This window comes from Scardinius erythrophthalmus, assembly GCF_964197995.2.
Source record: "Scardinius erythrophthalmus genome assembly, chromosome: 25".
Lineage (NCBI taxonomy): Eukaryota > Metazoa > Chordata > Actinopteri > Cypriniformes > Leuciscidae > Scardinius > Scardinius erythrophthalmus.
Window position 1 is genome coordinate 19,711,956 of NC_138245.1, and position 288,358 is coordinate 20,000,313.

The 288,358-nt window shown below is 38.2% G+C and overlaps 3 protein-coding genes across 11 annotated transcripts; 1 reads left to right on the forward strand and 2 right to left on the reverse strand.

The window, feature by feature from the left end:
- Positions 1–70,127: 70,127 nt before the first annotated feature.
- lrrn2 (leucine rich repeat neuronal 2) lies at positions 70,128–72,296 on the forward strand (the record flags this gene model as incomplete). Its single annotated transcript, XM_081358456.1, has 1 exon — positions 70,128–72,296. One exon carries the CDS (start codon positions 70,128–70,130, stop codon positions 72,294–72,296), a length of 2,169 nt encoding a protein of 722 aa, XP_081214582.1.
- Positions 72,297–79,730: 7,434 nt separating this feature from the next.
- On the reverse strand, positions 79,731–89,352 carry mdm4 (MDM4 regulator of p53). Of its 4 annotated transcripts, none has more exons than XM_081358459.1 (11): positions 89,159–89,352; positions 88,525–88,622; positions 86,943–87,017; positions 86,707–86,840; positions 86,200–86,249; positions 85,642–85,706; positions 83,708–83,813; positions 83,442–83,602; positions 83,106–83,294; positions 82,948–83,016; positions 79,731–81,864 (listed from the first exon to the last, which is right to left on the reverse strand). In XM_081358459.1, the coding sequence occupies exons 2-11, from the start codon at positions 88,606–88,608 to the stop codon at positions 81,301–81,303; spliced, it is 1,497 nt and encodes a 498-aa protein (XP_081214585.1). In that variant the 5' UTR covers positions 88,609–88,622; positions 89,159–89,352; the 3' UTR covers positions 79,731–81,300. The 4 variants fall into 4 exon arrangements, with proteins under 4 accessions (XP_081214585.1, XP_081214586.1, XP_081214584.1 ...); XM_081358460.1 differs by having other exon boundaries at positions 83,106–83,279; positions 88,968–89,349; XM_081358458.1 differs by having other exon boundaries at positions 88,968–89,349.
- Positions 89,353–96,319: 6,967 nt separating this feature from the next.
- atp2b4 (ATPase plasma membrane Ca2+ transporting 4) lies at positions 96,320–241,740 on the reverse strand. Of its 6 annotated transcripts, none has more exons than XM_081358454.1 (23): positions 241,048–241,740; positions 239,691–239,777; positions 176,317–176,660; positions 153,194–153,391; positions 145,229–145,486; positions 144,613–144,738; positions 143,487–143,606; positions 141,469–141,504; positions 137,850–138,029; positions 136,743–136,957; positions 136,319–136,561; positions 135,033–135,277; positions 131,849–132,077; positions 126,769–126,948; positions 126,601–126,688; positions 126,284–126,390; positions 115,740–115,931; positions 114,770–114,983; positions 113,814–114,025; positions 112,895–113,002; positions 111,371–111,553; positions 104,183–104,272; positions 96,326–97,635 (listed from the first exon to the last, which is right to left on the reverse strand). In XM_081358454.1, exons 3-23 carry the CDS (start codon positions 176,510–176,512, stop codon positions 97,393–97,395), a joined length of 3,663 nt encoding a protein of 1,220 aa, XP_081214580.1. In that variant the 5' UTR covers positions 176,513–176,660; positions 239,691–239,777; positions 241,048–241,740; the 3' UTR covers positions 96,326–97,392. The 6 variants fall into 6 exon arrangements, with proteins under 6 accessions (XP_081214575.1, XP_081214577.1, XP_081214576.1 ...); XM_081358453.1 differs by having other exon boundaries at positions 96,617–97,635; positions 104,071–104,272; XM_081358449.1 differs by lacking the exon at positions 104,183–104,272 and having other exon boundaries at positions 96,320–97,635.
- Between the last annotated feature and the right edge of the window lie 46,618 nt (positions 241,741–288,358).

Below are 288,358 nucleotides of genomic sequence, written 5' to 3' on the forward strand. Positions count from 1 at the left end.
ATTTTTTTTTAAAGCAGCTTCACAGAAATGTGTGATGTTACTGTTGGTAATACCTTAATGTGTAATTGTCCACATTTTAGAGCCAATTGTTTTAAAATAAATTAATACCTTTGTTCAGCAAGGATGCATTGAACTGATTATAAGTGACAGATTAAACTTTGTTACAGAATATTTCTATTTCAAATGCTGTTTTTTTTTACTTCATTATATATATATATATATATAGAGAGAGAGAGAGAGAGAGAGAGAGAGAGAGAGAGAGAGAGAGAGAGAGAGAGAGAGAGAGAGAGAGAGAGAATATTAGAATGATTTCTGAAGGATCATGAACACTGGAATAATGGCAAACGAAGTTTCAGTAGCCATCGCAGCACTGAATTACATTTTTAAATATATCAGAAATCAATTGTACTTTAAATTGTTATAATATTTTACGATTACTGTTTTACTGTATTTTTGCTCAAATAAATGCGACCATGGTGAGTATAGAGACTTTTCTTTTTGGCTAATATAAATATTGCAAAAATACAATTCTGTGCTCTGTCAATTATTTTCAATTAATGTTTAGTAATACTATAATACTGAGAAGCAACGTTTAGGATCAACCCTGCAGACATGAAAAAAGGAAAGAAATAGATGTGAGTATACATTATGACACTGATAAGTGACATTTTGTGCTTCATCACTCTTCAAAAGCACCAGTCACCACTAGTTTGTTGATATTAGTGCAAATGTTGGAGTTTAGAGAAAGCCATTCACTGCAATTAAGGGAACATAATCTACGATCAAAGAATGAGAAAAGTACACAATTCACAAAGAGGTCTTAACAGACTGCTACATGATTAGGGCGAGATGGAAGGAACACGACCACTGCAACGCTTAAGATCAAGAGAAATAAAAAATAATGCACCTCCTTCTAAAGAGCCATAGACATAACTATTTCAGATCTCTTTCATGTCAGGGATGAAAATAGTTGAAAATAGCAGACAATAGAAAAAAATTACTTTGTCTGACTAAATGTCAACATGCTTTTAAACCGAGGTAAACAGAGGCTGGATTTTAGTTTTATTCCTTTTTAAGCTAATTGTTCTCTCTCTCTCTCTCTCTCTCTCTCTCTCTCTCTCTCTCTCTCTCTCTCTCTCTCTCTCTCTCTTTTAGTCTTGTATTTTCTATAGGGCAAACTGAATGACTGGCCCCGTAGACCTTTCAATAGGGGTCAGACACCTCCAAAATGGGAATCAGTACCTCCCTATGGTTCATCAAAGGGAGCATAAAAAAATAGAAGGTGAAAACAGCGAGAGAAAGAGCTGTGCGAGATATGTATCGCTGGCTGAAGTGGATTCAGCGGCGAGATAGTGAAAGCGAATAAACCTTTCAGATGGAAATGAGGGCACACCATACAAACCAAGGCCAAGCACAGCCTGTGCATCGTCACCATGGCAATCCGCTGCGAAACAGAGAGGGACCTGTGAAATAGGACCACAAAGAATCTCAGAGGGCCGGGCTCGTCGTTTAAAAACTCAAAGTCACTTTTCTTATTCAAAAGCTTGAGGCTGTGTAGGAGTCATGGAGCTGCCGTACAGAATAATCAAGGAAACTGAATAACTCTGCATATATAGCTTAGAAATGGCTGCAAATCCATTTCCTCTTTGTTGTTTATTAGGTCACAGGCCACATAAAAGCAACCTGTCATTTCAAGACACATCAAATAACGCCCAGCACTTTTTTTCCCTCTGTTAACTCATGCATTGAGAGAGACTGGGGGTAAAATCACTCTGAGTAGACAGCGTCTCCGCTGCCTTTGCTAATGTATTGCATTCCCCATTCCTTCTGTCTTACCCTCTTTCTCCTGCTCTGCAATGTCCCACTGAGTTCAGTGACCCTAAAGAGAAATCAATATGCTTTCTTGTCATGCCACTGAAGCTATCTCCTCTGGTGCTGTTTCTCTCCCCTTCTGTTTTCCTTCTTGACACACTTGATGTGCTTTCCCTGTAGTTACAAAAAAAAAAAAAAAAAAAAAGAAGACGTAAAACCATGAGGGGAATGGAAGGCTTGCAGCTTCATAGCATTAAATAAATAGCCTCGTATCTCCCCTGTACCTGTGCTATATGCTCCATCCCGGGAATAAAATGCACCCCTTTACTTTTACCTAAACTCACATTAGGAATTTACACATCATTACAAGTGATACACGGCTCAAACTGAGGTTAAAAGATTTCTGTATACCTTTCTGGTGTTTTACTTCCTTATGAAAATCATTAACTGAATTATATATTAACTGAAACTTGCTTTTGTCAATATTACTGATTTATTTAGCAATTATGCATTTAAACAACACAAAACATGAACATGATCTGACCAAAGACCATGATACAAGAGAGATTAAATCTTACAGTATCATTAAATGGTCCATTAAAGACATGAGAGTGAAAAATGGACTGATTTACGGTTTGAGTCAGAACATTTTTTTTGCAGTCAAAATAAAGAAATGTGTAATCACAAAAGAAAAACTCAAGAGAGTCCAGGGAAGAGACAGCATAATTATTTATTTGATTATAAAGATGATGTAAATATTTACTCAGCATCATGTGACATTTTCCAATCTGTCAAGAAGTAGAGGTACATTCTTCCCTGTGATTTTTGGCTGTATTCAAATTGCGCTCCAGTTAATTTCCAGCTCACTGCTTGACTTCTGAATGTGAGACAAACAGGAGAAAGAAAGTTTGTGCAATTCATAGTTCAAAAGACTGTCAACAATGGCATGCGAATGGCTGAGAGCATAAACATACAGCACATAGTGGAGATCCCAGGGGTTGTCATAGCTTGACTTCAAAAAGGCGAACCACGGAAAGTGAGAATATCTGGGAACAAAGTGAATGCTGCAGCCTCCATGTGGAGAAGGTTCGGGTATACTACTGTCATTCAAGGTAAAGTGACAGAGAAATGTTTGCAGTGGTTGCAGACATGAACTGCTCAAATGGTTGAGATTTGGTACTGCACTCTTGGAGACTATGTGTGAATAATTCAGAGCCTCTGGGGATGCCAATAGAAGAGGAGCTAGGGGGGGAAGTCACTGTACTTCTTCACCTGCCATGTCTGTACAGGTAACACATCAGGGCAAAACAGCTTGGAAACACTCAAATTTTCAGGGTTCTGCCCTGACAGTCTTGTCTCTGTTCAATGTTTCTTTGTTTGTCTTGTGCCTGAGCACATGGCTTTGTCTTTGTTTGTGTTGGCCATTTGCTCCTCTTGTACCGCCTCCTTGTTTAGTCCTTGGCCGTTTCTCAATATGCATTCTTGTCTGTACTTGTGTTCTTGTGGACTCGTGAAACGTCATCAGTCGCTGCCCAAGTACTGTTCCAATTCAAAGTTCACATCTAGCCAAGTCCAGTTCAAATTCCTGGATGTGTTCTTGATCCGCCCCTTTTATCGAGGATGCATCGAGAGGCGACTTGTGTGGACTTGAGACCAGGTATCCCAGAATGCATCTCACACCAACCAGCAAGCGTCAATAGCACAGGAGGAACTTGAGTCCTTCCGTCCTCGGGAGTTTGTTCTCTTGAGTCGAACTTGGCAAGTCCGACCAAGGATGCAAGTCCGAAGTCTGCGTACTTGGTATTGAGAAACGGCCCTTGTCTGGTCCTTGTTTCACTAATTGTGCTCACCTGATCCTCATGTGCTCTGATCCCTTTATTTTGTGCTCCTTTCCCTCATGTCTTTGCTGATTCTAGCTTATTTCTTTTCTCTAGGTAGTGTGTTGAGTCACTTTATTTCTGTTTTTTGTTTTGTTTTGTTTTTCTCTGTTGTTGTGTTCGTACCTGTCCTCCATCCTGGTCCACCCTGGCTGCTACTCCCTAGAGCCTAGACCATGGCAGTTAGACAGATACAGCTTCAGTTACAGCTCAAAGTTTCCAGCCTCTGGTTCCTCAAACTACTGCCTGATTTCCAGTGTTGTCATTATCTGGTGCTACTCCATCTCCTCGGTTCTCCTGCGTAGCTTTGCCTGGGTCGGATCTCATCCATCTTCTCTTTCTCCTGTTGACTGCCCTGTCCTGCTGTTTGGATCTTCCTCACTCCTAACAATCCCTATTGTGCCTTGTCTTGTCAATAAAATTCAATCCCTTAGTCATTCTGCATCTGGGTCCTCTTTCTCCATAAGACTGCCGTGACAAAGCCTGACACAAATCTTCTGCACTGAGGCTTTACAGATTTTAATAGACTCTTTAAAAGCATGGACGCTCTAAATAATTGTAATGAAAAAAAAAAACTGAACCGTTGTTACATACGGTGGCATCCAAAAGTCTGAGGCCGTGTCTGGGATTCAAAATGTTGATTTGAAACCTTGAAATACAAAGTTTTAGTATTAAGGAAAAAAAATATTATGACACAAAAGGAATTTTTACTATTGTCCACTATTTCTAGGCACACTAGATGCTCTCAAATCATGTTGAAATACTAAGACAATCTGAATTTCATGTGAATTTTATCACACACATATGTGTGTGATAAAATACACATGAAATTCAAAATGGCAGTATTTCAGCATGATATATTCTAAAGAAACTTTACACACTTTAAATACACTTTAAAAGAATAGTTCACATACATTTAATTATGTCATAATTTACTCACCCTCAAGTTGTTTCAAACCTGTATGAAATCCTTTCTTCTGCTGAACACAAAAGAAGATATCGTGAAGAATGTCGGTAACCGGATAGGGGTGTGTTTCCCAAACAACGACATAACTCGCTGCTTAACTACCGTAGTGCGATGCAGCGTTGAAGAAATCAACTAGCTAGACACAACTGTTTCCCGAAACATTGTCGCAAATTGGTCGTTCAACCACGTTGGTTAATGTCACGCACGTGGTGGAGTAGCCTAATATCTTCTTTTATTGAAGCTGTTTGAGTTCGAATTAACGCTAGATGTTTTGATATAAATTACAGACATGGCATTTGAGGACTAGTTCTAATTTTTCTCAGTTATTTTGCTTTATTTCCAGATTCAATCATAGGCTCGTTCTTACATAGTCGAGCACGTTCACACATGCGCAGTCTTCAAAAACAGTGCTTTAAATCTCTTGACAAACTAAAAGACGTAAATGACATTTTTACGTATTCTAAATTAAAGACACAGGTTGTACTGAATGTCAGCTTGCTTATTTGGCTCAAGATAAGGATTTATTAAGTCCACATGTCATGCAAACTAGGTGGAGAGCTGTCATTCCAACCATACAATTTTGCGATGCTGTTTGCGAATGTTCGTTGGAACGATGGTTTCGGGAAACACGGACTCGTTGAACTATGCTGATAACGATGGAACTTGCGAACATAGTTGGCCAACGATGCTTTTGCAACGATGCAACGAACCCCAAGTTGATGTTCTTGATACTATACTTCCATAGTATTTTTTTTTTCTACTATGGAAGTCAATGGGGCCCAACAATTGTCTGGTTACCAACATTCTTCAAAATATCTTCTTTTGTGTTCAACAGAAGAAAGAAATTCATACAGGTTTGAAACAACTTAAGGGTGAGTAAATGATGACTGAATTTTCATTTTTTAAGTGGACTATTCCTTTAAATTCATTCATGTTAAACGATTAATAAACGTTTGGCTGCCCTGGCTGCCTGCTCCAAATGTCTGTGAAAAAACATTCTGCTTGTATAATACATTTATTTTTAGAAATTCTCAATTTCATATTTTAGAAAACAGAAGAGGGGCATCAATTCGGAAACACAAATAATTTCCTATACTCCATTTTCTGTTTTCCATTCTGATCCAGACCCTGATATTACATTAGTATTCCATTCTTGTCCATAATGGGAGCCCTAATACATGTAAATTTTCTTTCCCCTGTTCTTAAAGAGCTAAACTGGTGGCAAAGATAGTCGTGCTATGTAGGTCGATTTCTCTGCTGTGCTCCACTGTGCTCATCTGGAAATCAAAAGCTATGAAAGCCGAGGGAATGACCTGTGTCAAAGAGGCGAAGAATGAAATCATCAAAATGGAAGCGGCAGCAAGCCACACTGTACTGACAACAGCTTTGTTAGAGCAAGTGCATGGCAGCCTCTTTTCCCTTGAGCCACAGGTTGGAGTCCTGCAGGACATGTTCCATCTGATGAAAGGCCCATCTTTGTCCCAGAGAATATTGATTGAGTGTGCTATCTCTAGTTCCTGAATCTGCTCTTCCCTAAACACTACACAAAATGATAGATATGCACAGGAGAGAGAAAGAGTAGCTGTCCACTAATTGATTTGATTCATGCAAAATAAGATGATCTGAAATATCTGATGTCTCAAAATCAGGCAGAGCTTAATTCATGTCTTTTGTGAAGATGGCAAGTGGGTAAATGACAGCAGTTTTCTTGAGGAGCTTTGCTGAGAAACATTCCTCCATAAACTGTCAACGACATAAAAATAGGATTTCTAAAACTGAGCTGTTTTTTTTTTTTTTTTTGTCAAGCCAATGCTGTAGTTAAGCAAGTTTGTCATGCCGACTATAGCAGGTGCTAGAAGCAAAAAGCAAGCTTTCGCCTAGAGTTAGGCACAATTAATTAGAGACAGAATTATACATACACATGTGTAATTTATGCTTCCAAGACCTGTCTGGTGATTCAGATCGCCTGAGGGAAAAGAAAAATCCCAGAAATCTTCAACAGCCTTGCTCTTGGATGAGCCGTTTGTGAAAACAGCTACATGCTGAATTTCAATGGGTAAAAACTAGGAAAATCAGTCACATATAACAATAATGCAATCATTAAATCTTAGAACGATGCATTGTGATGAAATTTTCAAGACTGTTCCTCAGTATGTCCTTCTAAATCACAAGGGTATTTTAACTTCACCTTGAGTGTCTGTATAACCCCAATTAAAACCAAAAGAGCTGTTAAAGTTCTGGCTTGATTTGAAATTAATTAATGTTAAGCAGCAAAATAAGAAACTTTTCCAAGAGGCTAATTAGTTCTCTTAATGGTCAAATTAAATAATTAGTCTGAACAATAGGGAATATTACAGAGAACAAAATTTAAAAGCAGTCCATGAGTTTAGAAATGTGCGTTTAAAGGCACACAGGGGTCAGTTGGAGTTTTGCTGCCAGCTTTTGGATTATTTGAAATGGAAAAGTGTAAGACAGTCTGACTCCAGGCAAGTAACAGTGGAAAAAAAAGGGAAGGATTAGATTAAACCTCTAGAGATGATTCGTGGGCTTAATTCTCCTCTAATTCCTTGAAGTTTACAATTTGTGTGGTGCAGGAGAGGTAGATCTCTCTAATGAGGTTGGCACTAGTAGTCAAGGGTTGGCGTTCGGAATGCCGTTTGGTTCCAGACGTGGGCATGTCATTTGTACGTATCGGAGATCAAAGTACATGTATGTGCTGACAGTGTCCTCAAAGCATCTTAATTAGGCAGTGATGTACGCTGGGACTCCTCATAATTCACACCAACGCAAAAAAAGAAAGGAGTTCTCTCAGATTTGCCAGATCCTGTAACAATAGAAGGAGTAGAAACATTTTGCATCTAAGAGATGACTTCTAAAAAGATGAAAACAAACAAAGACGAGCTTTTTAAACATGGAAAGCGTTAGCAAAGATTGTCTGGGGAGGTAAGCCTGTATGATTCATCCCATATTTGAAATATTTGAAACATGAGATGTTCTTGGCTCGATATTGCTACAGTTAATGATTGCTGGTTCATAACAAATAACTTGAGGAGGAAAAGGAAGTGAGATTGACGAAGAAAACTCTTATACTGATGCACAACTGATGTCGGCAAAGTTTTTCAAAAAAATAGGTCTTCCGCTGAAATTTGTGGGTGAGAAAATTTGTTCTTATCTTTTCCAAACTGCTCACCGTTGCTTGCTAGTCAGGCAGTTTCCTTGTGGTTTCTAACTGGTGAAAAGGTTTATCCATGCAAAAATATTCTCTGTCCAGATATAGCATCATGCAAAGATGACGATTTGTGAAGCCACCCTCACCAATTCTAGTTGAGCTTCAAGTGTCAACACATATTTACATCATTTCCTTTAGCAAACAGAGTGTGAATAGTGAGGGAACCCAGCAAGCAATAGCCGTAATTTCACGTCTAGGTTAACTATAGACCCATCACCCGATTTAGTCCAGCTATGAGTAACCCACTTCAAGCCAAAATAACCTTGAATTTGGTTTCATGTCGTTTTGTTCTATGCGTAGCCTGTGCGTCTGTTCTTGGGCTATTGTTAGACGTCTATTAAATTTTCACTGACAGCCCAAATTTTTCCTTGAATTAGCCTAGATATCAGGGCTGTGTTTGGACAGCTATTAGACGTCTTTTTAAATGCAAAATAGCTTGCTAGGAAGTCTTCACACAGCCAGTGTCACGGTTCATAAATCCATTGTCTCTTTCTTGTCTCGTGTTTCTGTTGTTGTATGTTCCGTGCTGATTGTGTGGGCGGGCCGGCTGATCAGCACTCATCAACAATCAAGTTCATCACTCCGTCAACAGCTGCAGCTCATCTCAGCACCTATATATACTCACTCAATTCTCATCTCCTTTGTCAGATCGTTGTATGTGGTTCCCGGTGTGTGATCTCGTCTTGTTCCAGTCTCGGTGTTCTTCGTTCCTGTTCGTGTCTCCGTGGATGTTCACCCTGGTCTTCTCACGTCTCACCATCACCGTCATCACGTCACATCTGACCATCGAAGTCCCTGCGCCACTATCCTGCTTATCACTCTGGACTGTCTATCATCAATTTGTGTACAAATAAAGAGAAGAGTTTACTTGCATTTGCTTCCGTGTTTCTATCATGACAGAACGATCTGACCCATCGATGGAAGCAGCGAGTAGCTCTGCCAGATCGCTGGAGGAGTTCGTGAACAGCAGCATACTTCGAATGGACGCCCAGGAGAAGAACCTCAGCGATACAGCGCGTGCTGTTCAGGCTCTAGTGGCGCAGGTGTCCGGGCTCACCCAACAGCTTCAACATCTGCGAGTTCCCGCTGCGCCCCCACACCGCCGGTTCCCCCACCACCACCAGAGAATCCCTCCCAGTCGGAGCCCCGCCTACCAGTTCCTGAGTCCTATGCAGGTGAACCCAACTTCTGTCGAGCTTTCTTAACACGATGCTCCATGCACTTCTCTCTTCAGCCCAGAACATTCAACAACGAGCAGACCAAGGTCGCCTTTGTGCTGACGCTGCTGACTGGGAAGGCGGCACTCTGGGGAACAGCGGTGTGGGAGAATCAAGACCCATGCTGTGCCTCGTTCCAGGAGCTCTCCGCCGAGATGAAACGGGTTTTCGACCGGGCCGTCGCTGGACGTGAGGCAGCTAGGATGCTGGCCGATCTACGGCAGGGAGAGAGATCCGTTTCAGACTTCTCCATTGAGTTTCGGACCCTAGCGGCGGAGAGCCAATGGAACGAGGAGGCGCAGTGGGATATGTTCCTGCATGGGCTGGCTGACCGCGTCCAGAAGGAGATTTACGCCATGGACCTGCCAACTTCTCTCAACGACCTGATCGCTTTGGCATTAAGAGTGGATGCACAGTTATCACGAATGAACCGTCGCACGTTGCCCAGTTGCCCCACAGGGGGGTTCGAGGGCCAACGATCCGGAGGCGGGGACGCGGTCAGCCCTGTCTGCGATCACGAGCCCATGCAGGTGGGTCGAGCCCGGCTTTCCCGGGAGGAGAAGGAGAGGCGGAGATCCCAGGGCCTCTGCATGTACTGTGGAGGAGCGGGACACTTCGCCTATAACTGCCCGTTAAAAGGCCCAGCCCGATAGTAAGTATGAGGCTACTATCGGGTGGGATCTCCGCCGAGAAGTCCTCATCCACATCTACTCTCCTTCCGGTAAGACTGAGATGGTCAACTCACCTTCACGACTGTCGTGCACTGCTGGATTCGGGGGCAGAAGGGAATTTCATGGACTATTCATTTGCACGCAAACTTCAAGTTCCCCTCAGACCCCTCACTCACAAGATCTCAGTACACGCTCTCAACGGCCAAGAACTTCCCACCATCTCACTCATCACCGAAGACATCACTCTCATCACATCAGGAAATCACACTGAAATCATCTCGTTTTACATTCTGGACACTCCCCTCGCACCCATCGTCCTTGGTCACCCCTGGCTCACCCGTCACAATCCTAGAGTGGACTGGTCTACTAATTCTGTGTCTGCGTGGAGCAGTTTTTGCCATAAGTCTTGTCTTGTGTCTGCTTGTCCGTCTGTTTCTGTCCCTGTGTTTCAGGAGGAGGCAGTGGATTTGTCTAACGTGCCCGCGGAGTACCTGGATCTGAAGGAGGTGTTCAGTAAGTCTCGGGCTGCTTCTCTTCCTCCGCATCGTCCCTATGACTGTGCCATAGATTTACTGCCAGGTACGTCTCCGCCCAAGGGCAAGTTATATTCTCTCTCTGTTCCAGAGAGGGAGGCCATGGAGAAATATATTTCTGATTCTCTAGCAACTGGGTTCATTCGTCCTTCCTCTTCTCCAGCGGGGGGCGGGGTTCTTTTTTGTGGGGAAGAAGGACGGGTCTCTGCGACCTTGTATTGACTACCGGGGACTGAACAGCATCACGGTAAAGAATACTTATCCTTTGCCGTTGATGTCTTCAGCCTTCGAGAGGTTGCAGGGAGCGTCCATCTTCACGAAATTGGATTTACGTAATGCTTATCATTTGGTCCGCATCAGGGAGGGGGATGAATGGAAGACCGCTTTTAACACCCCCAGGGGGCACTTTGAATACTTGGTCATGCCCTTCGGGCTGTCCAACTCCCCAGCGGTCTTCCAAGCACTTGTCAACGACGTGTTGCGAGACATGGTCGATCAGTTCATATATGTCTACCTGGATGACATATTGATTTTTTCTTCGTCTCTCCAGGAACATGTGCAACACGTTCGGCAAGTGCTCCAGAGATTGCTAGAGAATGGGCTTTTTGTCAAGGCGGAGAAATGCGATTTTCATGCACAGTCTGTTCCTTTCTTAGGTTACATCGTGTCGGTTGAGGGAATGCGCATGGATCCTGAGAAGATTAAGGCTGTGGTAGAGTGGCCAAGTCCAGATTCCCGTAAGGCCCTACAGAGGTTTCTGGGGTTCGCCAATTTCTACCGGCGTTTCATTCGCAATTTCAGCCGACTAGCCGCACCTCTGACCGCCTTGACCTCCCCCAGAACGACGTTCAGGTGGTCAGACGCAGCCGAGGCTGCGTTTGCCAAACTGAAGGGTTGCTTCGTTTCAGCCCCCATTCTGATAACCCCTGATCCATCACGTCAGTTCGTGGTGGAGGTCGATGCGTCAGAGGTGGGGGTAGGTGCAGTGTTATCCCAGCGTTCTTCCTCAGACGATAAGATGCATCCTTGCGCGTTTTTGTCTCATCGTTTATCCCCTGCGGAGCGCAATTATGACATTGGCAACAGAGAGTTATTGGCAGTCAAGTTAGCATTGGAAGAATGGCGCCACTGGTTAGAAGGGTCGGGGGTACCTTTTATCGTCTGGACCGATCACAAGAACTTGGAATATATTCGGACAGCTAAAAGACTAAACTCCAGGCAGGCTCGGTGGGCTCTTTTTTTCGGTCGTTTTGATTTTACTCTCTCGTACCGCCCGGGTTCCAAAAACATCAAACCCGATTCTTTATCGCGTATTTTTGACCGTTCCGAACGCCCGTCTACTCCCGAATGCATTTTACCAGAGTCTCTATTCGTCTCTACACTCACATGGGAGGTCGAATCGAAGGTCAAGAAAGCCTTAGAAGGGGTAACGCCTCTGAATCGTTGTCCACCGAATCGTTTATTTGTGCCGGAGGGTTTACGGTCCAGCGTGATTCAGTGGGGACATTGTTCCAATGTGGCTTGCCATCCAGGAGTTAATCGCACTAAATTTTTGGTCAAGCAACGATTCTGGTGGCCTCTCATGGCTCGTGACGTTCACAATTTTGTCTTGGCTTGCTCAGTTTGTGCCACAGGTAAGACTTCCAATCGTTCTCCAGATGGGTTACTTCAACCGCTGCCGGTGCCTTCGAGACCCTGGTCCCATATCGCTCTAGATTTTGTCACCGCCCTCCCACCCTCCCAGGGTCACACGGCAGTTTTGACCGTGGTGGACCGGTTCTCGAAGGCGGCCCATTTCATTCCCTTGCCCAAATTACCCTCAGCCAAGGAGACAGCGTTGATTGTCGTTAATCACGTCTTTCGGCTACATGGCCTCCCGATAGACGTGGTTTCTGACAGAGGACCCCAATTTGTGTCCAAATTTTGGCGAGAGTTTTGTAAATGCCTGGGTGCGACTGTCAGTCTGTCCTCTGGGTTTCATCCCCAGAGCAATGGTCAAACTGAGCGAGCCAACCAGGATTTGGAGAGAACGTTGCGATGTTTAGTGTCCAAGAATCCTTCCTCTTGGAGTCAGCAACTGTCTATGGTGGAGTACGCCCACAACACGTTGCCAGTGTCATCCACGGGCCTATCACCGTTTGAATGTAGCTTAGGGTACCAGCCACCTATTTTTCCCAGTCTGGAATCCGAAGTCGCGGTCCCCTCTGCCCACGCCTTCGTCCAGAGGTGTCGTCGCACTTGGACTAGAGCCCGTGAGACTCTACTCCAAGTGGGGGCGCGCACTAAGGCCCAAGCCGATCGCCACCGGCGTAAGCCTCCCGTGTATGTCGTCGGTTCTAAAGTGTGGCTTTCTACAAAGGACATTCCTCTCCGCTCCGTTTCTAATAAACTTGCTCCTAAATTTATTGGCCCATTCTCTGTCACTAAAATCATTAGTCCAGTGACAGTCCGCCTCAATCTTCCTCCAGTGTACAGGAGGATTCATCCCGTCTTTCATGTGTCCAAAATTAAGCCCGTGTTTTTTGCTCGTATTAATCCGCCAGTCCCGGTTCCCCCCCCGCCGCGACTCGTAGATGGGGAACCTTCTTATTCGGTCAGTCGTATTCTGGACTCAAGGCGGAGGGGACGCGGATTTCAGTACTTGGTGGACTGGGAAGGTTACGGTCCGGAGGAGAGGAGTTGGGTACCGGCTAGAGACATCCTGGATCACTCCCTTATCGATGATTACAATCGGCAGGTAAGGGAGCCTGGGAACGCCAGGAGGCGTTCCTAGGGGAGGGGGTACTGTCACGGTTCATAAATCCATTGTCTCTTTCTTGTCTCGTGTTTCTGTTGTTGTATGTTCCGTGCTGATTGTGTGGGCGGGCCGGCTGATCAGCACTCATCAACAATCAAGTTCATCACTCCGTCAACAGCTGCAGCTCATCTCAGCACCTATATATACTCACTCAATTCTCATCTCCTTTGTCAGATCGTTGTATGTGGTTCCCGGTGTGTGATCTCGTCTTGTTCCAGTCTCGGTGTTCTTCGTTCCTGTTCGTGTCTCCGTGGATGTTCACCCTGGTCTTCTCACGTCTCACCATCACCTTCATCACGTCACATCTGACCATCGAAGTCCCTGCGCCACTATCCTGCTTATCACTCTGGACTGTCTATCATCAATTTGTGTACAAATAAAGAGAAGAGTTTACGTGCATTTGCTTCCGTGTTTCTATCATGACAGCCAGGGGTGCATTTACCATACAACGACGTAACTCGCTGGTTCACTAGTACGATGCATCGTTGAAGAAATCAACTAGCCAGTCACGACTGTTTCCGAAACCGTATTGTCTCAAATTGGTCGTTCAACCACGCTGGTTAATGTCACGCAGGTGGTGGAGTAATATCTTTCTTTAACGAATCTGTTTGAGATCGAATTAATGCTAGATGTTTTGCTATAAATTAAGAACATGGCATCTGAGGACTATTTCTCAGTTATTTTGCTTTATTTCCAGATTCAATCATAGTCTCGTTCTTACGCGGTAGAGCACGTTCGCACATGTGCACTCTTCAAAAACGGTGCTTTAAATCTCTTGACAAACTAAAGACGTAATGACATTTGTATGTATTCTAAATAAAAGATTCAGATTGTAATGAATGCCAGCTTGCTTATTTTGCTCAAGACAAGGATTTATTAAGTCCAAAGCTTCTAACTTCCTATGCTTCTAACCACAGGTCAAAGCTGTCGTTTCAATCACACAGCTTTGCAATGCTGTTTGCGAATTTTCGGTAGAACGATGGTTTCGGGAAACAACGACTCGTTGAACTGCTGATAACGATGAAACTTGCGACCATAGTTGGCTAACAATGCGTTTAGGAAACGCACCCCAGACTGACTGAAGGGAATTGTAGTCAAAAACAGCCTTGCACTTTCCAAACCTTGAAGTGAATCCGAAGCCCTTTCTGTTTTGGTTTATGCTGTCATTGTGTCAGTCATTCTTTGCTAGGGAAGCTTTGTAATAACTTCCTGTTGGATCAAAAAGGGCAGCATCAGAGAGATGTATGACTGCAATCTGCACTGAGCTCAGCTCTACTGCTCACGATAACAATAGAAAGCAAGAATGAGGATTTGCAAATGTGTCAGATGCTCAGTTAAAAGTATCAACTCCTAATCTTTTCCGCTGTTAATTTTGCAACATTCTCCAGTTTTCAGCTAAGCCACCCAATATTACATGTTTCTGGATTTTGATAAATACCACAAATGTTTTTTTTTTTTTTTTTTTTTATGTTTCATTTATCAAAATGCAATATTTAAATGTCATCATTCGCTAATATCTGGAAGCATAGTGCAACAGTGCAATGGATATTTCTGCACACACTGTTGATGTTTTTAAGGGAACTTTGACTTAAACTAAACTTTTCCTCTTTTTTGTATTATTGTGCATTTTAGTCTTTATCTGCATTTGTCTTGTATTTGTACTATTAAAGGGATAGTTCACCCAAAAATGAAAATGGTCATCATTTACTCACCCTCAAGTTGTTTCAAACCTGTATGAATTGCTTTCTTCTGTTGAACACAAAAGAAGATATTTTGAAGAATGCACGGTAACCAAAGAGTTGATAGGTCCCACCGACTTCCATAGTACCTTTTTCCTTACTGTGGAAGTCAATGGGGCCCATTAAATGTTTGGTTACCCATATTCTTCAAAATATCTTCCTTTGTGTTCAGCAAAAGAAAGAAATTCATACAGGATTGGAACAATTTGTGGGTGAGTAAATGATGACAGAATTTTTATTTTTGGGTGAACTATTCCAATAACACATTCATTTTAGCTACTGGCAACAAGCATTGCACAAATGAGCATGTGAAAAATAAACTTTGTACTTTGAAGGCCTGGGGTGCCTGTCAAATGATGCCCAAACCTGCCAGAAGTACATCAAACCATGTCCCATGAAATTAAATTAGTGTGATGTGTAATTTTCTAGTTTTCTTTCCTGTATTTACATTTTCCTATTGAAACAGGAAGTTTGGGTGGGACGTAAAAAAATAGCCAATAAGCATTACATTACAGTTCCTATATTGAGGCCTTTGTCCGGGGATTGTGCTGACTAAAATTCAGCTAAAATAATGATCACAAAATGATCACATATTTATATTAGTTTATTTATAAATGTTAATCTATTATTCCTTGCATATAAATACATATACAAATGTACTGCTTTAGGAATGGGTAATATTTGAGGGGACTTGACTTTAAAAATTTGAATCACAGCAATGATTATTTGTTACTCACTAGTCAGTTGCAGGTAATATTTGGAAGACGGACATTTTCATTCAATATTCTGACACAAATCTGCATAGTGCAGGATGAATCAATTGTCCAGGAAGAGAAAGACTTTAAATGTTAAATGTGTGTCTGCTAAAAGTGTTTTTTTTTTTTTTTTTGTGATGGGTTCAAAGGCCACAAAATACTCATTTTGATTTTGTGGGGTCTTAACTTGTGCTTTGATGACAAAAACAGAACAAAGCAAGAAAGTTTGGCAACTGTGAAACTGTCCAACCACACTCATTACCGAGGTACATCCAGAAACTCCTAATCTAGTTTCAGGGATTTGTTTTTAACCCCACAAATTCAATGATGATTACAGGGCAAAGGTAGTAGCTGAAAAGAGATAGCGGGGAAAAAAAGAGAGCAAGACAGGCTTTCTGAAGTAAAAGAAGGGATTATCATAGTAAGACCTTTAAAAAGTGAGACTGAGGATTATTTCACCTTCTCATGGAGGGATGCATAATTCATGTGGTCTGGAATCCTCAGCGAGTGTAGTGCCTTCCTCCTCATTTCTTCTATATCTTCTCTCATTCTGTTCTTCCATTCCTTCTGGACTGATGATTTTCCTGCATTCCCAAAAGTGTTAAAGAAGGCTGCTTTATCTGCTTGTCTGCAAGGAACATTTTAATGTCAGTTGCGTTCTGAATTCCCCCTACTGCCCATCTGCTCATATCCTCAAACTTTTACAAACTTTATAGTTCTTGCTGAACTCCTTCACCATCTTGATTCTATGTTTTGAAATGTAATTTATTAAAGCTGAATTTTCAGCAGTCATTACTCCTTTCTTCAGAGTCATCAGAAATCAGAAATTCAGAAATCATTCTAATATGTTGATTTGGTGCTAAAGACACCTTTCTTATTATTATCATCAGAAACAGTAACTTGCATATTCTAAAAAACAGTATGTACATTTACCTGACAGTAAAGCAGAGCCATGTGCTCTTTTAAATGGAACCTTTATGTTTACCATAAACACAAGGATAATGTGAAGCAACCTGTCCATCATCATCCCAATATCCTGCACATCACATTCATTTTGCTTCTAAATATTTAAACGGTTGGTGTCAGCACTTTTGTGCATTATCCTTTCTTGGGCCCCTGTGACATTTCCTGACAGTCCGGCATTCTAAAGCTGGAGATCTCCCAGTAACCGCTAACCATTAGCTTCAATGCCACTTCCTATCCAACATGTCACTTGTAATGTGCCAAACAGTATTCACAAGAATAAATACCAAAGATGTGCATTCATAATGTTTAATAAAATATGGAATAATTATTAATAAACCATATATTTAAACATAATTTATTTTTGTATGTATAACTTTCAAGAGGAAATTTTGCTTCAGACAACTTTTGCATGACCCACTTGTAGTATTTCTCTTCCCCAAGAGAAGTTTGTCTTCAGTGTTTATCGTGCAGGTTATTTGGAGCTGCATATTTTTCTAAATTGAAAGAGGCACTACATATCAGGGACAAAAAATACTGCAATCATTTGTCACTTGCCTGATTTAAATGAGAAAGTGGATGAGAGAGTGAGAGAATTAACAGGAGAATGTATCCTGTGGACATAACTGATCTTCAAACACTGAGATTCATTTGAAATTCAGATTTGGGTTCTATTTTTAGGAAGGACTGTGACGAGCGCCAAATCATGGCAGATTCAGCTGTTCAGTTTTTTTTTTGTCCCTTTATACATCTGGGTCCCTGAAGGCTGAGCTTTCATGGCATTGCCATAAAGTCTGCCATTAATCCATGATGCAATGTATGCTCATCTCAGGTCTGGAGATTGTCCAAAACGTCATCTCTTCTCAACTGTTCTTACCTTCTCATGCTGCATTGAGGGCTGGAGTTGAATCGAACAAAAACGTAATCAATAGTAGAGTTGTACATGTGTTTGGTTAACTAATTATTTGTCAGTAAATTACAAGCTAGGCATGATGCAACTGCAAAGACGTCCGTCTGCAGATACACAGACCAACGTTTAAAAATAGTGAACTAAAAGGTGAGTTTTTTGTTTATTTTAACATCCTGATCGTATGTGCATTGTAAGTATTTGCAGCGTTTTTATGTATTTGGTTGTGCTGTGAGTATTTGCAACGTAACACAATCCAGTAACATTAACATAAAGAGCTATGGCCCATTTTTAAGAATGGAAGAACTATAGAATTACGAATCATAAAGTCGCAGCATTGTATAATGTTTTAAACATCAGACTTGGTAGAGAAACAATAGATACAAGCTAAGTGCAGATAACATGAAAGCTGTTGCAGGCAGATCTTAGCCAAGTAAACAGTAGGAGGTGGGCATGTGTAGGAGTAGAGGATGATGGAAGGGGTGGGTTTGGGGACGTCAAGCCTACAAAATTACCCTCATTAGTCTAGTGAATGGGTCAACAGGGAAAGGTCCTCTTCAAAGGGATTTTAAACAGCAGAGGAAGAACTGAAGGACAGGAAACAACTCACACATCCAACACGCTGCTAATTGCAGCCAAACTCCTGATGCGTTTTGATGATAATATTTCTCTTAGTTACCTTAATTTGGGTCCCAAGGCTGCATTTTGTTTCTGCATTAGCTTGATGTTGAGCTGCTCGGACTGATGGTGTGTTAAAAGAGTGAATCCTTCGCGTACACATGGGAATGGCTTAACTGAGAGTTTTCTTTCGTCTACAGTTTATCTCTCTCATTCACACACACTACTGCAGAAAAGAAAAACTGTCACACATTCTGTTTGGAAGAAGGAGGTTGAAGCGTGGGCAAGCGGCAGACAGACCTACAGTTCGGAGAGGACTAATGTAATTAATGGAGCTTGCTGGGCTAGGCTGGCGTGGGACTGATCCAGCTGCAATGTGTGTCACCGGGCAATTAATTCACTTGACAGGGCCTCCCAAAAATTGCAAAAGGTCAGGGGACCAGGATCTAGGCCTTAACTGGCAATAAAGCCTTGAAAAAGCCTTGGAAAGTTGCTCACCGAAGGCCTCAGAAAGTTCATACGCTGTTAACCTGCTGTGTAGGACATTTCAAAGTCTTTAATGTCAGGGATAGTTTTTAATCTAGAGGTCAAACCAGGGAAATATAATTTAAATGAAGGATAAATAGAAAATAAGTTGTTGTTTTTGTACAGTTTTAAAGCAGCAGCATGTGACAGACTTCTCTTCTGAGTTTTTAATCCAATGTAAATACATATTTTATTTGATGCTTTTCTAGGTAAAAGACATGCACTTTAAAATCATTTACCTTACACTTGATATTGTCAACAAGCATGCAGTATCATTTATTAAAGCCAAGTCACATCAAAGCCTCATACATTTTTAAATATGTTTTGCATTGCCTCAAAAATAATACTAGTATATAACAATAAGAGGCATATTCTTTTTTATTTATTTAACTGTTGTTTGGCTATCATTGTTTATATTCACCTTCTATTCGCACCATTAGTCAAATCTTCAGTAAACACAATATGTGTTTACTGGAATAGTGGAGACAGGCACAAAGTTGCATCTAAAAAACAACTCATTCACAGATCATTTCATGTTTTAAGGGAAATTGCACTTCTGAAGTCGTAATTACGAGTTTGTCGTGTTCAAGCGCTTTTTTGTCAAAAAGAATAGGAATCAAGGAAGACCCCAGGTTAATTTTTGCTCATATCTTGAGGAAATCTTATCAAAGCCAAAATTTATGTAAGATGTTTAGACGATTCTGGAGTTTCAAGTAAATGTTATTTTCACTGTGTAATATACAAACAATGATCACAGCCATTTTGATATCCAGACCAACAACACGAATGCAAGCGATTCTGATTTTATACAACAATACATTTTAGACACAAAATATACCAATTAGTTAATATGTGTTCTTCTGCTCTGCCAATGAAAATAGTTCCAAACAAAGAAATGGCGAAAGCAGGACCGTCTCGCCTCACGTCTCCGAGTAACACAGAGTAGTGGTGTTCATTCAGGAATGAAATGGTTCTTGAGCAAATCTATTGAGTGGATGATTCAATGACTCACTCATTAAGACAGCCACTTGTTTCATTGAATAATGGGTATTTTTGAAGGAATTGGAAGATAATGAATCAATGGCTCACTCAAAAGAGGATGGCTGCATCCGAAATCGCATACTTCTATAAAAAAGGTGAAAAAAAGAGTATGTAACAAAATAAGTATTCACAGTACTCATAAAAGAGTAGGCAAAAACGACCCACTACTTTGGGTGAGATTTTGGCAGTTAAGCAACGCAACTGACGCTGGTTGGTCACATGATAATTACAACATGGCAAATGTAGTGTGTCCGGATTACATTTATACTACACACATTCATACTATAAAGAACATACTTTTTAGTGGAACATAGCCTACTTTTTAATTGTTTCGTTCCTGAATGAATCAGAATTTGTGAATCCTTCACTCGAGTGAATGATTCAAATGACTCACTGATAAAGACAGTAGTGACTAGTCGCCATCTACTGGCATAACTTTAATGTAATGATGTGACGATGGTTAGCGTATCAGACTGGTTAGAGTATCAGACTGGTAACCCGAAGGTTGCGGGTTCGATTCTTAATACCAGCAGGAAATGATTGAGGTTCCCTTGAGCAAGGCACCTAACGGGCACCACAGCAAAACAGCTTGCCCAAGGTTAGCTGTGTGTGTGTGTGCTACCTACTCCTAATGTGTGTAACTTAGATGGGTTAAATGCAGAGGTCAAAGTATGGGTTTCCACATGTCACTATATAACCCTTTAACAACCATTACATAACATATTAAGTTCATAATAGGCCTACAGCTAAGTTTGCTGTTGCCCTTAAATAAAGATTATCTCCTCATGTGCCAAAAACTCATGTACTCAAGGGTCCTCTTGACATCTTTCGACCTTAACTAACCCATAAGCATTTAAAGGAGGCATTAGTTTGACATCAAGAAAGCATCACGTCTCAAGGGAGGCAAAATGTACGCTTGTCCTCACTCCGAGAACATTATATAGATCAACCACTACATAGTTGCTGCACTCAAGCGATTGTAAACGTCAATAATTTAAGCATAATGGCTCACATTTACTGATATGCATGTAGAGATAATCGTACTTTGTGCCTATGAGATTCATGATAGGCTTTGTTCTTCTGTGTGAACACTAAAGAGTCTTTCACTGTCTTGAAAAAACATTTTGCACAATACAAACAAAATAGCATATTCACAGTAACATTATCCATCTTATTCATATCACCTCATTTCAAAAAGATCAGCAATACAATGGAAAATGACGAAACACTGACTCAAGCTCTTCTAATTGAGAGAAAAACACAATAATTGTAAAAGTTCAGGCTAGAAAGTATAAAGTGTGCCCACACAGGCAATGGCAGCAAGGAAGAACCTAGTCTGAAAAATCATAAGTGGAACAATCAGCACTCTAAACATAAATGTACATGCAGTACCATCAAATAAACAGTGTTGTCTTACACAATCGAGCCCAAAAGGGCTATACAATCTAGTAGATTAATTGGCCATTGGAATTAAAGTAGTATGTTTTAGCAATAATACAACTTTTGATTTCTAACAGAAATTATACAACAGGCAGGTTCTGTCATGTTACGTAAACATCACATACGTATAGACCATTTTGAGATGCTTGTGAATATTTTTGGATGAATCTCTGTTAATTATAACACAATCATGTCATATCTGCAGCTTTAATATAAACAATGTCAATGTTTACTGATCACTCTCAGCCTTTTTTGTGTACTGCTCTTTGTAGGGCTAGATAACACCTAGATTCACAGTTTTTACAAACGGCTGACAAAATCTAACCCTTGATCTGCACAGCATGATTATGTGTGAAGTCCTGAGCTGACTAAGAATGCTGTAATACATATGCTAAGTGCACGGCATGCATATTCTTACCAGATATGTGAGAAGAAAAAAAAGTGTTGTCAAAAGTGAAAAAGACAGGCATTGAGAAGAATTTTAACAGTATCAATATCCTCATTTTCACATTAACAAAAAAAATTGGATCAAAGTCACCATTAGCTGGCCATAAATGTGGTTTTATTTTCACAGTTTCACTTGTCAGAGCTTATAGAATGCATGTCATTTTGCATGCAATACATGGAGGGAGCTACTTTTGGAAGGATGCTAAAGTGCTGGCTGTGAACGAGTGCATGGCCTGCTGACATGCCTTTGGGCAGCGGATGAGCCCTCAAAAGGATATTGCATGAGACGGTGGCAGGATCAGTAGAGCTATGGGCCGAATCAGACAAATAGAGCAGTCTGGGGTAGAGGAGCTTGTTGTCACACTTGTTACTCCAGTGAGTTTTTTTGGGGGTAGTTTTATTTTTTGAAAATCACTTTGTATATAGGCATATACATTAAAGTCTGGACTACAAAAACGTTATTGAACATTTCAACTGTCAATACCAAGAAAAAGATATAGGGGGAGACAGGGTATGGTTGTAACATGGGGAGTTGTAACACCACCAATACCACCAATGAGGGATTAGTCCCATGATCATTTAATTTTTTATGATAAAATTATATATATTTGTTTAAACTTTTGCAGATAAAATTATCTAAATTATATTAGATTAAAATGTAGTTTCTCAGACCAATTTTTTTTATTATTCAGCTAATTTCAAACTATTATGCTAAAATGGTTAGGGTTAGGGTTAGGGTTGGCTGACCCTATCAACAATGGCTGACATCTTTAATACAACATACAACTTACATACAACTAAGAACAGTTTCTTTTTAATAATGTTACACACTCAGATTGCCTATACAGTGGGAAAAAAATACAAATAGATGTGTGCCAGCTATATAGGTGTGAATCTTTACTTGCCTCACGATTTAATTTGATCATGATGCATTCATGGGCCCACCAAGCCTGCACTCACAGGGTTAACGGCATTCATTTGTGACTCTGATTGAGAATGTTCACACATTGACACAAACTCACAACTTCACAGTGAGTTTACACTAAGCATAAATACCGTCTAGCATACTAATTTACACACAAATGCACACACTCGAGTCAAACAGTAGTTAATTTGAGCTGTGGTCAGTCACAGAATGAGAGACATTATTTTTGATTGTTTCAATAAACCTGTTTTTGAATAATTTTGCATGGTGCGGACGCTGTTTTTGCTTCTTTTGTCTAATTGTTATAGTGGGGTAGATTGTACCATATATCTGAGGGGCTGTGATATTCTTGCAGAGGTTTGAATTGGTGCATTTTGTAGGAATCAAATGTGGATAATTTGTATGAAGGTTTGAGAACTCAAGTATTAAGTGAGTTACAGATGCTGAAGCAAAAAGTGTTACAACCTTACCCAGTCTTCCCCAATACACACACTATTGTTCAAAAGTTAGAATCTAGATTATTATTTTTAGAAATTAATATTTTTTTTCAGCAAGAATATCTATTACTATTAAAAATAACTAAAAGGGACAGTTATTTGCTTTATAATGTTACAAAATATTTCCATTTCAAATAAATGTTCTTTTCAATTTTCTATACATCAAAGAATCCTGAGACAAAATATCCACAAAAAGTATCATTTTTGAGCACCAAGTCAGAGCATATTAGAAAGATTTCTAGAGTAAGCTAAACATGACTCTACTTGACGTTCTGTTTACTCAGATAAATGAGAAACTTTAAAGATCTTTGTACAGAGAGTGAGTTTTTTTTTTTTTTTTTGCAGACATCATTGAATGTTTACATACAAAAAAGGGCAGTAACGAGCGTTGCCATGATCAAAATATCATCTTTGCAATATAACAAAAATGTTGCAGCATTCAGTTGAATGAGAGAAGTCTCTGTTAAGAACAAAGAGCATCTTCTTCACTGTACGATCAGCTTCAGCAGCCGTAACCCAGGATTCTTCTTCAGCGGAAAAAAAGGAAATGCAATCTGAACTAGGCCATGAGTAAGATGAGATGGCTCTTTTATCTTAGTCACAGAACCAAACCGATACCCTAACCCAACATCACTCAACCCAGCACTCAGTCAAGGAGAATGATGGGAGAAAAAGCAGATTTATCCATCATGCAGAAGGTTTGGGCTCTCCAGCCGCCAAAGTCTCTGATGCATGATTTCTGTCTCTACCACACTTGCCCTTCCAACCTAGAAGGATTTCAAATCAAGTGTCGACAGAGGGAGCAGATTTGAAACCAGAAACAATCAGTATAGTATCATCCCTATGAAGGCAAAGAAAAATGAGGCAAAAGTTTTAGCCAAATTGAAACATGTACACAACAAATTTGATGTTATAACAAATGGTTCCCATCACTAAACTTATTTATTCACCCTCATCTTCCATGGAGAACAAAAAGAGAAAATCTGAATATTGTTTTGAAGCTTTCAAGCATTAAAATAGATGCAAAAGCACCATAAAAGTGTCATGAAAAACATTCCATATAACCTACATAAAAATGACTTAAATTTCAGACATGCCTTCAGATGACTTTCAATAGTCATCTAAAGGCATTTAATAGTTTGTCTTTTTTATGCCCTACATTTTTATGACCCGTCCGTACAGTATGTAAATTAAAATAGCTTTACTGAGAGAATTAGCATTGTGGTGCAAATGACCTATGTTCTCTTCTCTGTCATGTCAGCTATTTTCTAATGCACCCATGCAAACCAAAGGTCAACTTGACTATTAAGAAAAATAGCATTTCAAAGACATGCCCCATCGCTCTTTTTAATTGTCTGTCTAAAAAAAACAGCCTGCTTTGCTTCCTTAGGACACCATTTCTCTCATGTTTAATATCTGCCATGGCTTTCTGCCCTATCATTGACGTCTCAGCCAGTGATATAAGACGCTCTGTTGATTGTTTTTATGTGATATATATCCAAGCGCTGAAATTGGCACAGATTGAAACCTCATCTGCCGTTCGTGCTACGTCTGTAACAGCTTTGATTACTAAGCCCACTGTGTTGTTACAAGTTTTGAAATTACATGCTTGAGATGATGGCAATGGAAAATGGGAGACTGAGGATCGCAGACAGCAGCTTAGCCTCACTGGTCCCCAGAAATCATTTTCTCCAGTATAGAGTCATGATCAGCCGCTTGACCACTTTTAAAATGTAATGGTGAAAAGGCCAGGCTGGTCAATTTTGGCCAGTAGCACTTGTCAAATAACGGGTTTGCCCATCATCTATATATGAGCAACAAGCAGACATACTATATGGGTTTTAGGAGAGCTTGGGGTTAAAGCTCAGCCACTTCAAGAACCTTGCTTTGTCTCCACTGCCATTCAATTTCCACACTCATCAGTCTTCACACTCACATTTCATATTACACCCTCCACCACCCTGTTCTCTTTTCTTTGCCTGCCTCCTCTCATCCATTCAAATAGACATCAGAATAATGATGGCAAGGCACGGGTTATCGATCAAACACTCACGCTCAAACTGGCGCAGGACAAATCATCGTGCCATTTTGGTCGTAGAAAAGGGACTTAGTGAACTGTGATCCCTCCCGCTCTCTGATCCAACCCCCCCCGGGTGATGTGTCCTCGTGGAGAAGAGCGTTTGGCTGCTCCACATGCCCCTGAGCTGTAAGACTGTTTAATTGATGTCAAAGCTGGTCGTGTGAGCATTTTCTACAGCGCGGATCTGAGCGTCTTGTCACGGCAGTGCATAATGGATATTCCTGTAGACATGCCATAGACACATCCATTCATCATGCCAGAGATAGCAATAAAAAATTCATTATCACAAGAAAACTTGTGAAATGCTGCTAAATTGAGAAAAGCTCCGCTCTGTCGCTATCTCATTGAAATTTAATACAGCATGCCTGGTGAAAATATTGTGAAGCTCTGACTATGTACTGTATGGCTCATATAGACTATAACGCAGTGCATGGATCTGAAACAGTCAGTCCGACAGTACATCTTTGATAAATGTATCTAGAAAAGGCAAAGTCTTGCCTAAAAGTAAAACAAAAGAAAAAGTCTGAAGCTGTTAATGGAAGTCTACAGGAATTTTGTGATTTATCAAAATCTGTACTGGGAATCTTGATCAGTAGCACAATAAAGTCAGAACAAACTGAATGTCTCGGTCCAGTTTGTGAATCATAGAGATTTGAATTGAGAATGCCTTTTAAGTTCCAATTCTATTGCTGAATTTGAACTAAGGAATTTGAACTTGCATTTCAGTGTAAGAAAGTAATTTAAAAAAGTAATACTCCATTTTTAACTAGAAAATACGTTTTTTTGGATGGATGGATGGATGGATGGATGGATTAATATACAAATTTGTAGATTTAATCATATTTCACAAGTTAACTTTTGTCAACCAGGTAACAGAACCAACCTGATCTCACAAGAAAAAACATAACTATTTACAAATTGGCTATTCCATACAAACTAAGCTTTAGAGGGACATGGGCAGATCTTGCAAAAACACACAAATGGGATAATATAAAAGCTCAAATTTTGCTCCCGGGTTAGTGACTTATAAAAAGTTCTAACAGAGTGGTGCTCAATCCATTAGATAATGTCATCCCTCGTCCACAGGAGAAGTGAACCTGAATGGACATGTCTATGAAAGCATACCATTAACCAAACAAAATCAAAGTCAGTCTTTCATATGCAAGAGCTGCTGGAAGGCAGGGGACCATCTAACAGTAGCTGCACTTTAGAAGATGCACGTGACTATAACAGCCCAGTTACATGGCAAAGGGGCAAGTGAGGCAACAACAGGTTTCATATACTGTTCTGACTGTGAGAAAGAAATGAAGGAGAGGTGGAAAAATAGAGCAGACAGCAAAGGGGTTGGGGGCAAGAAAGGGAGACTTTTAAAAGGAGGAGGTGGGGCTACACGGTAAGGGCAGAGAGAGAGAGAGAGAGAGAGAGAGAGAGAGAGAGAGAGAGAGAGAGAGAGAGAGAGAGAGAGAGAGAGAGAGAGAGAGAGAGAGAGAGCACACACAGATCCGTTCTCTATAGATCGCCTACACAGTGTCAGAAATAGAGCTGAGTTTAAGGCAGGTGCGTCTGTATGAAACCCTAGGCGATGCGCTAATACAAAGTCGCGAGAGAGGATACAGGTTGATTGACTAACGTCAAGAAGGAAAACGAGAAGAAAAAAGCAAAGAAGAAAAAAGCAAAGAAGAAGAACAGACCGAGATGTACGCTGAAATGACCCATCACTTCACGGTAGGGAAGTTTATCATTTTCTCTTTAGGTTGAAACATTTACGCGTTGCATTAGAACGCGCACTGCAGTTGCTTTTCTAGTGGTGTTGACACAAGAAGGGCAAAAAAAAAAAAAAAAATGTCTCGACCAACCTGTCAGAAATCATCATAAGCACGTAATTCTTCAACATTTAAGGATTATTTGAGTGTGTTTGTGTGTCTCAAAATCTCGTGCGGTAAAGTGTCGGTAGTTTGAAAAGGATCTCAAGTTGTGCGATGCACTGACAAGTCGAGACTTTTCCACGCTCACGCTGCATGGCAGTTATGGTCAGCATGCAGAGCACATCGGGATAGAGTAGCACTGACTCACACATTAGCTTGGCCGAGGAGAGAGAGAGAGAGAGAGAGCGAGAGAGAGAGAGGAAAACGCTTCATGCCGCATTGAAATTCCACAGCTTTGCGAAAATAAGGAAAACGCAGTGTGCGCGCGCGTTTGTGTGGTTCATGTATGGGGACGCATCTGTCATTTCATTGAAGTGATTAGCGTCCAGAAACTCTCCCTCCCTCTCTTCCTCTATCCTCCTCTTCCTCCTCCCTGCTGTTGCTATCCGTGTCCGCGTCGCTGCCGCTGTCGCAGTTGAATTTGCAAAAGCTAGCTTGCGCGCTCTGCTTCTCCACAGCGAGCCTATTGTTGTTGTCCTCCTCCACACTCTCCTCTGAGGGGTGTCAGCTCACGGTGCTAATCATCCTTCTCAGCCTCTTCGTGTGAGGGGAGGAAGTGTGCGCGTGTGGGTGTCATCCTGGAAGACTGGACCAACACACGTGAGAGTGTTGGCAGGTGTCCGGTGCATTATGCGGCTCGGAGAGAGAGAGAACGAGTGTGCAATGATGAGGACAGATTGGTTGTGATAAATAGATTAGATGATGCTCAAATGTATTTCGTATTGGACGTCTGTGTGGTTGTTTCTTGTTTGTGCATACATAGGCTATATAGAGTTCAACTAAACCAAATAGCCACTCGAGGAACCGCATTTTAAAAGCTTAGGTGGTCAATGTGAAAATCAGTTCTCAACCTCCACAAAAGTAGCCTATATTAGAGAAAACAAAAACTTTATTTAATCCATCCAAAAAAATATTGAATTGTTGAAACACCGAGGGTCTTAGTGACGTCAGTCAAAATCGATAGTTGTTTTAAAGGCGGAACAAGTTATAACATTTTGTTCTATGCTTTATAACATTTTAAAAATGGAAATAAAATCAGTTAGGCTATGCCAAAGAAGACCAGTAATGTGCATTAAGAAAGTAAAGAGAGTAAATGTTTACTTATAAAAAAATATTATGGGCCTAATGGTTTCTTCCCCAAAACATAAAAAAAGAAAATCAGCCATGAAATGAGTTTTGGACATGGTGATGATGATGTGTTGATGACAGTGAATCACACAGTCCAATTTGTTATGAAGAATATTCTGACAGCTCATAAAAATGCACCCAGACATCAATGAATAAATTCTTAATAAGTCATACCAAGAAATTAAACACATGACTTGTCCTGACAACTAGACTGGAAAGATAATTGCATAGTTTGTTTATCACAATGTTGATTAGCCCACAGTGTTGTGTATGGGCATGATTACTAAATGCAAATCTTGCATGAGGGAGCTCTACAGTCCTGACAGTGCATCACTGTAAACATTATTATCTTTACAGTTCCTCGTCATTTAGTGGCTTAAATTAGTTCCTCCTACTCAAGATAGGAGTTTTTTACAAGGCAAACTTTAGCCAACCCAATGGAATATTGTTATCTACAACAATACATTTAGTGGCATGGATTATTTCATTCAATTCAATGAAAACTACCATGACCCTTAAATTACTCCCAATTAATGATTTAGCAAGACTTTAACCGGATTTACAGTCCCAGTGGGCTGTATGTAGATATATAATGTGCTGGAGTAGATAGTAAACCATAAATGTTCTCTTTTAGGATTCAATTATTTTGCCTGTGCCGAAAACTCATTTGTTCAACCCAAATCCACTTTGAATCCTCAGATGTCTTGATTCCATAATGCTCACATCTATTGTTCTCTAAATCAACCTTTATCGTGCTTCACATCTAATCTAGATCCAAAGGCAATCTAAATGAGAGGCAATTTATTTGAGTTCAGCCTAGAGTTATTTTGAATGTCTCCATCACAATGAGAAAAGTATCCAAAGAAGGGTGCAAAAGATGATGTCTAAGAACAGCAGAAAAAAGTGAGTTGCCCATTAAACTACCAATGACTAACATGAGGTATGATTTATTTATTTATTCAAAAAGACGGAATCATTTCATTTTATTCAAAATATATATATATATATCCCATAATCTCAGATGTCAAAAAAATATGTTAGCAGTCTTGCACTCTTAAAAATAAAGGTTCCAAAATGGGCGTTTTAGCATCAATGCCATAGAAGAACCATTTTCTGTTCCCCAAAGAACCTTTCAGTCAACAGTTCTTAAAATAACCATTTCTTCCCCCTTAGTGTGAAGAAGAACATTCTAAAAAGCGTAAGAGAACCCTTTTCCACTTAATAACCTTTTGTGGAATGGAAAGGTTCCATGAATGCTAAAAGTTCTTCATGTAACCATCGATGTCAATAAATAACCTTTATTTTTAAGATTGTGGTAATCGCAAACACTCCTACTTTACACGTTCCCTACCGGTTCCCCTATAGAATAACACGCTTGACCACTGGTGTCTGCTCTGCCTTTGAAAAACATTGGGATGGGCTCGTTAAAAGGTGACAGCGGCGCGTGTCCAGGCCTACGGTGCACTGTCAACAACCACTTCACATTGAGCATAAGACAAGAACCCCCACCGAAGGGCGAAACGCTGCCACGGCTCTGCTTTCTAAAAATAAAAACACTAGGGGCTGACTGTACAGCTGCAAACACTTACTAAGGGTTACCTTGCTTGCAAATACAAATAAAACACACCAGCTACTCGGCCCTCTATGCCACCGTTTCGTGCTGGCTTTGAGGCTTGTGTGGTCTGTTAGGAGGAGTTTTTAGCTTTTAATGTCTTCATCCTGCAGGTAAGTGTGAGCTGGTTTGTTAGAAACATCTGTTAAATCCTCCTCATGTTAGCATGGCTAATGAGGCGGAGGGTGTGACAGAACAGATGCCTCCGAGTGCGAAAAAGAGATACAGAGGCGAGAATGGAAGAAAGGGAGAGAATGAAAGAGTGAGTGATGGAAGAAAATGTATGCAGCACATCCCTTCATCCGGTACAGATGAGTCTTCGGCGAGGGCAGATGTTTCCATGATTAAGAAGTTGAGACAGCCTAGGTGCTGCTTAGCAGATATATTTGCTGTTGCAAAGACATGCCTATTTGACTATAACGGCAGGGTCGATTATGTTTATTGATCTGCCACAAAGGAAACAGTCTTGTGCTATTTACCACATGCAAACGGCGCTCTCGTTCCATATGGTTGACAATGACATGCAAGAGCCTCAAACCAAATTAAGATTTGTGTGTGTGATGCCTTGTTTAACTTATCATCATTCCATGAATGTCCCTGCCATCTAGCAGCTGTAATCCCCTTTTATTATCATGGATCGGCCTGTGAACAATTTGAGATAATCCCTAATAAACTGGTCTTAAATGTATAGCAATAAAAGCCAATGGATTTGATTTGGAGAGACTTAGGGGAAAACTCCTAAAAAGAAATATAAAGTTTATGTGTGGTTCAGTGGAATATAATATGATGACACATAGGGTTGGGAATAGAGAACCGTTTGTTTTTCAGAACTGGTTTCATACTGTAACTGAATGATTTATGACATCAGTTCTGTTAATGGATCTTAAACATCTAAAGATGTGAATGATATATATATTTTTTATTTTAGTTTGAGTTTGCAGTCTTTCACTGGTGCTGTTAAATTATACAAAAATATCTAATATAATAAAATCTAAATAATGAAATTTTAAATTATATATGTCAGTAAGACCTTTTTAAAGAACTTTTTTCTTTTGTTCAGCACACATTAAATGAATCAAAAGTGACAGTAAAGACATAATGTTACAAAATATTTCTATTTCAGATAAATGCTGTTCTTTTGAACTTTCTATTCATCAAAGAATCCGAAAAAAATATATATCATGGTTTCTGTATAGATGGTCTTTAACGCTGATAATAATAAGAAATGTTTCTTGTGACTTGTGGCACTGAAGACTGGAGTAATGGCTTCTGAATATTAGCTTTGCCATCACATGAATAAATTACATTATCAAATACAAATACAAATCAATGCAGACTATTGAGCATAAGAGAGCTCTTTAAAAAAAAAAATTATAAATCTTACAGACCCCAAACTTTTAAACTGTACTGTAATATATATTTATAGTACTTCTTAGTTTGGACCAAATGAATCATTAATGGAATAATTAAGAAACCAGAATAGTTTTTCTGTATGATTCCCAATCCAAAGACATGCACACAAAGTCTGTCCACATCCAAGTGGATTTCCATTGGCTTTACTTTGATGTGTATAATCTCACATGGCTTAATTATGTACAGCAACTTTAAGCACACACCTCTCTCTCTATTGCTCAGCTCGGTCATCCCCGGGCAAGGGCTCCTGGCCATGACAAACAGCAGTACTGCAAATGAGCCTCGTGTGTGTGTGTGTGTGCAGATGTGCACAAATGTGAGCGAGCATATGCGTAATAGGGTCAAAAGGGCTGTTGGACTTCACCTCTTGTACTCGCCGAAGAGGGCAGATGAACTCAGGGCAGGAAAGATCACAGACATCTGTCTGACAGAGAAAGAAAAAAAATTGCACTGTCACAACACAGCCCATCACCACAACGCACCCAGACGCACTGTTCTGTCTGTGCGCTGAATTTTTGGAAGCACATATACAAAAAAATCAGCTAAAGGAGCTGAGAAATCCAATTGAATCAAAGTGAAAGACAGGAGCAGGATGTGATGTCTCCTCTGTGTAGCTCATATGGCTCCAAGGCTTCAGTCGCCTTACAGGCACCCTACAAAAAGACAAATAAGGCTGAGTATTTTGTGCATCATATCTGCATAGGCATATAGTATGCATTTCTGTCAGAAATGAATATGTTTTGTGCTGAGAGTGGTACGGATCCGTCTGAAAGAGGAGGTGAAGACAGAGCACTGCTCACAAACCTCAAGGGCATATCTGTGAATAAGCAAACACATCAGTCTGCCATCTTGCAGCACGATGATGAACGCAAACAGTGACAGTGAAACAACTCGAAACAGATTTATCAAGCAGTCGGCCATTAACATTTCATTTTGTAGCTCGACAGAACAACGTTTTCGTACATTGTAGACATACTGGTAAAGAGCAAAAACCAGTTTTTTGGATTGCTTGCACTGAAATCTGCAAAGAAAATCATTAAATATTGGTATTTTTTATATATGAAGTATATATTTGATTGCTTTTAATTATATGCATTTTATTTTTGATAAAACGAAAACGTTTTTCGCAAAACAATCCCCATTCACACGGATCCACAAAAATGATTAAAAACGCTGTATTCTGCTGTCAGGCCAGAAATGGGCAATATCACTTAAGAAACATTACGCTCTTATAGACCGAACATGAAATGCACATGACGTCACGATTCGTCGACGTCACAACGTTACAAATTCTCATTTTTGTAGTTTACACAGAGACGATAATGGTGTCGTTTTCAAAAACTTGCACATTGAAACCCAATTTCAAAAGTTTGCCCCCATTACACTGTTTTCGTGTAAATGAACGGCCAAATGCATACAAAGTTTTCATATTTGAATAATAATAAACCATTTTAATATACATTTTATGTGTTGTGAACAAATAACTGTCAATATATTAAAGGCATGCAAGTAATTAGCAGCTATTATAGGACTGTAAATTGTTGTTTTTAGGCAAATTGAAAAGCTATTTTTCAGTGTGTAATTTTAACACCCATCACACTGACTTAAAAGGCATGTATGCCATTTTAGAAAAAGCACAAAAAGGGAAAAGACATAAAACAGTAATGACACATCACTCTGATTTGACAATCAGTTTTTAATCTTATCCTGTACTGGAGCAAGCTACAAAGATTTTGAGTTGCTTTGTGGAAAATTGTTTACTCTCGCCGTTGGTTGAATCAAATCCTTTATGACTTCAGTTTTCAACTCACAAAGCTTATTGTCTGATTCACAGTGCCATTTGTGAGCATTACATCTGAACTCATTTGGACATACAAAAAAATGCATTTGCCTTTACAAACAAGAGAATTTTTTAAAATGAAATCCCTTTGACTTTGTTTGTGTGGACATACTTTAACAATGTGCTTCAGAAAAACAGAGAAAAGTAAGGAGGAAAAAAAACATGCAGTCGTGAGATAAAACTTTTTTTATATATATATATATAAAAAAATAGTGTCTTAATGAGGATGTCAGAAGAACTTGCTTCAGTAACTACATTATGCATTTTTTCCCCTAAATTCTTAAATATATCCTTGCAGGCCTATAGCAATAGAACCGTTCATTAAAAAGGGCTGCCGCTAGAAAAACAAAAATAGTCTGCTTTGTCCTGTAAACTCTCTTCCTGTCTTCTCAAGCGAGCTCAGTTGTGAATACTAAGGCATCTCTTCTCATTAATTGCTCTCACAGGCAGCTTAGCCAGGGTCATCTCTGCATTTTTGACTCAGTCCAATTAATACTAATCACAGCATCAAACTGGCTGAGCGAGAAGATTGCACTGTCGGAGCAACTGATCATTTTGGAAAATTCATTAACAAAAGAAAGAAAAAAAGTGGGACTCTGAGTGGATATGGCAATCTGTTTTGAGATTTGATTTTTCAGCCTTCAGCTTTCAAAATGTTTGGACAATTTGTCATTATCATTCATTAAGGTGCCAGTTCCAGAAAACAAACCGGGTCTTAAATGAACAGATGGACTTTGCCTTGTAGAATGGCCTAACATGGAAGAGGGAGACAGACTGGCTGCTGTCTGCTCCAACGGCTCAAGGCATTCGTGAAATATCAGAAGGTATGCAGCTGAATTATTTATAAGATACCCCCGTATATTAAATTAAAAGGAAGCAAGTCATAAACAGAGGACAACCGGTAGCAGATCAAGGCTTCTGCAAAGCAGGGCACAAGAAGACAGTGATTTTGTTTGTCTTCTACATTTATGCATTTTGCTGGCCAAGTCAGACTTGAAGGTGTCTGCTTGCCATGGCAATATATTCTCTAACCCTAGTGAAAATGTTGGTATTTATTAGACAAATAAAATAAAATGTACTTTATATATAAGGAATAATACTCACCCCCAGGCCCTCCAAAATGTACGATTTTCTTTCTTCAGATGAAGACAGAAAGCATTCCAGGATTTTTCTCCATCTAATGAAAGTGAACAAAGATAACCTTAGTCCATTTTTAATGTTACAAAAACCATTTTTAGGCAGCTTCAAAGTAATCCACACGACCCCAGCTGACCCCAAGAGTCTTCACTTGCGAAATGATCAAAAATGTATATACTTTATATTAACTTCAAATGTTCACCTTGGTTCTGCTCTGTGGTGCGCGTCCATAAAATGATTTAGTTCACGACCTCTCGCGTGACCGACACACATTGCATATGTTTGCATCCCTTCTTGGCAAATAATTCTACCCCACAATTCAGCAATGAAAAGTCTAAGCATATAACACCGTTTGCCAGGAAAGACACTTCCTAACGAAAACATACGACTTTCTGCCTATATATGCAGGTTGCATAATATATTCTTTACATGGCATCCTGCCACGTGCATGAATTTTCAGAGCTGCTATTTTAGTCCACATCTTACTCAAGTGTAACATTAACATCTCCTCCTATTTTAGAGCCAAAGTGGAAAACATGCATGTTGATAACCATGTTCAGACGTGCCCCTGCCCAACCATAGAAATGCAATTATTCCCACAAGCCCAGGCCATTTAAGTCATAATGGTCACACCGATAACCATAAATTGGATGGCCGGTCTCATGTCGGCAGGCTAAGTTTTCCATTACCGTGTTAGTCACGTTTCAAGGTTGGCATGTGCATTATGATATCAGAACTCATTTTTTTTCCGCTCGTGAACCATTGCGTCTCTTAATTTCCTGATAAGAAACATAACTGTCGGATTTAATATGAATTCCTAAATAATAAGTGCTTTCGTGGGCAACATATAACCGGAAAATGATTACTGCAAATTAATTTTCCATAACATTTTTAACTAAAATGTGACATTTACCAGTTGATCTTACAGTGTATGTTAATGCACAAAAAGCCCAACACAGCCTCTCATGCCATAAATGTTATTACATGAAACGATAACCCCCTGTAACCAATCAGACCATAACGGCATAGTAATTATAAAACAGGTTTTGCCAGACGACATGCTTAAGACACGCGAATACAGCATGAGACAGGATTTTTGCTGCATCGACGGCCCCAAGGTATCCAGTCAGCTAAATTTATCCGCTGCAAAATTGTTCACACCAGTATAAAAACCAAGTGGACAGTGCTAAACGCCTCCCTAGACAGCAGGCAGTTATACTTAGGTCTCTCAGAATGAATAAATGTTAACAACTTGGGGCCACACGCTCTAACCTTCATGCGCATGCCGTCCTCTCGCTTTGAGTTTGGCATTTCTTTCTGGGAACGATACTAATCTTTCTTATAAAGAGTAATTCCCATTATTGCGAGCAAGGGCACAGTGTGACCCTCTGCGGAGTGTCAGTGGGAATAAAACGCTTAATGAGTGACACAAATTGAATGTTGTTCCTCTTGGTGCAGGGAGGTGGAGGAAATTGAGGCAAACCTAATGAGCAGTCCGTTCCCTGCAGCGACACCTGACATCGATGGCTGGTGACAGGTCGCACGGCGAGAGAAGAAGAACAGGGAGGGGACACCTTGCCCCCCTTTTCGCCCGGCGCCATGTGACATGATCCAGGCTGCCACGGGCCATCTGCGCCCAGTGAGAGACTAAGTGGCACTCCTCCCTGCATCTCCCAAAGGAATGGAAGCCTTTAATCACCACCATCAGCGTCATTGCACGCACGCGCTCATGCATTCGCACAACCCCTCGGCCTCTTGTGGCCAAAGAGCATGGATGAAATGGAAGAGATGGGTCGTTGCGCATTCAGTGAGACTTCTGCGTGCAAGAGCAGTTGCACTTGTTTGTTATCCGCATGCATGTTTATGTCCCCGCAGACCATCAAACGCATGTCCATTAAGCTTCTGGGCCAAAGTGTAAACAAACTTACGTAACTCTGTCTGTGCATGATTGAACAAATGCAGATATGTACTTTACAAGGGAATGGAGAAGCAAACATCTGCAATTCATTGTTCATCAAATATTTAGTTGAATGAACCAGCTTTAATATCCTCATTTGCCCTATAAGACAGTACAGTGGCCACTAATCTTAAAGCCATCTTTCCTTCACCTACGACTCTTATCTGATCAGCAGCAAAGGGTAATGCCAATTTATTGTACATAAGAAAATAATTATATGCAATTATTTAGCTATATTCAATTCGGTAATTACTCAGCAAGGATGCACAGAATTGATAAAAGGACAGTTAAGTATTTTACAATACAAAAAATTTAATTTCAAATAAATGCTGTTCTTTTAAACTGTTTTCTCTATCAAATAATCCTGAAAAAATGTATCACAGTTTCCAAAAAATATCAAGCAGCACAACCATTTTCAACAGTGATAGTAATAAATAATAATTTCTTGAGCACCAAATCAGCACATTAGAATGATTTCTGAAGAAGTAATGGACAAAGAAAATTATTTTACTGTAGTTTTGGGATGGATAGATGGATGGATGGATGGATGGATGGATGCCCTGTTGGTAGGTGAAAGAATTAACAAATCAAATAAAAAAGGGACTTTTAGAATTGTATGGTTACTTTTCCAATTCTGTGGAGCTTTAATCTAAAAGTGTGTGCTGATTTACATTTATTTACATTTACATTTATTCATTTAGCTGACGCTTTTATCCAAAGCGACTTACAATTGCTATATATGTCAGAGGTCGCACGCCTCTGGAGCAACTAGGGGTTAAGTGTCTTGCTCAGGGACACATTGGTGTCTCACAGTGGATTCGAACCCGGGTCTCTCACACCAAAGGCATGTGTCTTATCCATTGCGCCACAACACCCCCTACACCCCCCACCTGATTTTACAGTTCTCCACAGAGGAAAGTGGAGCAGTCGTATAAAGAGAGATACTGTCACACATCTGCGGTTGCAAAGCATGTTGGCGTTGATAGGTAGTGCATTGATTTAAATGACATGCCTGATGTTGACGTCCCCCCATTTTACACTCCTACCTTCCTCTGCTTCCATTTAATTTCAAGTGCCATCCTTTGCCTCCGAGCGCACTACTCTTATCTGATTCATTGAGCCATTTAAACGAGAAATTAAATTATATTCTTCAATACGTACTTCAATACGCTTGTTTCCCAAAGAAAAGTTATGGCCATGCCATTTATTAAAAGCAGACAGTTCCCTTCTTAAACTTCCTCTGATTTACGGAGACTCAATGCCGATAAAAAGCCCAAAATTGGATCAGCATATTCCCACAGTTCGCAAAACCTGTATTTTCTCCTTGAATGTTGCGATGATAGAGAAACCCCTCAAACACAGCAGGGCACTGTAATAAGTCTGATTACATACAGGAAGTAATTGGAAGGATCTGGATGGATCCACACACTAATGTAAACTAATTTGTCATTTGGGGATTGTGCCAAGATAATTTCCCAAACACCTTTCTGCAATTAGACTGAAAATGCAAAACAGTGAGACTGAAGGAAGAAAGAAAGAAGACTCTACACTGACGGTGATGCTGTGCAGGTTAACGTTTTGTTTGCAGGGGGCACGACCCACAAATCTCACTGAATGCTCGGCCGTTTCATGTGGCTGTCGGCAGAGATCTAACCAGCTTTTATTGATGTATAGACAAATACAACTAGGGTCATGGCCGGAGTATTTTACTGCCCTATTTATGGTCAGACATGTATAAGGATTGAGAAGCCAGGCACTTTAATGGCCTATCGTGTAAAAGTCAAGTGTTGGGTAAAATAAAGACAGACATACTCACAGGTTTCTCAGTTGAAATGTGACGGACAAATGGAAAACGGAGAAAAACAAACTTTATATCAATCAAGGACTTTCTAGAGAGTTATCATTAGCATTTCCATTCATGCTAGACTAGCACATACAGCCCATGAAATAAAAAACAAACTGTATGCGACTGTGACAACCCTCAACAACAATGTAGTCTGCAACTGCCCAGATAACCAAAAATGTTCTAAGAATGTTTTGCTAACACTATGAACACGTTATATTTATTTTCATGCTAACATTTTGAGAACATTAATAACTAACCAGATGACTTTGAACAAACGTTCTATTAACGTTACTGGAGAAACGTTTGTTTAAAACTCACATACACTCACCTAAAGGATTGTTAGGAGCACCTGTTCAATTTCTCATTAATGCAATTATCTAATCAACCAATCACATGGCAGTTGCTTCAATGTATTTAGGGGTGTGGTCCTGGTCAAGACAATCTCCTGAACTCCAAACTGAATGTCAGAATTGGAAAGAAAGGTGATTTAAGCAATTTTGAGCGTGGCATGGTTGTTGGTGCCAGACGGGCCGGTCTGAGTATTTCACAATCTGCTCAGTTACTGGGATTTTCACGCACAACCATTTCTAGGGTTTACAAAGAATGGTGTGAAAAGGAAAAAACATCCAGTATGCGGCTGTCCTGTGGGCGAAAATGCCTTGTTGATGCTAGAGGTCAGAGGAGAATGGGCCGACTGATTCAAGCTGATAGAAGAGCAACTTTGACTGAAATAACCACTCGTTACAACCGAGGTATGCAGCAAAGCATTTGTGAAGCCACAACACGCACAACCTTGAGGCGGATGGGCTACAACAGCAGAAGACCCCACCGGGTACCAATCATCTCCACTACAAATAGGAAAAAGAGGCTACAATTTGCACAAGCTCACCAAAATTGGACAGTTGAAGACTGGAAAAATGTTGCCTGGTCTGATGAGTCTCAATTTCTGTTGAGACATTCAGATGGTAGAGTCAGAATTTGGCATAAACAGAATGAGAACATGGATCCATCATGCCTTGTTACCACTGTGCAGGCTGGTGGTGGTGTAATGGTGTGGGGGGATGTTTTCTTGGCACACTTTAGGCCCCTTAGTGCCAATTGGGCATCGTTTAAATGCCACGGCCTACCTGAGCATTGTTTCTGACCATGTCCATCCCTTTATGACCACCATGTACCCATCCTCTGATGGCTACTTCCAGCAGGATAATGCACCATGTCACAAAGCTTGAATCATTTCAAATTGGTTTCTTGAACATGACAATGAGTTCACTGTACTAAAATGGCCTCCACAGTCACCAGATCTCAACCCAATAGAGCATCTTTGGGATGTGGTGGAATGGGAGCTTCGTGCCCTGGATGTGCATCCCACAAATCTCCATCAACTGCAAGATGCTATCCTATCAATATGGGCCAACATTTCTAAAGAATGCTTTCAGCACCTTGTTGAATCAATGCCACGTAGAATTAAGGCAGTTCTGAAGGTGAAAGGGGGTCAAACACAGTATTAGTATGGTGTTCCTAATAATCCTTTAGGTGAGTGTATTTATTAGTAACTATGAAAAACGAGCCCAAAATAAAGTACAAAAAGAGGATATGGCAACACTGAAATACATTAAAATTAGAAAATGGCATAAATGTATCCCAATTTGTCTGTTTAAAATAAAGCTTTTAGGCATACTGACAAAATGTGCACTCCTGTCATTCATGTAGGACCGGGAAAGATTTGGTCTCAAAATCAGGCTGCTTATGGTGATGGTGTCAGTCTCCCTCCTTCATGTTTTAGCACTGTGTGAGACTTTTCCTCACTGCATATTTAAAAGCAGCTCCTTCAAGCTTAGCACACTAATAGCTATTTAGGCCTGCGATTGCTTTCTTTACCAGCAGTCTGAGAGGAGGACACACACACTGACACGTACGCAGCTCTGTAAGTCACCAAGACAAGAAAGCAACTCTTGTATTCAATCACATGCTTTTCATTCTCCCTCTTTATCATGTGCTAATCCAGCATCTCCCTTGCTGTACTAGGCTTTTATTTACAGAAGTGGTTTAAAGAATAAGCACACTCCTACTCCTATTCATTTTATAGCACCCCAGTCCTGTGAGAAAGAGGCACGGGACACTGTAAAATCAACCCTGCATAAAATGCATATGCAATGGCTGATACACTGACGTGTGATGTCTGCGCGAGCAGGGTGCGCAGAAGTATATAAATACTTGGGTGTGAATCGTCACTGGTCTCACGTTTCAGTTCGATGACGATTATCATGCCGATGATTCGATTCGATTTCACGATGCGGCTACATTTGTCAATGAATACAAGCAGTCACATAAATGAACTCCCTTTTTATTTCATCTGCTCCAAGAAAGTTCACTTCCTGAATGTAGTCAAACAAAACTTAAGTATGAACACAGCAGATGACAGGAGCATTTAGAACTAATAATAGTAAATACTAAAGGCACATGAAGCTGTCAAGTAGTACTTAAGTTACAATAACGCTCACACACACACACAAACACAAACACACATTGGCACGCACGCACACTCACTTGCACGCATGTATTGGTTTCGCCTTCCTCCGCCATTTTACGCTAGCAAGACAAGCACATATGCAACAAATGACGTCAGAGCAACCTCTATAATCGATTAAGGTCTATTACTGAAAAGATGCAGAATCGTAGTAACGCAATGCATCGTAGAAACGATTAATTTCAACACCCCTAACATGGGTTGACAGGCAAGTACGACATCCTATCATTGTATTCAGACCGAATGCAATGATTGGATGAAAATGTTTTGGTCCTGAGACTTCCACAGAAGATATGTAAATTTTTTGGTTTTAGTTTTATACCACTTCTATTATTGATTGCTATTAGCATGTTTCAACCAGTATAACAAAAGTGTTTCTGAAAAACATTGCCTATACCCTATCTCTAAGCAACAAATTTCACTGACTATTAAAAAAAAGATTACCCTATTCATGTAAAATGCCAGGAACATACATTCTTTGGGATTTTTTCAGGTTTCTCATTTGCATCTCTGACTTAAGACCTACGTCATATCTGACAAAACCTGAAAGCTGCGGTTAAAAGCTGAAAAATTCCCATAAGTCTTCTGTTAAGTATTGTTAACAGTTAGGGTGAGGGAAAGTTTGCACCAGGTCAGTGTCTGAGCTTTTCTTTGCCTGTGAACTAAAGCTGGTGTCCTCTTTAAATGCAGGAACTGCATCCATAATATATGAGGAAGCAGTAGGCACGGAAAATGAGCTATGGGCTTTTACGTTAAAGTTTTAACCAATTTTTAAAGTTAAAGTTCTAGGAGCTGATGGAATTGGTTCAAATATAGAGAAATAGGTCAGCAGATAGTTCGACTGTCATTTCTGCCAAGCAGTTATTCAGCAGGGTAATTGAATGGGAAATATATCACAGTGCTACTTATATTACAATATGCACACAGAAAAAAAGGCAGATGCTGTGAGATGCTCAGACAGGAAATATTACCATTAGATTACTCTACTAAGTCAGTGATCTTCTAAATGCTCAGCTTCCTCCCATCATGCATGAAGCCCCTCTGTGAGCTAACATTTCTAAACTTTCCCTTTGGTATGTTTTGTCTACGGCCAGTGGAAAGTAGCCAAATGTCCCTCCGCATGATAGCTGATCAGAGGACGGAGAAGCATCTGAGTGACAGCTGTGACATTTCTAGTGAGCGCTGCGAGAGAAAGAGAGATGCAGATAGAGTGAATGAGAGAGCCCTCAGGTGACCCCTCTCACTGAGCACTAGAGAGGACCATTTGCATTTAATTGAATGCTACGGACATACAGCGACTTCACTCACATCCACCACCCTTTTTTCTTTGCCATGTCCATTTCCATGTGGAGTCCCACTCAAATCGCACTGCATAAATCTCCATTGGTTAGCGTTAGCAGGTGGCATAGAGAGCTATAAGCACAAGAGTCTGCAGAATTGTGGCTTGGCTTTTCTCCTTTAGCATGAATGCTGCTTAGCATAACAGATGAACACTGACTAGGGTTTGGCCATCATTGCCAAATGAAAGCAAACTAAAGTTGAAGAAGCTGATTTTGTTTGGCAGATATTTAACAAATCTCATTTCACTGGTTAGTTTGGGATCACTTTTAGCTTGGTGTATGATCCCTAAGAAACAAACACAAAACCTTCACTCTTCAGTCACGTGATCCTTCAGAAATCAGTCTGATACTGCTGATGCTGATACTGCTCAAGAAACATTTATTATATTATCAGTGTTGAAAACAGTTGTGCTGCTTCATATTGCTATAGGAACTGATCATTTTTTTTCAGAATTCTTTGATGAACAGAAGTCTTTTTTAACATAAATGTCATCACTGTCTCTTTTAATCAATTGAATGTATCCTTGCTGAAAAAATTATGGTAAAACTTTTTTACAACGTCCCTGTTAGACATCTTGCATGTACATACTACTGTAATAACAGTAAATTATGCATAATTACAAGCAACTAAACCTAAACCAAACCCTAACCCTTTAGCACATTAACATCATTTAGTATTTATTTGTATCATCAATAGTGTTTTTCTCTGAGAGCACTACCCTCCAAAAATCCCCTTCTGTGCAGAATGTCACCTCTTGCTGGTTTGGTGAATCTTCTGACATTGTGATCAATTTGGCCACGATATGAGAGAGAGAGAGAGAGAGAGAGAGAGAGAGAGAGAGAGAGAGAGAGAGAGAGAGAGAGAGAGAGAGAGAGAGAGAGAGAGAGAGAGAGAGAGAGAGCAAAAATTACATTGTGAGGAGAACCTTGTCCAGCCAATTACACAAATGCCATCGATCCCTGTGGCTCTTTTGAGGCATAAACCATAAGGATGGACCTTCTGGATGGGTATGGATTTTTCTCCTCTGGGTTTTCCTTCTTTCCTCCAAAAGACGGGATTAAAGGTGATGAGAGAGGACAGGCAAGCTGACTGGAGGCAGACTTGTTACAAGGTCTGATCAACTCTGCAAATACACACTCTCAGCCAAGGCCTACTGCAGAACTAAAAGTGTAGAAATAGACACCCATATTCCTACAGCATTTAAAATTAAGATAGATATCCCAGCATGACTGTGGACAGCAGGTCAGTCCTAGGTGAGACATCTGCGGGTGGTAGATCTGCCCTTGTTATCATTATCTTCAGCACCACTGAATGTGCATAGCATGATCCATGAGTCCAGCTTTCCCGCTTAATACTGGTTTCTGTTCCAAGAAAAACCACAGAAATGATATCAGTTTGCATCAGGGTTAAGGATATGCAGTGCCTTTTGCTGCTATAGGGGAGTGTGTCACTTCTTACGTTGAATAAAGGCAAGCATAATGCTTAATGTAATAAATGTTTATGTTTTAAAGTAAATGCACTCGCTAAATAAAGACAGAGTGTATTTTCTTTCTTTACTATAGAGCATGTCAGGGGTGAGTGCTGTTCCGGATCGTTCCAGGCTAATATCATTCCTGGGAGAGCCCTTTACAGAAAAATCAGTGACACATCAATGTCTTAAGTCAATTTACGCTCACAAATCCTAATTATTTACGAATCATTAAGACCACAGATGTACACCAGATCTATAAATTTACATTAGAGTTATTTTCAGCAACAAAACAAAAAAAACAACAACAACATTGTTTTATTAACTTAATGAAAAAGAAAAGTCTATGTTTTCTAAATATAAAATTATATTTACAAATATTTGATTAATTATTGAATTTAATTTAATAATAGTTATTGAGATTGGTGGATGTCATAATTTTTGTTTGACTTTGAGAAAATGGCAAATGAGAAATTTAAACATGCATTAAACAATGAAAACAAAAATAGCAGGTTAAGAAAAAAATATAATAAATTTATAATATAGTGCATAGATTTAATATTATTATATGGTTTGTTTATATATATATATATGTGTGTGTGTGTGTGTGTGTACTGCTCGGAGACGCTATACAATAAGCAATACTGTATCTTTCAACATATCTTGCGATTTTCATGACTAGTATATGACTAGTAGTAAAGAGGACAAGATGATTGGTTTACTGCCGATAAATATCACACCACATTAAATATATTTGAAAAATTACATTTATTTTGCAAGATGTGGCTTTTTTAAAATAAAAATTTTCAAATGTTAGAGATCATTGAGATTTGTATTTTTTTTTTTTATATTAAAATAGAAAACAGTTATTTTAAATTCTAATAACGTTTTACTGTATTTTTTAACAAATAAATGCAGGGCACATTTTGCATTTCACATTTTAAAATGCGTTGCCACTCAAATTCAAAAAGTTATATTAGGCTTAAAGAGTTTTATCTTTAAACCATAGTGTGTGGTGGCAGTTAAGACTAATCTCTTTTCTTCCAGAGAATGTCAGCTCATTACTGGGCAGTCATGGTAAAATGTAGTGCTGTCAAATATTGGAGGCTGCAGACAGGGGCCGTGTGCGGCAATCCAACAGCCTTCTGTATAATTCCGGAGTGATGTGCAAAGGATTTGATTCATTCTGTTGAGAGCAGCCTCGTTTTAAAATTCCTGCTGCACACTAATGATTAATAATTGTGTTTAATTAGCCGTCGACGGTTAGCCCTCATATCTTGGTGAGTTGATAAACACACTTGCTCTGGCCCTGACAGATTTCTTCATTAACCTTCCATTGAACATGTGTGAGCCAGGTGACGGCTGGTGAGCCTGCAAAATGCTGGAAATGTGTGTATGATACATTCTGCAGTGGCAGCCTACCTCATCAACAGTGTCACAGCGAGGTGAAGCTCTTCTCTCTCTCACGCTGGAGTTACTCTATCTCAGGGCTGTTCCTTTGCCATTTGATCCTTACAGCAAAAAGCTCCTGCAGGCCTGCCTCTCTCGCCTCAGAACTGTCGCCTGAAATGATCCACGTTTCTCTAGGATGACATTTTCAAAACTCACAGTAGCGTTGCGACATCCTATGTGGCCTCCAACCATGCCAGAAGGCCATTCCAAACACCTTAAACAGAAATAATCCAAATGAAAAGTAAATGAACATCTGCAACATTTCATGTGATTTGCAACCATGCTGTAAATGAGTTTAGCCTAATTTGTTAACTTCTGTTAGAGTTTACATTGAGTTGAGTCCATCTATGACACCAAAGCGATTCCATAAAGTGCAACCGTGATTATATAGTTCTAGTTAAAAACCTTTAAAGACAGACTTGATAACTAATGGTATATGCTTTTGCTAAAACCATCAACTTGTTTTTTAAATAATTGTGTTCGTTCAAGGATTTCCTGGTGAAAAACTACATTACCTATGATTCTGTAGAGAAATCCCGTTTTCATCCTAGGGCGTCATATATTGACGCTTTTGAGATTTCGTCTACATCGAACGCACATGGCACCCTTTAGCGTCAATATGAGACGCAGATAGAAATGGGCCAGAAGGCGCCTCCTAGCGGTCTAACCCTAACCCTACACCAGACCTAAACCTACCCATAACCGAACAAAGCTCTGTGCGTCTCATATTGACGCTAAAGGGTGCCATGTGCGTTCGATGTAGACGAAATGTCAAAAGCGTCAATATATGACGCCCTAGGATGAGAATGCGTTGAGAAATCTACAACACTCAGAGAATTACAAGCAAATCATGACAAAATAACTCTTTAGCACCTGCCCACTCCCATGAAGCGCTGCGAATTACTACTTATACTACTCAAACTACTTAAATATTTCTATGCCTAATATGCATATTTTGCAGTAAACATACATTTAAATCAATAGCTGCTCCATTGTTTTTAATATGAATATGTCACTTGCAATGCTTCATGGGATTGTAGTTTTTTACAGTGTCATACCTTTATCTTTTTGTCTAATTTTCAAATACTGTTTTGCTTGAAATCCAAGTTTGTAAAGTTATGATTCAGATCATAGCTTAGCTGGTTGGTTTGTTTCATGGATTGTAGCTCTGAAAGACTTTATTAACCTCCTATTTCAGTGATGTCTTAGCAGAAACATTTTATGTGTTTTGGTGTAAAAAGCAAAGCAAAGACTACATCACAGGTGGAAAATTTTTATATTTTAGAAACCTCCAGCTACCTCTCATGCATCTTTCAGCCAATTACCCACTATAATGCAACCTTAAATTACATACAGCAGGCCTATCACAGTCATGTTACGGTTTAAATAGGTCGATCTTTATAGTCAATAGAACATTTTTGTTCTGCATTACAAAACGTACGTCAGCATTGGCCTTTCATATTCATGCCCAGGCCTGCTGAGTCTGGATTAAAGCTTTTAATCACCACTTACGCTCTTTTATCTCCACAGTTAGCTAACAGCGTAGCTGACAACAGCGTACAATCAAGTGATGCAGTGCAGTGCATCTGCTCCTCTTCCCAGAACCAATCAACATGCTCTCTAACCCTCAAACATCTCATGAAAGTGAATTACTGCACTTTACTCAAAGATTAATTCAATCATTGTCATTAATTCAAATATGTTTAATAAATTGTTGGCTGTAGGCTTCTTATCCAGCGTTCCTCTGAGACTTGTCAATATTACAAGCTTCAAGAAATGAGAACTCTCCGAAGGTTTGCTGTTTTTTTGCGCAAGGAAATCCAATTCCATCTTCTAAAAAGCTGTTGGTCGCTAATAGGATCATCTCATTCAAAGATGCCACAGACCAATTTAGACCTCATTAAACGCAATTACGACACACGCTGCTTTATATATGCGATGCGTTCTACAGAAATGCATCCGAGCGAGTTTACAATTACAGCTGGTCTTTACATTAGTAATATATGCATGTCAGCTCTGACTTCTGCAATATTCTGTAAAATTAGAGTCACCATTTTGGGGGAAGGGGGGGGGGGGTGGCAAGGCCAGAGGGTCCTCGTGCTCTGGTAATTCTCAAAGCTTAATTGGCCCGTGTGGTCATAGCTGGCCCGCACGTCAGATTATTGCACGCTTGTCAGAGGAGATCCAAATGACGATGCGCCACGCTCTTGTGGCCGTGCGTGCCGAGGTCATGCTTACAAAAGGGGTGCAAGTCATCTCATTTGCCGTTTCAGCTCTGATTAATGGATGTTACATGATAAGCAAAGACATCTCGTTTCTGATGAAGCAGACGCGTTTTGATGGGAAGCCAGTAATGAATAGGCTTGCTGGCTTTCCGTGGTCGCCATCTGTTCTCATTGAATGATATCCTAATTCAATGTATAAGGCCTATACAGTGTAAACTGGTAAGAATAAGCATTTCAGAAGAGACTTCTGGGGACTCAGAGAGAGGGAGAGAGTGGTTACACCCAAGTCTGCGACTCTGTCATCTCTCTAATAGCCTCGTCCTTGTGTAGATAGATGACTGCAGCTGAGCAGTGGGTTTTACTGCTGCACTCTTCGTTTTTTCTCATTTTCTGAGTGGGGGGGGGTGGTGTCTGATTTATAGGCCTCTCTCCCATCTTCGCAATCTCTTCTCAACTTCAGGCCATCCCTTTTCCTTTGCTCATTTGTCTGTTTCTGAGTCTTATAAACAGCGTGTCTTGATGCACTGCACTGAGGGTCACATTGTGCCACTCAGTCATATCTAATGTGACATGTTGACCTTAAAGGGATAGTTCACCAAAAAAAAAAAAAAAATGGGGATCCGGGTTGTTGAGCTCAAAACAGGAGCATAAAATGACAAAACAGCACCATATAAGTAGTCCATATGACTTGCACTATATTACAAGACTTCTGGAGCCATGCGATAGCTTTGTGTGGTGAAAGGGCTGATATTTACAGTGATTATTAGTCACTGAAAATCTGTTGTTTGGATCTGAATGATATGCATGGACACCTTTTTCCATTAGGCACTTTTTACTTTATATCTCACAATTGCAATTTTATTTTCCATAATTGCAACTTTATATCTCACAGTTATGATTTTAATTGTTGTAATTGCGACTTAATATCTGACTTGTGATGTGGCTATATCTCACAAAAGCAACACTTCATAACATTTCATTGTCACCTTATATCTTGTGGTGCAATCTTGTGGTATATCTCACAAACACAACTTTATAACTCACAATGTGACTTTATATTTCACATATGTGATGTCTTTGTTGGCAATAGCCAACAAAACACTGTATGGGTCAAAATGATAGATTTTTCTTTTATGGCAAAGTAAAGATCATGTTCCATGAAGATATTTTGTAAATTTCCCACCTTAAATATATAAAACATTTATTTTTGTGAATGGATGCAGCACTGTCGCCAATAGAAATGGACAACTTTAAAGGCGATTTTCTCAATATTTCGATTTTTCTGTACCCTCAGATTCCAGATTTTCAAATAGTTGTATCTCGGCCAAATATTGTCCTATCCTAACAAACCATACATCAATGGAAAGATTATGTATTCAGCTTTCAGATGATGTATACATCTCAATTAAAAAAAAAATTACCCATAAGACTGGTTTTGTGGTCCAGGGTCACATAAATACATCTTGTGATGTGCCCATTTACTGCAATTGTGACTTTATATCTCACAGTGATTTTTCTTCTTATTTTAAACTTTACCTTTCAATAATATTTATTATTCTTTACACTGAGGTGATATTACAGGTAAAACATTTGAGATTGTTTCCTCACGCAAAATTATCTTATGAATAAAGAGCCTGAGTTGTACACCCACAGATATGCTGTATTTCTAAATCAGCATCAAAGCTGAACATGTTAGGTATCTGTCTAAATATAAGGTCATAGTACTGACAGTAAAGCTGACTGAGAATGCAGAGCCCATTTCATTCAGATCACAAAGCGAGCTGACATGCACACACACTGAGGACCTGTGTCTACACCAGAGCTGTAAACACACCTCAGAAAGTCCCACTGGGTGATAGCAATGGCTTCCTGCCATCTCTTTGTGCTTGCCCCACCCTCCCTCTCTCTCTTCCCACTTCACCTCTCCTTCACCTTGAGGGATGAAATCTCTCTAAGCCCAGCATTGGATTTTTCTGGTTGATGCAAATTGAATTTTGGCCCAGTTAGGCCGACGGGGCAGCACTTACAGCCAGCAGTACTTCTCTTAACAGCGAGAGTGATCTTGGGCCTTGGCAGCGGCACAGACAGGAAATGACACCTTTGTTAATTCATCTCTTCTACTTCAGTCAAAGTGTTGTGCCATTGAGAATCTGCCAAATGAAAGGAGAATTATTATAACACATTTAATTGTTAAATGTTTAAGCATTGGTGCAGTTTTAGGGAGTAACTAAATAGTGACGTTACTAACTTAAAGGGGTAGTTAGCACAAAAATGAAAATTTACTGGGTACAGTAACTCATTTGGGGGGGGGGGGGGCATTACTGACTAAGCTAAAATGAACTAAAATTACTAAATAATAAATAAAAACTATATTTTAATTTAATCTAAAACTAGAAATTAAGAAATTAACCTAAGTAGTAACCTAAAACAAAATTACGAAGGCACACAAGAAATTACAAAAAATGTAAAAAAAAACCTGAAAATATAAAATAATAGTTATATATATATATATACTATATTGATATATGCTAAAAAAAAAAGCTACAGATTCAAAGGATACCACTATATTGCATTTGTGTAAAAAAAAAAAAAAAACTCGTACAATCTAAATACAATATCTAGCAATGTAGTGTGTGTCTGAGAGGGAGAATTCATGTCTGTCTTGTATTACACATTCACATGTTGGAAATAAATGTTCCTCTCAGTTCTGCTTAGTTTACTGTTCTATCGCTTTAGTTTCACATATAAAGAGGGTGTGTTTATTCAACAGCTAATGGGGGCTATAAATCATTTCATTGATGAAATGCAATTACCAAGAGCTGCCAAAGCTATTTAAAAGCCCCGAATGGAAGTAAATGCATGATTTCTTGTGGCTCTGACAAGTCTCAAGAGTCAGTGTTTAGAGCATAGCTGAAGATGAATGGTATTGATGCTATGATTTATAGCAAAGCAATTTCGGCCCACAATGTACCTGCCAGTGTGTCTTTAGGCCGAGTCATCACTATTTCAGAGGGGATACTGTGCATCACTTCAGCACCAAGCAAGAAAGAATATACTGTGAAGGGAAGAACATGAATTCATAATTGCCCCTGAAATCTAGCGAATCACCTAACAGCCGGCAGCAACAAAAATGCAACAGAACTGTCAGAGGGAGCTTGTAATTATGCTGGCTTCAGCAGATTTTTGGAGACGCAGAAAAAATGATCAAAATGAAGACCGCATGACAGGCAAGCGCAGGGAATAATATCTGTGCACCTCTTTTTCAACCTCAGAGTGTCTGTTTTAGTTTTTCATGACAATTTTCCCAAACTCTTTCTGACTGTTAGAATTAATCAGGCTGTGCCTTTAAGAAAAAACACTGATATAGTTTTTAACCGCTCCATCATCCTCTTTGTAAATCTTCCAAAACATCGTGACAGATTTGCACAATATGCTTCACAAACTGTTAAGAAAAAACGAATGTGACCCTTCAGATCTGCAGATGCCACACACAACCAAAGCACATAGTTTGACCTCATTTTACTTTTATTGTTAAAAATAAACTTCTGTTTTTTATGATTAACAGTATCTATCCTACTTCCTCATTATCTCATTGTGATTTGACAGGCCAAGTTTATGAACACTGATCTTTAAACATCAACGCCTATTCAAAAGTATTCTGCCCGACAACAGAAAGTTGTAGAAGTACAAAATTTGATTCGTTTTTTCTTTCACGTTTTAAGTTCTGAAATTTTACAGTATATTATTTCGATAGTCCACTTTAGACATTCTATGAGTAACTTATTGCAACTACAGTGTATATGTCAACTACCAGTCATTAGAGTGTTATTTTGATGCTCCCCCGATGGACATTTTACTGACTATAAGTAAGTTACTGTACATGTCAACTTACTAACCGTAACCTCACATTATACTAATACTGTAATGAAAGTTAGTCGTCATGTAGTTGTAAAGTTACTTATTATTAGGTAGGATGTCTAAAGTGGACTATTGAAATAAAGTGTAACCACATGTTTTAATACTATAATTCTCTCACCTCAAAAGCCATTCCCCTTTCAGCAACTTAATTTATTTATGGCCTTGGATCACAGCTAGTTAAATACAGTAAAAGCATTATGAATTGAAAATGTCGCTTTAAGGCTTAGGTGCAATTGGATTTATTGTGTGTTTGTATGCTTAACTAAACAACACTCAACTGAAAAGGGACATAACAAATGCATTTCCAAAGAACTGAATACTGTTTCAGTCCTTTATGATCCATTATCATCTAAACTAGAGCAGATGAAAGCTCATTAGCAACATACGTAATTAATGCCCTCTGTTATAGACATCAACCACTCCAAGGATACCACAGGCTTTTGTCACCAGTCACTGAAGTTACTGCAGATGCCTTGAAATACCACACACCATCACAGCATCTAATGCATAATGAAAATCAACCAAGGGGGTAAATCAAATAAATACAAGCGGAAGAAAACTAAGCGGTAACACTCGCGAGTGACACTTCTGGTTACCATGAGCCTGTTATTGTTAGCATACTGTGAGATCTACTGCAGAATGCATTAAAAAGACAAAGTGCAGCTCCTATTTCCTTGTACCTGCTTTCGCTATAATTCGCCATACTCCGTATAACTTCAAACTATTGAGCGAGGTGCAATGTTGCCGTTCTACACACAAACACGCTGTTAAAGGGCTGAGAGAAAAGTAAATGGAATCCAGTCTCACTCTGGTATTATTATTGATTTCTCAAACAATCTGTGAACAGATCGACCCCCCTGGGTTGACATTGCTTTTATGTGCTAACTCTAATTAACATTATAGCACGCAGACTGCAATCCGGAGAGCCCTGGATTAAAAGAGCAGCTTCAGCAAGCTAACTTAATTCATCCTTGGCTGGGGCAAAGGGTTGTCAGATCTTCTGGTCCCGCTCTGACCCTCAGTTTTTTACCTGGGGGTTCGGCCTGCTATCTGTCAGGCTTCTCAATCGATGACCCATTTGCAGATCACTCTGCAGTGTGAGCTAAGCAAAGGTTATTTACTGGAGAGCTTCAAGAGCCAATCTAATTAACAAAGGCACATCTTCACTAAATGCAACACCCAAAAGCATTAGGAAAAATTTGCATGTTAAGGTTTTTTTCCCTTTGTCTGTGCGGAATCTTTTCCTCTGTAACTTTAAATATCAACATTTCACCTTTAAATAGAGAGAAAACAACAACAACTACAGTACATGGATGAATCACAGCTTGCATATAAGGCGGCACATGCCCAACTTCCAAAAATCATAGTGTTTTTATTTCTTTTTTATTTAATATTTAGCATTCTATCATTTATTACTCCCCCTGATGTCATTCCAAACCCGTATATATAAAGAGTATTGAATGATATATACTTAAATTATATATATTAGTATATTTGAGTTATAATTTTTTATACTGTATTTTGAATACATTTTTATTTTTGTATTTTCAGTTTCATTTTATTTAGTTAAAAGTTTTAGTAATTTGTGTGTTTTGTCATTTTTAATAATTATTGTTTTTTAATGTCTTCATAGTTTAATAGTTTCATTATAATCCTCGTCGATACAAGAATACATTTTGTGTCAGAAAATTATGTATTTATAGCATCATGCATGTGAAGTGGCATTTGATGTACTTTTACCATTCAGCATTTAGGACGCACTAATCTGAATATCACACACAATGCAGGATGGATAGTATGCCATCTTAGATGGCTGAAATAACTACTTTTCTTCTGTCATGGACAATGATCACATAACATCTGCTTGACGACGGACAATATGGCATCTTGTCTCAAATGTGAGTCTTCAGTCTAGTATCTTGTCGATCTTCCCCTTAGGGTAGCCCAGAGAGAATAGAGCCTTTAAGCATTACCAAAGTAGGCTGATAGATGGCTTTGTTTCAATTACCTTAGGTGATGGGATAACACACACCCTTGGTCTCAGTGGAGGCACAGAAACAGAGACTGGGCAGAAAGCAAACACAGACAGGGAATGATGAAGAGATTTTCTCAAGGCACAAGGAAGATTTCGTTTCAGTTCACAGTGATTTCAGATTTATGTGAGAGACAATGCAAACTATTTAATAATTGACAACAACATAAGGTGGGCTATTATTGTAATCATTGTATTGCAATGAAAGCATGTTCAGCTGTGCTAAAGATGTATAGAAAATAAAGCGATAAATGAATGTAAATTTCCAATCTCACAATAGCCTTTTTATGTGATGCTGTCGCAGTTCTCTGAGATTCTATCCCCTGTTGTAAATGAAAGCCGTCTCCTCTAAAGCTAATTAAAAGTTTATTAGTGGCAGCGCTTGTCTGCTGCGCGTCAATGCCTGGAGGTTTGAGAGGACCATATTGCATGCTGGGATTATTGCCACATCACTCCGTAGCCTACTCCAAAATGGGCACTGGAAAAGGAAAGGGCGTCATTTACTGGAGGGAAAGTACAGAGGGTAAGGAAGAGGTCAGCAGCCTCCAAGCACCAGTAACACGTCATCTAAACATGGGGTATTCTATATGGTGACATAAGAAATGATAAGAAATTAATCTACTTTTACTACTGATCCACAATAAATAAATAAATGAAGGATAATATCACAAACTAACACAACAGTTAATTTGAAAATCTATTGCGCATATTTAAGTGACTGAAAGTTATAATAATAATACAAATTAAGTCTGTCATGTACTGTATAGGGGAATAATGACCATCTTTAAACCAAACCAGATCCTAAAATGAACTACTATACTGTATTTTAATAGCATAACATACTACATTTAATTAACAAATAATCATCACGGGACATGGCACATTACAACACAAGTATATTGAAGAATACATAATACACTGCAAGAAAACAATAGCAATTAACTTTGCACAAGGGGATGCATGAAAACATGAATAAATCAAAGCGTGCTTTTCTTTCTTCTATTGCGAGACACCCCTTGTAACACACTGGGCATAATGATGAAATTCAGTGTATTTAGTTTTAGATCAATGCGCCACACTTAAATTCATTGCCTGTGGTGTATAGATGCATTCAAATGCCTGGATTTATACATTATTATGTAGGTGGAAGAAATACATCTTGGAAAAAACAAAACAGAAGCCATTATGAAGCATTCAGGGCTCTTACAGCTCTTGAGAACATGGTTCAGTCATGGATTGTGATATCCAAAATGAGCCAAGCGTCTCATATGTCCTCATTCAAAGTGGTCTTCTGCAAGCCAGTTTTGCCTTGTACCCACATTGTGTTTCCACACACTCTGCCAGGGATATCACACACACTGGCATGTCAGCACAGGCAGTCTATAGCTGGCCAGAATAGACGCACAAACAAAGCAAACGTGATATAAGCTCAGCGTTTGACATGTGTTCTGCAGTATTTCAAAGCGAAGGTGAAGTGTAAAGGTCTATTGAGTGGTTTTCACTCATGGCTACAAATACACAAGTGCAGACACACAAACTCTCTCACACACATCCTGAAGGTTTTGAGAGATTGTGTAGGTCAGTAAATGGCTGACTGGGGTTCATGGCGCAGCAGTGGAGGAGTCTGGCTCTCTGTGGCCTGCAGGAGGTTTTAGTTAATCAAACTTAAACCCCTGCGCTGAGACTGAACTCCATTAGTGTATCCATCAGCACAATGGAAAAACGGCTCATCAATCAGTGTCAGCCTCAATCGATGGCCGCGGCTTCTGGAACCACCATTTGATTTTATTACGAAAATGAAAATAAATACGGAAACAAAGAGCGCAAAGTGGGCTTGTGAGGTTGTGGATGCAAGCATGCAGAGGGGATATAAGCTTCATTGCATTAATATAAGTTAAACTCGTAGGTGGTGATGAAGTAGAGACCTCACAGCAATGAATCCGTCAAGCTAAACGACTGCCAAAAAAACCCATGGAGGCGAAACAAAGAAGGGCAAAGCACTCTTAAAATGAGGCAATCTACACTGCTGCTATACCTGTAAGGAAAAAATAAATACTTACCCGGCAACTTGCAAAAAACAATCGATCAGTCTCGTTCACTGCTGACCCTCATGGAAAAAAAAAGCTCCAGCAGGTTAATATTATTCTGCATATTTGATGCATGTTTTGCCTCCAGTGCAGTGACATTCTGTAGCCTAGATTCACAGATTGAATAACATCAGATGGGAAGGCAGAAGCAGGGTGCGCTATATTGGAAAGCTGAGTTCTGGCTAGAACATCTAACATAATGCAGTAGCAGGAGATTTAAAAAAAAAAAAAAAACACAAAAAAAAGTGCTGAACTTAAATTTTACAACTGTCAGGTGTTTTGTGTGTATGTGCTTGTTTGAAAGAGAAATGTGGGCACTGAAGCTTTGTGGTGAAATGGCCCAGCAAGCACAAAACACTTTTCAAGTATTTCATATGTTGGACTTTGGTTGCAGTGAGGTTGCATTGGAATAGTGTTTTGAAAATGCTCTGGAATACAAATCTAAGAAACAAACAAATAAAACCTGATGATAATACCAAAAACGATAAGTAACAAACTGCAAATTTGAGAAAAGTTACATTTGAGAAGTAAATATCACATTTTAAACAATTTGCCACAATTGTTAAGTGAACTATTTCAGATTTCTGAATTTAAAAGTGACGTTTAATTGTCACAAAACAATTTTAAAGTTAAAATGTATTTTTCTTCATGACAAAATATTATGTATTGCTAAAACAACGCTAACGTATAACTGTATAAAACCAAAATAAGTAATGTCATAACATTATGTTTTATTTTTAAGGTGGAGAAAAAAACATTACTGTTTCAGTATTTTTTAATTTATTTTTTTTAGCTGTTCAAATGTATTTATTTTATTGTTTTTTAAGCAATGATACATCCAATTAATCAAAAGTGACAGTAAAGATATTTATATTGTTACAAAAATATATATATTTCAAATAAATGCTGTTCTTTCCATCTTTCTATTCATCAAAGAATCCTGAAAAAATATTAAGCAGTATAACTGTTTTCAACATTGATAATAATAAGAAATGTTTCTTGAGCACCAATCAGTATACTATAATGATTTTATATATATATACAGTATATGACATTTATACTATGTTAATTCTTCATTGAATCATGTTGAACTTTCACAGCCAAAAACATTTGGTTATGCAAACGTATACCTCGGGTCTTTAGTGACCCGGGACGTCATTCACTACCCTCATCCTCGTTCATTTTTTAAAGTTAAACATCAACCGTCTTAGCATTCCTCCATCAATTAATTATAAACAATATAACAAGAAAAACAATTATAAAATTATAAAAGAATGCTTGTTTAAGACAGAAAAGCATAGACTTGAAACTTGAAATGGCTCAGCGATTTAGTGCAGAGCAAGTACTGTACGCAATTAAATACTAGTGTCACTGTCACTTAATGCTGGATCTGATGAAGAGGCTGACAACGATCAAAATATTGATTGTGAAGATTAAAAAAAAGAAGTTAAAAATTGTAGTTTTGAGACTATTCTGAATGTACTGGGATGAGCTCTGACAAGGACAGTGATGATGGTATAACATCTGCTCAAACTGATCCCTTCCAAGCTCCAAAAGTTAATTAAATATGCTTCATTTTATTCTTCTGTAATTGTTACTCTAATATCAGGAGTTTTGTATTATTGCGACAGGTAGAGACCCATCCGTGATAGATCCGGTTCGCTAAAGTAATAATAATTGGCGGAACATTCATGCTGTGTTTAAACTCTCAGCAGGGTCATGTTAAGACAGGCGGCATTGTGTGCATTTCTTGGATGTAGGCCTACACACAGCTCATTTAAAGCACCAAAGGATAGCATTTCCGTTTCGTCTTTCTGGGTGTGACAGCAGCAGTGGGGAAGGGATTGTGTAAAGAGCTAGAGAGACTACCAGCGTGAAGTAAAGATAATCCTTACCTGGTCTGACCGCGCTGAAGCTGATAGGGATACACTGATGTGCGGCAGAGCCCTGCTAGCTGTGGTTTTCAACAGTAGGTCCCACGCTGACCACAGGAGATGGATGACTCTTTCTGTGCAGCGAACGTTAACATACGCATGTACTGTACAGACTAGGACATAAATACTGATAAAGTAACTGCAGCAAACAATGTAAACACAGGAAATACATGAACCACGCAGACTATATTCTTGTTAAACTGGACGCACAAAGTTACAGAAAATGAAAGGTATAGTTCACCTAAAAATTTCTGCCATCGTTTTTTCACCCTCACGTCACTCCAAACCTCTATAACTTTCTTCTTCTGTGTAACTAAAAGAGTGAAATTAAGAATAATATCTAGCTCCTGAAGAACATCCAAACATTATTGGTTCTTCACTTGTTAAATTCCTCTAATGGCACCATATTTGAGAGCTGCAGTAGAGGGGAGGATTTCAGTAAATAACAATTTCAATTTGAGTTTGGTCCTCACAATGAGTTATACAGCTTTAGAAGACTTGGAATATACAGTGCTATGCATAAGTTTAGACACCCATGCTAAAGTTGACTAAAAAGAGGAATAAAAAAATCATCTTTTGGAAATTGAACTTAATGCCTTAATTATTTTTTTTTGGAAAAATCCAACCTTTAAGGACACCAATTTTCTTTGTGAATGAAAAATGTATCGTAAATAAATAAATGATCTTCCTTAAAATACAGGGTGCATAAGTTTGGACACCCCTATGTTAAATTCCCATAGAGGCTGGCAGATTTTTATTTTTAAAGGCCAGTTACTTCATGGATCCAGGATACTATGCATCCTGATAAAGTTCCCTTGGCCTTTGGAATTAAAATAGCCCCACATCATCACATAGCCTTCACCATACCTAGAGATTGGCATGGTTTTATTTCAGTTAGCCTAATAGCTGGTTTGATTTGCATTGAGAGATGATCTTATGGAAAGTACCCCATGCCAATCTCTAGGTATGGTGAAGGCTATGTGATGATGTGGGGCTATTTTAATTCCAAAGGCCAAGGAAACTTTATCAGGATGCATAGTATCCTGGATCCATGAAGTAACTGGCCTTTAAAAATAAAAATAAAAATCTGCCTGCCTCAATGGGAATTTAACATAGGGGTGTCCAGACTTATGCACCCTGTATTTTAAGGAAGAACATTTATTTATTTACGACACATTATTCATTCACAAAGAAAATTGGTGTCCTTAAAGGTTGGATTTTTCCTAATTTTTCAGTTAAATTTCCAAAAGATGATTTTTTATTCCTCTTTTTAGTCAACTTTAGCATGGGTGTCTAAACTAATGCATAGCACTGTATACTGTTCAAAAGTGTGGGTAACTTTTTATTTTAAGGTGACGTAGTTACAAGTTAGCCCATTACATGCACTTACTACAGTAAATTATGCAGAATTCCAAATAACTAACCCTAAACCAAACCCTAACTCTATAGTAAGTACATGAAGTTAATTAATATTACTCAGTACTTATTTGAGTAAGTATAATGTAACTATGTCACCTTAAAATAAAGTGTAACCAAAGTTTTTTTTTTGTCTTTGAAAGAAGTCTCTTATGCTCACCAAGGCTGCATTTATTTGATAAAGAATGTAAGTCAGTCCAGTTTTGGACGACAGGGTTAGTAAATGATGACAAAGTCTAATTTTAAAGTGAACTATACCTTTAAGCAATTATCTTCCTAGATCGATGTTTTCCTCTGCTTTGCCCTAGTTTTCCAAAGTAAAAAGGGCAGATTGCAGGCAAACATGTCTCGGATGATAGTCTGATTGAGCTCCCTCTAAGCTAAGCAATGGCAGGAAGAGGATGAAAGATGTGGCGACTGGGGCAGACAGAAGCAGAGATAGCAATGAAAGCCTCCCAGGAGTGGACACTGACATTGATGCTTAAAGCCAAGTGCTAATGAAGATGAATGTAAGGACCACAGGCAAGCCTCTGTCAATATTATTGAGGGTGGTATGACAGAAGGTCACTCTGAGCATGAGTCATCCTCCCACCAGCAGGGGACCCGCATGGAAGACTCAACCACCAAAGCTAGTTTCAGAGGACGCTTGAGGATACACTCTCTTTCATGATCTGCAAACAGCACAGGCTGATCCCTTGCTCTTGTTCTCTTGTCACTTTTGGTGAGGTTCGGTAATGGCTGTCTAATTGAGCTGCGCATTTGAACGTATCAGTTTGCGCGTTTAAGTTGCCCCTTCTTTCAGCTGGAGATGGATGTATCCCTTCAACGTCACCATTTTGCCGTTATCCTGGTGAAAACAAAAAGAGAGAAGTGAATAATAGAGGGACTTTGAGTTTAAACAGCAATACAAACAAATGATAAGTGATATCACTAAAGTGTTGGTCCAGTGATACTATTCTGCCATTTTACAAGAACATTTACTGTAAAAGTTTGGGGTCAGGAAGATTTTTTTTTAAAGAAATTCATACTTTTATTTAGCAAGGATGCATTAAAATGATCAAAAGGGATAATACATTTACAATATTACAAAGATTTCTATTCTGTTTCTGTTCTTTTGAACGTTATTATACTTCACAATATTACTGTTTTTACTGCATTGTTGATCAAATAAATAATACTTAGTGAACAATGTTTCTTTCAAAAACATTATTCACATGTTTAACATAAAAATAAAAAAAAACATTTGAACAATAGTGTACATATACTGCATATATTTTTATATAACTCAAAATTGCTAGTTCTGTACATATCAGTGGATGCCTACCAGAATTTTTTTTCTTTCAATTTCACTGGAATGGAAAACTGACGGGCACTGACTAGAAGCATAATGTTTAATGTAATGTAATGAAGGTTTTTCGAGTGAGTACACCCACTCAATAGAGATGGAACACAGCTCTGGTTTGCTCCAGTTCAATTTAACCCCTGATTTATCTTTGATATTTAAGTTTCACTTTCTTTGGCATATCCATCTGTCTCTCAACAACACCACAGCTCTTAACAAACATCCCAGACAGACCGAATGAAAAGAGAAAATGAGATTTCAGAGACATGAACACATTTATAGAATTACACAATGCATCAAGCGGCCACTGTTCACATTTAGTAAGAGAGAAAATACTGTAATCAGCACCCCCCCCCCCCCCCATCCAAAAATAATAAAAATTCAAAAAGGTGCAAAAATGCTGATCAAGAAAATGCATTCAGGAATCACTGCAGGGCTTTCCTGAAATATAAAAGATGAAATACAAGAGATGTTTAAAGAGCTGATGTTTACTCCACGTGTGAAAGACTTTCCCATTAATGAAAAACCTCAGGCCTCTTTTGTAACGGAAACAAATACTTAGCATTGTATCTTTGAACTAGAAAGAAGAAGAGAGTTAAAAAGAGTTTAACCAGAAAATGAAAGAAAAATGTCCAGTAACACTTTATTTTAAGGTGACGTAGTTACACATACTTACTACAGTAATAACAGCAAATTATGCATAATTTCAAGTAACTAACCCTAAACCAAACACGTAACTCTAAAGAAAGTGCATGTAGTTAATTAATATCACTTTGACTAAGTACAATGTAACTATGTCACCTTAAAATAAAGTGTAACCAAATGTTCAGTTTTCCAAAAAAAAAACCAAAAAAAAACTGACTTTACTTTACAACCGACATCACTTTAGTTAGGATAAAATGTACACTGTAATCATTTTGTTTTAAAACAGTTTAAAGACCCCCAGTGGTGAAAATTGTGGTTTTATATGTCTATGTGGTATTTTTAGCTTTAAGACAAACCTTATGAAAATTCATAAGTCAACACCATTGCTGAGTATTTTCTCTCAAAAACGCGGTTTGAAATCGCTGGTGTTTCTGACGTCACAAACTACCTTGTAACCAATGTGTGATCGTCAACAAGTGGATCTCTGAGCTGGTGTGAGTGGGTGGAGGCGGGGCTAATTTGCATATTCATAGAACCGCGGATAGTAAATGAGGCAAGGGTGTTCAAGCTATTTTAAATGAAGCATGAAGACATTCTTTTTTCAAGGAAAATTTTTTTAAATATGTCATTTTGGTGATCAAAGATGAGTTTTAAGGGATCAAATTATTGACTACAGAGGGACTTTTTGGGGCATAAAGAGATGTCAAAAGACATCTCTTTTTACTTTCTACAAAAGTCAAAGTGGCTGTTGTTTGAGAGAAAAAGCGTTTGATAAGCCCTGCTGTCATTCTGCATCTCCGTCCAGGAAACCTGCCTCGTTCATACTTGGACACTAGTGGTCCCTCTGATGAAAAATGCCAGTTTAGGTTGTCAGTTCTCTTGTCATCACACACTGTAAGCTATAAATGAGGCCTTTACAAAACACCTACATTTTTCAGTGAGATAAATTGATCAAAAGTGACAGTAAAGACATTTTTAATTTGACAAATTATTTCTATTTCAATTAATTTCAATTCTTTTCTTCTTTCTATTCGTCAAAGAATCCAGACAAAATAATTCTAACAAAAGCATTATTATTTTCGACATTCATAATGTGAAGTAGTGTTTTTGTTTTGTTTTTTAGAACCAAATCAGCATATTAGAATGATTTCTGAAGGATCATGTGACACTGAAGACTGGAGTAATGATGCTGATAATTCAACTTTCGCATCACAGGAATAAATGACTATTGACTAATGATATTTAATATATAGTTAGTTCTGGTTCTCAAATCTGATAGACCGAGCACCAGCTCCAACTCCAGCACCAGCCCGGTGAAAAATCGAGCAATGCGCTATTCGACTAATATCACACATTAACTGCTTCACAATTTGTATCACTCCACTTGTTTCTGCTGGATATAGCGGCAGCATTTCTCACAGCGAACGTCAATGGCAGAAGAGCAAACCCACAATAAATAATAATATATTGTGTCACAGAATGTAGTTTTAACAGTTTTTTAGGCAAGAATGTAGTTGTGTAGACCTCAAATATGTGATTTATGTATACATAAACTTATTTAGCCATTTTCGGAGATGCGAGTGCAGCTTCATCTCGGCCAGTCCTTTAGGAATTTGCTGGTGGCTCTTATGTAGATAGAGGTATAACTCATTTTGGGTATAGGCCTATCAAAAAGGCAATCTTTGGCCTTATTAATCTATTATTTGTCCCAGGGCAAATCGATTTGATGAAGTTAAGTTTCATAATTAGAAAATTTTTATTTAACGTAAATCCCGTACTAACTAGAGCACTGTTTTTTTGTTTGTTTTGTTTTTTTACTTTTGACGAATTGTTTGCTTGTGTTTATTTCCTATTGTAGAAACTTCTTATACTTTTATAATGGCTATTAGTGTTCATTTAAATATCATTGTTCAATAAATAATATTTTATTTTATATAAATAATATGCCATATTTGGTATTAAGAAAGGGGTTAATGATTGTGATTTCAACTTCAGTGAACGTCACATTATTTATTAAAATTACTTATTAGTTCCACACAAAAGATAGTTTTTAAAGATACTGTTGCTGTTTCTTATTTAGTTACAGTACACACTTCTGCCGTCAAACTTGTTTAAAATCAATATCACACTCATTATCGTGATATATACTCATATATCACGGCTCTATATCAGCACAGCTATGATTACCTACATCCTATGGTGTGATATTGCTCATATATATATATATATTGCAATTTTATAATAGGGACTTAATCATTTACCAAGTCACAAATGTGGCCTGATGGACACTTTTCCTTATTGCATAGCCTGTTTACTCATAAATATGTCAGATTATGAAAGTAAAATGGCCCTTTTGACAAAATGACTGTAATAATACGCAAGTATATGTGAAAAAAGATAAACGATAATGTGGAAAAAAACAAGACATCTATAAATATGCTATTACCACTACATTTAAAAAACAAAACACAAGTATTTATCTATATTTTTAGTGGGCTGTGTGAAGGAGCAGACCTGTTATGCAGAGCTCCTTCAACTTTCACACTGACCTTGTGGAACACGGAGGCAGATCTCCATGGCAACTCTGCAGCGAGAACTGCAATAGCTCCTTCCAAGAAATAAATGACGGTGGCTCTGCAGAGGGTTACAACAGAAAGAGAAAGAGAGGGAGAGAGAGAGATCTCACAACTTTTTTTTTTATTAGTAAAGCACATAAGACATTTAAACACACACAAAAAAACAAACAGCTGGTCTAGATTACACATTCTTGTAGTGAACTGCTTCTTGTCCCGCTCTGAAAAGAAGCTGTTATCAACTCGCTGCCGCAGCACTCATCTAATTATTACAAAGGTCAATATTCCTCAGGAAGGTGAATGAGAATATACGACACTCTCCTGAGATGCAGGTGGGGGGGATGCTGCGGTAAGGTTGGAATAATTCTTGGTCATATATCCTATTTTGCATCTATCCAGCATATAAAACTGCTTTATAAAGAGCAACGTGATGGACATATGGGCAATGGCTATTATATATAGATATAGTCAATATGCAGCGCTGTCAGTTAGTTTTAATTGATGACCAGCGTGCCTCTCTATTCGTAATATACAGGGTGGGCCATTTATATGGATACACCGTAATAAAATGGGAATGGTTGGTGATATTAAAGTCCTGTTTGTGGCACATTAGTATATGTGAGGGGGCAAACTCCTCAAGATGGGTGGTGACCATGGTGGCCATTTAGAAGTCAGCCATCTTGGATACAACTTTTGTTTTTTTCAATAGGAAGAGGGCCATGTGACACATCAAACTTATTGGTAATGTCACAAGAAAAACAATGGTGGGCTTGGTTTCAACGTAACTTTATTCGTTCATGAGTTATTTACAAGTTTCTGACCACTTATAAAATGTGTTCAATGTGCTGCCCATTGTGTTGGATTGTCAATGCAACCCTGTTCTCCCACTCTTCACACACTGAATGGCCCCCAAGGTCTCCCAAACTGACCCCCTTAGACTTTTATCTTTGGGGTCATCTGAAGGCAATTGTCTATGTTGTGAAGATACGAGATGTGCAGCACCTGAAACTACGGATACTGGATGCCTGTGCTGGCATTTCTCCTGCGGTGTTGCTATCAGTGTGTGAAGAGTGGGAGAACAGGGTTGCATTGACAATCCAACACAATGGGCAGCACATTGAACACATTTTATAAGTGGTCAGAAACTTGTAAATAACTCATGAACGAATAAAGTTACATTGAAACCAAGCCCACCATTGTTTTTCTTGTGACATTACCAATAAGTTTGATGTGTCACATGGCCCTCTTCCTATTGAAAAAACAAAAGTTGTATCCAAGATGGCCGACTTCTAAATGGCCACCATGGTCACCACCCATCTTGAGGAGTTTGCCCCCTCACATATACTAATGTGCCACAAAAAGGGCTTTAATATCACCAACCATTCCCATGTTATTACGGTGTATCCATATAAATGGCCCACCCTGTATATTAAACCTGTCGCTTTAGTATGAAATCTTTTATATGGAGGATCATTTTTTGAAACTTTCAATGAAACATGAAGAAGAAAGGCCAATGGCATTACATGTTACTGATCAATGTCTTTTACATTTACATCACCGTGATTTGAAGATGGACAGACAAGCAAATCGGTGTGATACATGAGCAGCTCTGCACAGCTTTTAAGGACAATTTTTAATTCACTCCCTAAATGACTCCATCATGTTCCATCAGGTGCATTATAATTACACAAAGACGCTTGTGAAAGGGGCTTAGGGGTCGTTTACACTGGACAAGCTCTTGCATTCAAAAACAGCTGCAACTAAACAAAATGTGCCATGGTCAAAGACGTCCATGTACATAAAAGCCATTATAAACAGCCTTCTCGTTTCTCTTCAAATGCTGGTGGTGGGCTCATCCCAAATCATGTGTCTAATCAATTTTTTTTTTAAATGGAGGCAGCGAAGTTCCTTTGAAGTCATGATAATACAAGAGTGCTCACCCTTCCGTCCCCTGGAGGAATTGCCCAAAGCCTTGGTAAGACAGACTCACGCTGATGAAGGCAAAGATAACAAGATGAAAATCCCCAATCAGATTCCATCTGTGGCGATGGTGGATTAGCCTGGCTTTGAGTCACCACGACACCAAGTCGATGTTTACGAAGCCGCGGTTGACGCTGGACAGCCTTGGGTAAATCCAATGCTGACATGCTCAAGGGCCCTTCTCCCTGCTTCTCTCAGCCTCTTCTGAAAATAAAGAGGAATATTCAATTAACTCGTGCAGTTGCAGCTTCAGGTGTTGTTCCCCTTGTTATTATTCAAATGCTTTCTTCTTTGTCTCAAGGGTTAGTGAAACCAGGTGTGGATCTCACTTTTTGGTTTAAACCAAGCTTGCGTATGCATAAGTTATGTGTGTGTGCGTGCACATGCCTCGGAAACAAACAACTCTTGCAAAGACTGGAACAAATAAGGATTACTTGCAACCAAATAAACACAAACAGATACTGGGAAAGCAGTAGCTTTGGATAATATTGGAAATCTGGTCACTATTGCACAGGACATTAGCATAGATGAGTCCCCACCACAGTTTGACATAGTAAATTTTGTCACTACTACATTATGAATTCATGATTGTGTCATCTAATACAGAACAAGCATCTCCAATTGTTGGGCAGGAGGTTTTATTTTGTCAATGCGTTATAATGAGTGGCAATATGGTGCTGGAATTTATTTTTTAATGCTGTGTGGTTGTTATTGTTGTTATTAACAAGAAAAGTAACGGGCAATATGTTCTCTCAAGCACACAGATGTCAGGCTCCAATCTATCGCTTTTCCATTGTTCCATTACAAAAAGCACACAAATGTGTACAGATGCAATTACATTTTTTTTATTAGATTAAGATTAAAACCATTTATTCACTGCTAGATGTAAGAATTTATCCTCTGATTTACACACACACACACTTATTCATTTATTTAATAAAACAATAAAAGATCATGTTAGATTACATATGTATATCCTAATTCTATATACAATCAAGAGCTAAAACTTTCCGTGATATAAGACTCTGTGCAAGTTACTCCAGGAAAAGTCAGGGCCACCGGAAGCAAAAGGGGTCAAAATAAAGTTTTGAGAGGCAGAGAGACACCGTATGTGTGGCAGTAGAGTCAGGTTGTGCTTTCAGAGCTTGAAATTAAGTTGGCGGAAAATAGGCTGGCAAGGTCAGTGCAGGTGAAAGCAGGAGACAGACAGTAAAGTTCTTTCAATTCCAATGTTACACACAGAAAAACACACACTTACAGAAAAACACAAAAGACAAACTACTATCTTAAAGATATCTACGTTTTTGGACATTTAAGCCACATTTATGCATGTATGTATAAATGTCATTGTATAGACCTTAGTCAGGGTAGTGCCATGTTTAATTTTTGACAGGAAAAAAAATGAGGCTGTGAGGGATAGAAGTACAGTGCATTCAATGGATTTTACTGTTGTTTAAAAACAATCCAATTGTTCAGCTGATGAAACGTCTTTCTGAAAAAAAAAAAAACTTTCAGTGGAAAAAAACTCCATGAAACCATTTTAAAAGTTAAAATCTACGATCTACGACTTTTATACAGTGGATGCCATTGTAAAGACTAAAACTATTCCTCATAACCTAATTTTTCATCAGTGTCAAATTCAATATGGTGCTAAACTGACTAAAGTCTAAGTAGAAGTAATTGGAATAAAATAAAATAAAGCTTTTTTGTGTGTGCACATGTCACTTGGTTTCATATTTTGTATCTAATGTAATTGCATTTAAGATTATAATAAATAATGTGTAAGAGTGACATGTCCATAGGTGTTCGAATATATCTTGGGGTCAGGATTGGAGTTCGTGGTAAGATAAATTCTAAAGTATTCTTTTTGAGTCTTCTCTAATGAATTAAGACTGTCAGGTCCATTCAGTATCTGTGAACATCATACACTCTGCAGCGTGTTCTGTATTCATGTGAAAGAGAGGACCATTTCACATCCCATAACAATTTATGGATTCTACATTGATTCAGATATTCCCTTTTATTTCTTAACCTGAAGCATGCTTCATAAATGATGAATACTGCCAGTCAATTCAGTCCCTTGATGAAACATTAATCAGCATACACATTTTTTTTTTTCAAAGAAAAATGGCTCAAAGAAGAAAACAATGATAATACACGAGGATAAGATAGTTTGGTTTTGTTTTTGTGATGGTATGGATTATGGACTGGAATTCTAATGAGATAAAAGCATGCAAAAGCAAAGGAATTAAATAAATAAAGCAGGTGTGAAGTTATTACTTTGGCACAAACATAAATAGTGTTCGACCCAAAACAGCCGTTAATGCAATGTACAAACTCACCTTTGAGGACCGGGCAATCGTTTCCAGGTGTGTGCAACCACAAAGAATTATTCATAGAGTCTGGCAAATCTGCATTACTACTAGAGTGCAAACAGACCTTTTTTCTTTTCCACTCACCGTTAAGCTCTGAAATGAGTTGTTGAAGGAGAGGACAGGAGGAGCTTTGGCACAGAGATCCAGGCATCAGCATGCAGCCAGAGGTGGCTCGTAAACTCGCCCATCAGCAATCATGCCATGAATGAACATCAGGGCCGTAAGGAAACCGGCGGCAGCAAATTCGGTTAATCCCTGCAATCTGCAAAGCAAATCAAGAACATAAATTGAGATTAAACTGAAACAAAGCACGGTTTTATTTGGGTTTTAAAAGAATCGGACAGAAAAGAAAGCTTTTGTCAGGGTAGTGACAGGATTGTATGTTTCATTGGTCAAATCACAAGATGGTGTCAAAATGTCTTTAATGTCTTGCCATTATATTCCCAGGAGAGATAATAGTAGCTTGCACAATCCATTGTTAAGGTCAACAAAAGACGATTATTATGAGCAGGAAGCTTTCAGGGCCACATTGAAACATGTCAGATCCATTCTCATTTGTGCAGACTGCATCAGACATCACAGAATCTGACTCGAAAACCTTGAGGAGCGGAGAATGTGTCCGTAGAAACACATTCACCACTCTTGTAGTAGTACAATTCATGAACAAATCAAAAACAGAGCGCAACCACTATAGCCACATTGCCACAAACAAAAGATACTTTTGAGCCAGTCCTTTTAAGGACTCGTTGAGAAAGACTCAGTAGAATCTGAATGAACTTATATATTTATATACTTTATGTAAGCAAAATGGACACGAGACTGAACTGAATCTGTATTGCTATCCAGCCCTAATGACATTATGACAGCAAGAGGTGAAAACACATTTATTTAGAGACGACAAAATGGTACCTACAAGATGGGACCACCTGTTGCATGGCACCACAACAGCTGTTTCCTTCTGGAGGCCTCCTGGATGCACTTTGTCTAGCCCAGTGTGCTTTTTTTCTGGCCAAAATTAGAGCTAAAAGCAGTGAAAAGAAAGATTAGTGGGCGAACTCTGCAAATGCATTATTCAGTATGCACAAGCGAGCAGCCCACATGCAAACGTCTCCATTCTCCTCACATTAGGGGCACTCAAGACACCCTCACAATTTATTACGACGCAGGCAGGGAATTGACAGTACGCAACATGTCCCAGGACCAGCTGGGCTAAGGTAACGGGGTGCATCAAGGGCCAGGCTTCTGCTTTAGAAGTTGACACTTTGTAAATGAGCTTGAAGTTGACGTGCACAAGCCGATGGCTGGCGGGGGAGAGATCAGGGCTTGCTCACATGGGCCCGTTGATAGCTATGGATCGCTCTTCTATCCCTCCACGCCAGTGTGCATATATGAGAGAGAGCAAAGAGGAAGCACAAATAGTCTCTGAACCGGCAGGTAGATCCCTGGGGGACAAAGGAGAGACAGAGAGAACATTACGACTAATTGGGCATTCAGGAGAAGGATGGATTACTGTGGCAGAGCTTTGAGGAAGGGAGGAAAAGGGTGGATACTATAATCAGAGCTAGTATTTCTGCCATTCTACCATGTAGATGTGGTGTCTAAATGACGCATGAATATTGCATTGCTGGGGTGCATGACGTGCTGTGAAGGGGCCAAAGTCATCTCCAGAAAAGAATATAATATGCATTGTTGTCTAGACTTATGCAATTTCATGCATGTTATCTGAACCCCAATGAAGATTTTTGTTTCAAAGATACAGTATGGTTAGTTTGAAGGGTGTGAGGTGAGAGCATACACTAATGACAGGAACTAAACCAAACCAGGCAATTTATAGTGCAAAAATAAAACTGCATTAACTCCAAAGCTGATGTTCTGAAAGTTAACTATGAAAAGGGTTTCTACTCCTCTCCCAAAGTAGAGAAGCTCTAAATCCAAAGAAGACAGTTTTGAAAGATTTCCTCTACGCAGCGTGTCACAAAGTTTAAACAAAGTAGGTTAGACCACAGTCAGAGTTTCCTTTCTTAATGCATTTTTATGTCCCCTCTGAGTCCGAGTCTTGTGAATTTAGCCAAAAACATGTCATATTTTCCCCATTCCTTACCAGCCTCCAGCATATGAGTAATACCAGGGCCCTGATTATTTGCAGAGCTAAATCCTAAGCCATGAATTAGGCTCACTAAATTTCAGCCTGCATTTCTCTCGTATTTCCACAGTAGTCATTTTCCGCCATCTACAAGACGTGCAGAGAAATTCAACTGCAATGTCCCAGAACTAATTTAGAGGAGCTCTTTACAATATACAGTCTGAGAAGCATGCAAAGTGTGCTGAAAGCAACCAATATATTTTCCATTCTTTACAGTAACAATTTATAACAATGACTTAACTACTGTATTGTATTCTATTTTTATTTACAAAAAAAAATGCCTGTAGTGTAAGGGGATTATTGAAAAAGGACAACTGTGGAACAAGTTTGTTGCAAACAAAGTGAAAAGTGAAACAACATATGAAGCTACTGCAATCATACAGCATGCTCTGGCAAATGGAATTATAAAATCTCATGATATAATTGTTTTTTTGTTTTGTTTTTTTGTCTTTTCCAGGTGTGCCCCTAAACCAATCCTAAAACTTACTCTACTGTGCTAGGATGTAAGATCATTGGAGTGAGACTGGAGAGAATTAAAGCCATCTGAAGGAGACGGAAAGGGGATTTTGAGATACTCGTGTAACTACTTCACAAGACTGGAGATGAAGAAACGCTTAGTCTTTGAGACAACTTTCTTAGCAAAATTCAACTAAACCCTTGGCTCTCCTGTTACTTGAACCTGAGAGATAACTGAGAGACTGGTATTAAAAGCAGACTGAAGGGTCTAGCTCACAGTGAATCTACATCAAATTATATCAGTTTATATTAATTATGAAAATGGGACAGATTGCAATACTTCTTCTGCACACACATCTGCTGCTTGGAGTCGCAAGCTCCCTGGTCATTCAATCCATGCCCTGGAGAGTGCCCTGCCCTCACCAGTGTGTCTGCCAGATCAAGCCCTGGTACTCTCCCCAGTCTGTGTACAGAGAGGCTCCTACTGTAGACTGCAATGACCTGCTACTTATCCAGCTGCCCACTTCCCTCCCTCAAGAGACACAAACCCTCCGGCTGCAAAGTAACCTCATCAGTTCTGTGGACCAGAGTGAACTCCAGGGCCTTGTCAATCTGACAGAGTTGGATCTCTCACATAACAGCTTTACCAGTACCCGCAACCTGAGAATAACTGACCTGCCAGCTCTTCTTAGCCTACACATGGAGGAAAACCAGCTGAGACACCTCCCAGAAGCAGCTTTCTTTGGTCTCCCTAGCTTGCAGGAGTTGTACCTAAATCACAACAGGCTTCGAAGCATCTCCCCTGGGGCCTTTAAGGGTCTGGATAAACTTATAAGGCTTCATCTTAACTCTAACCGACTGGTTGTAATTGACCGGCGCTGGTTCCATGCTATGCCACAACTGGAGGTGCTCATGATTGGTGGAAACCTTGTGGACACTATTCAGGACCTAAATTTTAAACCACTGGGCTCTTTGCGTAGTCTTGTCCTGGCAGGCATGGGCTTACGTGAGATCTCGGAGCGAGCGCTAGAGGGACTTCAAAATCTGGAGAGCATTAGCTTTTATGATAATCACCTAATAAAGGTTCCAAAAGAAGCATTGCAAAAATTGCCAGGTCTAAAGTTCCTTGACTTGAACAAGAACCCCATTCAGCTAGTGCAGAGGGGAGACTTTAGAGACATGCTTCACCTGAAGGAGCTTGGCTTAAACAACATGGAAGAGCTGATCTCTATCGAGCGCTCAGCAATGGAAAACTTGCCTGAGCTGACCAAACTGGAAATCACAAACAATCCTCGGCTCTCCTATATCCACCCTCAGGCCTTCCAAAAGTTATTGAGTATGGAAAGTCTAATGCTGAACAGTAATGCCTTGAGTGCCCTGCACAGCCAGACAGTAAGGTCGCTGCCCAGCCTTCAAGAAATCAGCTTGCACACCAATCCTATTCGCTGTGACTGCCTGATCCGCTGGGTGGGAGCCGACAATGACAAGCCAGTCCGTTTCATTGAGCCTCAATCCACATTCTGTTCTGAGCCTCCTGAGCTGAAAGCCCGGCGAGTTAAAGAAGTCTCATTCAGAGAGATGGCAGACAGCTGCCTGCCCTTGATTGCCCCAAGCACATTCCCCTCTTACATTGAAGTCAAACATGGAGACAACGTAGCCTTGCACTGTCGAGCACTAGCAGAGCCAGAACCAAGCATCTACTGGGTCATTCCTCAAGGCGTGAGGTTGACTCCATCCAGCAGCTATGGGCGTTATCAGGTTCTCACAGAAGGCACATTAGAGATTTTTGGAGTCACTGCTGAAGAGGCCGGCTTCTACACTTGTGTTGCGCAGAACCTAGTGGGAGCTGATACTAGAAGCTTGACTCTACAGGTGGAGGGGGGAGACATGATTCGGGTAAATACTCAAAAGACAGAAGATAGCTTTGAAGTTCAAGATGTCAAAGAAAGGTATGCCTTACTGACCTGGCAAGCAAGCCGTAACATTCCAACTGCCCATCTATCTTGGGTGGCCAATGGTAGTCTAGAAGAACATCATAGGTACAGCACTCGAATTCTAGCTGGTACCAGGAGATTCAACCTAACCCGTCTGCAACCAGGCACTCACTACAAAGTTTGTCTACACTTGGGGCCAAATGACACCTCATGTGTCCATCTAAGGACCAAAGAGGTGCCCATGCAAGATCCTTTACCAGACCTGACCCCAGCAGTCTTGTTGGCGGTATCAGCTCTGCTCCTTTTATTAATGGCCCGAGCATGTAATGGGGGAGCCTCATTCAGTTGGAAAGACCACATGCTGGAATTTGAGAAACCCCACACCACCATTATGACCCAGGAGGCGAAGGCTTTCATGACTTCTCCAATACCAGTTAAGCATCTGAATCAGCAAGACACAGACAAAGTCCTATCAGATGGCAGAGGGAAAGAATTCACAAATACTTTGCTGGGGCAAGATTCTCGGGGGCTAACAAAAGAGGCATGCTGAGCAGAGTTCAAGAAGGATGGACATAAATCTGATCTGATCTGACAGTTAAAACTACTGAAAGTCTGAAATAAACAATACTATAAATTTACATAGCAGACCTGCTTCACATAACAGCGACCCTGTTTCAAGTATAGTATAATAACAAAAAGAAAGAAAAGAAAAAAGATATTTGTATTTATTTTGTAACAAAAAAGATACAACACATGTATATCAAAAGCATTTGTTCATATATTCACATTCAATATATCATCGAAGGACACTAAAGCTGTGCTGCCAATCATAAATAACTGTTCATAGAGTCTGTTTATATACAACCACCCACCTTTTATGAGCCTGTGTCAAAACAGGCCAAATGGTTGTAGAAAGATACGCACTTATATATTTTTAATACTGAAGACGACAATGACTTGACACAGAAAAGCAAAGAAAGGTGAAAGGTGAGAGGTGGTTTTCTGAAAGGTGGTTTACAGGCTGAGGGCAACAATTCACTATTCTTTTTTGTGGTGAAAAATTAAACTGACTATCTCAAAGCAGGCATTATGAAAAGTGCTGATATAAAGGGAGATGTCTTAAATGTTGTATAACTAATGTTGTATGTACTCTCTCTTTAACAGTGTGTTAAATTGTGCTCTGTACAAGAACCCCAAAATAACACTCCAAAGTTAAAGACCCTCCCAGAGAAAGGGAACGTTTTTAGCGCATAAAAGAAAAATCTTGTTCTCCCCTAAATATAGACTGATCTATACATCGACAAGGGCCACAAACTTATGACCTAATCTGCTCTGTGGGATGTTTGCCTATGTTGGTTCCATCATTCCTGAAATATTGCAGACCCTTGGTTAAAAAACCAACCCAAGTGAACAGATGTTCAAGTGATGGACACACAGCCTCGACATATGTGTCAGCCTCTTTGTTCAAACATGTCAAACAAGAACAAAGGGTCATGGAGAAACCGTGAGGAAAATGACGCCATTCCTTCCAGCAATGAAGGCAAACATTTGGTGACAGGGAAGAGATCCACGTCTACATGCACACTGTTTTGTACAAAGCAAGCACGTCAGAGATCCCATCTTTTTCAGTACTGATGAAAGGAACGAATCCTGTCAGGCTGCTAATGGGACACACTTCATGGAAATGTAGTGACAACTCTTTCTGTAAAAAGAGAAAATTGAATTCAAAATGGGCTTTTTCTTTACCCATTTGTCAGGTGACTATTCAATGCACAGTACATGAGCGCTGCTCTGACTGCTGGACAGCTACAGTAATGAGAGACATATCCAGTGAAAGAGGGGTCAGAGGGCACCGGTGAGTCCCTCTTTTATCCGGGAAAGAAAATAAAGCAGCATTGGGGATTGTGAACGGTTCTCATTATTCTCAAATATGGAGAAATCCATTTTTACAGGCTGTCATTTTACAGTAACTTTGTTTGCTTTTGTTTTTTTGTCAATTTGTGGTTGATGTGCCCTCCTGTTTCAGTGACACTCTCTCTAACTTGACTGTCTCGTCCTAAAATTGGTTTCCTTTCATTTTTTGTTGATCATTGGTCTTTTCCCAACCCCAAAGCTGTACATAAGTCTATCTGAATTTCCTATTCAACATACCACTTTCTGAAATAATTTAGATGACTGTGTGTTAAATTCTATTTTGAGCTATTATTAAAACATTTTGGACTGATAATCAAGGTTTCGTCAATTGCAGGACACCTAGTGTGTTTACACGCACTTTAAAAGTTTGATTTCAGTCAGTCTAAAGTAATAATATATATTTTTGAATGTCATATAAACAGTCAATATACACTCACCTAAAGGATTATTAGGAACACCATACTAATACTGTGTTTGACCCCCTTTCGCCTTCAGAACTGCCTTAATTCTACGTGGCATTGATTCAACAAGGTGCTGAAAGCATTCTTTAGAAATGTTGGCCCATATTGATAGGATAGCATCTTGCAGTTGGAGATTTGTGGGATGCACATCCAGGGCACGAAGCTCCTGTTCCACCACATACCAAAGATGCTCTATTGGGTTGAGATCTGGTGACTGTGGGGGCCATTTTAGTACAGTGAACTCATTGTCATGTTCAAGAAACCAATTTGAAATGATTCGAGCTTTGTGACATGGTGCATTATCCTGCTGGAAGTAGCCATCAGAGGATGGGTACATGGTGGTCATAAAGGGATGGACATGGTCAGAAACAATGCTCAGGTAGGCCGTGGCATTTAAGTGATGCAAAATTGGCACTAAGGGGCCTAAAGTGTGCCAAGAAAACATCCCCCACACCATTACACCACCACCACCAGCCTGCACAGTGGTAACAAGGCATGATGGATCCATGTTCTCATTCTGTTTACGCCAAATTCTAGAAAATAATAGAAATGGTTGTGCGTGAAAATCCCAATAACTGAGCAGATTGTGAAATACTCAGACCGGCCCCGTCTGGCACCAACAACCATGCCACGCTCAAAATTGCTTAAATCACCTTTCTTCCCATTCTGACATTCAGTTTGGAGTTCAGGAGATTGTCTTGACCAGAACCACACCCCTAAATGCATTGAAGCAACTGCCATGTGATTGGTTGATTTGGACGGGTGTTCCTAATAATCCTTTAGGTGAGTGTAAGTACCAGTCTGGTTTTTGTTCAGTCTCAAAAACAGAACTAGACAATGTGATTTCTTTTTAGCTTGGCTTAATCTAGCACGCATTATGCCTTAATCGGACTACAATTGGCCTTTTGCACTTAATCCAAAATACAGTGTGCAATGAGTGCGCATTTAATCTCCTTGTCAATTATACTTGGAAAGACAGTTTTTAACCGAGCATGTAAACATACTTAATAGTATGGACATCATATATCACCTCAATGCATATAACCTTTAAATAACGCTGTTAATCAGGATTTCGGGCTACGTTTCCACCTGTTATTATGTTTTATGGAGCCCTTATGCTGTTGGTCTAAAAGGGGCATCATTTCACAGAAAAATATCTTCCACTTGTAATAGGAACAAATACTCAGTCTTTTGAAATGGAATCACCACAATGAGCTACTCCAGTTTCTAGAGATTTGCAAAACTGCCCTCGGCTTCTTAAATTCACTGAGAAAAGAGCCTCAGGCTGGTGATGCTCTTCTTCTCAGCAGCAAATGGTACATCCATCTTAAGTACTCCCCGCTCCAGTGCTCTTACATACCTCAGAATTACCGCAAAGAGCCTGTTGTCTAAACACAGGAACTTTGAGAGATTGATTAATGCCTGAAGAGGAAAAAAATAGTGACACATGTTTGGCAGGGGGCAGTGGTTTATAGGCAACATAATAGCGTTATGCTTTGCAGAAATCATACATAATTGTGGATGACTATAATTGCACATTACCATTATTTAAGAGAAAATTGAAAGTGGGATGGCAGGGTTCTGTTTTGTAACACTTACTGCATCCTTCACACTCAAGTGGACCCTCTCCAATCTATCAAGGCTAGAAATGCCAAACTATAAAGCTCAATGCACCACTGAACAGTAACTTTGCCATTTAATGGAGGTAATATATATATATATATATATATATATATATATATATATATATATATATATATATATATATATATATATTATAAAGGAATATTCCAATCAAGTGAGCTCAACTACAACACTATCTGTAGCCAAAGTACATAAACGGTAGGTTTGCTGAATTGTGGTTTAATAAATGACCTTCTCGATTCAATTTTCTGATCAATAAGAGATAGAAGTACATTGGATTTCATTGCCTCAAGCTTGAGAATCGTTTATTTATTTTTAGCCCAAGTCAAAAAATATAATTCACAATTAAATGCTACACTAGTCAACTTATATAATGTGACATTTGGTCTATTACTGGCTCAGGTATCAAGATGAATATATATATAACTTAAAAAAAAAAAAAAAAAAAAACTTGATTTTTGGAAATTGAAAATTCCACAATGACAAAAAGACAAGAAATGTTGTGAAGCATGCAGCCTCCGTGATGCAAGAGGTCACAAGTTTACATTGATGAAAAAATCGTCTTTAACAAGCACACTGCTTGGCCATTCTGTATAAAAACTCCATTCCACTGTTGAGGAATCATTACTCACGTATTGACAAATGAATGTTTGGATGTCACAGCGGGGACTGCTGGATAAATTATCATGAAGCACAAGCACCATCAAAGCACTGCCTGAAAATGATTGTCCATCAATACTCTCTGCACAAACAATAAGAAAAATCACATGTTCTTTCAACAAGGCAATTACACCAAACAATAGAGGGACTCTAGAACAAGTTTTTTTTCTTCTTTTTTTTTAAAGAAAACATTCAAATATTGTCCTCAAATTTACACATTTTAAAATTTGAACATTCATGTCACACCACAGATATTCTAAAATGTTCCATGACAAAGCTGTACATTCTAAAGCAGATAATAGCACAAACAGCCTACTACTGTGCTCACTGCTCAACTACTGTCAAGAACAACAGTTTGAAGAGAATCTTGCAGAGTATGTTAGATCTTACAAACATTTTATTACTAACCCAACTAAATAACACATCCAGTTAAAAGACATAGACTTTGCTTTCGGGACACTACCGCTTTGAGTCGGTTTTGAATGTTTTTGAAAGAAGAGATTCATGTTCTCTTATGCTCACCAAGGCTGTATTCATTTGATCAAAAATTAAAATAACCATTTTGTATTGTAATATATTTAAAAATGTAATTTATTCCTGTGATGGCAAAGCTGAATTTTCAGCATCATTACTCCAGTCTTCAGTGTCACATGATCCTTCAGAAATCATTCTTTCTTATTACTATCAATGTTGATTCTAGATAGTAAAAAGAAAAGCATTTATCTGAAATCATTTTTTTTTTAAACAACAAAGTTTTTACTGTGACTTTTGATTCATTTAATCCATTATTACTGTATAAAAGTATTCATTTCATAACCCCAAACTTTTGAACGATGGTGTATATAATCCTCGCCATAACTGCTAAATGGCTTATAGCAACACTTCTTGCAATGTTACACACAACATTCACCTAAAAACTTTCCAGGCTACATACTACATACACCCTTAACCTCAGCCGTTCAAGACCAGGCCTGCAGGAATCTGAGCACTTTAAACATCCTGTTGCTGTCTTTTTCCTTTCCTTTAAAGCGTTCCCATTTTCAAAGCCAGGAAGCAGTTTTGTGGAACGATGATAGAAAAATTGATTGTGAAATCTATTTAGTGTGGCTATCGATTTCCCCATAAGGGGAAGGAAGGCAGACCGTGTGAGTAGGATAATGGAATATGGAACGGGGGAGCAAGAGCCCAGAAATGGGAAGTGACACTGGTTAATGGAGTAGAACTGGGCTGTTTTAGGTAGGGCATGTGAGCGTGCACATATATCCATGTGAGAGGTCTCCACATCTACTATAACACTCCACATTCAGCTCTGCATTTCAACTCATCTATATTGAAGGAATAAATAAAAATTTGGTGATAATGTATGCACTCATATTTCAGTTTCAAATAAATGCTGTTCTGTTGAACTTTCTGTTAATTAAAGAATCCTAAAAATAAAATAAAAACCTAGTAGCACAACTGTTTTTCAACATTTGTAATAATAAGAAATGTTTCTAGAGTACCAAATCAACATGTTAGAATGATTTCTGAAGGATCATGTGACACTGAAGACTGGAGTAATGATGCTGAAAATTCAGCTTTGCCATCATAGTAATAAGTTTCATTTTAAAATGTTCAAATAGAAAACTTATTTTAAATAGTAAACATATTTCACAGTATTACTGTCTTAATGTATATTTAATCAAATAAATGTAGCCTTGGTGCACATAAGAGATTTTTCTTAAAAAAAAACATTAAAAAAAAACTAGGCCTTAAGCTTTTAAATGGTTTATGTGAAAGGTGCAGCAGCCTTGTTGTATCTTAAAGAGTTAGTTCACCCAAAAATGAAAATTCTGTCATTAATTACTCACCCTTGTTTCATTCCAAACCTGTAAGACTTTCATTAATCTTCGGAACACAAATGAAGATCTTTTTGATGAAATTGAGAGATTTCTGTCACTCCGTGACAGCTACGCAACAATCTCTTATGAACTTTTTGAAGCATCAAAGTGGTAGTGAAACTAATCCATGATTTGAACGGTTTAGTCAAAATGATCTGAAGAGACACGATCTATTTGAAATCATTTGCAGTTATTTAAAAAGTCTGACCATGACTGTATAAAGAAAAACAATGAGACGTCACTCGTTCTGTGTGACTGTGGTGTATGACTCATTGTACAGGCAGATCTAAGCTGTGCCATTAGCAGCCAATGCATCAAGCTATTTCAGGATTTCTTATAAGTATTTATCATTAGGGGAATCTTATTTAATGAAATTCACGTTATTGTCTCTGCATTCATGACAGCAATGGATGAATCTTTGAGCCTGACAGCACCAAAAATATGCAACTTGGGCATATGTGGTCGAATAGTTTTTTCTAAAACAACACACCTTCCTTAAAGGCACATAATGTAAGAAATGTTGGGGAAAGATACCTAAAAACAATGCTCATTAACATGTCAGCCTGGTGCCTGCATAAACACGACACAGCTAAAACAATGGCCTGTGCGTGTAAAGGAGAGAGAATTAATAAACCATAGAAAGAAAGAAAGAAAAATAATTACAAACAATGAGTTTCTTCTTCATTATGAGATCACAAAGCATGACAAATGCAAAGAAAATGTCATATTGAAGCTTGAAACGCTGAGGACCCCTAATTGTCTCGTCCTTCTACTAGTGATATGGCAAAGGGCATTGAGCTGATTATGTGTGAACCCCTCAGCGACCAGCTACTGCCAGTTTAACAGATCTAACCTGATGGTAGGCCCATTAAGACAAAGACCTGAGATGGTGAGAGAATAGAGGTGTGATTAGAGGAAGAACCCAATTATCCTTCAGCATGGAGACTCACCCCTCGAGACACTTTCGTTATTGATTTCCAGTTACATCACTGCTTCTATTGGACAGGCCTGATAGACAAAAAACAAGCAGAATGTCAAAATTCATGTTCACACAGTCTTCAGACACCAACAAATTCACTTCAGAATTTGACCAACATTTCAATGTCCAGAATATGCATCATGAACGAACTGGATTTTATGTTTATAAAAATAAACAATTTAAATGGTTGGGTTATGCAAAAGCTCCAAAGGCAGCAGAGCATTATGTTAGCCTCCCAAAGATGTTCTAAATGATTCTTAAGAAACTGAAAGACTGTTACTGCCCCCTTGTGGTAGAAGTAAAAAAAGTTTTTTTTTTTTTTTTTGGTAACAGATGTGTAGTACTATAGGTTGCATAACAAATACAGTCACATCTTTTGCAAAATAGGTTGAAGATTTATGCTCTGAAATGCATGGTTGTAGTCAAAATAAAAATACAGCAATGAGGATGAGTAAAATGAACCAGAGCATCCTTGCCATTGGTTTGTTTATTTTACATTTTAAAAACAACAACAAAAAAAAAATTACTGCTCAGACTAAATCTAAACAGAAACAATGTTTGGAAAACAAACAAACAAAAACTTCATTTATAACATCATTGGCTTACGATGAACTTGTTTTAGGTTCCATATTATGAGGCATAATGGCAGTGAAATAGCAGTGTTTGTACCACACAAGAAAGTTCAGGTAAATTTGGATGGGATTGTAATACAGCCTCCACATCCTCAAAAGGTAAATAACACAGCATTAATTAGAAATAAGCAAAGCTAGTCCCATGCGTTTACTGCATGTGAAAAGCTATTTCGCCCTCTGGTGGCTGAGGACAACAGAAGTCCTTTTCAAAGAGTCCTTTATGGCTGCACTTACATAATACACAACAGAGACCGAATCCACTTTGTTACGGAAACAACGCATTACTAAGAAAAGCAGAGGACAAGAACCCTAAATTCCCACATAACAGAAGTGCTCTGGTAAATTTCACAGCCAACAATGACCTTTCTGCAAAATAAAGCACTATTTAAAAAAGTATGGCAGACATAGCTTTCAAAATACTTTTTTTGTCCCATAAACATCATCTCACCTGGCAGCTCTGTGGAAAATAAGAAATCATTCCACTAATAAATGTTCCTTAACCTTCATAAAAGAAGAACACTTGTGTGTGTGTGTGTGGATGACAGGAAAACTGAGGACAGGCAGAGGGTTGAACAGATAGAGCACAAATAGTCCTCAATCATACACCATATCTGTTCAGGTATAGAATAAAAAAACAAAACGAACAAACAAAGGAACAAGGAGCCAAGCATCATAAGCAACCAAAGGGTTTGGAAGGAAAAACCGTGGTCATTGGTCTAATTACACTTTTCTATTGTACCGCCAAGGTGTTTTAATACCTCACAATCTGTAATATAATTGGTTCTTCTCATAGCACAGGAATGACTTTGAACTGTTGACTGGTCATTCTAGATGCCATCTTCAAAAACTAAAGTTTATAAATAAATAAATATTTCCATTTAATCTGTTTCAAGCACCCGTCCAAAGAAAAACCTTTCACCAGGTCAACTTAAGTGATGCTTTAGTTAAGTGCCAGAAATCAGCAAGAAAATCTTCTAAAATAAAGTAAAACCAAAGTACATTGAAAGGCGTTTTAAATGTGCTATTACAAACTGAGTGGACTGTACAGAGGTTAGGATTTTAATTATGCATATCTTCACAATAAGGCAGTAACATATTGTGGTGGCAAACTGTCTTTAGCCAAGTTACGCTAACATGACAATGGCGAACTATCAATGCGAGACCAGTTTCTTTAAGTTACATTCTGTACATTATTTATACTCAATTTGTACTTTACAATAAAATTATTATAGATACATTGTACTATTTTCATTTCAGCCCAGCAACTGTTTGTCAATTTTCCAGCCTCCTTGCGTATATACTGTGTATATAAAACATTTTTTTAAGTCCAACAAGTAGCAAGCGAGTGCGTGTTTAATACATGCGTGCCTTTAAGATGTTTCGGTCATGCTATGAAGGTTTTGATGACCTTCTGTATAACCTGGCCACAGCCCGGGCAAGGAGCATGAAATTTGTGCAGCTTGCGGGCACAAGGAAAACAGGTGATCAGGTGAGCTGTGCGGCCATGGATGATATTGCCGTTTCGCGGCCGCACTCGGCACAGCTTGCATGGTTCTAGCAAGGCCTCGGGTTGGCATTCTGTTTCCATGTCCAGCGTGTCCTGGCTGTCACCCTCTGAGCTCTCCTGTAAGTGGGGGTGAAGCTGGGAAGGACCCTTTCCTTTTGACGACGAAGCGGATGATGGGGGGATGTTTCTATTGACGTGGTGTGAGGGGAGGACGACAGGGTCAGACACAGTCCTAAGGCAGTCAGGCATGTCGATTCCATCATCCTCCTCGTCTTCCTCCCTCTCAGGACGTGAACTGCAGGCGGGGATGTCTGGAACAGAGATGGAGTGTACGAGACGAGGACAATCCTTGTACCAGTCTTTCCGCAGAGCCCAGCAGCGCATGCAGTACCGTTGAAGAGGGGTGTTAAATTTGCGGCACTCTGAGCACTGCCATGCATCCTGTCAGAAGATAAGGTCATTTGAATAAGTTGTGCCTTTCATCCATGGATAACTACTTTACAAAATAATAAAAAAAAAAAAAATAGAAACATGATCAACTTAAATACAATCAAACAATATTTTTAATACACCCTAAGATTCTTAATTTTTTTCATTATTCGCTACCATTCCTAATTTTGGGGTCTACAAGATTTTATTCAACAAGGATGCTTTAAATTGACCAAGAACTTAAATTTCAAATAAATGCTGCTTTAAATAAATCCTGAAAAAAAAAAAAAAATTATTACTGTATTCACAAAAATATTAAGCAGCACAACTGTTTTTCAACATTGATAATGTTGAAGAAATGTTTTTTTGAGCCCCAAATCAGCAATTAAAGGAACAAGGTATACATACTGGGAACTATATTCTCAAAAGGCGAAGCACTGCTACTTCTGCGGAGTGATTTACTCCAACTCTGAGCGAACTCTCTGCTCCTCACCACGGGGCTTCTCAAGTGCTGCAAGCAAATCACTCCGCAGAAGTAGCAGTGCTTCGCCTTCTGAGAATATAGTTAACAGTATGTATACGGTTAGAAGATGGCTGTGTCTCATGTGACCTTGTAATTGCTGTGACTATACAAATCACAACATGTAAATAGGAAAATGTTGGCATTATTTTGTCACTTATTGGGAGCAGTATGCTAGCTGGAGCCATTTACCTCCAGTCTTTGTGCTAAGCTAAGCTAGCGGTGGGTGCGTCAGACAGAGTTACAGCACGCACGAGATGAAAAGGGTATGTATGGACTTATCTAACTCTGGGGGATACGGTGAATAAGCTAAAGTCCCAAAAAGTCGCCGTGTTCCTTTAAGAATAATTTTTGAAGGATCAGGTTATACTGAAGACTGGAGTAATGATGCTGAAAATTTAGCTTTGCAATCACAAATAAAATCATTAAATAACATTTCACAATATTACTGTTTTACTGTATTTTATCACATAAATGCAGCCTTGGTGAGAGTAAAATATTAATAAAAACAAAACAAAAAACAATGATCATTAATATAGAGCACAATTTTCCTGATGATTTCCTGATATGTCTACCTGTGTGGAGATTTCAGTATCAGTGTCATCACTTAAACACTGAGAGTCATCATCCTGTTCTTCTTGCATCTGAAAGTGCATTTTAAGCAGCTGGTTATGATGAGTCCATCATCTTAAAACAATAGTCAGTCAAGAAGAAAAAAAGCAAGTAACATTACCTTCCTGTCATCTTTATTGTCTTTCCTGGTCTCCTCTTCTTCATGTGGGGACTCTGCATCACTTCCCTGCTCAAGCACCGCCTCCTTCATCTCCACACTCACTTGCTCGCTTTCTGCCTCATTTAGGAACCAAAGATCATCTGTGGTGTCAGAAACGATGGCCGTGTCCTCATCCTGTACAGGAGAGAGCTGTTCCCTCAGTCTAGTTGTGTGACAGTCTCACTACATTGACTTGACTACAAAAACTTGACTACACTGACTTTTTTTTTCAAAGTTCTTCTTCATGAATAAGAAAATAGCCAAATGATTTATTTTCTGGGGAGCTTGACCTCTTACTTGATTGGTGTGAATATCAGTCGAGCCATTGCTTCGGCGAGTGTAATTACTTCGCAGGTTACCCAGAAACCACCAGGGCAACCCAGAAAGGTCCCACTCTTCCAGAGTCACATCCAGCTTTGGCCGTTTGCAAGCAGATCTGGGTAAGTCGTCTGATGAGTCTGTCAGGATAGAGAGGTGTCTGATCTTTAAATACATATTACAATTGCAAGTCATGTTAGTCTTTACACTGTCTAATGTGAGTGCAGTGTTTGTTTCATGCTGACCTTCATCAGGATCGCGTGGCCTGCGTTGTGAGCAGCTCTGTGTTGCGCCAGTGCTGGTACTGCCAACAATGAGAGCCTGTCCAGAGCTAATCGACCCACTGGACACCTATACAGTAAAGAAAAAGCCGAATTAGCACATAGTAATGGCATGACACTCGGTAGGACGGCAGTTCCTTCACAGCAGGTGCCCGTGGTGTGGCGACAAAAGGCCACATCCTCACAAGTAGAGGGAAGGGGAAAATAATAGGAACTTTCTCAAAAAAGATATTAAACACCATTGCTGCTGTATTGTTTTGTAATGTAAATTGCAAATAGAGTGGCAGCAAACAAACAGACATCTGGTGCCTAAATAATATCACACCACTAATACGTAATATCGGATGGAAAAAAGCCAAACCAAAATCACGACACCTTTCAAAGTTCATATGTGATGCGATCTGGGAAAACCTACCAGATGATGAAATTTTACCTATTACAGGGTTTTGGTATCATATGGAAGCTGGTATCAAGCCCTTTCCAAATCTGTTTTTATTTTTATCGTAGCTTGTTGGTAGCAAAAGTTATGTTTATCTGAAGTCGGACGATCGTTATGATTTTCTGGAACGGAATTTTGAGAAAAACAGGTTTAATTAACTGTCACCGTCGGGACGCTAGTCCTCCATCTCGCGATTGTTATAAAACTGCGTGACGTTATAGTTTAAACAGGATTGGCGCGAAATGCGCACTAATACACATTCACTGTACATGTTATGTGGTTTATTTTATAGGTATACTATCTTTGTAGTGTTAAGAGACGGACAGGTGTATGGGATAGTATACGCCGATTGTTTTTTTTTTCACCTCTGCCGGGCGTTAGAGAAAATGGTCGCATAGAATGCATTAGAGAAAGAGAGAATTTTCAGCTTGACACTATAAATCGCTGTTTTTCTGCACTAAACGAAGGAATTTTGCCAAGATATTTTCAGAGATAAGAGAAAAGATGTTATAGAATAATAATTTAATGAAAAAAAAAAATGACAAAATAACTGACATTCAAACTATTTTGGAATTTACTGAAAACGGCCCAGCGCGACATCCGATGGGTTTTCCCAGATCGCATCACATATTATTAGCATAAATCACATATCACTTTTCTATTTAAAGTCCTGTGAATAGCACAAATGCATGACGATACCAGTGACCTCATCCCAGACTGCTATTCCCAACCCCACCTAACTTCATTCTGCCAACACACAACCGTAAGGTGTTAAATGTGGATGGGTGTATGAGGGGTGAAGAGGGCCAGTGAACTGAGAAGGAAGCTGCAGTCCTTCCGAAAGAAGCAGCGACGCAGAGAAGGAAACTCTGAGCGACAAACAGAGACAGGTACTCTGTCCCCCAGCAGCCAGGCCCATCTGGTGGCTTCTCCAGAAGGACCACCAGGCCAGGCCGGCAGTGGGGAAGTACAGAGACGGTGCCACTCTGTACAGATACGGCTGGTGGAGACAGCTGCCGCCTTCCCCTTCATGGCAAATAGGCTATTGATCATGATGCAATTCTCCACACAAAAATGCATTGTAGCAAAACTTTGAGCAACTACAATGGAAAGAAAGGATGTGAAAGTTTGGGCAAGACAATCACTACATTTAAGTAACTGGTTGATAAGAGCGTAAATAAAAAAGGGGAAAAGCTAACAACAAATGTATAAAATGGTCGCTGTGAGTACTGTATGTTGAAATAAAGCAATCACTTGATAACCTGAATGATATTTAAAAGCAAAAGAAAAATACATTTGGTACCCAAAATGCCCCGTACAATGCACTTTTATCAGCCTTAACAAAATGAATCAAATTACATATATCACGAAAGGATTACATTTGATTTTCTGATCAATTGTTTGCCATGAAGAGGAGTGACGGACACTGTTTCTCCTGTGCACCATGCTGTAGTTTTACCTGACCAGGATCTTCACTTGGAGACTCATTAGAATCCTTGCCGACAGAAAGATTCTTTGCAGCATCTGTATTTCAAATAAGACATAGTAACAAAACAAAACAAAAGAAAAAAAACGCCCTTTATTCACCAAGCACACGTCAATCACACTTGGCCCAGACGTAATGCCTCAATCAGTGGTGAAAAATGCAATACTGTTGCAGAAAGTTTTGCATTGTTTTTGATTATTATTTTATTTAACTTTTTTTTTTTTTTTTTTTATAAATGAAGTTTCTTAAGTTCCTGTATGAAGATTGCACAGTACACTAACCTGATAATACAATGACAAAGTTGAAACCATAAATAAACAAGTTTTTACATACCTACTGTAGCATAACCATCACATTCAGACATACAAACACACATACACACACACACCTCAAAATGAAAGGTGGGGCTAATCAAAATGAGAGAAAGCAAGAGAGTGAAAGTGCTAAAAGACAAGTGACAAGTCTGTGAAACATTTTTTTTTTACTACAGATCATTCAAAATAAATTCAACAACAAGAAGGATGGACTTACCCGAATTATTCAAAATAAACAAATTCCTCTTCAACATCTCATACACAGGGCTACAAAAGGCAGAAAAGAAAGATGTAAACACCTAAAATATGTTGATTTCTCAAAATAACACAAAAGTTAAGAGATGGGGTGATGCATTGGCCAGAGCAATTAATCAGCTGGTATGTGTGGTATATCTAAGTTTTCAGAGTTGGTTGTTAAACCCACACAGGAAAAAAAAAACCAGACATTTCTCAAAACATAAACATTTATGATCCATCCACATTAGAAAAAAATCATACAGGTTTGGATCAACATCAGGGCGAGTAAACAGTGACTTAATTAAAGGTCCAGTAAGCAATTTCTAAGAAACACTGTTGAAAGTGGATAGGCCCGAGCACCAAACAATATAACAAATTTATACCTAGATATCGTCAGCCATCAATGTCACCAGCTGACTTGAATGAGCGAGAGCCGACTCTATTTTCTCATCCATTTAAATCTCCTTATTGGTAGCTATGAGCTCACCTGGGGTTCTTAACGGAAAAGCTCCCCACTTCCAGTAGCTCTCCGAGTGGGTCATCTTGACAGTGGACGATGTGTTGTCTCTGTTTGTCATACAGCTGCTTCATCATGATGTACTGACCCAGGTAGTGCATGACCTAATAAACAACACTGCCATTATTAAATATACCAGGCAGTTCAAACTCTTAATGCTACAGCATTTGTCAATCCACATAGGTCACTTCGTACACACTCCTCACCTCCTTCAGAGTAAACACCTCCTCCCGAGCACCTGCTACTCTCAGGATCTGCAGTAGAGGAGCTCTGGGGTGGACCTGCAGGGAGGGGAGAAGACATATGTTTAACCCTATGAAGCCTACTGTATGATACTTGATGCATGAATTTCTAAGGCCTCTAAATTATCAACATGATCAAATCTTTGCTGAAAAATGCCCTCTGATTGAAAGTTCTGTCTTTTTAGTAAGTAAAAGGTCTTTTATAGTATAATTGTAAGAATGTGGCTGTGGTAAATTTGTTAGAGTAAACACCTTTTATGTTGTTAGTAATATTTCAAGCACTGGACTGCAGCAATTTAGGTTTACTGATAACACTTGACAATAAAGTTTAATTTGTTCAAGGCTGTATCAGTGATTTCAGGCTCAAACATAAATGATCACATTCATATAATCTTTCCTAACGATCCGCTAGCTGCCCGCCCCATAAGCATGCCGTCAAAAAAACGCGTCTCTGTAGGCAAACCAAAATAAATAGTGTTCCAACCAATCACAGACAGGGGTGGGTGTTGTGAGGTTTTGCACTCGTGCACAGCTGCCTATGACGGCTGCACGCGAAAACCTCAGAACACCCACCCCTGTCGGTGATTGGTTGGAACACTATTTATTTTGGTTTTGAGTGGTTGGTAAAACCAACTGTTTTTGTGTGCAGATCTCAGAGCCTAGGCTGCCTACAGAGACGCGTTTTTTTGACGGCATGCTTATGGGGCGGGCAGCTAGCGGATCGTTAGGAAAGATCAGATGAATGTGATCATTTATGTTAGGGCCTGAAATCGCTGATACAACCTTTAATATTAGTTAACCACATTAGTTAGCATGAGCTAAGAATGAGCAATAATTCTACAGCATTTATTAATCTCAGCATTTACTAATACATTTTTAAGATCAAAAGTTGAATCTGTTTAAATTAATGCACTGCGAACTAACATGAACATCTGTATTAACAAAGGTTAATAAATGCTGTAAAAATATTGCTCATTGTTAGTTCATGTTAGTTAATGCATTAATTAACATTAACAAATGAAACCTTATTGTAAGGTGTTACTGGTTTAATATCTATACATCCCTTTTTTAGAAAAATCATGTTAAAATGTAATTGTATTTATACAAATTATAATACAATAGGCTTGTAAGAAAAATGTATTTGTACGTCTCTCAATCATTATTGTATTGCATTCCAGAAATTGAAACAATTTAAATATAATCTTTATAAGATATAGTGTTTGACAACTGCTTATTTATATGCATTTTGTGCAAGTAGCCTGTTATTAAAGTGTCATTGATTTACATACAAGCTCTCAGAATTTCAAATTTTTTATATATAAGCAATTGCAGCAAATTGTATATTTTTGCACAATTTGGGCCTTATTCGCGCTTTATCATACTATATGAGCCATAAAAGCATGATGTAGCAAATATGACAAAACGTAAAACACATTTGCAATCTCTTTTTTTTTTTATTATCACGTCAAATGGATCAATAAACTGTTCTATTTGAAAAAGAGGAATGAGAGTTAATATAGAGTGAATGTGCATATTTGTTGCTCACCTGTGTCCCTTCCCCGGGAAGAGTCCTGCATGAAGAGCTAGACCCCGTCAACTGAGATAATGACGACGATGACAGCGAGGTCATGATTGAATCAATAACTGTGAGGAAAACCATTTATATATTTAAAACAAACAACGCCAACGTCTAATGTATTAATTATACCAACATAGGGCTGTCAATCTAGACAACATTTTGGGTATCATAGGTGCATCTTCGTTCAAAACGAGGTTGGCATCTCAATAGAAATACATGTACAATACATCCAGTGCACTCAAGCACCTGTTAACAATGTTTAAAAATGAAAATCCCACTGTATTTCTATAAAAACTACTGTATTTCCATGAGGGCGTCACAATGTAGCTGTCAGCTAACGACATAAAACTAACATTTCTGTCATTTCACGCGCATGGAAACACGCTTGAGGTTAAAATGGCGTTACTTACCATTATCCTAGCCCGGGCATGTGGATAATAAGATAAGTTGTGATAGTTGGTTGGATAAGTTTCAATTATCCATTCCGTGGCTGAAATGATAATGCTATGCTAACGTGCGCAAGCTATTAGCCCGCGACATTCAGAAGCATAAGAGCCGTTAAGACCTCGCGTGATAGTGCTGGTATTGTACTCACACTCACCGTGTTATCTGTGAACGATTACATGGTTTCCAGATTTTAAAGAATAAGAGTGTGTGCAAAGAAGGGAGAGGTGTGAGGTTTTTTTTTTTAAGAACAGTTGCAGTTGCAGTTGACGTGGTGCGTGTCGTCAGCACGGTTGCCAGTAAAAGCAGTTCCCCGTTTCTAAATTAAAAAAGTTATACGTTTTGCCCAGTGGCGGCGCTATAAGGACCCTTGTGTATATTTTACAGCATAGCCCTCACCGGGGCTCATCTTCAGGTTTTTCCTTTAAATGTAATTTTATGTTTTCAGTAGGCCTATATAATATTCTATTGATGCTTAACCCTTTCATGCATGAATTATGATAACCTCAGTCAGGATTTTTCCCCTATGTGTTTTATTGCTCTAAGGGCATGAAAAACAAGATTTGAAGTGTTTTTTTTTTTTTTTTTTTACACATATTTTTCAAATATATTTTCAGATGTCCACTTGAGTGGATAGCATGCATTTATGGTTTAAACTGAAGAGATACTGTATTAAACATAATACAGTAATACCACTGTAATTGTGTATTTAACAAACCAATCAATAAAATCATGTGAAAACTATAAAATATATACAAAAAATATAAATGTGAAATATTTGAACTCTACAAGTTGAACTTCCCGTATCTTTGATATCAGAACATGAGGCGTGATTCCATCAGAAATCTCTACAGCCTGTCAAGGTACAACTGTGGAAACCCAACTCAGATGCTCTCTCCAATTTACCCTTATTAGTTGATAATTCTGATTATGTTCAAGATGGACACATTTCTAACATAGCTCTCCTCTGAGAAATCCTAGCTCATCTGAAATGAGCAGTGTTGGGGTAACGCATTACAAGTATCATGCATAGCACAACCGGATTACTTTTTTGATGTTACAAGTAATGTATTACTAATCACATACTTTTTGATGATTATGTAATCGCATTACTTTTTGATGTTAATGCAAATCACATTCTAATAACACAAATACATTTATTTACAGTCAAAAAAAGTTACTGCAGGTTAAGTATTTTCAAAAACAACAGCCACAGTAATAGTATGAATTGCAGCTGAAATGATAGTGGACAGATGATTAATCAAAATTTTCTCCCAGTTTAAAATCAATACTTGTAAAATTTAACTGTGATGACAGGGACCCCCCGTTGTAATCCTACAAGGTAAAAAAGAAAAAAGGATGACATTTAGTCAAGAAGACTAGTAATAATATCCACGTTAATCAGACCCGTTGTGTCCGAAATCGGCCCTATACCCTCTTATCAATATCAAATTTATTTGTGAGATTGAATAAGTGCAATAACGTCCACAATGGTTTCATCGACACACAACGGCTTGCCACTTGGTAACAATGTATAGGATGATGCACCAGGGTCCACTCATTGTAGAGGTTGATGTGCAACTATGCCATCAAAACCCATGCAAATGCAAGAAAATGCTTTTTAAATAGCTGTCCACTATAGTGACCTCTATGCATTAAAGGGTTCATGTGTCACTGTGTTTAGTGGCTCTACAGACACCATAGTGAGTGTGTGTAACCCATCAAATAGGCTTCTAAGGGGCAAGTGTTGTTAAATATATAGCAAACATTGATGTGGTTTGATTCAGACTTAATTTGACAAGTGTGGTTTTATAGTATAATAAAAAAATACAAGCTCCTTGAATGTCATGAAGAAAATAGTAGGTCCCAATATCTGCTAAATTAAAAAAAAAATACATAAAAAAAGTTAATGTATTATATAGGCTAATACGTGTTATAGGTATATTAGGTAATAAAATATATATATATAACCTAATATCTGACACGTTATATTGGAATTCAAACTCTACTGTTAAAGAGAGACATCATGTACACATATGATGATTGATAGATCACAGCTGTGAACTGGCATCTTCGCCTAGCTTTCATCCTTTTTTTGTAAGGAGTTTAAAAATGACAAGAAACAAGGACTTGAGCCTCATTGTATTTAAAATTCTAATGGCTTTATTTATATATATAGATTTGTATATATATATATATATATATAGTTTATATAATAACTTTGACTTCAATTGCTTGATTATCCTTTTTTTCCCATTTTTGTTCAGTTAAATTTAAACGACAGGACATAAAGAACAAGGCATTCCACATGATCATATCTTACAAAAAAGTAACGAAATTTTGAATGTGTGCACATCACACACATACATTACATAGATAATACACTTGAGTTAGTATAAAGTGATGAAATATGGGCATGACTGAATTCACTTTGACAAAAGAAAGCAAGAGTACAGAGAAAAACAGAGAAAGGAAGAGAGAGAGAGAGAGAGAGAGCATTGTTATGACAACTGATAAAATTATAATTCATCATAATTTAATCAAATGAATCTGTTGCATAGTTTGAAGCAAGCAAGACTTGATATTTCAGCATGATAATGATTCTCACAAAAGGAGGGCTAAACAAAATCTGAATTTTTACCCCGCCAATTAAAACACACACTGACTGCAGACACTGTTCATGACGGTCTGATAGGATGGGGCGAAGATCTTCTTTTCAAAACACACACATTGCTTTCTGAATCCAAAACATCTACTCGATGATTCACTCTAAGTGCATATTGACAATTAATGAAATGGTAATTCAACTGCTTATGGGGATTTTTTTCCATCATGCAGCATGAAGGTTGACACAGTTGGGTCAACTTTACATGAATATAGCATGGATCAAAATGAGCTCACCTCACACTTTGATGATGAAAAACAAACCAAATAAATGTACTCTACTTTCCATCAAGAACATTTTGGGTCAACTTCTCATCGTTAGACACGGATTCAGTAACAGTATATTCCCCGTAATGTCACAGTATAGCCCTTAAAACTACATTACATAAAGCGAGCACATATTCTGTCATCTAAAGAGACTGTAAACAGACAGGACACAGAGCATGAGGCTTTTTAGATTAACCCGTCAACATTTTAATTAAATTATTTAAAATAAATGCAAATCAGATTCACTTTCAGTCGGAATCAATTAAGGCCGCCACACTTTCCAATACCCAATTATCAGACACAGTTTTCTCATTTTGAATCAGTTACTCTGAACTAAATCAGACACAGTGGTGCAGGTTGTCCATGTGGTCCATTGGCACTTCTGTGATCCTAGAGATTACACGCTTAGTGTAAAAAACACAAAACACTACATTTCTGTAAACAGACCCCCCCCCCCCACCACCACCACCATTTTGTCCCCTACTACTACCTACGCAAAGCCCTTATCCTTCAGAGATCTTATTCAGCAAAACTATTAAATGTACCACAGAAGCCTAATTTTAAGAGCCAAATATATTTATGGCATAATTCTGATGAATGCCTCACATTTACAATAAATACAAAGAAAAATTAACATTAACAAATGAGCTGCGGTTTTGATTTTAAGACTACACGTTCACTGGCTGATGTTAACAACTAAACCTAACTTAGATAAGTTTATTAAACAATGCTTTCTCTCTTTCTCAAAGCCCTCAATTAGAGGAAAAGGGTCGGAATAAAGACAGTAAAGGGAATCAGTGCATTTCAGGAAAGTGAAATGGGGACTCGAGTACGACTGTAGCCTACCTTGAAAATGCAAGTCCTTCAGCTTTACTGCGCTAGCGTCTTTCATCTTTGATGGATCATGCATGGATGAGAGTGAGCTGTCTGGATGGAGTTGGTAACCCACACAATAAGGTGATGGAACATCAAAGCTCGTACCACTGCAATTGGGCAGTTCAATCTACAGCCACAGCTTATGACTATAAAAGTAACAAAACGAAGCCAAAGCGAAGCATAACTGGTAAAAATAAGACTAGAGATCTTTCAAGAACGTACTCTGGCAGTCATTCCCCAATTCCCACACCCCAGTAATTAGGAAATTTAAATGGAGCAATGCTCTCTCATGATGTCTAGACAAGAAACGAGACTCTTTCATTTCCTCGTTGAAGAACATTCTTCTCTGAAATGGCATCGAGTCAGTGTGTGTTTCCTTTGCAGAGTCTATTTGATAATGTGCGAGGGAGTGTGTGTGTGCGCGTGCGCGTGCATGTTTGTTTGTGTCTCACATTCATTCTGGAAACAAACATTTGGGGACAGCTCATTCCATATGTAATCATGCAGAACATTGAACACATATATTGAACAATTACGATTTTTTTTCCCAATGCAGTTTTTCCCCTAAGTACAGCATGGTTTAAGCTACACAGGACATTAAAAATACCAATCGCACCAGGTTGTACATATTGCTTTGAACCACCAATTTGTTTATAAGTAATGCATGCCACATAGATGATATTATGTTTATACAAAAATAACACCAGTGTATATTACTGTTTTATATGAATTACAGAAATCGGATGTTCTATTGACTGCTTTCCCCCACAATCAAATACAATTTTAATTTCACTCAACATCAGATGTAACTGAACTATATGCAAAATAAGTGGTTATAACTTAATGTTACATTCCAGTTTTGAAACACAATCTTTTATTTACAGCTGTGGTGAATCATTACCTCCCGAACAAACAAACAAGAACTGTCAGACAACTTCAGTAGAGTAGTAATGCGATAAAATTCAGTTATTGCACAGCACCTTGAAGCGATTCTCGGTTTACACAATGCATGAGAAACATGTGCAATAACAGAAATTGTTCTAAAAAGCTATTAAAGTGAACCAAAAAAGAAAAGAAAATTACAATTTGATCATTTCCCTCTTTTATCTGCATCAATCATGTCCAAGCAATGAAAAAATAAAACGGAAGGGGGCATATTTCAGATCCTGGAGGAAAAAAAACAAAAACATTAGGGATTCAAATAAGGATGAAATCCAGTTATAAATTATTCTAAATGAACAAGAACAATGTCAGAACTGACTGTACAAAGCAACACTTTGGCAGAATTTATATAAAGCTCTAAATGGAAAACATTTGACTGCTTCCACATGAAGTCAAATACATTTTGTGTAACATACAGTGTGTATGCTTAATTTGTATCCAGAGTATGACAAAAAAAAAAAAGAGTTAAAAATGACAACAGAGAATAAGTAATAATCTCAATTATTTCCCATAACCGACTCTTTGCCACTTTAATGGGTCATTCAGAAATCGCACAGAAAATAAATTACGATGTTTTCAGTCTAAAAGAACAGAAGTTGAATTTGAAGACCTCAAAACTTTTAATTAGCATTTCTATGAAGGTAATATGACGTCATCAAGAATCGCATGCGCAGGGTAAGATTTGTGAAAGTGTACATAAGATTGCCAGTGTAAATTAAATTTGCATGCGCAAGAGAAGATTTGTAAAGGTGTAAATCGCCCTTTAAGTGTAAGAAAAAACTATTTGCAGCATTTTACTGTTATTAGTAAATGTAATTAATGTATTGTGAATAGGATCTGTATTCTTCCGACTTCCATTTTTCCATGCTTACACTTTTGGCATGGTTTTTGCGCACAAATACGGCCAAAAGTATTGCAGGCCTGTGAACAGCAATTTGCAAGCGAAAACAACTGAGTCAGGAACTGCAAAGCGTAATTAATTGCATTTGTGTAAAAAAATAAGCATTTTTTTACACAAACGTAATTAATTTGTTTTGCAGTGCCTGACTTGCTGTTCAGAGGCTTGCTGTGCCTTTTGGCCGTATTTGTGAGAAAGAAATGTGCCAAAAGTGTAAGCATGGAAAAATGGAAGTCGGAAGAATACAGATCCTATTTATTTTGCGCTAGCACGAAGCTGCAGTTTCACAATACATGAATTACATTTACGAATAACAGTAAAATGCAGCAAATCTTTTTTTCTTACACTTGAAAGGCGATTTACACCTTTACAAATCTTCTCTTGCGCAATGAAATTTAATTTACGCTTGCAATCTTATGTACACTTTCACAAATCTTACCCTGCGCATGCGATTCTTTATGACATCATATTACCTTCATACATTTCCCACTGTAGTCTAATAGATTCTAATTAGGTGGCAAATAATATATTTTAAAGACTTTGTACGGCCAGCACATCTATCTGTGGCTGCAGGTTTGGAGTACGCAATTCGGGATAAGGCCAATAAATGCTCACTCTTCTGTTGAGAACTCGACCAGACCGCTTGACTTTACAGTAAACACGTAACTTTCTCAGCTCGGACATCGAATCTGACACCGCATGTGGTTACAAACGTGGCATAAATATTTATATTTATATATATATATAACTGCAATATGTACTCAACTGCTTATTTAGCTAATTTGTCATGTCACCAAACTCTCTGGCCTATACACCTATATTTATATTTTTTCCAAAATATTAAAAAGTACTTAATATAAAAATACAGAACAATTGTAAAAAAGGAACAAAACATTGAGTTTTATATGAAATTCATGCATGCCTCCCCACAATAACATACCATGTTCCACTTAAGCGAGATAACAAAAACTGCCAGTAGGGGGAAGTGCAGCATTAGCTGACTGCTGTGGAACCGTTCCGTAAACATTAAAGTGGTCCATCTAGTTTTTTTTGTGTGTGTGTGTGTCCCCTCCCTCCCTTCCTCCTTCCCTTCCTTTTTTTATCTTTAGGCAGTGACTGTGTTTTTCAAATTTGGTTGGAAATACAAAATAAACTGCAAAAACAATGGGATATAAAAGAACAATTTATAAAATATGGCTCTGAGCAAGTAGAAAAAGGTGTAATTGGAGGAATCCATTTAACCTAGACTGGTATGAGCGGAAGGTTGGTCTGTGGCAGTAGTATGTTTCATCTAATAAAAAGCACATGTCGTTGAGGCCGCGCTTTTATGAAAACAGTCCGATCTAGTTTGTCATCCAGGTTTCAACAGAGCTCACAGGGTCCAACTGAGGCCCTAGCTGCATGCTATGGTGTGTGAGTGTTTTCTTTATTTTTTTAAATGGCAAAAGCATGCTTACTACGTGCAGGATCCTTACTCTCGCAGGCTAAGCTCAAGGATGGGATTTTGGAGCTCTATCAGTGCTGTCTGCTTAACGTGGAGCTTATGAGGAGCACAGCCTGATGTTAGATAACAAGGAGAACACCTAACTGCAGAACTGAGGTGAGAAAAAGATTAGATTTGAAAGTACACCCATACAGAATCACTTCTATCGCAATTTTTTTTTTTTTTTTGAAAGAGGAACAAGTAAAAGGAAAATTCTAGTTATTAGTCGTAATCCCATAAAGATTAGCATTACAATTCCCATTCCTATACAATCAGACACAGATGAACCTAAAGACAGATATATGCACACTATGGTGAGGTGCTGTACCTTTGATAAAATACTTGGTCAATTAGCCGGGGCAATCGTTTTGAGGCAGATGAGCATTGACAAGAGACTAGAGATGCCCAGTGGGTGTGATTGCGATGAGATGATGTGTTGGATGACCCTCCCTGCCCCCTTAAGAGCCAATCAGGTATTCTAAACTCATAGCTATCAAATAAGTTTATTATAGTCTTTTATTCTGCTAACGTTCACTAAAGCAGCCTTAAATCTGTACATATAAAGTGACAGAACACCCAAAATGAGCATTGCATGGGACAATGTCTGAAAACATAAGAATGTAGTGTGTCTGAACTACTTAAAATGTCCATTAGAGCATAAAATCATTTTAAAAACTAAAAGAACATGGGTAACTTCACTGCCATGTTTTTCAATCCACCTTAGAACTAATTGAGAGAAAAAAGAAGAAATCTATTCAAACAGCAATTGAGTGCATGAACACAATCAGCTGTATCAGCAAAAAACTAAACAACAACTATGTAAATGAGAGTCCTGGGACAAATAACATAAATGATTACAGCATTACACAAGACCAGAGACATAACAATATAAAAATGAGAAAAATCACAACTGTAGAAGAGATAAAAATGTCAGTGACAGGCTGAGAGAGGGCGTTTGCCACAGCATCGCCCTCTAGTGTGTAGGTTAGGCCATGTATCACATGGGCTGCAGGACAGCCGCATGTACTTACAGAGCGCTGCTGCCGCCGACACAGTGCAAGTCGAGAGGGGCAGAGGGGTGGGGGAGATGAAGAGGAGAAAGGGATCATGGTCACCCCATCAGCTGCTGTAGGTGCTGCTGTCTCTCAGATGTGTATCAGCAGGGCTCCACCGGTAGAGTGGTGCACAGGTTTTAAAACAGAACAAAAAAAGATGATGATTTTGGGGCAGTTGCACTGGAGCATGGAGGATGGTGGGAGGGTCACACGGAGAATTCCTGGCTGTGAAGAGAGCGGCCTGGGGGTTCGCCGCCACCTCCGTTTCTGGAAGAGGAGGGGAGCAGCTCGATCTCTACACAGCCCTCGTCTATCGTGGGGATGCGGTGTTCCTCCTCGGAGAGGGGTACAAACCCAGGTTGGGACATGAAGTTATGAATGGAGCTTCTGGATTCTGGCTTCTCTAGGCCCTCGTACAAGGAGCTACGGAATGCGTTCACCACCTTAATCTGCAGCGAGGAGTTGGGAGACAGAAAGAGAAGGAGGAATTAGTGGGATCATATTGGCATGATGTCTGCTTCAGGGTGGGATGTACTGGATCTGGATGGGAACGAAAATATGGTCAGTGGTGGGAGATGATTTCCTTTCCACAATAGCACTCAAGCTCCTTATGAAATATACAAACAAATAAAAACCAACACAAAAACAACAGCACAGACAGTTGAATAGAGAAACAGGAATAACATGAAAACAAACCATGACTGTAATGCAATTTCCTATTTGGGGCAAGTGAATGAGGAAATCAGGCATAGGATAAAACTGTAAGTGGGACGCATCAATCACAAGCTTCAAAACGTTACAAACAAAATGATGACAATCACAGAACCACTGCAAAATGAGACGGACAAGCAACCAATGTTTGTTTAATAAGCCATTTAGTTGCCAAAAACAGCAGATGTTCAGCATCTCTCAGTAGGGGTGGGCGATACAGCAAGTTGAAACCGTAAACTGGTATAAATTGCCAACCGCAGACATCGAATATCATGTTTTTTGTAAAACATCACTACATGGTAATAAAAAAAAAAATAAAAAAAAAATTGGCAAACATTTCAATCAGGATTAAAATTAGGCAAGTTACTTGGGTTGGGATACACCGAAATGAAAATTCTTGTCCGAAACCGAAACTTCTGAATGCCCTTGGCCGAAAACCAAAACTGAAAATGACATTTTTTAATAATGACTAATTTCTTTCTTTTTTTATTTTTATAATTTTATTAATATAATACTATAATATTAATATAAGACTTTTTAATTAATTAATTCAATAATTTAATTGAATCTGAATGTAGGAAATACAAGCCATTAAAATAAAATATATTAAAATGAAACCTGAGAGTGAGATGTTTCTTCCTCCATACAAATAGACACAGCATTAAAATGCATAGCATGTGCATCCAGTCCTTCAAACCATACTGTATGCTCTGGGCCTCTCAGAGACTCTGTGTTGTGCGGTAAAACACCAGAAACTTATCTTGCTCTCTTGCAGTTTTTATGGTTTCAACCTTGGGAATGACCATACAGACAAATGTGAATTAGTATAACTTGTTTTGCAAGGGTCTGGATGCTTTTCCCTACAATAAGCTTATGGTAACAACCATGTCTGAAGAACCATCTGCCCTGCCAGCTCAGCCAATCAGCAGTGGCTTAGTCTATTCAATTCCTGTTTATTTCTCAGGTTTACATTATTGTACAATGCAGCTATGTAATTTTGGCAATTTATTATTATATTCAGATTCTGTTATATGAGAAAAGATATTATTATTATTATCACCACCATATGTATGAACAACTACTAAAACAATTCTAAAAACTGTGGGTAGGCTCTTTTGACTTGAGACAACCACCTAAAGATGATCTAGCAAACGCAGAGCAACATGCTAAAAACACCACATTTCTGCAGAAAATAAAATTTGAGTTAACATTTTAATACACTGCTTGTAAGGATATAGCATGACTACATCTGTCCATATTTACACTGCTACACTGCTTTTAAAAATGAACTAACTGAACCTTTAATTTGTCTGTATATTTGGATATTCGCTCCCATCTATGGTTAAATGAACCCTCTGACCCTATATATGCTTTGTGATTTGCCTAACACACATACACACACTTTTAATGTGTAATGCAAAAGGAAACCTAAATAAGGAAGGCAGAAAAAAAAAAAAATTGGCACTCACTCATAGCTTCTTCTAGAATATCAATAAAGAGAGATGGAGACAGAGTATAAAGTGTCAGAGCAGAAGACACAAGGTGTGATGAGAGGAGCTGAAAGCATGAGAGTGAGACAGAAACGGGGCTGCAAAGAAAGGGGGGGAGGGGGAGAGAGAGAGAGAGAGAGAGAGAGAGAGAGAGAGAGAGAGAGACAGACAAAGAGAAAAGTGTGAGAAAGCAATGTGAAAGCAGTTGTGAAAAGAGGGAGAGGGTTGGTGTTGAAAAAAGAGAGAGTGAGCCAGAAAAGAGAAAGAGGGAAAATTCAATAGGAAGGTGAGCATCACTATGGCCCCTACTCCCTCCGCGGTGCAGAGTAATGGATAATTTTGAGAAAATATTGTTTATGCGTGGTTGTTGAAAAAACTAACATTTTAAGTCACTGAAATAAGGCCATAAAACAAACATTTGTTTACAAGACTTAAGTACTGTATCTTGTAGACTAGAATTTTTGTCACAAAATGTGGAAATCATCTTGCACACTCATTCACATAAAACAATATATTGATTTAATTTTTTTAATACACTTTGTTTAGAAAGGCCATATGCTAAAAGTAGATGATCATGAATAATGGTGATTCACACCTGTGGAGACAATGGCCTATCAATGAAGAATGTGACGGGAACTACAAGAAAAAATCTGAGGACAAAACATTTTTTTTTTTTTTTTTTTGTAGTTTATTTATAATCTAGTTAACAATATAATCCAAATATAAATTAGGGTCAAAGTGCATTTTGATAGTCATACCTGGAAACAAATCCAAATATATAAGTAAACATGTTTGGTGTTTCTATGCATTGGAGATAAAAGCTTACCTGCTTCCAGTCAGTGAGCTCACCTTCACCATATTCACGTAGAATATCAGTCCAATGTAGCTATACAGCTCACTGATGCTCACATTTGTCCATTTGACTCAGTGACCTTTAGCATTTGCCCTGGCAGCCTAAGCATTTTTGTGCACAAAACTGAGACAACACTCTCAGGGGGAAAAACAAACATTTGAAGAGAGTCATATGAGAGTTTGTGGTCCAAGTTCACATGCAGGCTGCTATCTGGTCAGTCATTCTCATCTGTATTAAAAAAAAAAAAAAAAAAAAAAAAAAAAATGGAGTACATACTACACGATTTGTATATTATATCATGGAAACTTTTTGTTTAGTACATTCAAAACATCTACATTGAATCAGAAATTCACGAACAAAAGCTTCAGTGATGAGGCAGTATTTTACAGTAAACACTTCATAAAGTATCCAAAATAGTCCAATAAAATCTTCAATTTACCTTATATTACTATACATTTTCATCCTAGTTTAATACATTGCTTATATCAAATACATTTTATTTCAACATATTTCATTCAATTTCACTAATTTCAGCATAGCAATAAGGTTTGGGAAAAGCTAAACTAGTAAATAAAGTCTTTTATGTAAAAAATAGCACATTTTATAATGAGAGGAGTAACAATAAGTAACTTACTTGTCAGAAATTATATCCTCAGCTGGATCAAGTAGCTCCACAAAATGAAAGTCACCAGTCACGCTTTTCTTCTGAGGTAAATTCTTCGAGGATTAGTCCTCACCGCATCTCAAAACGATGTGAAGTCAAATGAATCTGATGAAACGTGATGCGTTTTATCGAGTTGATGTGGGCTTTGACTTTACATGGATCGCCTCTGATTAGGGCTGCATCTAACGATTATATTTGTTGTCGATTAATCTATCGATTATTTCTTCGATTAGTCGACTAATCTAACGATTATTTTTCCGATTAATCTAATGATTATTTTTGGGATTAGTTGATTTATCCATTGGCAAACTTTACAATAAATAAGTACAACAATAAATAAGTACAACAATATATCAGCTGAAGAGGGTAGTGCATCTGTATATTATTTTAACATGAAATCTATGAATGATGACAAAAAAAAAATATTTCAGAAAGGGTAATTGTCATTTTATTATGAAATATGCGAACAGGGAGCATTTTAAGCTTTATTTTTAACTAATGGTACAGTTTCATAAAATGTAAGATACAGTCACAGGCCTATTTAGGAAACGTGTTTAATATAGTCTGTTATTAATTACTTTAGTGGGAGTATGATTTAGGCTACTCAATTAACTTGTCCGAAAATGCACTTGTGTTTATCTGCAAAAAGGTTCACATACACTGGATTGCAGCCTAGGCTACTGTTAATGTAAATATAACGTTAGTCGTTTGTTTCTAAAGTCTACATTAGAGACCTGCACAGGACGGATTTCTCCCTTAATAATTTCTAAAAAGCTGACATCTCAGTTCATCGCAATCTCACAAATCTCTGTTATTATAAATGAAACTGGCTGCACAATTAATCTTTCATAATATCTACACTTTGTTTGCTATAATCAGATGATTTGCCAGTGTGCAGAATTCAGCACTAAACAAAAAGTCAATTTTGAGTGGTGAGGGGATTCTATAAATGCATCTGATTTGCGTTCAAGAAATCAACACATCTGTCTGTGATTGGCTACATTGTTCAACGCTGCAAACAGGTTATAAATAGATAGAGACTCTGGCCTGTAAATCGTTTCTATTTTGTTTTTTATTGTTGCTTTTGTGCAACAGATGAATGACAATTTATTTGTTTATAGATGTTCAATTTATAGATAATTCTATTTTGCGGGAGTCTCGCGAATCGTTTTATTCTCCCGCAACCAGCACACACACACACGGGTGCATTACCGCCCGCACTCGGCCATCAGATCCATATTTCCGCGCCGCACTCTGTTGCGTTGAGTCCCGCAGGAGTGCAGGTCTCCAGTCTACATGTGAATACACAACTTTTAAAAACCGTAGTTTAAAGTATTCCCATACTTTGGATGACCGTGGTCTGTCATTTTCACCATGAAGCAGAAGCCGCCATTACTCGATATTTAAACGTAAATAATTAATGTGACGCGTCGATGCATTTCATGCGTGTCGACGTATTTTCATAGTCGTTGTAATCGATGACGTCGACGCGTCGTTGCGGCCCTACCTCTGATCATTACCGTATTAATAGCGCGTGCTATCTGTAGACGTTTTCACATTAGCAGTAATGAGCTAAAACGAGAACGAATGGACATCTCTCTTTTCATACAGATTACATAACATATTTGTTTATATATTTGTTTTTGTCTTGAATTAGATCATTTAAAAGTAGACACTTAAATGTTTCTATAGATATATAGTTTTGTGACGCGCTCCAGAAAAAAGTTCACGGAAGCCGAGACGGCAGAAAACACAGGCTATTTGTTTTGATTGTACATGGACACAAATAATATTAGACACTTTATGGTTTTGAATGATGTATAACCCATAAATGAGAAACCACGCCACGTGTTTGACCAATGTTTAAATGTGATTAAAAGCCTAAATTTAATCTGTTCATCATATAAAGTGATTGTGTATCTTTGGAAAAATTTGACTAAACCGCTCAAGTCATATGGATTAGTTTTACGATCTCTTTATGAACTTTTGAGGCGTCAAAGTGGTAGTTGCGTAGCTGTCAACAGAGGGACAGAAAGCTCTCAGATTTTCATCAAAAAGATCTACATTTGTGCTCTGAAGATAAATTCAAGTTGTACGGGTTTGGAACAACACGAGGGTAATTAAAGATAGAATTTTCATTTTTGGGTGAACTATCCTTTTAACAATACAAAATTTAAGTGTAGAGAGGGTCCTTCATGAAGGGATTCAGTTGCTCACTTTCATTTAAAACAATCCTATGTGTGGCATCCTCTTACCATAGAACACTTCAAGGGCAAAAAAAATTCCAATGAATAAAATCATAGGGCATAATAATATAATGTAATTTGTAATGTAATAATATATATAATTAATAAAATGAATTTGTGCAAATTGTTTGTAAAACCGTTCTTGCAAAAGTTGTTGCAATGAAGTTCAAAGTTTATTTAAGAACAGGTTTTTATGAAAAATGGACACAGACATTAATCCTGTTTGTATTTCATGAATGTGGCCCATTGTGTGGATATTTACTCATCATATTTACTTGATTTTGGCCAATTAGATATCACTGTCGATGGGATTACACAGTGAAATGCACCAAAAATAGCATCCGTCAAAATGTTCTGATGCACAACATTGCTGATGATCATAACTCTTATATATAATATATAGAATAAATAAAAAAATATATAAAAATCTTGAGACAAAAAAAATATATATATAAAAATGGACTCTCGGCTGGACATTTATTAAGCATGTTTGTTTGACCCGAAAATAGCAAAAGGAAAAAAAATTAAGAGGATAAAAAAAAAACAGTATAGCCATTACCTCTTATATATATGTACAAATAAAACTATTTCTCCTAATAAAGGGAACTAAATAATTACATTAGATGTTAGGCCACCCTAAAAAAATCCTGGCACTGGTAACTCGCATGCAGACAACAGCAAGGCCTTCCATATTCAAATCACACATGATGCACTGGTTCAGGAGTTGTAAAAATATGCAAAGTGAATGAGAAAGAGAGGAGGAGCTTTAGTTGGGAGATTGTGAAGGACAGATTGGGAAAAAAATTTAAGAGAGGAAGAGTGGTCTAAAAAGGATGGTTATTGGTTTACTGGAGGTTAACAGGCAGATCAGAATGGCCATCATGCAATGGCAGTGCTAGTTTGTGTTATGTGGCACTCACTGCCTGTAGTAGAAGAGGAAGCAGGGGTGGGCGGCCCAGCAGCTGCAGCAGAGTTGGCAGACAGGGAGGAAGAGGAAATCCCTACATGGGTGGGGCTAGAAACAGTTTTTGCGTCGTTTTGCTGGCTGACCACGGAGGGCTGGCGACGCAGGGCCCCAGGCACCGCCGTTTGGCCTGTCTGGAATGTATAAACCACATCCATCTGCAAAGAACAGGGAGAGGACGAGGGGGGGAAAGAGGAAGAAAGGGAAAGGGAGTAAAACAAAGACCAAGGGCCAAAAGGAGTGGTTAGAGCAGATACATTTGTTATTTGAAAGGGAAAAAAGAGAACTTCCCCTCAACCCCACAAATAAAAAGTTCAGTTAGTACCAAGTCAGTCTGCCAGGAGAAGAGCTGGCACAGGAAGATAAAACGGAAAGTTTTATGTAAGGAGCTACTTTTTTCAGGAGAAAGGAAAGGGAGCACAAAGGAAGCTAGTTCTATAAAGTACTGATGAGTCTGAATCGTACTTGTGCCAATTATTTCTTTCTTTGAGTACCACTAACCATGCATGACAGATATAAAATAGAAATCCATGAGGATTTTGAAAGTGGGATGGTGGGAATGGAGGGGGAGAGATAAGGAGCTAATTAGTAGAGTAGTGTTTTTGCGGTCAGTTCACTGGCTCCTAATCAGGAATAAGAGTGAAGGGTGGGAGGAGGAAAGAAGAAGGACGAGAAGACTGTTTGGCCTCTTTTTCATCTAAGCTTGGAGGGAAGCTTGGTAGATTTAGCAGAGATGGTGATCTGGAACCACAGGGGGTCTGGACGTATCCAGGGCACACACACATTAAAACTATTCCTCCCCTTCACACATTACTGTCCAACTGACTTGCCCAGAAGACAAAATAAGATTAGACACAACATACAATGACATCAAAAGTACACAATTTAAGACTAGGGTTGGGTATCGAGAATTGGTTCCATATTAGAACCGGTAACAAATTTCCAAAAACCGATAAGACACACACATTTTGATTCCGCTTATCGATTCCTGACTTTGGGGCCATTCACATAACGCGTTTTTTTGCATGTGCAAATTCGTTATTTCAAATGTGGCGTGAGGCAAGCCGCAGGTCATATGACAAAAAAACAACCGACCTTTCCGCAACAACATCGAAAGCTCGGCCAAACAACTGATCATATCATTCATATCTCATCTCCATAAATATATCTAGTAGTAAAGCTAATGCAAGGTCTAGAAATCAATTTATCCTTTGCTGATGGTTGCATAGCAACAACAGATGCCACGGGAGCGCAAGCGCTTGTGGAAAGAATGAGAACGCGGTTTTCCACGCATTTTTAGACGTGATATGTGAATGGCCCCTTTCTCAGTCATTATCGCGCGATGCCAGTGAATACAGCTGTATTGATCTGCCAGGACCTGGCTCCCACAATGATCGGATTTCATTACTGTACGTCACATTCAACAAATACAAAACATACAGATGAGCAAAACATACAGATGAGCCAACATTCAACTCCAATTAAGAGATGCATAATTCAGGATAAACTGAGAATCTATTTTTTTTAAACTGAGAATCGTTTTTGTTTTGTTTAAAATGTAGATCACGATTACATAAGACAACTACAAACAGAATAATATGTTTCAGTCTATTAAAATAAAAAATAAAAAAATCATTTGAATCATTAATTCATACACTTTTAAAACTAATTAATTCAGTGTCTCATTCATAAATACCCGTTTAATTAATGGATGATTGACCGTTTTTTAACAAATCTTTCGAGTCTTCTTGAATAAATGATTCAATGAAAAAAATAAAATAAATTAACAGTCGATTGTTGCCACTTACTGGAGTAATGTAATCAACACAATCTTTATTTGAAGAGACTCCTTTCACTTGAGCCATTTTATTGGTTATTGCTTAAAATTGGCAAGAATAAAAGGTAGAAGCATTTATTCTTCAAGTATTTGCCCTTTTATTTTTCTCTCCAAAAAATATTGGAATCGGAAACAAGAACCGATAAGAACCGGATTTGATAAGCATAATCGGAATCACTAAAATTTAAAAGATACCCAACCCTATTTAAAACTGTTGAAACATTCATGTTAATATGGGAACAATATAAAAGGTGGTTATATTAGAAAAATGTAAAAATGAAAAATAAAATAAAAAAATTAGATTTAAAAAAAATCTTAAGTTTGTCTTATCTAGTAAAAAATATCTAAAAACAGATAATTGATTTTACTTGACCAAAACAGTATAGGATTTTATACATAGAATGCATATATATCATCTTTAAACCAAGAATCAAATGTTTGATAGATCTTAGTAATTGCTTAAAAAAAAAAAAAAACATTTGCCAATGGCATACATTATTTTAAATAAAGAACATATAAATAGTTTATGCCAATGGCAAATAGGTTTTTTTTTCTCTTGTTTTTAGTATAAAACTTTCTAAATTGATCAATTAACCGATCTGTGAAAATGTATTCTTGTTTTAAGGATGTTTAAATAATTTTACAGATAATATCGATTTTTTTTTATTTTAGCAGTGTAAAACAAAAATCACATGTATACACACATATAAACTATATATATAGATAGACACGCACACACACACACACACACACACACACACACACACACACACACACACACACACACACACACACACACACACACACACACACACACACACACACACACACACACACACACACACATAATATATTAAACTGATACCTTTAAAATTATTTTTGCAAGAATTGAATTAGAGGCGTGATTACATATAGGAATAACAAAACGGTTTTAACACTACTCTGTAGGCTGTTAATTTTCACATTCACTTCAAATCTTATTTCTCTAACACATTTATATATTGATCTACTACTTAAATATATTTATTCCTAAACCCAAACAACATAATGAGAGCTGTTACAAAAAATGGAGAAGGAATAAAAAAGAATAAAAAAGGGTTTGAGATGGTCCCGCATCGCAACATGATTTCCCCATGACCTGGCACATTGCTGAAAGGCAGATTACACATCTCTTAACGATACAAAACAAAAACAAAGCTAGGAGTGAAGGGAAGCAAATCTAGAGGGATAAATCATTGCCCGTGGAATACATTGACAATCTTAAGTGGGTGGTTTACCATATTGTTTTATATAGAATATTCTTAATAGAACACCCTCTCAGAATGATCGCCCACCAACACACAGACACTCCTGGAGGATCCAGATAAATACATCTGTGAACCCTCTCACTGAATCCACTCATTGTTTGTAAGCAGCAACACTGTAATGTATGAAGGCAATGGTAAGTGAAAGGAGATCCTCCCACACGGCCTCCATAAAAAAGTCAGTCCCAGTCGTTTACTTGCACATCTTCAGATGAAAGCGAGCGAATGTTGCATTTCCAGAGACAGAGTGAAAAGGATTTGTATCCAAGTCCCTGTGAGCACAGTCCCCTGATATCTCCAGGCAGGTTGTGCATAGTCAGAGAAACATTGGCTCCACTGGCCTTTTAAGAGTGTCATCTCCAGGGCACATGCTGCTTTTCAACCCGGGCCACCAAAGCAGCTCACAAGTCCCTGCTCAGTCTTAAGAGACTTGCTTTTCCACAAATTAACCCATGAAGAAGCTTGAAGGCCACTAGGGTGATGTCTACATAAAAACAGCCACTGGCTGTCCAGAATGTTCACTAATAATGCCATTCTGAGCAACATACATGCTGTTTTGATCTGATCCAATTTATTCAGATCAGCAAATTCTGATTATGAAACTGGGCAAAATAGATCAAACCCTGATACATATTTTTTAATTTAGCTAAACAAATAATGTATTTCAAATGTTTTGCTAGGAATGTGCACAAGTAATCGGACGTGCAACAATCAATCATGAAAGCAATGATTGCCATGACAATTTTTTTTATCTGATTGGTTATTGTGGCATTTTGGGCGGTACCTGAGGTCTGACCGGTTAGCTTTAGGAACAGCATGATGTCCAGACCAGCAAAATAAAGTGAAAACTATGGATTTAAAAATGCACAGTGCTGCCTGAAATCACTTTGATCATGAAAATACAGTTAAGTGCAAGATGTGCAGCACTAATTTGCCATATACATAACATTATTATGGGAACACTGTTGTAATAGAATGTCATCACTTCTTTTTGCTTTAGTTGCCTGTGTTTCAGAGCGTATTCACATCGGGGGTTATACATTCAGACAAGCATGGACAAGTTCATGTGCGCATTCGTGTCCTTTTGTAAGTTGTAATGTTACTTTTATGTTGCTTATATCTGGGACCGTATTCACAAAATATCTTAAGGCTAAAAGTAGCTCATAACTTACTGATTTAGGAAAAACTCATACAAATAATGGACGTGTCTGTCCTAATTTTAGGACTCCTACATTTTTGCTCTAAGAGTATTTCACAAAGCAGTTTAATGCTAAAACCAGTTCCTAAATCTGTGAAAAGTTAGGGGTAGTCAAGAACAGTGGTTCTCAATCCTGGTCCTGGGGACCCACAGCTCTGCACAGTTTGTATGTCTCCCTCATTTAACACACCTGATTCAGATCATCATCTCGTCAGGAAAGAGCTCTGAACTGAACAGGGTGTGTCAGATAAAGGAGACATATAAAATGTGCAGAGCTGTGGGTCCCCAGGACCAGGATTGAGAACCACTGGTCAAGAAGACTCTTAAAGGTGACATATTATGCCCCTTTTCACAAGATGTAATATAAATCTATATTATCCTCAGAATGTGTCTGAAATTTCAGCTCAAAATACCCCCCAGATCATTTATTATAGCTTGTTAAATTTGCCTTTTTGGGTGTGAGCAAAAACGCTCAGTTTTTGTGTGTGTCCCTTTAAATGCAAATGAGCTACTGCTCCCTGCCCCCGGTATCACCGGCGGGGGCTTTTAGTAAAATATAGTAAAATGTGCATGTCCTGTTCTGTTCTGAGCTCTGCTCTGTTCTACTTGCTCAACACCCGTGGACACGTGCGGCATGTGCATTTTAGTTTCACTTTCAAATTAGCGTCAATTTAGGGGTGGACTGCTTGAATGGTGAATTCATTAGCCTATTATTCTTGAAAAATACATCAACAAAACCGTACAATGACAAATTCGCTTATATAGGCGCTTTTACATTCCGCTTTAACACCAAATACTCTGCTTTCATCTTGTCAGTCAGCTCCTCACTCTCATGATAAATTAAATCTGACGACTGCTGCTTATCTGTGCTGCGACTCTTGTTTAGCTCACGATTTATTAAGTAGACACAGTTCAGTTTTTAATTGTAGGGTGTTTTCTCTAACTGAACTAAAGAATTTTATTCAAAATAATTTTAAAACAGCCAGCGGTGGCCAAGTGATGTTGCTTCTGAACACCGGTAACACCGTCAACACCGACTATCATAGCAAGCCTAGCTTGCAGAGAAAGGCTCACCAAAATGAAGTTACTGGGTTGTCACTTTTCACATTTTCTGGGTTGGTAGATGTACCGGGGACCCAATTATAGCACTGAAACATGGAAAGTCATATTTTCATGATATGTCACCTTTAAGTCACTAAGACCAAATCACAAACAATCCTAAAATGGCTGTTGCAAGCAATCTGCCTCAGTAATCCGCCCAAAGACACTGCACACCATTGAAGCAATAGGTGATAGAGCCTTGGGTGCGGAGCCTTTTCTTGATTAATGCAATAAATATTTTGATTTCTAGATTTTAATCTGCGATGACATAACATAAAGGGGCAATTCCACGCAAAACTGTCACATCCATAACGCCAACACAATGCCATGGTATTTAGTTGGCGTTATGGATGTGACAGTTTTGCGCGGAATTGCCCAAAGGTTAATTTATGTACAGCCTTGTGGGCAGCTCGGGTGCCCCGAGTTCGAGTTCTGGCTCATGGACGTTTCCCAATCTCAGCCCCCCTTTCTCTTTTCCACTTTGCTTCCTGTCTACTCAATGTACTATCATAATAAAAGGCAAAAACACCAAAAATAAATCTTTCAGAATAAATTAATAAAAAAGAAAATAATGTCAGATTACCTGTGGCACTTACAAATGATCGAACAGAGTAAAAGAATTTAGCGTGCTGTCAGAGGGGAGGGCTCCGAGCTTGGAATCGAGCCCAAACCCAGAGTGCTCCCCTGTATCCCCGGCTGGGAATAGGAGGAACCAGCCAAGAGTGAGGAGTTGGGGTGGTGGAGGAATGCAGAAACCTGTCGAGGTAACTAGGTGAGTCGGCTGTGTGTGTACATATATATATATATATATGTCTCCTCTCGAGCTGATTAGATAGACCATTTTAGCGTGCTTCTCTTTGTTTATAAAGCATCATTTGTCACTCTGCAATCTCTCGGGATGCAGACATGTAAGAGGCTGACAATTAGCTGAACATATACTTGTTTAATAAGCGACACTTATTTGACAACATTTTCATTTTAAAATCTCTATTTGAATATGGCAACATGATACCTCGCTCTACAACATTTCTGATTAAATCACAGACAGAGACCCATCCCCCATCAGCCAATCACTGTGTGCATTGTTAGTAAGTGTGTTGACATCATCCATAGCAACGAGGTTAACCCTACTCTTTCTCTTGGCTTAAGACTTCTCTCTATTCCTCAGTAAAAGTTGGTCCCAGCAGTTTTGTGAATAGGTAAGAGTAAACCAGTCAACCTAAGAACTTTTTCTGCTATTTAGGAGAACTCTTAGTGGTAAGATAAAATGTTTTGTGAATACGGCCCTTGATTAATCTCATATAGGATGCGTTTGGTTGAGTTTATTAACCCGCTAGCAAAGCGCTTTAGTTTCAGCTCAAACGGCAATGCCCGACATTGACTATGATCGGGTTATTTGAGACAGTCATATTCCTTTTATATTTTTCTTTTTCAAAAACATATATTATATAATTAATAATCCAGCAGTGTTATATTTTTCTCATCATTTTTTTCAACAGTAGGTTGTAGTTTTTTGCATTGTTTTCTCTCCAACTTGTGGTACCCTTTGAAATGAAGAACAAAGTGCCATTGCAATTGTTGAACATTGAGAAAGGATATAAGCGTCAAATAATTGCATCAAAGTTAGATCTAAAATGCCAATAAACCTCACGTATTTCAGCAGTAAGCTGCCAGAGCAAAGACGTTTCTCTAGACAACATCTACAGTGGCAAAGTTGTGTGTAGGTCACTGTTGTTGTATTTAAACCATTAATACTCTCTCCTGGGACAATTGCTGGAAGGAACGAGAAGGAAAGTAGAACCAAAGAGCAGCTTACCTGAGTCTGGATGCGGTTGAGTCCTCTGAACCACAGAATCTGTCCCCTGCGCATCTCCATCTCAGCGTGGTCAATTTCATCAGCACCTTCAGGTAGCACCTCATTAGTGATGTCCTCTTTGGGGATTCCATGACCAGCCTCCTTCAGGAACTTGAGGCGGTGGGTAGGGACGGCAGTGACAAACTGGAGGAGGATAAGAAAAAACAACAACAAAAAAAACAGGGTCAAGTGATGGCAACTGCAGCTCATCAAATAGTGTGTGTATTTGAAGTCGATTCATTTTAAGTTAATAATATCTTTAGGATAATTCATTCATTTCAATTAAATGGTTATAAAAATCCCAGCTGTTTCCAATTCAGTTATATATATCAAGGGTGTTTTTATTAGTTGTATTTAGTATAAATGTATAATTTCTCTCTTCAAATTTAATTGTTAATCTGATTGAGATCATTATCATTTTTGTCAGATGAATACTGCTTTGACTGAAAATAAATCATGCTGTTATAATGTTCAAAAGACATCAGCCCCTTTAGCTTAAATGTAGACAGTTTCTGCTAAGAGTCTCACTGTAATTTAACCTCTTTAAATTCTAAAACTACAGTTTCAAAGAGGCTTTCCAATGCAGACACACATACACAAACACATGCCAGTCTCTACCACCTATGGTAGCTCTAAAATAGATCCAGATATTTATTTGCAATCCCCCATGTAGGTGGCTCTGTTAAAGCTGTTTGAAACAAGACATCACTGAGACAACTTAAACATGGAGAAGTAGTGTGTATTCTCTCTTCTATGTATCAAATTCCCAGTATCTGGTTCGTGAGGCCGCACGCGTGTATGCGCACAAACAAATGCTTGCATGCACAAACATCAGCTGAGAAACCCAGTAGGAAGTGGCTTATATGTGATGCAACTGCCAGAAGGAGCAGACTGCTTGCAGCTTTAAAGACTTTATCCGCACTTGATAACTTCCTCTGCCTTTTGATGACCTAACATGATGCGTCAGTCCTGCATACAGAGTTTTAAATGTACTGTAAGCATGGCTAAATGGAGGCAGAGGACCTTTCATGTGCTGCGGGATTGATGAAGCTCACACCTCTCTGTCCTCTTCTTTCTGAGCTGAACTTTGAAATGGCAGCAACCACTCTCTGGAATTGTGCAGCAAGTTGCCGTCTGCCAGCCTCCCTCGTTCCCTCCCACAGGTTTGAATTCACACACAGCTTCACCTCCCCCTCCCATCCCCTGCCCTTCCGGTGGGATTGAAGAGAGAACTAAAGATGTTCCACATCACCCACGCGTGTGCATTCTGCTTTGTGCATAGTGATGTTTTCATTATTTCACCACTGACAAGCTTGTGGATCACTCTCTTTCGTGACTTTCGTCACCTGTAAATCTAATCTAACTTACTAAAATACTAGTTTTTACTCTAATTTTTATTCTTTACTGATGTTGTTTAGACTATAAACAATCAACAGAACTATTGATTAGTGATAAATAATGACATACTGTAAGAATTTGCCTTACCTGGCCCCAGAGCAGCTCACCAACCCCGATGAACACACACCAGAGCCACTGATCGAGGGTGAGGGCTGTGCAAGAGAACGGCTTCCCTCCAAACTGCACAATGATGATCTGTAACAAGGTGTACTTCATTAGTCCAGCTATACTGTAGTAAAGCAATAAGCAACGAGAGACTGAGTTAAAGCGATTTCAACGAGCTTAAGCTGTGTTGTTTGGATTACTTTAAACCTCTGTAGTCAAGATGAAAATAGTTGTAACATATTGCCTCAGGTAGCTTTTTTGCTTTTATAATACAGAAGCAACAGAAGCACAGTTAAACAGTCTATCCATAATAATATATCCATTATAAAAAATCTACTCTACTATATACAATACAATAAGCTTCAATGAAGAGACTCAAAGTTCCTTCGTTACTAGTTCTATAGTGACGTTTTAGACTCTCTTTAATGTTGTGTGACAGATCACTATATAGGCGCTTCAGTTTAAGCAGCAGCACACGAGTGAACGCGATCATCTCTTCCTAATAGACATGAATGAACATCTGAAGGCATGTTGAAAGATACAGTACAACTTACTGAAACGTATTATATTTCATGTAATTGCTCAATCAGCGTTTCAAAGGCGGAAAGACATCAGTAAAACAGCTTGTAAACAATGTCATGTAGCATTAAATTTACCTCAAGCAAGTAATTCAGCATCCACAGCTTGTTAGTCAGCTAGAGAAACTCTTTCGCTAAATATACGCACTATATTAGCCTATATATTCATTATATTTAACTTAACCTGTTACTGATGTCTTGATTATTTAATGTATGTTTAAAAATGATATCCTGAAAATGACAGCCAGTGTGTAAATGATTATATTTCAACAACGAATTGGAGTAAAATCATAACTAATTAAAAAAAAAAAAAAAAAAATTACCTGCAGAGCAAATGTTCCTAGTACGACGAAGCAGAAAATGGGGTTCCGGTAGATTCCCTCAAACACATTCCTCTCTCCGTGGATCTTGCGGGCATTGATTTCGTTGAAGAGCTGCATCATGACAAAGACGTTGAAGATGATGGTGTAGTGTTCAGACGGTGGGGAGTGGAGAGGGGTGTTTCGGCCGCTATCAATGCTAAAGAACTTCTCACCTTTGGGGACAGAAAAATGTTTTCTGTAAATAAGTGATGTGAAAGTTCAAAATGCATAGTGTTGTATGTCAGGAGGAGCACTGATGGGAATGAGCAATAAATATTTGTTACTGTTCATAAAATAAAACTCTCCTGAAGCACTATGACATGCTTTAGATAGTCTATGATGTGATCTATCACACTGTAGAGAACAAAGACTAGTATAATACCAGGATCTACAGATAGGCTGTCTATTACTGGCAGGTTTTCACTATGAAATTTGGAATTGGGATGGAGGCCCAAAACTTAATTTATTTAACATTAAAGCCTAACATGGAAAAAAATACTCTGAAAGAAAAATAGTTGCAATACTGGTCTTAAATTTTAATTTCTAGATCTACAAGAACTCAATATATATTTAAATTTTGCATATGGATATTTTAGAAAAGCCATGTCCAGAGATGACATGTAAACCCTCAGATCCATTTTTCTCTAGAAGGTTTTTCCATATCATGTCCAATACTGTAAAACATTTCATGGTAAAACGTATGGGTGCTTGAGGCAAATTCTGATGCTTTGAATATTGCAAATATAAATGCTAGTTGCTAAGCAACCATGCATCACATCAATCCTATACACAAAATGCAATTAGCCAGTCCCTTCCTGCAGGGAGTTTTTACTATAGTTCAAAATGCCATAAAACTTAATTTTAACTTAATTCATCAAATTTGACTAGACCTCATCATGAATACAGAAGCCTCTTACCAGCAAAGAGAAGAGTAAATGTGATGGTAAGTTGGTAAACGGCATGACCTAAAATGTTCTTCATCATAGTCCTGGAAATGAGTGGTTTGTTCCGGCCGTAAGGTCTTCTCAGTAGGAGCGATTCTGTTGGGGGTTCCGTTGCCAAAGCCAAAGAAGCCAGTGTGTCCATAATCAGATTTACCCACAACATCTGAACGGCTTTAAGTGGAGAGTCCTGCAGACACAACAAACCGAAGTCAGACTTCACAGAAAGGACATTAATACAGTATTGTCATATGTAATGTAGTTAGGCAGGGACACAACAAGACTGTCCGGCTCCAGATTAGCCAAAGCCTGGCACCAGCACTAAATGGCCACAGTATGTTTCAATAAATAAAAAATAGTTTGACTTTGCTTGAAGAGTTCTGTTATCATGGCTTATTATGATGAATCGTCTCCCTCAATGCCATCCTTAGCCACCAAATACTCTGGTGTTTATTTTCCTGAAACCCAGCAATTTATTTTTAAACTTCTCTAGTGGTTATTTCTCTGAGAACATTTATGCATATTTTTAAGTCCTGATATTTATATTAAAGAGGACATCTTGGGATTTTTAGACATGCAAGCATAACGTTCTCTCTTCCTTTGTTTATTTTATTTTTTTTAAATGTCTGAATTATATTTTAATTCTAACAATTTTTTATCTCATAATCTAAGGAAAAAAATAAAATAATTAAATTTATTTAAAAGTTATTTACAGATAATTATATGAATTGTCAGTACTTTTTTTTTACCTGTAGCATCTTGCTTTATTTTTATAAATGACCTGATGTGCTCTACAAAATAAGTGTGACATATCCCTTTTAAATTAATATTTTATTTCCTTCCCTCAAAAATCTGTTTCTATCTAAAATACAAAATAATGATATAATGGCATATAAAAAGTAAATGCTGTGTCCCATGAAGTTAAATCAGAGGATGTTAAATGTACCTGTGTGATGCAGGCCCCAGTGAAGGCAACAATCACAGCCACCACATTGACAGTCAGTTGAAACTGCAGAAACTTAGAGATGCTGTCATAGACATTACGCCCCCACATCACAGCTTTGACGATACTGGTGAAGTTGTCGTCGGTAAGGATGATGTCAGAGGCCTCCTTTGCAACATCTGTCCCTGCAATTCCCTGTAAGATAAAGAGCGAAGCTGTTTTTAGAGCGTCTGTGTAAATATCAGAGCAGTCTAATGACTGAAGATGCAGGCTCATTCTCAGGAATGAGATGGATCCCATTTACAGGAAGGTTGAAAAAGGAAGAACCTAACCTAAAAACCTAATATAAATGTAAACCATTATTAAAAGTAAGTTAGCGACAGGTAGCGACATTTAATAAAGTAATCAAATGTAAAATAACACTGGATAGTCTTTACTGTATAAATTAAGCATAGATTGATCCTTATTAAAGTCTTAAAGTCTGTGTTTTTGTCGTTTAAGCGTGAAAGAGAAATCAACTGTCGTGCTGTCTGAAGCGCATTCTGTGCACATGAGTCCTGTGTGTGCATGTCAGACAGACAGGAGATTCACAGACAGTGAATCAGTACAGTACCAGTTCCAGTACAGATTCAAGTTCTTATTTTTGAGTCTTATCACACTTGAATGGTTTATTTGCACTTGAATGAATGATAGCGTGATCATATACTGTAGTGCAGCCAATGAATGGCAGAACTGATCCTGTGTTAATTATTTAATTAACTGAAAAAACAGCCCTAATTTTTATATAAATCAAACAAACATAATATGTATTTATTATATTCTTTAGCTCACTCGGTTCCTCTCTGTCCGCACCTGTGCTCTTGTCATCAGTTGTGACTTTATGCTTGCTCGTCCTTTCCACCAGCATCATCGCCCTCCACACTTTGTTTTTTTAAGTAATCAGCTATTGACCTCTTAATTTTTAGACTATTTAATGCCTAAATTTCCTGAATTCCTAATTTGCGAGTTTTATCAACCGTGTACGTGATAATAGGGACTTTAACCCCCTGAGGTCGGCTATCGCGCCGGCGCGATAGGCTCGTTTTTTTCCGTATGAGTGCAAAAAAATAATAAAATAAAAATATTAATTTTTATCTTATATGCTTGTTATACATCAATCTATCCTGTTAAGTGTGTATTGTTTTTGTGTACACTCACAATAAAAACAAAGTGTTGTGCTTTTCGCCAAATAAAGAAAAATAAACACGAAGCGAGTTCTGCCTTCTGACGGCGAGGAAGAATGCACCTTTTCCTCAGAGGAAGATTGTAACTCAGACGACGAACGGCAGCATATTGAAGAGCGAAGTAAGTTTTACTTAAAAGTCTTTTGTCTTTTATTTTTCGTGTTCGCATTTATGAGGAAAAAACAATATTACGTGACAGTTCTCCATTATGGACGCGAGCGCTCTAAAAAAATCACTAAAAGACTTTCAAACTTTCACAGAGACCTCAAAACAGAAAGTACAAATCCTTTCTTTAAAACGAATTTCGTTCTCTTACGAGAGTCCTCTCGTACTGCGTTTTATCAAAACGCTACGGGAAAAGTCTCTTTTCACGAAACACTGAAGCAAAAAATTATCCTTTAATTTTCATATATGTAAAACGCGTTGCGGCAGCAGCAGACAGCTATGGCGAGACGGCTTGCTCGCTCATTGGCTGCTCTGCGGCAACTGCTTAAGCCTATCGAGCGAGGCCTGAGATGGCATCAGGCCAATGAGGGCGCTTCGCGCCCTCCTCGCCACTTCCCGCCGAAACGGGCGTGGCTTACCTCTATAAAAGGAGCTCGAGAAGGCTGACTCACTTGATTTTAATCTCTTCAGCGAAGCGCACGCATCGCTGGATCACGGAAGCAAGCGTCGTTCGAAGCAAGCACTTCAGCGGGACGAGCCCTCGAAGCCGCTGGCCAACGCCGCCTTCTACAGCCGTACCTGCTGCGCTTTCCGACGCCTATATCCTTTATTGCTATATTGCTCTGTTTTCTGTGTGTGTGTGTGTGTGTTCGCTGCAACACTCACCCCTAAAAGAGCTGTGTCTTTTTCAAGACGCCTTCTCATGCAGCGCTCGCGCTCGCTGACGGCGAAATGCCCTTACTCCGAGCCAATTGCCTACAGTGACTCTGAGGACTCGCCAGGCATCCTTCCGAGGCTGCCCTTCCTGGAAGCGGACGGCGGGATTAGTTTTTCTTTACGTTACAAGAAAAGCTACCCTGCCTCCGCGCGCGTCATTCACCGGCGAAGGAGAAAAGAGTGTTCTCAGTCCCACCATTGGTCGGTCTCACCTCTTTTCTCTCATATTTCTCAGTTCCCTGTTCGGCGACTGGAAATATTATTGCAGCAAGTGAGTCTGTTATAGCACGCTTGCCTGCCAGCAAACGCCGAAGAATACATGTTGACGCCGCCTTTGCCGCCAATGCTTCACTCTGTCAGTCCCCTGAAGGCGACTGCAGAGATGCATTTTGCAGCCAGCGAGCGCGTAGTACCCGCTTGCCTGCAACCGAACACCGTTTCTACGGTTCCCGTGCGTCACTGGCGAAAGGAGAATGGAGTGTTTTCAGCCCCGCTGAAACTGGGCGATATCCACTCTTCTCACATTCTAAGCCTACATCCCCCTGTGGCTCAGTGGCGGAGTTATAGGTTTTCCGCATGGGAGACCGGAGTTCTAATCCCGGTCTAGCGGCATATATATTTTTATGCCGCCAATGCTTCGCTCTGTCAGTCCCCTGAAGGCGACTTCGGAGATGCATTTTGCAGCCAGCGAGCGCGTAGTACCCGCTTGCCTGCAACCGAACGCCGTTTCTACGGTTCCCGTGCGTCACTGGCGAAAGGGGAATGGAGTGTTTTCAGCCCCGCTGAAACCGGGCGATATCCACTCTTCTCACATTCTGGCATATTTCAGGCGTCTGAAAATGTTAGTATTGCATGTCGTGCTTACTCGCATGCCTGCAAGCAAACGCCAGTGTGGATAATACTCGCGCTGACTTTGTCTATGTATCTTCACTGTGGTCCAGTGGTAGATTATTAGACTCTCGCGCGGGGGATCCGAGTTCGAATCCCGGGTCTGCCGGCAGAAAATATTTTGCCGCCGAATGCAAATCACTCTGTTTGTTCCCCGAGAGGCAACTGCAGAAGTGTTTGTTTTCGCAGCCCACGAGCACGTGGTACATGCCTGCAAGCAAACGCCAGTGTGGATAATACTCGCGCTGACTTTGTCTATGTATCTTCACTGTGGTCCAGTGGTAGATTATTAGGCTCTCGCGCAGAGGATCCGAGTTCGAATCCCGGGTCTGCCGGCAGAAAATATTTATGCCGCCGAATGCAAATCACTCTGTTTGTTCCCCGAGAGGCAACTGCAGAAGTGTTTGTTTTGCAGCCCACGAGCGAAGTCCCGGCCACGGCCGATGATGCTATATGTGTACAGAAGATGCCCACTGCTTGTGCCCATCCCTACACATTAGCACAGCCCTTCACACAGGGCCCGCGCTCATATATTCGACTCGGGTCGATCACGCACACAACATAGTGAACGTGCCCACTGCCTAGTGCCCACAAATACTATGTTCTGCATGCCTTGTGGTTTCTGTAAAGACGAAACCTGTGCATTCACACTGCTCAGGCAGACAGTGCACTCATTGCAGTAATTGTGCCCGCTCTCCCGCGCCCACACTTACTAACGGTCATTATATGTCCTACGGGACTCGCCCAGCCCTCCCTTGCTCGGTTAAACACCGCAGCGGGGTCGAGCGCAGGCATTCTGCCCGGCCACGGCCGATGGTGCTATAAATGTAGTCTCGATGCCCACTCCTCAGTGCCCATCACTACACATAAGCACAGCCCTACACTTAGGGCTTGCGCACATAAAATCGACTCAGGTCGATTGTGCTTCCAACATAGTGAGAGTGCCCGCTTCCCAGTGCCCACGAACACTATGTCTAACAGATCACAGGCTCTCTGTAAAAACGAGACCTGTGAGCGCGCGCTCTGCTCAGGCAGACACCGCGCCCAAAGCAGTAAATGTGCCCGCTCCCAGCCCACATCTACTCGCTCACATGAGTCCTATGAGACTTTCTCAGTCCTCCCTCACTCAGCTAAGCACTGTAGTAAGGTCGAGGACGAGCGTTCCGCCCGCTGTATTAAGCGCGCGCCCCGCCTCAAATGCCACAGGCATAACGCCTATGTTTTTATCCCCCGAAGCGCCTCTGTCGCACGGCGAACAGAGCGCGCTCCGTATCCAGCCCGTAGCCAGCCATGCAGAAGCATGGGCAGCGCTTCCAGGGGTTTCGGACTGGGTGCTAGGCATTATAAAGAGAGGCTTCTCGCTACAGTTTTGTCGACGCCCTCCCCGCTTCACAGCGCGCGTCGGAACTACGGTTTCGTTGGAAGTAGCTCACCTACTTCGAGCCGAAATATCAAAACTGATAAGCAAAGGGGCGATAGAGCGCGTTCCCCCAGCTCTAAGCGAAGGGGGACTATACAGCAGATACTTTCTAGTCCCCAAAAAGGACGGCGGTATCAGACCCATACTGGATCTAAGACGGCTGAACAGAGTATTATTGAAACGCAGTTTCAAAATGCTCACAACCAGCAAAATTCTCGCGCATGTTCGCCGAGAAGACTGGTTCATGTCGATAGATCTGAAGGACGCGTATTTTCAAATACAGATAGCGTCACACCACAGGCGATACTTGAGATTCGCCTTCGGGGGTCAGACATACCAGTATACAGTCCTGCCATTCGGCTTGTCCCTAGCACCTCGTACATTTACGAAATGCAGGGACGCAGCGCTCGCTCCTCTCAGACTCAGAGGCATGCGAGTGCTGAACTATTTGGACGACTGGTTGATCCTAGCTCAATCACGATCACAGCTCGTGGAGCACAGAACCATTTTACTCGATCACCTCGAGAATCTTGGTATCACAGTCAACTGGACAAAGAGTTCATTGAACCCCAGTCAAACGATTTTGTTTCTGGGCGTCGTTCTGGACTCACAGTCTATGACAGCGCGGCTGTCACCACAGCGCGTGTTGATCATTCAGCGCGCGGCGAGGTCTTTCCGCCGCGGCGCTGTCACCCCGCTCAGGAAGTTTCAAAAGATGCTGGGTCTCATGGCTTCAGCATCGTCAGTTCTCCGGCTGGGCCTGCTCCGCATGCGCCCGCTGCAGTTCTGGTTGAAAACGCGGGTACCGCGCAGAGCGTGGGCGACCGGTCAATTACGCCTCAAGGTCGATCAGAGCTGTGTTTCAGCCCTGGCGCCTTGGACGGCGGACGACTGGTACCAATCAGGAGTAAGCCTGGGGACTTCCTCGAGAGTGAGGATGGTGTCGACAGACGCATCCACCTCGGGATGGGGAGCTCTGCTCGAGGGCAGACCGTTCTTCGGCCTGTGGTCGGAACGAGAAAAGCTCCAACACATAAACTGCCTAGAAATGCTGGCAGTGCACAACGCGATGACGCGTTTTTGTCCCCACATCAAGGACGAACACGTCATAGTCCGTTCGGACAACATGGCTGTGGTGTCCTACATAAATCGCCAGGGCGGTCTGAAGTCCATATCCCTGTACAGGCTGGCGAAACGCCTCCTATTATGGGCTCAGCACAACTTACGCTCGCTGAGAGCAGTGCATGTACCTGGGCTTCAGAATGTGGGCCCAGACAGACTGTCCAGGAACAATGTTCCCCCGGGCGAATGGTCTCTACACCCACAAACAGTCCGGCTGTTGTGGGAGAGATTAGGCAGAGCGGAGGTGGACCTTTTCGCGTCCCGCGAAAACGCGCACTGCCCCGCGTTCTTTTCAAAGACCGACAGCGCGCTGTCCCGGAGGTGGCCGCGCTGCCCGTTATATGTTTTTCCCCCCGTCTCCCTCCTGCCACAGGTGCTGGAACGGGTCAGGGAAACGAAATGCCCAGTCCTGCTTGTAGCTCCGTTCTGGGAGAACCAGATATGGTTCCCAGTTCTGATGCAGTTGACAGATATCGATCCATGGCCACTGCCGTTGAGGAGAGATCTCCTCTCGCAGGCCGGGGGCTCGATTTGGCACCCACACCCGGAACTGTGGTCCCTTCATGTGTGGGTGCTCAACGGATACCCGTTGGTCTCACAGAGGGAGTCGTGAATACCATCACTCAGGCTAGAGCGCCGTCGACACGGCGGCTTTATGCTTCGAAGTGGTCGGTTTTCTCCGGCTGGTGTACAGCTCGGAGCATTTCACCCCTCGCATGTGAGGTAACGGAGGTTTTCTCCTTCCTACAAGAGCTGTTGGATAAGGGCAGATCCCCTTCCACGCTCAAAGTGTATGTGGCGGCTATTTCAGCGTTCTTTGGTTCAACGCTGGGTCAGTCGCTGGGAAGGAATGATTTAGTCATCCGCTTCCTCAGGGGAGCTAGGAGACTGAATCCGCCCAGACCTCCTTCAGTTCCTTTGTGGGACCTTTCTACGGTCCTGGCGGCCATGAAAGGTGCCCCTTTCGAGCCTATCCAGTCTATTAGCCTCAAACACTTGTCTTTCAAAACAGTGTTTTTGATGGCTCTCGCTTCAGTGAAGCGCATAGGCGACCTGCACGCGCTCTCTGTGAGCCCGGCGTGCTTGGAGTTTGGTCCTAATGACTCTAAAGTCATACTCAAACCTAAGCACGGCTATGTGCCGAAATCCCTCAACACGCCTTTTCGGGCTCAGGTCATTTCCCTGGCTGCCCTGCCGGCATCGAGTGAGGAAGGGGACTCGAGTTTTCTTTGCCCTGTTAGGGCTTTAAGAGCTTATATGTCCCGCTCTGCTGTCTTCAGACAGACAGAGCAGCTCTTTGTCTCGTTCAGTGGACGTTCCAAAGGAATGGCTGTTTCGAAACAAAGTCTATCCAGATGGATAGTTGACGCCATAGCGCTGGCGTATACTGCCAAGGGCATTCCATGCCCGTTGGGAGTCAGAGCGCACTCTACGAGAAGCGTTGCTTCTTCGTGGGCTTGGTCCAGCGGGATTTCCCTACAGGATATATGTACGGCGGCAGGCTGGGCCTCGCCGTCTACATTTATCAGGTTTTATAACCTAGAGGTTCCCGCCTTGCAGGCTAAGCTTTTGTCGGTGTAATCCGTTCAGCCGTCTAGTCAGACCGCTGAAACTCATGCGCTATGCGCTACCGACTATCTTGGGCAGAACTGTGTAAGACCCACATTTTCCGCATTAGTTCAGGTTCCCTACCCTGTCTATGTGATGTTATACTTGCGTCTGTGGACATGTCTATTCTACGACGCTACAGTTTAGGGAATTAAGGCTCCCACCCTTATTCCCTGACTCTGTGTGAGTCAATCTGGTGATTATGCACTGTATGCCTGAAATAGCTTCCGGTGATCAGTGTTTTTTATCCCAGCACGCACGGCGTTTTGCAAGGGGTTCCCGTAGCGTTTTGATAAAACGCAGTACGAGAGGACTCTCGTAAGAGAACGTACTCGGTTACTAACGTAACCTCGGTTCTCTCTAGAAGAGGGAACGAGTACTGCGTTCTCTGCCGTGCGTACGGTTCACTCTGGTTCGCTTCGGCGATCAAAATCAAGTGAGTCAGCCTTCTCGAGCTCCTTTTATAGAGGTAAGCCACGCCCGTTTCGGCGGGAAGTGGCGAGGAGGGCGCGAAGCGCCCTCATTGGCCTGATGCCATCTCAGGCCTCGCTCGATAGGCTTAAGCAGTTGCCGCAGAGCAGCCAATGAGCGAGCAAGCCGTCTCGCCATAGCTGTCTGCTGCTGCCGCAACGCGTTTTACATATATGAAAATTAAAGGATAATTTTTTGCTTCAGTGTTTCGTGAAAAGAGACTTTTCCCGTAGCGTTTTGATAAAACGCAGTACTCGTTCCCTCTTCTAGAGAGAACCGAGGTTACGTTAGTAACCGAGTACGTTTTGTATCAATTGTATCTTACTTTTAATAATTTTTTCATTAACAAATTTCCTGGATTTAAACTGCAAATTAACATTTATATTTCTTATAATAAAAATGAAAGACCTATGTTACAGACATATGAAAGACAACATTTCGTTGATTAGTTTTGGATAGATTATACATTTTTAATGTAAAATATCTGCCACCTCAAATAAGCTTTTGTTTGCCAATATTTGCTTATGTTAAATATATGTTTTGTCAAAAATAAAGTTATCAAATAATCAATCAAATCCTTAACTTTGAAATATGTATGATAAAATGTATACTTTAGTTTTTACAAAGAAAGATTACACTTGAATTGTTGTTGTAATTGTAACCTTTTTAATAAAAAAATATATTTACAAGGTAGATGTAAACAAACTATTAAAAGGTAAATATAAGCCTTTTCTTTAAATAACTTTTATTGTGTTTTATTATTGACAAATTTGGGGAGCACATAAATATTCCAAAACTGAAAATACAGTATGAGAATTAACTGCACAATTACTAGACATGTTTTCCTTGGATATTATAGGCCAAATTGCAAGCACAATATGAGGAAAAATAAAAAAGAATTGAGATGCTTCCAACTGTTGCTCTTGCATTCTTGTGGCTCAGTGACTCACCTGAATGAATGGCTAATTAAGTATGCGGGCCCCATTGTCTCCTCAGGTGTGAACCACTACATATACATGACCGTTGACGCCCACTCCGCATATGGCCTTTCCAAACAGAAAGTGCTTTGCAAAATTCAAATCAATGTATTGTGTTATGTGAATGATAAGGCAGGGTGATTTTCACTTCATTTTGAAGAAAAAACACTAGGCGATGACATCTTTTAGACAAAAGTCTTATTGGCACATATTTAGAATGTGTTTTATGGCCTTATTTCAGAAACTTTAGTTTTTAGTTTTTTCAATAACCACGCATAAACATTATTCTCTCAAAAATGCAGACATGTACATTCTTGTTGCTCACATTTCATGGTAGCCCTGTTTGTGCTAAATAGTGTGTAATTTTTTTTTGCCATTAATATGTTTATAAGCAACTGAAAAAAGCAAAAATGTCAGGGCATGTCAGAACATCTCAAGGACCCCAAAAACACCTTAGACCCCAGAGGGTTAAGCAGCAGCTGCTGACACAAAGGCAACAGCGTTCTACTACGAGAGAATAGCAGATTTGCCGTAGTCGATAATATGTGACAGATTAGATAAGTCCCTAATGCAAGTGCAGGTAGGCAGACACCGTTTGTGTGTCAAAAACAAATTTTTTGTCTCAAAAAATGGTCGCAGTCTGGAACCCTGCCTTACCATAAGATGATTAAAGTTCATTTTAAATATGCAAAAATGTGGAGTAACTGAGTCTAAATGCGAAAGCAACCGTGCGTCGAGTCCATTGCACATAGAAGCGCAAAAACAAAGAGAACTTAGAAAAAGTGAGATAATAATGTTGTTTTAAATAATGCAATTTTGTTAAATGCCTGACAGTTAAAAGAATTCGGGTCTTCTCTGGTCCTTTAGGAAAAAGAGACCACTAATACCGAACCCGACCCGTGTCCAAGCGCTCGAAGTTTTGGACCCGAACCTGCTCGAGTCTCTAGTCAGACCTCGGGTTTTTGGATTGAAGTGGACCTGAGTGGACCTCTAGTGCGCACACTAAGCTTCCCACACAGTGCTTGAGTAAGTAATTGAGTTCCATTTCACGTCTTCTTGAGTTTGAATATTTAAATAGGCAACTGTCCTGAGCGTCATTCATGTTCATGTTCTCACAACATTGCACTGATAGAATTCATAAAAATGTTACCGGTCAACTGGCTCTTGACATCATTTCAAATACTCACCAACGCCGCTTTTTACTCGCATTTGACGCTTGTCAAGTGTTCATTTTAGTCCCTGGTTTTATATAAAGATATTTCAACTAAATGAAGATTTGGTGAAAAGAATGAAGAGGTATTTATGCAGACTCAAACAGCACAGCAAAATGATGAACCAAATGAAACCATATATTTGAGCTTCAGGGTGTCTATTTCTGAAACAATTAACCATGCCTGCCCTCATCCTAACCTAATGTCCTTTAGTCAGTAGTCTGCACAATTGCACCACCTACAGCTTTTGAAACAGACACTTCTTAGACTTCTCAGACTCTCTATATAAGTGTTTGAGTGAGAAGCACAAATTAAAACACTTTTTCCTGAAGCACAAATTAATTTTATCATTGCTTAAGTTGTGGGGTCATCTGAGCAACAAGCAGGGGTCAGCCACTTAACAGCATGCCGCGATAATGCCCTGAGGAATTCTGGCTTGGTGCAGAGCAAGAGATATTGGGTAAGGATTAGGACGCAACCTCTGTGGTTATTAAAGCAATCTTTGCTACAGTATAACATTGGCTGACAAACCCTCATTGAACAAGCCAGACACTCACCCTGCAACGGACTCTCTGAAAAAAGACAAATTAGCAGCAAGGCAGTCATTTTATTAGCAAAACGAAGTGGCCTGAACAGACTAGTGAATCAAGAGTATATGCACAATATGCTTGTATTAAACCAGTATCTTTTATGTGGTAATGGTACGATTTGAAAAACACGCAAACAAAAACAATAAATGATTTACCATAGCAAAGCCAACATCTGCCTTTTTAAGGGCAGGACCGTCGTTAGTGCCGTCTCCAGTCACAGCCACCACCTGTCTTGTTTCTCCAACTGTGCTGTCAATGATGCCTAAAAGACAACAACATAGGAACTGCATCAGGGTAAACCAAAATATTTGTGACATAGGGCTCATAATAATGAGAGGAAACCCCAACTCCCCTCCAGTGGGTTTTTGTACAACTTATTTAATATTATAATACATTGGTGTATCACAAAACAGTGAGGTTAGCTGTGAAAGTGTGGACTAAAATCTCACCCAACTATTTGTAAAAATCTCACCTTTAACCAGAGTGTGTTTGTCTGTTGGGGAAGAACGAGCAAGAACACGCAGTTTGGGCCAGACCTTGTCAAGACGCTCTTGCTCAACCTAAAGACAAAGGCAACATTAAAAAAAGCACTTTCTATGTCACTTCAGACATCTGTAGTTAAAGTGCTGCAACATTTTACCTCTCCTTTGTCATTGCGAATCTGCTGGTTGAAGTCTTTGCCCTCCATGCACAGGAAGTCCTCTCCAGGCAACAGGATTCCACATTTGGTGGCGATGGCACGGGCTGTGTTGATGTTGTCTCCAGTGACCATACGGACCGTGATGCCTGCTCGCTGACATTTAGAGATAGCCTCAGGAACCTGCACACCGGAGGAATAGAAGGACCATTATTTGGTTTGGTACAAAGCATGTTGGGAAGCCACTGCCATGTCGTTATCCATTCAGACACTCCAGAGTAGAATTTGGAGATGAATGGATTTCTGGCAAAAATTAATAAAAATAAAAATGAAAAAAAATATCAATGCAAAATATTGGATTATATAACTTGGATTAATTTAGAAATGACTTGTCAGGAGTCCAAATTTTTTTCCTAGTAGCTCAATAATTACGAAATCTAGGATAAAAGAATAATAATAATCTAATGGAATATAAAATAATCCAACATATTCTTTGTCAGGGATAGCTGAGCAGGGAAATTCAGGTGGGTAATAGTACAAGAACTTCATGTAGCCACATGTGCTTCGGCAACCTAAGTTTTAATTCACATCTTAATCACATCTCTAAATTTCTATAATTTTAGCCACTTTCCGCCACTTCTTAAAAAAAACACACACAAAAAAAACCCCAGGAAGAATTACTTTTAAAAATAAATATAATTATTGATATAATAATTAGTATAAAAAATAAATGCTGAGATCAGAGCATTTTCTGTACTGCTTAATTTCCTCACAATAAAAATAAAATAAATTACCCAACCAGTTCAGAATGTTTCCTGTACGATGTACTGTGAAATAATACCTATACGATAGTCACCATTTTGTTCTTCACTAACTGCACAAAAAAAAAAAAAAAAAAAAACCTTTCAGTATGGTCTAATTCAGGGATGGGCAACTTCGGTCCTGGAGGGCCACTGTCCTACAGAGTTTAGCTTCAACCCTAATCAAACAGGATCCTCAGGATTACTAGAAAATTACAGGCAGGTGATTTTTTCAGGGTTGGAGCTAAACTCTGTAGGACAGTGGCCCTCCAGGGCCGAAGTTGCCCATCCCTGGTCTAATTCATGAATGAAGGAATGAATGACTAGGGTTGGGTACCGAAACCTGGTTTCAAAAGCTCATCTCGGTGCCACTTAAATGCCGCTGAAATAGGGGTGGGCGGTACACCGGTGTCATAGTCATCACCGGTGTGACATTGCGCCACGACATGGATTTTCTAATACCGTCAATACCGTAATAAATCAATTATGTTCCTTGAACGGCTGCATTTACATCAATAATATCTAATTCTAAATAATAGGGCTGACTTCTAATGGATTCGACGATTCGATTCGGAGAGGTCTGATTCGACTATGAACCTCAGTCGAATACATGGGCGTCAGTTTGGTTTGAAATGTGCTGGGGACAGAGACGCATTCGCATTTTCAGAAGGGCTGGGTACATTTTTATTTATTTTTTCGCTTTCGCGCAGGTCATGTTTTGAAAGACGATGTCCTGTAGCTTACTAATGTAAATAAATAAAAATGTATTCAAAAATCTGCTTCACATTTTCAGCAGGGCTGCGGAGCGGCTGTGGGTTGACTCCACACGGTTCTCATGTGCGTTAAAAAGCTTTACGTGGTTTAATGTAAACAACGATTACCAAATTTCCCTCTCATATTGCTCCTCATAACCACTGAAAATGGTAAAAAAAATCGAACCCGGAGTCCAATTATTATGGACGTTATCTGATATTAAGCGTTTCTGCTTCACATTTTCAGCAGGGCTGCGGAGCGGCTGTGAGTTGACTCCACGCGGTTCTCATGTGCGAGTTGACTCCACGCGGTTCTCATGTGCGTTAAAAAGCTTTACGTGGTTTAATGTACCTAAACAACGATCACCAAATTTCTCTCTCATATTGCTCCTCATGTTTATGAAATATTATAATATATGTGTGATATATGTGTTTTAGCTCTTTTGTTTGAAATGGAAAAAATCTAGCTGCTATCTAAAAAAAAAGAAAAAAAAAGGTTTGACTATCAGTCGACTACGGCAAAATCTAACGAATCAGATTCGACTATGAAAATCCTTAGTCGAAAACAGCCCTAGTTATTACACTGCTAATTTTTGTTTTGTTGTACACTGTTAAGTAAGATCTTTAGGTTTTTTGCAAAATAAATGTTGAGAATGCATAATACTCGCCCATGTCTCTTTTTGATAAGGATACCTACCATTTACTTATTATATTATAAAAATATTAACTTTATTCACATACTAAAGAGAGACAGGACAGGCTACTCCTCCCAAAATGTACCAAAAAAAAGTTATACCGTGATATTATACCGTCACCGTTCAAAAGATGAAAAATACCGTGATATTAATTTTAGGTCATATCGCCCACCCCTACGCTGAAATAACCTATATCCATTGCCCTCTGGTTCTCCGAAATGGAAGTAAGCAGCACCATCATCGCTAATTAACCCTTTGACACGTACGATCGATCACATTGGTGTGATTAGAACATTCAGATCACGTGATCATCAACTTCTATATTCAAATTCAAAGTAGTCTAAATACAAAACAAAACAAGTTTACATAAATTCACAATAAAATTTAACCCAATAACCAAAATACAATAATTTAACACTAAATAACACTACAGTACTAATAACAGTAGTTTGTATTCTTGGTATGCTACAAACAAGCTTTAAATTTCAGCATTTCGCATTTTTCACATTTTTTGCCTTCTCTGGCCAAATACGACACCTCTCCTGACTTATTGTATGTCCTGCACAAGGTGAGCGTTATTTTAGAACGCATCACCTTAAATGCCGTGACGCGAAGCCCCTTGTGGAAGAAGAACGCCATCATGTTTACAACTGTGACAATGAGCATTCATCAGGATCAACTGAATGCTGGATTTTCAATCTTCAATTCATCCACTTCTCCCAAAATACATTAAAGTAAGTGGCTGGTGAAGTGTGAGAAGAATAGAGTCAATTTTATAGTTACCTACACAATGTGTATCTAAACACGTCATCAATTTATAATTGAAAGGATTGTTATTGCCACTTCCATAGACATCAGTGTGTATATTGTATGTTGTTGTGATATAATATGACAGCACTGAGCGCCTGTCTCTGGCTCAGTGCCAGCCAATGCGTGAATGCAGATTTGAATTTAGAAGTTGATGATCACGCGATCTGAACATTAAGCACACCAGTGTGAACGATCGTACGCGTCAAAGGTTTTACTAGCAAACAAATTATATATGTATACAGTGATAGGTGTTGTATTCCTATAGGTAGATGTGGATCAGCTGATGCGAGCTTGACTAACGTGACCTGCCAGAACTAACGCTACGCTTGATTTACTTAGGTACAGGTTCCATATCGGTGCCCGGTTTCGGTACCCAACCCTAATCAGTTGTCATTCTATAGAACTACTCGCTGAATCTTTCAGAGTGGAAAATGTAACACTTACACAGCATCTGACATCTTGCAGTATTTTTTATTTATTTTTGCCATACCAGCATCTATGGCTATTTTCATGGCAAGATCAATGCATTTTAAAAGAAACAAATAGTGGTAACATACATTAGTAATGAAAATCATCTTGTGTAAACAGTCTGATCATGTATACACTCAAAAAGATAACTTGCAAAAAACATTTTATTTATGATTGGATTGACTTCATATGGCATATTATTAATGTGGCTGTGGCATCTTGCAGTAATAAATTATATTTAGAAAATGTTTTTATATATTATAAAGGTTTGTCCCCATGAAAAAGCGCAAAGCATTTGGGTGTCATTATGGACTTTATGGCCAAAGGCAAGACAAAATTCTTCCTCTGTGTCATTCCTGGCCTCAGATCAGTGAGAGTCACTGTTTGTCAGTTTGCGGTGCGTGTTAAGTCGTAAGGGTACCAAGACTACTTAAAGCATGAAGGGGCTGGATCTAGAGGTTTTGTGTGTGTGTGTGTGTGTGTGTGTGTGTGTGTGTGTGTGTGTGTGTGTGTGTGTGTGTGTGTGTGTGTGTGTGTGTGTGTGTGTGTGTGTGTGTGTATGTGTGTGTATGCTGGAGTCCTATGTAATTATCCTCACTCAAGTCTTGCAATGAATCACATACCCGTAATTAGAACCAATAAGCTCATTTATTTATAGATAATTAAAAACCTCCCAGTGTTTCCATGGACAGAGATGCTGCACAAGTAATGCATGTGAAAAACATGTTGCATGATGCAAAGAAACTAGTGTGTGCATTACTAAATTTTAGAATTGGCTCTTGTCTTGCCTGTGACAGCAGAAATAAACTAGACAAGCTACAGATTGCACAATCATTACTGCAAGAGACTGATTCTCACAAGGGCAAAAACATCCAAGCCCATCTTATCATCGCTACATGACACGATTCCATTTCAAAGCTGTAAATGGGCGAGCGCCACTATCAGACCGCTACCTCAACATAATATTGTCCTCTGCATCAATTCAAGTCATAAGTTACAATCTTTTACTGGCTGTGCATTCCCCTCCCCCCCACCCCGTACAGCACATATAGAAAGGATGAAAATGTATTCACACTATAGATGGGAACAGAGATTAAATGGATTGTACCACTTAAAAAAGCCTGCAGGAATAAATTTAACCTAAATATCAGTAATGCGTTCTATTATACAATTATATATGCCACCTCATTTGAGGGAATCCGACGTCAATTCTGCACTGATCCAATATTCATAATCAAAAACAGCACAATCATGTTGCCTGTCGTACTTATTTTAAAGGAATTAGGTCAGTTTGTTGCTCCACCGATGAGGCTATTCCAGTCCACACTTTGAAAGTGTTAGACACTCTACAAATAATTCATCATCATCACATGATAAGCACGGTCAATACTTTTTCATTACATGAGATGTGGCGGGTTGCTCCTGTCGAGACAAGCCGTCCCCTAATGCTTGTCATGTCTCATTACTAATGGAGGCCTGAAGTATACAAATGTCCAGCCCTGCACTATGGACAAGCACATTGCTATCAGCAAAAAGCAAACTGGATCAATTTTCTCACCTCAGGACGGACAGGGTCTTCAATGCCCACAACACAAATGCAGGTCAGGTCATTCAGAATGTCAGCCTCGTTTTCCCAGTCTGGCTCGGTTGTGAAGTCCCTCATGGCTACGCAAATGGTCCTTAACCCGTCACAGGCCATTGGCTCGATCACTTTCTGCACCATCTCATCCCGATCTTTGGCCTTGAAGACACGTTGCTGTCCTGAAGCATCAATGATATTGGAACACCTGACAGACAAGAGAAAGGTTTAATAAACACAACAAACAATCATTACAGTTTACTGCAGGAGGAAGATGAAACTATCTTTAAAAAAAGAACTCAAAAAGGAAAAAAACAGAGGAAGAAAGGGAAATAAAGGGGTCATATAAAACAATTAAATTTTACTCCTGTCATGACCATTTATAATAAAAAAATGGCCAATTCTTTTGCTGTTGTTCCTTTAAGAAATTCCTCTTAAGCCGGGAACACACTACATGACTGTCAGGCAGATTATTAATGTAATTTGGTCAATACGACTGATCATGCTCAAACGGACAGAGTTTGTTCCAGTTGCGCTCAGTCTGTTTATAGTCATGTAGTGTGCGGTGTCTAAAGATTCTAGTCTAAAAATTTAAAATCAGCTGTTGCCAGTCATCCTCACAAAGATTTTATTAAACATGTTTAATATTAGCAACTGGTGCCGATAACTATATTGTGGAGATGCATTCCCAGTCAAACATCATTCATCCTTATTTTTGTAATATTGTCAAACATATATTTTTTATAATATTTAAGGTTTCTTTCGGAATATTTCATTAGTTAACATAGCAAGTTAATTGTTTTTGGGCTATTCATTCAGTTCTGTAAAAATTCTGAATAAGCAGTGATTTCTCTCATTTTAAAAAATAATATTAAGAAGCTATCCTTTTATTTCGACCTGGAGTCTAATAAAAGTTAAACAGAAAAAAATAAATGGTAGCTTATGTAGGCTATATAACTGCACTTGTTTATGAAACACAAACATGACATTTGTAAATAAAATATTTTTAATTATACACACACGTTAATTATATCTAATATATTTAAGGAAATATGAGGAGGAAATAGTTCCTTGAATATCTCTTCAGCTTTTCTGTCAAATGAAGTCATGCTTTCAGAGATTCCAGTGTTGGCAGTTCCATTAAATAGTATTGGGGGAGTTGTACATTTACTTTAGACTGATAAAAATGAAATGAAAATATACAAATAACCTTCTGTTTCAGAATAAATAAAGCAATATTTTATATTTTGTTACAACCACTAACTGGTAACACTGGAATCGGAACTAAAAAATAGCCTAGCGTTTTTGCTCAGAACAAACCAATTCCTTTTTACAGGGTTCATACACCTTTTCCAAATTCAAGGTCAAATTCAAGCACTTTTCAAGTACTTTTAAGGTCCATTTTAAAGCTTTTTCCAGCACTTTACACCACCGTAAATTACCAATACAAAGTCAAAATTATTATTTAGTGTTTTTATCACATTTAAGGAGATAATGCTATAAACAGCCAAAATTGTGTTTCGTAATAGCAGAAGGATCAGATATTAAAGCAAATAAGTTTTATTTTTCAAAATGTATCACTGTCTAAGTAGATAATGCCTATGAATAATACTTTTCATTATATTAATGTCCAAATATTGCTTCCCAGATAATGTGATTCTCAGGCTGTAAAACTGAAGTAATTTCAAGGCATAATATGAAGACATAGGATTTGAACAGAAATATTTTACAGGCCTTGGTTTTGGGACACATTTTTGATATAGACAAGGTTTGAACAAAATCTGAGACATTGCAACAACAACCTGTAATTCCATTTTAACCCAGAAGACTAATAAATAGACCTGCCTGATAAATAGCCTATATTAATTGAAAGAAAAAATTATGTATTTTCATTGCCAAGACATATACATTTATCTACTGGAATAGAGCAGTGTGAATATTGCATAAGGCCATCCTCAACCTTACAGTAGGCTACTTGTATGACACTCCATCTGACACGATTTCTGTTCAGCAATCAACGATTGTTGTTATGCACTGGGCTAACGTTTGCAGGTTTTAAGTTGCGGGTAGTTAACATTACAGTTACTGTGCTGGAACTTTGGCTATGTTCACTGCATATTCAGGACGTTTTGTTGCTGCGTCGACCAAAGCGGAGAGCAGCATTGGTGAGCTTGCGCGCACGCCGCGTTCAAAGTTAAAAAATTTACGACTTTTGCCGCTGTGCTCTGTGACGATTACTTGCGGCCAATAAAAACAGGGCATTCAAACAAGCGCGGAAATCAAAATGAAAACTCTGCCTACTTTTTCTCTGTCCAGCGTAGCGCAAATCGCTATGTATCTGAAGGGCTACATTTTATTTCTCCATTTAATAAACAAACTATTCAATCAGATAGGTCTTTTTTGTGAAAGAAATACAGTTATAATTTCAAGCATTTTATCCAAAATGTAAGCACTTTTCAAACCTTGAAAACACAACATCAAAATTCAAGCATTTTCAAGGATTTCAAGCACCCATACGTACCCTTTTTTAATGCCTGATTTGAGAATAGCAGTCTACATTACTGATTAACAATTATTTTTAATTTTTTTATACAGCACTAGAAATGTTGTAATAAATTAAATTAATCAGGAAATACATAATGAAATGTGTCTATAGGCGATAACGGCAAAAAGAAAACGTGAAAGAGAAACACGCACTTAATTAATGTTTCATAAATGAAACCACCAGTGTCATGGCACAAATTGCACTGCAGATAAGAAGTGGCAGCTGTCTGTTGACATCAATGTTTGTTTCGGTACAAGATCTCGCACAGTTGAGTTCGCCAGAATGTTCCATCATGACTCATCAATCGTTAAGTGTGTTGTGTAGTATAGTGGACTGACTAGGTTTGTGCTTCTCTCTGACTGTCAAAGACTAAAATATGCTCCAGGCGATGGAAACAGTCTTTAAGTGTGTCGAGTTTAGTCATAGAATGTCTCAGCTAGTCATTAAGTGTGTCCCCAGCTTTACATGTTTCGGGTTTATGACCCAAGGACTTCAGAAGTAATTTTTGCTGCTTCATTTCAATAAATGGTATTTTTGGACGGAGAGTTTATCTCAAAAGATCAAGTAAACTTTGATATGACCCCTTTAAGAGTGTGAAGATTAGTTTATTTAGCATACTTGCGCAGGACAATCTCAGAGGCGCCCTTGCTGTACATTCGGAAGCCAGGACCATTGGCATTCTTTAGTACGGTGCTCATACTCTTCCGGGTGGAGTTGAATGTGTAAACCTTATAAAGCTTCTGCTCAGGAATCTCATCTCTAATAGGCTGATAGTCCCTCTTCAAGTTCATCACCAGACCAAGAAGGGAACACTCTGTCTTATTACCCACGTGCCTTGGCAGACCTCCCTCCTTCTCTGGGGGCTATGGGAAAGAAAGATACATTGTGAATAGCAGGCAAGAAAGGTTCAAAAATAGTAATAAATGAATTAGGGCTATCAATCTGTGTAAAAAAGTAATGAATCGGAATTTATTTCATTAAATATGACAATTATTTTATCAAATTAATTCTATGTAATTACATGTTTTATATGTATTTGCTGAGAAAAGCCCCCAAACAAAGATAACTAAAATATATTGTGGCAGACATGTCTAGCATTGAACAGACATGACAAAAATGGTTGAAGACATATATCTGTCAATCCACAATGCATTTCACAATTTGTGTTGTCAATCCACAATGCATTTCATAATTTTTGTTGTCAATCTGTTTCAGGTGGACCAAGTCATTCAGACCAGTGTTTTTTAAATATTTTTACTTTAATTTTACTTTCGTTCTTAATTTAGTTACGTCATGTGCTTTTCTCATTTTAATTTCTCATTCATTTACTTTTTAAAATATTACTAATTACGTTTAATTTAATTATATTTAATTAATTCCCTGTTTTAGTGCTTCTACAAAGTTAGTTGTCTAGGCACCCTTTCACATATTTTTTTTATCTTATATTGATATTGAACATTTTATTTCAGCTTTATTCCATTTAAAAAAAATTTTTTTAAATAGTTTTAGTTTATGATACCCTAGTTCAGATAGGATGTGGTGTTGTATCCCATCTGATATTTCCTTTAATTGTTGGTCTATGTACACAAAATGTATCTATATGGACATTGTGTTCCAGCTCTTTCCATCTCCATCTTTTTAGCATCTTGCACAATTACAAAGTTAACATGCTTCGAAAAGAAGGCCCCTGTGTTAAGTTTTATTCTGTTGTGCTCTGTCTAGCTGTCCTTTAAAGTGCCTTGTGTGAACAGCTCCTTAGTCATTTTGTGCTGTCTGCTCTCGATAAGTGCGTTTTGGCTGGGGCTTACTGTGGACTTTTAATTTGACAACCCTATAATTAATAAACAAACAAAACAACAGATCTCACTCATTCATTATCTCATTTACGTAAGGCTAGTTCTTACCAGGATCTTGGTAGTGTATGCTGAGTTTATGGAGATGCTGTTCACCAGTAGCTCCAGAGTCTGTGGATTTATGGCCTCTGGTTCAGGAACACTTTTATAATGTGTGTCACCTATGTAAGCCTGCACCACCGTCATGCGATTCATAGTCAGTGTTCCAGTTTTATCAGAGCAGATGGCAGTGGCATTACCCATGGTCTCACAGGCATCCAGGTGCCTCACCAGGTTGTTGTCTTTCATCATTTTCTGTCGAGGAAAGACAGTTAATCTGGTTTTACTAGGGGAGAGGAGTGTGTTCTAGCCCTTGAACATAGATTAGCAAAAATGTAGAGAATCATGCAACATTTACTGACTTATAACCACCTGAAGGTCCTCAAGATGAACAAAATACAGTTTTGTGTTTGTAAACTAACCCAAAGGCTCTCACCTTGACAGAATAAGCCAGGGAGATAGTGACAGCAAGAGGCAGCCCCTCGGGCACGGCCACCACCAGCACAGTCACACCAATAATGAAAAACTTCACAAAATATTGTATGTAGATGGGAGTACACTCTGCTGTCCACTCACGACCCTGGACGCCAAATGTATCAATTACAAAGTACAGGATAAGGATAATGACGGTCACTGCAGACATGATGAGACCTGCCGGAGGAGAGGGAGTTTCAAGACCAATACAGTTAAGGGGAAAGCAGAGCCTTCTAACTTTTGTTCATAATGGCAACAGCTGTGGGTCTGATGTAAATGTTATTTGATTGGGTAACTGTAGGAAGTAGGATAATTAGGTGGAACACAGCCCAAAGGGACATGCCTGTTTCCATACTGGGAGACACTGTTTCTTTAAGCAGTCAGTAAAACAAACCATGGGAAGCAAACTCATTTAATGAAAGGACATCTGAAGAAATATGTATGCTTTGCACAAGCAAACACATGGCTAATTAGTATAAATATTGTGCAAAATTATATTCATATAATTTATAGTTATATTCATTTCTTTGTGTAAAGATGTTAAAAAATAAAAAAACAAGAACAAGAGTGCACCTTTAAACTAAAAACAGTTTTTTTTTTTATATACTTCTGTTCACAATTGGGGTTGGCCGATGTAGGTAAAAAAAAAAAAAAAAAAAAATGACATAAATAAACAAGGGTAAGTGTTCTTTCTTTTAGAGGAAGCACAATTTCAACCAAACAGCCATTACTGCCAAGTAGATTAAAAATGTCAATCAATGTCTAATGTCAATCAGCGTTTCAGAGAAAACTAATTAATGTAAAAATTACTCAAACTTACCAACAAAACAGTTTTTGTTACTGAAATTTAAATTAGAGATAAAATATCTGTTTTTACTTTCTTGAAGGATCTTAAAAAGTGTCTGAGACATTTTTTTATTAATTTTATATTGATCAATATGTTGTCCAGCCCTACATTAAAACTGTCAACTTGTGCATCAGTATTACACACAAAAAAGTGATATTTAACCATCTAGACCAATGAGTTAATCAGGCGCCCTTGACTCTCCGTTATGTGTGGCTTCCTAACCTGCTTTTCCAATCTGAACCGCTAGCCTGGTCAGCTTGCCCTGAAGGACTGACTTTTCTTTCTTGGTGACGTTGACCTTCTTTTTCTCCTTTTCTTCCTTTTCCTCCTTCTCCTCTGACTCTGCACCTTCTTCGCTCTTCAGAGGTTGGATCTCTAGGGCGATGCCATCCTGGGTCTTAGCTGTGGAGGTTGATTTCAGGAGTGGTTATGGGAACAAGGGAGGAACATGCCAAAAAGGATGGAGATGAGAGGTGGGGAATGGAGAAAATGGGAAGAGGGGAGGAGAGAATGGGCAATTCAGTAACAGCTAGAGGGCAAGTCATACAGTGGGTTCCTAGAGAATTATACAGAAGAATCATATCAGAAGCACTTATTTATTGTTAGTTGACTTTGCTTGAGTGAATCTAGGCTGGTGAGGAGTAAACTATAAATTCATGGAGCCATTCCCCGGCAGGTTATGGTGCGCACAGTAAATCTAAATTAGATTCAAGCAGCACACAAGACATTTTGATAATACCGGACCCTACCTAGTCAATAGCCAATGAGCTTCTTAATTCTGTTATGAAATATAACATAAAAATCATTACATTTGTTATTAGCTGTGTAAACTTTTGTGTAATCTTCAAGTTCAAACCATAATTAAATTTTTTAAAATAAATTATCTTAAACTGGCAAAGAAAATCTCTTTTTTGGATTGGGGGTTTGTTTATATTAGGCTGAAATTAAATTAGCCTTTTATTTCTCTTATAGTTTGTATTAATGTGCCATCATGGCTACTCTGGTAGTCGTATCTGATGACGTTCAATTCACTTTTAAAGCAGCTTACTGAACTTGTGCAATATTATAATACCAAATAAATGTATATTAACTAAACAAAACTGGAAAATACGTTAAAAAAAAAGTCAGTTTACAGAAAACAAATATCAAGGCAAAACAGCAGCTAGTTTTAACATTTCTTTTTATATCAGTAACTTTGATCATTTTAATTCAATTACACAACTGGCAAGGATAAAATGGCATATTATATTGACCAATTATATTACCCACTAAAATAGAAACTTAATGGAGTTGAAGATCAAATTCAGCCAATTTGCCATGGTTAGGCATTGATCCCTCAGCCCGCATTCCCATTAAGTCTTTTTAAAAGATACAGAGAGGTCATTTTCTTTTTGCCGTAAGCCTATGTATCATCTCAAACATGGTGTGCAACAGGCTGAAACTCTGTAATAGTGGAGCTCTGAGGTTGAGTTTGAGAAACAGTCCAAAAGCCTACCTGACCACCAGTCACAACAAACAACTGACCAGAACTGACAGAGCTGACCAGAACGACCACACATGAATCAGGGATTGATGGACGGACTGACTGTCTGACTGACTGACAACACGAACAGCGGCACGCACGACGAACAGGAGAGTGATTTACAAACAACTTAAACAGAAAAACAGTCCAAACAGCCAGAGATACAACCACCACAAGAAACAAGGATCAAGAGGAAGACGAAAAAAGATCAGAAAGATTTTGGTTTATTTTTACGCTCCCAAAAGAGAGAGTGCAGTAAAGAGAAAGAGGGTAAAGGTGAAAGAAAAGTTCAAATTTTGACCAAGAGAAGAGTGTACAAGACAGCATGATGTCCTGAGCCACACCCTAGAAAGAAGCAACAGTGAGAAAAACAAAGAGCTAAAGTAAAGAAACGGACAAAAACAACAATCCACAGCCTGTCCATTTTGTAAGGGTGCAACTCCCACATAAGCCACGCCCCTAAGCATTACATTAACATCATAAACTATCAATGAAGCTAGGATTAAATCTTGCACGGACAAATGTGCATCTCTACAAAAGCTCTTGGCTGCATTTGAATGAATTATAAGGCAATGTAAGACCCTGTCCGTAACCCACTATACTTGTAACATATTTCCAAGTGAAACAGGATATTCAAGAATAAAGAGAATAAAAAAATAAAAAAAAGGTTGAACTTAAATTTATCTATCAGGAATTGATTAGATTGTGGAGAGTGGGTGTTTTGTTCAAGATCACAACATGGAGCAAGATTAAATACTCTTAAATAGTTCTTGGCTATCATTTTAAAAAACGAGGAAGACACTAAATACATATACTCGCAGTTGAACCAATACCAGCTTGTGTTTTTGTGCTTGAGACCAAGGGCAAAAGGAAGGAGATCTGTGCAGACAAACTGAGCAGTTCTGTCTGGAGCAGATGCTCAGTCCCCAAGCGCTACAGGGGGTGGGGCTGCGGAGGGGTTGTTGGGGTCAGCCAGGGCAGAGTGGGCACACTCTGAAACACAGTACAAATGTTCACAGATGACCTGGACAAGCACACAGAGATAGTTTGTTTCTGAAAAGGAGAGACATCTAAATGTCATTAGTGGAAAACTAGATCTACAAAAAATAAAAAATAAAAATAATAATAATATATATATTTTAAGACAATAAACATATATTTATATATAAAATCATTAGGGTTGCCGATGTTAACGTGTATACTTAAAATAAACAAAGCTTTTTAAGGTGTTGAGTTTATCAAATACCAATTGTACGGTAGAAATTAACAAAGCTCAAAGTTTACTGGCAATAACATTGGCAATAACAAGGATAGGTAAGATGGTTATTTAGTCCAGGAAATGACTTAGCAAGTCTAGTCATAGCAATGACTCTCAACATGAGAGTTGCGTTTCAAGAACGACATACGTCATTAGAGGTCGACCGATTGATCGGTTTTGACTATAAATTGGCACCGGTAACTGATTGCTGGAACACTCGGTTATCGGCAAAAATCCATACCAAGTTTTTCCGTGTTGTAACGGATGCTGGAGCGGCTGAGAAGGTTGCGATGTCATTACACAGCACGAGAGCAGCCTCTAGAGGCTGAATAAAAACAATCACTGGCGCCTTGTAGTGTTTGTTTTGACACACGAGGCTGCGGAGGGGAACAGAGCAGGACACTTCACATGCGGATTTAAAACAGACAATGAAACGGTATGTTATACAGCACACTACCATTCGTGTTTTCATATCATTATAAAGTAATTAATTTGTTGACTAGAGTAGCCTACCTCAAGAAGTTAAAACAATGTAACAAACGCAAGTCTGACCCAAATGTTTAATTTCACTGTTGTTACCATCTATTTGCATTCGTTTATATCCATTTGTTTGCTTTTATGCATTCTTTACACAGCGAAGTTGCATATTTAAAGCTAGTGACATGAGCAAGGAAATTTTTGAAAAATACAGTAAAAACCGTAATATTGTGAAATTATTACAAATTAAAATAACTATTTTAAACTACTATAAAACAATATTAAACTAATCTTTGATAACCGTGATTTAAATTGACTGACAAACAATGAACTTGCAAAGTCTTCTGGCTGCTTAGTGCCGTTTCCAGCAGGTGAGAGTTGCACCCTTTAACAGTAAAGCGAGGCGAGAAGCTCCCCCGGGCTCAGCAGGAAGGGGTAAGCAACAGCGTGAAAGACAGAGAGAGAAAGTGAGCAAGTGAGTGAGTGGGACTGACACGAGACTCCGAGACTTGCTGCTGAATGGGGAAGGGGAGGGGGAGGGGGGGGCGGGGGGGGGAGAAGGAAGAGGGAGTGGGTAAGGTTACCTTTGTTGCGATTTTCAGGGGGTCCTTGTTTTTTACCTGTTTAAAACGAGAGAGAGAGGGCGGAGGGCTGATATAACATGGCTCAAAGTAAATAAACCAAAGACAGAAAAAGAAAATAAAGAAACACAACAACAAAAAGAATAAAAAAACTAGATAAGTAACACTACATTACATGAGTATATGTGGGATTGGATGTTTCATCTATAGAAAAAGACAAGGACTGGAGGGTCTTTATGCAGGGTACACTGACGGCTCGGTCATTGTTTTTGACTGTGGCACACAACTGACATAACCTCATTACGATTAGGGGTTTTATAAATTTCCTAGTTTTGTTCGCTTGCTTCACAAACTATGGCAATGCCAACAGGCTTTGGCTGAAACCAAAAGCAATTCTCTCAATTTTTATTGGCAAACACATTCGACAGAAAGATGTTCTTGGAGCCTGAGGGAAAAGGGAAAATTACTTCAGAAATCTGACTGTATATAACTGTCATTATACCAAAAATATAGGAATCGAAATATTAAACGTTTTAGAGCTGCTCTTTTAACTTATGAGGCAATGAAAGAAACTATTTAGACCAGTCTGACTGTTGAATTAAGTGGCGACCCAACTATCAGGAACATGTGAGAGACTGAGAGCTGACAGCAGGTGTTGTCAGGTTTTGACATACCCTGGAGGACCAGGAGAGTCAGTGCATGCAGAAGGGACATACTGCATGCTAAATTGGAGGCTAAAATAACATGACAAGAATGAGTTTCTTTGACGATTCAATTATCATGATAATCTCATATATATAAGTTTATGTAGGGCTGGGCGATATGGGCAAAAAAAAATACACCACGATTAAATTTTTCATGTCAGTCAATATTGCTAATTATCGTGATAAATGTCAAATCTTTATTTCCTTTAAGTTTAAAGGAAGATTTTTGCTCGTAAGGGAAAGTTAGCTGAAAGGCCGTTAACTGTGATTTTTAAATATTTTATTTGTGATTAATCTAGCCTATAGCATTTGTGCATTTATACTAAATAATATAAATGCACAAATAAATGCACAAATGCTATAGGCTAGCTTAAATCACAAATGCTGTATTTATATCCTTTAATACATTTATATGTCTACATTAATAAAAATTAATCAAATTCTAAATTAATAGCCCCAAATTTCTGCCACAATACCATGGTGCAGTTAGTGTTACTACTACAGTAAATCCATGGTAAATGATGGAGATTTGTAGATTGAAAAGTCTTATGACGGTATCGTTGCGCACAGTGTTTCTCCTGTTTGTCAATGCTGTTTCATCTAGCTTTAAACTAGTTTAAATCACCAAGATGTTTGTGTTCTTTGCTGAATTCAAGCGTTTAGTTCTCACTGGATCTCACAGCACTGTTTAGGCCGATCAGCTAGTAAAAGCATCTGCTTTAGTAAGCGTGCCAGCGCTGCAGTTCGAACTTTGATCCGAGCGGATAAATGGTCCGTGTGCCGCGGGTCAAATGAGTAGTGCTGTTTCGTTGCACTTGCAGCGCATAAACATTATATCAAACATTCATCGAACTCTTGCTGTCGTTTTATCAAGGAAAATTATATAGTGATAATTATAATTAACATTTTATCGCCCAGCCCTAGTGTTTTGTGTGAATTTTTTTTAAATACATTTACCCAATTAGAAATAACTATCTCAAATTTAGCTTGAGCTAACAGAAAAAAGGGAAGAAAACAAAAAGTAAAGAAAAACTTTAAAAGAGTTAGTAAAATGGAAATTAACTGAAGGGATATCGTACGTCTCCATCGACATACTGTGATTATTCCCCAAATAAATGTTGAATTTTACCCATGGCAGAGGGTTTCAGACCAGCAGGCATTTTTGGGGGAGGGAGACAATTCAGCAAATCATGTAAATGGATCTTACCTCTGGCAGGCTGATTGTAGGTAACCTCCCAACTAGAGAGGTAGACTGGTTTACTCAAAGAGAGAGAGGGGAGTTATCCAAATGAGCCTGAAAGTATGTTAGAGTCTCACCTTTCTTCACCTTCTTCTCCTCATCCTCACTGCCCAAGAGGGTGAAAATGATTCCAGTTTGAGAATTCAGGCCCACAGCAGTGACCACCATTCGGCCAGATCCCTCCATCACATGAGTTCCTGAATGAAATCAGAAGCAAAGGTCGTCACAACACCAGTCAATACCAGTCAACAGTCCTTTCCTTTATTTAAAGTTACATTTTAATTAAAAAAAAAAAAAAAAAAAACTTTAGACAGTAGCATGGTATAGCCTAGTGGCTAAAGCTCAAGGTAGGTAACTTGGTTCAAGAGACATGAGCTATTTCCACTCAGTTGCATCAGTTGCAATTAGATTTCAAAAGCAAACAACAAAAGGTTCTAATATACACTCATGGTGTGCTGTAGTGTTGATCATGATCCTAACCTTTATCTCCATACCAAAATCTTGGTTGGCCAGACAGTTTTTATTATTTTTTTCATTAAAATATTGTTGTCCAAGACACTGTGAGCCCGGAGACTGTGGTGTACACCATCAATTTTTAAAAGCTTAGCTTAAAGGTGTGCTATAAATCAATAATGCTTATAAACAACTGAGTTTAATTGAGATTGTATTCTCACTTAAAACAGAGTAAAGGCTTGCACCCGGAAACAGTATTATCTGAGGGCCGATGTGTCACAACTTCATAAGCAGACTGTGTGCTTGAGCAAAGCACTTAACACCAAGGCTGCTTCAGGAGGATTTTTTCTGTAGTTAAGTGTACTGTACGTTGCTTTGGATAAAAGCATATGCTAAATGACTGCTTACCTTCTAAATTACAATACTTCAAATAAGAGCAAAGCTGCTAAGTGGTTTCTAGAAATAGTAGAGCATACATGCCTAGCCCATTAATGTGGGGTCTAAAATGAACAATTTAAAAATTACACTATCAGAATTACAATCTGACAGGATGAAAAAAATATTAATATTACATTTAAAAAAATATATATTTAATGACAGCAGCACGAAACAATTATTATTATTTTTTCTAAATCTTTTCTAAAATCCTAATACTTTGTATATTTCCATGTTTAAACCAAGGTTGTGGTCTCTTTTGCACCCTACAACAGAAGCTAACATTTTAAAGAGGATGTGGAAACTCAATCTCACCGGAAAGGAGCATGGGGTCCTTCTCCAGAGATTTGCGGACATGGTCGGCCTCCCCAGTCAGAGAGCTTTCATCAATCTTCAGGTCATTACCCTGGATCAAGATACCATCAGCTGGGAGAAGGTCACCTGAAGGAAGAGAACATGGGGTGGTGAATGACAGTGGGATGACAGAGAAATACAGAAAAAGACATTTCAATTTCCAAATCAGACACAGAGGCTGATTTGGCGACCATGATGACAGATCTCTCCTGTGGCTCTTGGACACCCCACGCGTCGCCCACATAGCAGGCACCACAAGCAGCAGCACAGTGACTCATGCAAGCCGGTAAGCATGAGTCATGAGCCATGCTTTGTGTCTCAGAGAAGACTGGCAGTCACATATGATCTATCACAACCGCTGGTGAATTCAATGAGGAACTGGCTTCTGAGGTTTAATAAAAAAGCCAAAGGGTTCTGGAGGGAAAACTATACTTTATAAATGCCACAGCATTCATAAAACCCAAATATGACAGAGATCACTGAATCCAGTGACGTGTCACATCTAAATCAGTCATATTGTGGAAATAAATAAACATGTTTATGCCATATTTTCTCAACTCTCAGATGGAACCCTCACCATATTTGATTTGTGCGATATCTCCCACGACGATCTCAGCAACAGGGATCTGGATGACCTGACCCTTGCGGATGACTGTAAACTTCTGCTCCTGTTCTATGCGGCTCTGCAGCCCACGGAACTGTTTCTCTTTGCTCCAGTCATTGAAGGCCGTCACCAGCACCACGATTATAACTGAAAACAAGATGGCAGCACCTTCAATCCATCCTGCCTGGGCCTCGCCCTCATCTTCAACACCACCAGCTGCTTGGCCACAGCCTGGAATAAGAGAAAAACAATTAGAGAAAATCAATCCCTTAAAACATCCTGTCAAACATCTGTATCTTACAAATCTAAACTATACATAACCTTTAAATAGGTTCATACAACCTTTAGAGACCATTAAGGTTCCAAGCAATTACAACAGCAGCTGCAAAATTCTGTTTTATCAGAGTCTCTTCTTTGGAAAGTTTCCTCTTGCTAGAAACATGTTTTATCGCAGATTTACACTTCATTGACCTAATTTCCTCCTAGAGATCTTGAAGACTGTCTAAGGTCATCCTTGTGGTTTGAGCCATATGGGTAATAGGAAGAGCCTGCAGTCGCAGCCAAATTCAAGTTCTTCGGCATTCAGAGCGGTGCTTATGAAACAAAGTCCCAAATGAGGCCGTTATTAAACCATAAGCCAAAATGCTGAGTCACTAATAAAGTCGGAATCAAAACAAAAAATATTAGACTACTTTCTGGCCAGTAAAGCAAAGGCAGAGGCTCTACAAAACTTTTCCACTTTCAAAAACATAAAAAACAAATCGTACTGACTCCAAACTTTTAAACGGTAATGTATTTGTTCTATTTTTTCATTCCATATTGTTCAGAATATAAGACAATGTTTTTAGTTTTTTTTCCTTTGAAATACATCTGAAAAAACAGGTTTGTCTTATAATTAAATACCGTATATTAGGGGTGAGCAATATTGACAAAAACATATCTCGATATTTTCAAAGTTTTGTTGATAATAATTAGATGGTACAAGTACAAAAACACTATCAGTACAATATCATGGCTGGTTTAGGCCTGTTGTTGACCGCAGACTCACAAAGATATTCATATTTTTCATATTCTATGCAGTGTTCAGTTCACAGCAGTGACAAAAATTAACATTTTTATTAAAGGGCAATATTTGCCACCTTAAATTGATTTCCAGGGGCATTTTCACCTATATATGGACATTTTTTCTAAACTTATTTAGAGGTATGCATCACCTTTTATGTCAAATTCTAGCATTCAAATTAAATTATATTAGAATAATAACACAGTACCACTGTTACCAGTCAAATTAAATCATTAAATCAAAATCCATCTTTGTAGTGCAGAGGTGACACAGAAGCGGCATCAGAACTGGCATTAATATATTTACACTCCATTTACAATTGCATAAATAAAGCTATGAGATTGTTTTTGTTTTTTTATTCAATATTTAAATATGAAATGGTTTCTAATTTTAACGTTTTAATAAAAGTCACTGGCCAAGTCACTGTCTTAATAATGCTGATTCATTCAGGAAAGAAGCAAGTTGGTCATTGAATCATTAAAGACCCACTCCGATGAAAATCATGTTTTTCTAGTTGTTAACATGTTCTTGTGGCATTTTTCTGATGTTAGAGGACATATCTTGAGAAAAATAAGCTCAAAGTTGTATTTCTGAGTATTTCTGCATTCAAATGGCTGTGAATCAGTAGCAGACGCTAAAATGCCGGCTAAAATAGACTGGAGTTGTGACCTAGTAAGCTCATACTCCTCCAGCCAAGCAACAGGCGACATTCGTGCATGTGAAATTCCGCGCTCGTTCAAGTAGACTTGCACACGCCGGTTGGCGACGAGTTTCGCCTGTCGCAGTCGTTTGTCCCCTCGTGTGTCAAGCCCATCACTCGTGAGAGAGTCAGTCAGTTTTTCAGATAGAGCGGTGACAGTAGCATCTTAATAATCCCGAAATTCCGAGCAATCCACTGATACTAAATATGTCCTGATTGATCACTGTGGGAGGGATGAAATATCGAGGCGAAGTCGAGCTGTTTTTTACCGCGACGTCTCGGAGTGAAATAATGATCGGTGATAACTTTTGATTAACTTCGGATAATAATAATTCGGGCGTCTCCGTGCCAACGGCTCCGCCCACAACGCAGAGGCGAATTGCTAATGAACTACTGCCGCTCTGCTGAAGCGAAGTCCCAGAAAACGGCACAGGTTTTGTGATTTTGGCTAAAAACGGCATAATCATAATTTAAAGACCACTGAGAATGTTTAAAAATAGCTCAAAATATGATCGGAGTGGGACTTTAAACTGATTCGTTCAAAGCGCGGATTTCAGTCAAAAGATCATCACTGTCTGTTGCATGGAGACTCTGTTACGGTTTCATTTTGAAATTCTCATCGGCAAAATAAAGGGAAAACAAGCAATATTGACAATATTGTGTCTAAAAAGTAACTCACAATGCTAACTTGTTAATTTAACTGTTGTATAAAACAAATATCACATTTGCTAACTAACTAACATAACATAATATGATATAAATATGAAACAAAAACTCATTTGGGGACACACCTATTTCTGCACACATCACGCAATGAAAGCAAAGCACGAGACAAATGCGATGTCAGCTCGCAGTGCCTCATACATAGTTAAAATAATTACAATATCATCATAGACGATACATATATCACACACCCCTAAGCACAAAGAATGAACTTAGAATTGAACTGACATTTGCAAACATTCTTCTTCTCTCCTCCTTTCGCGTGCAGGAGACAGATGTAATATGCTGCCGTAAATGACTCGAATTGTCACGTGAACAAGCAAATCCATAAAGATAGAATAATAAAAAAATACGTACGCTAATTTGGAAAACATTTAGATACGTCAAGTCAAAGTGTCATCTAAAATTTAAGATAAGTAAATTTCATAAATAAAAAATAAGACTTTTTATGGCCTTAAAGTGTAAATTGCAGGTTAACCACCACAACCAATTAATGTCTAAATTAAAGTGCTCAATATGTATATATTTAAAAATTTCTGTCTTAAAATGCATTAAAATAACATTTATTGGGGTTTCTTCAAAGGTAGCGTGTTTTTACAGTTACTGGGTGATGACGTCATAAGAGGCACTCGCAACCCATACTCTGCTAGATTCCTACTGTTTGTGGTAGGGGTGGAACGGTACACAGAAGTCACGGTTCGGTTCATACCTCGGTTCAGACATCACGGTTTGGTACGAGTTCGGTACAATGGAGGGAAAAGCAAAACAAAAATGTAGAAGGCAAATTTTTTTTTATTGTGCATGTCTGTAGGCTGTACCACCAAAGGAAAATAAATGTCTTAAGTTTTACAATGCCTTGTATTTTTTAAATAAGTTTTATTAATAAAGTAAAGGCATAGAACCAGTTTATTTGTAGTGCATGGACAATAGTTTTATATAATTAGTTTATTAATTAAATTAATAAGAAGACAAAAAGACCTTGAGATATGTTTGGTAATTGTACCTGAATGAATTTAAAATTAATTTGCTATATTTCAGATCAATATATTTGTTTTCCTTAATTTTAATTAACACTAACTTTATTCTCATCTGAATTAAAGATAATTTATTTCTGTATAAAATAATACTACCATTAAAAACAAATTTGATTTTCTTTTAATCAATGTAGAATGTGTAACTTACTGTGTTGGGTGACCGTTGTAGGTTACAGTTTGACAAGAGTTTAGAGTTTGACAAAAGCACAATGTTGTGTTTTATTGCGAGTGTACACAAATATAAGTAAACACTTTGCAGTTTGAATGTTGTCCTATGAACAAAATGACGGAGTATGTTTTTATGTTTCCACTGTTCGATCGCGCCCGCGCCTCTCTCAACACACACACACACACACACACACACACACACACACGCACGCAGGCACACACACAACATATTCCAGCATTGCAAACTTGACATCGCAGCCTGTCCATTATAGCCAAGCAGGAAGGAAGACGACCGGAAGTTGAAGCCGGCCGCGTGCCACCATCTTGTAGCAGAACTTCACCTGCTGTTAGCATCCCATTGACTCCCATTCATTTTGGCGTCACTTTGACAGCGAATAACTTTACATCTGAGGCGTTTGAAGACTCCATTTGTCCATTATTTATTTCTAAAGAAACACCACAATGTATAAAATGCTCCATTACCTTGTAGCTTATGTTATGGCCCCGTAGAAGCAGTTTTTGTAAAAGTAGGCTAACGATTGCGTCATAACCACGCGCCTCTCTGTCGCACAGTAGAGAAATTACCATATGGACGGGAGGAGAAGCTCGCGGGCAATCGGGGAGACGTGGAGGCAAAATTACAAAATAATTAATCAGAATACCTAGCAAAAGTTTCTCCTGCTCCAAGCTCATGGACACCTCCTACTCACACTCTCCGTCTCTGCAAGTTTCGGAAGGGAATGATTCAGATTTCTCATGCCACAGCCACTAGAAGACAGACGGGTTGCTCACGTTACATCTATGTCGTCAAGCTCTGTTTGAGTCGGTTTGAGTCTGCGCGTTAGGAACGAAAGTCCTAAAAAAAAAAATCGCTAAAAATGGGCTTCACTTGTCTCAATTGAGTTCCAATGAGATGGCTCTGTCCACTTCTTATACTGTCTATGATTATAGCTAGCCTGTCTATGATTATAGCCACGGAGCTTCAAAGCTAAGGCGGAGCTACAGATTAGGTGTCCCTAAAGCACCCGCGTATCTAACAGTAGTTCCGCAATACATTAATTAATTTGCACGCAAGTTTTATTTATTTTTATACCGTGTATTCTCCGTGTGTATTCATGCACCGAACCGAGACACCCCTACCGTTTCGGTTCAATACGAATACATGTACCATTCCACCCCAAGTTTGTGGCTTGACTATGGAGAACGACTGGGAGACTGATAACATTAAGGAACAAGCCAAAGTCTTTTCAAAATCTTGCCGTCATTTAGAATAGCAAGGAGGGACAATGACTGAAGACATTATTTACTTTGTAGTGTCAGTAGTCCTAATCAGAGCTGTTGAGATGCACACACTGCACAGGCACAATGGCGCTTTGCCGGCATCTGCTGACAGATCGCGATATTGTCAGTGCTAAAACGCAACTCCACAACGACACGGAGCTGTCGCGAAATACGCGCCTTTAACTGGATTAAGCCGAGAAAAGCCGTTTTGGACGGGCCGAGCTCAAGGCGGATGAGCGCAGCCCGTGGGAGGGCAAGTGTGTTTCTGCGGCGAGGTCCAGTTAGCGAAAGATGAACAAAAACCACCGAGTGCCGAGCAATCGAACTCTGAACGCCGTGGAGGTGAATTTTGATGTATTCGTAGATCCTGCACAAACACAATAGTTAACCATTTTTGCTAGCTAGGTCTCCAATATAACTGCTAAAGTTAGCCTACTTGCCGTAGACTAACGGTAACTCTAGGCTTGGAGTCCCTCTTATGACGTCACGCCCAGCCTAGTGGAAGGCAAGCGGAGTGCTTAAAACCACTGTAAAAAGTACCAACTTTTCATATTATATTCAGCATTTTGGTATAAAAAACAATGGTGGGCGGTTCTTATCTTTATGTTTAATAAGCACATTGCAGTATCTTCGTGAAAATTGTAACCTGCAATTTACACTTTGAAAATTAAAAATCTAATTTAAGACTTAAGGATCCGCAGGAACCCTGTAATATTCAAGGTCTAGACTTTTGCATGTCAATAATACACCTACAACAATAGGACAATAGGTAGTGCCAAATACGTGTAAAACGAGTGTGCCAAGAAATACGGTGTCAGAGTGTAATGTTAGATCGTGAGCACAAAAAGACAGTCTTAAAAACGAAAAGCTTATGGTGTTAATTTGTAATTTCATTTTGTATTTGAACTGTGTGGCTTCAAAAATAGACTAGGCACCTATCTTTAGCGAAGCAGTACAGAGAGCCGCTTCTGAAATGTGTCACGGCATGGCTGGTATGAACACAAGCATTGACTAGAGTGGTCGTGATGAGCTCCGGTGGCCGTGTCGGAGTCATAATGCGCTGCAGACGTGTGCAGTGTGACCGTCATGTTTGCGTGCCTCGCTGACGGGACCAAACTTTCCCCATATGTGATTTTAATTTCAAAACTACAATAAGATTTCACTTCTACGGTTAATGAAATTTTGGTAGGCTACATGGTTTTCACTATGGGATGGATGGCCTAATTGTTATATAATTCAGATGGGCTACAGGTTATTTTTATGGTATGCCAAAAAGTGTTTATTTTTAAATGTGATTGTTGGCACATTTTACCAGTATTTACCATCCTTTCAATACAAAAATGTAAATTTGAAAAATATGCAGGATCAAAATCATTTTCAAATAAAGGCATTCTCTTTATCAAAAAGCCTTTTTCCAAAAGGTACATCTTGAAAAAGGGAGGTCAACTAATAATCAGGGTTGTCTTATATTCGGAATAATAATTAAAAATAATATAATAATAAAAATAAATAATAAAAAAAGAACATTGTCACTTCTGAAGCAAAGAAGTGGAAACTCTATGGAAAGAAAATACATCTGTACCTAATCTGCAAAACAGCATAATAGCATCTGCTACTAAATGAAGAACCAATTTAGCATCCAGAGTTCAAACTTTTAAATACAGCATGAAGAGTGCTCTGCATTTTCCCACCAGCCATTATGATGTGATGAGTGTGCAAAGCCTTCAAAAACAAGTATTTCTATAATTTATATTTTCATATATTTAAATATTTTTATTTCTATGTAAAATACTAAAATTTAAATTTTAAGTATACATTAAAGGGATACTTCACCTCTGGGAAGATGAATGTGTATTTAAAATAGGTCATTTAAGTAGAAGAAATGTGAAGAAATTTTTTAATTTGGAGCTTTCTAGACTGAGAAAACCCAGAAAATGTATTTTTGGCTTATGTGGATGAAAGACAACAACTCCCAGAATGCACTTGCTTCGCTGCCTTAGGAGGCCACGCCTACCGGTAAGGGAGCGCAGTTGAAAACAAACAACAAGACTAGCCTACGTGATGAGTTTGCCAGGGATTTAGAGATCGCCCAAAATGTCCGGGATTCGGCTTTTGCGTTCTACAGTCGCCATTCATTCATTATGTTTACTGTGGCGAGCAGGACGAGGCTGACGGCCGCGGGAGAACGGCGCGAGGCCGGTGGCGTCATTACTGAGACGCGCCGGGTCTCACATCTCTCACGGAGGAGCGGGAATTTTCTTAGCAATGGTAAAACGCACATCAACCGATCACTTGTTTAGCGTTCATGTAAACACTACATTCACATTCACCAATCGGAATGAATTCAGCTAGATTGAAACAAAAGGTGTGCATGTAAACAATGAATGGTGACCGCAGAACGCAAAAGCTGAATCCCGGACATTTTGAACGATCTCGCCCGCCGGACAAGTCCGGGAAAAGGAGGATGGTAACCCCTACTTACTCAGCTTTCTCCTACTATTCAGCTTTCTCCACAGAACAAGAGCCTGCTAGCTTAGCTTCCAAAGAAAGACGGCTGACACTGTGTACATTCTTTGAGTGAGATCCAACCCTCTATGGTCGGGCTGAAAACATGCGGAACAACGCCATCTACTGGCTGTAGTCTTTAGCATCTGGCCAGAAAATCCTCGATTTGACGATTTTTGCGTCATCTGAGGATTTTTTCCAGACAAAAAATACATAAATCTTTCGTCTCAGGGGGATATGAGGGTGGAAAGCATGGTAATTCGAAAATACTACAGGTTTTCTACTAATACAAAGCTTAATGTTAAATCCTGAAGTATCCCTTTAATTTTACTTTCATTAATGTTTCATAATTTTTTATTTTTTATTTTAAATCAATTGTTTTTCTTAGTTGCAGAGTGCAGGAAAACAACCCAAACAATATTTAAACAGACTTATTCAAAACTCTGTTTAAAGCCACTACTTACTGTCGTTGCCTTCCCCTTGTGGGTGGTAGAAGGACAGGCCCAAAGAAATAATGGCTGCCACCTCCAGAATAATGAGGGTGACATCCTGCAGGGCCTCCCATACCAACTGCAGAAAGGTCTTGGGCTTCTTGGGGGGGATGAAGTTTTTACCGAATGATGTGTGCCGCTTTTCCAAATCAGCAGGGTTACCAGAGAGGCCTGCAAAACATACAAACACAATTATTATTACAACAGAAGGCATAGCTATGTCTAATTGGATGATACCCGTTACTGCAAATCAATGGAATTAATTTTAATGCAGTAGGTTCATAATGGTAATTAACTATTACTGAACACATTGTTCATTGATTTATAGATACAATACATATATCACCAAAATATGGTAAAATTAGCTCTTGGGCAACAGGTATTTTGAATCACTGATTGGATTGTACACTTAAAACAGTCTGTTCAACTTGACATTCAATGTACCACCTTATTTGTGGTTCATTTGCTTATTAGACCATAGTGGTCGCAGACAAATGAGATATATTGATGAGAAGCCAGTGTCATTTGTTTTTCTGCATGCATAATTCCAAACAAACATTAAAAACAAACTCAGAAGTGGCAAGGAAAGCAAGCCCAACTAATCGTACACCCTGATTCATTTAACATGGAAACAATTAAGCATGCCTGGCTGGCAACTATGAATTTTAAAACACTCTCCATGCCATGTCAACTTTCATCAGTGCTTTGTGGTAAATGGTGTTGGAATAGTCATCACACACGTTCATGGGGTTATTATTTTAACACACGCTCACTAACACACACAATAAAATCAGTCAGATATTTCCGCGTTTCAGGTGGATTATCATGGATGTGTGTGTCAAGGTTTATAGGAGCAGCGGAACAATTAATCAGTGTTGAGAGCGGGGAGTGCTTGTAGCCGATAAGCCCAGAATATTGAATGAGTTTTAGCCTTTGCTTTAATCAACCAGAAACTAGTGCATAGTGTATGGGAGGGTTTAGGCAAAATAGAAATTTCTTTAAAATGGATTTCTCACAGAAACCATTTTGAAACAAGGCTAGTCATTGTTCTCCTTTTATCTGCTATACTTAGCTAAAATGTGCCCTGCCAAGATGTCCCTCGCTCACAATCAATCCTCATTTACAAATTGCAGACAGATCAGATATGATTGACTGCTTTATGCCAGCAGCAGAACTTTGAAAAGGCACTGAATCTTGTCAGTGTTTCTAAATAAATTATTATGCAACAAGAGAAACATTGGAGAGGACGACATTGTGTGTGCATTCTTCCTCAGACATGCAGCTGTCAACTGACCAGCCTGTTGATGAGTGACACTGTAGCAAGGCTTCCAGGGGAAATAGAGAACAGAAATCTAGCAACTGGGATTTTAGATAAGAACCAGAGGATAGATACAACAAGATCTTGGTCATGTAGAGGACAATCCTAAATTACTAATTCATTAAAGAGATAGTAGTTCACCATAAAATAAAATTGCCTTATCTTTTTTTTGGTCCATACAATGAAAAGCCATCTGTTGTTTTGGACCCCATTGACCATTTTTCAAAATATCTTCTCTTGTAGCCTACTCCACAGAAAGAAAGTCCTACAAGTTTGTAATGACATGCGGGTAAGGTTAGATGATGATTTTCCTTTTTAATTTTCACTTTACAGATTGTCGCTTGTTTCTTACATATTCTTTTCTTAAATATTTTGACATTATAATTTGATTATGCCTTCAGGTACCAGAAAAGTATAGCAGTCTCAGCTCAGTTAAGCACATTTTACCATGTTTATTACAATTATTATTCAAAATCAGCCAAGAAAATGTAAAAACCTCCTGTAGATTGCACCGGGGATTACTCATAAGAATCATTGAGACCAAATATTTCTCTATCAGTGGGGTCATGTTTAGTAATCAAGCAATCCTTCTGTTTGCCCTCTACTCTAAACAAGCTGAAGGTCAGAAATGATTGTCCAAAGATTGCCCCCTCTCTTTATTTCTCCCCATCTATTTATCTCTCGGTCCACTACAGACCGGCCCGTGAGTGATTTGTATATGTGTCGACATTTACGGGAATGGGAATTAGGCCAAAAGTATTCTGGGCCTCTCTGTGGAATATCAAGTTGACGTGGCATTTATTTAATCATTTTGAGGATTCTCTACATTATTTTGAGTTCTTTATTTAGGTTGGATGTTGTTTTTCATGCCCTGTCAACATAAAGACGCTGTATTAGGATGTTAAACCAGGTGTATTCCCACAAAACTCCTGACTCACTTCAACAGACAGCATCTGGCCCTGTCAAACAGAATTGTTTCAATTTGGAAGAGAGCAGTTGGTCATGCAAATCAGGCAAAAAACAGTCCCGATCTAGTCTAAGGATGGAAAGTTGGAGCACTCAGGCCTCAGAAAACACTGTGCGGAAAAAAAGTATGAAAATGTTGATCTTGATGCCTTTAAATAATTAAGTAAAATAATATTAATAATGATAATAATAATAATAATAATAATAATAAACAACAGTAATAATGTGATTATGTAAGGACTGACAGATGGAGGTCTCCATTCAAGAAATCATCATATACAGACACCCAAACATTATTCATGTGTTTAAAACGCTAAAGGCTAACAAGAGCTGACTGCCTTCAAGACAGCTGCAGGCAAATCTATGGATGGGAGGTTGTTGCTGGGAGGCTGGTGTCAAGGTAACTGAAGCAGAGGCTTTGAAAAAGGATGCTGAAGGGAGATGGTTGTGATGGTAATGGAGGAGATCATTAACAGGGCCGCAGAGCTCAGCGGGGCCAGGCTGACAGCCAAGCACAACAAGCTGCATTCCAACTCGGAACACAAATTACTTTACGAGGATAAGACTTTAATCTGTTTCATAAAACTATACTACCCACCTTGATTTGTGCTATATGGCATTTTAATATGAATACAATAAATGTGGCAGTAATGGAGATGATAAATTAGGGGAAAAGAGAGGTTTGAGTCAATGTGTCATCAGCAAATATTTGCAGTCACGAGACTTCACAAACGTAAACATGGTGATGCGTCAAACACAGAAAAAGAGGGGGGAAAGGCAAAGGAAGGGCAGGAACATCACAAACCATTTTAAGTACTGGTCCAGTGTGTATTATGGGATTCAATCCTTCTATTTTTAGATGTACAGATTGTACCCAGTGATTACCAATGCAATAGTAACATATTTGTCATAATTATTTCAAGCTAAATCAAACTATTATCTTGTCATGAAGACCTGAGTTGGTATTATGATATATGAAGTTAACATGTTCATGTCCTCATATAGTTAGACGACAGGCACTGAAAACACCACAAGAGTCACGCAAGCTTCAGTATAGCAGACAAAACTGTGGCACTCATTCACACAGACAGGCAGACTTCAGCCAAATATTTCTGATGCTGTCTGTGATTTTAATGTTAATTAAACAACAAAAGACAAAGGTAAAAATCTCTCACTGCTCGTGACTGAATAACTTTTGTTGGGTTAATCTGTTTTTAATTTAGAGTGAAGACTATCCAATGTAGGTCTGCACGATTAATTGAAAATAAACTGAAATTGTGATTTGGCTTAGTGCGATTATGAAATTGCAAAAGCTGTGATTTTTTTATTAAATAAATATATACACAGCGTGTTTGTGAAGAGTGGCTCTGACTTTAGTAGTCAATGCTGCTCCATCTCTGACAGCACTGCGAGTTGGAGGCGCTTATAACATGCATTTAAAAAAGTAACATGCGTCATCCCAAACTTGTAATGCGAAGTGCTAATAAGCCTGTTGTCCAACATAAGACAACATTTAATAACGTTTTTTACTTACTCACTTCATAACTTCAGTCGAGTGTTTGAAAGAACTCAAATACACCATATATTGTGGAAGTCGTGAGTTTGTCTTCTTGATTAATCAGTCAAAGCGTTTCTTTTTATCTTCTTTCTAATCAGCTACAATAGCTTGATGCCTTTGTCCACATTAGGGATTTCCTGTGACGTCATCAGTTACATTACTTCTGTGAGGCATATGTGGAATTTCTGACAAGGGTGCCCCTCCAGCTTCCAGTATGAATGAAACAGACATGTGTTTAGGGCTCAGTAATGCTCAGTCCATTCTATTTTGGGTAATAAAAAACAGGAAAGATAATAATTTTCTCTAAAGAAATGTAGAGAAATACATATAATAATCCTCCATATGCTTTTCTCCAGTGTACAGACATGTACAGGAGGTTTTTTCTTTCCCCTACAGTAGATGCTTAAGAGGTTCATATTTCATATTAAAGACATGTTTTTGATTTTGCATACCTCCTAAAAAGATTAAGAAATTGGTCACATAATTGTATTATTATAATATAATATTTTATAATAAATACTTAAACATTTCTAATGACCTTTCTTATAGTCAGTCTGTCTGCATGTTAAAAGGTAACCCTGCAGTTTTTCGTAAAATGTTTTCTGTAAAATAAAAATAGTATTATTATTTTCTTATTATATTGCTATTTATTCTTAAAGCTGCAGTCCGTAGTTTTTCCTCTTTGTAGCCATCTCTGTTCGAAATCTGCAATTGCAGTTATTCGCGGAGTTATTAACTTAACGTGGGTTGTGCCTCGGCACGGCACAGCGCGGATGAATCCAATGTTTTGAGGAGAATGTGTGGCTGTTAGTCACTGCGCCGGTGTGGATACTGTCATTCGGAATCACAGATTCCACTTTTTGGAAGTATGACCAACATAAGAACGCTCTAATTTTGTCTTGTGTTCTGAATGACACGTGCACATCCGCCCCTCCCGAAGCCATAAACTCTCTCAGCTTGAATGTTTAAACTGATAAGACTAAAAAGAAGTGAAAATGATCAACTTTAGTTACGATGCAATGCTGGCCCGATTGTGCAAGTGACAATTCCGTCATGTCCCGACTCCTAAACACGAGAGTGTAGTTTCGACGCTTGCCTTGTCCAACCCATTTTGAGAGACAGAGAGAGAGAGAAGACGCAGCACCGCTGAACACTCGAAATTGTAAAATTGCATCTTGGAGAAAGTTTTAAAATGATTGATTGATTTTATTAATCTGTGTGGATTAATTTAGGCTACTCATACAATCTACATGCTAAACTGAATCAATGTTTGCGGGGGAACTTTCCGCATTATAAGTGGTAGACCTGCAGGAATTATTAAAATACTCATTGAAGTATTATCTGTTATATTATTTATTTTAGTAGTTCAAAAAGTACAATCAATGTTCAAATTTCGATTTTTTAAGAATTGTTGAAAGGTGTCTTTTAAATAAATGCAACACGTTCCCAAAGTCATGTGAAATTAATCGGTTTACATAATCGTGATTTCAATACTGACCAAAATATTCGTGATTATAATTTTTTCCATAATCGAGCAGCCCTACTCTCAACTTATTAATATCAATAACTTTAAACTATAACATAGGCTTATAATATTATTGTTATAGATTGAAACAAAAGTGCTTCAGCCAGGATAAAGAATATGAAAAGTGCTCAGAGTTTCAACAGAAAACAGAAAAAAAGTGATCAACAACAAAAACACATGTTGCTGGGGCAGGTGTTGAGTGTTTATGACACCCTGAATTCATTCCGATTGATGAATCTGAATGTAGTGTTTACATGAACGCTAAACAAGTGATTGGGTTTATGTGCACGTTTATTACCCTGGTAATCCAGAGTTCTCGCGAGAGCACAAGTTGAATTTGCTCATCGAGTTTACTCTGGTGTCGAGTAATGATGCTCATTAAATATGCCCCTCGATCTGAGCTGCACCAATCACATCGGGTTATCTGATATAGGCGAGCTAGAGGCGAGCTAAACAGATGACGAGTCATTAGTAAACAGGGTTGGGGAGTAACGGAATACATGTAACGGCGTTATGTAATCAGGATACAAAAATCCAGTAACTGTAATCCGTTACAGTTACATCAAAAAACGTAGTAATCAGATTATAGTTACATTTTGAAAAAAGGGGGAATACTTTCAGGATTACAATGGTTTCATTTAAAACTATAGAAATAATTATTTTGGCATAATAACACTATATTAAGCGCTGCTTGATTATACAGCAGTAGTTCTTGGTTCTGTTGCCAGTAATGACTCACGTGTGCCACGCGCTGGTGCATGTGCAAATAACAGCTGTCTACAATCTTCTCAGATGCAGATTGAATCACTGCTGCTAAACGATGCTGTCTGCGGGTAAAATCGCTTTTAATTCATGGAAATTCCGCTGCTATTTTGTAGAAATTCGGAAGGTAGCTTTTTTAGTACCCAAAATGTACATTTTTAATCTTTTCTCGCGTAACGGGATGTTCGCTGTCTAGGTAACATAGGGGAACTCCCACTGCCAACGCCCCAAGTTCAGTCAGGCAAATTAAGAAAGATCACGGCTTTAGTCAACATGTAGGCCTATTTTAAAATAAACTAATATGTAGATTGTGTAAAAAAAAATTAAATGTGTTATTATTTTTTTAGTTAAAATTGGTTAAAAATAAAAGAAAATAATCTGTAATACCATACATTAGCCACTAGATGTCTGTATAGCCCTTTACATAAATATATATTCAGGCCTGTGGCTGTGTTAATGTGTTAAGGCCAAATTCTTAATAAATAAATTTTTTTTTTTTTTTACTTTATTTGTATACGTGACCTTGAAGTAATCCAAAAGTAATCAGTTACATTACTTTCATATTATAGTACTTGGATTACGTTACTGAATACTTTTTTTATGAAGTAATTTGTAACTGTAACGGAATACATTTTTAAAGTAACCCTCCCAAGCCTGTTAGTAAACATTGCAAGATGGCTATGGATGAATACCAGTTGTTTGAAACGGCTTTGGCCACAACAATGAACGATTTAGACTTGGCTTTTTATCTAAAAGAGGAACAGAAGACGCCGCTCGAATCGTTCCTTTGCAAGAAGGACGTTTTTGCTGTTTCGCCGACCAGATACAGTAAGAGTATAATCAGAGAATGTCTAATAAGGTTAGCCCCGCTGGTAGCTGGGGATTATTGTTGTGATTGGTCATAGTGTTATCCAATTGCGTGCAGCGAGATTTTCAAATGCACGCTTGGTGTCGCCCCTCGAGCTGGGCATTTTTCATTAGTCGACGCCAGACAATTAATCTTTTAGATTTAGGTCTGGATGTCCAGGTTACACGTTTATATGTCATTAGCTTCAAATCTGACTATATTTTTGGACATGCGCACACTGCACAAATATACAGTTTCCCGCTGTTTGCGCATAATAACCATTCTCCTACATTGGTTCATTATTTGTTTTAAAAAGTAGACTTAATATTTATCCATTTCTGATCATAATTTGGAAACACTGAGCATATGAACCGTTGTGCCGTGCTGCTTATATTTATCATGCAGTAAAAATGCCCATCCCGTGCCCAAAACCGTCGTTTGTGGATGAAAATCCGAAAGAACAAGGACTGGTAGGATGTTGCCCTACTCCACTTCACAGATGCTGAGTGAAAGGAGAATTTTAGAATGACGGGACACACATTTATATGACACTTAATTCAACAGGAAGAACAGCTCGTTCCGCAAGTCAAAACGCTATTTCTACGTCATTGCACATGCGCAGTCCTTTCAGTTTCGGTTTTCCATCCCATCAAGTTTTTACATGTTCTTTTGATCGGATTAGAAAATGATTAATCCTTCCCTTACAATCCGATCTAAATTTCATTCGGATCGAGCTCAACCGAATCAGTTATGATGTTTACATGAAGCCTTTTCAGTCCGATTGAGCCATCAATCTGATTACTAACGGGTTATTTGGTTGCATGCAAACATAGCCAGTGACAAATGCTGTAATGTTTATTGAAATATCGGAAATCACCGCTATTGAAAAAAATTATATTGCGATATATATTTGATTTTTAATTACTGTCCAGACCTACCTTAACATTTTGTATCTTTATTCTATTCTATTTGTGCTCCTGCTTGTAATTTGTTCTTATTTTACTTAGTTCACTGATTGTTTGTAAATTCAATTCAAAATTTGAAAACAATCTTCTTTGTGCTGAGTAAGCTATTGAGAAAATTAAAATTAAAATACACCATTCAAAAACACAAATACATAGTGTGAGCAAACATTTAGGATGTAGGCAAGTTGATTGTAACTTAAAAAAAAAAAAAAACTCCAACTCACCTAAGTGGGGATTCACCTCATTTTCCAAAATAAAATTAAGGCCCTGCTGAAGACTGGAGTAAAGTCTGTTGAAAACGCAGCTTTGCCAGAATAAAATTACTTTTAAAAATCTATTCAAATAGAAAAAGTTATTTTAAATTATAATAATATTTCACAATACTACTGTTTTCTTGTTTCTCTTATCAAATAAATGCAGCCTTGGTGAGCATAAGTGACTTTTTAGCGCAATTTTCCACCGGACAAATTGCGATTGTTAACTCATGATTTCTGTTCTGTGCGTCTGTGCGCACCAATCTTGCACTTCTATCTACTCCTCAACCAGACCGCCTAGAGACTTCGGGTTTTCGGCATTATGTTAAGGAAGGTCTAATCCAGGAAAAGATTTACTATCTCTTAGTGTTGTGATCCCATGAAGTGAGAAAATTGTGCTAAAACACTCACTGAGTTTTTATTACTTGTTTTTTTTTTTACATTAAAACTTCTGAATGCTAGTTGATGTCTGTTTAAATCAATTATTTGTTAATTTATTTTCTAAATTTGTTTTGGATTTTAGCAACCAGGCTCATTTTATGCAAACAAACCTACAAAAAATGCAGGATATTTAAGGTGGAATTCATAGTTTTTGCTCTAATGGCCAGAATAAAAGAGATCCTGAACATATGGAGAGCATAAGTCACAACCCCATACAGATAAACAAACTGTCTTTCTCTCTGAACAACATGGCCATTATTCTTTCAGAAAATCTGACATGAAAAACCTGAAGAAAATCCTTTCTCAGGCTATTTAATGTAACCTGTGTTAGATAAATATAATAAATATAAAAACTGCCTTATATGCAACTTAAATGTTTTTTTTACAATTCAGTTTTAAATAATTAAGTGTTGATTATTAAATAAGTTTGATTAACTGATTATTTTAATTAAGTGTGCTTGCTGAAAGCAAGACGTCCGGTCAGTACCGGTGTAAGTTGCTTGCGAAGATGACATCACAAGTCCATATCGTTCGTCCGCCATATTGGATTGAACAGAAAGCAAAACTAAATTTTCACAGGTCACAAATTTGGTCCGATCTTCACGAAACTGGACGTACATGATCCTTGGACCAAGCCTCACAAAAGTTACTAGAAGGATTTTTGATTTTCGGAAGTGTTTGCCCATCACAGCCAAACGAAATCGGCGGCGTAGTCGCCAAAACAGGAAGTAGTTCATATCTCAGGAACGTTATCACGTATCGAAACCAAACTTTGTACATGAACTCGGGGCCCCAATGTGAGGAAGCACAAGATCTGAATTTTTTTTTTTTTTTCAGGCTAATTGACAAACCCATTTACCTATGTCTATGCAAAAGTTTCACCTCACACTTTTAATGTTAATGCATTTAGACAGTAGGTGGCACTGTTGTATTACATTTCACAGAGCTGTCAAGTCAGTGTATATACTGCATTCGTTTTTACTAGGTTTGTCTTAATAAATGCAGGGCCTGAATTTCGTTTTTTGCATTGGTCTAATTTAATCATCTTCATTTATTAATATATACAGATTTGTATGCATGAATTGTGCATTTCCAGTTCTCAAAACAGTTAATAAAAATAAATTAAAAAAACTTTATACAAAATACATCATGCTCTTCTTCGCTAACCGAACAAACAATTCATTGTCTGTGGCTGTGTTTGTGTGCACGGGAAATATGCTGCGCATAACAATAGAAAACAAGGAGAAATGCGCAGTCACATGCTCAAACAATCAACAACGTCGCTCTAGAGGTGCGTTGTGGACTGCGAAGTGGACTTCACAGGGTTTTCCGCCATCTTAAGTGAGATTCCAATCCGAAGGGAGCGAAGATGTTCAGTTCGAAGGGCACTGCGCACGGCATATGGAATAAGGGAACATCGATACATCACTTCACAGGAGGTGGAGAGCGATGATCACCCAACTGTCATTTCGTGCACCACGTCATCACCAGTCAGAACGGTCATAACTAACGATGGAGGAGTTTACGTATGTGTGTAAGTATTCATACATTTCGCCATTGTTACACAAATGACAGTATTTTAACGGTTATTGTTGTGAATATTACATATACTACTTTTGATGATTATAATTTACCTCAGTGAATGCAGCCAGCTTAGCTAGTTTGTGAAGTAAAGTGATTTTATTTTAGGTAGTTGTAAAATAGTGCAATATAATTGAAAATATATAATATAATAATAAAAATTAAAATATGAATGTAGTCCTATATATATATTTATGTTATATCATAATCTGCGCGACCCCATCGTTGACTTTCTTTGATGACGTTTGCAGGGCGTTTCAAATGAGCGGTTATTGTCAGTGAAGTCCACTTCAACTGATATACCGTGCTCAGGGAGTAGGGGAGCAGCAAACACTGCGTATGGACCCTGTCGAATGGAACGCACCTTAGATGTGTAAAAACAAGTGGAAAGTGTGAGCGCGCCGCTCTCTCCTTTCCACAAGCGCTTGCTGTCCTGTGGCTTCTGTCATTGCTATGCAACCATGAACTGCGCTCTCCATGATGACAAGGAAGTATCAGCAAAAGATTAATTGATTTCTAGCCCTTGCATTAGCTTTACTACTAGATATATTTATGAGGATGAAAAATAATAAGGCGCCCTGTACAGCTATGATCAGCTGTTCGGCCGAGCATTCAATGTTGTTACGCTGTAAGCTGATCAGTTGGTTCGTTGCTGCCGCGCTCTATCACTCACACACCATAAAGAGCAAATTGTTTTTTAATGTTTCAATTTAGTGATTAAAATGACATAATTTGGAAGCGGATAATTTCTTCACAAACAGCTCATTATGACTCAATGTTAGAATGCTGCACCTACACTCGATAGTGTGAATAAGATCAGCTCAACGCAGACCACTGCATTGACAGCATGAAACATATGATCTGTCTACGGCCAGGGATCAGCGGAAGACAGAAAATGCCGGTCCAGCGCTGATTGAGGAATTAAATTCGAAAATAAAAGACAGTTTGACATCTTTTTTCTCGCATCTGTGAATTTATTTTTTAATCATTTGCTCTGAGATGAAGCGAATATATTTGTGCGGGAATTTCTCGCACTATAAAAGCTAACCTTGCGGGAATGGTTTAAATTATGCGCAATCCCCACATTCCCGCACCAAAATTCAAGCCCTGAAATGGCAGCGGGATGTGTAACTCTAGCATATGGCGCATATGTCATATAAAGTTAGACAAGGCCAAACAGCGTTATCCATGTTGTTGCGATTGCATCGCTAGAGTAAGCTAATAGTGAAACTGATAGTGTTTTTCATTTAATTACAATATGAGGACTGACGGTAGGCTATAAAAATCAGCGTTTCTGTGTAGGTGATGACAACCATCTTGACAGCAGCAATCAATGCATCGCTAATTACGGTAGACCTTAATTTGAGATAGTAAATTTGTTCCTAATCAAAGGGAACACTCAACCACAGAACAGCTGGGTGAGTTTTGTATTGGCTTATTGGATACAGTAAATTAAGTCTTTGTCAACTTCTCAACTTTTCAATAGGCTACTATTTCACCACCCAAAACACTCCCACTCTCTGCTGTATATTCATAACCAAATATTTCAAAACTAACAACCAAGCCACATAAACAATGCCATTGGCACTAGTCTACATTGCAGACATGTCTCTTAATGCACATAACTTTTCACCTTTTTGCACTATCTTGAAAAAAGTACTATTGTTGAAATTCTCAGATCAAGCAAACTTTAACGCACCCTTATCCACTACCTGCTAACGTTAGTGCACTGCACCCGAGCAAGCACACTTTGCAGTTCTTCCGGAAATGCATTTTTCTAGTTTATATTATGTATTTTCGGTTTCGGCCAAATGCATCCTGAATTTTCGGTTTCAGCACAGAATTTACATTTTGGTGCCTCTTCTATGGTCCAACTATTTGGACCTACATAAACATGCTGCCTCACATCTTTTGTGGTCAACTGAAGGAAGAAAGTCTGAAATTTGGAACAACATGACAGCGTATTCATCTGCTAAAATGCAACAGCACTGGACAGGTAAATCATTTCATATTTAATGGTTGTCAGCTCATCTCTCCGCTGCTCCACAGGGAATGGGCTTTTTTCTTCTAAAATCATCTTGAAAATCTAATTAATTAAAAGTACAAATCACAACTGGTGTATTTTAAATTAAAACATGATGTGTGCTTGTGTTATAATGGCCTACTTATCATTTAAGGTAAAACATTTATAGCTTGATTGCACCATTTTAATGTTTTACCTTCTTTTCCCTGCTAAATCTATTTGCTGCTGCACCGTGAGACTCAATTCTCAATTTATCTTGCCATTGAACTGCTTAAATTTGTACATCAATTTGTTATTCAAACTATGCAATGCTTTCCCACATGACATTATGACGCAATAACACCATCTAGTTCATAGCTTTTTTAAGTTGATCGTATGACCCCAAGGATGATTATAGAAGCTTATTTGAATAGATCATTTCTACTACATAAAGCAGCATATTATTTTCACAACATTTTCAAGCTACGTGATATTATATCATATGCTTATCTTCAAAGCGTTTTGTTTGGCCTGCCATTACTACTGGGACTGTTGACCTTGGTCCCATGTAGTTTAAGTACACAAAAATAGCAAGGAAAGACCATTTTCAAATCTGCTTATTTCCATCTAATTAGTGTTAAGTGTTCATTTAAGTGTTAAGTGTTCATTAAGTGTTCATCAGCTCTTTATGATGTGTAGGGTATGTAGGGGCGCTCAACTTGCCTGTGCAGTGGGATAAAAGCAATAACTATTGCTAACAGGACACAACACTCTTGCTGGATGGAACACTTGAGGAGAATTTAAGGAGGTGTGCACTTAATAAAGGTCTTAGTATGTCATGCAAGACTGGTCTTCAATTAGCATTTAACTTTTTTTTTAAACACTAGGGGAGAAAAAGACAAGAAAAAATGTGTCGTTTTAAGGGTTTTTTTTTTAAGCTAGCTCACATCTGAAGAAAGTCCCACTTTAATACACACCAGGCCACATGAACTTAAAGAAAACAACCTCCATATTTGTTTTCATCTATGTCGGCTTTGCACTAGTAATTCTTAATTGCATTTCAGTAATGCATTTCTGCATAGAAACATCTTTTTGGCCAAAACAAATGATGAACCATGCAATGTGTATGCATATTAATGTGTCTGTCCTTCTCAGTGTGTACTGCCTACAATATGATTTCCCACAAAAAGTGCTCAAAATGCACAGAATAAGCATGTCTAGTGTGTTTTAACAAGTAACGAGTATGTCAGAACATTAAAAAAAAACATTTTTAAAATTAAAAATTAAAAAAATATTTATAGAAGATTTACCCATTTAAACTTGTTTTTAATTATTCAGTTTGGGTGAAAGTATGTTGTATTATAAATTAAATTAGCCAGAAAATATGATATCTAAACTTTCTTTTAGTTATTATGTAATACACAGACAGGTAGCCAATATAGGCTCTAGCACTATCCAAATCAAACCTGAGTGTCACTGTGCATTTTTCGCAGTTTGCCGTCTTGTAAACATATCGATGCATGACTGAAATGACATGATCTGATTTTCTTGGTTGTGTTTGTTCTTGTTCACCATTTACATGCGAATGTTACACCTCTCAGTGTTAACAAACTTTCAAGACTATCAAGTTTATAAAAACAAATATAGTTGTCTTTGTAAAAAAAAATATGCTCACTTATTTAGCTTTGGAGCCGCAACTGTGACACTGTACAAACACTTTCAGTGTGAACTTGCGCGTCTGCAGCTTCAGTAACGATGTTGTGAAACGGCCGAAATTCGCGCATGCGCAACAGAACGCTGTTGTATCAGCAACTACTGCTTAAAGTCCCTATTATCATATATATATATATATATATATATATATATATATATATATATATATATATATATATATATATATATATATATATTAGGGGTTGCACGACTACTGATTTCTGCTAGTCGATTTCTTATCAAAACAATACTCGAGTTACTCATTTACATGCTACTGTAAATGAAAAGACATGAAATAGCTAGATCTTATCAATAAACATTTATTAATTCATAGCCTAATGCAACAATTACATAAGTAAACTCAAAACATTATAATTATGACATTTCATTTTTAAATTTTCATGTAACAGTCTAAAGCCAAATAAATAGCCGTTCTTGCCTTTAATTTCAGACGTCTGCTTCTAGGGTCCGTTCACATATCACGTCTTTTTCGCGCTCAAGGTCGTTGTTTCAAATGTAGGCGCGGGGCGAGCGCGCTCATAATGGTAGCAACGTGGTGCGCTAGTTTTTCCAGGCGGGTTTTTCCTTCTCATCTCCAGAAATATATCTAGTAGTAAAGCTAATGCAAGGGCTAGAAATCAATTAATCCTTTGCTGATACTTCTTCGTCGTCATCATGGAGAGCGCAGTTCATGGTTGGTTGCATAGCAACGACAGACGCCATGGGAGCGCAAGTGCTTGTAGGAGACAGCGGCACGACCGCGCTTTCCACACGTTTTTAGACGCAATATGTGAACGGCCTCTTGCAGAGTAGGCCAATTACAATATTTTTGTCATCCTTGATGAAATAATTCCACACATCTGACGTGTGGTGTCTGTTGGTGACATTCGCCATTTTTAATTCATTTATGGTTAATGGACGCTCGAGTAGTCGATTGTTTCCGACAGCGTCGACTAGTGGTTGAAGTAGTCGATCTATCTATGCAAGTCCTAATATATATATATATATATATATATATATATATATATATATATATATATATATATATATATATATTTTTTTTTTTTTTTGGATAGTTAAAGATTAAAACATTTTTGCCAACAGGAGGTATCGTGTCACTGTCAGTCTTTTTACATCAGTGCAAAACTAGGGTATGCAGATTAAGACAACTATTCATCGGCATGCACTGATTAATTCCATGTTGTAGCAAAAAAAAAAAAAAAAGATTAAGACCAAACCAGGTGCTGGTGGACCACCTGAGAAAGTTAGTAGCACCAGTGCAACCAGTGAAAAAGTTAGTCTGGAGCCCTGTAAGACATGATAAACAAAACTGGCCTAAATAAATTCAACAGTCTCTAGTTCAAAGCCTTAACAATAGATTCTCTCTTTTTTAGCAACAGGCTCTTAAGTTACTATGGATGGAAAGATCCTCAAGTCATTGGAGAGGAGGAGGTAGATGGACAAGATTTGTGGTCCAACGGTGTGCATGAGGGACTTTTGATAAATCTTTGTCCCCTGCTTCCAGTGCCCTTTCAAAACACCACCTCTGCATCTCCTCTTGGCACGCAAGAACCTCAGGGGGTTTCTGAACAAACTCAACAGATTAATTTCACATTGAACATATTACAACTAAGAGTTTGAGTTTCACTCTCTCAACAGATATCATTAATTCTACAGAAATTGAAAATTTCACATTATCATTATAGTGCTGTTCACTGTGAAGATATAACTGGATAACATTACGGTGGCTGTGAGATGTGTTGTAATCACAAATCTAAGATGCCATTTCACAGCTAAGGGAGAAAAGCAGAGAGGAAATTCTATCTGCCATAGGCATTTATGCTGTCCCTCAATTTCTAATGTATAGATATAACAGATATAAACCTGCAATTGGAATTAAAGGAATAGTTCACTTAATTCAAATTCTGTCATTATTTACTCACCCTCAAGTTGCTTCAAACCTGTACGAATATCTTTCTTCTGCTGAACACAAAAGAAGATATTTTGAAGAATGTCTGAAACCAAACAGTTGATGTACCCCATTGACTTCCATAGTATTTTTTTTCCCCTAACGGAAGTCAATGGTGTACATCAACTGTTTGGTTTCAGACATTCTTCAAAATATGTTCTTTTGTGTTCAGCAGAAGAAAGATATTCATAAAGGTTTGAAACAACTTGAGATGGTGAGTAAATTACAGAATTTTATTTTTTATTCCTTTAAAAGTGGGCTGCAATATGCTTCTGCTGCCATTGCAACTTGCTATAGTGTATTAAAATTGCACTTTAAACAGCAAGGCTCTTGACCACAGTATTACATGGTTAATTACCTCTTTTCATTCATATGCATGAATGGCACTTTTTAGTTACATTATAGCCTTGACACATTCATTATATTTTCAAATGTTTGGGTCTGTAAGATTTTTTTAAATAAATTAACACTTTTATTTAGCTGGTTTACATTAAGTTGATCAAAAGTGACAAAGTTACATGTTTATGTTACAAACTGTTTCTATTTCAAATAAATTATGTTCTTTTGAGCTTTCTATTGATCAAAGAATCCTGAAAAAAAAATCTTGTGACAACAGTAAAGACTGAAGTATTAAATGCTGGAAATTCAGCTTTGCCATCACAGGTATAATTAGCATTTAAAAGTATATCCAAATAAATGCAGTCATTTAAAATTGCAATAATATTTCACAATATTACTGCTTTTATTGTATTTTTGATCGAAACAAAATGTAGTCTTGGTGAGCATTACAGACTTTTATTCAAACTGTAAGAGAAGTTTTAATTCAATGTCTTATAATACTAACTGTTAGTGACTATAGAAAGCAAAATTATATTTGAACTTTACCAACTTAACATATCCTTAGTGACGAAAATATCCTAAATTATCATTACTTGTTTCAGGCCGTGATTGAAACAGCTGCCAAACCCTTGTCTAATATTAACAGGAAACAAATGAAAGGAAGTGATGAAAGCCAATGTTGGCCATCCAGCCAAATAAATAAGGGAATACCCTCCAAAATAAGATGACCGGACAACATTTCTTCAAAAATTTAAACAAAGTACACTGAGAGCCATGGGTGTGAAAACAAGTTGAATTGATTTAGAGTGGAATTTGAGGAGTAGTTGAGTACAACCTGCAAAGTCTAAACGCTGAGATAAGAGGTTGAAATTGTCTTTTGTCTTTATGATTTTGAGTCTTCTTGGGAGACCACGATGTAAATCGACCATAAATAGGACACAAATATCTGCAGAACCATTCATTCTTGAATGGACTGTAATGGTATTGGCTTTAGCGGTCTGTGTCATGCTGTAATGCAAACAGGAGTGGCCTGGATTTCAAAAAATATTACAGCAGACCAGTGATGATTCATTTTCCCTCAGAAGCCAAGTATGCAACAAGAGCTAACAGCGAGTCCAGTGCCAAACTAATACGCCTCTACTGTCAATTTCAATGTTTTTACCTCTTTTAACAAATGTATGAAAGCAGTCAGACTTACACACCCCAGACAAAACCCGTTTATGGTATGTGATAAGATTGTAAAACCACATCAAAAGGTCTCCACAGCACCTTTAAAAGAAATGCTACTTTGCTTTTTCAACCCACTCCTAAATTTAAGAGTGAAAGAGAAAACATAATATTACCCTATAATAACCCCTTCAATAAAATGAGTAATTTCTTGTGTGGGGAAGCCTGTACAGCTGTCCCTTCATTACTAAATGGAACCGAGTGATGATCTAAAATGTAATTAAGGACACAATGTGGAGCAAATGTCAATGCTAGTAGAATGATCCAAGAGAGCCCATATGCTGAAGTGGATATGAGAGCCCTGTCGGTGTTTAGCACGATCACGCTGTTCATTAGGACGACAGCAAAGTCTAATCTCAACTTGCACCAACGGAGGTGAAATAAGATGGCCTTGATGACGTGACAAACTCGTTTAAGATGAAACATCACTACGGTCATTGGGTGGGAGGACTGTAGAGCCATTCTGTTAACTGGACTGCATATTCAGTGAGTGCTCCTGAATAGCTTATCTAAAGAAAAGCTGAACCTTAATGCTGACCTTTTAAAGATATGTCACCTTCAGTGCCACGTAAGTAACCTAAATTCTAGAGAATTGTTCAAGGGTTGACGTTAAACAACATTCCTGAGCCACGAAGCAAAACAAGAGTAGAATTATCTTGCCATCAAGTGTCAAAGTGACAATTACTCAAAAACACACTTCAAATGCTTTAGATGCTTCACTAAAACTACCATTACACTGAATCTAAAATGCACAAGCTAACCAATAGACATGGTAGGGTGCAGAGGCTTTGCAGGACAGTCCCTCTGTAGGGCTTATACTCCACTCAGCATCACAAGTGAAAGGAAGAGGGCGGCCATCTACTAACAGAACAGAGGACACAGAAAAAGCCTCTAGGTGACTCTGGATCAAGAGAGCAGATCAGTGGGAGTGTGCTGCTAGGGCACAAGCTGAGGCTTGATCAACCTTAGCTAAGTCACCCGCGTGAGGGTGTATGATGTTCGAGAGACCCGAAATACCTGAGGTCACTGATGATGTGCCCTAGCGTAGCATCAGAACATGTTTCATTACATCTTGGCTATCTGTATGAAAAAAATGTTCAAAGGACTAAAAAGTACCATGTTATAGGGATAAAAATGTATCTTCTTAGTTTAAATTATATTATGGGGTTTGTTTGTAAATAAATCAGTAAATAAGTAAACAAAATCCGTAAATAAGTAAACAAATGAAATAAGTACATACCTAATAAATACATAAAGTAACACATTAAATAAGCAAATAAAAGTAAAAAAGTAAAAAGAAAAAAAATAATAAATAAATAAATCATTACATACAAAAAAAAGCAAAATAAATAAACAAATAAACTTTGCAGGTGCCAGAAATAGAGCTCAACTTGTAGTTAACCCAAAATATCCCCTTAATGAATTTGAAGGTCAGCTGTGAAACCTAAGACTGAAGAACATTCCAAAGCAGTCTGGAACAAAGTAACTAAAATGCTTAAATCAGGATAAGCGGTTCAATTACCCAGAAGTAGAAACATCAAATTACCAAAACACTACATATAAAAGCCTGTCCCCCAAGACACTGCTTGAAAAAGCAGACTGGATGTGAAACCATAAAGCAGTGAACAATCACAGAGCTCAGTAGAAGGGAACAAAAAGCAACCCATCTCAAAAGCTCTGCATAACACTGGCATGTATCTGAGGGTGGCACAAAAGCAGCCATTAATCTAAAGGAACCAAGCAAAGCACGTCCGAAGTTGGCTCTAAATGCCCATGTGCTCCAGCTGTGATGCAAGAAAAGACTTTGTTGTCAGATGACAACATGATTGAACTTTTCCGAAGCACATGTAAAGCACAACACACAAACATAACACCATGTTGAGCGATTTTGCAGATTTCTTTCAATTCATTCGAATGTAATGTTTTGCCATGATTTTATATTTTTTAATTGAGAAATCGCAGTTTTGCATAAAAATATTAGCAAACGTTACAATTAGACATACTGACAATACGCAATGATAACAGTTGAGAGAAGAAAATCTTAAGCAGCTGTTCACACAGAATGATACATTGCATTGAAAAAACAAGACGCGGGCAGTGGAATAGGAAAAAAGCTGTTATTAGACGCAAGTTGTAGATACGCGCAGCGTTTTTAGAAAGCCAATTCACGCTGCAAAAGATGCTCATGAGTGCAACAGCCAAAAACTTCCGCCAAACATAAAACAATAGAAAAGCAGCACAATGGAATGCAAAAACCTGTACAGAAAATAACAGCACCTTTCAGCCTGTCACCATCATGCAAACATGACACAGGGCCTGAATTTCATTTTGGAAAATGGGGGGGAAATCCCCCCTTAGGTGATTCTTATGGGGGGGAATTTTTAATTTGAGGGGGGAGTTTAGACTTTTTTTTTTAATTACATTTATCTCGCCTAAATGTATGCTTAGCCAACTCATTGCATTTTTACAATGGGGTCATTTTGTTCTTAAGAATTTACACAACTCAAGGAAGCTTGATTTCAATCTTTGAATTAAATTGAAAAAAGTAGCACAAATAAATACAATAGAATAAAGATATCAATAAAGAGAAATAAAGAGAAAAGTTTTTGCTTAGGTCTAAAACTAGTAGGCTATTCAGAAATACTACAGAGACTGAATAAAGTAGCCTAATCAAATGTAAAATAACACTGGGTAGTATTTTAGTCCTGACTAAATTAAATTCATAGGCTATTAATCCTGATTCCTTAAAATGAAAGCTATGTTTTGTTGTTTTGACAAACAAATTAATGACAGACACATATGGCTGCTGTCCCTTTAAGAGCTAGTGCACGGATCCTGTTTTCATTATACGGTCACGTGCGATTTATGCTTATTTAAGACATAACCGACTGTGTTTAGATTAGAGGATACTCTCCAAGACCGAAATTGACATCATTTTCTTATGTTTTTGACTGTTAAAGCGATTTATAATCCACGAAAAATAACTTTTGTTACCCGCGAGCTGTTTGTGAGGCTGCTTTACTCTATGTATGTGTGCAGAGAAAAAAAGCATCTCTCAGACAGCGCGCAAGTACCGAAGAGTTTAAAATCGCGTGACTGTTTAAACTGGTGAGACTTGAAAAGACGTGCAAATGGTAAACTTTAGTTACTCGTGATGCAATGCTGGCCCGATCGACTCCCGAAACGCGAGAGTGTATTTCCGCCGCCTGCTGCGCGCTTAACGATTGCATTGTGCAACCCATTTTGAGAGACGCGAGATAGAAGACGCAGCGCCGCTGAATCACTCACGCTGTTTGTGAAATTGCGTCTCGCAGACAGTTTTAAAATGACTGATTTGATTTTCCATCTGCGTGGATTAATTTACTAATACAACCTGAACCTACATGCTAAAGTGAATCAATGTTTGCGGGAATTTCCCGCATTATAAATGGGAGACCTGCGGGAATGATAAAAAATATGCGCAATACCCGCAATCCCGCACCGAAATTCAAGCCCTGATGACATATCAAACATACAGTAGTAGTTACTGTATGTTTGATATGTAATGTTTGCATGATAGTGACAGGCTGAAAGGTGCTGTTATTTTCTATTTTTACAACCTATTTGCTGTTAATAATAGCCTATTACTGTTTTTAAACTGTCATTTGTTTTATATTATTTCTGCGTATAAAGGATATGTTTAAAGTAAGTTTGTACAATATTTGCATTCTTAACTTTTGCATAATTTCTGCAAAGATACTTAACTAAGTAATTTGTTTTACATTTACACCATGTTGATCACTTCAGGTGTGGTGCACTTGGAATATAACTTTCTTAACCAGATGTTAATAAAGAGAATGTTATTTAAATTATATTGCAGTTACCTTTTTAAGTTAAACTAGTAAAAAAAAAAAAAAAAAAGACAAATCTAAAAAAAAAAAACAATCCAGAAATCACAATATATGATTTTTTTTAATGATTTATTTGTATGATACAGCTGCAAATAAGTATTTGAACACCTGAGAATTTTAATATTTGGTACAGTAGCCTTTGTTTGCAATTACAGAGGTCAAACATTTCCTGTAGTTTTTCACCAGGTTTGCACACACTGCAGGAGGGATTATGGCCCACTCCTCCACACAGATCTTCTCTAGATCAGTCAGGTTTTTGGGCTGTCGCTGAGAAACACGGAGTTTGAGCTCCCTCCCAAGATTCTCTATTGGGTTTAGGTCTGGAGACTGGCTAGGCCACGCCAGAACCTTGATATGTTTCTTACAGAGCCACTTCTTGGTTATCCTGGCTGTGTGCTTCGGGTCATTGTCATGTTGGAAGACCCATCCTCGACCCATCTTCAATGCTCTAACTGAGGGAAGGAGGTTGTTCCCCAAAATCTTGCAATACATGGCCCCGGTCATCCTCTCCTTAATACAGCGCAGTCGCCCTGTCCCATGTGCAGAAAAACACCCCCAAAGCATAATGCTACCACCCCCATGCTTCACAGTAGGGATGGTGTTCTTGGGATGGTACTCATCATTCTTCTTCCTCCAAACACGTTTAGTGGAATTATGACCAAAAAGTTCTATTTTGGTCTCATCTGACCCCATGACTTTCTCCCATGACTCCTCTGGATCATCCAAATGGTCACTGGCAAACTTAAGACGGGCCTTGACATGTGCTGGTTTAAGCAGGGGAACCTTCCGTGCCATGCATGATTTCAAACCATGACGTCTTAGTGTATTACCAACAGTAACCTTGGAAACGGTGGTCCCAGCTCTTTTCAGGTCATTGACCAGCTCCTCCCGTGTAGTTCTGGGCTGATTTCTCACCTTTCTTAGGATCATTGAGACCCCACGAGGTGAGATCTTGCATGGAGCCCCAGTCCGAGGGAGATTGACAGTCATGTTTAGCTTCTTCCATTTTCTAATGATTGCTCCAACAGTGGACCTTTTTCACCAAGCTGCTTGGCAATTTCCCCGTAGCCCTTTCCAGCCTTGTGGAGGTGTACAATTTTGTCTCTAGTGTCTTTGGACAGCTCTTTGGTCTTGGCCATGTTAGTAGTTGGATTCTTACTGATTGTATGGGGTGTCTTTATGCAGCTAACGACCTCAAACAGGTGCATCTAATTTAGGATAATTAATGGAGTGGAGGTGGACATTTTAAAGGCAGACTAACAGGTCTTTGAGGGTCAGAATTCTAGCTGATAAACAGGTGTTCAAATACTTATTTGCAGCTGTATCATACAAATAAATAGTTAAAAAATCATATATTGTGATTTCTGAATTTTTGTTTTTAGATTATGTCTCTCACAGTGGACATGCACCTACGATGACAATTTCAGACCCCTCCATGATTTCCAAGTGGGAGAACTTGCAAAATAGCAGGGTGTTCAAATACTTATTTTCCTCACTATATATATATATATATATATATATATATATATATATATATATATATATATATATATATATATATATATAAATTGGAATTGAAATCATGAATTGATCAATAGTTCAAAAAAAAAAAGAGATTTTTGAAAAAGAGAGATTTCGTTTTTTTTTGCCATATCGCCCAGGCCTAGTACGCACCAGTGCTTTCACCACTCTGTCAAGTGGTTGTGCATGTGTAGGTGTAGATCTTCACTGATTCTTACCCTCGATAGGTGAGGTCTTGAGCCTGCGGCAGATCCCTTGCACGTCTCCGTAGCATTCTGCAATCTTGTTGACCGCATCGCCACTGCGGAGCTCCATCAGGTCACGGAGATGCATTGTCGTGCAGCCAAAGTCCCCATCGTGGTCAACCTCGGTGACAGAGTTCCCCGGTGGGTGGTCTGCAGTGTTGTTAGCCATTTTGAGTTTCAGTCACAGCTCACGATGTGGGACTTCCAATCAGTTAGCTTGTAAACGTAAGACTGAGTGATGAAGGAATGCTTCAGGTAGGTGATACAATGTTCCCAAGTTCAGGGGGTCTTGCTGTGCGAGATGTACCACAGAGAAACTGGAACAGAATGAGACAGACAGGTTTTAATTTTTTTTGTAAATTAACTGAAAAATCATTTGAACATTTTGTGGCAGAACAGACAGGAAATGTTGCAACCATCTAAATGACTCGGAACACTTGCGCTTGTGAATGAAGCATCATGTGATAAAATGGTGGGAAAAAGTCAATGTTATGAAATACAGATTTTTTTCACACAGCAGTTCACACAAACTTCCTTGTGCGCTTTAACACTCACAATATACAGATGCAACCCATGCAATGCACCAAATATGCACATATAATGGGAATCTCCATCTCAGATCCAGTTTCTATCCTTTGCAGTCATACATAATTTACTCCTGGAGCAATCCATAGTTTGGGAGCAAATAAAAGTGTTTACTGTTTTGTCACCAGTCTCCAAGCCCACAAAAAACAGAGGTAGAAAGAGAGGGCACTGGGTTCTAAAAAAGCTGGCAGTTACAAAAAAAACTCTGGCAATATCAGAGATAAGGGGTTCTGTGTTGCTGTGAGATACGGGAGTTTCCAACTCTGTCTGGTTTTCTTATGCACACAGAATATGAAAAATAGAGGTCACTCTTTGATGTGTGCTAGCAGTGATCCGAGATGAAATTCTGGACTGGGATTCATCTACCAGTGCTACGGCCAATTTCCCACTATCACACTTGTACAGTCAGTGATGGTAGCCATAAAAAGCAAAGCGCTGGATACTGGAAAGCCCTGAGGTGGATTTTAACCCAGATTGGATTACTGTCCACTCCTTCAGCATCAGTCAAGCTTTAGCCTCACTGTACACTACATTGACCTCTTAACCTCAGAAGAGATATCAGACCAGGGTGGTTTTATTCTGAGCAAAGTGACCTGATTCTTGTGTTTAAACATGAATGAACTGCCAAGGTCAATGATACTTCCCTCTCTTCAGCATTATTTTATCCCTGCCGCTAAAGGTCTCATTATAGTTTAAAGTACCTAAACTGAGGTAAAATTTTAAAAACACATCTCCATTGTTCTGTTTTATGAACAAGTGTGTGTTTGAACAAACTGAATTAGACAGGACAGAGTACAGCTTATTGAGTTTAGTTCTAACATTAGTACTAATGTAACGGATGTCTGTAAATGTCTAAATGCCACAAGAACAAGCTCTACAATGTTTCCAAACAAATGTCATCCATTGCCCAAGGCATTGAGAGAGGTCATTACCAAGCCTTCAGATCAGCAGAGCACATAAAATGTTTGAGTGCTTCTGTGGAGGAAAAAACTATATCTATAAAGCAATGTCACATGCCATGCTTAAGAGGACCCACCCAAGTTCATCTCTGATAGTAGGAATAGAACTGAGAACGAAATTTTTGCATTTTATGAGGAAGAAAGCCTGTGCAAAACTCACCACTACGATATTAGTGTTGCAGGTGGTTTTGTTTGTTTAGGTTAATGTTTTTAAAACAGTTTTATGTTGTTATTTGGGTTTAATTCTACCTAAGAAATATCATCAGTATTCTTTCCATTTTCCATAAATTTACATCTGCATCCCAAATCAAATTCAAGCAACTGCTACTGTCAACTCAAGCTACTGTCAATTGCGCATTTCCAAGAGATTCATCTTTGCAGCATGAACACCTTGGATGAGTAACACACCAAAGTTCTAATTTTAGGAGTTTGTTCAAGTTCCTAAACAATTATGAGCGATAGTAATAGTGATGCTTGCCATAGCAAACACTACTTATGTAAAAGCTACGCACTAGGGGTGGTAATGTTTTGGTACCTCGAGATTCGATTCAATCAATTCTTGGTCACAATTGATATAGATATACAGATTGATATGATGTATGCATAGATTTGATTCTAGTTTACGGTTTTGCATTACTTTTCCTATTTGACTGTGGTTAACAGTTTAATAGGTCTTAAAGAAAAAAAATCCCAGCGAATTAAATGTGATCCTTGAAATTTATCTAGTTTTTCTAGCCATTTTAGTCAACCAAATATTATTATTAAGCTGACTTTATATGACTTAAAGCTGATTAAGCAATCATTACACACATGACTGGCAGTCTTCTGTAACAAACCAAGTTTTTTTATATATTAAAAATAGGAACAAAGAAACAAATTACAAAAAAAAATTCAGGTACAGTAGCATAGGTTTATTCAGTAAGAAATACTACAGAAATTGTATAATCAAATATAAGAAAAACACACTAGTCTTCACTGTATGAATTAAATATTATTTGATTCATATTAAAGATACAAAAGTGATTCAGTCAAAATCATTCATAAACATTAATAAAACAGACGACAACAGTTCATGAGGTTGCTGTCCCTTTAATGAATGAATGCACGGATCTAATATACAGTTACAGGGCAAAATGGCGCGTGTGTGTGTGTGTGTGTGTGTGTGTGTGTGTGTGTGTGTGTGTGTGTGTGTGTGTGTGTGTGTGTGTGTGTTCATCTGAGTCTCATTGGTCTGTCACTGCTCGTCAATGTCAGAATATTTGAGATGACCAATCAAATCAAAGTAGGCGGGCTTTTTATTCACAGAAGCTGCTGAGCGTGAATTTGAGCAGAGCGACTGACGCTTCAGTTTATGGTCAAGTGCGAGATAAGATGAAGCTAAACTAAACATTTCATATTTGACAGCTTTTTTAGGTCATAAATGTGAAACGAATGACAAAAATATTCAGGCAAACGAATATACTTTTGTCGAATTTCGCAATTTTGAACTGAAAATAGGCCTATGTAACGTGACTAATAATTAGTTTACTGTCATTGTGAGAGGACATTAACAGAGCATTAACAAAGCCGTTTTCATCATGTTACTAGGCACAAGATTAATAAATGAATGTGTACATGTTGAGAATTAATGTACAATTTGTAGCCTTCAGTTAATTAAAAAAGTTCAGCTTTAGGAGGGGAAGAGACAGGGCAAGATGAGGAGACTGAGAGAAAAAGAAAGAGTGATGGATAAGAAGTGAGAGTAGGTATTGACACATAATCTACTGCCCGCTGACATGGATTTAAAGCTATTTCTTATCCTTTTTTGGCCTTCAAACGTCTTGAAATGGACATATCGGAGAAATAAAAAATTTGAAACCCCTAATAATCTTAAATGTAGGACCTCTTTGATTATAAAGCCCTGTCTACGGCCCTGTATTAGGAATAAGATCAATAATGAATGTGTACATATTGTTAATAAACTTAGTTAGGCTACCTAGCTTTCCTAGTAGCTTTCAGTAAATGAATGCGCAGGGCTCGACATTAAGGCTTGTCCGCTTGTCCGGGACAAGTGGATTTTTTTGTAGGACAAGTGGAAGAGAAAATTAGTTGTCCCACTGGACAAGTTAAATTTCAAACAAAATAAAATGCCATGTTACTTCACGTTATGTGCCACTCATTATGTCTATAATTTTACAGATTTAATTTTACCGATTTGAGACGTCGCATGACTGCCAGATTCAAACTGTGCTTTCGCGCATTGGCTGGCGCTGAGCCAGAGTCAGACGCGTTCAGCGCTGTCATATATCACAACTAAGCAGCGTTTTCAACCTCATAATGTTTATTTTAGGTTTCAGATATTTAAATACACATAAGCACGAGTAAAACAATACATTTGGAGTTTGTAAAATACACACTGATGTCTGTGGAAGCAGCAATAACAATCTATTCAAACATAATTTGCCGACATGTGTTATTCATATCAGACAAACATAGTGGGAAGTAACTATAAAGTTTACTCTATTCTTCTCAGTTCACCGGCCACGTTCTTGCATTTATTTCAGGAGAAACTGATGAATTCACGTGCTGTAAATCCGACTGACAGGACAACATTGTGGCGCACATCTCATTTATAGATCAAGATTATTTATAAAGGTTTTTAAACAGCCAAACACACTCACTTACACGTATTTGAGAATAGGAATATCAGATAGGCTAGTTGATGACATGGTAAACAAGTTTGTGAATATTTTGAATAAAAAAGGAAAAGCGAAATAAAAGCGACACATCTGTCATACAGTATTATTGTGACTGTGGTGTATCGCGTGACGCGTCGCCATGGAAACATTAAAGGGAACGTTCGCCTTGAAAAAACGTGGGTGGGGGTGGGGGTGTCAGTTAGAATATTTTAAACTTACGCGTGAAAGGGTTAAAGAAAAGATCGAAAATAAATATTTGTGTGTGCTGTGAAGTGGTTAGAAAAAAATTAAATCGGAATCGGCTTAAATCGGTATCAGCAGGTCAAACTCAATGAAAAATCGGAATCGGCCTAGAAAATTGTAATCGGTGCATCTCTAATTGTTATGTCTACAAAATTATTTTAGATATAGTATACAGTAAGTCTAGCTAGCTAGCTTGCAAATACTGAGGATACCTACAAGAGTCACCACTTCCTCTGGTGATACACTGCACACCAGCGTGCAAAGTATTACTTTGTATTATGGAGTCTGGAGATCCTTATTTCTTGTTGAAGGGGAACTCTATTCTTGGGACACGTTCCTTTCTATTGTTTCAACTGAATTTTATTTATATTGATAGTGTTTGGATGCTTTCAACGGTTTGTTCGAATTCTGCATTAGCAAAACACAAAAAAATAAATGATAAAATTATAAATCTTTACCCGGACAAGTGACTTTTGTGCATGGACAAGTAAAACATAAATTTACTTGTCCGAAGGACAAGTGCCTCAAAAAGTTAATGTCAAGCCCTGAATGCGTCTGAGAAAATGATTCATAAATCAACCTATCAGTTGACCCTATGTTTACTTTCTTCACTGACAGACAAAAATGAAAAGCCTATATCAGTCAAAGCTCAGCTTTAGGAGGGGAAGAGACAGAGCAAGAGAAAAACAAAGAAAATAGGAGAGAAAAATAATCAGCTGCCCACTTACATGGTTTTAAAGCTATTGTTATCCAATTTTTTTGGCCTTCAAAACATCTTAAAATGCACATATGTAGATCAGAGAAATCAAAATTTTCTCGGGGGTGCCCCCGAACCCCCCTGACTAGCCTACCTCACATTCGGGACCTCAGTGATGATAAAACCCTGCCATCTGCATGTTAATGAAACTAGTTAATAGGGAGCATTAGACCCTAAACTAAAGTGTTACTTTTTTTTTTTTATCACACCCTCATTGGGGGATGAGCCACAGACACACACTGATTCATGTTCCACACTGGTCACACACATTTCAGGTCAGTTAGAACCAGATGCATATTTGTTGATATTTGTGTTTTGAAAAAGTTTTTGATTCATTGTTTTGACTCCTAACCAATTTTCTACATAAAAAATTGTCTTTTTATCTAGGCTAGTAAAATTCATTTCGGGCTACCAAAATCTGAAGAGTGCCTGCCCGAAGGGCTACCAGCGATTTAGAAATTTTGCGAGCCCTGAGTTACATATCTGATTTTCTCCTAACCATTTATGCACACATAGGACATAACAGACTGTTTACACAAATACTCCACACAATGTGCATTTTGACATCATTGTGTGTGTATTTGACCAAGCATATTAATGCAAGCTAATCGGATTATATAAATATATATATTATATATATATATATATATATATATATATATATATATATATATATATATATATATTAGGGGTGTGCAAAGCAGCCGGTATTTGTATCTGTATTTGTTGAGGGGGGAAAAGTATTTGTATTTGTATTTGTATTCGAGTAAAATTCAAAATAGGTGTAAAAATCCATTTTTTTGCGTTACACTTCTAATTTATGTTATAGTGTAAGTATTCTTTAATTATATCCATTATAATAATTATGGATATGCAATATTGGTTGATGTTTTTCCATAAATCCAGCAATGAACATGTAACAAGGAACGTCATTGAAAAGAAAATAACATAAAAGCCATTACCTATGTTAACGTTACTCTGTCAACAGCCTATTGTCTAAATTACCGAGCTAACAGAGCTACCTACTAGTGTTGTCACGGTACCAAAATTTCAGTATTCGGTACCAATACCAGTGAAAATCCACGGTTCTCGGTACCAATTCCGGTACCAAAGCTATTTAGATTAAATTTACATATATTAAAGTTTATATCACGGTTACAAAGATAGAAACTGTAGTATTTTTTTATTATCTACATTAGATAAAATGACCTAACAATAAATAATAGTTATATAGGCTACTGTCGCAATTATTCTCCTTGGGGTTAATTTAAAAATACATTTATAAAATCAAAAGTTAACATTATTTATGTTAACATTATTTAATGCACAATGAATGAAGTGAACAAACATGACCAGTGTGTTTGTATTAAATAACATTCACAAACATTAATTGATGTTGTAAAAATATATTGTTCACTCAATGTGTTGTTGTAGATAACGCATTAAGTAATGTTAATGAATGGTATCTTATTGTAGTGTTACCAAACTATACAGGAGATAAAACGTGTTTTATTTGACTTGACTGTACTTTTATTTAATCCAAAACTGCATTCATATTTAATTTTAAAAGGGCTTTTTAAACCTGCTAAGAGTTATCCAGCCAAGAATAAGCCTAGAACTGCTTTTCTGACGGACTGATATTAATGACGGCTTTTTATTTAATTTCTCATCTCCATAAATATATCTAAAGCTAATGCAAGAGCTAGAAATCAATTAATTCTTTGCTGATACTTCCTCGTCATCATGGAGAGCGCAGTTCGCACCGCTTTCTCCTTTCCACAAGCTCTCTCGTGGCGTCTGTCGTTGCTATGCAACCGTCGACATAGACGCGCCTGGAAAAATGCGCCTACATTTGAAATCTGCTAGCGCAGAAAACGCGCTATGTGAACCCCTTATGACAACGTGACATTAGCCTAATCAAAATCTTTCTTTTCTTATCAACAAGTGGATTTACAGCCACCACATCAGCAGCACCGCCGGTCGCCATGTCTCATGAGGAAACGCAGCTTTTTGATATAAAGTTTTTCTTGTTCCCGAACACAAATATTTTTAAAGTATTTGTTCGAAATAAGTATTCGAAAAAAACACATTATTTGTGCCTTTCCGAATACCGTATTCGGGTTCGGCTCCACCCCTAATATATATATATATATATATTACTATATTACACTTATATATATATATATATATATATATATATATATATATATATATATATATTAGGGCTTGCATAGACTAGTCGAGTAGTCGATAGATCGACTACTTCAACCACTAGTCGACGCTGTCGGAAACAATCGACTACTCGAGCGTCCATTAAACAAAATTAATTAAAAATGGCGAACGTCACCAACAGACACCACGCGTCAGATGTGTGGAAGAATTTCATCAAGGATGACAAAAATATTGTAATTTGGCCAACTCTGCAAGAGGCCGTTCACATATTGCTTCTAAAAACGTGTGGAAAGCGCGCGCGGCCGTTCCGCTGTCTCCTACAAGCGCTTGCGCTCCCGTGGCGTCTGTCGTTGCTATGCAACCAAACTGCGCTCTACATGATGACGACGAAGAAGTATCATTCAGCAAAGGATTAATTTATTTCTAGCCCTTGCATTAGCTTTACTACTAGATATATTTCTGGAGATGAGAAGGAAAAACCCGCCTGGACAAACTAGCGATCCACGTCCGTTGCTTTCATTATGAGCGCGCTCCTACATTTGAAATAACGACCTTGAGCGCGGAAAAGACGCGATATGTGAACGGCCCCTAGAAACAGACGTCTGAAATGAAAGGCAAGAACGGCTATTTATTCGGCTTTAGACTGTTACATGAAAATTTAAAAATGAAATGTCATAATTATAAAGTTGAGTTTACTTATGTAATTGTTGCATTAGGCTATGAATTAATAAATGTTTATTGATAAGATCTAACTTAGCTATTTCATGTCTTTTCATATACAGTAGCATAAACGACGAGTAGTCGAGTAACTCGAGTATTGTTTTGATAAGAAATCGACTAGCAGAAATCAGTAGTCGTGCAACCCCTAATATATATATAAGTGCTGTCAAACGATTAAAATATTTAATCGCGATTAATCGCATTAATGTCATAGTTAACTCGCAATTAATGGCAAATTTTTATCTATTCTAAATAAAGCCTTGAGACGAAGAACCATATAAGTCCATATTTTCACATTTTGAATAATAATTTTTTTTTATTTGGACTGTGAACATTATATTATATATATATATATATATATATATATATATTAGGGGTGCACGATATATCGGCCGCCGATATAATATCGGCCGATATGGTCATTTTTTTTACACATCGGTATCGGTCCGATGTCAAAATAGGGCCGATGTGAACAGGCCGATATTTGACGTGTGAAGTTGAAGATTAAGTTACTGATGCTGACTCGTGCAGTGAACGCGCCTGAGAGAAATACACATTTCATACAGATGACATAAGCAGAGAACAGTCTGTTTTCTTTCATTTTGAATTGTTCTGTTTAAAAATAGATGTTTCAAGCTTTCTATATAGGCTATGTCTCAGGTCTGTGAGGCAGGTAGGTTTCGGTTCATTTGAGACGCGCTTCAGTTCACGCGCTTTCGCCTCCATGTCCTGATTAAATATTTTCTAATATTTACGTTGTTTATTTTTGATGAAACATTGATCAAAATTAAGATACAATTAATACAAAACGAAATTAAATTTAAAGACAGGCTTTGTGCTTTCTGTTTGAGGTCTCTGTGAAAGTTTTAAAGCAGTCTTTGGACGTGCGTTACAGAGAACTGTCCCGTCAGTAACATTGTTAACGCAGTCCAGTGCGACTTATGATTTTTCCCTCTTCATGACACATTTTTGATTGATCGTTTTTTGACTCGTAGATATTTGAATATTGCTTGATATTTGATACCCGTTCGAATTTGATTTTTCTCAAAAGTGACCGCACGTGTGATTTGTGGATTACTGATAAGCGCGAGTGGAGAAACAGGCGTTTATTATTCATTCTCAGTGTTGAGAAACGTAGCCTTCATGTGTTACGTTATTGTGTTAATAATAACTAAAGTATCCTACCTAATTATGTTACATATTTATTTTGTATGAAAACTAGCGCGTTCGTTACTTATGGATTAAAAGGTAGGCTACCGATGTATCAGTGCTGCGCGAGCTCTCCCTCACAAACACGGACGCGCGCACACAGAGAGAGAGAGAAGATAATTGTAAAATGAAAAATTGACGGGCTAAGTTTAAATTTTGTTCTTGCTTGTTTTTTTTTTCTTTCAAAATGTCAGAAAGCATTTTGTATTATCCATCCGTGTTTTTAAAATTCGTTAAATGACGGACGTTTTACTGTTAACACAGCCCATATGTCGGATTCGTCTTATAGCATACTTGTTATTATTTTTAGAATAAGTGATTCGTTAAGCCGGTCGCACACCGGACGCGCAGCTCAGCGCCGCGCAGCGCAGCGCCACGTCTTTTAAATTCGAACACATTATTCTCTATGAGAGTACACACACCGGCGGCGTCTGTCCGCGGCGCCCAGCAACGGCTCAGGACCGTGTTCAAAACCCTGCCGCGCCACACAGCGCCATTTACATAGTTTTATATTAAATTTACATTTATGTGTCTCAAATCGTAGTTAATGTATATACGGACTTAACCCCGTGCTGCAATATACATTTAGTTTTATATTTATTTACAGAAATCAGAAAATTGCTGATGCTAACGGATTTTCAGGTGACAGTTGTCCTAGACGTGGCGCGGCGCGGCGCTGAGCTGCGCGTCCGGTGTGCGACCGGCTTTATGCTATTATTGGACTCCTGTCTATTCATTGTCAACTGTTTTCTATAAATATGTTTGAATTGGCTAACATTTATTCAGCTAATGCGTGTCCTGATTAAAATGTGCAATGTTCAAAGGCAAAGACAGCACGTCACAAATAGAAGCCCTTTTCCCTGTGCTATTTAGTATCATATTTGGATATTGGAATAATAAATTAAGTAGCCTATCTTAATTGTACACAATGTTCCTGTTTTTTTTTTTCCTGTTTTCTAAGGGTTTCTTAATTTTAGACAAGTTGACCAGCACACATTATATGCAATGCAATATAATGCATGTGTGTCGTATGTGTGACATATTTTGCATACAGGTAAAGGTGCCCAATATCAGTCATTTCTAAAGTAAAAAAAAAAAAAAGTGTTTTGGAAAATAGCTCTTTATTTGATAATCATTAAAATTTGTTTTCTATACAGAGATATCGACATCGGTAAATATCGGTATCGGCCATAACAGCAATATTAATATCGGTTATCGGTATCGGCCACAATTTTCACATCGGTGCATCCCTAATATATATATATATATATATATATATATATGGCTTGCTACGATAGTCGGTGTTACCGGTGTTCAGAACCGATTACATCACTTGCCCACTGCGGCACTGCTCCCCCCACCGTCGATGTAATTTAGATTTTTTTTTTTTATATAAAATAATTTAGTTCAGTTAGAGAACAGACACTACAATTAAAAACTGAACAAGTCTGCTTAATAAATTGTGAGCTAAACGTGAGTCCCAGCACAGATCAGCAGCAGTCGTCAGATTTAATTTATCATGAGTGAGGAGCTTGAATGACAAGATGGCGGAATATTTGGTGTCAAAGCGAAATGTAAAAGGGCCTATTTAATCGAATTTGTCATTGTACGGTTTTGTTATTGTGTTTTTCATTAAGAATAATAGGCTATTGAACTCACAATTCCCACCCCAAAAATGGCACTAATTTAAAAGCGAAACTAAAATGCGCACGGTCCTTCATAATGGTGCATGTCCACGGATGCGAAGAGAGCAGAACAGAGCGAGCGTTCAGTTAATGAATTGAAAACGCTCGCTCCGCACCATTATGAATGCCGTGCAGACGTTTCTGCCCATCACATCCCTAATATACAGGGTAAATCAAATAATCGATCAATCGACATTTATTTATTGAGCACATTTCAAAACAACACAAGTTGACCAAAGTCAGTGTAGTCTAGTAACATGGAGCCAAAACTACACGCTAATGCAAATCAATCCACCCTTCATCGCCTCTGTAAAATTAAGATTCTCATGCCACCTTTTTATACCGAAGAATCACCCATGAAAAACCAGAATGAAAAATAGGGCTGTTTCCAACAACATCATACTATACAAGTGGGTGGTACAACATTCTATGAAAAATACTACAAGATAACCATTTGCCAAGGTCATACTGCTTAACCAATCTAACAACAGCCCTTTTGTGTGGAGGCCTGACAGTTGCACTGACTTTTGCAAAAGAACGGTGCAACTTATCACACAGTCCCTGAGGTGCATTTAACAAATAATTTTAAATGCTTTGAGCTTTTGTTACAATGAATTTAGAGGATGAGCTCAGCTCAAAAATCCATTTGCATGCATCAAAATGAAACAGCTGCAGGCTGATGTAAGAAGTGCAATAGGCCTGGCATATAAAACCAACATTTTCGTTCTGGATGTAGATTTGGTGAATGTGCAACCAAATAGGTCCAAAGGTTGTTAGCTGACACAACATGGTTGACAGTTTAATATATGTGGAAGAAAAGGCCTACTGTGGGCCATTCTATGTGAGCACAACTTAATATTTATGTCTATTTTAAGGCTGGGTAAAATATTTTATGATTACGTTCTGCATTTGAATAATCACAATTAGGAATGTGTGATATAGCTAAAACATTTATCACGATATAATGTTTCCTATAGTTCGGTATCGATAATTATTAAATTGATTTTTTTTATTATTATAACCTTTTACTTTAAGACAAGCAGAAAAGTTTGAATTTAAACCAGTTTTTTATTTATTTATCCACATTATTAAGGCAAACAACAAATATTAGTTTTAGCAGTCAAAAACAAAAATATGTAAACAAAAATATCTTCTTTATGTCTTATATTAAGAAAAAAAAGTAAGTCTCAAAGAAACTCTTGAACTTAAATAAAATGTTACAAAATGTGTGCAAAAGTGTAAACGTAGAACAAATCAAGGTAAACTTGGAGGTAGATCAACATCTGTAATAAGTAGGGGTATAACGGTTCACAAATTCACAGTCAGTGGTGTCACTGTTCGGTACGTTTTCGATACAGCAAAAAGAAAGAAATGCCAGAGAAATTTCCTTGATTTAAAAAAATAAATAAAACAATTAAAAGAAAGTTTTTATTACATTTTTAAATAAGTGTGAGTTTTCCTACATCTTGAAACTTTTAGTTTTATAAATGGGGGTAAACTTTGAAGGATGAACAATGTTTTGGTCATCACATTAAAAATAACATTTACATATGATAATTTTTGAGTTTTGAAGTGCTGGAAAAAGATGTGTGACATACTTGAAAGCATTTTACTATTCCTGCCAAACTTCCATGGTTACAGTTTGTGTTACTACATTAAATCCATGGTGAATGTTGCTGATCTGTGGACTTAAAGCCTATAGTTCATTCATGGCACAAAGTTTCTCTTGGTTTCCACGTCAGCGCTGTTTGATCTGTTAATAACGGAGAAATTTGAATGTTTCTCACTAGATCTCGCAGCGATGTTATTACTTCAGAGGTGAATTCAAAGGCTTTCTTTACTGGATCTCTTAGCGTTGTGTAGTAACAGTGTCGCTTGATCAAGATCGGCTCGGGCTACACTGACATTGATGGTCCAAACTAATAAACGGTCTGTGAAGCACAAAATGATGAGTAGCGCAGTTTCGTTCCACTTTCATTACGTTTGCCATTTGATGTTGGGCAACAGTGGTCACGCCAGCACGACTGCTAACAAACTTTTGTTTCGCACCGGCAGGTCCAACAAATCATTCAGTTTGTAATGCGTAGCCTACCGAACCGAAAGCCTCGTACTGAACGGTTCAATACGAATACATGCATCGTTCCACCCCCTAAAAAATACAAACCCCTAAAACTGTAAGAGATATTGGGATGTCAATGCGGTGACAACCGAACACGAGAGCAACGCAACCTGGCTGTTTAGATCCTGGTTGTTTGCTTGTCAATGTTAGCACGCTGATATATCAAAACATCTGATAGGCTATTTAAGATCTACAGGTGATGCGCAAGCATTTTAATAAAAATATCGACCGCTATATCGAATGTTTTTTATATCGTTACCTGTAAGCTGATTCACAGAATGAATGACTCTTATGGAGCAGGAACTTTTAATGAAGAGTTCGTTTTTTTTTATTGTTTCCTAAAACTGCAAAAAATAGTATTTCAGTATAAGGCAGAAATAAAAAAATATATATAAATATTAGTGCTGGCAAAATTAACGCGTTAGCACATGCAATAAAAAAAAAAATCAGTTTAACGTGTTAAAATATTTAACGCAATTAACGCAGCATCTGTTTTTCCGGTCATCCTTTGGCTAGCGTTAGGCTACATTAGGCTATATGATCATGCTCTTATTCTTGCAAATGCTTCTAAAACATTCACGCGCGATGAGAAACAAAATAGAAACCAGTGCCGTACTGGCGCGCGTCTGTGAATCTTCTGTCTGTGACACACACATGACTTGTACGCACAGAAAGCCCCTTCAGACAGTGCTTAGATAAAAACAAAAAATAATGCCAAATTGCCTGTTTTGTCGAGTATCCTCGCAAACAGTCTTAAATTAATTAAATGAAGTCTTGAACGTAAAGAGTTGTAAGAAAATGGGACGCGTGTCTTGTGGCAGGTCTTGAAGTGACAATATGGTATACTCTCAACTCTCAATAAACCTGCTGAGTTCTTTTTCGTAGCTTATTGCGTTTAAACGGTCAAATTCACATAAATATGTCAAAATGTCCTTCTTGGCAAGTATTCACGTAAACACAGTTGGTTATGTCTTAAGTGAATGTAAATGGTAGAGAAAAAAAACATGATGTCTGTCCTAATAAAGTTGCTGCTGTCTGTTAAATCAAAGAAGAAAAAAGAAAAAACCTGCGCTAGACTGAATAACTTGTAACTTTAATTGTAAGAATAAATCTGCATTTATTTATTTTTTACAATAAAGACTATCCAGTGTTATTTTAGATTTGATTACTTTGTTAAATTTCTGTGGTATTTCTTACATTAATACTACTGTTAGACCTACCTGAAAAACTTTAAGCACTGTTTATTTGTTCTTTCATTACTGACAGTTCACTATTCAATTGAAGGTTTAAAATCAAGCTTCCTTGTGCTGTGTAAGCTATTGTATACTGAGTGATATATACTCACCTAAAGGATTATTAGGAACACCTGTTAAATTTCTCATTAATGCAATTATCTAATCAACCAATCACATGGCAGTTGCTTCAATGCATTTAGGGGTGTGGTCCTGGTCAAGACAATCCCCTGAACTCCAAACTGAATGTCAGAATGGGAAAGAAAGGTGATAAGCAATTTTGAGCGTGGCATGGTTGTTGGTGCCAGACGGGCCGGTCTGAGTATTTCACAATCTGCTCAGTTACTGGGATTTTCACGCACAACCATTTCTAGGTTTTACAAAGAATGGTGTGAAAAGGGAAAAACATCCAGTATGCGGCAGTCCTGTGGGCGAAAATGGTTGGTGTAATGGTGAGGGGGATGTTTTCTTGGCACTCTTTAGGCCCCTTAGTGCCAATTAGGCATTGTTTAAATGCCACGGCCTACCTGAGCATTGTTTCTGACCATGTCCATCCCTTTATGACCACCATGTACCCATCCTCTGATGGCTACTTCCAGCAGGATAATGCACCATGTCACAAAGCTCGAATCATTTCAAATTGGTTTCTTGAAAATGACAATGAGTTCACTGTATTAAAATGGCCCCCACAGTCACCAGATCTCAACCCAATAGACCAAAATGGTCGCATATGCGACCTTTTGAAATGCCATTGCGACCCTAATTTTTAATGGGTCGCAAATGTATCACTGATTATTTTTGTACCTATGTTTTAGGCAATATGCTATGATTTACTATGAGCATTTATTAAAACAGAAATGTGTATTTTAAGAATACGTTTTATAACGTGCTCTGAGCATTCAACACATAAGTTGGCTTCAGCCCCGCGACCGTTACTTAGATTAAAACGTACCATTGTATCAGTGCTGCGCAAGCTCTCTCTCTCTCACAAACACGGATGCGCGCACAGAGAGAGAAGATAATTGTAAAATGAAAATTGACGGGCTATAGTTTAAATTTTGTTCTTGCTTGTTTTTTTTCTGGAAAATATTTTGGAAAATATCTCTTTATTTGATTATCAGTAAATTTGTTTTCTATACAGAGATATTGGTATCGGCCATAACAGCAATATTAATATTGGTTATTATCGGTATCGGCCACAATTTTCACATCGGTGCATCACTACTTAAGAGTTCAGGAGTCCGCCAATCTGTGCCAACCATAGCATGTTGAAATCCATTTTGCACTTTATTGTGTACTGTATTTTCTATTGCAGTAAATCTATCCCAACCAATGTTAAAGAAAACAAAAACAAGGCGGCATGTGGTTTAAAAGATGGCAAGTAAAATAAAAAGCACATCTGTATGCAATACAGTTTCATTATTGTTCATTATTATCCAGAGCGGCTTACCGTATTTTCCGCACTATAAGGCGCACTTAAAAGCCTTTAATTTTTTCAAAAAACGACAGTGCGCCTTATAATCCGGAGCGCCTTATATATGGATCTGGCGCCTTATATTAATGTCTGTAAAACAACCGCTGACTTAAACCTTGTTTATTCTTTCGCCTGGCACCGGAGCGCGAGCCTCCGCTGACTGCGCGCGCACCTCCCCAAACAGACGAGGCATTTATACTTGACGCAACTGTTTTGTTTTAGACTGAACACCAGACCATACAACTGATTTAGACGCGCAAACTGGGTGCCGGTGTGATGAGATGTACTAATATCCGTCTGCTCGGGCAGATTCGGCTCAAAGTCGTGCATCTTCTGATGCGGAGGCGCGCGCGCTGTTACAATGACGTCGTTTTTGCCGCGCGCGCGCCTCCGCATCAGAAGATGCACAACTTTGAGCCGAATCTGCCCGAGCAGACGGATATTAGTTTTTTTTATTACCTTCGCGCTCATGCGGACGCGTCGAGTATAAACAAGGTTTTACAGCTCAGCCACTTGTTTTTTCATAATTTTTTGCAAGTGGTAGATCTTGGTTTACATTTGGACTTTGGATGTGATCTTAGGCTTGAAAAGGTTGGTGACCCAGTCAAACGTTTGACTGCAGTATCTTCTATTCTATGCGCCTTATAATCCGGTGCGCCCTATATATGAAAACAGTTCTAAAATAGGCCATTCATTGAAGGTGCGCCTTATAATCCGGTGCGCCTTATAGTGCGGAAAATACGGTACTATAAATAATTTGTGCGACCAAATCATGTTTTGCGCCAGTAACTGAAAAAGTTAGTAGCGCAAGTGCCACCAGTGGAAAAGGTTAGTGTAGTTCCCTGTATATACTGAGTGAGCAACCATTAAGGTGAGACAAATGTAACGCTAGCCTAATTGATCAGTTTATATTGAATAAAAGACTAAATTAAAATGTTTATTATAAAGTGATCATGTCTCTTCAGAAGATGGATTAAACCGCTTGATTGATTTGGATTACAGTTAAAATTTGTTGCACTTTTTGAAACTTGAAAACACAGATTGACAAGAATTTCAATGGATGGACAAAATTATGAAGAAATATTAAAAGTATTTATATGGCAGTATACATGGCAGTTTTTCCCTGAGATATCGAAAATGGTATCGAATATCAATATTTTTTAAGGTATTGTATCGAAGTTAGAAATTTCAGTATTGTGACAACACTAATCCCCCCTACATGGCCTTCTCATTTTCATCAATAAGCATACATTGGCACAAACTGTACAATAAAAGATGCCAAAACCCAAGCAAGCCTGACTAAAACAGACACTAGTGACAACATGTCAAGGGAGGAGTTGGGTGACTTCACTTCCTACAAATGGGTCTTTATGCATCCCTTCACCATGACCGCAGCCTCCATGACCTCATATGAAGCTGCAAACATCTGATTGCAAAGCAGAATGTTGTTCTGGAAAGATGACATAATGGCCTGGAGGTCCTCTTGCTGTGATGCACATTTACAATAAAAAGTTATAGCCTATAGAAAGTTAATCAGTAAATTGTAGCGCACACAAAGTCAAAATGGATTTCAAAGCTCATTTGGGTAGGGATGCTCAACATAAAAGCATTAATTCCCTGTAGCAGTCATCAGACACATGGTTAAGTAAAGAGAGGTTGGCGTCTGCTTAATCTCAACGGTGGTGGAATAACGTGGCTGTGTAAATGGAGAAGAGGGTGCACAAAGTAGTTCACACTCCACATCCCAGTATGAGTGTGAGGATGGTAAGACACTGAGAGGATTAAAGCATCTGAGCACGGGCTATATCGCTATGGCTGAACGTGTGGATCAAGCTGGAGAATATGGAGGATGGGGAGTGGTTGTGGTGGTGATAGAGAGGGGCTGCGAGACATCGGGGGAGTGCAAAAGTGGGCAGGGACATCCGGGTGAGTGGAAGATGCCAAAGTAAGGGAGGGAGGAAGGAAATAAGAGTCAGGCATTGCTGTGAGATTAAAGTGTATGAGCAGTCACTGGTAGGCAGCAGATGTAAATCATGGCCACATCTGTTTCCTCCACTGTCCTGCAGCAGTGGTGCCAGCGAAGGCCTTTAAGCCCCATATCCGCCTCCACTCCGCTGGGGCTCTGCAACACCATAAAACCTGCGCTGCCCCACCACCTCTTATTTTCTTCAGTCTTTCTTTCTTTCCTCTCTCTCCACCCTCATACTCTGTCTCCATTGGCTTTTTATAAAGAGTGACTCATCAGTCTACATTGCATCTCAAAAGTTTCAGAATAAAACATGCAAGTTAGTGCACATCTAAAAGACAAGAAAACATCTCAATTCTCTGCAGATGAAGCCGCTGCAGTCAATGTCTAAAAATTACAATAATGCTCTTGTTCACCGCTGAAATGTCTGCCGAGTGCAGTCTGTCAGCCATTACCAAAAACCCAATAATGCTGCTTTACCGTTTTAGACTGAGTGTGGTAGTTTTATCTGCATTTAATCAGAAAGTGAAACAAATTAGGCAGCTACCTAATTCAACTATCAAAATCATGTGGTAGAGAGCCGGGCGGAAATCTCAACTTTACATACTATATGGCTACAGGGAGATGCAATGAAGCAAAGTAGGCCAGTCCAAGCCATCAAAGCCAGAGGGGTGAATCAAACAGTCTGATGCACTCCCAATAATTAAAGGCGGAGCACAGGATGGAGGCAGCTATTAAATTACCCCTGAAAGGATAAAGTTCAATTCAGGTGAGGCGGAGGGGAAACCGTTTACAGGAGTATGCTAAAAGGAGGACGGTTTACTTTTGAGCATCGGCTTCATTTGTAATAAGCAAAAAAACATCCATTTGTATCATGGAAATGGCTTGGAGGGCTCACAGATAACCAGCAGCTCCCTGGGGAGAGTGAGGCACATGGTGTGCAAATAAACAAACCACGGCAGGAACTTCTGAACTCTTATTTTGTAATGTTGGAAAAGCAACAGATGCCCAGCACAGAGTACATAGTTAGTCATTTTTAACCCACAAAAGGGGGTGCTGACCAGACAATAGCACAGCAATAGACAGGTCATCCATCTTTGCTTCACTCAGCTCCTAAATTTCAGCTTTTCATTCATCAGCTGCCCCTAGATCCCTGACAGGGAGAGCGAGAACCAAATAAGCTGTGGCTGAAACGGATGACAAGGAGGGCTGATTGGAAAAAGGATGATCGTGGATGTGCATCAAAGTAGACAAGGGATGTCTTTATTTTTTATTTTTTTTAGAAGGCATGGCTGGAAAACAGCTGCAAGAGATAGACGAGGAGGCATTTTGACAGAGAGGGAAAGACTGGGATGTAAGATGGAAAGGAAGGCATGCCGAACAGACAGATGAGCTGTATTAAAAAGGGAAAGAAAAAAGGACAGAAAAGGATTGTGCTTGGTTGTGTGTTTGTGTAACAGGGGGCGTGTAATTGGATGCGGCCGGGAGTGAAACACTGTGTCTGTGTGTTGAGGCGTCAGCCTGTGCCCACCCTCCTTCTGACTGCAGCCACACCTGCCTTGAATACTAAAGCAGCAGAATGCGGAGTCCTGAACCCAGCTGCTCGCTCTGCACCAATCCAGTCGACTCACACTTGATGCACACACAAAACCTTTAACCGAAAGTATGTAACACACCATCAAATTGCAACATGGCATTGTAGTCTTTACTGAGTTGTGTATCTCATAATTCAAGGGCGTAGGATACTAAAAAAAAATTATACTGCAACAGTGTGGTAGAGTGTAGTATGCAGGAACTGCTTCAAGTTGCTGTTAAAAAACAAAAAGTGGCTGGCTTAGGAAAAAATTGGGCAAAACACTTAATAAATGAGCACAAAAACTTTCGCTGTGAAACTGGAAGTTATTTTTATCTAAATAAAGTTGCACATTCAACAAACAGGCCTCACATAAAAAAGCTTCAGGTAAACTTTGTGCAAACACCTAACCTTAAAAATGTTTTAATTTAGGCCTGTAACTCATCTCGTGTTATGTGTAATGGTTTACAAAGTAGGCCTAATTGATTACTTTAAACAGGATGCACTATAGTGGTGCAGGTATGACATCACTTTGTAGGCCAAAATGCAGAAGCGAGTTAGCATTTTAGCACTTTCGGTTCCATCGTCCCGATGTCAATGGTTTTTTTGAACGGGGTTTTGGTTAAATGGATGAAATGGTGAATTGTCTGTGGTTGATAAAAACTGAAAGAGTTGTTGGAAGCTTAGTGGCGGTGAAGTTGAACTGTGGGACAGTGGTGTCGTTCGTTTATAGCCTACCTTTAGCTTTTTACTTCTGGCGACTGCATTTAGGCTTCAGAATGTGTGTTCATCTGTGATAATAATCTTGATGGACAAAACGTGCAAGTATCATAAACTTTTGTTGATCACAGAGCTTGTTTTTAGCGATAACCCAAAAGCCTATGGGAAAATCCTATTGGGTTTTTTCTCGAGGGAACCAGTTTGATGCAAACTGCCGGTTGGCCTACAAAGTGATGTCATACCTGCACCACTCTATATACGCCATATGTACAAAATAGTATGGAGCATAAAAATATTATATCAGTTTTAAGATCATTTGATTTATTTAATTTAATTTATTTTATACTTTATTCAGTTTCAAGTAGCCTATTTCTGAATACTAGTGCTAGACCTATTCAAAAAGTTTTCTCTTTATTGGCAGGCTATCTTTATTCTATTGTATTTATTTGTGCTACTTTTTACAATTTAATTCAAAGATTGAAATCAATCTCAAAAGATTACAAATACATTAATGCACTTCATGTCAGGATTTACGACCATACAGTGTTGTCGAGAATAACGGCTTCAGACAACTGCTTCACGAGTGTGAGCCACGCTACACAATAGGCTACCAACATGTCAGTTTTCAACAGAAATGGCCATTCCCTGGTTGTATGATGAAGTTAAGTGAGACGTTCTGCTGTCACTCTCTTCTGCACAGTGTTTCACTCTTAATAATCGAACCTGATGAACCTGATTTGTTTGCCACACACCTGTTCCTGCATTTTTTGCTTGGCACTTGGCACTCTTGCTATTGCTATTAATAGGGTTGGGAATCGTAAGAAATTTCCCGGTTCCGATTCCGGTTCCGCCAAACGATTCCGGTTCCGGTTCCGGTTCCAGTTCCCATTCAATAAAAAAATATTTAAAAAACTAATAAAAAAATAGTAGTAAGGGAAAAATCCACAATCCTTTTTGTGTTTATTTCTTATAATTGTCAAATGAGTTTAACAGACTGAACAAATTCAACATATTGTTAAGCAATTTTTGCCAAAAAAAAATAGTTTTTCTGAAGGAAAATAAAAATGTCTGCATTGTCTAATAATTTGGGACCTCTCCTATAGCTTATTGTATCTCCAGCAGTGGAGAATACCCTCTCAGAATGGGTAGAATATACTTGAATGTGAGATGTGTGTAGAACAGATTATTTTTAAAATCGTTTTGAATGATTATATCATAAAGACTTGTTTCATTACTGGATAAATCAGCGCTCATCAAGCAGTTAATAAACAGAACTGCATGCGTCTTGTGGAAGAGCATTGTTGCCGGAGCTTCTTCTCTCTATTTATGACGAGTCACACAGTACTACTCCGCAGCGGCTGCGATCCGCCAGTCTAAAGTATAGTCCGAGTATAAACGCTTATTGCAGGCTTAACGTAGTAATTCTGGATAAGACAAAAACACGGTTTGAAAAAAGGCATTCATGATCCACTTGCTCATTGTATACATTTTGTAAATTCTGAACACAAAAAAGTTACGGACTGCGTCTTTATGAATGTTTTGAAGATGTAATCGATACACTCGTTGTTTGAAAGCAGCGACTTTCAAAAGGTGATTTACTCTATTTTGGTTGCTACCGTAGACATCAGTTTATACTCGAATTATAAACTTTTATCTCAGTACTTCTGTGATCATTTGAATATTTGTAACAGAAATATCAATAGCCTAAGTTACTGTGTGATTGTAAAGCTGTTTCATATTGACAACTGCTCTCTCTGGGTCAACAACAGCGCAAACAGATTTGAATGTTCAGGGGTGAGGTTTTTGTAATTTAGGAATAAGATCGCGTGGGTGTTTTAAAGATTAATCATGCAGCTCTACTCTCTCTCTCTCTCTCTCTCTCTCTCTCTCTCTCTCTCTCTCTGCGTTGATATCTGACGCAAAACGTATTTGAGTAGCGCAAGGGCTTTTCAGTGCATTCATTACTATTTTAATATGAGGTGAGACGTCGCTATTAAAAGGATAAGCTCACAGCACTGAGCACTGAGCCCACACAGCGCACCAGAACCGTTTTCAGAACCGAAACTTAGGAATTTCACACGGTTCAGGTATTTTTTCAAAAACACTACCGGTTCTGGATAAGAACCGGTTCTCGGTTCCCAACCCTAGCTATTAATATGCTGTATTAATCTTTGTTAATCTAAGTTAATAAAAATACAGCTGTTCATTGCTCGTTCATGTTACTTCACAGTGCATTATCTATGGTAACAAATAAAAAAAATATTTCAATAATGTAGGCTATTAGTAGCCTAAATGTTGAAATTAACATTAACAGTGGCTAACAAATTAACAAAGTGCAGTTTATTAATAGTACATGTTAACTAATGTAGTTAACTAGAATTTAATAAATGGAACATTATTGTAAAGTGTTACCGATTTGTTATACACCGATTCAGACGTCTCGTGTGTTCAGTGTTGGACAGATCAGTTGTTTTAACTATTCATTAAAGTGAATCGGTTCAAATGAGTCATTAGTTCGCGAATCGGACGAGTCATTAGTGGATTTTGATTAATATGTGCGAGGGAGAGAGAGGAAGACAGCACTCGTGTTGTTTGAAGACTTGAGAGTGCGCGCACGTGGCCGGGGCTCTCTCTCGTACTTATATATGCGCCCTGTCAAGCGCAGCAGTCATTCTATTCTACATCACTCATCGATCAAATAAGGCTTTGGCGGCCACCAAAAAAAAATTCAATGCAGGAAAACCCCTGGATTGGTTATATAACGTTGGATAGAATGATGGTCCGGCCATATGAAGTAATTTGCAAACGTTTTTTAGAGAAATGAAGGTCGCACCACAACCATTATTTGCACTCGCACAAATGCTCCCAAATATATTTTTAGGTCGCACAGATTAAATTTCAGGAGCATATGCGACCAAAATGGTCGCAATTTCGAGCCTTGATATGTATATGTGTGTGTGTTGAACATTCTAAATCGCACCGGTGTGATCCTATGCGTCAATGGGTTAAAATCAATTGTGTTCCGGGGGTGAAGGGGGCACAAACTGAAAAAGAGGTGGCACGTGACTCCAACTCTGTTTATACTGTAACTCTGCAAAAGAGATGTTCTCAATTTCTTTCTATTATTTTTTCTAAAGCTTCAAACAAACAAACCAAAATAATAGACAATTTTCTCAGGCCACATGTAGAATTAGATGAATTATTAAAAAGATAATTAAAATGAATATGACAGTTGATGACAATAACAGTTCAGTTTATTCCCCTCATACTGTCACGGATGTTTACAGAGCAGGTCACCTTTCTTTAATTCCAAACGGATAGATGGACATTTGTCTTTATTATTATTTTGTGCTGTATTATTTGGTTACCGTGTTATTTCTGCTTCAAAAAGCAGCAATAAATAACACTAAAATGTAAAGACAGTTCATGTGATTTTATACATTGTTGTGAAATTAACGAATGCATAATTACCGAGATAACCGTGAAACCATGATTATTCCTCAGACTATATTCCTACCAATAAAATCTGATCGTTGCATTCATAGCCCCCAACAAGGCATTGTAAGAGAGATGCAGTCACCCACCAAACACCAAGAATACCCATGCAACAAGCTACCAATGAAAGAAGAAAGAAAACACTCAGAATCCCTAGCAAGTTTTGCATTTGCAAACTCACTGTGTTTTTTTGTTTTTTACTGTTCCTTCACTTGAAATGGACAAAGTCGTGTTTATATAGTCTAGATTAGATGGGAGGTAAAGCCACACCCATCTCTTTCTGAGAGAATACTGTGAGAGTCTGTGTGTGCTGGGATGGCGGGGTTGGCATGAACACTGACTCACTGACACAAACAGCTTGATTGCCTGAAAAAGGCCACACACTGTCTGCAGTCATGTGACCCAAGGGAAGTAGGAAATCCCTTACACAATCTAAGAATCTCTCATAGCTCGCCTAAAAGACACAAGCAAGGGAAAACGGGGGAGAGAGAAAGATGGAGAGAGTGTAGGGAGGGGGATAGGAGAAGCAAGGGTGTTTTGGTTGAAGAGGAAAAAAACAAAAAAAAGCACAGTTACATCAAAAGCTTCAGAATGCAGAGAGAGCGTTGAGGAAGAGAGTGAGCGGTTTTGCTTTCTTGTTATTTCATGAGTAACATGCTGAATTCATTGAGGCGTCGAGCACAGACATAGAGCTGCATACCAAATCTTTGTGTAAACAACCAGGTCAGTAGAAAGCAATTAAACCCACCATTAGCAGAGCGTGGGTAGCAGAGAGATATCATGCCACAGGAGTGCAAGTAAGAATAAAGACACAAATCAAACATGGAAGAGAAAAATTACATAAATACATTTAGCCAGCCAAAAGGCCTGGGGGTAGAGGTGTAGTTGGAGGGGTGAGATGGATTGCACACAGGTGCAAACAAGGCAAAGGCACCAACTGTTTCTTCCAATGCTAAACTCTGCTCTGCCCATAAAACTGAGAAAAGAATTTGTTTCGCAGTCTAACACCACGTCCTAACAAGCAACACAATAAGATTCCAGTGACAAACACTTTGTCTATCCAAAATGCTGCATGAGACACAATGTTTTCTCAGATGATTATCAAGTGTAATACTTTTAATCATTTTTGTTGTGGAAATTCAGGGATTTGTCATATACCGAACTGTTCTGAATATAATACTTTTTATAGAATATAAGAGAATATAGAGAATATAAGTGTTTTTATCCCTTGAAAAAAAATTCTTGAAAAATTAGGTCGTCTAATATTCAGGATCTAGACTTGTACATGTCAATAATACATAAAACACAATAACAGAGAGAACACAAAATCCGTGTAAAACGAGTGTGCCCCTCACGATAGGGTTGGGCCGATAGACTATGCCATCGTCGATGGCTGACAGACATCACGATGCTGAGCCAGCATCGTGATTTAAAATACTCTAGCTGACCCCCCAGGAGGAGTTTTTTTTTTTAGGTGACCATTATTTTAGAACGTTTCCCCTTATTGTTTCCATGGCTACACATCATGCTTGTCACAGTTTTATCGTTTAATGATGTTGGTGTCGTCTCATCGTCTCGTCTTAGTCATGGGGAAAAAAGGTCAAACATTTTATCATCATCGATTTCGTTATCGAAATTAACACACATTTTAAGGCCATTTCTCCAGTCTTTAATGTCACATGATCCATATTATGTGATGTCACATGATCCATTTCTAAAATGCTGATTTGGTGCACAAATATTTTTTTCTTATTATTAATGCTGAATACATTTCTTAATATTTCTTTTTATAAATGTTGAAAACTTACAATAAATTTCAAAACAAACTTTCAAAACAACAGAAAAAACTGTTGGAAAAACTGACTCCCAACTTTGCAACTGGAGTCTAAAATGTAAAAATAGAGGAAATGAACTATAAGTATCCATTATTGGAGTATATATTAAGTATTAAATAATATTAAAAATAATAAATAATATTAAATATCCAACATCTGTCATTATTGTTCTAATAGTCACCTATCATTATACCAATATGGTATCGATTTTCTTGTGACACTAAATTATATTTTAGTGTAGGCAAGGCTACCTGCTTTAACAATGCATGTTATAAATGTTATGGCAATTCTAAGGGCCCTCATTCGAAACTGGGGGAGCCCTGCATTTTCTGACGAAGGGACCTGGAACCATGGCAATAATCTGCTCTGAGGGCCCAGAAACTTTAGTGGTGACAAAACACAGCGTTGCTGGTCGTCGTCACAGTTAGTTAGAACAAAAACTCTGAATAACACAGAAAGCTTGACTTTATCGCGTCGCATCTGGTGAGTCACCCCAGAGTTTAACCTCATGCTCCAGCTATGGACCTTCCTGACGAGCTACACTGTTATTTATGGGAGAAGAGCACAATCATTAGAAGCATTAGTGGTAATGAACCTTATTACAACTGCCATTAGAGTCTGCAATATGTTTGTCTGTTCCTGGAGCTACTAAAACCCCTTTGCTGGCCCTTGAGGAGAGTTTTACCCAGAATTCAAGGGTCTCTCAAAAGAAAATGTATTAATTTTCACAACAATAGCACAAGGGCTCAACTAATAGGCTCTCACAAGATGGCAAACACAGTGGTCCTTTCTTGTTTCTCACCTAGATGCGCAGACATAATACAACCTGAGCCAGGAGTCCCTCTGGATTCCCTGGCTGATGGAAGAGCAAACAAGGCTGAATGACAGAAGAACAGGCATCAAGAAAATGAGCACAATTCTGCGGAGAGCAGGAGAGATGATAAAGTTTATGCTGCCGACAGAGCGCCATGTTTTGGAGCCCTTTTGATATCACAGATGATAAGGACCTAGGCACACCATCACTGTTTTTTTGTAAAATACTCTCCTTTGTACATTAACCACATAAGACATAGAAGGAAAAAGAGAAGCAGAGGGGAGCAGTCAAGTTGATCGACACCTCCCGGCAGAGAGTTGGCGCATCTTGCCAAATTCATGAGGCTTGTGACCTGCATCAAGCCTGGATGTGAGTGTGGTTTGTTTCAGAGGAAGCCAGTTATGAGGATAGGACAGGGTACTCCTCAGGCTCTGAAACTGAGTATCAACATCTGACTATAATCCTATTGAATGAAATCAAGTCTGTGATAACTTGAGTTATATAGTCGATATAGCGCTCGATATTTTCATTAAAATGTGCGCACATCACATGACGCGTTCACATCGCGTCTAAAAAGGCGTGGGGAAAAAAACGCTGTCTCCTCCTTTCCAAAGCGCTTACGCTCCCGTGGCGTGCTGTCTGTCGTTGCTATGCAACCATGAACTGCGCTCTCCACATCATGTTGACTGAAGGTGCATTCCATTCGCCCGTGATTCCTAAGTGGACAGCGAAGTTAAAGATGGAAGTTAAAACTCACTTTATTTAAAAATAATTTAATACATTTTTATTTTTATTTTAAATCAAGGAAATTTCTCTGGCATTTCTTTCTTTTTGCTGTATCGAAAACGTACCCAACCGTGACACCACTGTGTCGTATCAAACCGAACCGAACCATGAATTTTGTGAACCATTACACCCCTACTTATTTCAGATGTTGATCTACCTCAAAGTTTGCCTTGATTGTTCTACGTTTACACTTTAACATTGCACACATTTTGTAACATTTTAAGTTCAAGAGTTTCAACACTTACTTTTTTATTTAGTTTTAAAGGGGTCATATAATGGTACATGCACTTTTACAAGTTGATTGTACTGAAATGTGTGTTGGCAGTGCCTGTACACAACCATCATAAAATGATAAAAATCCATCCTGTGTTTTTTTTTTATCTCCTTATATGTTTGACCCTCTCTGAAATCAAGCCGTTCGATTTTGTGACGTCACGCCCTCCCACGATTGGTGAGTGACAGCAGCGTTTCAACACAGACCCGCCCTCACTCATGAGCGAGCTGTCTGTCATCATAGTCCGCGTGTTGTGTTTATACCTTCACTGGAGCGCTGTCTATGAGCAGAATGGCGTCTGCGATTGTTCTTCGGTGTAATAAGGAACACAGCAGTCATTTTGATGTTCCTAAATCCGAACCGTTGAAGACGCAGTGGCCGAGTTTTGTTTTTGAAGGGATATGCCCAAAGGATTGACGCGGGGATTCCCTCACGGGGATTCCCCACAATCGTCCATGCATTCATGTTTGTGTGAATCATTTCACACCAGACAGCTTTACAAATGAGAAAAAACAGATCGGTACCAACGTGTTCCTGCTGAACCTCCAGAAGTGAGTGTAATGTTTTATTAACCTTTATATTAATATTTATATTAATCTTTGCAAATTTGCAAACCTTGCTGCACGCTTCACGATGAATGCATCTAAGGTTTACACTCAGGGTAAATTACAGCATGTTTTCTATGTACGAAGTTCTCAATATAATTCATAATCCCACGTTTATAATGAACAAGGCGTTATGGATATTGTGTTATTATTTCAAACGGTGTACGCACAGAACAGAGGGGCGGGGTAAGCAAAGCTCATTATCATTTAAAGACACATGCACTGAAACGGTGTGCTGAAAACAGAGCTGTTTTTGACCAGGTAAAATTAGTGTTTTCTTACAATACTAATGAGAATTTTTAATTAACCCTCTGGGGTCTGAGGGGTTTTTGGGGTCCTTGAGATGTTCTGACATGCCCTGACATTTGTGCTTTTTTCAGTTGCTTATAAACATATTAATGGCAAAGGTGTAAATTCACTCTATTTAGCACAAACAGGGCTACCATAATATGTGAACAACTTGCATGTACATGTTTGTATTTTTGATAGAATAATGTTTATGCATGTTTTTTTCAAAAACAAAAAACTAAAGTTTCTGAAATAAGGCCATAAAACATATTCTAAATATATGTAAATAAGACTTCTGACTAATGGATGACGTTGCCTAGAATTTTTTCTTCAAAATTATGTGAAAATCATCCTGCCTAATCATTCACATAACACAATACATTGATTTAAATCTTGTAAAACACTTTTTGTTTGGAAAGGCCATATGCGGGTGGGCGTGATTCACACCTGCGGAGACAATGGGGCCCGCATAATGAGGCTGCATACGTAATGAGCCTTTCATTCAGGTGTGTGACTCAGCCACAAGAATGCAAGGACAATATATAACTGGTTTGTTGTTTTTTTTCCACAAATTTTGCTTGCAAATTGTACAATATCCAAGGTAAACATTTCTAGAAATTGTGCAGTTAATTGTTCTCATACTGTATTTTCAGATTTGGAATATATTCTCTTCCCAAATGTGTCACTAATAAAGCATAATACAATTATTTAAAGAGAAGGCTTATAATGACCTTGTAAGATTTTGTTTACATCTATCCTTATATATATATATATATATATATATATATATATATATATATATTTTTTTTTTTTTTTTTTTTAAGGTTATACAATTACAACAACATTTAAAATTGTAACAATATTTCCAGTGTAATCTTTCTTTGTATTCGCGATTCATATTAAAACAGTATTTTTGCCAGCTGTAGTAGCTCCACAACAGCGCGCATCTGTGCGCTGTTTCATTCATTCATAGAAACGCGATTCATATTTAAACAGTATTTTTTGCCAGCTGTAGTAGCTCCACAACAGCGCGCATCTGTGCGTTCGTTCGTTCATTCATTCATACACAGAAACGCGATCAATATTTAAACAGTATTTTTGCCAGCTGTAGTAGCTCCACAACAGCACGCATCTTTGCGTTCATTCATTCAGATTAGAACAAAGCAAACAGAACTGACCTAATTCCTCAGCGGGATCCGTTTGCTCCTCGAAATGATTCTTCCAGAACTTCTGAGGTAAATTTTTGCAGGATTATTATCAAGATAGTATTATTCCTCACAGCATCGTAAAGTACATAAGTCTGAAAGTGAACTCGCGGTGTGTGTTATCCAGCTGATGTGGGCGTTTCACAGGTTTGTTTGGATCGCCTCACATTTGGGTTTGAATAGCGCGCGCTCTCCGTGGGCGGAGCACATTAAAACTTAATGAGCTGAGATGAGAACGACTGACATCTCTCTCTTTGCATGCATATTACATAAACTGTGAATATTTGTTTTTTATAAAAATTACTTCATTTTAAAGAAGAGAATTCAAGCTTCATGCCTGTGTGACTGTATGCCTGTTTGACTGAGTATTCGCTGAGTTACAGTTCATTTTCGGACGCGTTTCAGAATTGACTTCACTGACGGAGAGTAGGCAGAACTCGCATCATGTTTATTTTTCTTTATTTGGCGAAAAGCACAACACTTTGTTTTTATTATGAGCATACACAAAAAAATACACACTAAACAGGATCGATTGATGTATAACACAAGCATATAAGATAAAAATTAATATTTTTTTTAAAAAAATTTTTTGCACTCATACGGAAAAAAACGAGCCTATCGCGCCGGCGCGACAGCCGACCTCAGGGGGTTAAAGTATATTACAAACTTTTAATTTAAACCCTAAAGAATCATATTAGCTAGTACAAAAATGGCATTATATGACCCCTTTAAGACAAAGATGATATTTTTTGTTTAAATTATTTTATTTTTTTGACTACATTAACATTTACGCATTTGGCAGATGCTTTTATCCAAAGCGACTTACATTGCATTCAAGGTACACATTTTACATTTTGTCAGTTCTTGCTTTCCCTGGGAATCAAACCCATGACCTTGGCGTTGCTAGCGCCAACGCTCTACTGTTTGAGCTACAGGAAAGCCTAGACTGCTAAAACTAATATAATATAATTTGTTGTTTGCCTTAATAATGTGGATAAAAAAAAAAAGTGGTTTAAATTCAAACTTTTCTACTTGTCTTAAAAAAAAAAGGTAATAAAAATGTCAATAATTATCGATACCAAACGATATGAAATATTATATTGTGATAATTTTTTTAACTATCGTACAGCCCTAAGATCAATACAAACTTTTTTTATTAAAGAAATATATATTTTTGCTCTGCAAGGATGCAATAAATTAATCAAAAGTGACAGTCAATATATTTATAATAATAAAAAAACACATCTAACAAAAAAAAAATCCATTTAAAAAAAAAAGAAAGAAAACTTTCTATTTATCACTGTTTTCAACATTGATAAGAAGAGCTTTTCTTGCTTCAATGCATCTGTTAATCAAAATAAATGTTAAATTGCGATATGGCTTAGGTCCACTCAGCTTAATCCTACAAAATTCTGTGGGAAACACTGAAGTTTCAAAAACGTATTTTTTTTTTATTCAGATGCAGCCAGGATGCTACACAAACATCAGATTTAGACATGCCTTGATGCCTTCCATCCTCTGGATATTGCCTGCTAATTTAATTACCTTTCGGACACACCCAAAGAAAGCAGTCTTACCTGTGTCAAATCATCTGAATATGAGCTATTTTTAATCTCACCTCTAATTATTCAATGAAATGATTAGCAGGAACAGTGATTCGGCATTCCTAACTGGAACGCCGAATCCCTGACAATTTTCAAAAACCCATCTCTTCCGTTAGCGCTCAACTGCATCCTGAAAACAAATCTAAGCTTTTACTATTCCTTAATTTCTCCCTGTTTTAACTTGTACTATTATAAACTATGACTGAATCTTTGTATTACCTGCACTTCTCGTGTTTATTGCCTCTCTACAATGAATCGCTTGTTGTATTCCTCATTTGTAAGTCGCTTTGGATAAAAGCATCTGCCAAATGAATAAATGTAAATGTGATAATTACCTGTAGGCACATTATAACTTATGAGCACTACAGAAGTGGTATATTGAACCACAACATTACAAACAAAAATCTGATGAAAAGGATGGTTTAACACTTAAAATAAAACCAAGAAGGCACATGACTTGTTTTGCTGGCATCCAAGCTACAATCAGATTAACACTCTCATCTAAACAATAAATGGACCAAACACTTACATTCTTTGCGATATTTTTGGAAAGCAATTGAGGATATGCATTAGAGTGCTCTGGTGACACCCATGTAAATGTTCATGCAAAATGTGGAACAGCCCTGCTTTGCAATAGTCTATATATGTGGGGAAAAATCCCATGGTGGTCCAAACTACTCCCCTGGTCATTTACCAGCGTGCATTTCCCACCCTCATGCCCCCTGAATACCAACATCAAACAAACCGAGAATAGTTGCACAGCGAGAACGCTGCACGGCAGCTGTCCTAAACTGCCGCCTCTGCCCTGATCATGTGTCTATTTGATAAATACTCCAGTAACTGAAGCTGAGAGAAGCAAATGAGCAAAGAGTACATGTGAAAAAGCAAAGCTCTGTACTGCAGAGAGTGAAGATGACCATTTCTAACAACCCATGAATGATTAACAAGTCATTGTAAAGCATATCAACAACAGTGCACCTAAAACCATCACACAAACTATTCTCCAGAAACATCAGCAAATGCTGGTCAAGTTTACAAAGGCTCTGATCTCAACCTGGTCTCACCAGAATATTTGAAATTCCAAAATACACACACAAGTCAACAGATGGCCAGTCCATACAAAAAGTGAGTGGTGCCTGAGGTCTATCCCAACGTCAGTTTGAGAGAGTCAGGGGGCAACATGAGGGAAGAGCAGAGGCAGACGTATCACCTGTTCTGGAGTCATGGGAAGTGGGGTATATCCGGAGGCTGGAGGCTAGCTATTAATAAAGTGATGATGAGTGTAAAGGGAGGGGGATCGGGGGATCCCTGAATTACCAACAGCACTGGGTTAATTACAGTATGACTCACGGCAAATACTGATGTCCCATCAGTCTCTGGGCGACTAACTACAGGAGGGGGCCAACATTTCTGTTTCTTCAACAAGCATGTGCATGCTACTCATAAAACGTGCAGGATTAAATGGGTGTGAACTTGCAGTCAGGTTTGGCCCACTATATATTTGCAGTGGATATGGCTTTGTGGTCTGCTACGTATTATTACTAGTGATATAAGCCTACTAATTGTCTGCCAGTCTCATATTTGGCCTTTTTTTTTGATTATCGGCATCAGCCGTTCAGTCCATTTCACTGAGAAAAAGTGCTATTTTTCTCTTGTAACATTCCAAAAAAGTAAATAAGTGTGACTGTATTTATTTAATTAGCAATAACATTATGGATTAAAAATTACAGAAATTCCCCAAAATCGATTGTTCAATTAATGAATTGTTAACCTATAACCTTAAACAGTATCCAAATTATGCTTTTGTGCCATGGTTTTGTTTGTAACTTTGTAAAACATTAGTAAACCATAGTACAGTAGTCAACATTTTAAGTGTATCAAAACCTTTCATCAAAGTTATACATGAATTTTAAACACCCGTTCTTGTCTTAGGACAACTTTGATTAACTTTTTTGATCCACTTCAAATGTTGACTACTGTAGATCACATATCTTTGTTTAGAGCAGGTGGTCTAGAACGAGCCCAAACACAACATAAGACAATGTGTGATTGTTGAGGTGCGACCCATTTTCATTTCTCTAAAAAACGTTTGCTAATTACTGCATAGTATGTGCCCACCGTTCTATCACATAACCAAATAAACTTCATCTTTACGTTCTTAACTTTAAAGCAGATTTCAGGTTGGTTAATATTGGTCGTCAATCACTTCCTTTCAATGCGCACCTTTGTCACGTGCCAAGGAGCTAACTAGCACGCAAAATGTAAAGAGCTGAAGAAAGAAGAAAAAAAAACAGTGTTACATATCACATACCCAGCACTTGATTAGTCCTGGTTAACAACTTCACTAAAATGCTCCCTCAAGGTGGTACTTCTCACAAGGTTCTTTCTTTCCTTCCTTTTTTGAAATTTCTCTCAGATCGGTTTTGCCTCCATTGCTGCTTAAACGAGTGGACCCCGCAACTGCATAGCTTAATGAGAGTCTGCTAATTAGTGCCTGATGGAAAAACTTTTATATTCTATCAGAAACCATCTCTATCTCTCAGAGAGTGTGCGCGAGTACTGAACAGTTTAAAATAACTTAAATATTTTTTGAGAGAGACAGAGAAAGAGAGAGAAGACGCAGAATCACTGAATCACTGTTTGTGAAATTATGTCTTGCAGAAAGTTTTAAAATGACAGATTTGATTTTATGCTATGATTACATGCTAAAATTAATATGTTTGCAGGAATTTCCTGCAATATATAAGCGGGAGACCTGCAGGAATGATTAGAATTATGCGCAATACCCGCACATCCCTATCATTTGCTATCCTCAAAATGTTTTGATGCAAATATTTGCATTTAACTCTTAATCAACTATAACTCCAATCAACTAATTAAAAAAAAAAATGTGTCACTCGAAGATAATTTACATAACATCACCGGAGCATTTCTCTCTGGAGCAAATATAAATAAAATAGCTGGTCATTGTATCTGAAATGCCAGTCATTCTAAACAAATGATATACAGTAAAATCAACTCTCAATGGACCCTTTTCACATTTTTGGGCAAATCAGCAAAAAATCTACTATTGTATTTCTTTCTAAATTTCTAAGAGAGAAACAAAATGGAGAGGGAGAGAGAGAGAAGAGTTTTTCGTAATTTAATGCCAGGAAAATATAACTCAAATTACAGTGGCATAAATATACATTAGAATTTTAAATAATGGCAATAAGCTATATTTATGGTGTTAATTGTGGAAATGTGTCATCATAGTCTGTTAAAAAGGTCCATCATGCTGTTGTACAGACAACTCAGAACTCGGTATCTGATATTCAATACAATGGCTCTCGTTTGTATAATATTGCTAACATATTGCCATATTGCCGCCATTGGCCATTCGCAGGGCTCGACATTTAGCCTTTTCTGTAGATATCGGGATGGGCCATTTAATAATAATATAATATAATAATATAATATAATATAATATAATATAATATAATATAATATAATATAATATAATATAATATAATATAATATAATATAATATAATATAATATAATATATAGTGCTGGGCAACGATTACAATTTTTAAATCGCGATTAATCGCATGATTTTCTTGCGATTAATCGCATTGTTACGAGCAAAATTTAATAATGAATTCTAAAGTATAGTGTATAGCAGATCTAAATGTACTGCTATATACAAAAAAGTGCAAAAACGTGGTTTGCAAAAACTTTAAACAAATAGCCTAATGTGCTTTTTACCAGCAGTATTCCCTTACACAGTAGCATTAAAATATTTCTTGTAAATCTCAACTTAAACATTAATGTAATCAAATCAAATATTAAACCAAAGCTATTTGCCACTGCCAGGGCATTACCTTTTATCTAGCTTGTTAAACAAGTTACCAGCATATGCGACCTTTTGAAATGCCATTGCGACCCTAATTTTGAATGGGTCGCAAATATATCACTGATTATTTTTGTACCTATGTTTTAGGCAATATGCTATGATTTACTATGAGCATTTATTAAAACAGAAATGTGTATTTTAAGAATAGGCCTACGTTTTATAACGTGCTCTGCGCATTCAAAACATCAAGTTAACTTCAGCCCCACGACCGTTACTTAGATTAAAACGTAGCCTACCATTGTATCAGTGCTGAACGTCTATGGTGCTGCGCGAGCGGCTCTCTCTCTCTCTCATAAACACGGACGCGCGCACACAGAGAGAGAAAATAATTGTAAAATGAAAATTGACGGGCTATAGTTTACATTTAATATTTAACGTTTTATATTTTAACGTGTTCTAACGTGTGCGTTCCTCAGCGCGTACATGTGAAGCTCACATGCACTAAAAGCCTGTCTACCAACTGTCTACCAAGTTATCTTTCGAGTCGTATTGTGCTTATACTGTTAAATACACACAAGGTTTACATAAACAAAGTCAGTTATGTCTAAAGTGAAAGCAAACTTGAGAAAAATGAGTAAATCTGTTTGTCAAATGCGTGTATATTAGACGCTTTGCGCGCAACTCTTAAAGAGACAGTAGCAATAGTAAACACGCTGCCGCTTGTCCTTAAAGGGATAGTTCACCCAAAAATAAAAAAATATCTCATCATTAACGCACTCTAATGTTGTTCCAAACCTGTATTAATTTCCTTCTAATATTTTTCTAATATTAATATTTTGAAGAATGTGGCTATCCAGTAGCTGGTCCCCATTGACTTCCATAGGAGAAAAGTCACAGGGGTACATCAACTGTTTGGTTACCCACATTCTTCCAAATATCTTTTATTTTCAACAGAAGAAAGAAACTTATTCGAGTTTAAAACAACTTGGGAGAGTAAATTATGACAATTTGAATTTTTAGGAGAACTATTCCTTTAATGTTAATAAAATAAGTATCAACGTATAATTTATACAGTGAAGTCTATTTTGTTTTATTTTCATATTTGTTCATTTAATTACTTTCTTCAATGCTACTGTTAAATACACCTACTGAAGCTGAAAACATAAAACACTGTTTATTTAATTTGTATATTAAGTTGTGTATGTGTAATGTGTATCTTTGATCTTAATATTTAATAACAAAGAAAATAATGACAAATATTTTTATCTTCGCCCCTGTCTGCCATTGTTTAATATATGTTTTGTTACCTAAGGCTTTGTTTTTAAAATATGGACATTAGTTTGGCTGTAATGCTCAGTCACAAAATAGTAAAACCAACATAAAAAATAATCGTGATAAAATCGTGAATCGCAATTTTCCTGAAAAAAATCGTGATACGATATTTTTGCCATATCGCCCAACCCTAATTGGAATAATAAATTAAGTAGCCTATCTTAATTGTACACAATGTTCCTGTTATTTTTTTTTTTTTTTTTTTTTTTTTTTACTGTTTTATGCCATAACAGCAATATTAATATCGGTTATTATCGGTATCGACCACAATTTTCACATCGGTGCATCACTACTTAAGAGTTCAGGAGTCTGTTCAGGAGTCTGCCCATCTGTGCCCATAGCTTGTTGAAATCCATTTAGCAGAAACTCTATCCCATTCCCAACCAATGTTAAAAAAAAAAGAAGGCATGTGGTTTAAAAGATGGCATGTAAAATAAAAAGCACATCTGTATGTAATAGTTTCATTATTGTTCATTATTTTCCAGAGCGGCTTACTTTAAATAATTTGTGCGACCAAATCATGTTTTGCGCCAGTAACTGAAAAAGTTAGTAGCGCAAGTGCCACCAGTGGAAAAGGTTAGTGTAGTTCCCTGCATCAGAGTCCTGTTTTCTTGTTTTTTTTTTCTGAACAGGTATCAACAGGTATCTTTCATCAGGGAGCAGCAGAAACAGTCTGTGTTCAGTAGCAAGTTTCCCTGTTACTGACTGTGCGTTCACAGTTCACACCAAACGTGAATAGCGCGTCAAATTCACGTCTACCGCGTTGAACATTTTGAATCCATTCGCACGTCCAGAGCGAAATTGACACGCGTAAAAAGCAACGGTTTGACACGAACTGGACACACGTGCCGCGCTAAACGCCTCATTCGCGCTGCAGGACCTCCAGACGCGCATAAACGCGTCTTTGCATTGACTTTAAAATTTGACATTGACATTGAAATCACTCGCGTTTGGTAGAGTGAGGTGAAGTGGTCGAGCACAAGGCGCAGCGACAAGCGGGTGCGTTCCCGTGAAACTGTTGCGGTTGTGCGCACACGCCCGCCCGCTGCCGAAGTTGAATTGTCTTGAACTTTTTGTAAATGACGCGAGACTGATCCTCGCTGTTTGTGAGTTTCCTGAATCTAAATAGTTATCAGGACATCAACAGGAGGGATTACACATGGCAGAGCATCCCCGCTAAACTAAGCCGGTGAGCAACGGACTTTTAAAATAATAATAAAAAAAACTGCGTTAACGTGCGATAAAAAAAATTGTCAGCGTTAATTAATAAATGCGTTAACGCGATAACGCGTTAACTTGCCCAGTCCTAATAATATAATATAATATATATATATAGGATATTAGGATATATTAGGATATATATAGGATATATATATCAGGATGCGTAGTATCCTGGATGCATGAAGTAACTGGCCTTTAAAAATAAAAATCTACCTGCCTCTATGGGAATTTAACATGGGGTTGTCCAAACTCATGCACCATGTATTTTAAGGAAAAACATTTATTTACGATACATTATTCATTCACAAAGAAAATTGGTGTCCTTAAAGGTTGGATTTTTCCTAATTTTTTAATTAAGGCATTAAGTTCAATTTCCAAAAGATGATTTTTTATTCCTCATTTTAGTCAACTTTAGCATGGGTGTCTAAACTTATGCATAGCACTGTGTGTGTGTGTGTGTGTGTGTGTGTGTGTGTGTGTGTGTGTGTGTGTGTGTGTGTGTGTGTGTGTGTGTGTGTGTGTGTGTGTGTGTGTGTGTGTGTGTATATATATATATATATATATATACACACACACACACACACACACACACACACACACACACACATACATATATATATATATATATATATATATATATATATATATATATATATACACATACATATATATATATATATATATATATATATATATACACACACACATATATATATATACACATACATATACATATATATATATATATATATCAAGGCTCGAAATTGCGACCATTTTGGTCGCATATGCTCCTGAAATTTAATCTGTGCGACCTAAAAATATATTTGGGAGCATTTGTGCGAGTGCAAATAATGGCTGTGGTGCGACCTGTTTTCATTTCTCTAAAAAACGTTTGCAAAAAACTTCACAGTGTGTACCTTATGTGCGCTGATATGCGATGGCCGGACCGTCATTCTATCCAACGTTATAATATAACCAATCCCGGGGTTTTTCCTGCATTGATTTGTTTTTGGCGGCTGCCAAAGCCTTATTTGATCGGTGCGTGAGTGACTGTTGCGCTTGACGAGAGAAAGCCCCGGCCGCGCGCGCGCACTCTCACGTCTTCAAACAGCACGAGCGCTGTCTTGCTCTCTCTCTCCCTCGCGCATATTAATCTAAATCATCTGACACGACAGAAAAAGGGCGGAAGACCGAAGTTTCACGTGGAGCATTCAGAGTTTTTTTTTCTCCTAAATTACCGTGGAGTGTGAATTGTGCTAAAAAATAAACTACCGGGATAATCACACAACGCGTGCTGTAGGCTACACGTCCACTAATGACACGTCCGATTCGCGAACTAATGACTCATTTGAACCGATTCACTTTAATGAATGGTTAAAACAACGGATCTGTCCAACACACTCACGAGACGTCTGAATCGGTGTATAACAAATCGGTAACACTTTACAATAATGTTCCACTTATTAAATTCTAGTTAACACAGTTAACATGTACTATTAATAAACTGCACTTTGTTAATTTGTTAACCATTGTTAATGTTAATTTCAACATTTGGGCTACTAATAGCCTTTTTATTTGTTAACATTGTTAATGCACTGTGAAGTAACATTAATGAACAATGAACAGCTGTATATTTATTAACTAAGATTAACAAAGATTAATACAGCATATTAATAGCAATAGAGTGCCAAGTGCCAAGCAAAAAATGCAGGGACAGGTGTGTGGCAAACAAATCAGGTTCATCAGGTTCGATTATTAAGGCTTTTAATCGGCAGGATACGTCAAATGTAACCATACTGTCTATGAATATAGCACCGCATACACCATCGCCAAAGAAGAGCTTGCCTTCACTAAATTTATGTCAAATGACAAATCATGTGCCAATATCATCGGGGTGAGATAATATAGAGCCAGAAGACCAAATTTCAAATCTTGGCCACAGGATGAAATAAAATCTGTTAATATATAATTTGTAGTTGTGGTGCTCCTAAATTTTTGCTGGTGCTCCTAACTTTTTGAAGTTGGGAGCACCAGTGCTACCAAGTAAAAAAGTTAATTTCGAGCCCTGTATATATATATATATACACACACACACACATTTTTTTTTTTTTTTAAACATAGTCCACCTCTAATTATTATTACAGCAGACTACTTCATAAATACAGAAGCAGCAATGGGCTTTAATCACCACAACTGTGTCCGACAAATTGGTAGTCAGTAAAGATGCTTCAATACTTGGTAAAGAGGATTAGTACTTTGTACAAATTTAGCACATTCCTCAAGATCTGAATCATTCCCAACTTCGGTCACAGCAGATGTTACGACTGAAATAAAACAGCTGGGACTGTGTTGTCTTGAGATTACTGGTGCTGTCTTTTTAAAACATTGCATTTTTCTGAAGAATATAATTAGTACAAGCAAATAAAATTTGCAGTGCATGCATGACTTTCTTAAACAGGACAGGCATGTTTTGGAATCTGCGTCATGGGATGCTCTCCTAGTTGCCTGGAATGCCATTTAACAAGTCTGTAATTGTATAGGAATTTATACAAGTACAAGTGCGTGAGTGTTTGTTATAAGAGTTCATCTCTGCAGACCCTAACCATAGATTGAAATGAATCTAATTCCAGGCATTCCAGTCCAGACACAAGCCGAATGCAAAGACGAGCAGAAATATGCCATTCCAAACTATTCAGCAAAACAGTCCGAGGCACACAATGCACATTCCTACAGTTCCGTTGCAAGAATTTTGAAATTGCTAGCTAACAATCTGATGTGAAAAACTTTCCACACAACAGCACATTCTCTCTTCCTCTTGCCTTCCCTGTTCCCCTTTTCCATTTCTCCTCTCCCCAGCCTGGCTTTTGTACCGGTCAGAGAAAAAAGACTGAGCTCTTGTGACCGTCATGCAGAGCCACTCCGAAAAACCTACGTGGGCCCAGCCTTCATTTAGAAATTATTCCATGCTGTCAGTCGCAGAGAAGAAGGTGGGAAAATACTACCAACAACAGACCCACAAAGTAAAGCGAGACTGGAAAAGGAAAGATTCCAAATGACTTTAAGGAAACTTAAACACATTGGGAAAGAAACACCACCCTGCTCTCATGTAGGCGGTGAAGTGGTTGTGTGATATTTCTTCTTCTAAAGCCATAGGCTATTTGTCCAACCACCTCCACGCTAATGACACGCTACACAAGTTTAAACCCACTCCGAAGCTCAGCGCTAGGAAGAAAAAAAAACAATAATGCAGCCATGCAGATCGCCCATCCTGGTCGCGCTTATTGAATTAACATCTTGTCACTCCCGTGACCTTTGCGTCGAGAGTGTGCCTTCTTGATGTGTACTTGTTACAGAAAATTGACTACCAGATGGACTGGATGAACTTCAGATTCATTAAACAAAAAAAATAATAAACACAGATCCTGACATTCATGTTGTGTGACGGCTGAGCGGCAATTGAGCTTTAAAATAAAATACCACAATGAATGTTGCGTAACCTCCCTGACACCCCTGCTCTCCCTTAACCGAACACACAAAGAGCAACAAGCCTTGGCAAGAAGCAGAGATAAAAGGTGTCTAGCCCAAATGTTTAGTATATGATGAAGATGGGAACTGAAACTGTTTGCGGAGCCTTCAGAAGCTATAGGATCTCAAACATCAGCGGACAGTTGCATTACTGCACTTGAGGAAGTATTCAGATCCAAGTTAATGGCCAATATCTTTGAAACCCCTGGGTAATACTACTGACAGATGACTTGCATGTTTCGCCAAAACAGATAAACCAAAATTATCTAGTTTGCAGTGTGGCACTTTTCTAACTGCTTGACATTGTGCTGTCTCACCTGAGTGAGGACTATGAGGGCTTTAAAGTAAAGTGCTTTGAAATGCAACATCAGATGTGAGATTTCAGTTTTGTAATTGCCGAGCTGTGTTAATGAGCAGCAGCGTTCACTATGTGGTCTGTGCTTTTTAAAAAAAAAAAAAAAAAAAAAAAATGGTGGGGTCTTTAGCACATAAAGCCAGGTAATTAGAGTAGTCAGTGCACTAGAATGGCTTCCGGATTAAGTGTGAGTTCGCATGTGCTGTTAACATAATTTATGGGGTTTTGAAAGGCTTAGACAATTGACCCTTCGCAGGGAGCTTGATTGACAGGTGATCTGACCAATCATACTTCGCCATCCGCCATTTTGTCCGACAAAGCAGTCAGGAGAGTTAGTAGATTAACATGGGAGGATTTAAACTGACAAATTTGAAAAACGGAGTGTACTGACGCCTTTCCGTAGTTAAAACAACATTCCTTCTTATGTTTGTTCATGTTTATTTGAGGCTATAAATTAACTAGAAGGAAGAGATGATCGGTTCACGAGCAGCTTTAACTTATGCTCTACAGCGATCTGTCACGACACATTAAAGAGCCACAAAACGGTATTTATTGTAGAGGTCGACCGATTCATCGGTTTTGCCGATTAATCGGCACCGATAGTTGATTGGTGGAACTATCGTTATCGGCAAAAATGCATATCGATAGTTTTTCCTGGTTGCGTCTGTTGTCGGGGTGGCTGAAAAGCGCGCGCTGTCATTCATTACACAGTAAGAGAGAGCTGAGAAGGTTCTGCTGGCATCATGCAGTACAAGAGCGGCCTCTAGAGGTGTAATAAAAACTATCGCTGATGCCTAGTGTTGTTTATTTCCACACGTGATTCTGTGTGCTGCACTGAGAGCACACGCTGCGTGGAGAGCGCTCAGATGCGCGTTTAAACCACCAACAGCTAAAAGGTATTTTTTCATATCATTATAAAGCGATTAATTTGTTGACTAAATGCTGCATTAGTAGAGAAAGAACAGCACAACAGTTTGTTTGTTTGTTTGCCTTCGAGGCTGAGAGGACGCTAACATTAGTACCAGTACCTCAAGAGGTTAAAACACTGACAAAAATAAACTAAGTCCGAACCGAATGTTTAATGTCACAATTGTTAACATCTATTTGCATTAGTTTATATCCAGCTAGTCACTTTTATGCATTAAATATGCAGAGAAGTTGCATATTTAAAGCTAGAGATGTAAGATAGCAAACTGATATGTTCATACAGCCGACAGAAACATAAATCAGAAAAGCATTCGATTTCGGTTATTTTTTCATCATCACTTTAATATGTATTTTGTTATTTTGGTTAGATAATCATCAAGTGTTTATAAAATAGAAGCAAAAGTGTGAGACTATACATGTAATATTTATGTCATTTCAATGCTCTGGCGTTGTAGATATTTAAAGTTGGCCATCTTTAAGCATGACTGTTTGGATTTATATGAAATGATAACACTTACAATAAAATTCCATATGTAACATTAACTATGGTTAATAACTGCTGTATAAGGATTGTTCATTGTTTGTTTGTTAATTAACATGTACTAATACATTTTTAAATTAAGGTTTTTATTTGTTTACCATTTGTTAACCATCAAACTAACATGAATGATCAAGGTGCAATTTGTTTTTATCCAGTATCAATTTTGAAAACTATCGGTTCATTAATCGGTTATCGGCAAGTATGGCCCAACCTAGCTATCGTTATCGGTAAAATCCACTATCGTTCGACCTCTAATTTATTGTTTAAATTTCTTTTAAAAAAATGACCAAATTTGAAAGGTGAAACTTTGTTTAATATGTTTAATATCAAACGTAACCGAAAAGTAACCTGGTCTGTCCTGTCTGTCAGCGTGTTGTCTGTCTCCTCTCTGCTCCGTGATGTATTTTTCACTGCGTGAGAACATGGTGTGGCGTGAGAACGGCGTAGCTTGTCGGACATAGCGACAGTAACTAAGGGGGGCGGGTCTTTGCGAACGGTCAATTTAAAGGGATAGTTCACTTTGAAATTAAATTTTGGTATGTTTTAGCTTACCTCAAGGGCATCCAAGATGTAGGTGTCTTTGTTTCCACAGTAGTTTCAATTTTGATATTTTTAGGTCAAACCGTTCTTGTCTGTCAGTCGTATAGAGCTGGTAAGTCCCGCCCATCCGTAAAACCCCAAGTGGACCTCCAGGTTGAAAAATCGTCAATGCAAGTGAATGGGAGAAAATAATTATTTGCCCTTGAGGTAAGCTAAGAGAAAATAATTATTTTCTGGTCCCGTTTGAATTGTGCCATGAATGTGAACATATGTTGTCTGTGAATTTTTTATATAACTTTTCATGTTACGAGTTTGACAGTATATGGTATGATTCTTCGGCTAGCAGTTGTGGAAAAGACATAACGAGAAAGACTACATGTCGCCTATGTGACGTCACCCCATAAAGCTGACTTTTTTCGCCAACCTCAACGATTTTGTCCTCTCCCTGAAAGAAGGCGGTGAAGTGCACCAAAGACACAGCCATGTTTAGCGGGATCCGTGAGCTAGTGTCCGTGTGCTAGTGATGTTGACGTTTCAAACGCGTCGAAAGCAGCGAAGAGTTGTAGTCCACAAAGTGCTCTCACACTAAGTCTAACCGTATCAAACTTCTACCCGCTAAATTGTAGCATTCTTCACACGAAAAGTTGTATAAAAAATGAAAAAAAAAATGAAAAAATGAAAAAAATGAAATCAAGGAAATTTCTCTGGCATTTCTTTCTTTTTGCTTTTTGACACAAGTGTATCATATCGAACCGAACCGTGAATTTCGTGAACCGTTACACCCCTAAAAAAAAAAAAAAAAAAAAAATTATATATATATATATATATATATATATATATATATATATATATATATATATATATATATATATATATATACATACATATATGGGGGGGGGGGGGCCACGGATTGTTAAATATGTACATAGGGGGGGCCCCAAGGAAAAAGGTTGGGAACCACTGGCCTAAGACACGAAACGAGCGGTTTGTGTGAGAAAACGGACAGCATTTATATCATTTTTACCTCTTGTACACAACCACATCCAAGTGATCTGAGGGCGGGCGCGCTTCCGGCGCTTTCATCTTCTTGTTTTTTTACGGCGGATCGCAAACAAATATGTGCATTACCGCCATCTATCTCAGAAATGGACCATTGACACTTTCCTATACTTTAACATATCAACCGACATAAATTCCCCTTATTTACCCGCATAGTGGCTTAATAGAATTTCATCCGGCGCTGCGTGTTCAGCTCCTCCGTCCACTCTCAGCCCCCATGACAGAAAAAAAAAAAAAAAACACTTCCAAGCGTCCAAGTGATCTGAGGGCGCGCGCGCTTCCTGGTGTGTGACGTGTGCGCGCTGCGCAAGCGCCGGAAAGCGCCGGAATTAAATGAGGGTGTTTTTTTTTTCTGTCATGGGAGGGAAATGGACATTTTTCCGCAGCGCCGAATGAAATTCTATGAAGCCTCTCTGCGGGTAAATAAGGGGAATTTATGTTATTAATTTATGTTAATAAATTAAAACTTAAAATGGACAAAAACAGCCAACTCTAATGCCTTTTCTTTTGCATGTAAATTTTAATACAATAAATCTTGGATGTCACAAAGAACTTGTTTTTTGAGACGAGTGTTACTTTTCTGTTCGCTATTTTTGCTATTTTTCCATAGTGGTACACTATATTGACTGGGTTAAATAGAATTGCATTACTAAAAAGAGACTAAAATACAATTTTCATTGACTAAAACTAGACTAAATGTTATCAGTTTTCATCGACTAAACCTAGACGAAAATAGTCATGGATAATTCTGACTAAAATAAGACTAAAATGCTCAGACTTTTAGTCGACTGAAACTTGACTAGACTAAAAAGAGTATGAACGTGACTAAAACTAAAATGACAGCTTGACACAAAGACTAGACTAAAATTAAAATTAAAACAGGCCGCCAAAAACTACACTATCGAGAAGATGCTGTGCTCTACAATGTGAAGGTAAGGCCAGTTTTTTTTTTTTTTTTTTCACTGCCCAAGGACGAGCATGTGAAGAATCAGTGGTTAAAATTCATCTTTACCATGATATCACAGCAGTATAATCCTAAACTTTTGCTGTGTTCCCTTTATTTTACTGACGGCTCTGCTTCTCAAATCTCGGAGGTCAATACAGGATTCGTAAACCGCTTGCTCTTGAAAGATGGTGTTCAAAAAACGTAGTTTTGAGTTTAATATTGTGTAGGTCTCCTGCTAACTCATGTTATCACTGTCTTACTGAAATACTTCTGCTAATCAGTTGTGGACCACTATTACCTAAAACTGTGTCTATTAATGCAGATTGTCTGTCGTTCTTAATACTTTGAGGAAATATTTGTTTTACCAACGTTTGTGTTACATCAGATCATTTACTCTAGAGCTTGGCTAATGTATATATTGTATACATGCACTGTTATTGATACAGTTTCCACATGTTCACCGCAATATATTAGAAAAATACTCTGTAAATAAATGAGTACAAGTAAAATAATCGGTTTGTTGATGGACATGCAAAGTATCGCAAGTAGGGATGCACGATATTGGTTTTTGCCAATATTTTCAACTCATTTTGGCCAATACCGATATACATTTATTTAACATTTATACATTTATTTATTATATAAACTAATATAAAATTATTTAATTTACAAGTGTAATTCTTGTGATTTATGACATCAATTACTGCTTTATTTATTTAGAAACAGAAGTAACTTCAAGTTATTTGTGTATTCTACTTTTCGTTATTAGTATAACAACAGTGCCCCCACTAAATAAATATAACATTCTACCGGCCAGGCACTAGGACCTAGAGGAGGCTTCTGCTGCTGTGGAGGCTGCTGCACGCCCAAGAGAGTAGTAGAGTGTGACTGTTGATGGGCATCACACAACGGACACGTCCTTCTGTACTTGCATTCACAAATTCAAGGCAGCAATCGAAAACTGTGCATCTAATCACCATTACACAATATATACAAAAGTTCACTTCAAAAATGAACACGCTTGCTGAAATGATCTTATTGCTAGCACTCCTTGCACAAGAGTTATTGCAGGCCCATATAAACACATTATCATATCGGCATAATTAAAATATAATAATCGGCATCGGCAGATTCCGATGTCATGCCCGGAATGTCAGGTTTTCCCATTTTCGTGCAGCCCTAGCTAAAACAATCAAGTTTAAAATAAGCTACATTATGCTTTTTTTTTTTTTTGCGCAATTTTCCACCGGACAAAATTGCGATTGTTAACTCATGATTTCTGTTCTGTCTGTGCGCACCAATCTTGCACTTCTATCTACTCCTCAACCAGACCACCTAGAGACTTCGGGTTTTCGGCATTATGTTAAGGAAGGTCTAATCTCGGGAACGCACAAAAAAAATCCAGGAAAAGATTTACTATCTCTTAGTGTTGTGATCCCATGACGTGAGAAAATTGCGCTAAAACACTCACTGAGTTTTTATTACTTGTTTTTTTCACAATGCAAGAAACTGAATAAAAATTATTTTTAAAAATCCCTCTTAACCATCACGCAATAAATCACAAACAACTGGAAAAGTCACATAAATGTATTGGTTAAACCCTAAACAGCTTCTGTAAACCTGAAATGTATTTATTTTAGTTGGCAGTGCCCATAGATTATAAAATAAGCTTTGAAAACAAAACTAGGGCTAACTCAATTATTGGCATCAAAAATGTTGAGAACCAGTGGTCTACCTAGAACATGTGCATAGCACAAGTGTCTACACAGAAAACGCATCACTATGCGTTGCAGTTGACGGTCACCCTAGATTTAATTTTGACATGCTGCACACAATTTAAAAAAAAAAAAAAAAAAAAAGGCCATTACAACCGTCTTACATGTGGACAGAATATTTGTTTTATGGTGCGTTAAAGTTCGTATTTACGAGGTGGGAAGTCATGTTTACGACGGCAGGTGCGTTCAAGTCACTTTCGACTTTTCGAAGTAAGATGGCGGTGTACTTTCTCTAAATTACACACAAATACAGCAAGGTTTTTAAACCCTAGTTCTAGATAATGAAGAACAAAGAAATATGCATCAGGTGTGCTTGGCTTTTTTATGTTTTTAATTCATTTTTGAAGCCACTGTAAACTTTAACTTTTCATATTATATTGTTATATTATAATGTCATCATATTCTGTGCAAGGTAATTAGCTTACTTCGCTGTAAATAGAAAAGTCTGACAATATCACTGCTAAAAACCTTTAAGTATTGTGGTATTCCGCCATGTTTCTCACTGACACGCCCCCCAACTCATAAAGATCAGGGCTTAAAGAAAGTCCCAAGCTTCCCACTCGTATTTACGACATTGTGGTGGCATTCATATGCACCATTAGTCCTTATGTAGCCCCGCCCCTTTTCAGTGCTGCACTCAAAGTGCGTCTTCCGGTTTGTATTTCCATACCATGAAGGCAAGATCTTACGGATTTATGAATGAACAGCTTGTTTTAAAAACTTACCGGTCTACTGACATTTGTTCTGACACCCACAAACATTACAATGATCATGATAACTTTAGTTAACTCTACAATAAGTAAATCCACTTCACCAGCTAATTACTCTTCAAAAGTGATGCCATAGAAATATACAGAGCTAACACAAAAACAAAAAAGTTTAAACAAAATTATAAAGATGTCTGTGCGCTTCTTTCTCTGATGCATAAGGTCTATAAATTTAAATACTTCTAACCATGACATCAAAGCCAACCATTTCTGGTCTCTTAATACGACTGCTACCTGTCTGATCTGATCTTTGGGAAAAAAAAAAAAAATAGTAGTGTCTGCTAGGTATAAAAAAAAAAAACTCTGATAAACTACGAAAAGCATCAATAACAGTGCCAATAATTTCAACTCAAAACTCATGGTTGAAACAACAACTGTACTCAGGGTCCGAAATTAACACCCGCCAAGCGCCAAATGCGGGTAGATTTTCCGTTTGGCGAGTAAATCTCAAAAGGCTATCCGCCACACTGGCGGGTGAATGTTCATACCAAAATATAACATTTTCAGACATTTTCATGCGCGCGCTTTTCTGCCTCTTAAGAACGAGCAGAGAGAGAGAGAGACGTCTATGGAGAAAGCCCCGGCCGCGCGCGCGCACTCACTATTCAGAGCGGTCAAGCTTCCCCGTACTTTTTTTGATAAGCGTCCTTGACAGGGCGGCCAGAGCTTCTTTGCAGCTCAAGTCGGCGCGGTGTGAACGTACAGTTAACGCTCTGTCTGTTGACGGCGCTGAGGAAAAAGGATATGTGAAACGGTCGCCGCCCATTTGTGTCCTGCTCATCAAAGCCGTGCAGAACGTCTTCAGCACTCGCGGATTGTGCATACTCCGCCGCTGGCCAGGCTGCTTCTGCTTTACACACCATGGCCGTTCTTTTCTCGAGAAAATTAGTTTTCTCATAGCTTTTGCAATGCAATACTCGTTCCCTTATCTCACAGGGAACCGAGGTTACGTAAGTAACCTAGTACGTTCTCTGCCTTCCCTTCCACATGAGTCAGGTAACACAACTGACAATTTTTGACAGTGGCAGGTGAGCCAAAAAGTTCATTTCGGACCCTGACTGTACTCTGTTGTAACTGTTCAACAGGACCCTGACAGAGAATACAATCTGGATACCAATCCCAGGTAATTTGGGACCCCTGGTATAAATGGTTTTCCAAATGTATCTCCCCAACGTAAAAGTAATTATTTCACTAAATAAATGATTCATTATAAAAAGCAAACACAAATGGCTACCATTTAGCATTGAAAATAAACAGTGAAGTAAACATCAGACCAGGAATCACAGACATTTTCAGCTAATTGCAGCCCAGCATAACTTGCTGGTTATCATAGAAACACTGCTGAACAAATCCCAGAGTCATTATAATCACTTAATGTAGTCCAATAATGTTTTTTAATGAAGGCACTGATGCAGAGTTCATAAACGAGCAACATTAATGGGAAAAACTGCTTCATAAGGGAGTCAGTGCTATGTTATCAGTGGTTTTCTACAAGTACAGCTGTATTATAGCAGTCAGTGGATAATACTCAGTTTTTTCTGCATAGAGGATTACGAGGTGGCCGCCTCTGTCAAATTTCGTGCCGCCTCCGGCTCTCAACAAAACTCGGACAGACAGTCACATGCTCAGATACACTTTTTCCACCGTGACGGTTCTGTTGCGGGTTCCCGGCCTGTGTCCATTCTCATAATCCGCGGGTCGGGCGGGCCAAGGAATAAAAACATTACATTCCAATTAATCGAGGGTGGATAACAGATAAATTATTATGATGTGTTGAGTTTAATAAAGACACGGAACTCTCATCACGGTAAAACGCCATGAACGTGCGTCACTCTTTTACTTTCGTTTTCAACAACGTAATTCTCTTCAAGGAAAACCAATCAGGGAAAACATATCAGGGCTCGACATTAACGCTTGTCCCGGACACGTGAAAGAATTGTACTTGCCCAACCGGATGAATGCCCTGATTAAAACAATTTTCAATATCAACAGTTGTAATTTTTCAATGTAAATTATTTAATTTGATTGGTAACAGCCTAGTGTCTTGTTATTCTAATTGAATGTATTGATCAAATTTAAGAAAATGAAATGAAAGATGGAGCATACATTAAATAAGATTAGGGAAAAAATGCCCTTTATAAAGGTAAACAAATTGTTCTGATGAGAGTGTTTTCCAACAGTGATGTAATGAAACATTGACAATTTAAGTTTTGAAGGGAGTAAAGCCTCTGTTTAGGCTATTAAGGAAATGTAATTTTGCCAAAAGAAGAACTTTTATTTTAAATAAATGTTCATTTAAAATCAGCCTACTTTAGTGTGATATTTTACCATATTATCATGCTTAACACTGAGAATTTGAATAATTGTAATGTGATGATCAGATGCAGATATCTAAATCAAAGTATATCATAGATTTGGGCGATTGACGGGTGGATTATTTCTTTTTAACAGCGGACTCAAAGTGCACCAGAATAATGAATTTATCTTTAAAATGTACAACATTTTCTTCCGGGGGGCATGCCCCTGGACCCCTCTAGAGGTACCGAGCTACACCCACAAAAATACTGTGGGAAACAAAATAGGCTATATGATGGTCTACGAAAAATACAAATTTAATTATCTTATTAAAATACATTATCAGGATTTTACCACCTCCGCCAGGAAAAACCCTGATACTGAAAGACCAAAACTGTCCTAAGATAAAAATAATAATAATGCAGATACTGAAGAAAACAATTACAATTGTGACAAAATGCTATGAATCATGGAAAAAGATTCCACACCATCTTAATCATTCACGACGCTCCACTGGGTTTTTCAAGAACTAAAATATTCTATTTATGACACCTCAGCAATTTCCACTCTCTGTGATGGCAATTAAGAAACATGTGACATGCAAGCCAGGAAGGCTATGATTTACATTCTCTTCCTCCATTTACACATCCTTCCCTAGCTCTTGCGCTAGCTGAACATGCCCTCTCTCAACACAGAGCAAGTTCAAGACCACTGCAGCTTGTGAAAATTATACCACCAGCAAAACAAGTCTAAACACATTGCAACACTGCCTGGGATTTGTCTGTGCAATGAATGTGGCTCAGTTCACATCAACAGTTCTGCCAATAACTGGAATGAATGTCATGTGTTCTTGTCTGAAACCATCCCGCATTTTTTTTTCTGCCGAGCGGCTTCTTCAAATCCAGAGTGTCTGTTTGGTCCCAAGATGGATAGAGTCTTGACAATGTCAACAGATGTCACATTCTCCGCTTGTAAGACCTGTTTTGCTCTGGAGAGAAAAAGTATCTTCACTGGGTTATCTTCACTCACTAGACGGCTTCTACTGAGGCTCCCTTTTATGCTACAAATTATTAGACAGTGACAGAGGCTTTTTAAACCAAATGTTAACAGCTGACTCACAGACAGACACACACCCTTGTGACTTTTGTCTTTTGTTCCATTCAGCAGGCCTATCTGCATAGAAATGCTTGAGTCTTGTTCTCAATGGACAACAATCAAAACCAAACCCAACACCACACACACACAACTACAAAAAAGCCTGCTACTCTATGAGAAGTTTAACACCATGACAGCTTTGGATCAAAACACAATCTCTTCCTCTGAGGATCATCATCTCTAATGAAAATTGTGTGTTAGAGCTCTGACAATACAATAGACAATATACAACACAACTACAGAAACATTCTAGATTCTTACATTTTCTTTAGATCTGTTTTATCCAATTGCTTAGAAAAGTAGCACATATCACTTAGCACATCTCTCCTCAACAAACCACATGATTTATAAATAGATGTTGCCATGTAGTTTCAAAACACAGTGATTAATTGCTGTTAACAGCAGGGTCAACGGTGTGAATGGAAAGTTAACTGATTAAAGATATTTTACATTTCTGTATCTAATTCTCCACTAATTTTTTTTATTATATAGAATAAGCAAGGGACACTTAGCCTACCTCAACAGTTTTATTTACCTCTAACCTCAACGGCCAGATTATGTCAGATTTTGTTGACAAACAACACATTGTTTGAACATTCTAAAACCCTACAAAACCAATTGAACGCTTGGATTGAACACCTCAAATGATTAAACAGAACTTAATGAAAATATGTTTGGACACAAAGACATTTTATCAAGGTACTTAACAGGCAATTTGCCTAATACCGTGCGCTGTTCTGTAAATCTTAAACACCCAGGTAGCCGACACTCTCCATATGAAAGAGCAGCAATTTGTGTTAGGAGGCAATCCAAACATCCAAAACAAGCGCACAGAAATATACAGTATACTCGTACTCATACTCATAAAAATTCGCCGATACCACGTACATTTTGTGAGCACATCCCTTTAAACAGACATCAGTGGAAAGTTTGTTAAGAAAATAAAACGAGGCATGTAGCTTATTATTAACGTTAACTGACGGAGAGAGAGCAAGCGCACTTCTGTTGAATGCTCTTTATTACTGATCGTTCACTCAGCACATATTATTTGGATGAAAACTAAATCGTATATGCAAGTAAAGTAAAACATGAACTGTTACCTGATTTAAGTATAACGAGTGGTTCCCTACATTATTACAGGACGTGTGCAGGTCAAGAAGTTCCATGAACGCAAACATCCAAAGCGTGAATACTGAATTAAATTGTCTTTCACGTCTTGCGCTTGTACGGACAAATTCACACAAAATTCTGTAATAACGCCCATCTTAGCGAGTATCGTATAGTAAACAAAGTCGGTTATATCTCAAATGAACGTAGTATGTTCAGATGCGGTCCGTGCATTCGGTCTTAAAGGGGCAGCAGTTTGATAAACCTGCTTCTGTGTTTTAATGTTAATCAAACAAAGGACAAAGAAATACTCACTGCTCTTGACTAAATAGGCTACCCTTTTCAACTTTACAAAAATATCTATCTATATATCATTTATACAGTAATGAATATGCTTTTTTCACATTTGATTACTTTATTCAAATTTCTATACCTGTTCTACCTGAAAAACTCTAAAAACACAGTTTATTTCATTTGTAGCCTTTCTTTGTTCTATTGTATTTATTTGTCCTATTTGTAATTCGATTGTTCGTTCTTATTTTGTTACTGACTGCTTACTTGTTTTAAATTCACATTAATTAGGCTAGTAGTTTTTGTTGAAGTATCAAAACTGGATTAAATAATTTATATTTCACTGGTTTTGACAAACATTTGAACCGCTGACCCGATCCTCAGCACTGAGCCCTGCTGAAGCAGCTTTAAATATGTGCTGTGCTATTAAATGAAAGATAAAATATGATAGAGCAATAGAATGAACAGTGACAGTAACAGAAGCTCATACAATGCATTTTAGCAGGCTTAATTAAGCATTAAAATAACAGAAAGAAATATATATTTGATGAACAAATTAAGCCAACTAATATGATTTATATTCTTTTGGTTTATCTACTAATACATTTAAAAATTACAAATGCAGTGAAAATTCAGGGATCGGTTACGGTATCGGCGAGTACCAAAAATGAAAGTATCGGTATCAGACTCGTTCTGCTAAAAGTGGTATCGGGACATCCCTATTTGTGTGTCAGCACTTAAAGTGACAGCAGCCTAATACAAATGTTGCTGTCTGTCACTAATGCTAATCAAACAACAAAGGAGTCCCTCGCTGACTGAATTACTTTTGTAGCTTTAATAAGGATTAATCTATATTTAATTTATACAATTAAGAATATGCAGAGTTATTTTATATTTGATTATTCAATTTCTGTTGTTTTTGTTTATTTGAATACTACTGTTAGACATACCTGAAAAACGTACAGCACTGTTTATTTCATTTGTATTTATATTTTATTGTATTTGTGCTATTGCTTGCAATTTGTTTATTTGTTATTGTTTTATTACTGACTCTTTAATCTTTACTTGTCTTTCTTGACAATTCATTTTAAAGTTTGAAATAAAGCTTCTTGCGCTGTCTGTGTAAGCTATTACAAAAAGCACTACCCCATTGTAAAACCACAAACACATTAAGTGAGCAAACATTTAGGTTAGAATTTCTTTTTAAAAATAAGCAAATGGGATTTTGGATGACTACCTACTGTATTTAAAATAGCACAGCCTGCCTTTAAATTTAATTGATGGCTTGACATGATGCCTTTGCAACTGAAAAGTTTCACAATAGCTGTCAAATAAAGTCTAGGCTGTTTTGATATGGTAAAGGCCTTCTGTTTTGACATGAGGAGATCTCAGAGGGAGGTCGTCAACAAGTGACACATCTGATCTCTGTTGTCTCTCTCGCTTCATCATGACTTGGGATTGAGCTGCAGGGAGCCTCCAAAAGACCATAAGCTTGTTCAGTTGAAGACCAACTGCAGACCATGAGCTCCCATCCATCTTGAGGTTTGTCTGACATCTGCAGGGAAATTGGCTGATAGGAGGCTTGACCACAGAACCACACCCAATGTCAGCCAATGAGCCTTTAGGAAATTCACCTCAAAGCAATCCATCTTCTGGCAGACGTTATGTTGCACTGCATAAGATCATCTACACGAAACATGCATCACTTGTAATACAAAGAATTGAAAATGGTTCCACAAATTCAGTTGAGAGGTTAGGAATCCTCAGGTTAGGGAATCCCCACACCCATGAATGCATGTCACAAGATGCTAGCATATGCAGAACACACAAGTTTGATCTCTTAGCAACTTCTGCTCAAACACAGAACATTTGGGAACCATAATGGGGCTTGTTTTAAATGGGGTAATGGAATTTCTTGTAAAGCATTTTTTTCAGTGGTGATGAGGACAGAAAACACACAAATTCTTGTCCGACACTAGGCGTATCTTACCACATTCTGCTATGCTGCTTGTCACACACAAAACCACATTAATAGTCAGCCTTACACAGCAGTGGAAAAAGTTGGGAAGGAGAACGCAATCTACAAAGGCTCCTTCTTCCACTCCTCTGACTTAAGACTCACATGGTCGCATTTCATTCCTACTGAGAGTTCTTGTGTGGAGAGTGAGCATGTGGGTTTCAGAAACTTGTGCATTTTTGACCCGTTTTACCCTGCATGTGCGGTCCACAACCTCCACATTCCCTACCAAACCATGAATATATTGGGTGTGTCACACTGCATGGAACATCACAACAGTTTCCACCCATGACAAAGCTAAGATAGATTCTAAACTTCCCCAAATACCACAAGAGGAAAGTGGCTGATGACATGAAGGAAAAAAACCTGGAAAAATAAAAAAAACATTCCATTCTTCACTGATAATTTAGAGATTAACTGTCATCAATGTGTCAAACAATAAGGTTTTAAAGGAAAATGTCTTCTGTAAACACAGAAAAGATCAATTTGTGTACACCACACCCTTATCCACTTACCAAATAAGCTATACCCTCTCTGTAGGGATGTGACGGTGAGGAAATTCTCCCACTGGTTAATCGCAGAGCGAGTTTTTCAATTAATTCCTATGGAAGTTTCGAATTAGCAGCAATTCAAGAGCAGCAATTGCTTGAATTATTTATTGAATTATTACTCTTAATGAAAAACACAACAACTAGAAAAACAAAACTAACCCTTTACAGGTTCCCTAATAGCATTGGTTTAAATCCAAAATATTGCCAAATAGCCTAGGCGCTATTACATTTTGCTTGGAAACCAAATCTTCCACCATCGTCTTGTCAGTCAGCCTGTGACCCTCGTCCAACACTATAAATGAAATCTGACTCCTGCTGCTGATCTGTGCTGCGACTCTTGTTCAACTCACACCACATTAAGCAGACGAGTTCAGTTTTTAAATGTAGTGTGTGTTCTCTAAATGATTTTTATTACTATAAAAAAATCAAAACGACGGTTGGGGGCAGTGCCATGGTGGGCAGGTAATGAACACTGTGTAACAACGATAACACAGACTATCACAGAAAGCCTACATCTCTGTGAGAAATATGATGTGGCAATGTACGTCACTGCCAGGCGTTGAGAAGGCATGACACAGTATTTTGCACCCATTATAAGGAACAGCATGAGATCAACAATTCTGTTTTAGATGGCAGAGACCGATATCCAAGTTTTACACACCTGAGGATAGTCAAATGTTAGAGTCATTTTGTGTATTTCACAAAGCACTGTAACTTTTAGAACTCTTAAAGAACTTTTAAAAAACTTCTTTCTCAGTCCAAAAAGACCATTTATTAAATCTAGCCTGCAAGAACAGATCACTTTACATAATTCTTGACATATCAGGGCTCAACGCTAAGGATTTTTTCTACTGGTCCGGTAATCAACAAAATTAAAGTAAAAGAAAAGAAAATGGGCCTATAAAACAAGCCAGGTATTGTTCTTGTTATTTTTGATACCTGTAACCATAATAAATAAGGTTATGACATAAGCATATCGTTAGCCTCATAGCATAATTGCCTAAGATATTTTTTGTTTTTTCTTGTTTTCCAAAGAAATTGAAAAATGACTTAGGCAATTATGCTATGAGGCTAACGATATGGCATATGACATACGCAGACCAAGGAGCGGACAATGCAAAATAAACAATGGCTCTAAATTCTCATCCACTTGATTCTCATTGATGAAGTACTGAAGTTAAAACAGATACAATCTCATAATAACAACACAGAGAGAAACCAACTTTCATTTAACCCTTATTCAAGTCAAAAACCCATTTGAGAAGCATCAGTTTTCGTGTGCTGTAGCCAACCTGTAGGACTGTTCATTCCAAATAACCTCAATCGGTTCTGTAATTGAGCACTCCCTCAGCCTTGTCTGTTAAAACTTTTAATTAAGAACTGACAGAATCTGTTTAGGGTCTGTCATACTGTCTGAGACATTAATCCCCTTCACCCCACTTCTCTCTCTTCATCCGTATCTCGTTCTCACTATTAAATTATTAAATTAAATATGGGCCAATAATAACAAACAAGTTGTGACAGTTCACACATAAGTTTTGGGCCTGCAACTACTGACAGTATAAGTACACAAAATCCCTTTGGCTGTTTAATTTGCTCTTGAAGAGTGTTACCTCAGAGGCTCTTGCTCATCTGTGGCTGTTGATACAGATGGCCATATCACCAACTACCCCAGGCTAATACCCCATTCAATTAATACATTCTCTTTCTTAAATATATCACAAGTGGGAACATGACGCGTCTCAATATGACACACTGAATGCAATCTCTGTAAGCTGCCCTGCTTGGGAATTTTCTCTACAAAGCATGGTCATTGTTGTCATGTTCTTTTTCCATTCAATCTTCCACCCAGGCTCGAGTTATTGACTATGCCGCCCACCATGGCCCACAGTATAAGGCCAGCAGTGGAGGTTGAACGTGGGACCTGTCGATTGACTCTAACAGTTGTGCGGGGAGACATCAGTGATCGTTATGTAACTGCCATTACTGCGTGGGCTGCAGGAGCAATGCTATAATTCTGATAGAGCCAGGAAAGCTGCCGTATCATTAAGTGAAGACCAGGTTCTCTCACTGTTATACTGGTCATGTTTCTGAACTTGACATATAATCTGAAAGTGTATTCTGCCCTCTAAGGCACTTCTTCACTGGGAGTGTAAACTGGATCCTGCAAACTTGCTTAGCTGCTTTGTGCGTCTCCAATTTTGTTTTTATACTAAACACGTAATAAAACTCACACAGTACACAGCAAAGTGACTGACAACAGTGTTTTACACTACAGGTCAAATAAAGCCTTGAGACAGTGGTCTCAAACTCAGTTCCTGGAGGGCCAACGCCCTGCAGAATTCAACCAAGGCTGGGTATTGATACAGGTGACCCAATTCAATTCGATTCTCGATTTGATTAAATTAATTTAATTATTCAATTTTCACTGGCCCCACCACAAAAAAAGTAATAAATTAACAAAGTTATTGTTTTTGACCCATGTCTCCTTGTACTGTAATAAATAAGGTTATGACACCAAAAATGTGAGATACTAATGTAATTTAACAATTCTCGATTCCAATTTCGATACCAAAGTGTTTCTACTTAAATTCGTTTTTCGAAATATAAACAATTTGGTCATAAAAAAGTTATAACAATATTATAATACAAACTGCCTTTATGCAATTTAAATATTTGTATACAAATCAGTTATGTATTATAGTAATGTATCAAGTGACAGGGTTCCCTGTGTATTTTACAGCATTTGTTCATAGAGTTTTTTCTTGAGACAAAACTGACATTTACAGTACCTGATATACAGTATATCCAAATAAATCTATCGAATCGAGATCAGAAGTGAATAAAATTGCAAACTTGTGAATCTAACCATGAGATTTGTGTCAATGCCTAGACCTACTATCTAATGTTGATGCAATAGCAAACACAGTTAAAGACTGTTGGATAACCAGCAATCACGCACACTCAAATATCACTGTACACACTGCATTAAACATCACACAGAAGTGGGAGGGTGAAAAATAAATAGATTCGAAATAGAAGAGGGAGGGAAACAAAGTAATGGAGTGAATGTAGGAAAGAGAAAAAACGAGATGAAGAAAGTGAATGCACATCATCAGACTACTAGTTTGAGAGTGGCTGATGGGGGGGATGAAACCATTCTCCACTAGACCCCAGTGATAACACCACAAATGTTGAAGCTCGCTGTGATTGGAACGTACAAATAAAAAAGCATGTTTGTTTTTCCAGCCGAACAAGTATGAGCATCTGTTACAGGGAGGCCTCTCTCTTTATCTCTGTCAGCAGAGATCTTTCTCCTGTCACTACATGCCGAGCAACCTCACATCCACATGCATCCACGTTCTCCAATAACCCACTGCTAATGCAAAATGACTTATTCACGCATTCACCATTTCGCCCAAGCTGAGCCAATGTGACTCGTGGCATCCCTGCAAGGTTCCTTTGGTCGCGCTGTTCTGCTGTCAAACCCAAGCACACACGCAACACCGTCTGACAGGGGAGAGGAAAACAACACGCAGATGCTAAGAATCACCTGACCTCTGTAATCATTACACTGCCACACTTAACCCTGGTATAAATGTTTTCCTATTTAGCGGTGCTACTGTTGTGAGTACAAGCAAACTATAGGGAAAACGATGCAAAAGAAATTTGTGTAACATGCTATCAGGAATCTATCCAGGAAAAAACTTTTTTGGCGCAAGACAATGTTAATGTGTAATAAAAAGGCAGAATGTTTCAGGACAAACATGCATTTAAGTGTCTGCCCTAATTGTACAGAAACGACTAAGAAAAAAACAATTGTTCTTTCCATATCTTTCCATATTGCTGTGTCAAAGATTTATTATTGCATATATTTTAATTGCAGGTTTATTTGCTCGTTCTGTGTTTTTGCTTTACATAATAATGGGTGAATCTAACAAAACCATAGGCGTAATTTGCGGGTGGAACGGGTGAGACATGTCCTCACCACTTTTTGCAAAGGTTGATATTGTCCCCACCACTTTTGAAACGAGCACGAATGTACCTAGCTGTACCTAACTAGCAGAGCATTCATTTAGTTCGTTTGTTAAATAAGAGGTGATCTAGCACTGAAATGTTTAATGAGTGCGGATTAGAACCCAGAGCCTCTGACACGCTTGGCAAAATTCCCACCACTAACATGTATTAGACCTCATTAAACGACAAATTAAACCCAATGTACTATTTAAATCGATTGCTGGACATCGTAATGTTATTGTACATACATCTGATTTAGCATTGTGTTAGCAACGCATGTGCTAACACATTCATGTGCCCTTGTAATCTTTAATCAAAATAATTTCTACCGCTTGTAATGACATCTCATCTATTTTGATAAGTGCACGAATGAGGGACAATGATTGCTCGCCTCCAGTAAACTGTCACACACATGAGATCTCAGCAATTAGCAAACAACCAAGATCCATCCAACAATCCAATCAATTCCCAACGGTGACTTCAAATCACTCCCTGCAATTCTCATTACCACAATGAAGAAATTTATGCTGACTTAAAGGATAACTCTCGCCAAAATGCAACCTACGGTCTTTTTGTTAATCTACCCGAGGCAAACTTTTGTTTAAAAGCATAATTAGAATGGAAACGCCACTTTTAAGTTTGACCGTATTTTCGTTTTCGGTCAAATTGCCTTTTGAATGGGAGCACTACTATGATAGCATCAAAAATCGCTAATTGCAATTGCATTCTTACTAGTAAGAATTTATTAGTAATAATTGAATTGTAGAGCTCTCTAATTGGAATTGTTACTAATAATAATTGAATTAGAGAGCTCTCTAACTGTAATTCTTACTTGTAACAATTCAATCGTAGAGCTCCGTAATTAAAAATGAATGGAAGTCAATGGAGACGTATGACTAGTAAAAATTAATTTGTAGAGCTCTCTAATTGGAATTGTTACTAGTAAGAATTGAATGAGAGCTCTCTAATTGTAATTTTTACTAATAATAATTGAATTAAAGAGCTCTCTAATTTAATTCTTACTAGTAAAAATGCAATTACGACGAGTAGGCTAACGCTGGGTACAATTTAAGCTAAAACGGCTTGCCATAGTGCTGTCTATTATTGGTCCGAGCTAATAAACGGTCCGTGAAGCATAAATGAGAAACGCATTTTCGTTCCGCTTTCATTTTGTTTGCATTAACTGCTCGGCAAAGTTGTATAAATAAATATTTGCAGTCTGGAGCCCTGGACTGTTTTGAGAACAAGCAGCAATACAATACTGGCTTTGCCTTCTCACGGTGGATTTGCAGAGACTGAAATAAAAAAAAACTATGCTGTGCCTTCTTATATTCTTTACTGTGTCACTATTTCTGAAATGTAATTTGTGTACAGTCAGATGTCCGTGCAGAAAACGTGTTAAAAGTCTACGAGAGTTCCACATGCAGGGCTCAGATTCTGGCGTATGACTGCGGGTATTGCGCATAATTTTAATTATTCCTGCAGGTCTCCCACTTATAATGCGGGAAATTCATGCAAACATTGATTCACTTTAGCATGTATGTTGTATGAGTAAATTAATCCACTCAGGACACGTTTTTTGGGAGTCGGGACATGACGTAATTGTCACTTGCACAATCGGGCCAGCATTGCATCGTATCTAACGTTTATCATTTTAGGCACTTCGTCTTTTTAAGTCTTACCAGTTTAAACATTCAAGCAATTTTAAACTATTCAGTACTATTTTTCTTTGCGTGCATACATAAAGTAGCCTAAAGCCGCCTCACAAACAGCTCGCCAGTAACAAAAGTTTTTTTTCACGGATTATATCGCTTTAACAATCAAAAACAAGCAAAATTTATTTTTTGGTTAAACTTGGTGAGTAACCTCGTAAAGACAGTCGGTTATGTCTTAAATGCGTGTGCATTCACCTCCTTTTGTTTTGAGCAAATGTAAGTTGTAATTTTGTGTTTATTTTGTGTAGGCCCATCTATATCTGACTTATCTCATATAGGATGCATTTGGTTAAGAATTAAAGCTGTAGTAAAGCGTGCGGTGATCATCTTTAGCGTGCGCAGCTCAAACGGCAATATTATAAAGAGAACAACAGTGTAATAAAACATTGTGAATTATTTGGGTTTAGTTGCCGTGTTTCATCGCCATTGCTCCAGGAAGAGCTTGTGACGACGCGTCCACAACATGAATCATTCTGAATTAGAGTTGTGACGTTCGCGAACGAACCGATTCTTTTGAACGGCTCATAAACATGAACGATGGGAGCCGAGTCGCGGCTGGAGGGGAGCCGTTCTTTCTGTCGTTTTTTTTTCCTATGCGTGTTTCACACAGATGCACACAAATTAGCCTCTCCGCGAGACAGAACAGTTATAGGGGGAGGGGCGCACTCAGCGCAGGGGTGCTACTGCCTAACAGAAGGGGCTGATGTCCTATTTGCAAAGTTTACAGTAGTAATAGTAGACTGTATGTAGACATTTCCATTTTATTTATTCTAATTTTATCTACAGTAGGCTATATATTTAAAACCTTAAATATTTTTTGTTTTCTATCAAAATGTTCTTGTGTGATAATGTTCTTGTGTGGAAGTGTTTGTAGTAAAAGCTGTTTTGCACAGAAATTCATTGCAGCCGGCTTTGTTTTTGATGTTTATTTGTGAGTAGGTATTGTATGAATAACATAAGTCAACGTAGCTTTACACATACACACTTTGTACTAAAGGTAAATCCAAAATAGTGATGTCACTGTCTAAAGCAGAGGGATGTTGTGCAACCCTATGGAATATAGTCCAAGTGAGGTAATAATCAATATTTCAGAATAATTCAATCTCAGATATTGGTGTGTGATATCGGAGTTTTAATTATTTGACTACAAATCTCACCTCATCATTCCTCCCAGTGATTATTTCCAGGATAAACTGAGATGCCCCCAAGCTGGCTTCTTAAAACTGACTAAATATTTAAAAAGAGCCAAAAGAGCCGTTCTTTTGAACGGCTCTTTGAAAGGAACGGATCGCCAAGATCCGGATCCCCTCAAAGAGCCATAAATCCCATCACTATTCTGAATGGCATGTAACTTAGTTCAAGTTCACTTGTGCATTCGCGTAATTTTGTGCAGATATAATTTGCACAGAAAAATTTTTTTTATCTATCTTAATTTTAAAGTACCTAAAATACATGCTTGTAAAGTGTTTTCTTCAGCCGTGATCAGGATTTTATCACCTCCCCCTCGTTTTATGCCAGGAAAAAAAAACAAGTTAATTTTATCAGCATCTTAACTCAAGTTCAGAGCTTTGCTGTCAAATGTGCCTTTCTAAGAAATAAACATGTAATATTATTAGTTACTGCACTTATTAATGTAAAAAAAAAAAAAAACCGTTTATGATTTATAACCCCCCCTCCCCCCCTCCTTCAAAATCAGGTGTTGGCACCACCATCTGTAGAACTTAGTGGCACTGGTGCTGCTGCTCTCAAATGTTATTCTGGAGCCCTGAGCCATCCCATTTATAGCCAGTATTCACACCATGGAGACCTGAGTCACGGTACAGGCTGATGTTACCAACAGCGCCCATGATCATGTCTGAGGAGGAAGGCTGAACAGTACAACTCTCCCCCTAATTAGAGGGAACAGATGCTCTGCAGGGTAAACAGCTTGATATGCACAACAATAAATTGCATCAGTCGGCTGGAGTAATCACTAGAGAAGAAAACTTCTCGATAGCTCCAAACACCCCCACCCTGCAGGTTATGTAAAGTTTAAAGCATGCACAAGCACACCCACTCACACATGAACTCGTACACAAGTGGTATTGTTCGGCTGTGATATCTGCTTACTGATGACCTCGAGCTGGTTATTCATAATTACTAATACATTATCATGGAAAATGAGCTGTATTTGTGCAAACACACACAACGCTCCACGTTTGAACACGGAAAGACCGCACTGTTTGCAGGTCTATCAGATGACACCTTGATCTATGTGAGTTTCAATCACTCTCATGGTTAACAACAGTCCTTTAGTCATGGATTGAATTCTCCTGGATTATGGTGGATCTACAGGGATAAGCTTTAAAAATGATCACAGCATATTTCATAATGACTGACCTTTCTCTTTTGGTTATTTTGTGAGCACAAAATGTCCACAAAATAAATCGTCCTCACACCAGCAGAAGATTAGCTCGCGAACATCACCTGTGGGAAGTAAAACAATAAGGTGGCTTTCCCGTTCCACACAAGGAGACTTTGTAAATGTAACGTCAGTTAACCTGGTAAACTAACGTTAACTGCTAGGATGTGTCACACAGGACTATTAGCCACAGAAACCATTCACATCTTCAAAATTACATTCACGTTACGCCGGTGGGACAAGATTACGTGCGTTTCAAACGATAAACATAACCTGACCTTTTTGAGGGTCAGACGCCCTCAAGAGGGCCTCAAGAGAGTACGGTTTACGCATAATGCAAAATATCAGTTGTACGTCGAATAGTTCACCCATAAACGAAATAATTTCGCCTAAATGTCGTTCAAAGCAGATTTGGCTTACTTTATTCTGTGAAACACAAAAGATGTTAGTCAGAATGACAGCCTCAGGTTCACTCACATTGTATGAGAAAACATACAATCGAAGTCAATGTTGACTGAGGCGAATTGACCGTTTATATTCCCCTCAGGCTGCTGAGGCTAACGGTTACAGGACACCTGAAGCTGACGTTGATAATCACACTCGAATCTTCAATTAACATTCATATTTGAACATAACACCAACCAGAAAGCCTATGTGACTTGTGTTCTTCTCTTTCTGACACAAATGGGAATGTTTTGTTCTCCTCACAGGACAGGGAATCGAAGCTCCTCACAGAGAACAAATTGCAGGGCTTCCCCTTCGACGCAATAGCGCGAGGACACACCCAGAGAGGCGCGAGAGAGGCGCGGTGGACGTTACCCAAGGGGGTGACGTCAGATGGATCGACTGATTACCTCTTTATCAATCAGCTAGAGAGCCTCTTTACACTTTACATGAAATGTACCCGTTTATGTATGGCAATTAAAAAGACCATATTAGCTAGTAGTGCGAAACGTGCACATTTCGACGTTAAATGACTGCGCTGACATCAATGATTGTGAAATGGTACAAAAAATGCGCTAATACATACATAAATAACAAAATCGTGAACGCTAAGCGTAGGATTTACATGTAATAGACAGTTATATGCGTTGCTGGAATGCCAAAAAATATATATATTTTCACAGTTGAAGTAACGTAAAAACTGTAAGCGATTAAATTTTTCACCAAAAAGCTGTGCAAAAATGAATACTTGGAACAGGCAAAAAAAAATGTCTCGTGAACAAACACGGCGCGGCTCTGAATGACCGTTTGCAAGATGGAACATGCACGCGCACACCTGTGGACAGAAAAATCAAAGTGAGTAAAATAAAACAGGAAAAAACACAAACCTACCTCAGGCTGAACGGTTGTCAGAAAGAGTGAAAGCCGCACATGGGACGTTCCTCCTCGTTCAGTGCATCGAGAAACAAGCCCTCTCCTCAAAACTCCCAAAGATTGAAGACGCAAAAGGTCTCTTAAGTAAATACTTGCACGGATAGGCAATGTCTTTCGTCGCTTGCGAACCGTGTTTGTTTACTCTGCATCTGGAAACTAACTTTAGAATTGGTGCCAGTCAGCCAGCAGGATGGAATTAGTCGCTTTTCCTACATGTAAAATGTGATCTCCGCGTTTAGGCTGAAAACATATAACGTTAAACTTCTTATATCACGTCGTTGAAAAGTAAGAAGCCCGTCTGCTCGAACCCAATCCAACAGCTTTTTCTCGTACAGAGAAAAGAGGAAATAATCACAAGAGGGATTGAGGTATGTTCCGCTTTGGCTACGGAACGCAAACGCTACAGATCCAAGTTTTGTTTGGTTTTCAATCTTGTTTTCTACGTGTTAACTGCTCTATTTGTTGCCCCCCGTTTAACCGCCGGGAAAAGTGCGGATAAACGCAACCTTTCACCGCGCAACGAAAAAGACAGTTTCAATCACTGGTTGCCGTGGCTGGAAATCGAAAGAGGGAGATAGAGATTCAGTCTGAGGGTTGGGAGAGCTGCGGCGGAGAGGGAGGGACTTGTGTGTGGGATCAGTCATTTAAGGTGGATCACAAGGAAAATTGAAGCAAATGAATGGTCAGATCCTAGAACTCCCAACAGCTCGACTTGCTAGACGGGTAAATTATAAATAGTGCGTGGAACAGAAATATTTGTATACGTGATTGAAATTATATACAAAACGTTGAAAAGCCACCAGGCTTCAATCATAAAGCAAGCGGTGTCACTAAATAGAGCTCTTCATCTTGTAGACCTGACAATCAGAAGATGATTTGGATTTTCCAGCCAAGAATTTGTATTTATTTTTATATTCTTTTTTTTTTTATGGCGGTTTTGAGTTCATGAAAAAAAGTTTGTGACTGACACTATGAGACGTAAATAAATTAATATCATAGTCTCCATAAACCCTACTTAAAATGTTATTTTTTAAAACTGTTTAATGAAGGTGCTAACAAGTTTACAGAAGGACTACAACTACCACAAGGATGGGCGTTTATGTGCTTGATGTTGTAGTAGCCTAAATAGCAACTTGTATTGCGGTTTCAAAGTTAATTTCACTCCAGTCCATTAGATGGCGGAAATGCATCTTAAGCTGTTTTGCCATTTATTAAATACAAATGCAAAATAAGGACTAAAAGCAATGATGCCTTCATGTGCTATTGAAAATTTCCTACTTCCCACATCTTAAGTTGTGATTACAGGCTCGTCGGATTCATGTAGGCCTACTTGTCGCAAAGAACATGGAGGACACCAGGTTTATTCTTGCCTATTTATTGGAATTTTTTCGAGTCATTGACAACCAAACATTCACCACGCTGTCTAGATAGTCAGATGGCTGACAATTTTGGAATTTCTGTCAAATATAGGCTATTTTTGCTGTGTATAAACCAATACACTTAAAACGATTATTCATATATGTAAATTTGCAATCTTTTAATGACAATATAAGGCGATCTAACTGTTGTGGAAAATCAGCAATCGTTCTCCCCTCCGCCATGTTCAAAGTTTATGGCTCGCCCAACTCGGAAACTTAGATTCCCAGTGGAAAATACGACTTGAGAGGGCGTTCATCATGTCCAATTTTTAACTAGGAAAATTGTATTTACGATAATTCCGATAGCACGTGAAAATCCAAGGTTTTAGTCTGTTTATTTCAACACAGTATTTGGGCTTTGGAAATACTGTCTATTTGGTGTCTGCTTAAACTACTTATTTGAAAATGAGAATAGGGAGGTTTTGTAAAACTAAGTTTTCTAACATTTCACACCTCTCTTGTATGACTAATGTAAAGACATGAGAATTGTAGAAGAACTGTTGTCAAACAGGCCTATAGTGGTTAACAAAAATCAATTTATTTTGTCCAGACATGTGATCTCATCAGTATTTTGATAAGCTCATTCCGGCTTCCTCACTGAACCAGTAGACCACAGGTGGCCCATTACTGTTAGGCAGCCATGGTTACCTATCATTTTATCATTATTGCACACTCTTAAAAGGGTGACTGCACCATGTCTTTTGAGATTTCATAGATGTTTTTATTCCCTGGACAGTTCTGTGACTGTTGCATCTATATAATGAGGCTGAGGCCTTATGAGTTTCACAATTATAGTGTGATTGCCACTGTTTAGTTTACATAGAAAGCTGTAATCCTTAGAAAAGGAAAACCTCTGCCTTTCTGAAATAAAAGCGCTACTGATGCTTAACAGATTGAAACATACTAGATAGGGCAAGGCAGATACTCACCTGAATGTCACATAAATATGTATTTGTAAATAATTCACAATTGTAAAAACTATTCCCATTCACACGGATCCGCGAAAACGACTAAAAACCCTGTATTATTTTCAAAAACTTGCACTTTGAAACCCGTTTTCAAAAGTTTGTGCTTTCAGGCACCCCAAACGCTGTTGTCATGTAAGCGAACGGCCAAAACGCATTAAACGTTTTATGTTTTTAGTTGAAAACGGTGTTGTGGAAACAGTCCCTTAGGCCATGTCCCATGTCAGGTAGAGATGTCGGCCTCAATGCAACAACATGGATCCAACATGGCAACCAACAAATTTGAACCTTTCAGCCCTGATGAAAACCAAAAGGTTGAAATGTTAAATCGGTGCACGGGCGTTTACTTTTGATCATGTTATAAGATTAGGTCCCCAGTGCCGATGATATTGCGACATCAGTTGTGTAACTGTGCAGTCATCATTATTTAGATGCTAACACGAACTAAAACTATGTGTCGTAATCCTCTTCTCATGCATCTTGAGGCACCGCTCAAACATTCACATGGCCGAATAACGAGTTGCAGAACTAATATCAGTGTTCCTTCAATGGTATAATTTTAAATCATCTTAAATTATCTGGCTGTATTTGGTTTTCTGTTGTTTGTTTGTTTACACTTCACATCCTTGCTGAAGGCTGTTTAAATACCAGTATTTACCCATACAGGGTGTCAACAGATCTGAAGGACTACATTAAGAAAGTGTAGACTCCCAAAATGTTCCTTCTTGGAGAACAGAAACTTGACATGTGTGGTGTGAAGCGAATGGGGAGACATCCCAAAGGATACTGTGTGCCTCATTTTTACTCCTATAACTCAAGGATCTGACTGCAGAATGGCATATTTACATTTGATACAAGTGGTGTTGTGGCAGCAGTGCGGCAGAAGGCTGGAGAATGAAGAATAAACCGTTGATTGTCCTCCTACCAAACACACACGGAATGGATGATGATGAATGACTGCTACAGAGATTGTGCGTTGTGCAGATGGTCAAAGATGTTGTTTAAAGTGACGAGCGCAATGCTTTCTTTATGATGTATGGACCGTCACTGCTAATGGGCTATAAGATGATTCATCCGAACCTTATGGTTCATCTTAGCTGTGCCACAAAAATAGTCTTGCCTCTTTTAGGTCTCATGAACCAGCACTGCAAGGGCAATTAAGTAAACAATTAGGACAAACAGTCCTTACTCTGTTATAGTAATGATATTCATCTCTGTAATGGAGTCTTTTAAACAGATCTCTCCAATAAACAGCCTGCTTTTCCTTGCACCATTAAAGCACCCAAAAGACAAATGTGTTGATCGGAGCTGTTTAAAAAACAATTTTGTAGATATTTAAGTATCCAGATATGAAAATAAAAGTATTGCATGCATGTTTGTTGTGATATGTGGAAGCTATGGGAGTTTCAAAACGGCAGGCAAGTCCGAGGGCAGAGGAAGCCGACAGCACCATCCAGAGACAAGGGGAAATCCTTAGAAGTGAGAAGAAATAGTCAGGGTTGCTTTTCAAATGTTAATGTTGCGGAGAGATGGCAAACAGTAAATGAGATGTCTCCTTGCAGACTGAGAGATAACGCCTAAAGCTTTAATGGCTTTTCTCACTTTTAATTTTCCTTTGTGTGTTAAAAAACAAAACAAAAATAAAACGCTCTTGCATCCCCATTGGCCAAAGATTAGAGAAAGAAAATGGACTGTAACAGTGCAGGGCCATGAGTACTGAACAGGAGAACATAAAATCAGTTGAAATGAACACTTTACATTTCTACCGTGATGTCCTCTTGTAGTTGTTGTTGTTGTTTTTTTGCAACATTCAGTAGGCCCATCTAAAGTTATAATATTGAAACTAAATGACTGCATGGGCTATTTTTTTTTTAAATGACATTCTCAATACATGGTAGGCCCACTATTTCTAAAAAACATTTTTTTTTTTTTAAAGTAAAAGTATAAATTCTAAAGTACTTTTAAAAGTACATTTTTATATTTTTTACAGCTACAAGGTCAAATTCTGATATTTTAAGAGACTTACTGAACTTAAAGGTGGTATCAGTGATTTCAGGCCCAAAAATATTTTTATCACATTCATCATATCTTTCCTAACTTTCCTAACCTCACAACACCCACCCCCTGTCGGTGATTGGTTGGAACACTATTTGTTTTGGTTTTGAGTGTTTGGCTAAACCATTTGTTTTTGTGTGCAGATCTCAGAGCCTAGGCTGCCTACAGAGACGCGTTTTTTTGACGGCATGCTTATGGGGCGGGCAGCTAGCGGATCGTTAGGAAAGATTAGATGAATGTGATAAAAATATTTTTGGGCCTGAAATCACTGATACCACCTTTAATACACAGTCATGAGGGTCTGCCGGTGTCTTCTCTACTATTATGTAATCTGTTTTATGTATTTTTTATACTCCATGACTTTTATTTAACAAATGTTTTTCTTAAACAATAAGAAATTTGGTCCCACTTTATATTAAGTGGTGTTAAGTACTATGTACTTACATCAAAAAATAAGTACAATGTACTTATTGTGTTTATGTTGTATTGTAACACACTTTTGCTGCTATTGAGGTGTGATACGGGTAAGGTTAGGGACAGGTGTAGTGGATTGGGTAGGTTTAAGGTGTAAGGGAAGGGTCAACTGTAATTACAAATGTAATTACATAAATTAATTACAGCTGTAATTACATGCAGGAAATTTTAAAATGTAAGTACAATGTAAAAACATGTAGTTACACAATAAGTACATTGTATCAAATTATTAATTTCAATGTAAGTACATACTTAAAGCCACTTAATATAAAGTGGAACCTTTTGTTTAAATATTCTTTCTAAGAAATAACAATAATAATAAAAGACAGGTATCAGGAAAGTATCCCCCCCCCCAAAAAAAAATATATATATTTATAAATTAAAAAATATATATGAAAATGAAATGCATGTGCATCATAGATGAGGTGTATTCACTGTATGAATACATTTTTATGTGTTTAAATAAATTAATAGATAGGGCAAAACGTTTTGTCAGTGGGTTAAATTTTACATGGAGTCAGATATATGGATGATTGCAGAAAGCAGGCTCACTGTTTATCTGTCAGTGCCAACGCACTGTAGTTTGTTTTATTATTTATGATTTTCTCTAGAGGAAGTCTTCGGAAACAGGGCTCTTGGGTGTTAGGGCTTTGCCTCTGCTATGCACACGTGGCATAATTTGTCTGACTGTAGCTGGCAAAACTTGAAGAGCTTAAGTTAAACATTTCCTTAGATGTAACATGTACTTAAACCTTTTTTTTAGATTCACATATATATCTGTCTACAGAACAATGCATGCAGTATAGCTGCTCTTTCTGTTTTAGATCAGCTAGTTGATGAGGCAGACCTGTCAGCCTTTGGAACTAAAGTTTCCATCAAATCACTCTCAACAGCACTTAACACATACTGAATGGGTTTACATAATGTAAACATACTGTAGTCCCACTGACAGGATGCATATTATAAGCTGTTTTCATGGAAATATTGACACATTTGTATAGTACTTTTGCTTTTGGGGAAAGATTTATCTTACAAAAAAAAAAGTCATACCAGTTCTTCTTGGGAACATTTATTTGCCTGACAAATTCATGCATCTAACTCTAAAGCACCACAGCGTGAAGCACATAGACACACACACACTGGTTTCAGCCTAGATTAACACCTCACCTCAAAGTGTGTCATCCTCGTTGTGTGAAAGCTCCAAGGTTAAAAATTCCTTCCATTAACACCCTTTCTCATTTCCAGTTTGCATATGAAAGTCTCGGCTATCCACAGTCTTCTGATTGTGATAAGTCATTCTGCAGTTTTATGTACAGACTGGAATACCATTGTGAATAGGGATGGATAGTGAATGTGGGTTGCTAACACAACCTCTGCAGATTTCAGTAGGGGTTACTTGAGAACAAGAAAGATAAGGTCTGAACCTGTGTGGACTATTCCCATGTGCTAAACACTTGATACTATAGGTTTCTCCAGAGGGAGAGTCGCTGCAATCGATGTACATGAATAATGTATGTCACTTTGAATCAAATTATCTACTAATAGGTAGCTATGAATCTAGCAGACTTCACACTGGGGATTTCTTGATTTTACACATTTACTCTTATTTTATATTTACTGGTGATTCTACCATGCAGGAAAGGGCACTTGGGTGGGCATGTAAAATATGTTCTCATCAGCCTTAACTTGTGGAATTTAGCACTTTGATATTTGAGTTCATTGACTTTAAGATGAGTTGGCTTAACGTGAGCAGAAATTTGAAGCTTTGAAATGTGCAGGTTATTAGCCACAGTCAGGACAGTGTGTCAGACAGAGACTAATTTCTTAATTTGTGAAGCCACCTCTTATCAGTTACAATGAGCATTTAGTGCACCTCATCACACGCTACTTTCACACCGAGGATCAATTCAGTAATATTTCAGCTAACATTAAATAATGGACACTACTTTTACAGCATTCTGTTCATTGAAACATGAAGCATTAACTTATGCTAATGAATGGAACCTTATCATAAAGTGTTACCATATTTTTTTCCTAATGCATTTTCATTTTCAAACAGTATATCTTGCAATGTGAAGATTTCACTATCAGCCATATCATTCCTAAGCAATCAGGTAAATACTCAAGACAGTTTAAGCTAATGGTTGTGATGATACAGTGTCTATAATTGTCTATGTATAAGTGGGAGGGTTGTGGGAGTGAGTGTGAGTGTGAGTGTGAGCGTGAGCGTGCGCACCCAAGAACACGTGCAACAAGGAGTCTCCATGGCTACTCTGACAGGCAATCTATATTTCTCCTGCAACTTGCTATGCATGCTTTGACCTCTTAATGATTGCCTTCCGGAATTTTCTTTTTTCTTCTTTTTTTCTGAAGAAATGAAATCTAGTGATGACAACCGATGGATGTAAAATAAAAAGAATGCATAATAATAAAAGATGTGGACAGAAAAATGTTGTCAATAATTGTCAATATATTTAGATTAGACTGCTTTAATGTGCAAAATTCACATTATTTCAGTTTATGAGTTGGAATTTAAATAGCTTTTTTTTTGGGGAATTTATATTGCTTTTTTTTTTTTTTTTTTTTTGGAATTTAAATTGGCCACAAAGAAAGCTGGAACCTTTAAACTTCAAGGCTTTGTTTTTGTTTTTCCCAAGTCCACATTCAAAGACAAAGTTCTTGTCAAAGTTCTTGACAAAATAAAACTTACAATTAAATGTGTCATGGGTTGTAATCAGCTCACAACAAACGAACAGGAAATCGAAGGGACTTTATATCAGAGGAGAACATTCTAAAATTGGGATTACCGTGAATGGTTCTGGCTTTGTGAAGATGAAATTTACCTAGAAGAACAAAAAATAATACAGTATTGTCAAGATTAACATCCTTAGAATGAAAATCGGACAAAACAAATGATAGATTTTATCATTTGTGTAGGCATGTGTGTTTGGCTCGACTGTACATAGTAAAATAATGCGTATGTGCGCAGGCGTGTCTTTCTTTACAAAGTGACACTGACAACTACTTGTCTGGCATGCATAATCCAGCGTTATTAGTCGATTTCACAGACCTTTGTGAATGGGGATCGTTTTGATGACGTTGTCATCTGTACAAAGAAAAAACGTTTCCGTTTTTTCCCCTAAGCCAAAAATGTTCATTTTCAATTCATTTTAATTCTTTAAATGTGAACAGAATTCTGTTTGCTTCTTTAATTCAAATTCAGGAATTGAATTGGACTTTAAAGCTACACTGTGTAATTTTTTAAGTTGATTCTTAGCAAAAAACACTTTGTTCTTTCAAAATGATATGTGCTCATTAATGTGTAATTACTTCTACCAACTAATCAAGTATTCTCGTAAGCATAGAATCTGCCATTTAGAATACATACGAGCGAGTCGCTCGAATGGCGGCAGCCATGTTGCGCCTCCATCTTGAAAATACATTAGCCAAAGACCCATACTGGAAATTCAAGCTTCGCCTTTCGCGTTTTTACACTCATGGCACCGTGACGAATGCGAGGGTGAGATTACTCGCGACTGCCCGCAGATTTGAAATAATACGGCCACCATAGGAGTTAAAACGCCCTCGAGATGGGAGGGGCTAGAAAGTAATATTCACTTGGTAGTCATAAACAATTTCACCGCTAGATGGGAGAAAATCCTACACAGTGTAGCTTTAAAAAGGCATTCTCAATTCAATTCAACACAGCTCAGAATGCATTTTGATTTAGCCTAGCAAAATAATGTATTTATGATTAAACGCATTATTCAGAATGTCTAGTAGCCCATAATGCACCTTGTCTTTTTCTGTAAAGCGTCTCTTTTTTTTCCACTTAATATCTTTCCTCATCTCCAGGGTTGACTTGACTCCACAGACAGTGTGACACCCTCAGAGGAATATTTTTTCCAGCCTGTAGGCAGAATTGTTGCTCTTACCTTTCACTGCTGGCAATACAATTATATGTGGTGCCGGGGTGATTTTGAGGCTCAAAAATACATGAGCCCTGTGGTGCAGCTCTGACAAAGCTTTTTCCAAACATGCTGCATAGAGACACTTGGATATAAGCTTCTGCACAGTACACCACCTTTAAACATGATCATATCTTACTACATATTCCTGAGTCATTTCTGGTGAGGATGTCAAACACTAATTTGCAATTAGTTACCTCAGTTTATTGACTTTTTAGGTTAATCTACTATGATCAGAAAACGAGCGAGTGATTACAGTGTGTTGGAGACTGATTTTCTAATTAAGACTAATTTACATTAGTTCCAATGAGCGTCAAGTGCACTGCATCACACACAACCAGCATTGTCATGCCCCTGCTATGGCCACCCATCTATGTCATTAGCATAAACTAGCTCATACGTTTTTAATACAATATTGCAATATTGACATACTTCATGTAGTTGATTTATCACAAATTTATGTTCGCCATAAACATAAGCTTTTTTGCAAGCCATAATATGAAATTGTGAAGCATTTTGATAATGACTGTCATTTTCAGAGGAATGTTACATGGAACGCCAAGAACAAAGCATTTGGATACTTTAGCGTTACTATAGCTACAGAAGAGTGCAAGACTATTTCCGTCATTATGCTCCAGTTAGGAAAAAGCACAGACATTTTATGTGATTTATGACAAGCATATTTCTCATTTTATGAGCTTGCAGAATACAAAAGTGACTGTTAGTGCTAGTAAACAAGTAAAACGGCAACCATCTCCACTTCTGACCCAACAGTTTCTCCATGTGGATGATCTTCTACCTTTATCTTGAAGTGGTTGAGACTAAAACATAAGAGGATCTAAGAGAATGAATCTATTTCTTTGTCATGATGGTTCTCTGTTGCATGCATTCAAAAGACGTCCTGAAGCTCTTCTCTGTTGAGACAGGCTAAACTGTTGAATAACAATCATTACTTTTGTCAATTCTGAATTAAATCCTCCAGTTTTTACAGCTGAAGTGAAATGTGTTTGCAGTACCACACATTTGGTTTGAATTATGATATGTTTTCTGAAATCTGTAATCCTAAAAGGAAAGTGTGAAATTGTGTTTCTGCTGCTGCAAAGCCTCTCTTGAGTAACGTCATCAACGTGGGCTGTGTTAGACCTTTTTCCCTCTCTCCCACGCTTGGTACCACTGCCTCATCATTAGCATGCAAGCCACAAACACTTACACACACACACACAGTCCTGTACCCAGGCGTTCACTTCAAACACCGGCGCAGCTTCAGTACGCATGCAGCCGGCAGCATCAGAGCCCAGGATACTGCAGTTAGGAAAGCATATCGCATTCAAAACATGTAAAAGGCATGTTTGCAAATGACATAAATATAAACTAGTTCAATTAGCCAAATCTGTGTGAAACAGATAAACACGCTTGTCTGAACATACGCGTGTAACAAAACCCACAGCAGCATATGGCCTCAACTGCAAAATTTGAGTATACAAAGATGTAGGTTCCAATCATTTTCATGAATCGTGCTTTTCTTTCACAAATGTAATGTACCTCCCAGCATTTACATGCATGAGTTTAGCAGTGGTCTATTTCAGACCGAGCTGCTCTGAGAGAATTCTGCTTCAGAATTACTTTTAAACGTAATAAGTTCATAGAGCAGAGGGAGTAATCCAAAAAACGCTCACTTAATATCAGCCAGAGGGAGAACACTAGTTCCTTTATATGCTAATAAGACTCAGCCTCTGTGCAGTGTTCATACATTCTGCCATTCCATCATGGACTTTCTATATGTATAATTACATGGTGCATAACCTTAGCAACACTGCCTAAATGAAACTTTGAACTAAGTTTATATTCAAAATGTGCTGTTTTATTTTTTGCAGCCCTAAAATTTGGTAATTGGCATAACATTTGTGGGTCTTTTTTGTAATTTTTTAAGCCACTGTAAAAACAATTCTAGCAATCCATAAGCATCAAATTTAAACAGATAATGTATAAAAGAAACAACAACAGGATTGCACTGGCGTAAATTAAGCCATCACTATAGGGACTATAGTTTGCTATGGGACCAAATCTTGGTAGTTATTTATAAATTTATGTTTACCATAAATTAAAGCCAAATATTTGATAGGTAATTTTTCTTACAGCAGGGATGAAGCTAAAGCTTGATGGATGCAGTAGACACCATTATATTTGTAAATACTGAGAATGATGGGGTGGAGGAGAGGTCACAATTTTAAGAAATGTCCATTTTTTTGTAATAGGGGATAATCACCTAACAGGTTTGCACAGAAAATGTGGATCACAGCAAATCATTATGTTTTTGGTCTTTGCAATTTGTTGATTATTAAAATGAGCTTTTTCAATTTTGAAGATTTAACAGTTTGTGCCAAAATTACATTGTTGTATGGTTTTAATTGATAAATTAAGTTAAAAGTGTCAAGATCTTGGTGGGGCAGGCTAAAATCACCTTTTTAAAGGGGTGATACAGAGATTTGATGCGTTTAAAGCTGATTTTCAGGCTAGGTTCATTTTATTTGACAATTGTTTATCAAATATATCTAATATCTAACAAAAACATAAAAAAAATTCTCAGTTTTAAAGTCATGCACAAAAATGTGCAATATGTATAACCCATCAAACAAAAATATATGTTTTGTTAACAATCCCTTTAAGTTATAAAAACAGTATTTTGGAATATTCTCTGAACGTTCAAAATGTCAAAAAAAAAAAAAGATGTTTCTTTTGAGTTATGCAAACATTCTTAACATTCTGAAACAAGTAACATCATTTTTTTTAAACCTTAAAAACCTTTTAGAAAAAAGACATTTGTATAAATAATGTTTTTGTGCTAACAAGTTTTTAAAGACCAGATAACTTTGAACGAAACGTTGTTGCCAGAACATTAGCCAAAGTTCTGAGAATGTTCCTAAGCGTAGATCATGGCTGTGTGCGTCTTTAACGTTTATTTCCTGTCTCTAGCTGTGCTCTGTCGATACTGCTTTAAAATGTTTTCACGCCGTTCATGCTTCGTCTTCTGTCTGTTGCACCAGATCAATAATATAAATCAAACTATTATTGTGCTGCTCAGGTCTGTGTAATGGAAGATATTGGGGAGTTACCACAAGCACTCTCACTCTTGTTAACAGCTGTGATCCATGTGACCCTGTATGCATGACTAACAAAATAATGGCATGCTCTGAATCGCATGCCAGGCTCAGATCCTCACAGGAAGCCCGCTGCGTCGCTACCCTGTTTCGCTCTAGTTGTCATGGTGTACGTTAGTCATAAATGTAAATGCGGCACAGTTTTACCACCACAGTCTATTGCAGAAATGGCAGATTAACATGATACATGAATAGTGTTTAGATGATTTTCTGGCCTGGCAAATCAACCTAGTCATGTGAACTGGTGTGAGAATGGAGTATGATGCCCTTTGGGTTTAAGAAAGAAATGGAGTGGCTGCTCCACAAAGATTGCTTCTCTTGTGACTGTACATTATTAAAGCTGAGAGAGAGGGAAAGAATGCAGAAGGAGTTTCTTGCGAAGGCTCAAACTATCCCGTGTTTACACCGGAAGAAAGATAAACGAGAGAAACAATCTCCACGGAATAATGTGCTTAGTGGAAGTTCTGCTTCTCTGAAGGCAACTGATAAGTAGTAAGTGTGTACCGCCGGTGTGAGGTTGTTGAGGTAGAAATGCAGTTCCAAACACCCATGTGTCCAATCTTTCTCTCTCAGTCTAATCATAGTAATTCAGAGACTTTATAAACCCACAAAATCCAGAGGGTATGATGACCTTTAGAAGCAAGCAACTTCTCCTTCAGATTTCTCCAAAAGACCAAAAAAAATGGTTTCTATTTTCTATTATAACAAAGGTGGGATGGGACATATTGAAAAAACACGGTTTGCTATTTATTTTGTGGAAGATGGTGTTGGGGGGAATAGATGTTTCAGTCTAGATAGAATTGTATTGGACAAAAATATGTATAACAGATTTGTGTGACATTCTGTATATCTGTAACAGTGAACAGGATATGTTTTATGTTTGTAGGTTTGGGATTTTTGACGTTTGCTGCATTCATGGCTGGCTTAGTCTAAAGATTTATTTGCAAGAGACTGCTGTTTTCCATGTTGCCTCATTGCAGGGTTTCCGAAACTAGGTTCATAAGGAAACTGCAGGGGGTTCGTGAGTTGATGAAAAAAAAAAAAAAAAATGAAATCATTAAAATGTAAACCAAATAAATACTTGAAAAATTCTATGTAAAAAGGAAGGAAAATAAACTTGTTTACTTGCATGTCATGGGATCTTTAATAGACATCATAGAACCATGAACAAGCAATTGTATTGTTAAGTGATTGAAATATTAATAAAAAATGTTTCAAGTAAATAATTTATTGCTTTATTGCATTGCATTTGCTTAGGACACATTGAGTCTCATCCTGTGCATGCAGAATGTATATTGTGTAAAATTGTTGTATGTTTTCACGCAGAAAGTTTGCACTAAAACTATATTATCATACATTTTAAAAACATAAATAAAAAATAATAATAAAAAAATACAGTGTGGGTTAGAGTTAGGGTTAGGGTTAGGGTTAGCATGTATGACATTTAAACAAAAATATATTATTACAAACAAAATAACTGTGACTCTATAAAAGTGACTGTACAAAAATAGTAAGTAATAGAATATAAGTATTAATTCTGTGGTCTAAAATGTTTTGTGTCAACTTGTTTTAGAGAATGGCACATTTGGAACAACAACAACAACAAGAAATGTTGGAGAGGACTTTATTTAGTCAATCAGGAATTGATTAGATTGATGGTTCAATCATTGCTGTTTGCTACTGATGTGATCTCATGTGATCCCTCCCTCACTCCAAACATGTCATCAGAGAAGAGAGTTGTCAATTTTGTTTTCATGGTGACTTTAACTTTGGAAACGAGCAGAACACGATGAATATGCTGTTTATGTAACAGCTTCTGAAATGTTCCAGTTGCATTGTGTTCGCCGAAGTACATTGCAAGCCTAGCCATGCCTTGCAGCGAGCGAGAAGGTGTGAGGAACCGTAATGCCATGACTCCGTGGCAGATACAACCCTGGGACATCTCGGAGAACAGGAGAAATGACAGTTATCCAGGCTATCAATTACTCTGACACATTGCACGCCTGTGGCGTTCATTATATACACTCGCTGGCCTGAGAGGGCTGCGGCCATTCATCACCACAGTCAGTGAGTCTCAAGGCTGATGTGCATGCTGCAAATGAGATTTTCTAATTACTCCCGCAATTTCTTTGATCGAAAGGGGGTAAACCAAGGGCATTAATTAGAGAACGCGTTCCGATGGATGGCTTTGTTTATTTGACATTTGTGATCATATGGAGCTCTTGTAAAGCTTATGCTCCATAGGGATAAAAGAGTGCACCATGTCTTTCATAGACATAAACATAAGCCTAAGAGAAATATAAATAAATGTATGCAGATCAAAACTCCTTTCTATACTATACACAACAGAAATGTCAGAGAATACTCTCAAGAAGTTGTATTTTGGGTAATTGTAACCAGAGGGTATACGTTAAAAGAGTAGTTCTGTACACATCTGTTTACCTCTCAAGCCTAAAATTAGATACAAGTGACAGTGCAAAACAAACGATTGTGGATGAAGGCAGACATCAGCATGCAGAAAACACACAGCACTGTTGGATTTATTGAATTACAGCAGTGCTTTTGGCTCATGAATCTTCATATTAATAAACCCATTTACAGGTGCACCTATTGTAGAATCTGACTTCTCTGTTGAAATGTTTTTCTTCTTCTTCATTCTTTATTTCCTCTGCAAAAGGCACCAAACTGACCTTGCTAGTGAGGCAACTTGCCCCTCAGCTTTGCAGGATCATTTGCTTCCCCCTCGTTTCTTGCTTTCTAAATCTGTATCCACTTTACTACTTTTCAGTACCGCTGCAATCTGCGGCTCAATATGAAGTCTGTATTTGTCACATTGTCCGCAGCGCCCCACTGTTGTCCTAAAGCTGTTTGGCTTCCAAATGTCCAACTGTTTATGCTCAGTGCCAGAGAGAGAGAGAGAGAGAAAGAGAGAGAGAACCTGCCAGGAAACAGACTGAGTCAGCATGGGGAAGGGGAGTCATCGTCCCTGGAGCCTGGCGATGATCCAGCGCTCGCCGAGTTATGACGATAACAAGAGAGATGAGAGCTGCTGGGAATCCCTTCAGGTGATTGTATAACAGAACTAGAGATACATGTAGTTGGGAAATGTGCAATCTGAGTTTATATATGTGTTGGAGGAGTCACATTGCACCAAATTAACATAATTAGTGTGGCAAATGTTTATATATTTTTGTAAACATCCATTGATAATGGGTGTAGATGTAAAAAAAATAATTTTTAAAAAGAAAAATTTCAATTCAATGTATATACAAACTGTCATTATAAAGCAGTGAGCAGGTCAGGTGTAACACCAGAGCGGCCAGGAAAAAATGATTGAAGATACAGGCTAATATAAATATAAGTGAGCCATTTGAGAATGTATGTAGCCTATTTTCTTAATTTTTTTATTGGTTGTTAATTTTTTTTCTGTCGGGGCTAGAATCTTTGGCTGTGGTCTTACATACAGTATTTGGACCCCATTGTGCTCCATTGAGGTCTGTGAACCCCAGTTAGAAAACCACTGTGATTTTTTTTTTTTTTTTTTTGCACACAGACAGTCTGAACTACCAATAGTAACTTTTATTTAGACGGACACAATGTGCATCAGCTATGGGAGAATTAAGGCCAGTGAAAAAAATCAATGCAAAACATGTCAGCTGCCATCTAACACTGGCAACAAGTATTGATAATTGTATAGGTGAATAGTCTCACTCATAAATGATAGAAACAAACCCAGTGATCTCTGAGAGCTTCAAAAGCTTAAAGTCAGCATGATGCATTCGCAACCCATTTAATCAAGCCAGGTGATTGGAGGGGATGACTTGGGATGAAAAGTATTTTCAGTGGAGGAGCAAGTTTTGCTAAAAAAGTATGATTACATTCTGGCTTTGAACAATTAGTTAACATTATTCCTCAGTATAACTTCTAGAGCAGGGGGTTTAAACTTGTTTTTATTATTATTATTAATTTTTTTATCATTTATCAAATTTGATATTATTGCTTTCTTATTCTACAAAAATTTTCAATGGAAATAAAGACCTGAGATTCTGGGTAAAGAATTGTGAGGACTCAGGCGCAGAGCTTTGAAGGGCTTTATTTAATCAAAAAAATAAACAAAACACATCTTAATTCATCTAATGGGGGAAAAACACAGTGCGGGGCAGCAGGACTGGAGCAAGGAGCAAGGCATGACAAACAGGCAAGACTTTCACACATGAAACATAGATGATGAGCTGGCACAGGACAGGAAATCAGAAGGGTAACAATAGAGGTCAGTTGGGGCAAATTAACCAATCATCAAGTAACAAGAGAGCGAGCCCAAGACTAGAGACTGACAGAAGAGCACATGGCACACAGAAACAAACAAAAAGTTACGTGCAAAATGCAAACACAGAAGTCACGTGCTCTCTCTCTCTCTCTCTCTCTCTCTCTCTCTCTCTCTCTCTCTCTCTCTCTCTCTCTCTCTCTCTCTCTCTCTCTCTCTCTCTCTCTCTCTCTCACACACACACTCACACACACACACACACACACACACACACACACACACACACACACACACACACACACACACACACACACACACACATGGGAGACAATCAATCAATCAATCTTCTCAAACATTGAGAAACACATGTTTGTTATCTATTACACATTAGAAAACCCTGTTCTTGATATTATTTAACCTTTGATCATTAGCCTCTCTGCACACTAATCTCAAGTAACTGTGATGATGCTGAAAGCATAAAGTTCCTACCTTTAGACGTCATGTGCATGCGGAACCCTTTTTACGCTGTTTTTGGGTTTCCCTCAGCACCATAAAAAATGAATACCCTAAACCTCAATGACCTAGAAAGAAACCGTGAGAGCCTTTTACAGTCTGTTGTCGTGAACACCACCCCTTTAAGTTCAAATTGCAGGGCTGTCTCAATAAAAGAAATACGGCATAAATTGATTTGCATGCCTTATCCCTCGGAGGAAGAAGTCTTTCATTTTGGGTCTGGGGAAATTCAGATCGTTCTATGCCAAAGTAGTGGAGCAAGAAAAATGGAGCTCCTTTAAAGTGTGTGTTCAAAAGGTTTTCTCTCCCTGTTGTGGGTTTATCATTATGCATTTCTTTTCTAATTGCCTCTGAGATATAACTTCTACAGTATACCATATAGCTGACTAGCTATACCACAGTGGGCATTTTTGTATTGATTTGCTATTTAAGCTGTCAGGTGACAATCAATTTGCCTTCCTCTCAAATATTATGAGTACTCGACTTAATGCATTAAGTACAGTGGATTTTTTTATTGATTAATAAATCTAAAGAGCTATGAAGAACTATCTGAAAATCAATATATGTACAAATAAGTTCGCTTCATTGCTCATAGCTGTTATATAATGTTTAGGTTGCTTTAAGGCCAAACCATTGAGCTGATAGAAATCAAACTATCTCAGCTGCTCTTTTAAATTGTAAAGAGATTTATTAATCTCTAACCTAGATTAAGAGGACCTAAACATTTTGTTCAGCAGTTCCACTTCAAGGTGCCAGCTAAGCCTGTGGGAGTCAAACATATGCTGGATTTCTATGTCTCAGGCTGCTGTAAATTTATAATGAGGATGCCATCACACTTCGGATTCATAAATCTCAAGGGCTGCTTGATAAAATAACAAGTAAAAAACTATTTGTCTTTTCAAATCTTCTATTATGTGTCATTATATTTATTGAGTTGGCTCGTGCATTTTATGTTTCGCGGTTGTGAATGTGACGTCATTTCCGGTAAGGGAGCATATTGAGCATCGATGCTCCCTGGTTTTTGCGGCCCATTTTGGGATTTCTCAGGGAGCAAACATTCCAGTGCACAGGAAGGATTTTGCGATTGCCATTCAGATTGGTTCACTGATTCGTTTAGTGATGTTACCTCATTACACCAGTAGGTGGTCACCTGCAAGTCTTCTTAAGTGTCCAGTCACTGAATAAATCATTGGTTGAGTCCAAAATCGCATACTCTCTTAAGTAGGTACGTTCTATATAGTGAGAATGTATGTAGTATGAATGCAATCTGGACGTACTTCATTCACCATGTTGTCATTGTCACTGGACTTACCAGCGCCAGTTGCGTCACTTCACTGCCATTCATAAATTCTCTCCTGTGGCCTCATGAGATAGTAAAGAGTCCATTTAATGCGCACACCATTTGAGTCGCGATGGTCATCCAGGTAATTTTTTCTCTTATGAGTACTGTGGATTTGGACATTCTACACTTGTAATATACTGCTTTTTTGCCTACTAAATAGTAGGGAAGAATGTGATTTCAATGATTCATTCAAAAATACTGAGTATTTCAAGGCTTTACTGGGTGTCTTCAGTTGTGTATAGCTTACTTTATCTTGCATGAGATTAAACACATAGGCCTGGTTTCAGAGACAGGGTTTAGATTAAGCCTTAGTTAATTATGCCTTAGTTCCATTTAGCTTTTATAAGCGTGCCTTAGAAACATTACTGGTGTGCATGTTGAGACAAAACAATGGCACTGACATATTTTAAGATGTGTCAGTGCAAGTTGCTTTCAGTTAAAACAGCTCAGACATGCATTTTAGTCTGGGAATAGGCTTTAGACAAACTTTGTTAAATCATTTTCCTGTTATTTCTGTAAAGCTTGTAAAAAGTGCTATATAAATAAAGGTGACTTGCTCTTAATCTCTTCAGGGTAATTGTTTTAATAATGGCATTTTCAGTCAATATGTCTTCAAAACAAACTCTAAAAAAGGTATGAACACCTAATTTTAGTGTAGACTTTAAGATTTTTATATTAAAGACGTTTTTGTTCTTAAATTTACAGTAAACAGTACAACACAGTATAAATGCAGCAAAACAGAAAGGTCAGGTTCCTCTGGCATTGTCCTATCCAGAAGTGGAACAGATCGTATCTGCTTGCCCTTATTTTCCCCTTTCACTGCGATTCTCTCATGTCAGAAGAAAAGATATCAACTCATTCACAGACACTAGTTTGTTTCGGTGATATTCCAGATAAGACGACAGAAGGTTTGTTGAAGACCATTATCACACTAACGTTACTGAACCAAACCAATCAGCAATCCCAAATCTGCCTTGTGGTGGGAATAAAACTCATCAACAACTCACAGTCTACATTAAAAACCATTTAAACAGTCTTGATGAGTCATTTAATCCACATTACAGCCTCCGAGAGATAAGACAATTGGAGGACTTGCGGTCTGGCATCAATTCATCCAAACACAACACGATGTAGTAATATAAACCCTCTTGATGGAAGAAACTATCTCAACACAAATTTAAATGGAAACTGTTCTTGAGGTAAACTGAACTGTTTGCGGAGCACTGTTTATAGTCTGCAGAGCTTCATGGAGCAGATCCACATGCTGAGAACAATTTCCAGTTTCACTTGTTGCCATAGTATTCACATCTATTCCACTGTATCACTGCCCAATAAAGAGCAGAGAGGACCTCAGTTTACCATTCAACCCAATTAGTGTGAAGGGTGAAAGGTGAGCTTGTGTGGTTTTGCTGCTACAGTGCTCATATTTTATCCTTTTCCATCTATACATTTTTTTTTACGCCAGTGGCAGCCCATTGGAAATCCATGTAGCAGTTCTCTCCCTGGCATTCGCTCTATTGATTATGTGTCCAGATAGCTAGCGAGCAGGTCTGTGTGAAGTGGTGCAGAAAGAGAGGATGGAGAGAGGAGAGGAGAATGTGAATGAGATGGGAGGAGCAGGAGGAGTGGGGAAGCCATTTGAAATCTTTGGAAAGGATCGGATGTAACCCTAAACTCGTCAGCTATTTTACAGAATGGTGTTAAAGCTAAATATCGACCACTGCACTGCTCTTGTGTTCCTAGTTCCCCTGAGAAACCCAGATCAGAAAATTCCAAGTTTCAGTGCTACAATCAGAGCTCGCTGCATGCTACCACTTCCTATAACTTTGCTCAAGTTCTTCTGGGAAGTTCCTTATGAGTTTGGAAGTAGTAATTATGACGTGATGTGCATTCAAGTGATTTTGGCTGGAATGAAATAGACTAAGCAATTTCATACTTTGTTCTCTCTTTTTCATTTACTAACAATGACAGAAAGCATTTTAGTGCTAATGCTAATACAACAAAATAAGCAAATGATGCCCATTAGGTGTTTAATTTGATGTTTATGTACGGATTCACTTGTTCTCATGCTAGGGAATGTAGCTTAGTTGCACAGAAGGGGTCAAGGTTTAGCTAGTTAGCATGGTCCAGTTGGTCATAACTATAACTATAATAGCAAAAAGCATATTTGTCCATTGACAGACATTCAAAAGAAGCCATACAGCATTTTAACAAAAGACACATGCACTATCAGTCAAAAGTTTGGGGTCAAGAACTCTCATGCTCACCAAGGCTGCTTTTATTTGCACAAAAAATACAGTAAAAATGCTAATATTGTGAAATATTATTACAATTTAAAATAACTTTTATAAATTTAATATATTTTTGAATGTAATTATTTATGTGATGGCAGAGCTGTATTTTCAGCATCATTACTCCAGTCTTCAGTGTCACATGATCCTAATTATTCTAATATGCTGATTTGGTTGTCACGTTACGATGAAGATTAAGATGCAGAGAGGCGTAGCGGATCTAATTGCAGCTTAATTTTATTAAATCAAACAAAAGATTGAAATCCAAAATAAAACAAAACTGTGCTATAAACACCACCATCACAAGACAATGAACTAAGAGAACAGAAGGCATTATAGATAACTGAACTCAAAATGAAACAGGTGTGAACTAATCCATGAAACAATGATAACAAAATGAAATCAGAAAGAAAACACAGAACATAATGATAACAAACTAAAAGTCCTTGAAAATGAAACCAAAACATCACCATGACCTGACATTGGTGCTCAAGAAACATTTCATATTATTATCATTGTTGAAAGCTGTTGTGTTGCTTAATATCTTAATTCTTTGATGTATAGATGTAGAAGAACCGCATTTTGTAACAATGTAAAACATTTACGGTAACTTTTGATCAATTTCATGCATCCTTACTAAATAAAAGTATTAATTTCTTAAAAAAGTATTACCCCAGAGCTAAAACTACAGCTAAACTAAAGTTACACACACTCACAGTTACAACATATAATGTTCAATTCATCTGCCTTGATTAATTATTGAAATGGCCTTAAATTGGAACGTCTGGGCTTAAGGAAAATCCCTAGTTTCCCATTGATAATTATCTTTACGGTGGGGGTTTGAGCTTTAGGAGGGCTCAGCCTTTACCTGGAAAAATGAGATGTTGTGGCTCAGAGGAATATTTTTTGCTTGACTGACATTCCTGCATCACTGGAGTATTTGATTGCACTTTTTTATCATTTCAGTGGAATAGAGAGTGTTAAACAAATACATGAATCTGTTTAGGGTCTGTCTACAAATGCTGGCATGCATCATTTATTCTAAAAGAGCAAAAACAAAATGACATTATTCTTTATTGATTACTGAGAGGAAAATATCACTCTGTTAAAAATGTGTGTTAGTTTAAAAAAAAGACAAACAAGGGAGAGGGAGGTGGAAAAAAACTATGGAAAGACAGGCAAGAAAAGAAGCAGAACGTAACTGATGACATTTGTGAAAATGCCAATGGAGCTGATGGATGGAGGTTCTCACTGGCAGGCGGGAAGACTCCTCACGGCAGGTGCTGAGCGACACCAAAGAGGACACGGTCAAAGAGAATCGGCAACCTCGTTAATTATCACCACAACTGAATATCATTAGGCCTTCTGCAGGAATGTTTATCCATAATTAACTCGCTACATATTAATAATGAATGCACTATGATAAATTTTTAACAGCTACATACTGCTGGAACCGCCAAACAAATATATGGTGAGCTGGACAAAATGGTGGATCCCACCCAGAGCAAATGTAATGGAAACAGCCTGTTAAGGTAAGCAGTATAATTCATTTGACTACTAATAATGTGCCTTTTATGGCACCGAAGAAAATGTGAGCACAAAAGGCGCACTGATCAAGAAGTAAAATGTAGCTTTTGACCTGATGAAACAGGGTCGTTCTTCATTAAGAGCAATGGTATATGTAAAAAGGAAAGAGTGCATAAATCTGTTCCTCCATTTTCTGCTTGATTGCTTAACATACTGCTCTCCTTGGCTGTTTTTTCCCCCTCCTCTCGCCTTAATTCTTTTTCTGTGCCCCTTAACTTCATTTTCATTCTTCTCTACATCCCTGTCTCATGCAGGGCTCTGGATCCTCACAACAATCTTTGACATTATATTGGATTTTGGATGCAAAGGTCAAAACGTTATAGAATTTCTTCTTTGGTAGTGAAACAAATTCAGTCTCTATATTAAAAAAATCATACGAAGAGTGTTTATGAAAGTATCAAAAATAAAATTACAGATTTAAAGTCAAGATGAAATCAAAATATACTGTACCATAATTAAAAAGTATGTTTCGTGATTTGCACCTCATTCTAAAAAAAAAAATATTTATCATAAATATTACATACTAAGTGTTCCCAATATTTTACCAAAATCAAAATTGACCATATTTCAAAATACATTATTGAACATTGTCCGTTGTTGGACCTTATTTCAAATAAAAAAATGCAATAATAAATGTTATAAAGTATAATAAATATTACCAAATGTAATAACTTGCTCTGAAACATCTTTCTTTTTCAGATGACATCAGCAATGTTGCCTATACTATTTTATCTCCTCCCTTCCAATCTGGAAATGCTTACTTTTCACAACCTGTCAAATACCAATGATTCAAACGATAGTCCCGCCCTACAATGTTTCCTGTTTTCCTTGGTAATTAAGATTACAGAAGTAAAATGATGTATTTGATGTGTATTTGCTGTCTTAAATATGTTCACTTGCCCATATCTGTGAAGACTGGAGTGTCTATCATTTGTCATGTTATGATTCTTAAGGGTTACTTAAGAGTACTACTGTACAACCTCAAATAACATTTGCGACTCCACAGCAACCCAAAGGTCTATGCAGCGTTACATCACCAAAGCATATGTCACCCATGCTAACTTTTAAAAAGTATGCAGTGTTTCTTCATGAAACATTTCTGAATGTTGCTCAGAGTCTTGCAGTATTGGACAAGTTGCTTTGTAAAGCTCCATTTAAACACTGCTGTCAGCAGTGCAATGTCAAAATAACAAAGCTGTGTAGTTCTCTAAATTAAAGCAGGGAGAGGTGATAAGGACAGAGAGGCAGCATTAACAGATGGGGCGATCAACCTTCCATTTATATCTAAATTGAATCTATTCCACTATCATCTAAAGAGCACAAGAGTGTGTCTTTTTTAGAAAGCACAAACATGGAAAGACACCACCTTCTGCACCTAATGCAGTAAAAGTCTGCAGAGATAGGAATGATTTGGATTCAGTAGCACATAGTCCTCTCATGACCATAATGAGATATTGTTTTAATTTTCTCATGATAGTTATTCTCTCTCTCTCTCTCTCTCTCTCTCTCTCTCTCTCTCTCTCTCTCTCTCTCTCTCTCTCTCTCTCTCTCTCTCTCTCTCTCTCTCTCTCTCTCTCTTGTTTGCTATAGTGAGGAGCAGTGAGTTTCTGCTTGATGAGGGCTTTTGTGTTCGCTGGCTTTGTACCCTCCTACTATGAATAAAACACCAGACACTCACAAACTAAACAAATACTAAGAACGAGGGCTAAGTAATATGTCTAGTAATCACAATAATGTATGCTCACAAGCACATACAAAGGCTGACACGTACATATACAGATACAAGGAAAACGCTTTATCTTTACAGTTTGACAAGGACAGTCTTAATCTCCTGTAAGCATTGGTTGTTATTAGCTCTGCTCCAAAACCTAGTGAGCTGCCTGGCTGTGCTCTGCCTATAAAGCTGGATTCTATGGCAGCATGCATGGAAACCCATAAGTCACTGATCTGGAACACTACAGATTCAGAATGCATGAACTATCTCCCTTTCAATTAAATTGGCCACTACCAACAGAAACTGGAATGACAGGAAGAGGATTTTATAGTCTGTCAATAATCTATATATGTCTGTCTGTCTGATTTGATTCTATACTATCTATCGATCTACAATTTGTTCGTTCGATCGTTCTGTCTGTCTATCGTTCTATCTGTCCATCTACCAAAAGCCAACAAAGCTTTAAACTTTAAGTATTTTCAACTTGTAAACAAGGTAAATCAACATTCAAAGTCTGTCTTGACAAACTTTTCTTACAGTTAAATGTCAGTTATATTCTACTTACATTCAAATTTGAAATTTATTTCTGCATCCTGTTTGTTACATCAATTCAAATTCAGAAATTTAAATACAAAAGACATATGACACTCTAAAAGACATGCGCAGGAGACATGAGAGAAACAATATGCATAAATATAGCACACAAATTTTGGGTAATATGATTGGATTTTAATTATTTCGAAATCTTTTCAATACTTGAATTATAAATATATGATATCTGTCCCTCTCTGGCATTTTGGATTCATTTGTTGCGATGCATTATGAGAGTGCTTTCTCTATGAATATGTGATGCTGCCATAGAATTTGGCAAAAACAAGTATTTTAAGATGCATAATTAAGGTACGTTTTGAAACCCTTTGTATAGAAATAGTGCCTATGATGTCTTAAAATGCTGCCTAGTGACAGCTCCATCCATCCATCTACAGCTGTTTGTGATCAAAGTCTGTTTCTTTTAATATTGCTTAAGGAACAGCGCAGTTACCCTATACATTACAGTAGTGGAAGCTGTGGCCTTTAAAACTGTCTGATTTTTCTATTTATGGGGAACTATGGATAAATATAGCACCCAAGTGAAAAAGGAAATTTATTTGCTAAATACAGAAAGAGCAAATAAATCTATTAGCTGAGCCATTTCTTGCAATGTGAAGCAGTGAGTAGAAGATATGGGCTGGTTTCTGCTCATTTTCGATGGAAGCCTGGGCTTGAGATGAAAGATTGGGAATTAGAAAAGCCTCTCCATAATCTCCTCCAACACCATGGCAGATATAAATCCTTCCATGAGCTCTTGGGACGAGATGCTTCCGCTGGTGAGGGGCAAAGTCTGATGGACAATCTAGCCTGCTCTTGTTGATGACATCCCCAGATTAATGGCTCATGTGCTGCCATAATTCAGGCTAAGGGACCACGACTCAATGTGTCATCTTGTCCACCAGCAGTTGGTATGAATATGCACTGTGTACAAAGCTCTCCCAACTGTTTCTTTCAAAGCAAAAACCCTCAAGTCCTCACTGCAGTATGATTTAATACAAGGAAGTAAGTAGTATATAACACAAGGAGAAAGCTTAGCATTCCCATTCATCTCAATGGCAGTTGCTCAATCAGAGCATAACCCATTTCACACTTCACACTTTTAAGTCTCAAAAATGGCACTGGAAACACACACACACACACACACACACACACACACACACACACACACACACACACACACACACACACACACACACACACACACACACACACACACACACACACACACACACACACACACACACACACACACACACACACACACACACAGTATATATATATATATATATATATATATATATATATATAGGCTACTGTATGATTATGTCCCAATTAAACTAAGGCCTAATCCTGGCCCTGTCTCTGAAACCAGGTCATAATTTCCTAATGGATGAATTTTACAAACCAAAATGAACCAACACTGAACTGAATTCAGCTGAAAAACACAATTGTCATTTTAGAGCTGCTTTGAAACAGTCCGTATTGAATAAAGCACTTGACTTGACGTAAGATGTATTAACAGCATCTACCAGCAGGGGCTAATAGGCCTGTGCTAATGGTGTTGCCAATCCACGGTTTTCCAGTGGAATGGGGCTACCTTTAAGTTGTTACCGCGGGTATAAAAAAATTCTGCGGGTTGACAAAACACCCCATAGACTTACAAATTCAGTGCAAAATTTGGCCGCCCGATGGAGAAAATTGCATTGGGCTATTTTTGAGCTACTTTTGACTGGCCATTGGGCTACTTTTGTTGCACAGACCAGGCAACCATGTGTGCTAACCAGACAAACCTTGACCCCTGGGTTTAACAGCATGAAGCTAATTTAAAATACCATTTCCTGAGGTGTCAACAAAAGCTTGAAGTTTACGTCTCTGCAGAGTTCACACAGTCATCGGTCTGACACTTGATTCCACCCTCAGGACAAACCGATAGGACCAAAACAATGAAAAGTGCTCACTTTAGCATTCTAGGGCATTTTCTCTAGGATTTCCCCCCTGGCTTTTGTTTTTGTTTGGAGTTATTCATCAGGCACAAGCACAAATGTGCAGTCTGTGAAGTAAAATTTTCCCATAATGTTCCTGAAATGAAGCCATTAACTGCACATTTTCTCAGCCTGCTTTCAAGGTGCTAGATCTCCCCCACCATGTTGTAGTTTAAATTGAGAGAATCAATTCATATGGAATATGTTGGTGTATTTTGTAATTAGTATTAAAATTATCACGTCACACACTCAGACATGCTTGCACGCAAATCACATAAATAGAACATGTTAGTGAGAAGGGGCGGGGTGAGAGGATGCTGGCTATGACTAAGGCTGATTTACTGTACGTTCTAACCTAACACTGACTGCAGCAGCACAAGAAAGGGAGGGAGACAGACAGAAGGAGAGAGAGGGGGTGAGATAAAGAAGAGTGAGAACAACAAGAATCAGGGAGAGAGGATGCAAGATAGGCTCATATGTGCAAGAGCTCAGAGATGGGGAAAATGCAGTTGATTTAAAGGGACAGATCATGCAAAAATGACAATTCTGTCATCATTTACTTACCCATACCATTCCAAACATGCAGAACACAAAAGGTGAATTTATATTGATAAATATTTATAATTGTATAGGAGATAGGGGCTAAAAAAAAAAAAAAACCATCATAAAAGTGCATGGTCAAACTCATGTGCTATAGAGCCATAACATTGTTACACAGAATATAACCACTGAAAATCACCCTATGATGGAAGTAGCAATGTTTGATTCTGTTAAAGGTATAGCGGAGGATTTTCTTTTTCCGGGTGGGTAGTGTAAACTATTGGTCCACCTAAGTGTCAATCATTCTGGTGATATGTAACGTAAGGCCGTCGTACGTGCTCGTCCCTTAGTTTTCGCTTTCTGCGCATGCGCACTTTCAGGTGTTTATGTGTGGTGGTGAGCTAGAGTTACGGTTTAAGCCATTCATTGAAGCTCGCCGTTTCACCGGGTCCTTTGAAAATGTCTGAGGGTCGCAAGAGAAAAAGTTTGTACGAACTGTATGAGAAGAAGAGAAAGGCCTCAGAAGAGAGAAACAAGATCAGAGTGTTTTTGGGAGATTGTTTCACACGATGGCGTGCGCTGAAAACACAGGTTGGGCTTCCCACTGATGCCTCAGTCGCGAAGTTTCTACTCGACAGGTAAAGTTTGGCATGCTATTTGGTGAAAAAGTGCAAATCTTCTTTTGGAAAGTAATCTTGTATGAGTGATGCCGACAGCAACTTGTAAACAGAGCGTGCACGAGGAGAACCTCGCACACGTTTAATAGGCGTTCCCTCTCGGGAGCATGTAGTGTGTTGCGCATGTGCATTTTTTCAAAAAGTGGAGAGGGCGGTTCTTATCTAAAATTCGGAAAGATCCTCCGCTATACCTTTAATTTAGTAATATTTCTGTAATATTATATTTTTATATTTTATATACTTTTATATTTATACTATATGTCCAGTTTTAATTTGAAGTTTTAGTACTTTTGTTATGCGCTTTTGTCACTTTTATTACCATTTTAATATCTCTTTTTATCTTTTTAGTTTTAGTACTTCAACTTATTTCTTTGTTTTTCATATAGGCTATTAATATTTTATTTTATTTCAGATTTATTTCAATTAGAAAATTATTTTTAATAGTTTTAGTTTACAATAACACTTGTCCAATTTGTGAACAAACCCCAGTAGCAGTTTTAACATTAAGTGACATGGCATCTGACGCACAGAAGCCAATGGCACATGTCACTATGCGCATTGGCACATCCGGTGGCACATCCGGTCTTCATTGGCATGTGCCAGTGGATAGTGGCATGTGTCACTGACATTATTGGCATGTGCCACTGACATCGCGACACACTGACACTGACAAGACACCTGACTGACACCGAGTCGCGGAACATGCCACCGTGTTGCGACACCTCCAGTAGTGACTGACAGATTAATCGAACACCTATAGCCTACTGACGTAATTGTGCCATAAAATCCTAAATAAATAGCATAATTTTGTGATATTTAAAATATCAATTAAACTAATTAAAGTAGGCTGCATTAATGTTTTTTCAAACGTGTTATTTATGTCACGTCTGTATTTGATTGGTATGTGCCACTGAATGTTTTGTAATACCAGTGCTACTTTATGTTGTTTATCTCGCAAAGTCACAAACTGGCCATTCTAGGAAAGACACGAAATAAATCTATCATGGGTCACTACGAATAACGCATTAACAGTCGCGTCCGTTTCTGTAAACCTTTATTTTTGCGTGATGCTGCACAGACGCACGCCAGTAGGTGTCAGTATAAGTGAGTGTAACACTGGCCAGTGCAAGATTCTCATCTGTGGCTTAAATATTTCAAGTCCTTCCAAAAAGTGTAAACAAATGAATTATTAAAAATCATATGTTTGTTAGGCTATGTATCTGAAAAGGAGTATACCGAGCTACTAGCAATATTCTTTATTTATACAAGTGCAAAAAAGTCCTCAGTGCAACAAACGTTCGGTCGCGCAGGACCTTCCTCAATACCTTTAATATTTAAAAAATAATTTTATGTAATTATTCAATAAATAAAATACATTTTTGTTCTACAAATTAACGATGTGCATATGGTACATAATCTACATTATACTACGGCAGACAGCTGCAGGTGTCACTAGAGGTGCCACAACATAAAGAGATGTCAGTTTTAGTGACACATATGTACCAGTGGATATTGGCATGTGTCACTAAAACGTGAGATGTGCCAATGGATTGCGTCATATGCCACTTGCATAACAATTTGCTTTATGCTGTCAAAAAATATGATTTATAACATCGCTAAGTTAATGTGTAGCCTACAACATACATAATTCGATACAATTATTTTGAAATATTTAAGCCACAGATAAGAATCTTGCGCTGGCCAGTGTTACACTCACTTATACTGACACCTACTGGCGTGCGTCTGTGCAGCATCACGCAAAAATAAAGGTTTACAGTAACGGACGCGACTGTTAATGCGTTATTCGTAGTGACCCATGATAGATTTATTTCGTGTCTTTCCTAGAATGGCCAGTTTGTGACTTTGCGAGATAAACAACATAAAGTCACTGGTATTACAAAACATTCAGTGGCACATGCCAATCAAATACAGACGTGACACAAATAACACGTTTATTAAAATATTAATGCACTTTAATTCGTTTAATTGATATTTTAAATATCACAAAATTAGGCTATTTATTTAGGATTTTGTGGCACAATTACGTCAGTAGGCTATAGGTGTTCGATTAATCAGTCAGTCACTACTGGAGGTGTCGCAACACGGTGGCATGTTCCGCGACTCGGTGTCAGTCAGGTGTCATGTCAGTGTCAGTGTGTCGCGATGTCAGTGGCACATGCCAATAATGTCAGTGACACATGCCACTATCCACTGGCACATGCCAATGAAGACCGGATGTGCCACCGGATGTGCCAATGCGCATAGTGACATGTGCCATTGGCTTCTGTGCGTCAGATTCCATGTCAGTTAATGTTAATACCGCCTCTCACAAACCATCAAATCTTTAATGAATCACAAAATTGATCTGAATGTCGGATTCTTAAATCAAACTCACTCGAATCTTCGAAGTAAACATATGCCTACTTAATGATTCGATCACAGCGTTAAACAGATCACTGTGACTAGCATAGAACAATATCAGTGAATAATAATTTACATTTGCGTTGTTTATTACAATGACTCGCATAGTGCACGACTGCACGAATCATTTGGGCTACTTTTATGAAGCGTGAAAGCTCTTCTTCTTATTCTTCTTTTATCTTAATGGCGGGCTGGTGTCATGCTTGAAAGCTCCGAATGGCCAAACACCTTTAGTGTGGGTCGGAAATGTAACACCACATTACCACAATCGCGTCAGACTTTAGCTTCCAGGTCTTCTAAAGCAATTGTAAACACAGTTACAAATGTCGTCGCTACCGTATCATTTAGAACCTGCTTCGGTCGGATTCTGAAAATGCGGATGATCAGGCAGATACGACTTGAGCAGTGGTAAGTTTTTATTTTTTTAAATTTTGCAACTCTCTTACCATTCAGATACAATGTTAATGGTTTAATTCATTTTCTTCACCATAACAACTTTAAGTTCTGAGATGTCAACATAAAATACAGTTTAAAAAACATACGTGTATTTATTTAGGTGTGTTAAGCTGTCCTCTGTAAAATGCGCTGTAGGTTCAGAAGCTGTCCTCTGTAAAATGCGCTGTAGGCTACTGTACACAAGCTAACTTTTGGGATGTAGGCTACTGTTCAGGAACAGCGTTATAAATAAATCTTAACCACTGATTCGTAATTTCATCCATTTTGGAAGGCCAAAGAAAGGGGTTTTGCTTTTGCATCCACACAGCGTCTCTGCAAATCACTGAAGCCTTGACTTCTTTCTTTGCGTTTGCCTTTGTTCGGGCATTATGCTAATATTTCACATTGTGACGTAGACGTTTGTGGAAGTAATACATGGACTTCGATCGAGGGGTTTTAGTCATGTCTGGAGCAGTGTTTCTATGGAAGATTGTTTCTTCCACTGAAATAAAAATAAAAAAGGTAATTGCTAGTTTATATTAAAAAAAAAATTATATTTCTTGCAATTGCAAGTTTATATCCCACAATTCTGACTTTATAACTCGCAATTGCGAGTTTAGCTTATATCTTGCAATTCTGAGAAAAAAAGATATAATTGTGAGAAATATATAATATAATTTTTATCAGTGGGTGGGATCCATAGTGGTCTCTGGTCCCTGCTAATGAGGACTGGTAATACTCCGGGCCCTATAATCATGCATGCTCTAGCAGAGCATGTTCTTCATCCGTCCTCAGTGGCATTGAGGTGCACAGTAGGAACTAACACAATTATCTGCTATGACCTTTCAGCAACTCCCCTGCCATCATATGCCTATCCTGAGAGACTCCGGCCAGCCCTGAGAGAGTACGTACGTGCATATGTGTGTCTGTGCCTCCAGAAGGACGAAAGAGCTGGCGAGGACACATCGGTCCCGCCCTGTGATTATTTTGTGCTAGTGAGCACACCAGGCAAACCGGGAGTCACTCCAATCATTATGTGGCTTTTCACATTTTGTAACAGGTGGAACATCCATGGGGATGACAACCTAACATTTTGATCTAATAAAACGCTTCACATACTCTTAGAAGTCTTTGGAAGTCTTGATATTATCACTTCCGAAAAAGGGGCACCCGGTTTTTCAGAAAAATAATTTAGTTTGGAGAAAAATGGCAGTGAATGCAATTACATTATGAAAGTTTTATTAAAATAATCTTAAACTCCCAAGATCAATCTTTAACTCAAGCTATTTTTAGTAGCTTTTTTGTATGAGTTTTCTGTCCTGCAGTGTCACTATGTTTTGCAGACTAACTAGTTTTTTTTATTAATGTTTTTTGATACAAATCAAATTGGAAGGCTCCTATAGTATCAGTGTTTTTTTGCACCAATTTTCAAGAAATGCAGAATCTTCAGTGCTGACGCAAAACAAATAATTGTTCACAACATAGTTATGAATGATTCAAAATCAAATGACTCCCATGAGCCGGTTCAAAACATGCAGTGGCACCAATGTAGAATGATTTCCAAAATAAATGACTTATGGGCCAGTGCTTTTAACTGAGTCAAAACAGCACAATTTGGAAACAAATGTCTCTTAAAAATTGATTATTTTAATAAATTGTTACAGAGTTGACTGTGTCAGTTTGCATTAGCAGACAGAGAGAACGTCATAATAAGCTAAATGAAATACAGCTATACCCAAATGAATCAAATCAGAATCAAATCATCTGTAGGCTTATTAAAAAAACACTAGTGGTGTGATTTTATTTTTACACTTTTCACAAATACGTACTGATTTTTCTGCAATATTATTGTACTTTGCATAATTAGTTTATGATTAAAAAGGATAATTAACTGTAATTACTCTGTTTAGATATCAGTAGCAACATACTGTAATAGAATGAATTATTAATTATATTCATTAGAAATGTAATTTTAACATATGCTAATGTCATAGACTTGCTGAGAGCCTCTACACTGTAAAAAAAAGAAGTTCTGCCAGGACATTAACCGCTAGGTTTACAGACCAAAACACAACACAATACAATGAGTAATTCAAAATACAGGTGAAACACTTCTGAGACATCAATATGGAAAATTCCTTTATATAATAACACAGTACATTTGCCTTATTTTTACAGACAATTCTTAGAGTGTACTCCAATCGCCATCATCCCAGATTCCTTTAGACTCCTGCAGCAGCACTAAACACTGTGTGCCATTAAATAGAAAAAAAAATCGGCCAATGCAATTTCTATGTAAATGCACAACAGAGCCAGGCAAGTGACTAGAATAGAAAACACTGTGGACATTATTATACCGACAGAGAGCAGCCACAAATCAAGTTGGGATAAGAAAATCTACACGACTACAGCATACTTGGCTTTTCTCTGACCCTCTAAGCAAAGCTGTGATTTAGAAAGGATATTTGCCATTTACCCCTTACAAGAGTGACCTTTTCCCTTTCAGACACACACACACACATTATCAAACACACATATACCTGTACAAAACAGAGTACCACCTGCATCCCTATCCAGCTTGGAATTTTGTCTCGAGCTGCTTTAGCAAACGGTGGACAGCCTATAAAAGTATAATTGATGGTTGCTTGTGAATGGACCTTTCCCCCCACTTTTTTAAGAGTAGCTGGGGAAAATGAAAGTGCACACAAGGGCCTGGCTCAATTTTATGGCACCATGGAATTCTTTCTTGAATCATCGTCTCTTTCAAGGTAAAGAACATGGTCTCCATGGGAACCATGGGTCTGAACTTTCATGTTCTGTCCAGTAGATCCTTCTGTCCTAATGACCTTATGCAGTCATGCTGGAATTCTCTCAAAACATTACATTGCAATGATCAAACGCAAAAGAAGACAATGGGAAAAAATGAATCGCTCTTCCATCAAGGTCTGGATGGCTGCCATATAGATAATAAACAGCTCCCCATTAAATAGGAAAGACAACATGGCAGAATTACATCCCTTGATGTTGTAAAAAGGAGGCCTGATGTGTAGTTTAATGTCGGTTGGCTGTTGAACGGTCCAAGTGGACCAAGAGAGGGGTTATTTATTGTGCTTTGATGTCCTTCACAGAATGGAGTATGTGTTTACCTTTGTGGAGTTTCCTCCTTGACTTCATCTGGGAAGTTGAATCCCACCATCGCTTTCATTCATGTTGTAATTTGAATCCTCTTGTTATGGTAATGTAGGGTTTGCATGACAATCATTGAAAAATATAAATATGTAATGGGCTTGCTCTGCTCACTTGAGATTGCAGGTTCAGTCTGACAGATGTAGTTCAGTTACTTCAAGGCAGAACAAGGGTGCATATCATGACATCTCTGAAGAGATTAAGCATGGTGATGAATATGACAATGTTAATGTAAGTGGTCTTGGCGGAATAGTTCTGCTACGCTGCTGCTTCAGAGCAAGTATGGGAACTTGCTTCTGCCAATACGTACTGCTTCAAAACAAATAGCCTATATAAAATTACTCATAGCAGATCTATACAGGTGGAGCTGGGGAAAGGGGCGGGTTTCAGAGGAAGTCTGAAAGCTCACTGTGCAAACTGCTATAGTGAATGATAACCAGCTATTTGAATGTTGAACAGCAAGCTCATTGGCTGCAGATGCAACATAACCAATCAGCTTGTGCCGTGTTGTTAACGATGTAAATATCAGTTGTTAAGGCCTGTGCCATCTAGTTTCATGTCAGAACTTGGTATACAATTTATCAAAAGTACAAGAACACATTCAATTGATCAAAAATGATGAGATAAGACTTTTACTTTGGTAAAATTAGAGATAAGTCTAAGTAGTCTAATTAAGACTTTTACTTTGGTTTGCACAAAACATTAAGCGGTACAACTGTTTTCAGCATTGATACAATTAAGAAATGTTTCTTAAGCACCAAATCAGCATATAAGAATGATTTCTGATGGATCATGTGACATTGAAGACTAGAGTAATGACCATCACAGAAATTTATTTTAAAACATATTAAATCTAGTAAATCGTTTAAATTATAATATACCACAATATTGGTATTTTTACTGTATTTCGATCAAATAAAGACAGCCTTGGCGAGCATAAGAGACTTCATAATATAATTTATTTATTGATATTATATCTTATAAATCTTAATAAAGGAATGAATATTAGTGGTATATTATGCTATTATGCATTTTATGTGACGAATGTGCAGAACCTTTTATATGATTTTATAATGTATATCTTTTATATATGTGCTTCCTGAATATTTAAATTGTTTTCATGACTGGAATGACCCTTGTGCAATTCACCTTTCTCAACTTTTTTTCCCCTCACATTTTTCCATTCAAAGGCACAGTATCAAATATTAAACTACTTGCCATTTTAGAAAGGTCAAACTGTTGTAAAACATTACAAGTACAAAACGGATGAAACTGACCCATTTCAACAAACAAGACAATACATTAAGAGGTTTACGCAACATTACTTAAACCCAAGAACCTTTTTCAGTTACTGTTTGACAATATATATGTGATATATTATCTATATTATTTGCGTACTCTATTTAATGAGATTATTTGCCAGTGAATCTTAACACTTTTCTGAGAGCTGAGAATAGCTTTAGATAGAGATCACAGGTCAGAGAAGGGTCTGTCCATATAGCCTCCTTGCTGACCTTTGCATAACCAGCCCAGAGAGCAGATCAATGAATGAGCGCTGCCGCTATAATGAGATCAAGCAGGAACCAATGTGCTGAGGAAAAGGTGTGAGAAGAGAAGGCATTTGTGAAGTGTCTGAAATAAATAAGGGTTGTGAAATGGGAAGAGAGGGAAAGATGAAGGTGAGTATTGAGTGATTTTAATCAACACACCCAGGGTCATCAGCCCTGACACGTTTCACACGCTTTGTTGGATATAGGCACAGCGCCACACACACACATTATCAGAACAATAGGAGGCCTAGTGAGTCTGAAGAGCACACAACTCAATGGCCAGAATGATATTACTCATTTTTTTCCCCAAATGATGATGCTTTGCTTTTTAAAGAGTCCACTCCATTAGGCTCTTATTCTCTTCTAGGGTTTCCCAAGCCAGGCTGGATTGGCTGGAGTGCTGTAAATGATTTCCCATTGATAGCAGTGTGTGTATGATAAGGGGTATGAGAGTGAGAGAGAGAAGAAATCCATTTTTAGGCATTGTGTGGGACTGGACTGGGGAATATATTATTAGATTAAAACACTCAAGAGAGAAATAAGAGAAATCACTGAGGTTAGAGAAATGTGTGTTATGGATGTAGGCTACACAAAAAAAAGAAAATGTTACATTTAAAGAACTATTTTTACCTTTTGCCTTTAAAAATTACTTTTGTTGGTGTAACCTAAATACAATTACTGATTTAAATCAAACTGGTTATTTTAGATGTTACCACACAAAGCATTTTTTTTCTAACTTGACAAAACATGTTTAGATTGATGTTTTGTCATTTTAAGTACGTATGAACATTTGAACACGTTTTTCTTGCACAACCTCAATGAAAATTTCAGAGCAAATTACCTACTGGTTTTCACTGGTTTAAACTGCTTTCTGGAATAATCATTTCTGATTGGCCAATCGCACCATCCAGCAGTTATACGGTTCCCTGTTGTTCTTGGCAACAGTGTGTATGTCATGGTGCGTTCAAGTCCTCCTGGGAAGTTCGTACTAACGAGGTGGGAAGTCGTGTTTACGACGGCAGGTGCGTTCAACTCACTTTTGTCGGAGTAAGATGGCGGTGTAGTGTTTTTGTTTTTATGTTTATGTGTGTCGTAACTTTGATGTAAAAAAACTGCCTACTTTCTCTTAATTAATTACACAAAAATACAGCAAGGTTCTTAAAGTTATAGATAATGAAGAACAAAGAAATGTGCATCAGGTGTGCTTTGTTAATTTATGAAGCCACTGCAAACTTTATCGTTACATGTTACATTGTTATAATCCCATCATATTCTGCGTAGGCAATTTGCTTACTTCGCTGTAAATAGAGAAGTCTGACAATATCACTGCTAAAAACCTTGAAGTATTGTGGTATTCTGCTCACTGACACGCCCCCAACTCGTAAAGATCGGGGCTTAAAGAAAATACTGAGCTTCTCACTCGTATTTACGACATTGTGTGCGGTGTTCATTGTGCGTTCAACTCGTAAATACTTGAACGCACCATCAGTCCGTTTCCCCTGGTAACTGAAATATTTAGCTACTTTCATGTCTGTAGTATCCAAGCGGCAACCTGTCTCTCTTGAAACCAACACAGAAGTAAGTTAAACTGCAATTCATCGACTGGCCACTAGAGACAGGCTGCAAAAGAGAATTAATCCCATGTTAAAATTCCCAAATTTACAGCAGAAAAATTTTTTTTTACAGCCTGGTGCAAAAAGTGGTTTTGGTCTATATAGATAATTTTGCCCTTCATGACAACTGTGAGGGGGGTGAATATTTTTAGAACTCATCCGTTTAAATTATATTAAGCCTTAAAGTTCTGCATAATTATAAACATTTATTTAACCAGGAAAGAAGACTCACTGAGATTAAAATTCTCTTTTACAGGAGTGTCCTGGCCAAGATAGGTAGCTCAGTTTACATAGACAGTTTTTTACATCAAAGTTACGACACACATAAACATAAAAACAATCTTTTTTGATTGCTTACATCTTTTTTAAATTGACTATAAGACACCAAATTTTTTAACTTCATCTTAGTCTGGAGAAGATTCCAATCCGAGGCTGTGGCATATTTAAAAGAGGTTTTACCCAGCTTGGTTCTTGCAAAAGGCACACACAGATTGTGGAATGATTTAGAGCGTAATGAGTAATTACCAGGCAATTTCTGTTTAATAAGACAGCAAAGATAAGAGGGCAGATAACCCAATATAGCTTTGTAAATCAACAAATATCAGTGCGTTTTCCTTCTAATATTCAACGAAGGCCAACCAACTATTTTATATAGATCACAATGGTGTGTTGAAAATCTACAATCAGTTATAAATCTCAAAGCACCATGGTACAAAGCATCCAGAGAGACAAGAAGATAAGAGGGCTCGTGCTGAAACACTACATCCCCATAGTCAAAAACTTGTAAAAATGTAGCAGACAAGGGTGTGGCCACTTGAGTGACAGGTGAATTGCAGCTGCTGTCACTACTTGCCCATTTTCGTTTATCCGGGAGTGACGCACTACCAAGATGGTGACGGCCGGCTACGTCCACTTTGTGCTTAAAAAATGCTCTTTAGAAACCTACTGGTGACGTCACATACAATACATTCATATTTTTTCACAGTCTATGGTCGTATGACACTGCCGACTCGCTCTCCACAGAAACCATTTATATATACAGTATAGATGCCTAATTGGTGGCCGTTTAAATCCATCCGCCATATTGGATCAGCCCGGGAACATTCAAGAGCAAGTTGACTGAGCATCTACAACCGTAGTTAGACGCATGTATGAATAGGCTATGTGCAATAGACTTCAGCAGATGATTTTGCTAAACCAACACAATAGAACAAGACTTAAGCATCAGCTAACATAATATTAAAAGTTACTATAAAAGTAAAAACATTAAAAGTACCATATTGAGTTAATAAGCTACATATAAAACACAAACCAACACATTCTCACCTGTGAAAGGTTATCCCATTGTTGTGGTTGTTAACCAGTTCTTTGTTATCTGTTATCGTAATTCATCTGTTGTCGTAATACTGTTGTGAAGTCATGCTTATGCTCATGCCTCTCAGAGGTGCCGTATTCTGTGGCTGCTGAAGTTTCAGTGAGTAAAAGTAGCGTTCTGCCAAAGCACATTTTGTGTGTCTTTTCCTGAACATTCAGGAATTTAAGTCTCGGCGGTTTCACAAATAGAAGCTGCGCAATGTTGAGGCATCAATGATTTTTACTGTGAGTGATGACACGCCATTGCAAGATGGCGGACGCGCAGACGTGTCTGGAGCGTTGGAACGTGGTATCTACGTATACAGTATATACTCATCCTGTAAGATGTATTTTGTTCACGAGTGTTTGATAATCTGCGCCTAATGTTGTATAATATATAATATTATGTAAAATATACCTAATATTGGTGCCGTGTTCATATGAGGCAGATTATTTGGTACATTGCAAAAGTTTTAAATTATATACAATAAAATTACATAACAATCTAAACTTAAATCAATATTTGCTTTTAATTGTCGAGTAGGCTAACAAGTTCAATAATTTACACAGAAAAGCAAACCAGATGACCCCATTATCCCTTGCTTGCAGTATGTATTTTTCTTTGTCTAAAACTAAAGCTACATTTCTCTTTGTGTTGCCTGGTACATCTTTATTAGGGATTAATACTTTTTTTGCCCACTTAAAAACAATTGTGGTTCAAGTTGTCCTACTGCTGGCATCTCATTTAACATAAAAATAAATTAAATCAACCTGGAGAGTTGGATGATATAGTACTTTAAGCTCTAGTTATAGCATCAAGCATGATCCTAAAATAATTAATTCCTTCCTTAATGATATATAACATTGTAGTTATATAATTATTCAGACAAACACATGCACTCTGAGTGCATGACTTTCCATAACAGCAACATCCAGACAGCAGTACTGTATTCATTATCTAAATTCCATATTTGACCAAATCTGCAACTGAATTGACGTCAAATGTCATTTAGAACACTAATCCTGTCCTGATGGTGCTTAAGACATCTTGCACATGTGTAGTGGTGCAGTGCCGTGTATGTCACGCTAATGTATTCATCAGTTTAAGTAACTGCTGCAGTATGAAGCCAGGAACCTGCCATGCTAGTTTGTCACTTTGTATCTCTTTGTCTCATTCAACAGTCAGGAATCAGGCCTGTAGGATGGGGCTCGTGTGTGACCGCTTTCCAGACACCATGTCAGTTTTACTCCAGGGGGACGTGGCCAGACAGCCCCGACAGCCAGTGCTCTGCTCTCAGCGGATTGCTTATTTACGAATCACCCTGTTAGAATGTTGATGAACAACGCACGCTCAATGCTGCTCACTACTGACCCCTATTGCCCAGTGGGTGAGGTTAGTAGTAAAGTGGGAGGAAAATGTTTCTGATGATTGACATGATGGGAATGGTGGGGGATTGTGGTATGTCTGATACATACACACACACACACACACACACACACACACACACACACACACACACACACACACACACACACACACACACACACACACACACACACACACACACACACACACACACACACACACACACACACACACACACACACACACACACACACACAAAGATAGATAGATATCAGATACTAACTGCACATTCTTTTGTTACTAATATATCCCTCAATGCTATAAATGCATGAAAGGGATCTTTTTAAAAAATATATATTTTTTTTATTTAAATTCTGTTCATGTATCATTTTCTCATGTTGTTCTAAATTCTAAAAGATTTAACCAAATGTAACCTTTTGTGTTATATGGATGAAAGAAAGTCATTCAGGTTTGTAATGACATGAGGGTGAGTAAATGACTGAATTAAAAAAAAATGGCTAAAAAAATAAGGCAACTGCTTTTAAAAAGAAAGATTCTGTGCATGTGGCAACTACTAATCAAACACATATATTCTTTGAATATACGTATTAAGCTCTTTACTCTTAAAGATGCGAAAGAATTTATCGTTCAAAGAAAAAAAAAACACAGAGGCACAAACATATTGCATATTAAATACTAATGTCAGTCCTTTTCTGATTGCTTATCCCATTATGTAATTGCATAGTTTGCTAATTAAGGGTCCTTCTCTTAGAGTGCATTTCCATGCTAACTAGAAATTTAAAAATGGTAGACAGAAGGATGTTGTGGAGACAAAACTGTTGATTACACTATATAGACTGTGAAAAGAATTCATATAAAAATGGGCTTTACCAAGAATATCTGAGTGAATTTTGAGATAAGTCTAAATGCCACTTTCATTTGATAGGCCATCTGAAATGTGTCTACTATTTTGTCACTACTTGTACTTTCTAATATTTCTGAGAGACTTTAACTTTTGCAACTTTTTTAACTTTTGCAACAAAATGTTCAGAAAGTACTCAATTTGCTGCAGTACTGTCAGTGAGATGATGTTCCCAGTTACTGGGAAACTTGCGGCTCAAATGCCAGGGGAGTACTGGGTCAGAAAAGCATGAACTATCTGGTTTGCCATTTTATCACTCTTGGCTGACAGGTGTATATGGTTCTCAAGAGAATAGTTGAAACTGTAGAGGTAAAAAGTGAGACTGAACATGTTGGGGTGACTGTTGAGACTGATCAGACTGTGACTGATTCTGTTGTTTGGCATGATTATTTTGCTAGTGTGTTTTGCATGAACATTTCCATTAGCATGGAATGCAGGGTTATTTTACTGGCTAAAATCTAATTCCAAAGTCAATAGAACTCAAACTCACCCAATCCATTAATGTGACTTGGTGGACCATTAAGCAATTTTCCTCTGCCTCATAAGCTCCAAGGACATTGGGTGGAGAATCCCCATCCTTTTGTGTGGCTATAGGCTCAGGGGAATGTAAACTGGGAAGCAGGAGAGTGGAATGAATGGGTCAGATCCGTTAAGAGGCTGAGTGATGGCCTTGTCAGGTCCTCTGACTGTAATTATTGGATTACAGCCCAGCCACTGCTGCGCTAATAAACCAGTGGCACCATCCCATTAATGATTATGGTTAAAAGGATGGTACAGTGTCTTCATCTTGTTTTGTGTTTTGAAGACTGAGAATTTATATTACATAGACATGCTAATACAAAAACATTGGGATGTTTAAAATGGCATTCGAACAAAAAACAATAAATTGGATGACATTTGGCAGATATAAACTAGTTTTGTAAGAATATTTGTGAAGGAAAAAAAATATGTATATAATATATATATATATATATATATACAGTGCTATGCATAAGTTTAGACTCCCATGCTAAAGTTGACTAAAAAGAGGAATAAAAAATCATTAAAATAGCCCCACATCATCACATAGCCTTCACCATACCTAGAGATTGACATGGTTTTATTTCAGTTAGCCTAATAGCTGGTTTGATTTGCATTGAGAGATGATCTTATGGAAAGTACTCCATGCCAATCTCTAGGTATGGTGAAGGCTATGTGATGATGTGGGGCTATTTTAATTCCAAAGGCCAAGGGAACTTTATCAGGATGCATAGTATCCTGGATCCATGAAGTAACTGGCTTTTAAAAATAAAAATCTGCCTGCCTCTATGGGAATTTAACATGGGGCGTCCAAACTTATGCACCCTGTATTTTAAGGAAGAACATTTATTTATTTACGATACATTGTTCATTCACAAAGAAAATTGGTGCGCTTAAAGGTTGGATTTTTCTTAATTTTTTTAATTAAGGCATTAAGTTCAATTTCCAATTGATGATTTTTTATTCCTCTTTTTAGTCAACTTTAGCATGGGTGTCTAAACTTATCCATAGCACTATATATATATATATTATAGATGTTTTCTGGGTCGTCAAAGTTAATATTTATTAAATATCATTCTATATACAGTATGCATTGTTTACCCTATTTAACGGGATAGTTCACCCCCAAAAAGCATTTTGGGTACACTTTATTTTAAGGTGACAGAGTTACATTGTACTTACTCTAATAAGCACTGAGTAATATTAATTAACTCTATGTACTTACTATAGAGTTAGGGTTTGGTTTAGGGTTAGTTACTTGTAATTACACTTAATTTACTGTTGTTACTAAGTACATGTAGTAAAGTGTAACTACGTCACCTTAAAAATAAAGTGTTACCAAAAAGAATATGGGTAACCAAACAGTTGCTGGGCCCCACTGACTTCGATAGTATTTATTTCCCCCATACTATAGAAAGGCAATGAGGCCCATTCAATTTTTGGTTGCCCATATTCTTCAAAATATCTTTTGTGTTCAGCTGAAGAAAGAAATGTATGCAGGTTTGGAACAACTTGAGGGTGAGTAAATGATTATCATTTTGCTGTGCTGGAATCTGTTTAAACTGGAATTCTTGGATGTAGTACTGTAAACCCGACTAAAGGTCCAATGGCGGTCTCCAATAATACGAGGAAGGTTTCTGCGCATTGCTGTCTTTCCTTTTATGCAACACAAGATTAAATGAAAGACATTTTCTTGTATGTATTACCTTGTTATTTCATCTGACTCCATAAATGAAAAAGGTTTTAATGATATCTGAGCATCATTAAAAGTGAGCGAATGTTTGATTATTCTTTTGAACTCTTTAAGTATATTTTACCCGTTCCAGATTAGGAAACTATGTCGCTCAGAGGTCCTCACATCTTCTGTTTAATGCGGGTCTCACGCACACAAGCTCATCAGTTTTGATCACCAAACAGAGGTAATTGCTATATACATGAGAATGGTCACATTCACGTTTACACAATCAAAGATACTTTGGTATAGCCCCCTTGGAATTGCATACACTTGAATTTAACTTAAACGTTTACTTCAGAAGAGGTATAGCCACAGATATACAGTCAGCTGACCAGCATTACTTCTCTTATAATAGCTTTAGATTGACCATGGCGTGGTTTCCCATGTTCACTTATCTAAAGTAACATTAAATTAAAACAGAGGTAAGACACACCCAAATTTAGATTGGTCAAGCAGCATTTGCTGTTCTAAATGGAAATTCACTTCTTTTCTTTGCAAACCAAGTACACTTGAATTGATGCCAAATATTAGTCATCACTAATCTGACGCAAAACTTGCGGGAACATACAAATCCGTTTAATCTACTTGGGCAAACAATTTCAGAGTCAGTCGGAATAAAATCAAATGTAACAATTTATTTTGTCAGGTAAATGTGTCATGGCAATTTTAAAAGATTATTAATACAAAACATCATATGCTCTGCAAACCTGACATCAGAAAATACATGATGCTGAGAGTCTCGGCCACTCTCAGCATCATGGGCTAATTTGAGCTACAAATCGCCCCGAGCCTCTTGTTGCAATTCATTATATACCCAGACCAGGACAGAAACTCCTTTCACATGGAAACATTTGCTAAAAATGGGAATTTGCATTCAGAGTTTACACATCTTGAGAGCAGGAGGCCATTTGCCTGGAAGAGCCACCCTCCTTTGTGTGCAAGTTATCTCTAAATTCTTAAAAACTATATTACCTTTTGTTTTACTTCTTTGGGAATGAGACCTTTGTACCAGCCGCACTGAGACATTTCAAATGATACCAAACATGTGTAATACTGTATGATAATTATTCACATTAAACCATATAGATTCTTGGGTGAATTTTTGTGATCTCAGCATGAGAGAGAAGGAATGGGGGAAGAGGGAAAGAGATGTAGATTAGGAGATGAGACTTGCATCTCGAATGGTGCACAAGAGTGAGTTCAAATGTTGATTTCCTTAGTTCTCTCAGAGAGTTGCCCTAGCTCTCTTCCAGTTTTTCCAGTCTTGTAGTACATTGGATACAATTTTAAACTGCATGCTTGGAGTATTTGATCAAACACTGAATCACGGAACACAGAAATGCAGCTGCAATGATTCTGCCGTCATTATCAGGCAATCATTTTAAACTCATGCAATTGTGGAAGAAACCTTGTGCAGTCACACCCATTACTAAAAACCCACAGCCATTTTCCACTTTACATCAGTGTGCTGATGGTGTGAGTGAAAACAGTGAATTAGAAGTGATCGTCTGTCCACTACACTCCCTCCTAGGCAGCCCTCCAGAAGTCATATCTGTTGGATCGCCTGTTCTGTCACCACAACAGCTAGCCGCTTTAGCAGCAAGCAGCCCTCCATCTGCAGTGTTTTATTCAGTGTCCATCTCCTCAGTGGCCATGCTGAAGGATAAATGAATTCAATTAAATGCTTCTCACAGCGGAGAAGCGCCTGGCTTTGCTGACTACTAAAAGATAAAAGTGTTCAAAGCTCACAGCGCGGGGAGAATTCATAATGAATGCTATAATATTCTGCAGAGATATAATTGAGATGTGCGCGTTTTATGTTTGACTACCCTTGATAAAAGAAAATTCATAAAGTCTTTTTACAGTCTTATGAGATGGCACATCTCAGGTCTGCACAAAATGAACAAATTAAGAATTTAACCACATTGCGTTTTTCACTGAATGAAAGATTCTACATAATTGTGTAATTAGTAAGCATGAATATGTATCTGTAAGTGTCTCTTTGTTGTCTCTGTTGAGCAGTATGTGAAAGTTCATAAACAAACCACACGGGGCTTATAGACATGAAAACCAGTATTAAAGAAATCACATTTTGATCACAATCTCCTGCTTAGTCATGCACCTGCTGGGAAACCATTCTGACATCAGACAGTGTGTACATGCCATGGATGCTCACTCACACACACATCAAGGTTTAGGTATCAACTTTTGCTGTTCAGTAACACAACGTCTGTCTGCCTCTGGCCAACACAAACCAAATTCTTGACCAGTTATTGATGCACAGAGCATGCTTTTTATCTTGCAGCAAACTCGTACACACACACACACACACACACACACACACACACACACACACACACACACACACACACACACACACACACACACACACACACACACACACACACTAACACTCACACACACACAACCACACATTAATCTTTAAACCTCACATTTAACTATTTAGTAGCTGTTAAGCATAACATCTGTCAGCCTTATTTTTGCTGTGTAACAGTTCTGGTCCTCGAATTTAATTGACTGAACGGCACTCCAACTTTGAGGGGTGATTCACATAGAATATGTTTTTTTGTGCTTAAAAATGCGAGATGCAGGGCAGTGGAATGAAATAAAAAGGTCTAGAGAGGCTTTTATTTAAAAGTTAAACTACTTTTAAATGCTGTGTCATATGTGAGATACTGCTTTTTGTGTTATATTGGTTATGTTGTGTGTGTTAAACAAGTGCAGTGCTGTGGAAAAGAATTTTCCCCTGGGGACAATGAAGTTAAAAGTAAAGTTAAAAGTAAAGTAAAGTCTACAGCATGTTGACATAGAAAAACTATAGAAAAACAGCACAGTGGAATGCATTTAGGATGAGTTATTTTCTGTGATTCTTTCTGCAATATACATCAGTATTCCAATATGTGGCGACAACTGACTGTCTGTTTGAGTGAGTCACTGAACGAATCGGTTAAATTAATGATTCATGTTTTGAGTGAATCGATTGATTCAACGAGGGAGACATTAGCAATGTGTCCCAATTCAGAGGGTGCTTCAAAGGACTTGGACTTCGGAGGCTGCATCCTTCGATTAGCGCGAAAGTCGGAGCAAACATTGTTAAATGGGATGATGTAGCTTATGGTAGATTGTTCTTGTTACCCTAAGGGGGGTTATCACTGCGCTCCCTGCTCTTGCTAGGCTTCATGAATGTCAATCAGCTTTGATGGTAATGGTCCTGGCAGAAGTTAAGTTATGGTAATGGGTGTTTCGTTTCTGACATGCACTGTAAGCGGTAGACTAAATCACAATAGACTGGGCCATCTGACCAATCAGACTAGAGCAGGCTCTCAGAAAGGAGAGCTTTAGAGAGGATCTTCGGATGTGTCGTTTGAGAATCTTTGAAAAATGTGATGTATAATGTATATTATGAGAAAATAATGTATATTATGGTGAAATAGGGTGGACCAATGCCTACTCTCAAATTGCATAATTTCCCCCCCCAAAAAACATGATGATGAACAGAATAAGAACAACGAACAAAGATAAATAATTATAGACAGAGCCTGCTGCTGCTTCTGATTGTTTTTAGAGGGTAAAGATGCCCATAACTGCTGGTCTAGGATCCGTTTTCTCAATAATAATAGCATATTGGTGATCTGGCAAAAGATACCGTGAATATCTGTGTCTGCGCTCTGGAGAAGGTTCAAAGGTTTCTATTTACTACATGTTTTTGCAGCGCTGAGCAATGTAGCCAATCAAAGACATGTCTGCTCATTATTTTTTAAACGCAGTGGCTAATCAGAGATGTTTAAGTTAGAATCCACTCACCGCTCAATGCCGGAGTTTTTGTCCAGTGCTGAGTTCTGCACGTTTGCAAATCCTCTCATTATAAGAAAGTGTAGACATTATGTAAATAAGAGATTCATTGTGCAGTGTAGACAGCTTCATTGATTATAACAGAACTCAACTAAGATGAGTGACAGCTACGCTGCAAAGTTTCAGGAGAGATCTGCTAAATTTGTGTATTTGAGTGATTATTATTGTCATGTATGCATGATTTTTTTTTTCTCCTTTTCTATAAATAATTTTTTTCTTGTGTCACATTTGGTTGGGTGGGCCAGTCGTCAATCTGAGTGGGCTAGGGTAGCCTCACCATTGCTGTGTGTGTAGTCTTTCTGTTACTCAGCAGGTGAAACAAGTCAAAGTCTTGAATGTACTTTGCAAAAAGGCATCTGCTAAATGCATAAATGCAAATGTGTCAATCATTTAAGATCCAGTTGCATTAATCAGCACAATCAAATAAGTGATCTCCATGTCTAAGCTGACTGACTGATGTGTTACACAGCTCTGATATCTAATTCCAATATAGTGTTACCTAAGCATGTTTAATGTTTTGATTAGAAAACATGTTAATAATGTCCAATTACCTGATTTCCCTTTGTTGTTCTTTTTAAATGAGAAGAAACGAAAGAGAGAGGAGAAGGGGAAGGTGCAAGAGAGAGACGTTTCCCAATAGCATCACTTTGATCTTTTTGTTCCAGCCACAGACTGGATAAGATCTCTGGCTGGAGTCAATGAAACGATAAACCTTTCCTTTCTAAAGGTAAGACAGTTTAAAGAGGATCATGTCATT

Coding starts and splice junctions, on each gene's coding strand:
- mdm4 (XM_081358459.1), bottom strand. CDS start 88,608: ATGACCTCGCTGTCATCGTCGTCATTATCTCAGTTGACGGGGTCTAGC. Junction 86,841..86,942: donor AGGTGTTTACTCTGAAGGAG/GTGAGGAGTGTG, acceptor GTTGTTTATTAG/GTCATGCACTACCTGGGTCA. Junction 81,865..82,947: donor ATACTGAAATCTCCACACAG/GTAGACATATCA, acceptor ATCTTCTGACAG/GATGCATGGCAGTGCTCAGA.
- atp2b4 (XM_081358454.1), bottom strand. CDS start 176,512: ATGGCTAACAACACTGCAGACCACCCACCGGGGAACTCTGTCACCGAG. Junction 153,392..176,316: donor CAAGACCTCACCTATCGAGG/GTAAGAATCAGT, acceptor TATGTTTTGCAG/GCCTCTCTGGTAACCCTGCT. Junction 111,554..112,894: donor GTGAGCTGCTCTGGGGCCAG/GTAAGGCAAATT, acceptor ATCCTCCTCCAG/TTTGTCACTGCCGTCCCTAC.